General features: G+C 40.0%; 7 protein-coding genes across 22 annotated transcripts; 4 read left to right on the top strand and 3 right to left on the bottom strand.

Moving 5' to 3' along the window:
- Window positions 1-23,792: 23,792 nt before the first annotated feature.
- On the bottom strand, window positions 23,793-117,273 carry sez6a (seizure related 6 homolog a). Of its 3 annotated transcripts, none has more exons than XM_039777431.1 (17): window positions 116,920-117,273; window positions 67,324-68,037; window positions 66,738-66,859; window positions 55,439-55,631; window positions 45,523-45,708; window positions 44,429-44,597; window positions 43,736-43,902; window positions 43,458-43,652; window positions 41,989-42,127; window positions 32,310-32,506; window positions 31,378-31,572; window positions 28,017-28,208; window positions 27,473-27,667; window positions 27,224-27,262; window positions 27,022-27,130; window positions 26,837-26,933; window positions 23,793-24,925 (listed from the first exon to the last, which is right to left on the bottom strand). In XM_039777431.1, the coding sequence occupies exons 1-17, from the start codon at window positions 117,002-117,004 to the stop codon at window positions 24,917-24,919; spliced, it is 3,003 nt and encodes a 1,000-aa protein (XP_039633365.1). In that variant the 5' UTR covers window positions 117,005-117,273; the 3' UTR covers window positions 23,793-24,916. The 3 variants fall into 3 exon arrangements, with proteins under 3 accessions (XP_039633365.1, XP_039633364.1, XP_039633363.1); XM_039777430.1 differs by lacking the exon at window positions 23,793-24,925 and adding an exon at window positions 25,267-26,200; XM_039777429.1 differs by lacking the exon at window positions 23,793-24,925 and having other exon boundaries at window positions 25,267-26,933.
- Window positions 117,274-147,647: 30,374 nt separating this feature from the next.
- On the bottom strand, window positions 147,648-210,577 carry LOC120544010 (unconventional myosin-XVIIIa-like). 10 transcript variants are annotated; one of them, XM_039777491.1, is made up of 48 exons: window positions 201,142-201,364; window positions 200,177-200,411; window positions 200,010-200,033; window positions 198,860-199,669; window positions 196,567-196,656; window positions 196,286-196,357; window positions 195,455-195,481; window positions 194,375-194,434; window positions 193,387-193,474; window positions 192,426-192,532; window positions 192,157-192,333; window positions 191,807-192,017; window positions 191,553-191,695; window positions 191,279-191,379; window positions 191,045-191,108; window positions 190,270-190,414; window positions 187,555-187,725; window positions 186,466-186,559; window positions 185,856-186,048; window positions 183,441-183,527; window positions 181,493-181,631; window positions 180,030-180,189; window positions 179,744-179,930; window positions 179,400-179,625; window positions 179,149-179,258; window positions 177,939-178,004; window positions 176,341-176,469; window positions 170,705-170,848; window positions 170,430-170,519; window positions 170,126-170,245; window positions 169,907-170,024; window positions 168,523-168,650; window positions 168,211-168,365; window positions 167,200-167,323; window positions 166,855-167,055; window positions 166,369-166,479; window positions 165,837-165,941; window positions 165,500-165,646; window positions 165,168-165,281; window positions 164,035-164,151; window positions 163,412-163,495; window positions 160,152-160,289; window positions 159,659-159,844; window positions 159,422-159,561; window positions 158,703-158,747; window positions 154,404-154,526; window positions 152,452-153,865; window positions 150,399-150,535 (listed from the first exon to the last, which is right to left on the bottom strand). In XM_039777491.1, the coding sequence occupies exons 2-47, from the start codon at window positions 200,213-200,215 to the stop codon at window positions 152,467-152,469; spliced, it is 7,509 nt and encodes a 2,502-aa protein (XP_039633425.1). In that variant the 5' UTR covers window positions 200,216-200,411; window positions 201,142-201,364; the 3' UTR covers window positions 150,399-150,535; window positions 152,452-152,466. The 10 variants fall into 10 exon arrangements, with proteins under 10 accessions (XP_039633433.1, XP_039633425.1, XP_039633426.1 ...); XM_039777492.1 differs by having other exon boundaries at window positions 186,466-186,556; XM_039777499.1 differs by lacking the exon at window positions 152,452-153,865 and having other exon boundaries at window positions 147,648-150,535; window positions 201,142-201,358.
- Window positions 210,578-210,807: 230 nt separating this feature from the next.
- LOC120544202 (gap junction delta-2 protein-like) lies at window positions 210,808-213,732 on the bottom strand. Its single transcript, XM_039777817.1, has 2 exons — window positions 213,577-213,732; window positions 210,808-213,058 (listed from the first exon to the last, which is right to left on the bottom strand). The coding sequence occupies exon 2, from the start codon at window positions 213,054-213,056 to the stop codon at window positions 211,938-211,940; it is 1,119 nt and encodes a 372-aa protein (XP_039633751.1). The 5' UTR covers window positions 213,057-213,058; window positions 213,577-213,732; the 3' UTR covers window positions 210,808-211,937.
- Window positions 213,733-216,065: 2,333 nt separating this feature from the next.
- Window positions 216,066-232,372, top strand: vezf1a (vascular endothelial zinc finger 1a). Of its 2 annotated transcripts, none has more exons than XM_039778189.1 (5): window positions 216,066-216,151; window positions 224,013-224,764; window positions 229,276-229,345; window positions 229,448-229,610; window positions 229,847-232,372. In XM_039778189.1, the coding sequence occupies exons 1-5, from the start codon at window positions 216,119-216,121 to the stop codon at window positions 230,176-230,178; spliced, it is 1,350 nt and encodes a 449-aa protein (XP_039634123.1). In that variant the 5' UTR covers window positions 216,066-216,118; the 3' UTR covers window positions 230,179-232,372. The 2 variants fall into 2 exon arrangements, with proteins under 2 accessions (XP_039634123.1, XP_039634122.1); XM_039778188.1 differs by having other exon boundaries at window positions 229,817-232,372.
- An 8,123-nt stretch (window positions 232,373-240,495) lies between these two features.
- ksr1a (kinase suppressor of ras 1a) lies at window positions 240,496-269,906 on the top strand. 4 transcript variants are annotated; one of them, XM_039777534.1, is made up of 21 exons: window positions 240,496-241,043; window positions 250,913-251,053; window positions 255,616-255,763; window positions 255,855-256,344; window positions 258,185-258,366; window positions 259,648-259,717; window positions 259,850-259,933; window positions 260,151-260,212; window positions 260,299-260,408; window positions 260,919-261,087; window positions 261,549-261,590; window positions 261,939-261,987; window positions 262,094-262,157; window positions 262,836-263,111; window positions 263,909-264,105; window positions 264,541-264,637; window positions 264,935-265,068; window positions 265,498-265,629; window positions 265,786-265,921; window positions 266,661-266,794; window positions 269,282-269,906. In XM_039777534.1, the coding sequence occupies exons 1-21, from the start codon at window positions 240,834-240,836 to the stop codon at window positions 269,307-269,309; spliced, it is 2,955 nt and encodes a 984-aa protein (XP_039633468.1). In that variant the 5' UTR covers window positions 240,496-240,833; the 3' UTR covers window positions 269,310-269,906. The 4 variants fall into 4 exon arrangements, with proteins under 4 accessions (XP_039633468.1, XP_039633469.1, XP_039633470.1 ...); XM_039777535.1 differs by lacking the exon at window positions 269,282-269,906 and adding an exon at window positions 268,236-268,462; XM_039777537.1 differs by lacking the exon at window positions 240,496-241,043 and adding an exon at window positions 243,169-243,410.
- A 5,989-nt stretch (window positions 269,907-275,895) lies between these two features.
- LOC120575606 lies at window positions 275,896-279,922 on the top strand. The gene is made up of 2 exons (XM_039826407.1): window positions 275,896-276,047; window positions 278,742-279,922. The coding sequence occupies exon 2, from the start codon at window positions 278,790-278,792 to the stop codon at window positions 279,564-279,566; it is 777 nt and encodes a 258-aa protein (XP_039682341.1). The 5' UTR covers window positions 275,896-276,047; window positions 278,742-278,789; the 3' UTR covers window positions 279,567-279,922.
- Window positions 279,923-281,081: 1,159 nt separating this feature from the next.
- Window positions 281,082-284,984, top strand: LOC120575671 (oligodendrocyte-myelin glycoprotein-like). The gene is made up of 2 exons (XM_039826489.1): window positions 281,082-281,379; window positions 282,297-284,984. Exons 1-2 carry the CDS (start codon window positions 281,372-281,374, stop codon window positions 283,705-283,707), a joined length of 1,419 nt encoding a protein of 472 aa, XP_039682423.1. The 5' UTR covers window positions 281,082-281,371; the 3' UTR covers window positions 283,708-284,984.
- Window positions 284,985-288,358: the final 3,374 nt, after the last annotated feature.

Here is a 288,358-nt window from a genome sequence, read left to right as displayed (position 1 = left end):
ATTGTATATATAATATCAATACAATATCACAATATCACACAACAATGTCAGTGCACAGTATGAAAAAGCATGCTAAAGATCCAGAAAATTAATAATAATAATAAAGGACAAGACCAGTCAGTATACAGTTTGAGATTACATGAAGAAAACACACAATGAGGTGTGGTAAAAGATTATTTTTAAAATAAACAATGCATGACATAAACCTCTCCTCGCCAACTCAGAAACAAACATATTCACCTGGATGGAGTTTGTTTGATATAAGATTATCATTTTGTTTTCTATTAATCCCCTAAAATAATTTTTAAATCTATTGCCACCCAGGGGATTAGGGTGCTTTATTCCACTGCATCTGTTGTGTACCTCCTGTGATTTGATACACCTCTGCTTGCCTGCAACCAAAAGTCTTACGCATCTTTCAATCTCTTTCTTTTTTGAACCCCAGATAATCCATGATTGGCATGGTATGATCCTCTGATGTGTTGCATCATGTGAGCAAAGCCTCAAAATTATTGTCTTTGTATAGATTAGTCTCATTCTTAATGTAAATTGCATCTTTGTTGCAGTGCATTCACTAATACAATTGGTGGGATTCTATTGATGTCGGCAATGGTCCCATTTCCCTGGGTGATTGTATCATATCACACGGGGCTCTGCATCAGACAAGTTGCTGTCTCGTGACCTTTGCCTCCACAGCAGAGACCGTTGGCCACTCTGAGACACGTGACTACTACTCCTCCAGAATGTGTGCACCACAGTTGAAAAGTCATTTGAAGAGAAAATCTATTTTCTATCTGTGGCAGACACATTACCTCTTCATTAATGGACAAGGCAGGTGCTGACAGATCTTTACAATACTTTAATTTTTATTGTTTTATTTTTTTCATGAGGATGACAATGCACAACACTTACTGTGCATTTTATTTTGTCATTAAAACCAGCTACCAACTGAGAGACAGAATACCCACTCTCTGTCATAATGATTCTCAGCACTTACATGTTTATTTTATATGTAAGTTAAGAAGCAGTCTCAATGTAAAGTGCAGTGAAAAATGGGCTTTTGCACTTTCTACACACATTTATTGTTTACATATAGGGCTGCTCTAATTTCTTATTTTATGATTGGGCCAACACTTGTTTTCTCAAGTGGTGGTAAGCACCAACTTCAAGTGGAGAATAAATCAACCTGTAAAGGACGTAGTGCATTAATGAGCTAAGGGACGTAGTATAGAAGGATGGAAAATGAGAACTGGGACCATCTGTCAGTACTTCTGATAAATGGAAATGGACCTCTCTTCTCTGTCGTCAGCGCTCTCGCTTTCTCCACCCAAGGTGGCTGACATTTCTCTGATCAGTCATGTTTTGCACATTTGTGGCAAATTACTCCATCAGACATTGCTAGCACTTGTCTGTCAGACAAAAGGGAAAGCCTGATGTCTCATAGACAGGTGAGTGACAAGGACGAGCTCAGGGAGAAAACTAACCAGAAGCAGTGGTGCGAAAGAAAAGAGGAGAGAAGGAAAAGAGTAAAGGATGAGAAAAGCCAGGGACTTGTGAATTCCCCGGGGTGAATCAGTATCAGTCAATCTGGGGCTAATTCATGTCAGTGTGGATGCTATCTCCTTGAGAGGCCAGCAGAAGGTTGGTAAAATTCAACTGGAAACGATGTTGGCTACACAAGTGGACATATATAACACCACCAAAGTCTTGCCTCAAGTGACATCGCTTGAGTCAGCATCATTGAAGTTTGAAAATGAAAAAAATTGTTGTTAGAGTGTTAGAAAGAGTTAGAACGAAGAGAGCACACCAGACCTCTGTAGCCCGCTCCTCATATCTGCTCAAAGCTAGCGGCTGCATTAGCCAATACTGGTATTACACATCTGAATCTCTGACTAAACTGTTGGCAGCTTTGTTGCATTGTGGGTATATGCCAGGTTTTTACAAGGAAGAAGAATGTGTGGAATAAAGACAGTGGAGTACTCTTTTACTAATGAATGTATTTATGATGGTAGAGAAGGTATTATAGTTACAGTAATTTCCAGTTATATAGACCATTTTCATAGTGAAGGTAGAAAACATGGATTTGTTGTGTTTTTTTTAAATTTACTCAGCTAATTCAACTGAAGTTTAATAGCGATGTGTGCTTTCAAAATGACATTAGAAATAAGCATGTCTGCAGCATTCTAGGAGGCTCTAAAACAAAGATAGGCCTGAGGTCAGAAGACTGTGTGCTTATGACTAGGGTTGGGTACCGAAACCGGTTCCACTATGGTACCGGTTCCTACGCAAACGGTAGCATTCGGACCGGATTAGAACGCGAATTTCGGTTCCTTATTTCGTTTCCGACTGAAATATTTTCCCTCTGTCGCTCCGGACAGCGGCAGACTCTTTTTTTCTTTCTCCCTTTTCTGCCGAGTGGCGCACGTGCCCGCTCGCGGTGTGAAGCGCGTGTCTGCGCTATTCCCCCGACATGCACTCTACTATCACAGCTGATAGACGGCTTTTTGTACACGCTCTGAAACGGACGTAAAAATATCACACTTTCTCTGTAGTCTACCGTTAGCTAGCTACCGTATATGTAGGCTACTTTTAAAATGGCATATTTTCCCTCTGGGCTCACCAAAACGGACGTAAAAGCATATTAACAATTCACTGACTGCACGTGATCGCTAGTAAACATTACACTTACTTTGCTAGTCTATCGTTCAAGACAAGACCCTGTAGCCTGGTGGTGGGGGAGGCGAGACAGCCTCCCCAAATTGTCTGCCCTTTCAAACTCATACCTGGGTGTGTACAGACCTCTTGGACACCGTCTGAGAGAGTTTTCTCCTATGCAGTAGGCCTACATGCCATAAGTCAGGAGAGGTGTAGTATCTTGCCAGAGATGAAATAGGCAAATATGGTCATTTTTCTGCAAAAGACCTGCTAAAGTTTGAAGCTGGTTGGCATACCAACTCAACAACATTTATTTTGTTGTTACTTGTTAATAGTGTAACTGTTATTTGTTAAATTATTGTAGTTGTGTGTTAGGTGACTTAGGTTTACTTATTATATATTTAAGTACTTTAAAACGTTAATATATTGTTAAATTTAAATAATTTTCAATAAAAAAAAAACCTCCATAAAAAGCCTTTCTTTTATGTCATTTTTCAGTTTTTCAAGAATCGGTTTAGGAATCGTTTAGGAATCGTTTAGGAATCGTTTAGGAATCGGAATCGTTTTAAAAGTACCGGTTCGGCATCGGAATCGTAAAAATCCAAACGGTACCCAACCCTACTTATGACTAGTATATCAACCCTGAGTTGCCTCCTTTCTGAAAATGTTTTTTGTTTTCTTTAAATTTCTACTCAACCACAATCAAACAGCAACAACTGAGATATCCTAAGATTTACAACTGCCTCTGACAAAGTCGTCCAAAACCTCGGGGGGAGGGAGGATTTAGTGGTCCTGTTGTTGTCTGTTGTCTATGGTCTGTTGTCTGTCTGTCTGTCTATCAGCTATATGGTGCAAGATTAATTTCCGAAAGAATCAATAAATGTCCATCTATCTAATATAACCAAAAAAGAGAACTAAACAGTTCGCTAACTTGTCAAATTAATTGATTGTAGCATGTAGCAAAATGAAGACATATTCATGTCAAGTGTCAGTGATCAATATATGGTTTGCTAAGAACATGTCCTTTGAAATGTCTTTCTACATTTTCCATTTTTTTTCTGTGAGAAATACTAAAAACATCAAATATAGATGGAGAAAATCAGATAGGGGCAGTGAGAATAAAGAGTAAAGGGCATTAGGGTGTCAGTCAGAGGCAGGTGAGAGAGTGGAGCAGATGGTGAGGTTGGGGCTCTGTGTCGAGTGCATAATGTGCCCTTGGGCCAGGGGAAGCAATGTCTAAATTAATATGATTTGTCCACCTTTGATATTTAAGAGGATTATACCTTATGTTCAAACACAGGGTTGTGAATAGCCTAGGATGAAAAGTGACACAGAGCAGAATAGAATTAGCGGCTCCTGGAGGAGTTCTTCATTCATTGTTAACTTCTTGCCTAATCCTTATTAGGATGTACAGGTCTAAGGGAGCTGGTCGTGGCTATGGGGACATGTGCCCCTATTGTGTGTCTGATGGTTAATCATGCTGTCATGGCAGGGGGAGGGGAAGGCAAATGGAAAAAGAGTGAGGGATCAAGAAAGTGCATAAAGGCCCCCTGCTTTTTTATGGGTGTTACCCAGTCTGGCTGAGCAGCTCTGATCCTCCTCTATGGCGTTAAGTATGAAGTGCAGAGCACAGGCATCAGCTCCCAGCATGTGCACATGAGGTATATCACAATTGTGTTCGCACATACAAAACCTGCAAATTGCATGCAGGTTTATGAAGGAAAAACAGCAAGTGCTATTGGGACATTAGCAAAATAGGCGTCTTGCTGTATAACACTGTCTTCATTCATCAGAACCATTAAACCTTTGATTTCAGGCAACAGATCAGGCTGCTCCCATTGGTTCAAGTAGTGAATGAACATTACTTTTTTATGTTCATTTTCTTTATCAGTATAGATTTTCCCCAGTCCAAAGTGTTTTACAATTGTGTTTGTTTGTTGGTGTGTGTGTGTGTGTGTGTATGTGTATGTGTGTGCGTGTTTGCCGACAGTCTCAATAAAAGCCTCCCGCCTCCCTGCTAATTTTTCTGACCTGTTTCTCTGGCCTCTGAGCAGGGATCACTACCATAGAAAAACAGTGCGGCGGTCCACTTCATTATGTCCAGACTACAAGTGACTTATATCATTTCTTATATTGTAGTGTTTCTTTGCTGTACACAGAAGAATAGTTCCACGCCAAACCATTAGCTCAGCTCATATGAATCAGTGTGTTTTGTGGATGCTTGGAGTGTTTTGACAGAATTACTGAATGCTTTTGTGCCCTCTCCGCCCAGCCCGGAGCCTCTGTCGGTCCATCAGCATCTCTGATGAAAGTAAGCTTTACTTCACTTACACAGCCCATTGATTTTGGAGCAAAACATAGATGAAAGAGATGATTCTTTTCAGATTTTCCTGTTCCAGTCAATTAACTCTGAGTGAGAAGTCGGAAAGAACTGCTTGATGACACTGTTGGCTTTTGTAATAATTTATATTAGTCCGTGAAAGAGGGAAGAAATATTCCACCAAGAATGCCAACTGTCCTCACAATTACCCAATGCATGCATTTTAAAGAATGGAATATATTTTGCATGTGTCAGTGGAGCACATCTACACAATGTATCTATTTTTGCAATAATAGTGTTGGAGCCATTGGAAGTTTATGCTACCTCATCTGCGACTGTGTGTGCGATTTGAATTGATTTAACACAAGGCTCGAAATAATGCATTGATTACCTTCCCAAGATCCAGTGACACTGATCCACTTGCTATTTTCATTCATGCAATGTATTCCAAAAAATAGTTATGGTAAAATGTAGCAGGATTGCATTTAAAAAAAAAGATTTACAGTGAGACCCCTAAAGATTGTTTTAAATCTTCTCTCAGAGAACTATTTACCTATTTTTATGGTATAGCAAGAAGCTATATGGACTATATTCCTCCGTCCATGGTGCTGAAATCTCATCATTGAATAGGTAATTCCATGGACATGATATTTGGTCATACTTTTAGGTAAATGACAGGTGTGTACACTGGTATCAACATTATCCATGCAAACGTTCTGTGAATATCTTGGTGTTAGAGTGTCATGCACGAAGAGTTTGTGAAACAGCATAATGTGCAGGTACATCTACAGAAATATGTCAGGACATTTTCACAACAGAAAATAATCGAATAGGCCTACTCCTATGTGCACACGAAATAGCAAGAATATACATTCACAGCTGTGCATCAGAAATTAAACATATTTATGTAGCTTTCTGCCCCATGTATGTCAGATCTGATACAGCATTGTCCAAAGACGAGATCCCTGTCTTTGTACAGCCCTGTGCACCATGTGTTCTCTTCTCAGATAAGGACGCCGGGTAACAGGAACGTTATATGCTATTTGTATTCCTCAGGGTGTGCACCTTCCCCTCATACCCTCACCCCCACTCTCCCAAACACCAACGTGCTTCCAACTAATGCCACAGTGCACTGGTCTGACCCTAGCATGCTCACCTAGACACTGTGGCAAAACTATCATGTAAATTAAGTCAGACTCATTTTTAAGTGCCTTTGGGAGATCACTGGTTTATCAGAAACACGCCTGCCAGAGCAGGTCAGTATTGTCCATTCACACAAGTGCAGAGAGCGTGTAGGAGTCATAGTCACAGCCCAAAGGTCAACATCAATGCAAACAGAGCTTCATACATGAAAGCAATTCAAGCTGTTGCTTTCTATAGTTGTTGTCATGCTTAAAAGGTCTATTTTCTATATTCTTAAATAACAAGAGGACATAATTTGCATATCGCCAAATCCTGCATATGTTTACCCTGTTTTAAAGGACAATTTAGGAACACCCTTCTCATATCTTTGTGTTCACATATCCCATTTTTGAACTGCAAAACTAAAAATGACGCTAGTGTTGGAAGATCATATACAGTTCATATTACAATGGAAACCAAATCAATTTGGAAAAACCAATCAACATTAGATTATTTATGAAATCGAATCCAGTTCAAAATCTGCACGATCCCGATATGCCAAACAGTGCATGACATTGACAGCAACGCACCCTCTCGGTTATTCTTACGCCTGCAGAGCTCACCATCAAAATGTAATTAAATTATGAAGTGATACACATTGGGCTCGTCACGCTTGTTTGTTTATCCATTATTAGAGGCAGAGAGCCTCAGTCCTGTGAATTAGAAACAGGGTTGACTCGAGTGCTATGTGAGCCACACAAGGGCAGACAAATTAATTTAAACCATTGTTTATAAACTGTTGTGGATGGGAATGCCCGAATAAGAAGGAGTAACGTGTGTTGTTTGCACAGAGCAGGTTGTGTATCAGTGTACCTTCAGCCAGCCAGTAGTGACAAATTGTTAACATAGACAGAATTAAAGTGATTTGTAAAGGAATTTTACAAAAAAATATGAATCCACAGTCATTTACGTGAAACAGCAGCTGATTTGCTTAACTTCATTTCATGATGAATGAAGTGCTTAAAAACCTTCCCTCACGTTAAAAATACAAGAAAATAACCAACTGACTCATTCCAAACAAGCGAACGAGAGTTTAACCCTGAAGTTGCTTTAAAAATTACCTTTTTTTTGCGACTGTTGACATTACTTTATAGCAACAATCCATTTCCCTCTGTCTGGTTTTTGTTCACCTGCTTGACTACTGCATTTGTCAGGAGGAAAACACTCACCCCACTTTCGGTTTACACTCACAACAATGGAGACACGTTATGCTTTAAAGGTGAAATTTTGTGCTCGTCGAGCGACAATTCAGCAACATCCTTTCTCCAATAAAACAAGTTATAATGAGAGATTTAGTTGTTCCCATTTGCTATACTGTATGTCTAAAAAAAAAAATGGCATAATTGTAGTTGTTAGAGAAAATTATGACACTTGTGGGTAAACGTTCTGCAAACTGCTATTAGAGGTTATAGGAGGCTTTCTGTGCACTGTAAAACAGCACAGGGAGCAGGTGGAGAGGCAACAGACTTTAGCCAACACAATCTGCCATAATAACCCCCTCATTTACTAACACCTCCCATCTCCCATTCTCCTCTGTGATTGAAGCACTTTGACAGTTTCAGCACTTAGATGGTCCACTTAATTTTAATCACTTGTATATTTATATTCTGAAATAACCAAAAGTCACATTTTGCTGTTATATTGTTGTAGCCTAAGAGTTGTGGGTACCATTTGCCAAGCTGTTTAAAAGTACTTTGCACTTTTGTTAGTAAGGCACACACTATTATTTCTTAAATAAGAAGGATTAAACTAGTTTTATAATTTTAACAGCAATTAAAGAAAAAAAGTCAGACAGTTTGGATTATGTGGGTGTTCGTTTTTTTCTGAGAGCAGATCAGAGGGTACTGTACATCTCTGAAGTCTGTAATATCATGTTAAATATGAATCTACAGCCAGCAGCCGGCAAACTTAGCTTAGCACTGACTGGAAACAGGGGGAAACAACCTGTCTCTTTTTTTAAGGGAAAATTCCCCTACTAGTACCTGTAAAGCTCACTAATCAACATGTTGTATGTTGTTAATTCAAACACAATCTAAAGTGTGGGGGTTATGTGCTAAGCTAAATTAGCTGGTTGCTAGCTTTATATTTAATATATTGACACGAGAGTGTGTTAATCTTCTCATCTAACTCTAGGCAAGAAAGTGAATAGGCACACTTTCCAAAATTAAACAACCCACTAAGTGGACATGTTCTGGGTGGATCGCTTGCTGTTGAATTTCTCCTTAATTAACAGTAAGAGCTCTTCATTTAAAGAGTCTTCCATTTCCGTGGTCACTCCTCTCAGATATGGTACACTTAGGACAATTACACGAGTAAAGTGGCACTCTGTCCTAAGTAAGAAAAAATGTGTCATGTGGCTGATGGTCTCCACTTCACACTATAGCCATCATGAGAGTGGAGTGCATGGCTTCGCTCAGGTTATGAACTCTAGCCGGACTTCAGATGCACTGCTATTCATTATTCTGTTGATGTTCTCTGATTTGATAATGATCCACTTACACAGAAACCCTCATCTTAACTGTAACACAAAATGAGTGTACATGTAAATATTGAAGAATATTTTCAAAGCTCCTTCTGCTTTCACTGGCATCATTTTAATGATGACACTATAAGGATAATGAATCTTATGCCACAAAATATCAATATTTCTAATATTGCAGGCTGATGAGAAAATGATACTGTATGATATGCTTGTTTGTGTTGATAAGCTTGACATACGCAGTGTGTAGTTTGTGCAAGGTAGCATTAAATGCATGTAATCATTCTGCAGAAGAAGTTTCAGCTTGCCAGTTTTAGTATCGCAACATCATTAATCTTCAACGTTGACCTCAAATCTGCTTCCAGTGTCTCTGAAACAGACTTGATGATTCACAAGCAGTATGCGCCTGGTTTGTAACTCTGTATCTCTTTACCCAGTATTTTATGACATCGACAGTGTGTGTGTATATTTGCGTGTGTGTTTACCCCACACAAAACCTTGCTCAAAAACAATGGCAATTAAATTAGTTGTTATGAGAGAAAAAAAAAAGATCACTTTTTATCCTTATGCTGGAGACACCTAATTCCATAATACAGTCTTTCTATTTTTCTTTATTACACGTCTTGCAAGACCTCCATTAATGGTAATCAGAGTATATAACCTCATATTTAACTACTCAGTAAATATGTTACACTATCTGTCACCCTCATACATAGAAAATATCAGTCAGTGAGATGAAAGCACTGATTTAATTTCTCTTTGACCCTTCCCACTACTTCACTCAGTGACTTCCATTCATTATCATTTAAAAATGAGACAAAAGGCACCTGACGAAATTCCGTGCTCTTGCACTTAAGCAGCATGCTTCTGAGCAGTTTAGCAGCTTAGTGAGCGGGGGTCACAGCTGGCATGGAAACATGGGTTTAAAGGACAAATGTTTAATATTAACTCAGTCTGGTTGTAACAGAGCTATGGTTACACCTTCAGTCATGCACTAGACAGTACCTCACACATTATATCAAATGCATCATTAAAAGGTTGCTGCAAGAGTTTCTATAAGCTTACCTAATAACCTTCACAGGGTGGTTTTAGTTAAAGAAGACATTTCAGCTTGTTATCATTATGCACAATTTCAGTAATGTTAAACAATTAAGTAATGTTAAACAAGATATAAGATATGTTTTTTTATTTTTGTCCCTATTGTTGTGTCTCGATTCGGATACTTCTGGAAGTACACCTACATGTAGTACACTGGGTACACAATGTAGTCACTTGTGTGGTGCGTACATTTCAACAGGGTAGTGTTGTCTTAAATCGCGCACCGCCGTTATGCAATGACTCTTCTTCTTCTATTTAATGGTAAATTGCAACTGGGCGCCCGATAAAATACAAAATATTTATATCTGACTACAGTAAAGTGGTACTTCTAAAAAAAAAATACAAATGTACTAATTACAATTGTATAGTTCGGTTTTTTCGCTGTTTCAATCGCAACAACTGCAGCTTTCTCACCCGCCATTTTCACCAGTTCGGTGGTGCTATAGCTTCCGCTCAGTAGCAGGAATGATGACCGTGATGACCTTTACTCGTAGTGCACTGCATTTGGCCATACTTCATCAGTGTGTGTACTATTTACTCAAAATAGCAAGTGTATGGACAGAAGTGCGTGATGTGAGACCCAGCACTTCATTGATTGATTAACAACAAGTTCATAATGTGCTACTGTGCTCTGTCTGATGGCTGGTCATTAGAGGATGAGCTGCCATTACTGGAGAAGCAAATATCCCCAGGCATCAGAAATAGGACTGTGTGTTTGTTAATGAAAAAATATCATGCTGGTGTCCTAGTACTGTCATGTTCCTGCCATAGCAGTGACACTGCAGTCATCATGATCAACTCTCTGCAACACTGGTATACAGTAGTCCCACAACAGGCATCTGGTTGCCCAAATAATCCACTCTTTCCCATATGACAATATTTATAGCAAGATGTCTAATAACTCTGCTAATTATCAAGCAAAATAAAGCTTAATTAGGTTATCTTGGAAAGAGCTGTGGTAGCTAGAGGAGTGTAGAGATCCTGGCTGTGAAACCAAAGGCCAAAAAGGCACTTTGAGTGAAGGATCTTTGGAGATGCTCATGTTTTATCATTAGGGAAATACAGTCTATTATCAAAAGCCTAGAACACTGCAATTAACCCTCCAATCATTTATTTAGGCTCTGTGCCTCATACAGTACTTAACCCCATATATGTAGTTAAGCCTGGGCATCATTTACTAGGCTTGTCAGGAATCTAATCTGGCTCATCTTCTAGGCCTTCACTTCTTTACAGTCCTTTGTCCTCTTCAGCCATGGTTTATCGCCACAAGTGAAATTAGTAATCTTTGATCAAATAGTCATACCAGCATGATCATGGACCAACAATATATCCAAGTCTCCATGAAACCATCCATCCGTTGTCTATAGCAGCTTATCCAGTGCAGTGTTGTAGGGGGCTGGAGCTTAGCCCAGCTCATTAGGCAGTGTACGTTCACCCCTGAATTGTAGAAATAGAAGATTAAGTTAAAAAGAAGGTTTTATATAGAAAAAATACTTAAGTGCTATTAGTGCGTCTGTACTGCCCTTAAGTGAGATGTCACAACAGATTCTTCCTTTTCATGAGCTTACTTCACTCCCTTGTTCCAATAGAATTATTTGGTCATTATTTGGTTATATCTACATATAAAAAGTAATACTTTTTGTTTTAAAAATAATACAATGTGTGTGAAAAGGTTAATGTAAGAAAACAAATTACCATAGAAAGGAAAAAGGTTTACCAGCTAAGAATAACACAGTCATTAAGGAAGTAAAGGAGAATCAATAACCAGAGTTAAGTATTTAGACATTGCTTTCTAAATGGACTTTGCTTGACTTTTTGTCTCAGGCGGACAGTCTTACATTGCATTGCTGTTAATACATTACTTTGGAATTGCAAGTGCACAGTGTGAAAGCTGGTAAAAAGGAAGAATGAGCATTCACTAATCAGGCCATCGTTAGGCCTGTCTTCGGGCATGATGAATGTTTAATTAACATGATGTTAAGTAAAACACTTTGAAGCATGAATTGTCTAGCAGTGGGCACATGACAGAGTACTGTTTCTCCAAAATAGAGTCCAAAGAGTTTAGACATCCCTATTTATAAAAAAAAACACTAAAGGAAATATCAACACTTTGTTGACAGTACACCACAGATTTGTAAGATATTAATGTATTGCTAATGAAACATTTTTGTTGCATAAAGAATCAAATTTTTTAAATTGAAAAAAAAAATCGTCATATATCTTCAGCCACAATTGAAACATAAAATGACTAATTATAGTATAATTTGAAAATACATTGTGATTAATCAAGACACTTGTAAAATATAGTCCCCTAGTGCCTCCTGGTTAACATATTAAAGAACACATTAAAGTTTAATGTTTAATTATAAAAAGATCTCAAATTAAATATGTATGACTTTTAATGATCCAGGTAATGATTTTGGTTCTTATTTATGTTCACTGCTTCCACAGCTGCCTCTGAAAAACAAATATTTTAGTTGACATATACAGCTTTTTATTATTTGTGAAACTATAATTCTTTTTTTAGGTAATTAGAAGGCCCTTCAATAATAATTTGACTATTTTACAAATGTACAGTACATTTTTTCTTTGTTACTATTAGATGAGCCTTGCCTCAGTCACAGCACAACAGTGTATGCTAATGGTTTAAATATATAGGGCACTTGACAAATGAACTCGAACTTCAAACCAACAATGGTGTTATTAATGTTTAAATACCTGCTCAGCTCAGTGAGAGTTAAAGTGATCTGTCCTCTTTGTTCATTGTGTTCCTCATCACCTGCTATAAGACATCTCCTCTCCGCAGGGCTGCATATCAACTTTTAGGTTTATAAGGCGGTTTTGTTTGTGTTATTGGATGAGAAAACATACATTTCCTATTTTATTTTTTAATATATAGCTACTTAATTCTGGTGCTGGATTGCACCTTACGCATTGGGTTAAGCACACACATTTTGTTGTTTTTGAAAGCTGAAGAAAGACCTTGCTCAAGATAATTGCTTTTTATTTATCTTTTCTGATGGTTATGAATCTCTCAGTGGCTTCGACAGAAATCCAAAGGAAAAATAGCAGTGCACGAGCTCGGCAAACTCAATATTTTTTTTACCCCTCTTTGTATCTCATGCATCTAAATAAAGCTGTGTAAAAACAAACTTTCAATGGCATCCCTCAAATTCCACATCAGTAATGTTTGATAATCATTATGCATCACTGTGCTGAGCCGAAATGTGGGAAGAAGGAGCGAGGAGAGACTGAAATCGATATGAACACCACAATGTTCCCTTCCATGGTGGAAAGGGGGATCTATTATGGAGAAATCATGATTTATGTCAATGGTCAGAGGGATGTCAGATTGAGCATGGGATGGAGGTTCGAGCCAATAATGATAAATGCCCCCCATTCACGTGCCCACCCAGCCCCCCAGTACTCTCCTCTGTGACCAGAGGTGAAGCTCTTCAGCAATCTGCCTCTCTCCATCCCTCCACTGTGTTGGTTCTCTTCAGCATTTTCATCACCTAAACCCTCTTCCAGTCTTGTGTTTCCATGCTCTCTTGTTAGTCACATCTATTTTTCTCTCTTTTAGATATAGTCCCCTCTTCTTCTCTGTTGTGATGCCCATCTGTTGTTGTCTATTCCATGTGATCTGTCTATATGGAGACCAGCGCTACTGCTCATGATGGATTCCAATGATCCTGCGCTTTAGGGAACAAGGAGCGAGGCAGTCACCTTTAAGCTGCGGCTGAGCAATCTGTCTCTGTCAGACATCCCCCGTACATGCAACATAGGCCAGACAGTGAACAAGAGGAAGAGGAGGGGATGAAGAAGAGAAATGTCCAAGATAGTGTACAGGAGAAGATCAAATATACTAGATGGAGATGAAAAAACCCACAGTCTGTTCATCTGGTTCCACCTCGTTCAAACAACATCATCTTTTGATTTATTCACACAATACTAACTATGCACTGCTTTGATTGAAAATGTATTTGTATTTGTATTACTACAACACACTACAATGCATCCATTTGAGTATAATTACTGTGTTGATTATGAGTCTGCAATCTAAATAGTTTGTGCTGCGGCAATTCAAAAAACATGACAGTGAGTGCATCGCAACATTTTGGATTGCAAAAATCAGTGGGCTTGACATTTCTGGAGCTGGTAATGATTTGATTTTAGTTTGTATTGAGTTCTGCATCAATACAATCTGATGCAAATGACAGCTTCATTCATGACAGAAGTACACTGAACTGGTCATCAATGAGAATTAGCATTAAACTAAACACAATGTTATCATGTATTAACACATATCAATATCTGTGTTACACTGCAATGATTTTGTTTTATGAGAGCTATTTAATATGTATTGAAAATAATGCTCAGTGATCACCATGGTCAACCTGAGTTGTGTTTGCATGTTTTTTCAGGTTGTGTTTCCTCCTAAAGTCTAAAGCAGGACAGGTAAGCCGATAACTGCAGGACTGACTTTAAGTGTGATAGAGTGATTGTCTATCTGTGTTAGCCCTGTGATCGACCAGCCAGTGAGATAGACCAACCTCCCCACCCCTCCACTCCCAGCTCCTACTTACCATTGGCACTCAATAGGAAAAAGCAGGTAAAGTCAATGAATGAATGAAAGCATTGTTGTATCTTAAAGCCAACACTTCGCGGGTTTCACCAAAACAACTGCTCTGCACACATTCAGCAGGTGTCTGCTGCGGACGTGTGATAGGATCTTTTCCACTGCGTGGTAACAGGAGGGCACGAGAAACCTAGTGTGTAATTGACGGAGACAGATAGCAGTCAGATGTGATTAGTTCCGGCTAGGCAAGCAGTCCATCGTTGGCCTGGCTGACAGAAGAAAACAGACAAGTGCAAAGGCAGCAGTGGAAAGAACTTGGCTGTTTGGACACAGACCAAACAGTCCAGATATCACATTAAGCATAGTCTATCTATCAATCTATCCCCCAAGATGAATGAGATGTGATTAAAGATCTTAATTTCTAATGCATTAATACATTTCTCCTATGGATCACATTAAAGGCACACAAAGGTTTTAATCTGCACCCAGTAAGACTACCCGTTGAGCAGTAGCAGCTCATTTTGAACCAATATCAACTGTGCTTTACTTTGCATTAGTTTGAACCTGTATGTCAAGTATAAGTAAATTCTAGCTATATGCTTAATATTGAGTTTGTTATTTTTACCTCCTATAACACCCTCTTGAATATACAAATAGTTTAATTTTCTATATTTAGATAAACATATTTTAGTTTTCCCAACTACGAATTTACATATAGAAATGTCCCAGTTGATTGGCAAATAATGGAAATCAAATCTACTTAACATGCTGAGGTGCATGAGTAAATAATACAGCCCCGGCCACCCTTTCCATATTTGCTATGTGGTACACAGACACCTCCCTGCGCTTAAGCTTCTAGCAAACAGGATTGTCTGCTGCAAATTTACATATAGGATGGATATGCTGCGACATCCAAATGCACCTGTGTTGAGAACGTAAGTCCATGGTCCAGGTGAATTGGCTATTAACTTTCAAACTAGAAAAAATAATAAAAGAAATAAATACTTTTCTTATCATCTGGAAAAAAAAAGGTATGAAATATTTTTAACTCATATTTTACTGTGTTTGTATCATCCTATGAAGGGCTAATTGCATGAGTGGAAACTGATCTAAATTCCAAAATTTGTAAAGATGCATGTCTCCTTTGAAAATAATCCAAGGCACTCCGTAGGTCCTGTGAAAAAATTAAAATGCCTTTATTTTACATTTTACTGTTGTATGTTTTCAAAAACAGCAACGTTCAAGCTGCAAACATTCAAGTTGAAAGACCTCAAGTAATTGCTACCCCCTTTAATCAGTGCTTAACAACATTTCGTACAGTATCAAACTATCTAAAAGGTATTAGGGATGCAAGTTGCATGCTTTTTTATTAATGAAGGCACAATATATTTACCTACAGCTTTAGGATAAAGCTAAACAATGAATCTTATTAGATTACCCTTAGTCATTAGAATAAATCTACTGTAAAGAGAGTTGTAACTTTCATGTAGGCTGGTGAAGACTGAACAATAGCAGAGGTACTGGTGCACAAACAGCTGACAAAATGTCTCTGCTGAGCAGGAACATGATCTAAATACTAATCAAACATCATTTACAGCTGGCTTTATTTGAGGCTCCTGAGAGACTGTCCCATTCTGCTTCTTCGCCATGGTAACCAGGGATTCATTTCAGAGGTGTCATGCTGCATTATCATCTCACCAGCTCATCCACTCCCCTCCGCCCTCTGGCTCGCTCTCTTTTGTCCCCCCTCTGTTCAGACCCTTCAATCTCAAACCTGCCCAGCATCCTGGAAGGAAAACATCTCCTATCTTGCTCTAGCTCAGATAATACACCAGTGTGATCTCTATGCCTCACACACACACACACACACACACACACACACACACACACACACACACACACACACACACACACACACACACACACACACACACACACACACACACTTGCAGTCACACATGCATACAGAGTAGACAGTAGACACACCTTGATTTTTACATACAAAAACACACTTGCCTGAGCAGCTACACATATCCAACCTAATCAAACATACCAACATATTAATTAGTTATTCTTTTTCTAACAACTTTGAGTTTTTTGATTCAATAAAATATGGAGCATTTGTACTTCTGAAGGTTGCTAAGCATAGTTACTTTAATCACCCTTATCTTGTAGAACTATCTCCAAAACATTTGTATTGCTCTATAAACCAGGTTGGCTTGATATATGAAGTTAACATGGGTTCAGGAGCAAATGTCATACCTCAGCTACAAAGGTAAATATTTGCCACATGGACTGCATTTATATAGCAACTTTTTCCAAAGCACTCAACAATTTGCCTCTCATTCACCTATCCATGAGCACACACACCAGTGGCAGAACACTGCAATACAAGGTGGAAGCCTAACAGTTGGCTTGGTGTCCTGCCAAAAGACTCCTCGACATGCGTACAGGAGGAGCCGGGGATCGAAGTCAGTGAGATAGACCACCTGCAATTAGAGGACAACCTGCTCTACCTGCTGAGCCACTGTCAAGAACTCTAATACCTGGTTTACCCATGCTATGATGTTTGTCACAGCTTCTCAACCCACCTCCCAGCCTTCTACGCATCTAACTCAATTCCGTGCATACCTCTCCCATCTCTCCTTCATGCTTCTGGGGCTATGCCTGAGAGACAGATTTCCCACTGTTGAGTCATTTTCTTTCTGAGGTTCCACACAGCCAGCCCAGTCCAACCACTTCCTGCTTTATATCATCCTCACAATCATTCATCCTCCCTCTACATTCATTCATCTTTACCACCTTAATGCCACCTTTACACCATTTAACCTTAAATCATCAAGTAGTGGCCAACATATGCCTTTGCCAGTAAACATATCACTTTACATGTCGTCACCTTCTTAAAATAATTGCCTAAGTCATTTTTTCAGGTTTTTCAGAAAACACAAAAAATAAAACTGCATAAGTCACATGCTTGACATAGGCAATTATACTAAAGGTGTAGAATCACATGACCTGTTCAACTGAGGATTAAGGCAATTTTACCAGAGATGGCCAGCACCATGAGGAGATGATTAGGGCAACAAAATCATTTTTGTTAAAAGTCATTTTTTCAGGTTTTTCAGAAAACACAAAAAATAAAACTGCCTAAGTCACATGCTTGACATCGGCAATTATACTAAAGGTGTAGAATCACATGACCTGTTCAACTGAGGATTTAGGAAATTTTACCAGAGGTGGCCAGCACCATGAGGAGATGATTTAGGCAACAAAATCATTTTTGTTAAAAAATGACTTAGGCAATTATTTTAGGAAGGTGACGATGTGGAAGTGCAAGCCGTGTATTTTCATTGCTGCGTCCCACTGGTCAACATATCTCCGGCTGGATGTGTTGGGCAGGAAGAAGTTAAGATGAACCATTATAGGAGCCAAGTAAAGCCAAATCTACTCTGAAATGGAAGAGATTTGATATCAGTGCAAATGTAGAGGATGTGCGCAAATGTTTCACATGCTCCATAACCTGTGCAGAAACAGTCAAACCTCATCAACGTCCTTTACTTATGAGTTTCCAGTGAATGTCATTATGTAAGAAAGGCTGAAATTCACACAACACAATATGCACACAGTGATAATCTTCTTGCCCTGTATAAATATACACTACATACAATTTCATTCTTCCATTTAGACAAATCATGTGAATCAAGATATCCTCCGAAACGGTGTTCTTTCAGGCACATTTTCACTTTCTTTAGTTTAGAATGTAGTGGGTCTTTCCCATATAAGAGACATGTTTTAAACAAGATAAAAAAAAGTAATTTGATGTGTAAATAAAGTCTGTACAAGAGATAAAAAAAAATGTCTCTCTCTGTCTGAGATCAGCTATACCTGTCATGGGTCCAGAGGTTGGGGATGGAGATAATTCAAGCACTTCTTTGTTTACATGAGTCTTAGTGATCTGAGGGCATTAGGGAAGCCCTGACCCCCTACATATAATGGAGAGTGAGATTTGGCAACTTGCCACATTGAGCTACACCAGAGGCGTGCAGAGGGTTTACCCTTTGTTTTGTGCAAAATGGCTTCCTGAGGCTGCAGTTTGTAATAACAAAGACACTGTCTGTGCGATATGACATGGCTGCCTGCCTCATCAGCCATCGCTCCCCGGGGACTGTAACAAATACAGTGAAGTAGCATACTGGAGAATTTCCTTACATGAACAATGAAGAGATAAAGAAGAACTAGAAGAAATACTTTCATACTGAAGAGAAAAATATCCTTCAGTCTTGTCTTTCATCCTTGGATGAAACATGATGTTACACTTCATTTCAATGTTGAAACATTGAAATGACACACTGAGTTCCAGCAAACTGAGCAACCCTAACCCTAACACTTAAAATATCATTCAAATTATGATGTCATGTTGTATTTTTATACCTCCACATAATCCCTCAGTCATTATGCAACACTAAGACATTGGCGATTATATAGTATGTCTTTAATGAAATTGCAAATGTCCGCGATGCCTAAATCCATCTATATATCACTATAGTCATTACAAATATGCAGTCAGTATAAGATAATTGCATGAAAATTGTTCCAATTGTCATGAAAAAGCCACTCAAGCCGTGGAGGTGTAATAACAACACAAGAGCAGTGTAAAATATAAAGCTCAAGTTCCTTTATTTCTTCTAATGGTGATGGTGCACAGACAAGCCTGCAATAAAAAGGCAGCATGTTGGCCCATATACTGTAGGTCTATGTGAACAAAGTTCAAGATTTTGAGGGTCACAACCTCAATAGAGCAACCAACCCCGACACCAACCTTCGTTTCTCCTGCACCTGGTGCTGAGTTACTGCTGCTATACTGTTTTAATAGCACATTAATAAGATTCATAGAATCATGCTTTAGGGAGGGAGAGCTTCCTGTCAATCTTGACTAAAAACACAGATGTAAAAAATAAAAGAAGTCCCATTGTGAACCATCAAAGCACTAATACATCTGATTAAACATCAAATGTGAGACCTAAACAGACAGAAAGGAAATATTTACTTTTCTTAAAACCTGAAAAGGGATAACAGAATGCCATTATGACTAATCTGTTATATGGTTATACTGGTGGAATAGAAAGGAATCGCTAGTAAAATAATCATTTGAGAACTTATTGCTAATATTCAATTACAAACCACTGTAACCTCTTTCTTTAAATATGTTCACCCACGTGTTTTACTGGGCATACAATGCTGCTGATTTTCCCAAATAACTTCCCAAATAACGTACAGCATACTGTACACTAGAGCTCTTTGAATGGGTCATTACATTAAACTATGTCTCATAATATGCATCCCACAGCTCCATGGTAAGCGTACTGTACGCCCTGGGGCTGCCGACACAGAGAGGGAGGTCTAATGGTCTGCAGTATTAGTGGGTTAATTGCCATGTCCTGGTCTCCATTGGATTGTGAGTAGGGTGATTTAGTTTAATTGTGAACTATCGTGTCCTGTAACCCCCCACACCATGCATGGTGGGAGAATTAAGTGTTGGAGATGGTCTTCACTTCTCGCTCCCCTTAGACAACAATGTTGGTAGTAGACTGCCACCTACTGGCACCATGATGAAACAAACCCCTCTATGATAACAATGAAGCAATGGATTTTAGGCAAAATACAGGCTATATAACAACAATATGTCAGTTGTTTATATTTGCAAACAGACATTTTACTTTCCACTATGGTTCCTGACCCCACTATATATGCATATTAATCCTGCTGCATAAAGAAATTTAATTTCTTCTTAGGTCTACATCTGAAGCTGTTTGTTGTTCACTCTAGTTATTCATGCTATATTATAGCAGATTTTCAGAATTATCAGCTGGTCTTAGTCCCAGTTTTGATTGGCATAAATTTAAAGTAAAAAAATGTTTTTACTTAATGGAATTGAATCACATGCAGCCTTAGAGTTCATTAATAAATCTCAAATTAGTTTGAATCTCAAACAAATATGGTCTAAATACAATAATAAAAAGAAGCCAACCTTGAAGCAATCAATGGTTTATTTTTTTGCATTTGTTTTTTTAATTCAATTCAATTCACTTGTATTCATAGTGTCAAATCATAACAAGAGTTATCTCAAGACACTTTACAGATAGAGTAGGTCCAGACCACACTCTATAATTTACAAAGACCCAACACTTCCAGTAATTCCCCAAAGAGAAAGCATTTAGTGCGACAGTGGCGAGGAAAAACTCCCTTTTAGGCAGCAACCTCTGGTGGTGAGGAAAACGTCCTTATAGGAAGAAACCTTGGACAGACCCAGGCTCTTGGTAGGCGGTGTCTGACGGTGCCGGTATGGGGTGTGATGAACAGTGGAAATAATAGTCACAATAAAGATAATGGAACTATGACTAGAAATAGTAGTTGTAGTAGTTCATGGCGTAGCAGGGCACTGCAGGGCGTAGCAGGACGTAAGAGGGCACTGGAATAGCTAAACATTTGACACACCGAGCAAGGGAGAGCAAGAAAGGGAGAGGAATTAGCCACTGCTAATGGCTAAGCAATAGTAGCTAACAGCGTTTTAAAGTGCTCATATTATGCTTATTTTCAGGTACAAAATTGTATTTAGTGGTTGTACCAGAATAGGTTTATGTGGTTTAATTTTCAGAAAACACCATATATTTGTTGCACTGCACATTGCTGCAGCTCCTCTTTTCACCCTGTGTGTTGAGCTCTCTGTTTTAGCTACAGAGTGAGACATCTCACTTCTGTACCATCTTTGTTGGGAGTTGCACATGTGCAGTAAGTACTGCTAGCTTGTCAGTTGCAGAGTATGAGGGAATGCCATGCCAGCAACAAGGCGAGCATTATAACTTGTGTTACAAAGTGACGCACATTTGTCACGGAAGTAAAGGCTGGACTACAATAGAGCTGTTTGGAGCAGTTTGTGAACATTGTTTTCTGTTGGAGATGGTAAGTCCCTTTGGGGTGGACTTTGGGCTATTTCACTTTGTAAACCTATAACGTGCACAAAAAGATATATAACACAATAAAGGAAAGAGTAAAAGCCAAAAAGCATAATATGAGCACTTTAACAATTGTGAGATCAGCGAGGCAGTCGCTGTAAGAGAAGATAACTATAAGTGCTTGAGTATAACTAGTGTAGTTGAAATGCAATCCAGGCAATTAGCCGCTAAATTAAATTATAAAGCAGAGTTGAGTACGTTTTTGCTGGAGCAGAAAACTAGCATCTGTGACACGGGAGCACCCTTCTCAGAGGCATTCTGTAATTCTGTGACAGACATTGAGTCAGTCTGTCGGTGATGAACATGTGAACAAAGAGAACAAGCTGACACATAAGCAGATCCTCAGTTGTGGTCTTTTTCCTCAACCTTGACTGTACAGGAAATTTACATTTTAATGGCTCAAACTGTTCGGTGCCCTCTGCATCAGAGTGAAAGCTCAGCTGAAATCGCGGGTGACTGCCCCCTAACGACTCACTGAAACAAATCAGCTCCCACATAAACACATGCACAAAACAAAAACCTTGACATGGTCATAAAACCTTTTGGCTACACTGCATTTAATCGATCATTTTATCAGATTTAAACTACCATAATGCAAATTTACTCAGAGAGCCAGAATCTCTGGTAAGGAATAATCTGGCAGGACACGATAACATATAGTCATTGTGACCTGTACCTATACTGCCAGAAATAGAATCTGGATTATAACTAGTATATCTGTATCTGCTGTCAAGACAGTGTAAAGAAGTCTTTGTGAAATGTGTAGAAAAGCCATTCTCAGAGATTTGAACTTGAAGATTGTTTTTCTTTGCGGGCCAAGGCAGCTTCTTGTTGCCTTCTAATGTGGCTCCAAGTAAACTATGAGCTCTGACAACTTGGTGTACTGTACATTCAATAAACCTTCTTAAATTATATCCCATATACAAAAAAATGTTTGAAGCTGACAGTTCTCCTACGGTACCCTGTTCATTTGCCAGTGTCTGGTACTCTGAACTGTCTAATACGTTCTAAGATACCTTCTGTACAGTCTAAACGTAGTCCCAACATACCAGACATATATGTACCTTCATCTTTTCTCCATGTCTAATTTAACTTTGAATGTATTATTTTTGTGTCATGGAATGGCATTAAACAAAATTGGGCAGAGAGCATAGTCTAGACTCTAGAGCAGGGGTCTTCAACATTTTTTTAAGCCAAGGACCCCTTAACTGAAAGAGAGATGGATCAGGGACCCCCACTACACATATTGTATAAAATGAAGTTGTACATTAAACTGGGCCTATAATAATGTAGGGCGGCCTAAAGCCTTTATATATACCTTTTTTTTGCATAGAAAACTAAGCTATTAAAATAATAATAGTTGGCAGGATTTTAATGTTACACATACATCTTTACGATTAACTCTATATGTGGGTGGCTATCTTAGAGACTACCTTACCTATTAGACCAGTAAGCCTATCATAAGGATTTATATTTGCCAATAATATGTTAGAATTAATTTATAAAAAAACTTTTAAAATTTGACAATAAAGGGCACCCGGAAAGCTCAGCTGGTAGAGCAGGCACCCATATATAGAATTTTATATCGACTCCGACCTGTGGCCCTTTGCTGCATGTCATTCCCCCCTCTCTCTCCCCTTTCATTTCTTCAGCTGTCCTGAAGGCCTAAAAATGGCCGAAAAATAAATAAAAATTGACAATAATTTGGAGGCCCCCATGCAGTGACTTTGAGGACCCCCTAGGGGTCCTGGACCCCCTGTTGGAGATCTCTGCTCTAGAGAATAGGAACTTTACCTCATGTCCTATTTGCGATCATGCTGCCATCTAGAGGTAAAGGACTTTATGACATTTTTAATATGGTGCCCCCTCCTTTTAACAAGCATGCTTCAATGACAAAGAGGTAACTAGTTCAAATTAAGCATACAATCATAATAATGCTGGCGTCAATCCTGCTGCTTCTAGTGCTTGACGAATTCAAAGTGATTTTAAAGTGAGTATTTAAGGTGTATAGATAATATAGGTTTTCAGGCCCTTAACACAGCAGACACTTTGTAACCTTAACAATGATTCTGTTGAATTCAGGTTTTGCAGTAAGCCATGAGCGTGTGACAGTGAGCCAGCATGCACAACAGGACCCTGATACCATCAAATGGAATTTGGTCATCATTCATTTTATTATTTAAACATGTGGTTTCCCTACTGTGGCATGTCAAAATGCCTTTCTTGAAAATGGGTTATTTAAAGCACCAGACACTTAAAAGAAATTAAGTGAATGTGAATATTTGGCTTGTTATTAAGCATTACCTATGAAGGTAATTCAAGAAATATGAACCACTATTTACATTTGGATATATCTAATTGTCTGAGGTAAAGCTTGCTTTAATTTGTTGTTTAAACCACTCACTCAACCACTCATTATGAATACAAAATATGACAATTTACTCATTAATGAGTCAATGACAATACTTTAAACAACAATTTATTTTATTATTAATCAGAGGATTATAGATAAATGAAGGTGATTTGAATTCCTGTATGTGGTTGCACCAACTGAAAGAAAGAAGTGTTAGAGTATAAAGGATACACACAAAGAACGTGAGGTCTATCTACAAATGTAACACATGTAGATACACCAGGACAATGTGGCCCAAAGTGAAAAAACCCATGAGGATCTCTTTTGCACACTGTAAAATTTCAATTTCAAATGTTTGACTCAACAGCCTGCATGCAGCATGTAAGTTAGCTAAATCATGTGGTTACTTTATATGTTATCACTGGGTTTTATCTTGGGGTCCGATAATGCTGAGGTGCAACCACATTTTGGAACATACACAAATTAACAAAGTGCTACTGATCCTTTGAGGCATACTTTACAGTGTGACATAAGTTATGCACAGCTGATGGATCCCATATGAAAAAAAACACATTAGAGTATGTGAGAAATCCTCTGAGGCTGTATGCAGTTGGAACCACACATCAGCTCGTAGGAGAATATCTGAAACACTTTTGTTTTTGTTTCTTGAAGAAAAAACTGTATGATAACAAAAAGACTGAACACAATGTGGAGTGCTAAGAATGTCAGGCCTACAAAAATTTTCGAACATGTTCACGTGTGATTTATCAGGTTATAGTCAGTAGTGAGGCACTCGTATTGGACAGGCAGTTTATTTACAAAGAGCAGACCCATACACACAAAGAAAATAAAGTCCATTAATGGTGGCAAATTTCCAAAGAACGTTGGGTGATGGGGAGTTTGTATCCAACAGATTTCAACAATGAAAAACCATATCCCTCAGTCTTTAATTGCTACTGGATTAGGGCATCAAAAAGTACTTAAAAACATACAATCGCCAACGGTCATCACCATTTTACTTTATAAAAATATCACCATGGTGATCCACAGCTTCACAGATTTGACCGTGGACAGAAAGACATATTTACAGTATTTCACACAAAGGGAAAATGAAAATAAATCATTTGGGAACAAAAAGGTTGGAGGAAAATGATGAGCAGTGCAGAGAGGGTCCCAAAAGGCAAAGCTTGAGCAATTCTTGCTTTAAGGTCTCTAAATGGACACCTCTTAATCTTTTTCATTTGTCCTGTAAAGACCAGACAAATACATCAGTTAACAAGGAATCATAATGATAGAGGATAGTACAATTTGTGATGCATAGAACATGTTTTTAAATAGAGCAAAATTAACTTTGCAATATTAAAACAAATATATATATATATATATATATATATATATATATACACACACATATATATATATATATATATATATATATATATATATATATATATATATATATATATATATATATGGTCTTTGATTTGACATACATGTATGCAAAGTGTCCTGTGTTAGTTTAGATGGGAAAATGTCTCTACTTTATAGTAGAGGATTTACTATAAAATTAATACAGTTTTATCAGTATTGTTTTGTACAATTTAATGAACCTAAACTGAGAAAAACATACACAAACCATTTGGTATGACTAAAACAGCAATAATAACATCATGAGAATAGATATTATTGGATATGTTACTTTACGGCGGACAACTTTTACCCTTATTGCCATTATCATTTACTATCAATAGATACAAATTGAAAGACTAAAAATATGCACATCCTGACAATTCTTTTTTCAATTAATTCTTATTTCTCTATGTTCTACATGTATTTATCTGTTGGCAACTTCAGTTATTTCATCAATCTTCTCTTAAGAAACAAGCAAATTACAAAATAATGACTTATACACCCTAAAGTAAAGTGCTGATAATATATACTTTAAAGACACTAATAAAAAACTATAACCAGTATGCATGTGATGTAGATTTCACAATCACACATAACATTTTTATTGTACAATGACTGCACATAATCAACTTTAATGAAATGTAAGAATGTCATGAGATGAAAGGGGAAGAGGCTGGATTCAAGTGAACAAAAACAATAATGAAGAAGGAACTCTAAACTTTGAACTCTTTCAAATCTGTTATCCATCATTTTAGGTGTAAACAAACATGATTTGTATTTCACAAGAGGCCACGTGTCTCATGACTGCACCAGTATTGTGTTTACATGTCCCACCAGCCAGTGGTTCTGTATACTGTACCTACATTAGCGTGGTCTGAAAATACAGAAGTGAGGTTTCGACATCCAGTGTAAAAGAAGAAGAAATAGCCTAACGATCAACCAGATCAGAATGTGTCGCAGGTTGGCAGAGGTAGTCGAAACAAAGGGTCAGGTGACAGTGACTGAGATGTGCTCTCAGCATCAGAAGGAGATCTCACCTCATAGCTCTTCAGCAGTACAGCCAAAGTGGACAGACTGACAGGGTTTAGTATCTAGAATGAGACTGCCAGTGCTGAAGGAGCAGGGGGGAAAGACGAGAGGATGCAATTGAGACGAGTACATGAAAAGAAGAATAACGAAAAAGAGATAACTTACATCCATATATTCACTTTTCAAAGCCATTGTAACCCTAACCCTAATCACACATGTTCTAGATGCGTGAAATACTTTATATGAATAACATCTATGAATTAATAATACTGTCGTTTAAAAAAAGAAGTCAGAAAAACTGCTTTATTTGTGCACACTAGCTAATTTGCATTCACACAGCTGGTGTCATTGCAGCATACAACTTGATACATTTATATAACGGAATGAGATGACATACCACAATGTGAATGATGCAAGACTAAAACATTACTCTCACTCCTTCAAGTAGATGAAGTATGGAAATCCAAGATGCAAAATAATCACAGAGTGAGGTGAGGAAAAGTGTCCTTTCTTTCTTATTTTAGGAGCAACATCATCAGCAAAGATCACACTAGCTCTTCCTGATGATTGACATGGTGATGAAAGATGAGGTGGAGGGTGCCCTCTGCTGGTGAACCATGAGATGACGACAGGATGACAGCCAGATGGGAAAGGATCAGGACAGCACACTGGTGTTCTGTGAATCCACGTCTTGCATGCTCATGACATCTGTACTTACTCCGCTCTCATATATAGGGTTGTCAAAAGCTGACTCTTCTGTCATGTTGTCATACGGTGGCGAGGATGTCGGCATTCTAATAGTCTTTCCTTGGAGTCTGAGTAAAGAGTAGAGAAGCAGGGAACATCCTGTAAAGGCTCATTTGATTGCAAATGCAATAAATACAGTTTTAAGGTACTACTTACTTTGCAAAGTAGACATACATCCCAAGGACAACCACCAAGATGATTGCAGTTGGAATCAAAATTGCAAGGGCAATATTGGTTCCCTCCATGCTATAATCCATATTAACAACTAAAAAGTGAAAATAACTGGTGTTATTTCTGTGAAATATGCACAACAAAGAAATATAATAATGATTCTGCGATGTTTCAAAACATGACTCACCATCTAGCCTGCGTTCGTTCACATATTGGGTTGAGGATACTACAAGGAAACAATTAGAGTTTGTATTTGTGCAACACAAAGCACAGTGCATACTGTATATTACACTTACATACAAAACAAGTCCCTGCATTCACAAACAGCAACACAATCAATAGCACGTAATATGTTCTAGGTCGCACTGTATTTCGAAAAGTGACAATTTTACTGTGAAAACCAAAAAGTTTGCTATAGTGTGAGGGTATGGTTTACCTCTGCAGGCAGGGGGAGTGCTATTCCACTGTGACGGGTGTCCAGGGATACAGTAAATGGTGGCACCACCCTGCAGCTCGTAGCCTGAGTGGCAGGAGAAGGTCAGCATCTCTCCTGCTTGGTAAAAGGCCTTTTCAGAGCTCTGCACACTGGTGGAGGCAGCGCCGGGGTTCCTGCATGGCTCGTACCTTTCAGCTGAGAGGCAGGACAATATTTTACGGTACAAAAATATTGTTGTGCATCATTTTTAAACAGTTGACACACTGACATATGAACACATACTGTATAAAAGCAACAGGCACATTAACAGAAATGAAAGGCAAGATCGACATTTTATTTTGTTGAACTTTTGAAGGCCATAGACGAAGAATACATAATTCAGTATACGTGGATTAGTTGTGGTAACTAAAGAAACAAAAGGAGCACACAATCAGCACATCAGTAAACTGTTTACATCATATATTGAAAGCACTCAAACAGTGTGGGTGAGTGTTAAGTACGTTTGAATGCATGCATATGTGTGTTTCTGACTGATGCGACTTACGGGCACACTTGGGCAGCCTCTCGTTCCACTTGGGTGTGGCTGAATCTCGGTTGTAGCAGGTGAGAAGGCTGCTGCCAGACAGGATGTAGCCTTTATTACAGATAAACTGCACTGTCGATCCAACGGTGAAACGGTTGCCTGTGATCACCTTATGACTGTGCTCCACATTTCCAGGGTCCTGACATGTCATAACTGGTGCATCACAGAAACAAATGATAATGAATATTTGTGATCATTGGCGATAGTAGTAAAGTAATAAAACATTTTAACAAAGCAAAATAATGAATAGCTTTTTCTAGGATAAAGGACAAATGAACAGGTAAATTTATATAACAGGTACTTCAAGGACCTGTCTTAATGCCACAAAAGGATCAAAATTTAAGCAGAATGCCAGAGATACCGCCTTGTTCTTTGTTGTCAAAACCTAGCGCCTACATTACCCACAATGCAACGCAAACAGTTCGGTCAGAGATTCAGTTGTCTAATGCTAGTAGCGGCTAATGAAGCTGCTAGCCTCAAGCAAAGATGAGAAGTAGAAGAAGAAAGGCTACAGAGCTCGACACACAGATTTCTTTTTGATTTTCAAACTTGTAGTCTCTTTGGACTCATGTAATGCTGACTCAACTCATCACTTGAGGCGAATGATCAGATGTCGCCCATGTCCTTCTGAAGCCACAAAAGGCTTTTTTAAATCTTTTCACATATGCAGTAGTTCTCCACAAGACCTGTTAATGACACTGATGTGTAAAATCTGTGGAGTTCCCTTTTAAGTTCACAAATCACAGTTGCAACCACTGCTAATATGGAGGATCAAAGGAATTCTCCTCCTGTTCCGCTATCTGTGTGTTACTGTTTTCAAAATCCCCTTCGCTACTTGAAACAACAACAACAACCTCCGAGCTAGCAACCTACACCAGAGGCCTGTACTATGAATCAAGATCAACATGCCCTGGATTTATTTCAGTTCCTCGGCTTCACCTAACCTAACAACCAGTGTTGGGAGTAACGGCGTTTAAGTATAACAGCGTTACTAACAGCGTTATTTTTTCAGTAACGGAGTAATCTAATTAATTACTTTTCCCATCGTTGCAACGCCGTTATCGCTACTGAGAATGTAAAGTGTAAAGTTACTTGGTTGAATGAAGCGTGAGGTGTCAGGCTTTGGCTACACACCAGCTGCCGGGACAGAGCAGGGGTCGGGATGATGACACCGTTGGTGGGCGGATGCCCTGCTCACGCTGTCTCACTGCACGCTCTGACTACCACTAAACACAAGAGAGCGACAATAGCGACGATCCAATGAAATTTAAAGGTAGCGTTCTTGAACTGGAAGTAACAGCACTACTTCTCCCTCATTGAAATTAAAGGCAAGAATGTTTATGTAACATGCACGCTATGCCCAGGAAAAAAGACTTTATCCACGTCTGCCTCAAGCAACTCAAATCTTATGAAGCACCTCACATCAACACGTGCTAACACGACACTTGTAGCTGCTGCTAACCAAACCCCGAGCCCAAATGCAGCTATGGTGAGCTCCAGCGAAGGAGACGGAGCCACTCTGTTAAAACAAGCAACGCTTCATTTTTCGGGTCAGCAACAGGTGATACTGTATATAGTGTTTTTATTCTTCAATCAGTAATAATAATATAAACATCTTTGACGTTAAAGATGTTATAGAACGTAATAGCGTTATAGAACATAAAAAATAACGTCACAGTTACTTTGCTGAGTAACTAATTACTTTTACAATGTGGTAACTGAGTTACTAACTCAATAACTTTTTGGGAGAAGTAATTTGTAACTGTAATTAATTACTGTTTTAAAGTAAGATGACCAACACTGCTAACAACCGCAGTCCCGCATAAACTGTGTCACAACGGTGGTTAACAACTAGTTCAATCAACCCAGGGTTTCCCAATCCAGCGAGGTGCACGTTCACATAAAAGAGGCGGTGTTTGCGCAGCACGACCAATCCCAAACATCTACCAGAGCCGCTTATTTTACATAAGAAGAGCAAACTATAATTCTACATAAATATGAAGAACACAGACCCTAAGCTGGCAAAAAAAAGCCGAGGCACAAGATCTGACCATAATTACACTTGTCCTTTGCATAAACTGTCGTTGCTTTAGCCTATTATTTCAGTTGCAACCCTGGCAGTGGTAAGCAATCGTGAGAGCAAATGAAAAATATAAAAACATAATTGAAACCAATGAATGCATTGGCAACACAAGGCTCAAGAAGCAGACAAATAGCCTATACGTAATTCCCTCCGCTGAAAATCTATATCTTTCATAAAAATACCCATCAGGGAATGTTAACAGGGTTGTCGTCTCTAAATGTTTTAAAGGTCCTATGACATGCTGCTTTTTGGATGCTTTTATATAGGCCTTAGTAGTCCCCTAATACTGTATCTGAAGTATATTTCCCGAAATTCAGCCTTGGTGCAGAATTACTGCCACTAGAGCCAGTCCCAAAATGAGCTTTCCTTAGTATGTGCCATTTCTGTGTCTGTAGCTTTAAATGCTATTGAAGAGGAGAGAGGGGGGGCAAGGTGGAGGGTGGAGGTGTGGCCTTGACCAACTGCCATGCTTCACTTGTTTTCAAACCATGATGTTTCTTTCTCATGGGCGGGCCAAATTCTCTGGGCGGGCAAAGCAGAGAAAGGGGAGGTAACCTTGCTCCTTATGACCTCATAAGGAGCAAGATTCCAGATCGCACCTCTCTCTCTCTCTCTCTCTCTCTGCCCACCGAGCTCCACCGGATCTTCTAAGAACGGTGACGCCGTTATCAATCGAGTATTGATTGGTCAGTAGGCAGTGCTTTAACACCAGTTGATCTCTAATCTCCATCATAACCTGCTCCCGAGCAGCAAAAATTACCACGGCGATTTAACCCGGTAACAAGTGATCCACCGTTGTGATACACAAAACCCTGGGTTGAACCTTAAGTTACCTCGTTAATGCCAAATCTTGCTTCGTACTACAGGCCTCCGGCTAGGTTATTTCGGCGAATGGTTGTAAAGATAAACAAAGAACATGTTTACAACATTTTCTGTCTAAAAGGCATGGTTACCCACCGGTTATGGAAACTTTTTCATATTCCAAGCATTGGCCTATCGTCTGCAGTGAGCTAGCGAAGGTAAACACAGAGACAAGGCGTGGAGAAATGCCATGGTGTTGGTATGTCCCCCTTGTTTTTTTTCATGTTTTATGTGGCATTTTCTTTTATTATGTAATTTAGTCTGCTCACTATGATACCTAAGCCAAATGATTGGTATGACTGGTGAGGTCTTACTCCCACTCACTTTCACAGTGTGAACAAATGGAGAAAGCACTAGGTTTTTTGTACTTCATCTCACCTTCCTGACATCTCGGCACATCACCGCTCCAAGTGAGATCCCACTGGCACATGAGGATCTCCGAGCCCACCAGCTCATACCCAGGGTAGCACTGGTAGGTAATGACGGTGCCGTGGATGAGGTCAGGGTGGGAGGTGCTCTTCCAGCCGTTGGTGATCTCCGGTAGCTCAGAGCAGGTGTCGTTCCTCGGCACCTCTGTCGGCGATGGAGCAGTTATGTTGGAGAGAGGAGAGACAGAATGGGGAATGGAAAATTATTCTACCCATTTATGTTGACACAATGAGGAAAGGCATTGTTCCATTTCCTTGTGTAATGTTCATTCTTTATATGGGATTGTAAAGAGACACATGGTGAGGTTCTTCAAGGAAATCTAGCATTGATATATAACAACTTCCTCTGCCGGGAATGAATACAACTGCAAATTGTCAGTTGTATGTGCACTAAACAGCAGCAGTTTGGGAGGACAATGTAAATTCAGGCTTGTGATGTTTGCTGGGGGAAACACAGCATGTGGTTTGGCAGCAGTCAATCTGTGCCTCCCAAACTGCAGCATACAGGGCCAAGAACACAAAGCATTGGGCAAAACCAGCTGATGTCGAAGTGTACCCTATTATTTTGTTTCTGTTTGTTGTTATCTCATCCTGTGCACCTGGGATAAGCCAGAAGACAGACAGAGGCAAATCAAGAGAAAGAGGAACAAATTGACTTTTTTTGTAATTGGAAACCTGCTGGGTTATAGGTATGTTCAACATTTTACACTCCACGCTTGGTACCATTTTTTGGTTTCTTGTCTGTCTTGCAATTGAGATTTCACACTAAAAGTGTATCATACATTTTATTCTAAGAGAAAGCTATGGACTGCAGCTAACCAAAGAAAGAAATTAAGTTATTTGATAAAAAAACAATTAATAAAAACACAACCACAGTCTTACCAAAGAAGTGGACCACAAAGCCATTGTTGTAGCCATAGATGTTAGTTGCAGGATCGGACTGAAATTGAATAGTGACATCAGCCATGGAGGTATAGAGCTTGAAGTGTGGCCGTGTGCTGCTGTACTGGCCCAGGATGTTTGCCGTCAGGTCATCTCCATCATAAAAGGTCAGCAGGTCATTTTTACCAACATTGAGACTAGAACAGACAAACAAGTTGTTAAATGTCTTCTGAATGATATTAATTAACATGTTCATTTATAGATATTAGGGATCAACCGATATGGACTTTTTAGTGCTGATGCTGATACTGATTTATTTTTCATTGGCCTTAGCTGATGACCGATACAGGCTGCTGATTTTCTTGAGCCGATATTTGGAGCCGATACTGCTTTTTCTCCCTCAATTTACATCATAAAAATGTAAACCCTGCCATTTCTTTAAAAATAATAAACAAAAACACAGATCAGTGTCACTTCTGCAATCATCTTACATTCATATCACCCAAATTATGTGTGCAATGTGCATCATATGGATGGGTGCACTGCATATGGTTAACTGTGCAAGGGTAAAAGGCTTTCATCAACATCTATAACACAGCCTTGATGATGCGTTGCTTGCTGACATATTATAAGACAGATATAATCAGGTCATCACAAAATGTCCATTGTCAACACCTTTAAGTAATTTAAGAAAACAATAAACCTGAAAAGTAGCCATTGAAATAAAGTGCTTGATTTGTAATTTAAGACTGCCATGCTGCTGGAAGCCTGGCAGGCTTCCAGCACTCTGTTAGTGGGGGAGGGGCAGTGCATGATGTGGGTCTGCACGTGAACTGCAGCGTCTTCAGAAACACAGAGCTGCCTGTGGACGCCTGTCTGTAAATAATGCCAGGAAAAATGCTGATACACATAAAAACGCAAATATCAGCCCGATATATCGGCCGGTCGATAAAATCAGTCTATCACTAATAGATATACAGAATGTCCCATGTCTGTGGTTATGTGGTATGTTTGCTGTGTATTTTGCTCGGAGCTTGAACAGTTAAGTGACTGTTATCTTCCTCGGCTGATGAAAGCAAAAGCTGATGGCATAAGGCAATATCAGCAGTACTTCAAAAATATTAATTCTGTTTATATTGGATGGATCTGATGTGAAGTAAACACTAAATAATTCATGATGTATGTCTCTTCGCTCCCGACATTGGTCTCATGAATATGTACTAAAGTGTATATCTGCAAATATATGAGCATAATATAATATTATCCTTGAGGTCACTAGACCTATACAAAAAAAACTGCAATGCATGAACAGTAGGATTATAGAACAGTAATGGAAGACTAAAGGCCTTGGATGTGTACATAAAATCTAATCAAAAAATGTAATATCTAAATGTTAGCTATAATGCTCATATAAAATCGAATATGAGGCAGCCAAGCTTCAGTTAGACAGAATATCTGCTGTCATTGAATAACTTGAGAATGCATTAACCTTTTCCATTTGTAGATTCATAAGTCCTTTAGAGAACATCAGTAAGGCCTGACATTTATTCACACACAGGGGATGGAGAATGGTAAAAAACATAAGCCACAGAAGTTGTAGTTCCCCACTGATATAATAAGCAGGCGAAAGTAGTTGCTATTTATGTGCCTTAAGGCAGGTGTCCAACTAGCAGTGCAAATTGGTTGCATGAATGTTTTGTGTTATATTCACAAGCTGTGTTGAACAGAACTTAATAGCAATAATGGCACAATGCCATTATTTATGCACGTCATAGGAGCACTGCATTTGTAGCTATTTAATCAGCTGCCCCCCGCATGAGCTCACCACCTCCATTTTCTGTGCCTGACAAAGAAAACAAAACGATTTTCCCATCATGGTAACAAACCCTCAGTAGTTCTCTATTCATTTGCACTGTTGATTAAAAGAAATAATCACACAGCACCTGAGAGACATACAAAGAGTGGCAGAAAGACAGGTGATTCAAATCAGTGTGTCACAGGGCAATCAACAGGAACATAGAAATAGAGTTAATACAGAGGTCAAACTTTGTCAAGACACACAGTAAAAATCAGTAATAAAAAGAAAGAAAGTAGAAAAACATGCCTGAGATGCATACATTTACATTTAAGCAATATGTTAGCAGGAGAACACATGAAGTAACACATATGGTGCAATATTTAAGGTTAAATAAACAAAGAGCAAGTTGTTTTGAATATCCTTTCAGTGGATGTGAAAATATGAATTTAAATGTACAATTCACAGAAATCATACAAACATTTGGGTGCAAAATACAATGACGTATCTCTATCAAAGACATGCAAAAGAGACACATGCTTGGTACTATTGTCCTCTAAGGTAATGCGTGCAAAATGTATCACTGTACCACTTGGGTGTGAACCGACATAGATACAAGATACAAGAACACACTATTTTGATGTAAAATACTATTACTTTCTATTAATTTGTTCTTTGTGATGTTACTCTTTTAAAATATGTACATGTGGGCTTTCTCTCCTAATGAATGACCCCTCTAAGAACTCTATGTCTATGTTCATTTTGATTGCCCTGTGAGCTCACTGATTTGAATCACCTATCTGACACACTATATATATCATTGAGATGGCCTGGCTTCTTCTTTTTCATTTCAAGAAGGGAGCTTGTGCAGACACATTAATGCACAGACTCAACATGCAAAGCTTGTAATTAGAGTTGAGTTAAAGGTGCACGTCTCCTTTTTCTGGCAATGTCAGATTGATCAACCAAGCCAATGAGACTAGACGACTGAACATGATGTTTTAATATGCACTTAATATATGTGACTTAATTTTTGTAGCCTTGTTGGAACAAACACAGTAGTACGAGCCTTCCTCTGTGATTGACCGTTTTATTCACAACCTCCCCCATAGAAAAGTAGAAACAAACAAAATGCACCCACCTACGCTTTATTCACCCATACTAGGAATTAAAGAACAATGTATATATTTAGACCCACAATCTCATTCACAAGTTGAGGCTAGCAAGTCCCTGCAGGCAAATATTTAAAACAGAAACATAACCGCAATGACTGGATTTCACTGCCTGCTTGTGCAATGTGCTGGTGCTAAAATAAAAAGTCAAAGCCAAAACTGATAAAAATAGATGCCAACTGTGTGAATGGGAGTGAAATTAGGTGCTGAGTGACAATGTAGTCCCTCTGGTTAGTTGGACAGCTATAGAGACAATTTATACCTCCATGTTCTCCAACAATCAGTGGCTGGGGTAAAAGTGACAGGAATGGTAATGCCAGTTTCCATTTCCAAACTGCCATGGGAACACTTAATGCATACATGGAAATGGTGCAACTTAAAATGACATTTGTTTAAGTGTGAAAAAAGAGAAGGAGATCAACGGAATTAACTAATTATTTCACACTCTGGGCACCTACATTCTTTGAGGCATACTCCATGAATAAGATGCCCCCTTCACACACACTGAGGGTCATGGAATGACAATGGGGATGGATTTTTATTAGCAGTAGGAGTAGTGCTGTCACAGTAAAGTCAACAGAGGAACACCACAGCCAAATTGTTTGCATCTTTTTTTTTATCTCCACATCTCACACTTAAATTCTATTCAGGTTCTATCCTCCACCTGCTGCTCTTGTCAACAAGGGTATCCACCTTATCATTGCACTGTATTTCACCGTATCTCCTCCAAAAGGTCTCCCTGCATTAAGACTACCGGAGAAGGACAGATGTGGTACTGTCAGTTGGCAATCTTGTAACGTGTGATTACCTCTAGTCTCTGAATTTCATCAAACTCGACACAAATATAGCAATTGCTGCTACATACAGTACACATTTAGCCATTCTCCAGAGGGTTTTCACATGGATCAATTTTTTTCTACTGTAATGCATTCTACTCTCCTTCACATTAGTACATCTTATTTACGCCGCAACGCCATATTCTTTAGCTTGTTTCCCTCATCTGGTATGGTGATAGAACTCAATAACATTGCTGCTGATCTTCCTCCTTTCCTTACAACTGTAAACCACAAAAATGCACTCGATGAAATCTGCTTTCAGTTCATCATTATCTTTCAGAAGTCAAAGCAGCTCACGATTGAGTCTGTGCTTCTGTGTCTCATCTTCATCATGGAGAGATCAAAGTCTAGAGTTTGTCTTCGCATTTTCAGCTGAGGATTTGGTCTTGGACCTCTTTGTCTTTGATTCAAATTATTTTGCCTGTGCCATCCCAGAAATCTCTGTGACATCAGCACTAAATTCAGCTTTTTCTTTCGGATTACTGATAGGCAAAAACATGCATCTGCAGTAGTTGTTTCACAACTGACAACAACAACTTTGATCTGATGTCAGAAAGATACAAGGCCAACACTGCAGCCATATCCAAAAAACATCAGATTTATAGTCTACTGTCTGGGTTCCTAAAGTCGCTCTAACTCAACAATGCTGAAGTCAACCTTGGTGCCTTTAAAGTCCCCCTGCACTCAAAAATGTGTTTTTGTTATGTTTAGTTCTCCTAAAATTTCTGACCTTGACTATACTGTATCTGTGCAAAGTTTGTCACTAGAAACATGTTGTCACATTCCTCTCCTGGAGGGGAGCTAGCTGCGCACATCCCTGAAACCTGAGATTCAAATGTTTCCCGGGAAACTTGATTAGTTATGTCACTAATCTGTAAACCAATCGCTGTCGAGCCAGCAAAGAAACCCGAAACCTCCAGCGTAGAGTGGATTCTCAGTACAGAGAGCGAAAACACACAGTCTCTATTAATAATAGATGCTAACTACACTAACCATTCTGATACGTCTGCTAGTCGGTGATTTCCGTGCATAACAGAATCCTCATCTGATTCTGACTTACTGTTCAGACAGGATGCCGAAACTATCACTGCAGATTGCGAGCACGCTCGCGGGGCTGTGTGACGGCCGCTCACAGGGCTGCATGAAACAGCTGCACGGGCTCGATGGCTTGTGCGCTGTCCTCCTTTCTGAACCCGACGTGAGGCTCAAACAAGTAGGCCTATGACTGACTCTCCCAACTGTTTCTAGCCATCTTGGTTTGCGCTGCTTTAACCTGTCAACCTATGCTAGAATGTAGTCCCCAAATGAGTGTTAACCTAGCGCGAGCAGTAGTGGTGGATGGGGCGAGTCCAGATCCAGAATCTATCAATGAGGGAGAAGGAGTATATGTGCATCCAGCCCCTTTTCAGGCTTTTTCTTTGTGTTACCATGTTAAACAAAACTATTAATCACAACAGCATTCTAACATACTTTACAACCAAGGGGGTAAGCCAACTTCCACACAGCGTACCTCCTATGGCGCCATTTTGATGCTAACAAGCACTCACCCGCTATTAGCATTCCATTGACTGCCATTCATTTTGATGTCACTTCGACAGCGAATAACTTTACATCTGAAGTGTTTTAAAGACTCTTTGTCCATTGTTGTGTTTCTTTAGAAATAAACAATGTATAAAAGGCTCCATTACCTTGTACCTCACGTTATGGCTCCGTAGCAGGCATTTTTGTAAAAACAGGCTAACGATTGTGTCATAACCACGCAACTTGCTGTCGCATAGTAGAGGAATTACCGTATAGTACAGGATAAGCTCGTAGGCAGTTTCGACTTACATTAGCTGTTTAAGTTGAATTACTAATGTTAACTAGCATTTTAGTGATCAATAATTCACCTGTGCCTATGTTATCTCCTTACATATACCTACGCTCTCTGTCTCTGCAAGATTGGAAATGATTGATATTTCTCTTGGCACAGCAACCAGAAGACTTACAACTTTCAGACAGGTTGCTCACGTCACATTTACGTCTTCAAGCTCAGTTGGAGGCTGCGCAGTAACGCTCAGCGCTCACCAGAAAAGTGCTTTGAATATCCTTCACTGATCTCCGTCCAGAGCAACGGGATCTGTTGGTCCATTTCTTTTACCGTCTGTTTACAAAATGTCTGCAGGGGGACTTTAAATGTTCCCACTGACCCCATTCATTTGCTCCACTGCCCGATTGAAGTGCTTTTGAAATCCTGGTATCACAGAAACACAGTTTCTGCAGTCCAGACTTACACAGTACTCTATGGTGAGTTGCTGCAGGTCACTCAGCTGCCTTCTGGCAATCACTCGAGAAAGAAAAGCAGTTACTCCTTGTCCTGTGTTCCATTTTAATGTGACATTATTATTTATCAGACTACCGTGAGGTACTACAATTTTGACCCATGTAATAATTGTTTTTGTTTACTGTATTATTTCATTCTTGAAGACAAAGAAATTCAAATTCAGCTTTGGTGACAGCTACTCTACTGGTAGATGTTACTATAAATAAGAGCATAAAATAGGCAACCAGTGTCAGGTGATTAAAATACATACTGGCACAACTCAGCAATCAACTTAAACAAATCACCAATCAACAGCCTCAAACTACTTCTAGCCAAAGTGATGGCAAAATAGTGATGTGTGAGAGTGTAAAACTGGCTTTTAAAGCTCACAGGAAAGGATGCACAAAGCCTATTTCAAAAACAATTTAAAAGCAATACTTTAGAGTTGTCCTATTTGATTAAATGTCTCCTTGAAAAAGGACTTTCTGAAAACTCCTCTGCAAACCAATGGCACCAGCTCAATTCTGCCGATGAAGGGATGACAGCTGTGTTTTGTAGAGACCTCTAGGCATTTTGTCACCTTCACTGACCTGTCAAGTCAAGTCTAAAGAACCTGAAAAATATCCAGTAACTCTAACAGAATGAAAATTGCTTTCAATGTCAAGATTTCAAAAGTCATCCTCCTACATCTTTTCCTACACATATTTGACATTTGAATTGTTCTGCTCAGCCAAAACATTTTCTCTTTTTAAATTAAAACACCTATTTATTTCCCGGGCACCTATCCAGCACAAGTACACTTGCAAATGGCATGTAATGCTCTGAGTCTCCACAAGAGGACTCTATAAACCCAGAATGTTCGATCTAAAACATCCCTGATCCTTCTCAGTAAAGTGACAAAAACATTGTAAAACAGACTTTCCTCTCTGTGTTGAAATGTGTAACACATTTCTACTATACAATATACTCTGAATGCTAAAATCATTTTTAGCATCATTTTACCTTGTTGTGTTCCACAGGTGGGGATATCAGCTGTAACCTCTTGTCTCCTGCTCTTGCTCGAGCCATGCTCCATGCTAATTAGCAAAGAGCCAGCCCTCCTGTTTGGCCTAAATTAATTAATCAGTCCTCATTATGCACACTGCTCCACTGTAATTGCCAGCACAGGCACAGTGATGAATGATAATACAGAAAACATTCTCATTAATGTGGAAAAGTGTGTGCCCACCCTTATAATGAGACAGCTCTAATCCACAAGATCCTTTTGTCACTTCAACACGCATAACGCGTGTACACAAACACACAAATTCAATGTTGACCTATCTTTAGGAATGCTATTCTCAAGATGAGCGGACCAGACATAAGGGTAATGGGAGGGTCTGCAGGGATCAGACAAGCTGTGGGTTTCTACTGCAGTGATCATCCATGCATGACCAACCTTGAGATAAACTAGAGCTGGCCACAGCACCATTAATTTGCAGCGAGCGGCCTCATGTGGCTCGGATTAAAACAAATATAAGGCTGGTGCAATTTAAAAAAAAAAGGGGATCTCTGAATGAAAATCAGTTTACCTCAAATCCAACTTGTTTACTCCTGTATGGGAAAATCCTCTCTGATCTCTTTTACACAAGTTGCTCTGGTTGACTTTTAACATCAGTCAATAATCACTTGTCTTAATCTCCAACTAAAGAACAGAGAGGCAACTGGGGGTCACACAAAAACCCTTCACCTCTGATGCCATTATTCCCTTTGATCTGTGGATCATATTTGAGTGATGGCTCATATATTAGTCACTGTAAGCCTGAGAGATAATGTATTGTGACCATGCAGCAGAATACAACCTGAGCCTGTACCAACCCACCAAACCCTCTGTTGACTATATGCTACCACTTTGAGGGAATCCCTGGAGCTTTTCTAATAAGTAGATTTTAGATTTACTGGTAATTAAAATGTGTAGTAAAATGACAGAATATTGCCATGCAATACAACATTTTAATCTGTAGTCAATATGAGAAATCTAATGTTATTCCAAAGTATATTGGGATCAGTATGACTTCTTATGTTTTCAGTGAAAGTACAGTCACTATAGGTACACACAGGCTGATTCTGGTAATGAGTCAAAGCCAAATAATAATGTTTGTGGACTGTGACCACTTCACTCTGATCTCTGGGGTGTAGTGCAGCTTCTGCCCAAATTGTGTCCCAATTGAAGTGAACAGTAAACACTCTTTCTTTTCTTGTGCTTCAGCAGTGGTTTGTAGAATACCACAAAAAGATTATCCGTTGCCCCAAAAAAACACCACCACCCAAATGAGAATGTCTATCTGATCTAGTTCTATAGAGATTGCACAGCATATGACTGTTACATATCCATTATCTAATTAGTTGTATTTATTAATTAAGAAAAAAACAGTGTTTTATGCATTGCTCTTGACCACAAACACAAAAAAGTTTATTTCTCTTTAATGGGAAAAAACGGTATGTTTTCTTTTTACTGCCCTAGTAACTAAAAAATGCAAACAAATATTATAATAATAATAATAATAATAATTGATTTTTGTAGGCGGTCTACCACTGTGGATTTCAATCTATCTGCACAGCGTCCAGACCCCATGTCATAATCAAGCTTGCAATTTCATCAAGCCATCAGAAATATGCAGAAGAATGAATGAATTATAAATATGGAAAACCCAACATAACAATTGAAGGGTGGAAATGCCTGCATGCATAGATGACCACCATTACCAATAGCCATAGCCTCTTTTTGAAATTTGAGTGACTTTATTTTTCTCCAACCTCAGGCAGTATTCCCACTGGTTTAATTTTAGGCACTAACACAAATTACTTATGTTATCGTGTTTGTCCTTTCTACAGGATGCACTTTCATGGAAATATTGTGGGAATCACTCAAAAAAGGCAAACAGATGAATCAATATAAGATAAGCAGCCAAAGATGCATATCCTCATGCACACACTTTAACGTATAGTTTTGTTTTTAAAGAAACATTTAGTGTAACATTAAGAAAAAAGAAATGTGATAATTTACACTCCTTTTAAGAGAATTACATTGGAAGAGAAAGTAGGGGTGTTTGTGGTGGAAGGGACATTTATCCTCAGTAAGAGTGATAAGTGAAGGAGAAACGAGTGTGCCTATGTCTACTGTGACATCTTTGTGCATGTGTGTAAATGTGCGTTGAATTACAGTTGGGAAAGCTGGATAAGTGGCTCAGAGTAGTTCACTGCCAGAGCATATTCATTTCAAAGCCAACTCTGAGACACACACCAGGGAAGTGGGACCAGGGAGGCTTACTGGCTAATCTGGTCAGAGAGCGAGCTGGAAGCTACACAGAATTCTTAATGCAGCGGATGAAAAAAAAAAAAAATCTAATTAGTGACTGCAACCACAGAAACACTCCCTCATGTGCGTGTCGTAGTATGTGAGTGAGAGAATGGATGTGAAAGAAACTTAGCGTGTGTGTGTTTGTGTCCGGAGATGGAGTGTTTAACATCTCTGGGTCAATCTGAGCTCCTCTCCTTGTGATTTCTAGTCTTATACCTGAGTGCAGTCTCTTACACTTGGATGTCAAGCATGATCCTCTTGTCCTCTTCCACATGGATACCCCAGATGCAGTCCTGCCCCTTGTCATAAGCCTCAGGCCAATTAGGAGACAGCACCACACCGGCGGAGTCTGTGATCTCTCCGCTGCAAACAGCTGCAACGCAAAAACACCTCAGGGTGACACTGAGAAACAAATATATGCATTGTAACATATTTCAGTACAATCAATATAACATGTAAATTGGAAAGCAAAGTATATGGAGCTCAGCGTAAATTCTTTTAGGAAGACTTCTAAACTTAATCACTTTTCTCTCTCTTCTAAACTGAACAGTTGGTAGATGCGTTCACTTTTATGGATTTCATGAGCCAATCACAGCATGACATCCCTGTTTTTAAAACCGTCTCTCTCTGCTACTCGGTTGTCATTTCAGGCTAAGAGCACAACCCCCCTCATCCCCTTGCTCCTCCGGTCTTCATCATGCACGGCTCCTGGTCCCTCCTCCGGCAGACCACTGCCGTTGGCTCCCCAGTTTGGTCTACGGGTTCCTCGCACCACCATCAGTGTCTAGACTCCATGGGGGGATTATCTTTTGGCTTTCTACCCCTTTAAAAAATATCATTTCATAACGATGGAGTCTAATCTCCAAAGACTGTACATTTCATATCATGCATACGTACAATAAATCTTTGCATATCTGCAACAAAGTCTCTCCTCATTGAAATATCAAATCAAGCCATTTGTGACGTGCAAGTAAAACGGTGAAAGAAATTATAAATACATTGATACATGAACTGCCTGTGAATTCATAGGATTGAACAATGCCTCACAATGCAGCCAAAATTGAGTGTGCAGGTTCCTTGACGTGAACCTTGTAAAACTGCATACTACCACTGAACCGCTTGATGACCATGACCCATAGTAGATGAAATTAAATTTTCCCATATCTAGCTTTACAGAAGAGCTTTTCAATTTCCCTGTGTGGCAGAATGACCATGCAGGCAACAAAGACCGAGAGTAAGGTCAGCGTGTAGTGTGTAGGAAGAGTGAGTGTGTGTTTGTGTGTGTAAGAGAGGGAGAGGAGAAATGAAGGGGTAGTTATTTTGTATGGTGTGTAGTCTGTGCAGCGTGGTGGTGTTCATCTTAGGCCAACTATTGTATGCCTTTTTTTTTTTTAGCTTAAGCACTTCTAATGCCTGCCCTGCAAGCACACATATCAAAGTAAATCATTGTTACAATTTTAAGAGGAAATGTATCATGGATCAGAGGAAAGCAGCTTAGGAAGATATAGTTAACTGCCAGTGGTCTTTAATATTTGAATCAAAAAGACTTCAACAACTCCTGCAATGATCAAGCAGACAATGAAAGCCTTGGGTACTTAGGTCAGTCATATATGCCTCTAAGTTCTGCTTCAGTGGAAGCACATTTAAAAAAAAATGATTTCATATCTCACAATTACTCGAGCAAATTAAATCTGTTGACTCACCCCTGCAAGCCGGCTCGGTCTCATTCCACTGTGGGTTTTGTGCGTCCACGCACTCAATCACTACGGAGCCTTGCTCCAGTGTGTAGCCAGGGTCACATGAGAATTCAACCACTGCACCCACACTGTAGGTGGAGTCGCTGCTGCTGAAGTTGCCGTACTTCACAAAAGGCTCATAACACATGCCTTTCGCAAAAGCTGTGGACACAAAAAAATACATGGCATCAAACATAGGTGACAAGGCACCAATTATCTATAAGCAAACTGCATGATCAACCTGCCTTCGTATCTGACGGCTGCACCAGTGGAGGTCATTGTCCCGTCTGTGGTGAACTCTATAAACAAGTAACGTCCAGTACTGAGCACACCCTCATTGGGCAAATACTCAACCTCATAGGAGTCGTACAAAGGGGGAGAGTCTATGTTGTTGCCATTCTTAATCAGCAGCCTAAAAAACGCAGAGAGAGAGAGAAGGAAGATAGTTTAAAATAGATGTAAGTGAGCCTTGAAAGGTAAGAGAAGCATAAAAAAAGAAGTTACAAGCTATCAGAGTGCTGCTCACTGTTCCAGTTGTGGCCGTAATAACTTTGCGATAACATTCTCCACCACTCGGTAATGAGGCGAATGGCCATGTGTGACGATAGCCATGTGGATCAGCAGTTACTGAAGAAAAAATGTAATGCAATTGCTGTTTCCTACCTCTCACTACCCTGTGTAGTCCCTTCAATTCATTCGCTTGATAGAACACTGTTAAAGGATTATAATGATAAAGGTCCTTTCAAATCTGTCGTTCCCTAAAGATTTTGGTTATTTATAGCCTTTGAGGGTTTTAATGGTCTATCCACAGGCATAATGTTAAGAAAATGAGTTTAAAGCTCTGTGCCATCTATTAGCTGAGGACACGCACACACAAACATTCACACTGTACATGCTCACTCTCAACGTGTGATTGATTTTAGCCGTGTGTACACTACCTGTCATCATCCTCTGCCAGAGCCACCTTCTCAAAGTGAATGTGAAGCCGGTGGTCTTCAGGGGCCTCCAGGACCCAGTGGCACGTCAGATTGTTGCTGTAGTTGCCAGGGAAACCAGGAGAGACGATACGACCATAGGTGGCATTTTTCATCATTCCCCCACAGGATGCTATACAAGAAGGACCGCGAGAGAAAAGAAAAGAAGACAGAGTTGGCGGGACCAGATGAGAAAAGTAATGACATCAACTATGGTGGGGGGGCAGTCCCTGTCTGAGCATAGATTTCATCAATATCCAGTGGATTGTGGCTGGACTACACTAGGCGGCTCACCTGGTTCTAAGGGTGTGTGACTGTGTGTGTGATGGACTTGTAAAGAGAACAGCAAAACAGCAGCAGTAACACTATCAGTTCCGAGCAGCTGCAGGAAGGCACGGAGAAAGGCTGCAACTGGCAGATGAGCCTTTACCAGCAGGAGAAGGATAGACATGCAGCCCAGCTCTAATTAAGGCAGCCAGGTCCAATGGCCTTATTTTGCCCCGTCTCCAAAGAATAGCTCCCTGTGCTGCTAATCACATGCAAACACGCTCATTTGGCCTTGGAGTGTAACTAATCAACTTGGTAGAAGAGAACCACGTGAATGCTTTCGTTAATCAAAATCACCTGTATTCCAGAGGAAAGCTAAAGAGAAGAGGGCTTACAATATACCTAGCATTTTTAAGTTATTTTAATTTCCATATTTTACTTGTAAAATTACTTCTGCCAAACATTTTTCTGAATTTTGATTTAACAAATTTTCATAGAAAACATTTGTGGACACATTTAATTAAAGAGGCAAGTTTACTTTAGAAGTCTGCCCCTCAGTTAGTGTTAAATACTGGAAGGTAATTGAGTACATAAAAATAAATTTTATCTCAAACAAAAGGTTGGCAAGCATCTCAATTAACCTGAAGGAATAAGGATGTGCAGTTCTGGAGATTTAATTACATTTTGAGCTGTTTTGTTGTTTCAGTTCAGTAAGGTTGCTATACCTGACTGCCCTGAACTGCTCCTAATGTTAATGAGCTAACATGACATGTAGCAAAGGTTTGTCTTACCCACACATCGGGGCTCCTTTCCACTCCAGTATGGTGTGGTTGCATTACGACAGGTGAGCATTTTGGGACCTTGCAACTTATAGCCTGTGAAACAGCGAAAGTAGGCTTCTCCGCCAGCATGGAGGTGCGTCACAGTAACTTCTCCACCGGCAGGCTCTTTGGGAAATGCACAGCTCAGCACAAAGGCTGGAGAGGAAAGAGTCAGAAATAGAGAGAACGGGCAAAGGAGACCGTTTAAATTAAATGCCGTATGTGTAAAACACATTGAATATTTTTGGCATCTCTGTGGCATGTAACAGGCCTATAATGCATTATTTGATAAGCAGCACTATATGAATGATATTGTGATATATGACTTACTTTGGAGGAGTGTTGTGCTAATTTTGTTCTGCCAATGTCATGTCAGTAAAATCTATTAAATGTGATTGTCACTGTGGTATGCCCAAGATGTCACAGAGTAGCAACCATTTCAATTATATCACAACTTAATTCATTTTCTAATTTTCAGCTCTGTAATCACTACAAATAACTACTTGTATGTCCTGATTAAACACTTCCTACAGAGACCCACTTGGTCTGCCTTTTATCACAATTTTGAACATTCTGCCAGCGTCTTGAGGCCTGAGAGTTTTTTTTTAAATGTAAAAATAACAAACTATGTTTTAAGATGTATAATTTCCCAGGATTCGATGTTTCATTCGGAACAAAAGTCCAATTCTGGCCAAAACAAACAGCCAACAATGTTAACTGGCTCCACAACATAATCCTCTGTGTCCTGCATTGTGTATAACCCCCACTGTTGTGTTGCATTGTTGACCATGTTGTCTCTGCTCCAAAACACCACTGAGCAACCATACATATTTAGATATAAATGGGGGAAAACAAATTGTTTTTCCATTTATGGCTTCCTGTTTTTTTTCTCTCTCTCTCACACACACACACACACACACACACACACACACACACACACACACACACACACACACACACACACACACACACACACACACACACACACACACACACACACACACACACACACACTTTATAACCAACCTTCAACTTTGTTTATTAACACCCCCAGCTCCTACTTAATTGCAGTTTACCAGTTCATGCGGGATGCAAATGTACAGATATGTTTGCAGCACTACAGTAATTAACATCACTGTATGGTGCGGTGTAGAGCCACTGCAAATACTTTGACAAATGGAAACGTTACTGATCAGTTAAACATCACAGGCCTGTAATGTAATAGCTGGAAGAGGAATTGCCTCTGTTGTGGTTGTCAAAGAGTCGTGATTCCAGCAGGGAAAGATCAATGTTCCTGGACTAGCTTTGCATTGTTGTCCTGTCCCTGTTTTTGAATAAATGGTGTAGGATGGGATGGAGTTCGCGTGGATAATGGAGTGAGCTAACCAAGTCTGTAATGGAAGCTATTAAACAGCCTTCTCTTCCTGTCTAACAGCCGCACTGTTCTACCTCATTAGTGTAGGCACATTAATGACCAGACTAAAACTTTTAAACTTCTGTAAAATGCATGAACAACAAAACAGGCAACATAATTGGACCCACTATGGCTTGCGTTACAATCAGTGTGATTGTGCACCGGAAAAATTACAGAAACCTTTTTAAAAGCTGCAATTTTACTCAAACTTAGCAAGTTGCACATTGTGTTTCAGCTTAATGGGGTATGCAAAGCCTAAATAAGAGCTAATAGAAGGAGAAAACAACGAGGGGCATACTGAAAAGACCTGTCTGCGCTGAAATTGTACTTGCTTGATGATAATCAGGCATGGGACTATGTAGTGTAAACACCTTAATCTACTTATGTTAATATGATTAAAGTTATTTGGTGTTTACAGAATTAAGAGGTGGACCAAAGCTATTTCCAGCTGCATAATTGATGGGTTGTTTGGTGGGAGCCTGTCTGTAGAAATGTGCTTAAGTGTTACCTGTTTCTACTTGTTCTTACATATAGCTTCTTTGCTTGATTTGTATTACATTGAACATCACAGAACTGTAATATGAACATCTTTTGGCATGAATCAAAGAGGCAACAATGGCAACATCCTATAACTGTATTATTGAAATTTAATGTTTACTAAGTCACAACAGACATGGTTTGGTTTGGTGGCTTAAAACATACCTGACCCAATCTAAATTGTCCTGATGAAGTAAACACCAACGGTTGAAAGATTTTGACACAGGTTCCATGATAAAATGGCTACACAACATCATACATTCAGAGCTTGAGTAGAGGCCACATTGATAGAAATGCACATGAATACTTTAATATTTGTGTTTGGTTCTGAGGTCTTTGCGTGCACAGATGCAGAGCAAGTGAAGGTTAAACAGCACAGACAGATTATATACTCTACAGCAGGTTGGATTTGAAGTGCTTTCATTCAAGCCAATCATTTCTAGATGAAAAACAACACTTTAGTACTATTTCTAGCATTACCTTGAAGCTCAATTGGATATTCAAAGTTTTTATTCTATCAATCCTGAACTTGGACTCTAGGGAAAACAGCTCTAAATGCATAATGGCCATAAAGGCTTGCAAAACTGCCCCCATCTACTGTGTTTTACTACTCTGAGCCACAAGGACGAGGTACACTGCCCCTGGGTCATCCATTCAATTCATAGTTTATCACTAGCTCCAATGAACCTAGTTATTGCTATTATCATAGCAGCATTTACATCCCTATTGAGCATGCAGCGGGAGAGCCGGAGGCACAAATTGTGGAGCCAATTCCTGAAGTATTAAATTACGTGCGGTCTCCATTCCAGTAGATGTGGTGCTTGGCTATAAAGTCTGATTGTTTTGCCATTAGAAATAATAGCTCCACGCCACGGTGCAGACAGCCAGGAAGATTAGCTGATGCTACTGTAGGACCACAGGAAACAGACGTGTCTTTAGTGGTTTCCTTGTATAGGAAAGGAAATAGTCACATTGGTAACACTCATACCTGACTAGTATGGACTTGCATCCATCACCCTACTGCGTTCCCACGTTCTGTTTCAAAATTACGCAGTTTAGACAAAGGAGGGCATCTCAGGTCAAAATAAGGAGACATTACTGACATAAATGCTATGTCTCACAAACATCTATTATAGCTGACTTATATTGGTACTTTGTTTAATACTGTTCTAAAATAGGCTTCCATAAAATAATAAGAATGAGGGGGAAAAAAATGGATAAAAGCTTTTGGGATTCAAATTGCACAGCTTGAAGTTAGAACATTGCTTTTTATGTGTAGCTTGTCATAACCAATACATAATCATCAGGCATCTGAACATGGGCTAAATGCTTTTTTCCCTTTTTTTTATTTTTGTCAAATGTTCAAGAGAAACACATTCCGCAGTGCTTTCTTTCTTTTTCTCTCACTTATCTGTGCAGCAGCAATGAATACCTGTGTTGTTGTTTTTTTTTTAAGTATTTTTGTTTCTATGGTTTCCTGCCCTTTCTCATCTATCTGAAATTCAAATATTTTGTCATCAAATATGTAACTATAAACTGTATTTTGGATCCAATAATTAGTTACGGATTATTTAGCCCCAAGTGAAAAGCTCAACTTTCGGAAATCATTTAAAAAAAAAAAAAAGTAAACACTTGGTGCATTCACTAACACACTCCTCCCTTTAATGGGCCTTATCCTGCTGTATGCACATTTTCATTTGCCAAATGGAGAATGCTGCTCTTCAACCAAAAAGGGACAATAGAATATTGTTGACCAAGGCACAATAGATGAGGTGAGGAAGCCAGTAAACCTAAGGTATCCGCCGTATTTCGACAAACCAATAAAATGCATTTCAATTTAGGCCTAATAAACTGCTGCACTGTTATATTTCACGTGTTGCCTGAATCCCTTCAGGTAGAGAGCTGGAATGAGATCAAACTTGGCAAGGTGAGGGCAGAAGATAATGAAAGTGGGTGACAGAAAACAGAACACAAATAATGAATGTAGTGTTGATTGTTATTAGTATATTTAATGACAGGGCATTTGGAGAATATTATCTGCAATGTGTTACATCAACATTTCGAGAGTAAAATGTGTTTCCGTGGAGAGAAAATCCTGTGCTGATAAGTCATCTCTAGTCAGTTGTGGTTTTGTTGGTGTGATAGCTCTGCAGTTATCAGGTGACTTGTGGGAGAGTGTGATTCTCACTGTATCCACGCTTCATGTCCTGGCTGTGCACCAAAGCATTACCTTTTTACAGAAAGATCAATATTGTTGTCTCTGGGAAAGTGATTCAGTTGTAGAAAGCCAGAGCATAGTTCTGCCATGATATGCCCCATTGATATTTATGTGGTTGGGTTAAAAACTCGATTTTAATGGTCATTTACTCAATAAAGGCTATTAAAGAGAAATAACTTTGTACTAGAGGCAGCATCTCATCAATGCTACTGAGAAGTTGTGGCAAATTGGTGGATCATTGCCAGTGGCCATTGCCACCTTACTTGTCAACCCAGCACATTAGTCACAGCCAATCAATATTTCCTGTAAAGCATCAACGCCATTGGCAATGCCATTGATTGTGATTTTCTTTCAAATGATTACTACTTCACAATATCCTGAAATGACAATTCAAGCTCACTTATTATGTTAATAGGTTACATATGATGGCAATCATTTTAAAAACTAAATAACAGAAGTTGTGGTTAAATTCCATCATAAATTTAATTAAATTTATAAAGAAGTAACTTGCTAATCGGCAGTAAAATTGGCCTATGGTCATCCACATTTGCATGTGCAGTGTAACATTTAATTATACCCACAATGCTCATGCATATAAATGATTTTCATTTTTTAAATAAATAACAGCATTCCATGACCCATCTGGTAAGAAGTCTGAATATATTTTACTAGTTGAAGTCTACATTTTGGCAAATAACTTAGCATGCCAGCACTGTAATTACCCCATCGTTATGCTTTTGGAAGAATTTAATTTCCCTGTCCTGTATTTAGTTTGCTCATCTGGGTGCTAACACTTTAGGTTAAAGTATCCTCTCAACATGCATGCATGCACTGCATGATCCTGAAGTTTTAGTGGTTAAAATTGCTGCCTATTCTTATTACAAAAGTAGTAAGTGCGTACAATACATGTTATATGCATAATACCAAGGATATTTGTGTCAGTACTGATAATGTTGTTATTATAGAAAATATGAGTATAAATAGCCTAAAATGTTCATATTGATAGGCTCTTATTCATACTCAGAACAACACTATGGATTCAACTATTGCAATAACAAAAAAGATGGTGAATAAATACAACTTGTATTAGGGTTTCAGATTCATGGAGCCAAATAACTTGCAAATTGGAATTCTGCAGCAATAATTTAAAGAAACCCTATATCCTAAACAGATAAATGTGTTATTTCACATTTAATGTGTTGCTGACACTCAGGATGCATTCCATGTAATTTGTGTTTTATGTATGGTTCTTTGTTAGTTGCATGCATTACATTTTTTCATTTATTGGAGCTGCAGTAGCTGTCTCTGGATATTGTTGTTGAATAGTGTGTGTGTGTGTGTGTGTGTGTGTGTGTGTGTGTGTGTGTGTGTGTGTGTGTGTGTGTGTGTGTGTGTGTGTGTGTGTGTGTGTGTGTGTGTGTGTATTGTGGAAAAGAAAAGGATAATGATTTACATGGAAAGTGGTTATCTCCTCTCCTGCCCCACACTTCTACTTCTATACATATAAACAGTAAAACACAGCTATAATCATGTTCCAAGCGTCAGGCTCACTGCTGATCTTATGGAGGCATCCATCAGTCTGCCATTGCAGGCAGAGCCAACGTTGTAGCAAATATTAATTACCCTGAGCCGAGATCCATCTCTCCACAGCTCTGTCTCCTTCTCCACGCTTGTCCAATCAAATTTCTCACAGCCTATTATAAAGGACAAGGTGATACTCTGCTTACCAAGGAGAGGAACACAAATTGAAATATCTTCTGTGTCTCCAATATGTTTAGTCTTAGTCTCGAGAAATCTGCTCGTGGCATTTTTGTTTCTCATTAATGTAACTTTGGTCCAAAACTCAGCTGCCCGTATTATCACCAGAACCCCAACAACTGAACACGTTACTCCACTCCTTAAACAACTGCACAGGCTCCCTGTCCAATACCGTACTGACTATAAGATTCTTCTTCTCGCCTTCAAAGCCCTCCATAATCTCGCTCCTCCATACATCTCTGAACTCCTTCAGCCCTACACTCCATCCCGAACACTCCGATCCTCCTCTTCCTCACTGCTTTTCACTCCTTCTGCCTGCCTGTCCACAATGGGGTTTAGAGCTTTCAGCCATTCTGCTCCTCGCCTTTGGAACTCCCTCCCGCTATCCATCCATATTGTTATACCATAGAGTCTCTACCCACCTTTAAAACCTCCCTCAAAACCCACCATTAATATTATTATTATTGTTGTTGATATTATTATTATTATTATTATTATTATTATTAACTAAATTTGTCCCATCAACTTCCAAAGCAAATATGTTGATTGATGGACAACTAACGCCACACATCTGTGTTATATAAAGGCTTTATAGCGTGATAAAAATGTATATCAATTGCTGAGGAATATCTACAGTACAGTACATCAGACACAACAGGATCTATCTATAAAATGATTTAGAGGTGCAGTGTTAAGTTGTGTTAATGTTGGAGATGAAGCCCTCTTTGTATCAAATACATTTTTAAACAAAGTAATGAAATGAGGTTAGACACTGAGTAGTCAATATCCTTGACGTTCCACTTCCGGGATTGCTCCGGTGCTGCAGGAAATTCCACCGGTTTCTTTCCGCTTTCTTTGTGTTGGAATTTTAAATTCGGTGGATTTATGAGGACTATTGTTTATTGGGTAAATCGAGACAGCTAGCTACAGTAGACTGTCCAATCGGAGTTTTCTCGCGCACAACTATTTTGCAACTCTGTGCGGAGTTTAGTGCCACCCATGACGATTCTGATTGGTTTAAAGAAATGCCATTAAACCAGAGCATGTTTTCCTCCTATCCCCGAATGTGGAGTAGCCAGACCCTCCTTCAGCGCGCTTTGGAGGATTGTCTGGCAAAGCGAGACTAGACACTGAGCAACCCAGTGCCATGTCCGGCCATTTTGGTGCCCTAGGCCAGACACCCACTGAGAAGATTGATTCTTTCATAGCCAAATCATTTAATGATGATATTCAAGTTTGATTTCTCTTTTTTCTGCTTCGCTCGTCTGATCTGTGCTGTCACCAACACATTGTCAATTGTAAATGGGTAGGTTTATATGCACACTACTGTCCATGCTACAAGTCTTATCCTGGTTCTAATCACATTCGGGATATGATATGCTATACGTAGAACATAAGAAAGCTGGTTATGGGTGACTCCATCATCATCCTGGTTTCTGATTGTCTGTAAAGAAGTGTCTTAAACTCCATAACAACAACAAATGACAGTCTCTGTCCTTTCAGTACCGAGGTGCAGACATTAGCAGTGTCTGATTTTCACTTGTGGATATGCTGGCCACATTTTATCATCCAAGATGTATTTAAATGCTTAAACAATAGACTGGCATTAAATTCAGTGCAGCAATTTAGTTATGTTTGACGTGCATTTTTTTTCCCTTGTGGCTCTGTGTTTCACCTGTTAGGAAAGCTCCTTTTTTAATGGAGTGGTTTTTTTGACAGCTTACATTCAAGGAGCAAACATCTGGCATTATCTCCAAAACTTTGGATATATTCATCATCCATGTCAATTATTCTTAGCTCAAGAAATCCTTAGTTTCACTTTAATTTCAGGGTATAAATCATTACAGCTTTTATCATTATATATTTTCTTTAACTGATAAGTACTGATATCTGCCCACATACATGTGCAATATCCTGATTATGAGTCTCATCTGGTTTGGATCCTATTTAGGATAGGAGGTTTGCATGGAACATAAGAAACCACTTGATTATTCATATGTCTTATGAAGCAGTGTGAGCAAATGCAGCACGGCTCACAAAATAAGCAGCAGCAAGCAGTTTCAATAATACGACTCACATCAGCAACCAGTATAGTGCCACAGAGTCCTCCTGCAGACCCCTCTCAGCATCAGGTGCATAGTACAGTTTGATCGTTGGATTTATTTAACAGTGAATGTAGAATGTATGGATAGATAAAGTGTGGGTATATATATATATATATATATATATATATATATATATATATATATATATATACACACACACACACACACACACACACACACACACACACACACACACACACACAGGGTGTCTATATATTTTTACAACAAACCTGGAAAATATTGAACACAAAATAATGCTGAATAAGCTCTTCTGAAATGCAAAAAGGAGAAGTGAAGGAGGAAAGTGCACCTACTAACAGTGTAATATATTTCAACTATTTGTCACCATCTGTCCCCATCTACTGTATGCATCACCCTGTGTGATCTGCACTGACCCCTCGCAGTCATCATTCAGCCTGACCACACAGAAATATTCACACATCCAACAGCGACGGGCTGATTTATCTCATGTCACTGTTTTGATGGTCGCTTTCATTTTCGATCTGGTGAAAGTGCCACAGTAATGTGGTGGGATGAATGTTTTGGTCACTGGCTTCCGCCATCAACTCAAATCGATGGGGCATGTAATTGCTGGCCACTTTGTGTGATTGCTAAGATAAACAGACATTGTTGCAGACATGGAAGATATATGTCACACGCAAAACAAGCACGAGAGCAAGAGGGAGGAATTTATGGGCCATCTTGTTCACCGAAGACATACCGTAACACTGCTGACAGATTTTGCTGATGAAACACACTCTTCTCTTGTAGTTATTTGATCACATTTAATAATTCATTCTGTATAGTTTAATCTCTGCAGAGGCCAAAGGAATTCAGCATTCACAAAACTATGTTAATTCCAATTGCAAGCTATCTTCCCTCCTAGCACTTACTTCTGACTGATAAGCATGGAAGGTTGCCTGTACACATTGTGGGTCATATGTCATGTAACAGAGCATTTTATATGAACATAGACAATGTTACTGTCACAAAGTGTAGCCAGAAAGCTAGTGTTTTGCATGTTTTCACTGTAAATATTCTTTAGAGTGTGGTGTTTCCTTTGGGTTGTTTTTTTTCTGCTTGCCTTGCACAGGCAATAAAGACACTATTCGGACACACCTGATCTCACCTAATCAAGGGAGATACTGTACGTGTGATTGGACAGGACTGATAAGCGCTCTGCTGGGGTGAGAACAGGGGATTGGATATTGGGGCATTCAGACGCACTGAGATGTGGGACGGGGTAGACGGCTGTGGAGGACAGCGGAGAGACGCGCTTTTAACGTGTAGGATGACACACAGGAAGGCTGCGTGGACGCAGCCTGACTCCTCAGGAAAGGCAGGCTGTCGGACAATGAAGAGCGCTCTCTCCCCCTACCGAGTAAAGACTGAGTCTGGCCAGTCTTTTTGTTTCTTCACCTTTTTATCCCACCTTTTTAAAGCTTACCGTCCTTTTCATTTTTTTACTAAAAGAAAATGTGTATATTTGCTGCTGCCTATTTAAAAAACAAACAAAAAAACATAGAGATAATTTAAAAAACAAAAAACTAAACTTGGCTTAGTATGTATCAAAACTGGGCATGTAAAGGACCTGAAGTGTCTACTTTGTGACAATACTACTTTTTTATGTAAATTGAGCATACGGATACATTCCTGCAATTACAATTGGGTGATAACTTCAACACAAGGATGTAACCCAGAAGTCTCATAAAAACACATATAGATAGATAGATAGAGAGATAGGTAGAGAGATAGGTAGAGAGATAGATAGATGGATAGATAGATGCTGAGCGATGTTGGACTGATGCACAGTTTGAATGACATTGCAAGATATCTAACATGGTACTGGCTCACCTTGGTAATGCAGCAGGAGGAATCCGGAGTTGTGCTGTTGGTCACTGCGAAATCGGATGGAGATTTGGTTGCTCCAGCTGCGTAGTACGAGGCCCCTCATCAAGACTGACTCATTGGCAAGGATGAAGGGCTCGCGGCCACCTGTGTCCTCCACTGTCACCTGCTCTCCTTCCAACACACTCACATTTAACACCTACAAAAAGAGATTGCACATTTTATTGCTGCGCATTCTGTGCATCCCATACCGTATGATGTCATGCAAGCAAACCGTTCACTGACTGGCATAACCTTTGCAAAGAGTCTTTGGAGTAACACATTGCACAAAGGTAACAGTGTGTTGTATTTTTGGCACTGTTAAAAGCACATTTCCATCCACTTTTTTGAAGACCAATAGACAAAATGTGTAGACTTTTAAATGAACATAAACAAAATCACATTACACACAAACATGGTGACTAAATGTTGACTTATGAGGTCTGAATTCACACCATATGGGATATTAATTCAGCACCCCCCCACTGTTGTGTTTCCATTTTAAGCCTAGTTTGGTCTAATGATGTTGCTCTGAAAAATGGGTCACCTGCTGTGTTACTTTGCTCAGTTGTCTACCAACAGTTGCACAGGGATATGTTTGGTTAAATAATTTCTTTGTTAACCTGCTCCCAGATTGTAGACATGTTCTTGAGTAATTGTAGAATGTGTCTGGGTCATTCCACTTATGGTTCGTTGCATGATTGACTCATCTTCTTTCTGTGTTTGCCTTGTGCCTTGAAGCCACTCTGACAGCAGTGCTTTATGTCTTCAACATGTTTGAACAGCATCTGCAGCTAAATCTGGTGAAGGAACCTCGAGAGGATTGCATATAGTTAAACTGTCTGAATAATGGAGCACTGACACATTTTGGAGCAACATCTGATTCATTCCCCATAGAACTAATAAAAGAGGAATGTGGCCTTCAATAATCAAGAGTAGCATGCTAATGATAACTAAACCTTAAAAAAAGGCAATCAAATAACTAAAATTCAAGATTAGCCAGATAGATTAAATATTTGCTAAGTAAATAGCTAAATGTTTTGTGCATTGGCATGTGCTAATAAAAAGGAGGAGATACAAATATATACAAAATATCACTGCTTAGAGCTCAATGACTGATTATTTTAAACCATCTTGCAACCAGATCGAAATGGACCCAGCTCATGTCTTGAATGCAACTAGTATAGGTATAGGCTATATAGGTTGTTTATCGCTACCCTCTAATGCGACCCACAGGAGCATTCCATAAATTAGCGCACCTAGGTGCAGGAAACATGACCCACAGGAGCGTTTTTCTTCCTCATATCTAAACCAGAAAACGTAACAGTCACAGTTTTACACAATAGCATTGAGAAACTGTCACAGTTTGGTTAGGCTTAGGCACAAAAAAAACTTGGTTATTTTTCCGCACCAAACCTACTTAGTTAAGTTTGGAAAAAATATCGTGGTTTGGGTTAAAAACTTAACTTCTGGTTTTGCACGTGACGCAGAATGTCACGTAGTTCCGTTTGTTTGGGTAAGTTTAATAAAAGGTCGCTGTTTACTTTTACTTTCAAACATGAGAAACTCCAGCGCCTAGGTGAAAGTCCTGCATTTGTTTGAAAGTCCTGTAATAGTTTGGGCCATTAGAGGGCACCGCCACTATAAACGTAAAAATGAGTCATAATTGCTGCTTGAACAAACGACTTGGGAGCGTTTTTTCGGGGGAGAACCGTCTCTTTGAACGACAAGTGCAACTTCAAAGCCTATTCAACCACATCTATTTCAAGCTCTTAGTGAGATTCATAACATGTTCTGAAAACTAATGCTGTCATAGGTAATGGGCTCAGGTCTCAGGTATGCCATGAGGCAGAAAAAGGCCAATGTCCCTGAGGTTATATATGTGCAGGAGTGTTAGTGCAGCAGCCTGGAAAAGCTGAGACAGTGGGCAGGATGAAAACATTGCACAATGGCGGCAGCAACATGAATTTGGCCAGGTTGACTAACTGTCACTCAGTCAAAGGAGAGCTGACAACGAGTGCAGAGAATGTAATGGACACTCTGAGACTGAGCTTAGAGGTGTCTTCTTCCTGAATGATCCATGAGGTCAGCCACTCTGATTGATTTGGTTTTTTATCACAACCAGAATTAAACCCAAGATAACTCTGGAGGTTTTCAGACTAACTGAAAACACAGAGAGCAAACAGATCAAAATAACAATTGTGTGTATGTTACAAAATCACCCTTGTATGTTTTAATACAAAAACCGTGCATCTTGACATTGTGGCTTAGTTTAGTTGTTTCATGAGCTTTAAACTGCAGTGTCACAGTGAGTAATAAAGGAATTCCATGTGATTTTAGAATCCCTGTTTCTCAAGGGCAATGGCAATGACAAAGCCTTAGGCACCGTTCTATTTTTCCCCACTTCTTCCTTTTTGTCTCTGAGTTAATATAGAGGGCTTGGATGTTTTGCAAATCAGGTTACTTTAGCTACTTGCTCATGTTATAACTCCATAATTCACCCTACAGTACACTCTTTATCAATTTAACATCCATACTCATATTTTTGAGCAATGAGTTGATAGTGTAGACAATGTGGATTGCAATTGTACTAACAATGTTAACAAATTTTAAAAACCATGGAGACTCAGCTCTAACATTATATCAATTGATTGTTTTTGTTGCAGTTTTGTATAATGTAGCTTAGGCTTTAGACATTGTCATGGAACTTCAATGAAAAGTGCGTGCTTTGTTATTGTACTCACATTTGTAAGCCTACATTGAAGCAAGGTTGAATTTATTGGAGATTCAGATAAGAAAAGACCAGAGGGTGTAATTTCTTTGTTCTCGGAATTTCACCATTATGTAAAGCTGCATGGTGAGTCAATGAAAGATGGCTGATATTCCTCCACCAGGGTTCATAAATATTTCAGTCAAGCATCTCTCCAAAAAAATCAGGCTAGGAATCAAATGTCCTTCTTGCTAAAGACCTCCATGGAACTGGTGGAGAGCCTCTTTTCCTTGTTCAATTCACCATCCCCTATCCCCAATCCAAGTCTAGTATCAATCTTTTTGCCCCCCTTAATGATATCAGATGCTGGACCTACAAACATTTAATACAATTGAATTGGGATAAAATGTCATTTCCTGGGCCAATACTTATTTGAATTGCAGTTTCTACAAGCCATTTTGTGCAATTATGTTTTTTCTTTTGTTTTTTTTCAACAAAAACAAATCCTTGTCTCCTGCTCACATACAGTTGCCTGGACTGCTGTGATGCACTTAATACTGGTATCTGTTAAAGCTTCATCCCTTAAATTGGTGCAGAACATTGCTGCTCGAATTACTGGCACCAAAATATATGAACATATTACCCCTGTACTAGCCAACTTATTTTGGTTCGGAATTGCTAATAAAATGTACTGCTTATTTTCAAAGTAATAAATAGCTTTTCTCCACATATATGTACTGTATGTCGCTGACTCCTTATGCTTTGGTGTCACCTTAGATCGATGGATGGGGCTCTACTTATAATCTTATTATGTTATCTTCTTCTTATCCTATAGGTGTCAGCTAGTAACCAAGGATGACCCTTGCAGATAAAGTCCCTGGACATTGGAACACCCATCAGACAGGCTATATCTTTACTTTGATATATCTTAAGAAAGACAGTAAATATTTAATATTTCAATGTTTGAGTGCCAAGCGTTAAGTTTCACTATGTACTAAGTTTTTTATTTTGTCTGTACCTATTTATTTTTATTTGAATAATTAAATTTTATTTAAATAAAATTAACACTTTGGTCCTTTCTTTATTCTTTTTTCATCAAGAGCACGTTGTAACTGTATTAAGAAAAGTGCTATACAAATGATTTATGATTTATCACATTTTATTGATCAAGATCAGACAGTTTTCCTAACTTAAAAAAAAGGTGCACTATTTCTGTCAGTAGTGGAACTGAAAATGTCTTGGCTTTGATTATTATTATCATATATTCATACTGATATTTATCTGAATGCAAATAGCAGAACAAAAAACATCAGTGTTATTTGTTATTTATTAAGTTAACATTAAAACACAACATTACATTGTGAAGGTGTTTATTGTGTGTTCATCTAATATTTAGTAGGCACTCTGATATTGCAACAACTTATAATATCTTATCCAGTGAGGAACAGATTGTGGGTCTGTGACCACTTGGTTTACATATACCAGGGAGGCTCACAAAGGACAGGTGAGCAGATAGTGGACAGTGAGTAGTTGGACTGATAGAAAGCTTGGTCCCAGAGGGTCCTATCATCTGTCATCCACCCTGGGACCTGTCAGAGCAGCCAGCAACAGCTGTCCTGCCTCAATTATGAATCATTGGCCATGTCAGGAGACATCCCACTACCTTATCTTTACCAGTGCTGGAGCCAGATGCCCAGAGGGAATTCTTTCTCTTACTGTCTATCTACACACGCATACATGTAGGCTACTGTACATGTGTTTATGTGTGGGTGCACGTATGTGTGTGTACACACACACACACACACACACACACACACACACACACACACACACACACACACACACACACACACACACGTTTCTCGGATGGTAATGAGAGCAGGCTTATATTGTGACTCGTAGCTGGAATCTCTGCCTCAGCAGACACATTTGTGGTACCGGGGATTTGGCTGACCAAGCACACTTCTGCACCAACCACAACATTATCTGAGGATGCCATCTAAGCATTGTGCTGTTCCATTTTGAGAATTGTGTTGAGATAAGAAAGAATGTCTGTTTAGTGTTTTTACCCAGGTTAATAAAAGAAAAGCTCTAAACAATGCAAGAAATGTAAGACTGTCCTCTATGTGTTCTTTCAAATACCAATCATTAACCCTCAAGTGTTTATTTTCTCCCTCCCAAGTGTTCCAGTAAAGTATTTCCTGAGCCCAATCAAAATAAGAGGACAAGAGCAGAGAGGGTCACTCGTTCTCCTGAACACTGTCCTTTCAATCAAACCACTATAATGAACAAACCAACCTGCAAGGCCACATTACAGCGGGGGGGGGGGGGGATGTCTCCAAAATAAAGGTTTCAAAGGAAAACGATGTTTGCAGGAGTAAATACCTTGATTTTAGTGTGTTTACTATGATCTTAGAACAGCTTCCAGGGTGCTGCAGTGAGGTGAAGATTCAACTTATCGCCTCCAAACAGAAAGAGGGCTGCCATGGGTTTTAATCTCTTACTATGGAGTCACCACTGGCATCTGACAGTCCACACAAAAGCTAAACTAAAATTAATCTGTATCATGCAATTAGGCAGTGACTGTCTAAAATAAGGGCAAAAAACATATTTCTCCTGGTGCTTTGAAAGAAACAATCTGTCAAACAAATTAGCCTTTTTACACATTGGATTAAGAAATGAGTGAATAAAGATTATATCTTTATTCACTCATTTCTTAATTCATCTGTAAGCACACAGTACGTATTAACTGTCCGCAGAGGCTGGCTCTCACTGATAATTTACTGTTGAAAACATCTGGCGGTGCTCTGCAATGAACATTTACACTGGCTCACAGGAGCCATTGCTGATGGAGAAATGAGCAGTATGTAATCAAAATGATCCCACTATACATGGAAATTAAATGACCCTGCTGCTGGGGGCAATAAATCAACAGCCATTGGACTCACCAGCTGCAGTGTCATTACTATGGCTGATGCAGTGGAGCACACTGGTAGCGTACCTGCCTCATCACCCCATATCTCAGGCTCACATTTGAATCATCTTGGTACACCACATCCAGTTTTTGTTTGTCTCCTGATGAATTCTTATATTTAAAAAAAGAAACCTTCCAGTGCTCATTATATGGAAAACGTTATCGTAATTGAACATTCATCTCTGTATGAAACAGCCAAGGCCATTTCCTGTTTGCCCTGCGGTCTAAAACAATGGTTCCTTACTGTACCAATCAGCGAAAGCTGAATGTTAATGAGAATGTGCCAGTGGCTGACTACAATACTAACTTGCTCATTGTCACTTATGTCACATTGTGATGTAACATTTATGCTCCTGAGATCACCAATTGCCTCCACCACATAGCCTAGTTGTGACCATCCTCTCAAATATGATCTTGTTTTCCCTCCAGAACATTACAGTAAAGCAAGCACTAAGGCCCTCAGCATTTGGAACACATTCATGAGATGAGGCTCTCGCTCTATGATAAATCAGCCTCACTCTCTGTGGTGCCTCTTGGGCCTCGACATCTCTGTTTATTTGCTGCAGTGTGCATTTTTGCATAGATTTAAATTCCTGCATTGCTAATTACTCTTCATATTGTTTGGCATTTAATTTCCCAGCCTCATCGTGACACTGAGAGAGTTGGAGAGAACATAGTTGTCTGGCAGACAGTTTTTCTCTCTTTATGACAGCTAGCTGGGTGGAGGAGCAATTAGTGTCACCTGAAGTCATTCCTCTCGGGATGACTAGGCCCCATGAAAACTCATCTCAGAAAAGTCCTGGCACCTTTTTAAAAAGCTCATCAAGATCAAACTGGCCTTCTTTATGTCCTGCCTACTCCCCCAAGGCACAACATGATGAAGGCTTCCCTCTGCCTCATCTCAAGTTGATTAAAGGTAGCAAGCCTGTCTTGGCCTCCATTACTCAGTCAGGCTCAGTTTCTCTGCGACATATCTGCTACGTGATGCGTTCTTTGTGATTCTGGTGAGTCACAGAATGACCTAAGCATGTGCATAACCTTGTTAAAATGTCACGTTTAGTATGTCAGTGGCGAGGACTACAGGCATCATTGCATTTTAAAGAGGAAATGTGTCGAGACTTTCGGTGGAAATTTCACAACACTTTCTTGTGGCCCTTCCATTTGATAAAAGCACTAGCTGTCACTGAACACCAACAAAACAAATGTAATTCCCTCCCTCATCAGCCACACTCCACCAGGTTCAATGCCATGTGCATTTTTGCTTCTTTTGTAAGAAATACTGGAATTAAAATGAGACTGCAAGGATCAATACAGCAATTCACCTAGCACAGGGAGGAGGCTGTGTGTCAAGTATTGCTTCTGCTTATTAACATGACTATTGATTGGAGTCAGAGGAGCGTGGTCGCAGAGGCAGCATCAAATACCAATCGTTAACCCTTGAGTCAGGGTTAGCTATAAACACTTGGCATGTTCTCTAACATCTCAATCAGGTTCATTTCACTGACAATGCACCTCAACAATATTTTATCCCTACCGTAGATGTAACTCACTAGTACATGTAGCCTTGAGCTCATTAGATGTTTGGAGTTTGAAGTTGTATTTCATTTTTTCTGGAAACGTTTGAAACAATATTCATTCATTTGTGGATGAAAAACTTGGAAGCTATAATTTGAGACTGAAGGCATTTGTTTGATATTTATAAAATATAATTAAAGAAAAGTACCAAAAAAAGGTTTTGTGTTCTCTTTCACTTGATGGTCACTTCCTATTTTAACCAACATAATCAAGAGAATAAAATAAAAAGTATTAATGAGAATCAATTAGATGCAGGTGAAGCTAGAGTGGTGTAAATTCATTCATATATCGCCAGGTTCACCACAATAACTGGCACTGCTTAAGACAGGGTAGAGGATAGACAAATAGAAAAACTTATAAATGAGAGCAGGATGAAAATAGTAAAAAAAAAAAAAAACGGTGCAAGAGTTGGGAGAGGGATGGAGAAGAGCAAAAAAAATTAGATATACAGTATTGCCCTCAAAATCCTCTCTCACCATCCTTTTAAATGATGCTGCTTCAACCTGTCAGAAAATGGAAACACTCCCCCAATCTGCCTTTGTGGCAGTGGGAGAAATTGGCCATGTCTGGGCTCATAACCCCTGAAATGTATCAACCTCTCTCAGTCCCTCCCACACAATACATTCATTTTTTAGCAAGAGTGCAGGGATGTGGCCACCATGAAACAGAGCTGGAACAACCTGTGCAGAGCCTCACATGGTAGCTCCTTTAGACCCAAGCAGGTAGATCAGTGAGCAGAGAAGAAGGAGAAATCAGAGTGGGACAGATGGCCTGGAAAGAGCTGATAGCTAGCTAACCCACTGGATTTATTTGATCAAATAAAAAAAAGCTCCAACACAGATTTTAAGCACTTTAATGCCACAGCCCAGTTCTGGAAAACCTCCATCTGTCCTCTAAAACCTTATTGCAAAAGTGACTGCAGTGAAGAGGAGGAGACAGATAGAGGACAGAAATAAGATGTGCTTAAGATATGGCCAATTCATTGGTAAAAATTACAGTAACCCTCTGTGGCTTAAGAGTTATTCATAATTGCTAAACTTAATATAATAGCTAAGAATGTCAGACAAAAATCTATATTTTACATCATCATCATACATTAACTTATAAGATAATATAGTTTGCACTACCTGTTCAAATGTCCTGCACATATGGTTTTTAAGCTATTTAACTAGGCTAGTGCAGTGTACACTAAAGTGCAAGACCTTTTTAAAAATACATATTTTAAGTGTTTATTACACTATTGGTTTATCTCTGTGCTGAAAGTTGGTGTTACATCAGCCTCCTAATATTTGTGCAATTATTCTGCAAATAAATTGTAATGCGGCCAGAATCACCAGATGGGGCAATGCATTATATGCTATTAGCTGTGGCAGAGGTGTTGAACAGTCAGGCTGAGGGCAGTAAATTCTCCTGATACATTTTTCATCCTCCCTCTCCTTGAAGCTGCCAGAATGCTGAAAGGAGTATTGACTAAGCACAGAAAAGGTCTGATCTTTCTTATTTATTCCCCACCAATCTCTGTGATGTTTTTGAATGCTGGTGAAAATCAGAGGGGTCTCTGAGTGTTGTGTGTGTGTGTGTGTGTGTGTGTGTGTGTGTGTGTGTGTGTGTGTGTGTGTGTGTGTGTGTGTGTGTGTGTGTGTATATATATATATATATATATACTGAAACATAGGTACACTACATCAACATAAATATTTAAATACAGTGTATATATTATACAGTCACCTCATCTGTCCTTCTGAGTTTTTCTTCCACCTAATTCCCTTCCTTTGCCCTTGCAAACTGCTGGTCTGTCTGTGCTATAATGATGACTCCCTTCCATAACGGAGGCCGGTTGCCAAAATAAGAACATGCACTTCAACCATAATGTCCCTCCTATGGCTGCTCTGCTCTAAAGTGTGGAGCAAAAGCTTTTCCCCTGTGTTAATGCTCGGCACTGTAAAGGGTATCAAAACCCAGCTGATCAAAGTAAATACTAAGACATGTATTTCTGTGATTAACAAATACCAGAAAAGAAATATCTGGCTACAAACCAACAAACTGTTTAAGATCCAACCAGAGATATGGCAGAAATCACTGTGTGATGATGACAAATAAGCTCATCAGAGCAATGAAGCAATGAATTTAGTCGCTACAACAATAGTTTGTTTCATTTCTCTTTTCTTATTGGATACTATAATATAAAGGATTAGTATCTTTAAAATGACATAAAACATGATGAAAAGTAGGACTCTCACAATAAAATCCTTTCACTGTTTAATTGAACTATATAAAAACCATCACTGTGGAAAAAACATTAAATATGAAAGGTAAAAATTGTCCTGCTTGCATAACATTTTCTCTGCACACTTCTCCTTCTCAGTCTGTTTTCTCATCTCCTTCATTCCTTTAAAACCCTGGGACCTGGATAGCCTCCAGGCAGAGGAGCTTCACACATTGCTGATGAGAAGGTATGACACATACTTGACTTTAATTTCTGTCTTTCTATCTTCCGTCGCCAGAAACAGAGACCAGGGCTCATCATTCTCTTCAGTTGTGCCAGCAGTTGTCTGTATAGTGTGCCATCAGATCACTATCAGTTTAGCTGTAGGAGGGAGGGAGACTGTGGCCCCATCTGTTCACACGGTGGTGCTGAAACACATGACTTCCCCCTGTTTCTTTATAAGAACTGGTAGATGAGTCGAGGATAAAATATCTATAAGGTCCTTTCCTAGCCTTGCTGTTTTGAGAATGTTCTGGAGAAGCAATGGAAGTTGAGATCTGATATTTCAAATGTGGTGAAATGCATATGAGTGCCTGTGCTTACTGTATGTGGTTCAAAATGTACTTGTATTACCCAGAGGAAGCTATCAGAGAAAAACACACTCAAACATATACTCTGTCAATACTTATCTTAGCCCTCCAGAGGCAGAAAGACAAAGCTCACACATTTTAAAGTCTCCTGTGGTAAATGAGGCGTTTGAGAAATTGCAAATGCCAGGGAACACACACACACACTGTCAGTTAAATTTTTTATAACCTTTTGTGAAAAGACTTACCAAGCAAACATTTCAACCTCGTGCAGACCCCATCACTTGTGCACCCATCTACCCACTCAACCCAACAATTTGTCGCCTGTCTATCTCTGTCAACCCACACAAGACCAGAAAATACTGTTACAGCTAAGACTAAACCAAAATATGTCCATGCTCTTCACTGGTTAAATGGAACCCATTTTTGCAGCATTATTTTACTTTTAGACAATTGTCACCTGATACGGCAGTTCCTCTCAGGTCTACTGAGCTTTATAACGTCTTTGAGCTCATTGTTTTCATCATATGCAGACGCAGGCAGCTGTTTTCAGTTAAAACACTGCCTAGCATTAAACGGCAAACAAAATTAACAAGAAGCTAGTGAACCTATTGGAGCAAGTGCCAGATTATTCCTTATGAGTTGATGGGAGGTAAAAGGAGTGTAACTATTGGACTTACACATTGCAAATGTTACTTTGTGGATGTGTAAATAGGAACTAAAAATGTCAATGTTGTGTATATAGTGCCCAAAAGAATCTATTAATTTTGGTTTAAAGATGCAATTTCAAATTTACCAGTTTATCAGAAGTTGCATATATAGTTTAAAAATTGCTAATAAGGGATAACATTAGGAGGACTGGCGAACCGCCACATGAACGACTCCTTTGGTTCTGTATTTTTTACAAACCAGTCTGCTACTTCAGCACCATGGACAGTGCTATGGGTTATCAATACACAGTTGGGTTACTGATATTTCAGAGCCATGGTCAGGCGATAGATTGTAACTTGCACAAATCTCAATCAGAAAGGATCATTGAGTCAGACAGACTAGACTAAACAATCCCTCTGTCCCTGCATTCTCTCTGCTGCTGGTGGATGGAGAGGGAGGATTGCAGGTTTACAAGTGGCATGCATTTTGATAATTTTGCTAACAAGGGAATCTCATCCCCCCTCAAATTGCCTACTGGATCACATAATAGAGCCAGTACTGACCTGAACCTCAATGCCATATCCCAGGTAGACCGTAACCAGATAGTTACACTCCACTCCAGAGTCAAGTTGCTGCAGGATTTCGATGTTACCCTCAGGGTCAGTGAAATTCAGGCCGCATGGCTCTGTGGGAGACAGTGAAAAGACAAGTTATTCCCTTTTTCCCAGACCACTGATCTTTCTGACAGCCCACCTGTGTCACCATGGCCCCGTAACCCTCTAACTATCTCTGCAGATCTCCTCTCCGACACTGCTCATCTGGGCCGTCAGCCCTCTGTGGCCAGTGGAAAGGACAGTCAGGACACATCAGGAAAAATCTGATTGTTTCTGACACATGAGCGGCTCTGTTATCCCTGGTGGAGAGATGAATGGTGTGCAGCATGCGAAATGAACAGCAGTGATGTTGATGACCTGATGCTTTATTCTCTTCTCCTCTGGGATAAATGTGTTTAATCTTAGGGGGAAGGTTCTCTCAATTTTTTATTTCCATCGGGGCAAAAGTTATTTGGATGCTGATGCTATTTATTTCACAAAGTTGCTTGAATGTTCTGCTCAGTACATCTTTGAAAGTCAGAGAAAACATGCCTACCTGCTGTTTGCATGGTGGTGATGGTGGTGATAATGGTTGTGGACGCTGTGTTGGGGAGTGGATAACCAGGGCTGGTTTTGTTTTTCAGTGCAGTCTCCCTTGCCTCCCCTTTCTCCATCTTCATTGAGGAGGGTGCAAGTGTAGCCTCTACAGGAGAAGGACTCCAACTTTGAGGTTGACTTCTCTGCAATGTTAAGGAAGCCACTGGGTTTTCACTGATTGAACCTATATTATTTGGTGTCACTTGAGTGGTGAGGGAGTCTGTTGTTGGCTCTACCTTGTCAACCCCCATGGTCTTAGAGGACTTCTTTTGAGGGAGAGACATGGGCGGCCTTGGTGTTGTGGGAGTAAATGTGGTCAGTGGGGAGGTGGCAGCCTCAGTGGCAGTAGTGGCAATGTCTGAGAAAGGTGGGGCATCTTCATGGGGCACCAGCTGAGTGACAGGGTCTCCTGCATCTGAGGCAGACACGGAGCCTGGCATGGTGGAATATGCAGCCACAGAGCCATCGCTCCTAAAAAAGTGTTGGTCCCCCTGGAAATCCCTTGTAAGTAGGTGTTCATGAAGCCGCAGGCCCTCGAGGACAGGCCGGTGGTTGGGGATGTTCATTGGTGAGACAGTGGTGACAGAGTGCACTTCGCTCTCTGTGTCCTGTGTTGAGGAGTCCCTGGCAGGGTCTGGTGTTCTCCTACTGATGCCATTGTTTTCCTTTGGAGCTAAGAGTAAAAAGAAAAAGAAAAATGTCCCAGGCCAGTAAGTTACAAAAGTTACATACAGTACACAAGAGCGGTACATCTTTTTCATTATAAAATCATCAAGACTGTGTCAGCCTATAATCTACCAAGATTATGCCTAGATGAGAGGCTGTCCTATTGTATAATTCTTCCACATATTTTGTTGCTATTTAAATCAGTTCTGTGTGTGTGTGTGTGTGTGTGTGTGTGTGTGTGTGGGTGGGGCAAAGTAAGTATAATCCCTTATACCATCCATTATAGAAGCTTCAAAAAAAAAAGTTTAATGGGTCGGCATTTGTAGGTCACTACAAGTAATGTACAGTATGCATGGTATAATAGTATAGTGTGTTGTGTAAGAAAACTGTTTGTTTTCAGATGTATCTTCAGTGTTAAAATCTGATACTTTCTTTCAATTAATTTACATGCCATACTATACATTTCATTAAACTAACATGAATAATATTTTAAGATGCGGCTGATTTATACTGACAGTGTTGAGTAGCACCTTGCAGAAAGCCAATTTATTATCAAAGACAAATTCCACAATCACACTCCGCAGGCAGTAAAATTTCAGAGCGGAAAAACACTAGGCAGAAAAAATATAGCTACTTGTCAGATAAAAAGGTTTAAAAGCACATATTTTTCTGAGGCTAGTATTTTATTTGCTCTTTTTTTCTCCCTATGAAGAGTGACCAACCAAATAATTTAAAGGAACAGTACAGCCCAATATAAAACTCATCTACTTCCCTCTATGCCAGTTTCAACATCAATATATCTTTTACTGTAACAGCTCAAGAAGAAAGACAGGCCAATCAGTTCATGCAGTGTACGCTTTTACTTTTTTGTAGCCAAAATGATTTCCACAGTGAGTCCAAAAGTGCCATATTTACCCCATTAACTGCTACATTTTCCTCACATCAGTTGTTTGGGCAAAATCTAATGAAAGGATGCTTCCTAACACTGCAAATCCTCCAGACAGTGTAAACATTAGCAAAGACAAAGTCTTCGTATGTCATTAGGGGCTTTGACAGGACAGCTATCCTGAAATGATCAACTGTTCTCCAGGCCGGCTGCTAGTTATACTTAGTCAAATAACAACACAGACTGTTTTCCCTCATTTACAAACCTTCATGTGGAAAGAGTTCAGGTTTTAAAATTCTAGTGCTGACTGGCTGTTTTAAACTGTGTGTTGGCAGAATTTGTTTCTATCTTGTTGAGATAGAGGTATGAATACAGGCCTGGACATAAACAGAAAACATCTATGGCAATCACCATCTTTTTAGCATAGTGAGATGAGCTGACTAAAAACACTACAACTGATTTTGAATTCTTGCTTTTATTTTGGCATCAATGTAATCTCCATCTTTTTTTCTTTCCATCTAATTTCATCTAAACATCAAACAATTGTATGTGTTTTTTGTATTGTGTAAATAAGTAAGATAAATATCAAAAACACTGAGGGAGTTCATATAATCCTCTTATGTGTGCATGAAACAATGCCATCAGCTTTGACACTTTAATTAGCTTGCATTCGTTTGTCTTAATGAGGCAGAAAAGCTGCCAGCACACTTTTCATGCTTGGAGATGAAAGGATGTTGTTGACACAGGCAACAAAAGAGTGAGATGTCGTCATGGTGAATCTATTAACTACAGCCCTCCAAGAGGCTAAAGGCTGGAAGTCAAAACAGATGTAAGATTTATTTTAAAATGGTCTTTAGAGGTCAGGTGAATGGTGATACAATGTTTGTGTAGACGATAAATTTCAAGTAAAATACAGTAGCATGTCATGGTTGAAACAATATTCTCAAATGCTTTTCAAGGCAAATTTGTTTGACATTATAAATTGTTGTGCCTTGAAATTCAATTCAATTGTGGTGAGTTTCACAGTCAGTGTATACTTGATCAATTCCCATGTGATCAGTTCTTAACATCTAATTAAAATTGCTTGCATATTCTACAACTGACTGGCTCATTTTGTGTTTATTGATTACAAGCAGGTTACAAGGTACAAGTAGTTGCTTTTCCTGCATATGAAACAGCTGAAATCTGCTTGCCAGGAGGAAAACATTCACCCTGGAAAATTGACTTTGTCTTTATTGATTAAATAAGGATTCCCATAACAGGAAACATGCATTTAGGTTTTAAATGAGAATTGGTGACTGAATTAATGTGAAAATGAACTGTGCCACAGGAGAAGCTCTGCTTTGCTCGTAAAACATCAATAGTAGATGTAAGCCCTCCCCCATGCTATTTGCAATTTCTCTTGAATCGTTAGCCCAAGCCATAAGGCAAAATAAAATCTGTAATATTCAGATTATATCCAGTAGCAGCTCAATATCACTATTTGCAGATGATATTTTGTTGTACATTGCTGATCTTGAGGACTCTTTCTTTTAAGATCTTAAGCGAATTTGGCTCAATCTTTGGCTATAAAATTCACTGGAATAAATCTAATCTTCTTGTACTGAACAACAGACATTAACCATTAGTGCCACAATACCAATCCAAAGCAAAATTACATATTTGGGCATCACCATACACGCATCCTTACAGCAAATTGTCCAGGACAACTATGAAACTATATTAAGTAGTGTTCAAAGGGATCTGGCCAATTGGTCTGCGCTGCCGGCATCACTATGCTCCAGGATTACTGTTGTTAAAATGAACATAGTTCCTCGTGTGAATTTCTTAAGTACAATAATCCCCTTACCCCCACCGATAAATTTCTGAAAGAAACTTGATACCTTAATTCGGCAATATATTTGGAATAATAAACAACCTAGGCTAAAATACTCTACTCTGCAACGTACCTCAAACACAGGAGGCTTGGCCCTCCCCAACCTTAAAAGGTATATCACAGAGCCTTTCAGCTACGGGCCCTCAGAGTGTGGATGAACCCCTCATCTACAGTCCCATGGAGAGAAATAGAGCAAAACCTCACTGAAAATCTAAGACTGCAAGACCTTGCCTTTGCAGGTGTGTGCCCAAAACAGTGTATGCTAGCCTATGGCCCTATTTTCACCAACACATTGACCAACTTTAAACAGGTCGAGGAGCAACTAGGCTACACCAACGAGACGGCATTTAAATTTGGCATAATACACACTTAATGTCTGGCAACAAACCCTTTGTTTGTAAGCAGTGGAGTGACAGAGGCATTTATACTGTTAACCAGCTATTCAATGAGAAAGGTATGTTGAGTTTTGTAGATCTAAGAGCTAGTTTTGAGGTCCCTCAGACATCCTTTTTCTTTTATCTCTGCTTAAGATCGGCCCTAAAATGTTATGGAGTGCCATGGGGGAACAGTCCTGAGCCACACCCAGTCACTAAATGGCTTGTTGATTTTCCTGTGAGAGGATTGGTGTCCAGGATCTACGCTAAACTGATGCAAGTCTCCATGGGAGAACTCCCCATAACCAAGAAAATGATAGCTCAGCGCTGGCTTCCCCCCACTCGCTTTGTATAAAACAGTGGTTGGCATATTTTCTAGGCATAGTTATGCTTGAGCTCTCTACATCAATGATTAACAAAGCCAAATTATCGGCTACAGACCTATGCAAAACGCAGCAGCACAAGTATCAGTCCTAATGACCTAAGCATCACAAGAATTAGAGGAGAGTGACTAGGCAAAGTGTGATTTCTGATTTTGTTTATTTGTTTGTTTTTATTTTCCTTGAGACCGCAGAGGGTGGGGGATGGGAGAGGGTTTTTGTTCTTGATCAATTGTGTTTGTCCGTTCTGTATGTTTAAAAATATAAAAATAATTTTAAAAAAAGTAGATGTAAGCCACTGTAACATTTTGCTGATGCAGAGTTGTTTTACCACCATCTAGCACGCTAATAAAAGTTTGATCGGGCTATTAAAAGGAAGAGTAAACAATTTTGTTACAAAGCCTCTCCTAGGCTGACAAAATTGACACATGGTTTTACATTATACTGGCAGATGCGACAACACCACATTATCTTTCTTGGGTACAGAAGCAATTCAAAGATCTTTTGATGTTCTAAGATGGAGGAAAAACATTTCCTTGTAGCCTTATTCTGTCACAACAAGAGCAGCGAAAGCTGCACTATAAAGACAAACTAAGCATATTTGACATGTCTCACAACCAGCGAGAATAAAGAGTGTAAGGGGAGGTCTTCATGAATGATTGAAGTTTATAAGGCTGTCCCCCCTCCTCCTCATAATTGCAAAGTGTAGAGGAATCTCTAACATAGTTTATTGTAAAGCTGGGGAATAATGCTTTTGACATTATTGTTATTGCTGCACCGAACTGCAACTGAGGCATGCCTTTTTATTTCTTATATTTGTCTCTCTCTCTCTTTTTTTTTTTTTTTTTTTTTTTTTCTCTCTCTCTGTTCTCTCTCTCTCTCTCTTCTTCTTTTTTTTTTTTTTCTCTCTCTCTCTCTCTCTCTCTCTCTCTCTCTCTCTCTCTCTCTCTCTATGTCTCTATCTATGTTGGTCAGCTATTGACCAACGAGTTGCTGCCCTTCAGTCAGAATATCGAGTGAAAGTGGAGAGTGAGAATGAAGAACTGGATTTAACCAGAGTTTCTCATACACAGATCAATACAGGATCAATGTGTACAGGTTGGAGACCTCACCCTGGTGATTAGAGGAGTGCGTACTGCTACCAAACTTGTCTAATTTCTCAACCTTAATTGGATGTTTACAGTTGAGGTTTCACCGAAGAGAGCTTAAAAACTGAATTTTAAATGCAAATTTCTGAGTATTAATGTAATGTAAATCAATAAATGCCAAATAGGAAACTAGTTTTATTTACACATGTATGGCAGTCAGTGATTGCTAATCTTTTCTGTAAATTATGTGACATACCTTACATCTGAGCTGCTGAAAATCCAGACAGATGAAAGATGAAATGAAGACTATATTGTGAAATTTAATATTTACACAAACATAAGTACAATGACATCGTAACAATTAAGACCACAAGCCTACATACAGTAGCAAGAGAAAATAGGCTTTTGTAGAACAGCTATTTTCATGTCGTCAACAAACATTTTGTTTAACAAGCTAAACAAATTATGTTCATTTGACATGTAATAAAATTACAACCTTTGCCAGACCCTGTTTCTTTCTATAGAAACCTGGGCAGTTCCTGTTCTCATGTGATTCCATCCACAGTTAGAAATCACACCCTCCTGCCAGACAATTTATTGTGCTTGAAGGACTCCAATCAGATATAGATGTAATATGCTGGCATAACCAGGCTACTGTCAGAACAAAGTGATCTTGATGTGCACTGTCAGGTCCAAAGAATGTGTGTCATGCTATCATATTTAACCATTCAAACAGCAGCAAGTTGCATCGTCACAGGCACTGAATACAATCACAAAGAGATGATAGATGCTAACATGTGTGACAGTTGTGTTGTGTATTGTACAGTACCACAAGTTGTCAAAATGTTTTGCTATAGGGTATAGTGTGCAAGTGACAGCAGCCGCAGCAGCAGCCATACGTAGGTGCTGATGTGAAATTTAATATATCTCAGTTAAACTTGATTTACTGCAGTAGATCCAACAGCTAAAAGTAGATGCCATGCTGCACACTTGAGAGGTTATGCGTGTAACTGCATTACACCACACCACACCACACCACACTGAAGCTGGTTAATTACTGTTGAGCTAATTCATAAATTAAAGGTGGTAATTACCGTGACAGAATGAGATTAGTTATTTTATTCAGAGCAGTGTCACAAATACATTAAAATACCATTTATTGTCTTTGGGGAAATTTACTTAGTGAAATGTTTCTCTGTATGCATATTTAGTAAAGCCCATGTAGGACATGTGAGGGTCTCAGAGGAAGCTGGGGGTCCTAAGAGTGTGGGAAACTTCCTGAGGTCAAGTGAATTGAGTTGTTGTGTAAATGAATACACAGTTCTTACTTTGTTTGGCATATTCTAATCCTTTGCTGGGTTAAATTAATGTTTTATATGTGTGTGTGTGTGAGTGTGTGTGTGTGTGTGAAGTCCTACTCTAAATCTTTAAAGGTTGTCTTGCTGGATAAAGTATGAAAATGAAGAGGATGTTATGTCACTAATACATTGCCCACACAGTTTACCATTTTGTTTTTCAAACCTTTTCTTGCTTTTAATATCTTGTCAAGTTCTTGTGTTTTCATGCTGTCTTGCAGCAAAAAGAATGTCCTTCGTGGGACATTATCTGGACTTAACTGAACGTGGCTGTTCATTTGTTTAGAAGGCAAATGTGGTTTGCAGAAGATTTATACAATGATAAAGCAGGTTTGCAGTTCTTTGTCTCATCTCTACTAACTAGATTATAATAAAGAGTGTCCGGGCCATCCTGATTATGTGTGAGTGGAGATACAAGCTCATGCTTTGCCCTGATATCCCATGGATCCATGGCAACCTCTCCGTCGACACTGACTTAGATGACAGAGTGAGCAATCATATGGTAATCCTCCTCAAGATGGCAACACATAGCCTCCTCTCTTCAGTTGCATATCAATGGAGTCATCAGTGAACACTCCAGTGCATGGAGAGAGCACTAATAAGATGGGACAAGCCACACTTGAGACAGGCTGCTGATCAACATCAATCTTCTTATATCCAGGGGCTTTATTTCCTTATTATTACAGAGAGCCACTAGACAAGCAAATCAATAAGCAGCTTCCGCTGGGCTCAGATACGAGGCCTTCATATTACTCTACATGACTCCTTTTAGGGTCCTCAGTGGAGCTTAGAGCTCATGAATTTATTCTAACATAAGGTGAACATTTCCTCGTAGTGGCATTTGGTTGCAGCATGTGCAGATTCTATACTTGTTTGCATGCAGCCATAAGGAAAGACTATAGGAAATAATGGGGTGAAACTGATGAATGATTCCATTAGTTAAGTTTAGGAAATGATAATTTTATTTGGTTTGTGGGTGTGACAAGTGCATGGGGCTGGAAATACATCATAAAAAAAAAAAAATGTAGCAGGAAGAAAATGAAATTAAGTGAGCTCTGGCTGAAAGAATAAGCCTTTAAAAAAAAAAGGTCACAAATCCGACGGTGATTTCCAGTCTAAAATCAGAATAGTGCATCCATGACTGTGCAGAGATTCCAATTTCTGAGCCTCACATATTTCTTTTACTGTCTGATTTTTGAGTCGTGACGATAACAGCATATTGAAATGAGACACACTCTTATCCTCCATCTGCCCTTTGACTTCATTGAGCGGAACCATAACTTTTCCCTTTCATTTATCACAGCCTGTCTGTGTTCCGGTTCATTGAGCATTGTCCTTCAGACAGGCTTTAAACAAACTGTGTCTTAATGGTGCTAGGAAGCTCGTAAGACCTGACCTTTAAGCTGGAGCAGAACAAAAACAAAGCTACCCAGCCCCGCTATTTGCATGAAATCTACTGTAAAGGACTAAAGCTGCAGGGGCTAAATGGGCCAACCTTAAACAAATCTGAACTCTATGATTAAGGGTTGAATGTGGTGTAATTGGCAATTATTTATTTTATAATCTATAATTTTGCTAGCTAAATCAATTTTCATTTCTCATGCCACAGTTCTCCCCATTTTGTCTTCATGTGTGCATTCTTTGCTGTTCACGTTTTTTACGTTGTTTCTACCAACTAAGGAATGAATGAGTGCATGTCTTGTACAAATGCCTGGTATTAAAATCACATAATTTTCTGTAATCATGGCAGAATCTTTCTTATATAGAAGCTGGATCCTTGTTGTGTTTCAATTTACCAATGTACTGCATCCTAGAAAAAAACTGGGAAGAATATCTCTTTTCACACTTCATTTCCTCCCATTAGAGTAATTTATCTTTTCATTTTCTCCTCATTTACTCCATGGTGGTGTCAATTAAGAATAGAGCTGTGTGTGAAAGAAGACATACAACTTTCAAATATGTAGTGGATTCCTTCAGTGTAATGAGAGAAAGTTCTGGATTAACAGAAGATGCATTGTATAACTACAACTTGGCTCCCTACTTAGTATTATTAGATCCCAGGTGAATACTTTGACATTGAAATTATATAACACCAATATTTAGAGGACACAATATGCAATGTACACATAAGTACAGTAATGGATTATTCTCTGAGGGTGCAGGTTGTACATCTGGCTCTCCTCCTCACAACACAGACATTAGTGGTGAATGTAAAAGCTGCTCAATTGATGTCACCCATCTCCCATTCATCCCTCTTCAAAACAATCTCCAGCTCCAAAAAACTCCCATCAACCCCAAAGGGGTTTAGTATTATTTTATTATTACTCAATGTACTGTACAAAAAAGCCTCTTGGACCATAGACGTCCGCAATGATGGAATTTTTGGCTAATCTGCATAATGTGAAAAACGTCAAATGAATAGAACTTTCTAAATTTTGATCCTATCAACAATAAATAAATGAGCAAGATTGGTGAACAAACATGGCCGCCATCATTTAAAGAATTACGCCAAGGGTCAGGCTTAGCAGTAAATTGGTCTATGTACCGTTTCGTTAAGGTGTGTGTGGTTGGTTTCACCACTTTTTCAATAAAGCATTAAACCATCTGAAGTGGTTTTGCTCAGCTTTGTGAAGCTACAAACCCGCTCAACTCTGCTTGCTGCTTTGAATTTTGGCAACTGGACTGATTCCCAAGCCTCCAATATCAGGTGGTAGAGTATTTGCCTGACACTCAGAAGGTTGGCGGTTCAACCCCAGGACCTGCAAGTTGATATCAAGTGAATGAATCTGATTGAAAGGTACCTGTAACAAGTGAAAGGGCTTTAAGAAGCCGAAAAAAGGGTTTGAACCTGCAAATTGCTGCTTCTGGTTGTATTGGTTTTTATTTTTTATATAAAAATAAACTGAACTAAACTGAGTAACTGTCAATGGTCTGTGCAAGCATGGCAGTATTTGGCCATAGAGACATAAAGGTACCATAGAGGTAAAAAGTAAGTTAGCTGAGCTTACTTGGCACCCTGCTATGTTCACTGCTGTTTTAGTCAGCTTTTATTGCAACAGAAAGGAAGAAAAGGAGTAAACCCAGATTTAGTTGTAATTACATTTTGTAGTGGTCACTACTTATTGTTAAATTTTTTGTTAAAAACCATATTCATTACTAAATCACAGTAGTTGTTTGTAATAATCAGCTTAAGTATGCAGTGCACAGATCATATTACTGTAAGCAGGGATAACTAAGGATGTTAAGTTTCTGTATGGGAGGGGCGGGGTCATTTGAACTGTTCTGTGATGCAAAGGCTCATGGGAAACAAAATATATGTTCTGAACGGTTTCTGTCCTAGTTAAAGTGTGTTTTATTATTGTTTTGTTAATGTTGGGTGCGCATTTATTTTCTTCTGCATTTATTGTTGCGCCATGACCGAGACCCGGGTGGGGACTGATGGCTTCTGGGCAGTGAGGAAGCATAATACACAGAGTGGAAATCAGTAACTCTGTCTTCTGAGGGAAACACTCTTTGCAGCACCCCATATTGGTGAATGCCTGTGTTAGAAGTTGCTTGTTTTCCCAACTAATTATCTCAGAACAAATGTGTTCAATACCTTGTTCTTGAAATTAGATTGTCATAAAGAAAAACACATTTATGTTAGCAAATTACTTACTTAGTAGTGAGAAGTAGCCTAATGTGTTTACTTAATATGCTTATTTCAGACAACGTGACTCCAGAAAAAATCATTTATGTCTGCTAACGATTTTTAGTACTGACTACTAATGTAGACTTGCTTTGTCTACTGCACCAACTTAACGCTCTGTGTTAATACAACTTCACTTATTAAGTTTCCCCTTGTGTAAAAAACCATAGACTGGTTCCACATTCCAAATTTAAAGTCAACTTATTCGGGATAACAGGGACCATTCTTTTTTTAATAGTTTTAAAAGAAATACTTCAAGGTAAGTATCCATAATATTTTTTGGTAAAATGAATCCAGCATCAGGCCTGCAGCTCACTTCACTCTGGCACAATTATCCAAACAGTTTCCCTCATCCGAACACTCATGCAAATAAGAAATCTGTTGCCTCAGTCTTACACTCTGTGGGAGTCTTCTCCTGCAGACTCACCTTCCTTTGAAACAGGCCTCCTGGCATTCGCAGTGAAACAGTCTCTGTGTCTATTTAAGTACATACTTAAGATTCAGTAGAGTTTACCTTGTGCCTTATTTCTCACCTGACCAGCTGTTCAATTTGTCTCCCCCCTTTCATGGTGTGACATACAGTACACTACCACTTCTGTGATTTGTGGTGCCTGGTGCACTCACTCGCATACAGTACACAAACTTCTGGGTAACCCTGTTTCAACACAACTCTGTAGTTCCCTTCAAACCCACTGTCACACTCACGTTATTCTTTTGTCAGTGACAACCCAAAAGTGGACAAAGGCCATTAAAATGGTTATGCTGTGTCATTTTTCAGGATGATATTAGAGGCGATGATTAATGCTATTTTTTTCAAAAAATCAGGCTGAACATTTGCGCTGTGATATCTCAAATTGTGGTTTTAGTTTCCTGATCTCTTGCTTCGGGCCAGTGCTGATGATTTCCACATGCTGCCATGAAGAGCTTGTATTTCATCAACGATTTCTGATATGGCTAATAACACAGGGGAAATCTATGGTTCTTAGGGAATTGTCTATGAATTTCATCTGCAAACAGTTTCCCTCCCTTCACTAGTTCATGTTTTAAAGCGTTGATGTGACTGTCCATGGATGGAAGGGAAAGGGTGATTACTGTAATACATCTGGAAAGCAGAGCAGAAGCGATCGTATTCGTAGTGTGAGCCTTGACCTTTATGAATTTACAGGATTGGTTCGAAGGAGGTGGACGAGCAGACACTTTGGTGCTTACATCTCCTAGAATCTGTCCACAAGTATTTTCTGTGCTTTCTGTTCGAGAATGCAAGCATAATAAAGTGGTCAAAGCGACTAGAAAGGAAGAGAAACGTCAGGAGGAGCAGAGATGCACTGTGTTTGAACAACCCAGTCTCACGGCACTTCGAAAAGAAATCTATTAGATAGTGATACCATCACGATATTTTGAAGATTTTCGTGATGGGGTTACTTTTTTCACAACAGCAGGCCTACAAGTCAAAACAAATGCACAGTCAAACAAGCCATTAGGCTGTATTTCTAAAGACTGAACTGTAGGGTTTTTATATAGGCCTAGTATTTTTCTGCAACAAGGCAAATCAAAGTGCATAGCATAAAACATTATTTTTCATTATTGGTATTTTTATAAATTCTCACGTACAACGTTCAGCAATCTTTCACAAACGCTGAGCGGTAATTACTACGTCACTTCCGGAGTCTTCAGCTGATTTTTTTTAAATGTTATTACGTTGCATAACTTACTGGAACAAAACTGAATAACGTGTTGTTGCTGGTGACAAAACCCCTGATTAAATATGTACATTGAAGCGATACTGGCGTTAAAAACCCGCTGATCACTGTCCGATTCTCTGATATGAATGCCCACATTGCACTGTGGGATATCGGCTTTGAATGCACCCAGCTCGGCTTATATCGTAGCCTACTGTTCTGTCTTATTTACTGTAATATTTCACCGGTAATAAAACCGAAATGCATACCATGTAACATCTAAATAAATGTTGATAGATGTAGTGTTATAGTTTTCAAAATATCAATAAACAACAAAGCAATCCAGCTTCCGAAATGTTGGTTTGAAATAGTTGTAGGTTTATTACACATGATAGTTGAATCTCTTGAAAGGAAAGACACAGAGAGATAGAAAGACCAACCATTAGGTTATCATTCTTCGAGGGAGATGTCATTTTCTTCCCTCTAAACATGACAGATACATCTGCTGGAACAGCAGCTGGAGCTGTAAAATTGCATCTACTGTAAGTGGAGTGACGACATTCACCTAAGCAAAGAAAAGAGGCTAGAGTCTATTGTTCTTGCTTTGATCAGAACCACTGGCTTATTTCTTACAATAGAGCTTTCTATTCTATATTGTTCCATTAACAGTTAAGTTATTGGCATCTGATTCATACAGAGTATCATGCAGTGTTAAAAGAGAACAGTGCAGCAGCTGTCATGAACTTTTTCCATTTCTCTACTAACCAATGTATTTTATTCACACAGTGGTATTGTATTAGTTGTGGTAGTATTGCACTCGTCAGTCCTTTTTTTAACAATGAAAAACCATTTCAAGCATTTGAAAATGTAATCAAATCTTGTCATCTTCTAACTGCATCAAATCAACAATTTCACAAAGACATTTTTCAAAGCAATCTTGAACCAAATATAAAACACAAACAATAATAAGCTAAATCCTGGAGGGACTGACGAGAGTTAGCGAGAAGTGGAGAGAGAGATGTCTTCGAGCAGAGGAATTTTAATATGCTGGCTGCATGTAATGTTGGAATTAGTTGTATGCGTTTTGGCAGGGGGATGCCAGAGAGCAAAGCCAGGTGAGGGTCTGTGAGTACACAAGTCTGAAAACATAAATGCTGTAAACCAAAACACAAGCTGCCTATTGGGAGGTGAGGGGAAACAATATTAACACTGACAGTGATGGATGATGCTGCTTCTTGTAGAGGTCTGATAGATACAGCTGAAAAAGCACCATGTTCTACTAAAAGGTGCATTCCATGTGTGTTTCACACACACACAGGTAAAACCTGCATTTGTAAGGGAAAATTGAACAATACCAATTTGCATGAAGATAGATGGGCCTTTTTCATCTATATTTGACTAATATAGTTTATTTAGACTGTTGAAGTAAATGTTACATATACCTGAAAACATGTTCATTCTGCACAGCACCACCTGCATTCCCTCTGAGCAGTTGTGTTTGTTGATGTCCAATCTTAGAGGTATGAAGCACCACTGTTTAATTTGCTAAACTGCTAGATTGCTAATAAGCAATCAGCTTGCACATCTGGTATATATTAGCTGTTGATTTCCCACACCTCTACCTCCTCCTGATGATTCAATTTCAATTAAAACTAATAGCTTGAAACAGCAAACATATCATTTGTTTTGTTATATCAGTGGAACCCGTAGTCAAAATAACAAATTTCAGCTAAAATTGTTATATATACAGCATATGATTTATAATCTATTTTGCTAGAAAAAGCGATACTTTACTTACAGCCAGAAAACATATTGTGAATGGTACCATAGTTTTGTTCCCAAATTTACCAAATGTTTACAGTATCAAATGGCACGTTGATGATTTGTCATGGGGTGTTTATACGTGCGTCTGAATGTTAATCACTAGTATTATGGTTTTTGGATATCAGTGAGGTGACATCGAGTATTTTGTGTTCAAACAATATTTTACTGGCAGATCAACAGCCCTCTACTCTAAAAACAATAAATTATACAGTATAGTCTTCAGTTGCTACACTCTGGAGCTCAAATTGATGTTGCTCTTCAACACAACAGTTCTATTCAACATATCAGCCAGCCGCATTTTAGTTTTAGAGCGATTGCCTTCATATTTTCCCAACAAACAGCTTAACTGTGTGTTTACAGCCTGGGAAAATGTTAAAGGGAGATAAGGCCTTGGAGGATAAAATGACACATGTTGATAATAAGAACAGATATGATGACTCTGCTAAGCTGTGATGCAGATTAAAAAAAGACACAGAAACAGAGGTCGTACTGTAATACTTTTACATTTTAACTTTGGAATTTTTGTCATGTCTTTGTTGCTGAATGGATTATGTAGTTTTATACACATTTCTGAAGTAATTGTAGTATTCTTTACATTACTTGTAAGTTTTTAAGGCCATATTCCCATGCTAAGCTGCTGCCCCATCTCCTAAAAATTATGTTCCCATACAACTAAACTGCATTTTCCTATGTTTCGAAGGAAACCTATTTTCTCCCGCATTACTTTTTTTTTTTACGTATCACAAATACGTTTCTAAACAAAGTCTGCGTAGGGAAGAGGAGGTTGGGTGGATGGATTGCTAAAAAAAACATGAGACTTTCACCCAGGAGACCCCTGTTTGTGTCCCATGTGAAACCAAAAGTCAATTTTGACTTATTTTAACTTACATCGTAAGTTAATGATCATAACGTACTTAACTTACGTAGCGCACTGTAAGTTACAAACTTACTAATTTTAACTCATTTTCCCTCAAAATGTACTTGAGAATGCAGTTTAATTTTGGTGGAGACAGGGTTGCAAGATCACTCAATGGAGTCTACTTTCACTGTATACTGTAGCTTAGTCATTTTGTATCATATGCGGTCATATTGACTACTTATTAAATTGGTTATTTCTATTTTATTAAAGCAATCATCCGCTTTACAGTAGGAGTTTTTTTTTATCTCAGAATAGTTCTTCCAATAGTTTCTTTACATAACTGCAAATCATAGCCTCTTGTAGCTTATTGCTTTAATAAACTGTGACGGAGAGCAATGTACTCAAGCATGATTGAGAGACTGCAAATATTCTGCTCTGATCTTATTTAAACTTCTCAGAGAAAAGGAGGGCCCTTCCTCATAGTGCAGGAGCAGGTTATTATGAGGTGCTGTGAATTACCATACCAGGTAATTGGAGAACATCAGTAGAACCAATAAAGTCAAAGCACTGGCAGATGGTAAAAACAAAACCCAGATGATGAACAAGTCTCTTGGTAAGCAGCTGTTATTCTTTGGAAAGACATTTTACACTGCTGAGTCCATGTGAAAAATCCCAAAACATATCTTTGCACTAAAGTTGCAAAGTTGATTTTTCATTGGTTCCTGTGTAATGAAAAGAATCATTACAGGTTATAAACTTTTTCATTTTATTTCTTTATTTCTGCGTTTTATAGCTTCACCAAAATTGGATTTCAAGCCTGGCTACCCTAAGAGGATCTACAAACACATGTGGCGCAAGAGCAAATCTGTGTGGAAGAGCACCGAGTGAACAAATAAAAGGGTGAAAATTAAAGTGGTTTAGCCTGAATGGATTTAAGGAGCTGGAAAGGAAATTTTAGTGCCCAGTCATTCATCCTTCTAACATCACTGTTAATAAACATTTGTAATGGTTTGTCTGTTCCAGCTCAGCAGAAATCTTGAGGCATTCATCGGTAGGTGTTTCACTCTCCGCCTGTTCCTTGCAGCTAAATTGTTGTGTGGGTGGTATTCAATTGTTGCATCATTCATCCAGATCTATTAATTATAGATCGCTGCAAGGGATAATATGTAAGGGATAATGTAGAGTGAGAGGGTCATTATTGCAAATACTTTTTTGAACTTATTAATATATTACATTGATGACATAAATAAGCAACAACTGAGTTTGATTATTGTTAAATCCTGATGGGTGCAGAGAGGTACATGGCATCACCTTTTTTGCAAATGAGCCCTGCCCACTTTAAACCAGTGAGAAGCGCACTGGGTCAAAAAAAAAAAAAGAAATACAAAAATGTATGTGTGAAATCAAATTTCATGTGAAATCACCCAAACTTTTTTAACTTTTGCAGAAAACAAGTGTGTTTATATAAGAACACATCGCTCAAAGAAGCAAATTGAGAAAATATGTTTTCAGGGCCTTTACGATTTCAGCCCTGGTCTACTTAGAGATACCTGTGGTTACTGGTGGCAATGGCAGGTGTGTTTTAGTTCCGTTTGAAAAAACCTGAATTGACCACTGGGGGCAGCAATCAGATTTAGTGGTGCTACTTTGTCAGAAATGTCAGAAGAGCGACTTGTGTATCCATTTACAACACAAACAAATTTTAGGCCTATGTTGCATAACATTGTTTAAAAGAAGAACACTAAAGAAGCAGCATTTGTGGTCTGCATAATGTCCAGTACATGCATGAATCGTGAAAAGATGGATTTCATCAGAAACAGTGAAAACTACTATACAGAAATCAGTTACATAACTTACATTGAATGGCTATTACTGAAAAGTACCTGTGAGTCATGGGCAGCATAAATCACTGACATTATCTTCACTTCAGCAAGATCCACAGAAAATAAGTGCTATCCAAACCAAATAAAGCATTCTTTTCATATTTTTCACTTTATTATATTTGTCACACTGCTATCTCCTGAGTTTTTCTAACTGAAGCTTAAAACAGCAGCCCTGTAGGACTATATATTAGGTTATATCATCTTTAGCGATCTGTCTAAATTCCTCATGCAGTCTACAGGACTGCCTGCGGGTCCCAAACGGGTCATATAGAGTAATGCAGAATGTGCAAGTATCTCAGTCTCAGTGCTATGCCCACCTTGTTACAAAACAGGTACTGTAAATTATATCTTTTGACGTAAATCTACTCTTATTTCCATTTGAGCGACCATTGTAGATCAGATGCCATCTGATTCGAAAGAACGCTACGTAAACCCAGATTTAATTGTAATTAAACTTTTTAGTGGTCACTACTTATTGTTATATTGTATTATATGTACTTAACATGTTTTTGTTAAAAACATATTCATTACTATATCACAGTTTGTGATCAGCTCAAGTATGCAGTGCACAGATCATATTAAGCAGAAATAACTACAGAGGTTAAGTTTCTGTAGGGGAGGGGCGGGGTCATTTTGAACTGTTCTGCGCTGAAGCGGTGCAAAGGCTCATGGGAAACAAAATATATATTATATGTTCTTTGTAACACCGGAAAAGCCTGTGTTAGCATATCCAGGCAGGTAAAGGGTAAAAGGAGATTTCTTTATATAGGCTAGGCCTAATTATTTTCTAATTGTATTTTAGAAGTTATCTGTTGTTGTAGTTATGGCTGATACTGGGGCAGGGCCATCACAGAAAAGAAGGACATTAAACGAAGAACAACTAAAAGCTAAAAAGGAAAGTACAGACGATGGGCGAGTCAACTTCGGTCAGACTTTCATCAGATGGAGACAATTACGGGATTGTAAATGAATCAAAACCCACCACGATGCATACGTCAGGTATGTAATATGTCTATTTAATTCATAAAATAACTTTACAATGTGCGATGTGATTGTACGTCAGTGGCCTACATTAAATGACACCCCCTTCCATTTAGCACAGACGTTTTATTCCTTTTAGATTGTTTGGGTTGGTGTACTATATTTACTATATTTCTTTTCCCTTGTTCCCCTATACTTGTGTAAAGCATCATGCACTATATTTATCAAAGTTGTTATTACGTTGGTTGCTACAACAATCTCTTAATGCTATGGCTGGTGACACAATCAAAGTGTGCTTTGTGTGCAACTTTATCTTGCTTATTATAACATGACTCCAGAAAAAAATTATTTGTTTACTAATGATTTTTTAGTAATGACTACTAATTCATTTCAACTGCATCAACGTACCACTCTGTGTTGATACAACTTGAGCTGTTAAAGGTCCCATGGCATGAAAATTTCACTTTATGAGGTTTTTTTAACATTAATCATTAATTAAGTTCCCCCAGCCTGCCTATGGTCCCCCAGTGGCTAGAAATGGCGATAGGTATAAACCAAGCCCTGGGTATCCTGCTCTGCCTTTGAGAAAATGAAAGCTCAGATGGGCCGATCTGGAATCTCCTCCTTATGAGGTCATAAGGAGCAAGGTTACCTCCCCTTTCTCTGCTTTGCCCGCCCAGAGAATTTGGCCCACCCATGAGAGAGAGACATCATGGCTTTCAAACGAGCAAAGTGGCAGTTGGTCAAGGCTTCCACGCAATTTCTTTAGTAAAGTCAACTAATTCGGGATAGCAGTGATAGGAGCATTAATTGATAGGTGATTGTTGACACACACTTAGCTGAGCATAAGGGAATGCGTCTCTCATTTGCCTCTTTCATGTCTCTTTTATATGCTCTTCTTTCAACCCTTTTGAGAATCTAGCATGGATCCTCAAGGTCTTTAAAGACAGCAGGTGGTCACAACACCCACGCCAGCACTAACCCATGTGCCGTCGCACATGTAAGAGGCATACATCAAAGCTGATACTCACATCTGCAGGTGTTTGTTTATCCCATAGCTACGCAACAAGATAGGAGATGAACAGCCCTTGATTTTAGCATGCTGGAAACATTAGTTCTCTCCAGCTATAAACACACACACACGTCAAATACTCTCAACTCCTGCACCGTGATCATCCGTGTTGTGTTATTATTATGCTGCAAAATCAAAGTTATCATCTTCAAAACCGCACTGTAGTGCGTAACAAGAGGGTCTGATTTGCCACAAAAAAAACACTGATCGTTGCCATGTAATCTCGTCAGCTTGGTAGCCTTTTTATGGATTTCATACGCTCCAGCATACAAAAGTTCAGGCTTGTTGTGGTTCCTTTCGAGATGGTGAATGTGTCCATGAGGAGCAGTAAGTCAGACTGATAACATCTTTCTGTGACGACCTTTCTGTTTGTGAAAGTAGCTGCTCAATAGATTTTTTGCTATTTTTTGCTTGCTTCTGCTTTTTAACTCTACGCCACAGTGTCACCATGGTGAATTGTACTCAGGGTTCATCAACAGTAATTCATTGAAACTCCACCCAGTTTAAGCTCTAACAGATTTGACTCAGCAACCCCTGGAAGTTCATGGCCATATGACAACAATATGGAATGCATCTCAAGCCTTTTTGTTCAAATTTTGAAGTTTAACAGAAAAGTTCACACCGTAGCAAGAAAAAAAAAAAACTTCATATGACTTCATGTCCATAAATAACAATGAAAAATCCTTATCCGCGCTGATCAGTATCCTCTGGCAGGTTTCACAAACATGACCCAAAAACTTTTCTCTTATCTTTTTTCAAAGTGATGTGGACTGACAGCAGCAGTATCATGCATGAAGCTGGGTGAATAATTCAATGTATTTTTTAAAAGGACAAAAGACTTGGGGAGAGTGACAACTTGTCAGCGGGAGATAAACTGGGCGAATGAATAACAGATGAAGAAAATAAAAGCGTGCCAGCAGACATGGGTAACCCAGTGCCATATACTTTTTCTGCAGCGTCCTTTCATATGTGTTTATACCTTTTACCTTTCCTCTTTTTATCGTTGTGTTTCTAAAAAAGGAGCATAAAGATTTCTTTCTGTACCTTTTTTCAGTCGCTATATGTCAGAGCACATAGAGGATGAACCCAAGGCAGGGATTTCTAGTTCAAAAAGAGTCGTGGGGAGAGAGGTGAAGAGTTGTTTAATGGTGACTAACGTTGGCTGCTAATGCCTTTGGCCACAATGTGACTCACTTTAGCGCCCGTCAAAGTGAACTCTGACCAAGTGTGTCCAACACGGCAGCCATGCGCAGGGCTGAAGGGGAGTTACACGGACAAGACAGGAGGGAAAGGGGGCAGAGCGTAACTAAGGGAGCGGCCAGGAGGCAGGTTCTGCTCTGATTTGACAGTTTATGGTCAGTGCATTTATCACAAATGTCATCCTTCATCACTGCTGAGTTGTAGACCTAACACATACCCCGCATTACGAAATATATAGGAAAGGTCTGGATAAAGATATCAGTGAAATGGAAAGTGCTGGAGATTAAGTTAGTATGTCATCAGATGTTGTTGTAAACAAAGTAACAAAGTGCAGTCCAAAAGCAATATACCATCTACCATCTACTGCTAGAGAGATATGATAGAAGATATGAGCTGTTTTTCTTCATGAAGCAGGGATATGTCTGTGCAATCCATGTAGTACAAAACTGTATATTCCAAACCCAATTATACAAGTCTTGTTCAAGTGTTCTGTGGTGATTTGTTTGGGATTACCGCATGGTGTAAAAAGAGTGAAGGACAGTCAGTGTGTGTGTGTGTGTGTGTGTGTGTGAGAGTGACCTTGATAAAGAGTAAGAGAAAGAATATTTAACACAAAATAAAAAAAATTTAATTTATAGACCTACCATCACAGGTTTAGCTCTTCCATCAAAACCGTAACACAATTTCAACCTTCTTTCTTTGAACAATGTGAATCTGTGCGGCTCTGTTAACGGCTCAGAAAAAGTACAAATGCCTGACACACAGAGTGTTTTCACTTGTCACTACACTGATTTTCTTCCAGTCATTTTAACTTAAAGCATTACCGTTGCTGTTGCCCAGTGGGCAGTGCAATCTATTAAGTAAAATCAAAATGATCTCTGGTACGATGTAACACAGAGTACATAAGGTTCTAATTAAGTGTGAGGAGTCATCTCATGAGCCTGGATTATGAAAGAGCCATTATCTTGTGGCTCAAATTATTTGTCTTGAGTCCCTGATTGAATTCCATGGAGGCGAATCTTTTCATAATGAATACATAACATTCTGGAACAAACCCTTTCAATTAGCAGCGATGCTACTTAGTGCTTTGTTTCATCATTTTTGAAGTGTGAGACTTTCAGTCTGAAATTTGAAATTTGAATTTTTCATGCTGCTTTTAACTCAATCACATGTATTTAAGGTATCTCCTGCACTCCAAGCTTTTTTCTACCACAATCTATTTTTTGTTATTATTTTGTTTATTAATTTGCTCCTGCACTGAATTTTTCATGCTGCTTTTAACTCAATCCCATGTATTTAAAAAAATAAATTGTGGAATATAATGAATGTTAAATTAAGGAACTGTATCACTGAGTGTATGTTTGTGATATAGTCATGTATGGGCCTTGAAATTCATGATATCAAAATCTGGCACCAAATATGTTTGTTGTACAGCATGTACATTTACCAAGGAGTAGGGCAGTAAATGCTACTTGTCCCAAAGTATTTCTGGTGAATGTGTACATGTGCTGCTTAATCTGAGTGGGAAACGGTTGTCACAGTGGAGCAAGGTTAAGCGGCCTGTAGCACCATGGAAAATACAACCCTGGTCTAATCCCTTAAATCTTGGCAGGTCTAGCAGCACAGGGGGAAAAACATTTCAGCCAGCATTACTGGAAACCGATACTATGTGATACACATTGTCCCACTGTTAAATGTTTGATTAGCTCAGTGAAAAGCTTTTCCATTTGTTCACCTGATATTTGTCACATCTCTGGTAGGGATACATTAAATGAAGTACCCAAATAATTGCAACCACCATTTAAAGGGGCAATAGGATGCTATTGCCCCTATATTTAACTGTTCTGGAGATAACATTTGAATGTGTATGTTATTGAATGTTTCAATTAATTGTGTGTGATTGCAAAATTGAGTGCTCAGTGTTTAATATTTTTTTGACCAGTGACTTTGCAGCCAGTCTTCAGAACAGCCTGAGGTCTTAGTGGCGCCGGCAGTCTGTGACTTAAATACTTAAATTAGAGAGAGTCACCGTTTAGAGCTTGTTACAGAATCCCTTGTCGTCACTGCAAAGTCAGCCAGCATCCGCACACAGCTCCAGCTACCTGTCTGCTCTGTCCCGGAGGGAAGTGAATAAGCAAGCGGTCCGACACTTCAGTGTCAGTGCTGCGAGCGGTGCGAACCACGAGGTTAAAAAGATGGCAAACTTGATGTATGTCTTTATGTTTACAGAGAAGGTTATGCTAATTTTGATCTTAACTGAGTCTGAAAGAATTTTATTTTTATTTTTATTTTGTAGCAACATATCATCATGGTTTCTCCTGGGGGAAAAAAAACAACTAAAAACTAAATCAGAGATCTGACTTAGTGCCTGACACTTTGTCACCTTATTTTCAGTATTCTGGACCCAAAACACAAACACACATCCCTCTGCCCCTAAGGCAATGTTTTGAGGTAGATGTTTTCGAGAAAAAGAAAATTAAAAATCAGCATGCAAATGTGGCACTTTGGCAGGAAGGATGATGAATCTAAATGAAATATGAATAAGCAATAGTCTGTACATGTTTAAAAAAAAAAAAGTTAAATATTCCTACTGGGTTCCCATATATATTAATCGATAGTCTTGAATCTTTAGGTGTCAACATAAGTAATGAAATAACGATTGATGCACCTAGAAATCTGAGATATTTTTCTCTCTCGTTCTCATTAAAAGTTGTTTTTTTTCCCAATTGTGATTAATCAAATCTCCTGTGGAGCTGGTCTTGGAGTATTTGCTTGAGGATTTTAAGATTTTCTGTGGCATTTTTTTTAAGCCACACAACCACTCCCTGCACTACACTGCACATTCTTTAGTCGATGATCTCTAGCATGCTGTATCCATCAAGTTTAGCGTCAATAGTGCTGATGGCTGACTCCCTGGATCAAGGTCTTTGAATGAGGGACGTGTTGCAAAGTGCTAGACTGGCAATCAACTACTCATGAGAAGGTTCACCCATGTAACAGATTGGGATATTAAACATAAATACTACAAATGCTTTCTGTTGCTTAACATTATTTAAAACTTCAGATTGGCATTTTTGTGTATTTTTCTCTGCACCATGAACAAATATGTAACTCACACACACATATATATATATATATATATATATATATATATATATATATATATATATATATATATAAAACATGATTTTAAATAAATGACTTATTCAGTGGCTTGGCTCCCAGAAAATCATTTACTACCAAATACTACATGAAATGAAACTGCCAGGCAGTTTCATTTCTGCTCTATTACATGCTGTATAACAACAGCAGCCATGACCTGCCAACTGGAATGTAACATGCTCCTCTTATCAGCTGGGAATTTATGTCAGCATGTGTAGTGCAATAGCTACATTTACAGATAAAACCATCTATCTCTCTCTGCCTGATGGCTGAGGACAGAGAGTTTAGGTCATGTAGCTGTTATAGTATAGACATAACTGATGAAGCGATGACCCTATAACGTCACACAGATTGGCACAGGCAGAGTTTTATGGCCCAGAAAAGGTCACTGAAGCCATTAACAAAATCAGGTGTCGACTGAGCAAGGCAAGGTTGTTGATTAAAACTCCGGAATTTTGCTCATAACTCTGTAGAGAACTTATAAATGAGACATGGTCTTATCGACCAATCGCACCATCAGTATAACTCAGACACAAAGGGTAGTTCAATAAGGTGATAAAGCAGATAAACAGCTGACATTTGAGGCAACAAGTAGCAAAAAGAGAGCAAGAAAAAATAAAACCGACAGCATTCTGAAATGCGTTCGGTTGCACAGCATGCGAAACAGCGTAGATTACCGTCATCAAAGCTCTTTGAGTGCAAGTGCAGACTGCTGAGCTTGACTGAGTTGGCAGCATTGCCTTCTGACAGATTTAGATAAGAAATTGATTGCTTTACAATATTTTTATGTATGTTATTTATTTGAATGTTGTCATTCTGAAGACATGATGAAAATCAGTCAGGGTCACATCTATCTGTCAACAAGCATCTATGATTTAGTTATGAATATGTAACTAATGGCAATGAATCAAAAATGCTTGTTCCCCATTCAGAGGTGTAGGGCATCAGATGGATTTATTTTAGCAAACTGAGAGTTTGGAAGTAACAGGAGATACTTTTATCTGAAAAATATATATATAATTTTATCTATAATGCAACAGTGTACTGTAATGTTTGTAAAAATGGTGACAATAAAAGTAGCAATAAAAGTCACGGTCCCACTACAATTCTGTTACAAGTCCAGTATGAGTGTTTGACGTCTAAGTGTCTTTATCACATGAAGACACACTTTTCCCTGAGATAACCATAATGATGATAGATTGATAAAGACTATCCATAGATTATGCAAGTCTCTGTATTACTCCAGTGCAGTGAGGTCCAAATTGAAGGAGTCACAAGTTTGGTTGTGAAAATGAGAAATTATAAAGCTGTTTGTCAGGCATTGAGAACAGAAATTTGCATTGGCTTTGCATACTGCTGATGCTGCAAAGAGATGCACAATGGCGTTTCATTCCATTTGTGATTGAGTGCAATTGTCAGGCTACGAGCAGGAGTGTCATAAAATTCAGGTTTATTGAGCAAGACAGCTAGTCTCAGACAGGTGTAGTTTGTAGGATCAATTCTAGACAGCCACAGCAGAAGGCCACATGACTCAATCAAAAGAGAGCAATTTTATTAAGAAATGATCGACTAAATGGACAGATGAACCCACATCTCGCAACAATCAGTCTGCCACAGCAGATTTGGCTTGTTGTGGTAGAATTGGTATTAAAACTGTTATTATAATGGCAAATCAGTCAGTGGACTTTTTGTGACTGAACTGTTGAGAATTTAAATATATCTTACACTTTAAATCTTTATCTCACATCAGTTAGTTTCTGTCACATGTTTTGTTTTGAATAGCCACAAAAAATAATACGTCTGATATTGTTTTCATTTTCAGATAAAACCGTATACTGATACTGCCACAGAAGCAGATGGCTGTCATTGGCAAGTTGTAGTTTTATTTTCTCAAAAAGGCCCTTTGTTCCTCCCGCTTATCATCCACTTAAGCGTGAAGCAATACTGTTATCAGGCCTGAAATGTATTGTAGTTGATTAAAAGTATTGAGAGGGACAAGAGGACAAAGAGCGTCAGTAAGACAGACAGCGAGCGATGTTTTGGAGGAGATGATGGCAGGAGAAACCCTGGCCATCCAGCAGAATTTTAATTACTGCAGGCAGCAGCACTTCTCGCAGACTAATCTCCTCCACAGTAGGATTTATAGGCATTACTGATGCTGACAGTGATCGCTCAGGGAGAGATAAAACATTTCAAAATAAAGCATGAAAATGGATACGAATAACACTTCCTCCTCAAGGCAAGGTTGTTTCACTATACTCAATTGCTTATTAACAGATCGCTATGGATTATTAAATTTGGTGAGAATAAGTGTGTTTGTGCATAAAGGCTTACTGAGACATTTGATTTAATTTGGAAAAAATGTATTACACTGACCTATCGAGCACGTTTGTTCTAATCAAACTTGAATAAAAGTCTTTCAGTGTAATTTAAGCATTACTAGTGTGACTTTCCTCAGCAGCAAAGGTTAATGCCATTTTAAATCTGACGTGAGCGGGAAGCAGTAATGATGAATTCTACACTAGCTGTGCTTTCAAATGCTTGCGGTTAGTACACCCCCCTCACCCCTCCTTTTCATTCCTCTTCGCCCCTTCTGACATTTCTATTATTGAGAAACAACAACTCTAGGATAGCATGCTACTACTGCCACACTATATCCGCTCCAATGTAATCCTCCTGACATTTCACTAGCCTGCTCTCCTTCCTCACACACGCCAAACTATTTAATATTTAATCCACTTTAGATGGGATTACCAAGCTACGCGTTGGTTGAAAATTTTGGCAGAGGGACAGTCTTATCAATGGTTATGATGCATGGCAATTTTTCTCTTATTTCCCTTTGGCTATGAAATGGAACGTCAGTTGATTGTGCTTGTTGAGGGTGAACAGGGATTGATGAGAGGTCTGAGTCTGCAGAGAGAGTTCCTAATGAACAAATAAATCAAACTTCTCTCTGAGATTGAGCCGGTGTCTCACCGCCTGGATCGCAAAGTCACACCACATCAGACTTGCTAAAGAAGATGATCAAGGGCACTAATTGAATTGCAGTATACACACGTACAGTGCAGAATGCCCCACCCCCGAACAACCGGAGCTATCACCTCAGTGGGTATTGCCTGTAATTTCACAGACTCAAGTCAATTTCACAGCCTGCAATCTCCATATGTTAATCTACAGAAATGTAATTTCTGGTATTAGTGATAGTCCTTTAGCCACATGCTCACACAGACACACACACACACACACACACACACACACACACACACACACACACACACACACACACACACACACACGCATGCCATGAACAAGACACACATTCCCACACAGACTCAGACATACATGGAATGAACGCACATACACCCACAAGGTTTAAGTGTGAGAGCAGACATCTTGCATGAATTCAGAATGCATTCATTCGCCATGCATAGGAAATTGCTGGCTGATTAAAAAGAGCAGGCTTTATTTCAAAAAGAGGGTGCTGATGACTTTGTATCGACATTCACTTTTAAGACGGTTCTATGAGCAGCAAAAGGATATTGTGACTTTGTGTTGAGCAATAAGGTGGGATGGTACTTTGTATAACATACTGCATAATTGACAGAGCTGAGCACATAACATTTTCCTTTAAAAGAGAGCTGATGGGTTTAAACAGAACACTTAAATTAAAGTATGATTAATGCCCAAAGCGTTCCACATATTGTTGAGATGTTCCCTTTAATTTCTGACACTTCAACTACGTATCAGTTTGTCTATAGGGAGTCTTTCTGCCAATCTCGCAGATGGGGAGGATGGGGATCATTACTGGTGAAATACAGGATACATTTTTGTGTGATCAAAATAAAAGCAAGGGCCCCTCTGGAGGTTTGTCTGTCTAAGAATAGAAACAAAAGCATCAACACACAAATCTTGAGAACTAAATGCAGTGAACAAAATCCAACAGAACTGATTCCACATATAAACATCCTACTGTATCTACCAATGTGGTACCTGATGGTATATGTAGTCCAATTATGAAATACTGTAAATTCCCCAGTGTGTGCTATATTGACTGAAAAAAGCGAGTTATCCTGTTTGCTGAGCCGTGGCAGCTGTGCCTACGTGCGATGCACTACGAGTGGCGACTGGGCTTAGCTGTCTTAACTTTTTAGCTAACAAAATAATGTCGCAAAATGTCAAGAAAGGAAATGCTCATAAACCTAAACAGAGAAATATGACCGCAGACCTTCTGATTTCAAGTTTGTCTCTTTCACCAAACCAAGATGAGATGTTTAACTTTGTTAGCTTGTTGGTGGCTCTCACTCCTTCTTCGGAGGCAGACCAATAAATTAGCTAATGACTATAACTGCCCAAAAATTGCCCTGGTCTTGGATGTCTCTTCCAGTTGACCTTTGGGATTCTGGAGAAGGTCTCCGGCACACCTCTGTCTGAGTGAGGAGTAAAACAATAAAAACATAAACATACTGTACAGCCCTTTGAGAGCTGTCATCGGTGACAGTATCCAACGAATAATGCCCACGCTGAAATGAATTGCAGTGACGTCACTGGTGTATGGAAGTAGAGCAGATTTTGCAGCTGTGCACGGCATGCCCCCAAAGACACAGAAAACATGGGAAAGAACTGCTGACTTTTTTCGCATCATATCCCAAACCCAGATAGATAGAGATAAGGTTGGAAATCGCTGAATTGTCCCTTTTTAGGGCAGTAAAACACACTGATAAACTGTGTGTTACAGCATTAGTGACTAGATATGGAATTAATCCTGACTTTATATGATTTATTCTCACACTCAAAATCCAGATTACTCTTCCAATTCCCCAAAGTGATACAAGTATGTTCATGTTTATGCAATGACTGCAGGCACAAGAGGTTTATGTTTACTTCGCCTCACACTCTCCCACAATCCCAAAGTTTTCAAGTAGGATGCAAGCAATTCACCTTTGTGCTTTAAGGTTTCAATTACCAGGTTAGACTCATTCCCCCAATCTTGCATCTTACAATTTAAGTTTTCTTGGTGGAAGTGCACCGGCTGAGTTTGGGCATGGAAAGATGATTAGGTATTATGCCTGTCTGGCCAGTGGCGCTGGCAGTCGTAATCCTGTGCACACCGTGCATACATTTTTTTCAAATTGATTTTGTACAGTTGGGAGTTCTGGATGGAGTCTTTCATCTACTATCTCTCTACCAGTCACGTACGGTACATGCATGGTCACTGTGTGTGCTGGTGGTTGGCGGGGCAGGTCTGGCCCGCTGGTGATGTAATCTCTGCTGTCGTTATCAAGACTGTTGAATGAGAATGCTGTTTTATGCGAGACTTGCCACACATCTGTGTCAAGTTTTCTCTGCACTGTTTTAGACCGGTTAATGCAATAACTTAACTCTTGTCTCTGACTCGTAGTAGAATATTACAGTTAGCATTTCTATACAGAACTGTGAATAAATGGATCTCTGAAGAGTCAAAAGTGCAGCGACCGAAACAAGATCACCCTTTTGCCCCTCAGTGGCTTATTTAGATATATTAGTTTTGTTGAAAGTCACTATAGATATGACTACATTAGTTTTTGACCATGTGTAAAGTATATATTTTGTGTGAGAATGTGTGTGTGTGTAGGCGTTTTTGTGTTTATAACTGGCTGTGTGTGGTTTGGCCTTCTGCATGACTCTTCTGCAAATATGAGCTACTGTGTGAGAGCTGCAATTGGGATTGTGTACACCCAGCCTATTGGCTGGTAGTAGACTGAGTATGTGTGCATGTGAGAACCTACCTACTAGTGGGTGGGTGGTCTTGTGCGTAATATGAAATAGAATCCTGCCGGAGCCACTGTCTGGCTATCCCTTTAGCATACAGTACTTCTGAGGTTGTTTACTGCTTACATTTTCCATATGTGGTTCAGAAAACGTCACAAAAAGTCTCATGTGGAATTGGGAACTTGTAGGAGAGGGATTTAGATGTGTCGCCAACCAGCCTATGCCATTATTGAGAAACTGCGTGAGAGCTCAGCACACCAGCATGAAGAATGAGATTTGTAAAGTAGAGATGTGGGCTCAATACGACAACACAAAATGTGGGAATGCCCACTGGCCTCCTTCCCCGAGCTTACATATGATAAGCTGCAACAATCATATCTTGAGCCGCCAAGTTGGTGTGTAACACAGCCTCATCTGGCCAGGGCAGTGGGGATGACATTTCACCCCCCTGCCAAGAGGATCCTTCTTCTATCTTCTCTCTACAAAGCCCCTGTGGCCTCTGAGAGCACCGTCAGCATGCTGCAGTCAGCTGAGGCTGATTGAATTAACTGACACAAAATGAATTCTACTTACTCAACCTGCTGTATAGATGAACACATCACTAACAGACTTTAGATCCAGGCAATGCAAGAGTGTGTCTGATACAAGCTTCCACTAGGACATAGGGATGCAGTGACCCAGCAAGCCATTAGGATAAATACATTCTCAGTGCGACATTAAATAGAACTGGACCGACTGTAAAAGATAACAACCATCAACCCTGGCATAAGTTCTCCGAGGCTTCCAAGATTTCTTGTTTCTGCACTGCATTAAAGGCAGGGTTGGATGTTTGACGTGTTTCCTAGCAGTGGGGCAGTGGTAGCCTAGGGTTAAAAAAACAGGCTTGTTGCTTGGAAAGTCTGAGCTGTAGAAATTAATTAAAAGCACTTTCCTGTGGTTACAGCAGGCATGCCCTCAAGCCTGAGTGAACGCAATTTCATGAATCACATATAATCCTCCTTTCCCTACAACCTTTGCCCCAAGGATGTAAATGAATGTGAGCTTTAAGTCAACACACATAGGTAAAAATAAAATGTAAACTTCACAAAACAATCCACAACATCAACCATTAGTGCCATGAATATGATGCTGGGGTGCCTTGAGGAGAGGTACACTATGATCAAAATACTCAAGAGCGCTAATGGATGTATAAACCAGTGTTGTTGTTCCATTTGTTTCACTCAAGGCCACAGGATGACCACATACAGTTTCAGCGATGTTTATAGCCGTAATTTACAGTTGTTTTCATTTTTCCACTTTCATGGGCTGTGTCGAAAATGACTCACTAGTTCACCATTTTGTAGTGCTATCCGAATTTATGGTGAGAATTATGATACCCTATGTAGTGGACTCAAAATATTCCACAATGCATTATGAAAAGTAGTAGACAACCAAGCAATATATACTATAATGTGCATGTGCTAAAGGAAAAGTACAGACAAGAGGTGAGAGAGCAGTTTAATTTTCGATATGTTGAAGTTTGTTTTAACCATTTATTAGCCATGTAATAAATTGTGAATTTAATGTGTATGTGTCATGCCATTATGGCACAAATCAGGGCTATAGCAACCCATTTTGCTAACATTAGCTAGCCCGCTTCTGTATAGCAACTGCCATTGGCAGCGCCGATAAGATAAAACTAGTTGGGCTACGATTATTTTAAATTCGTAAGTAGCAAGATTATATTGGAGTGTCAAGTACTAGAGAAATATTGATTGTTAATTTATTTTAATCTCTTCAGGGACCGACAATGGGTAATGTGGAGGATGTGAACTAGGTGGGCTAATGCTACCTTTTGTAAATACAAATGTAAAGTTAACGACATCTTGCAAGTGTAGCAAGTTTCTTCTCCAGTTAAAAATTTGAATTATTGTAAAAACAGATTGATATTGTGTGGCATTTCCATGGAGCTCTTAAAGCTGTTTAATAAAGATTAAGAAGTATTTTCGATGGAAGTATAGTTTTTCCTGAAAATGTGTTTAATGTGAGCAGAGCAGCGCATGTATTTATTAACTTGGGAAAATACGATCAGTATAATATGTATTTGTCACAAAAATGAATGTTGGGATTTATTATGGATGATCCACCATGTTCTGACATTATACAACTTAATTATGCGTCTACAATGCCGTAACTAACGACGCAGAGAAAATGAACCAAGTAGTGTCCAAAAGTGTTTTTCATTTTGCCGATCACTATGCTCACTATATAGTCCTCTAAATGAAACTCTCTATAAAGTGAGTAGGTGTAGTAGTGAATTATTGAATCATTCCAGACACATTGCTGCTGCATATGTCCATGCAGATACAGGTAAAATTATGAAATTGATTGATAAAAGTAAAACAAATTGTGGGATCTCTGCACTAGAGGTTTCTTTTGTTAGATTATGTGTGTGAAAATAAACAAATAAAGAAATCTACTGAATGGAGAAACAGTGGATTTAATGATCCTTTGAACGGTTTAAAGGATCCTATCGCACTCCTTGTTTGAGAATCTCTGAGTTGGAAGTCACAGCTATGTGTTGTTGGACACACCAATCACGTTTTCTTCACTTAATTTAGTGTTGCTGTCTCAACAATGAGACATTTCGAGAATAAACCAACATTTGGAACAACCCGGGAACATGGGCGTGGGTTTAGCCTCAGGGATTGACTCATTGATTCTCTTCAGCCCTTGAGGCTGGCTTTGAGAGCAACTAGCCAGGTTTCAAGGGCTCTCATTACCGAAATGTACATGTAAAGCTGTTCACTGCTGCCTGAAGCTGTCTGCAAAAGAACCCTAAATTGAGCGCTGCAGTGAGGATGATGGATAGCCTTGTCGGGGATACAGATGGCTCCTGCAGGGGGTCCGGCTTCCCTTTGGGACGAATCAGCTGGGCTGAGGACCACATGTTGACAGCCAGAACCTCTTTGCAGGGTAACATAAGGCACCACAGAGCCATATATAACTGCTTGGAGACCATGTACATCTCTGAGATGCTGCACTAGTAGGATCAATAAAGCAGCAGAGTACAACACTAACAGCTCCAGCATATGTGTTAGCCATTCTTGACTGTGCATAGTCAAGTGCAATGTGAGACTCCCCTCTGGAAACTATTTTCCATAATTATACTATTGTTGCATAATTATGAAATAGGGTTTATTAAAAATCTTTTTTATGTGTGTGTGTGTGTGTGTGTGTGTGTGTGTGTGTGTGTGTGTGTGTGTGTGTGTGTGTGTGGTTTTAATGTCCCATTGCTAAAATGCTAAATATAATTTCACTTTCAAAAATGAATAACAGATGATTTAAACACCACTGGCAATTGGGTTATGTTATGTACAACTAATTATTAACAAATCATTTATATGCATTTGTAAATTATTGATAACTAATTTACAAATAATTTGATATAACAGTCAATGGTAAGCCATGAATGTGGTAATAATGAACACATCATGAACATACCATTTTTGTTATATGTATTTTTAGATTATTATAACTTGCTGGTCTATTACCACATGCATAATTTATAAACCATTGCAAGTAATAGTTTATAAGCATAACTCTGTGCTAACAAAGAATTTCAAAGGCTTATTCTAAACAGAACTATACATTTCGAGGATTATTACTGGATCAGGTTTAGCTATTGCCACAGCACAGGAAGAAAAAGTTGTTAGTGTGAAAGCAAATAATATAAACAAAAGCAAAATATAATAATAAAGAATGAATAATTTAGTCATGATAGACACACTACTTATTCCTGCTTCCTCAGAAGAATTGATGTACTATATCCAACCCTAGGAGAATTGTGCTGCCACATGCACATGCAGGTTATAGTGGTCCTATAGAATAGGAAGATCTGTGCTTTATGTCACTTGTGACAAAGAGAGCAGGAGGGTAGTGTGTGATGGAGTGCACTTGTGTGAGTGAGGGTTCCAGGGTCACATGTCTTTGTGTCCTGGCCTTTGAATAGGCCTTGCCCTCCTGGTCCTGCTGGTCCTGGCTCTCCTGTCGGCACAGGTATAGCTAATCAGAGACTGTGGCATTGGCTCCATGCAGCCGGCCCTGAATAAAACATGGAGCGAAAAATTTAATCAAGAGGGGGCATCTGCGCCTGTCTAGGGCTGCTGGTACCAACACTCCAGCAATTCACCACATGTGTCCTCATACTAATGACAAGCCTAAAAGGAGGCATAGGGCAACCTCTTTTCATAATCAAAGTGTTTTTATTCATGACATGTCTATTAATTAGTTTGGAATAGTCGGCACCATGTGCTCAGGAGAATTTAAATTGGCTGAAGACGATTTGCCCTTTCCCTGTTGAGCCAATGATTTCTTGGCAAGTCTTTATAACCAGGGAGGGACAAAGAGGGGGAGAGGAAGATAGAAAGGAGATAGAAAGGGGGGTTGTGTGTGTCTGCGTGCGTGCGTGCGTGCGTGCATGCGTCTCTCTCTCTCTCTCTCTCTCTCTCTCTCTCTCTCTCTCTCTCTCTCTGTGAGTGACTCATAGAGCCTATAAATCACTGGAGGTAACATAACTGAAACTGTCAGTGGTGTTTGTCCTGTTGCAATGTATCTAAGCAAGGTGTGTATATTAGTGAGAAGACACACAAACACAGTTGAATTCAATAAAACAGACTGTCCTGAAAAATGCCCACGTCAGCCCTTTGTTCAAGGAGCAATTACGACTCATATTTACGTTTATAGTGGCAGTGCCGTCTAGCGGCCATAGTAATAATGTTGGGAGCAAAGCAGAAAGTAATTTGAGAAAGTATAAGAGAGCCAAGTTCCATGTAAGGGATGGGTCAAATGTTTTTTTTTTTACTTTACGAAACAAACGGAACAAACACTACATGATGTCTGCCTCACATGCGTAACCGGAAGTGAAGTAATGTCTGATTTTAACCCGGTGCCTAAACCTCACCAAAATGCAACTGCACAAAACTTTGACAACGTGTTTAAAACGAAGATATGAGGACGGAAACACTCCTTTGGGTTGTATTTCCTGCCACATATAGTGGCGCTAATTTATGAAACGCTTCCCCTGGTCGTATTAAATGGTAGGGATAAATGGCCTATATCATTGTATGGTTTGGAGGACTTGCAAAAAAAGGAATAATTATCCCCAAGTGATACATGTTTTGTGATGGATTTGCCACATAATCTTAAAAAACTGCAATGTAACTTCAAATGCAGAAATCAAATGCATTAACAAAGCAAATATACCCTTTAGAAAATAAAATCTGTCAATTCTGGTAACATTTTGCCAATGATTGAGAGTGAAGGCAACTCATTGGCTATTAAAGATTGTGAAGGAATATGCTTAAATGGATTAAGGGGGAAAATATATTGTTATTTTCTCCAATGAATGTATTGTATATTAATATACATAAATATAATAGATGGTTAACAACGCCTTAGTCTTGAGAGAAAACTACTAGCATGACTCAGATAATTAAATGTCTTCTCTCTTGGCTTCATCTCTATCCTCTGTGTCTCACCGCCACAGGAAAAAAAAGTTATTAACGTCTGTTTATGTTTCTTGTTAGTAGGGCTGTACTTCACCTTCTTTTTAACTTCTGTGACAATACACCCCGACACAATAACATTTATTATCTGCTTTCATTCAAAATGTGAATCAATAACACTCAATAACACAATTTAAAACCACAACAATGGAACCTCAGAAGCAACCTGTCTCTGGTACAGTTAACAAACAGGCGTGCAGTATTGACACTTGTCAAGACATAATCAGCATTGATGTTTTAGTCATGGTGAAGGATGGAACAGGAGGCAAATTGTTTGCTAATTCTCATTTCACACTCCCAATGTGAAATCAGCCAGGCACACAGAGCACGGGTTCCTCTACATGCACAATGGTCTGGCTCGCTGCGTAACACCAAATTATCTTTCCCTGACTTTATTATTCATTAGGCAAACATAATTAATTTAAGAAGCTTCTCTCACAGGAAGTGTTTCAAATAAAGGCCAGAAGGACAGCGTTTTGCTTAATCATTAACTGAACACAGAACACAGCCAAGAAACCTGTAAATGTCTGAATGCTTTATTGAATAGAAGTCTCAATCTGTGCCAACTGTTTTTTACAGCTGCTGAAAAGTTGAGGCCTTATGCAAAAATGCACTGCAGCGTTTTTATTGGTTCAGCTGATACAGCTAGAAATCCCTTCAAATTTAAGCTCTTAAACTCTATTTTAATATCTGCATTTCCACATAATCCACAATAACATGAGCAAGGAACGAAACTGCCTACTTCACGATCACACTACAATTTGTCATTGCTTCTACATTTCGTCTCACGGCATCTGACGGGGCCATGATGCTTGGGTGTCCGAGGCTGATGTGAGACCCAGACAAAAGGATTTTCTTCTGCGGCTCTTCCCAGCCAAATCCATTCCCCATCCTATACATTTACCAGAAAACTATCCTAATTACACCCACTGAGTACACAGGCACACACGCACAAACTTTGCCCTTTCTTTGCCTCCTTTATCTTTCCTTCCTTCGCTCAATCTTCCACAGACTCTAACAGAAGCATCTCGGGAGAAGGCACAAGCTTTGATCTGTTTTCTATGTGATTCTGGGCTTTCAGATCAAGGGGCGGTTTGTCTTCAAGCTAACCAAATCCTCAGACGGCCAGAGACAAAGAGCAAACATACTGAAGTGCCTTTCCAGATCCATTTGCTTAATGGCAGAGCTGTCCCTTAGTGTGTGCATGTTCGTGCATTGACCCCTTTCTGTTGTACCCCCTTGTGCCACTTCATTCCACAATCATTACACACTTCTTTTTGTGGTAGATTATTATTGTTATTATTCCACTCTGTTTTTCAGCCTTGATGAGACGTCTAAATTGAAGGACTGAGGCTTCCCTATCGCTATTGCGAGTGTCCTTATTCACCTTATTTCAAGTAAAGTTTCTTCGTGAAATTACTCCCTGCAAGTGAACAATCCTCACCCATTACCATGGAAACAACAAGATTTTTCTTCCCAGAGGATCTATTAAAACAGTTCTATTCTGAGGATCCATTCATGAGTCAATGAAAAGGGTGAATATGACACATCTATGCTTTTTCTGTCAGTGTGTGTCTTGGTCAATACCTTTTGTTTCAAGCAAGCAGTAACGTAAGGAGAGATGGACTGTTTTGGTCACAGTATGTTTTTAAAATTAAAAAAGGGGTTAGGGTTAGAGGGAGGAGAAAAAGCAGAGGGAGAAAAAAAGAATAATGTAGATTATTCTGCATGTTTAGCTTCTTAAGAAAGCTACAATTGTCTCTATGTCCCCAATGAAATAAAGAAAGGACTATAGGAAAAAAAAATAAAGAAAGCACAGTTTTTCCAGTATGTTATAGTAAATATGGGAAATATATGTATTTATGTTTACTGAGTTACTATGAGGATAAAATACCAAACGTCAACTCAACATTAAAGACGCTCTGGCAAATCAGTTTGTAGTACAGCTCTTTTAGATATTGGATCAGCATTCAATTTAATAATTTTTTTATTTTTTTAAATAAGACTAAAGTAGCAACAAGATATGTTTATATCTTTCACCATGCAAGAAAAAACAATAAAGGGGCATATTTCTCTGAGATAGAATCAATGAAAATGAATTTGAACAAATCTGTAGCTATTGTTTTTCTTGCAATAAGATCATAAAAAAGGTTATTGATACTTCATAAAAGTACAACACTAATAAAACAATGTTTATTACCCAGATGATACAGCATATTACATTTTATTAGTTGCCATAGTTATTTTTTTTTCTTCTAGCTACAAATACATTAAAACAATCATTTTGAGTTGTTTCAAAAACTGTGACCATCTCATCCCTGTAGATTCCCCCCCCCCCCTTTTGCAAGCGGTGGCATGTAGAGGCAAATGAGTGTGGAAAAAAAACTTTAGAATTTGTTTGATCTTGGGCCTTTAAATATCCTCATATTTGCTATCATAATCATTTTGGACAGACTGGATTGTGCTGCGCAATGAAATGTGAGCTCGGAAATCCCATTGGATTATAGGGTGACAAATCCAGTTGGCTTGAAACCTTTCTCTTATCTCTACTTTCATTTACAGTCGAGTGCAGTAAATATTAAAAAAGTTAAGTTGGTCAGAGTTAAATATGGGGAGAGAGCACAGAGCACCCTCACTCATGGAAAGGGGATGGCGAGATAGAGAGTGCACATACAGACAATGAAACGAAAAGGCTTCAGAATAAAATTACTCCAAAATCACTGCATACGTTTAATCCAATTTGCTTGGCAGTTGGAGCTGTGTAAAACTCACATAGTGGTGTGTCCCCTATAAGAGCCATAGAGATGGGAATATATGCCATTCAAATGGGCAATCCCAAAACACCAAAAGCAGAATTGATCAACAATCTAACAAGAGAAAGATAGATTCCAAGATAATCTTTTACAGCCAAAGGACAGAAGTAGAAATCAACATGCCAGAGTGAAAACAGGGTTGAATGTGAGCTAGGACCTGACGTTTGTTTTTTATCATATTTGTGAAGTATTTTGAAATAAAATCAATACCAATATTTTGTCTAAAATTATGATTCTGGCTGAGACAAAAAGATATAGAAAATATCACAGACACAGACCTTGAAATCTCCATGGAAGTCGTGCCATGCTTTATCTCATTTTTGTATTCTCCCCATGCTACTGAAACATTAAACACACTATAGCCTGACTTACACTACTTAAACTGTTACTGGGAGCTGCCTCCTCCCTCCTGTCTCTGCATTAACTTTCATCACTACCTCAAATGTGCATCCACAGGCGGAGCTCTCTGGAGCGGGGCCAAGGAGCGTCCCTACAGCCTCTCAGCAGAAACAGCTTTGTCAAACTCAGTTAGCCGCCTCCAAGGGGGAAACACCTCTTTCCAAAGTAATACTCCAACTATTCACATCATGCCCCTGCCTCTGCCTGAGCCACCTCATCAATCCACACAGGAGCAACGGTAAACAGCCTCGCACCTTCCAAACAGAGGCCCGTGCTGCTTTGTTGACACAGTGTATGTGCAAAGCGCCTGCACAATGTGAGCGACTCACAGGACAGACTGAGCTTCATTTACAGAAGGTAATTGCACTGGAGCCAAGTGGTGCACTTTTGTGATGGGATTTTTTTTCTCCAGTTTTGCTAGACCCTTGTCTAGATTTGTTTACTAGCTGGATGAAATTACTTTGACAGGGGCATTCCGTTCAGTTCAGCTAAACACAAACATAGCTCCTTAAAGCAGGGACAGTCACTGACATTGACAGGCCGACAGTCCTTATTGTGTACACCTACATGTAGTCATGAAATAACATAAAACTTGTCTGCTCAGAATTGCTTAAGATGCTCCGTGAGAAAACACTGATGAATATTAACTTTTTCAGGGGAAGGGTTTTTGGCCCTGTTTTGATCCCGACTAATATGCTCTCATGGTTTTGTTAAAGCACTCTAGATAAAAGCATCTGTCCAAATGGTGTGTCTAATGTTTTCCCTAATATAAACAGAAGGGGAGAAGATTCCCCACTACTTTGCTTTCATTTCTCTCCCATGTCTCTGTAACTCTACTCTCACTTTCGCACCCTCCCTGTCAAATTGTTTATAACCTGCTACCTTAGTGGAGCCGAGGCAAAATTCATGCCATGAAAACAAAGGATATACCCTCACAGCTGTGATCTCATCGAATATGTTCTACTCCTCTCAATGTCAAATCTAATGCTATACCATATGAACATGTTCCTCAGTCTTACTCTGAATTCAGTGTGGAAAAATGGAAAAACAATTTTTTTCAAAACCACCAATGCCAAGAAAATCAGCGTCGCGGAGATAATAAGAGACAAACACTGTGTACTGGAGAGTCTAACCCACTCACTCTTTTCAACAGCTGCCCTCACAGTTTTACAAAAAAAAATTCTTGTAAAAAGCACAGGATGTAGAAGAACATTTCATTCACAAAACAGTAATAGAAATCCTGAGAAAGTGTGAGAGTGGTTTGTAGAAGCATGGACACTTGCTCAAAAAATTCCCCCAGATGATACTTACACATAATATTTTTCTCATTTTTCCAAGGTTGCTTGCTGATAAACATCTGTTTTTTTCTGCTGCTGCAGAAGAGGCTGCACTAAAAGAAACCAGAGATGTGTTTATGTTGCTACGCATGTTGTAGTGGACAGGCCTGCTTAGAGCTCATCTGTTAAAATGATAAATGGATCAATTTATTTGGTTTTATTCAGACTGCCTCTTAAAACCACTAATTGATACAATTTACAATTCCCCATTAAGGATGGATGCATGGTGTTTCCATGTTTCCATGGTGCCATTTAAGTGTTCTCTTATTCAAAAAAAAGGATGGAGAGAAAATCATCAGTTCTTTGAAACATTGTGCATTTCCTGTTGATCTGAGTTTGTTTTCCTTTGTAGATTCTGCCAAGTACATATGCTGCCCATACAGCCCATTATGTGCTTGCCTTATTGTAGTAAAGAAACTAACCCATAATTGACCCAAAAATTTAAGTGTGTCCACTCTAGCTGAACCAAAGGTCAGTTTATTGTTGTCTTAAGAGAAACGAATGAATACCGAATTGGGTTACATGATTAAAGATGGTTCCAGTTGAAGCATCCGTTTATGTCACTTATATAAATCAGTGATGTGATTAGCCATTATCCAATAAATGTGACACAAATATCACCATTAAGTTCGCTGATGCACGTTTAAATTTATTAGCGGCAAATAGAATAATTGACGGTTCAGTTAGCAGACATTTTCACCAGAGGTTAAACTGATGTCATGGTGACGTCAATCCCTATATTCCCTCTCTTTCTGCATCTGCTTCTGTCTCTTTCTGTGTATGTATAGCCTTCTTTTATTAATCCCATTATTGGGACAATTCAGTTCACAAAGTTACATTATGGAGACTCATCTCCCATTCGGAAGGAAAAGCCAGTCACTAGCAAACCATTCTATTTTAGGGTTGGGGTAAAACATTATTTAGCTTTCCTGCATGTAAGGCATTTTTACATTTCTGCTTGTGTACAGATTGAACAAAGGAGATATAGCATGTCAATCAGAAAGCTTTAATTAAATTCAATTTCAATTACATTTTATTTACAGTGTCAAATTTAGAGGTGACTTTTGACAGAGCCAGGCTAGCTGTCAACCCTAGTCTATATGCTAATGTAAGCTAACTTTCTCCAAGCTGTAGCTTCATATTTAGCATTACATGTACAGGCATGAGAGTGTTATAAATCTTGCCATTTATCTCCCCCCTACTTTCTTCAGCAACCCGTCCGCCCCCTGGTCTCCAAACTATGTTTGTTTCCATAACACAGGTGAGAAGTGATAAAGGAAAATGCACAAGGCCGCACAAGATATGAGTTCTTTCCTCCAAAACTGGATGTCTGCAAGACGCTAGCGATCCACTGATTTTCAGCGAAAAACCAAGGTAGAAAAAGAAAAGAATACAGAGGACATAATGTTTGGGGTGACAAGAGCACCAAGGATTGTCTTTTCTGCAGAGAGAGTTGGAGGTAAATAAATAATTTTGCACTGAACGCAGGTGATGTTCTTTTGCAAGTGTTACAACACTTTCTTTGTCCGTCTCTCATTGGCTTTATGTGTTTGCCGCTGTCATTGACGGTCTAAACAATTTTCACACTCCAGGATTTGGACTTGCAGTAAGGTCCACAAATTTAACCTGCTGGATATCTCTTGGCGCCTCTCAGATTGCGTTATTGAAAATTCACACATATTCAGACGTAGCAAGCAATGATTTGCCTCTGATCTGGGGCTTTTGGCTGTGATCTCCACAAACTGATGGCGAGTGAAAAATCAGGGCTAAAATGTGTGACAGTGGGCCAGAATGCACAATACCAAGACCCTGACACTGAAGCAGGTAAAATGTCACCATTCATTTTATTATTTACACCTGTGCTTTTCATACTGTGACAGGTGAAAATGTCTCCTGTGAAAAAAACGCCTATAGCCTCACCTGTCCTTATGAGTATGGAGTTTATATAGGCTTGATGTTATTTGGATTACAGTAAATATACCCTAAATATACCATTGATGGCTGACTGTTCTCATATTTCCATCAAAGGAATGATTAACATTGTTATAGGAATATTACAAATCATTAGGCCTATTCCCACCCATTCTTTTCCTGAACACTTCAGTTTACTTTGCACATACTGTGTAAAAGGCTGTATAAGGTCCGGTCTCTTGCAATGATCATCCCCTACTGTTGGATTTCCTTTTTCTCTGTTTGCCTTCGTAATTCAGACTTAATCCTTCGAAGCACACCCAGCCAGGTCTAAATACATGCTCCTTCCCCAAGCGTCTGAATTGCCTTTTCATTTAACCCTCGAATCATCGCAATCAAAGGGATTTCTTTTCCAATTTTTTTTGATTCAGAGGTTTGAGTAATAATCTATTTAGATAATTTAAGTATGTATTATTCCCTATGGATGTGTGGTCCGATGGGATTCAGCAAATCAGCCAAAAACAACCAAAAGGCAACCAGGAGGTGCTTAACAACAAACAATATATGCACACACAGACACGCCTCTAAACACACACAAACATCTATTGTATTTCCATGCAAGCATATTGGCCCCGCATTTCATCCAAAATGACAAATATAAACCACAACATGCAATTTAATTAATTATTAAATATAAGAGTTTGACAGCATAATGTCTGCCAGACCTTTTCATTAAAGTGATTCTCCCATAATACAAAGCTGTAAAGATAGTAACTAGACAAATTCTGTTGTTTTTTTTCACACTGACCATGCTAACATGCAGATTTTTAGCGGGTATAATGTTTACCTTGTTCAATATCTTAGTTTAGCATGTTAGCATACTAACATTGGCTAATTAGTTCAAACACAACGTTTTGTTGAGGTTAACAGGAATGTCCACTTTGCAGGTATTGGAGAAATTTAAATTATGACCTGATGATGGCGCTTGAGGAGAAGTCAGGGGATCACCAAAGTTATGATGGTTTATTCTCTGGTGACCGTAGATATCTGTACTAAAATGAATAGTTATCTATCTGATAGTTTTCAAGACATTTCACACAAAAAAAAGTCAACCTCATGGTGGCACTAGAAAAAAAATCTACCATTATTACAAAAGTCAGCAGGTTTTATCCTCTAGGGATCATGAATGTCTGAACTAAATGCCACAGCAATCTATCTAATAGCTGTTAAAATATTTTAGATGTCATCCTGTCTTCATTACACAAGCTGGAATGTTAAAAGAGAAGGAACACAGAAATCCCGACTAATATGAATTAGTCACATTATGTCCCTGCCAAAGGTATTGCTTGGCTTTCAAAGCTTTTCCTCCATCAATAGGAAGCTGGTAAACATCACGCTTCCATCTATAAGCCATCATCTTAAAGAAATGTCAGAAATGGAGGAATGGAGAATGGAGCAGCTTTTATCACTAAAAGCTATAGTCCAGCAATCAAGCAATCAATGACGTGGTCTAACAGAGATCCAGCTGTTCCCTGCTAAGTAATCCATTCTTAAGGACGGGTATTCTTTTATGCTCGCTGCTTTGACAGATGAGAATGGCCACAATGAGCTGGCTCTCCATCACCAGGAGAGAAGCGGAGGCAGAGGACTGCCTTATAACTGACAGACAATTGCCCGACCACCCAGCAGTTGCTTGGACTCACAATGTTCGATATGTTGAAGATGGCGGTCGATGTTAGAACCTCTAAATGATACACAACGTCCTCTGGGGCATCACTTCAATACATCTCACTACAGAGCACGAGGCTCAGGGTTACATCGCATCCCTCTGCTCTATGTCTGTATTGTCTGGACTGAAGACGTCAGCTGTACAAAATGCTTGGTAATGGATGAATACCTGTAAGACTTTGTTTCATTTAGGCCCAGTGTTTCAAACTCGGTTCAGTAGGATTTTACGTCCACTGCAAGGATTCAATGTTTTTATTGATCTTATGATCAGCTTGTCATAGGTTAGCACTTGTACTGAAAATCTAAAATCTCTGGAAATAAAATTAAATAAGTAAATAATAATTATTATTATTATTATTAAGTAAATAAAGACAGATGTGAAGTGAAAAGCATCAGCTTCAACAATAAATGCAATGGCTTACTGGCAGCGTAACTTCTTCACTTATGTTTGTCTTTGACTATTTCCAATTACTCATGGAGCTACTATCCCCTTCCTTGATCTATCCACAACACTGTTATCTTTCGCTGCTACTTTTAATATGTTTACTCATCCTGATGAATTCAATTACATCTTTTCAGAGGAAATTACTGCGGGGTTGGCTCAGCCTGCCAGAGGTCAGCACTAACTGTGAATACTAAAACTACTCCCCCAAACACATTACACAGCCTATTACCTGCTGCTTTTCACCCAGCACTCTCCGACCCTACATAAGCCTTCCCACGGCCACAGATGAAATGCTTTCTAGATGGGATGTGGCGTAGAGAAGAGGGGAAGAGAGCTGGAGCTGTCCCTAGCCCTAATCGTTTCAGAGAGCCATCCCCACTGCAGCCGCAAAACACGCCAGTCCTGATTAGAGAGGTGTGTACATGGCCAGGCAGAGCGTGAAAGGTGTGGAAAGGAGGCTTGGCCTAAGGGAGGCAAACCACACCGACTCTTTTTTCAGCGGACGACTGGTGGGATCGATAAGGCGCAAGGCCAAAGGCAAAGCAGGTAGATGTAAGCCAGCGACGTACTGCCTTGACAAGGTGGTAGACATTGTTACATTTAGGGTTTTGCTAGAGGGGTACTTTTCACTTGGAATAAATTAAATGTGTATGCCCTCACCCAGTTTCCCAGAGTCCATTGCCCTCTCTGCTGGAAGTCCTGCCCCAGTCCTCTGTTCTGGGAGGGAGATTTCTTAAATGGAGGGGCTCTGGGTTCCTGCCTCTGATCCAGAGGAAATTTCTCTCCTTTGTCGAGGATACATGTTGACAATTTCATTGTAAATGTGTTACTTTAAGTCTCTGAAGAGATGATTGCATGGAGACAGAACACAGGATGTTGGAGAAACCTCTCACATTATTATCTAAACACAATAACCCATTTCAAGTCTATCCAATCTGTCAAAACAAATAAATATTCAGGTTGGAAAATGCTTTCAGGATATAAAACAAGTTGTTTGCATTGTTGTATTTTTGCAAATGCTTTGCTTTACTACGTATTTGTGGTAACACAAAACAGTGAGTATGGCTGTTAAGGACTGGGTCTCTGAACTCTGAGAATCCTACTCTCAGGCCATTCCTGATCATTGCTCATTTGTTTTTTACTAACTACTCATACTTTTATTTACTGTATTATACTTGTTGTAACTATTACTCTATTTTATTTTTTATTTTATATATCACCTGCATGAATAGGCTCAAATTTACCCGGGATAAGAGCTTGGGCAAAATGTTCCATAGGTAAACAAAATGCAAAAAAACTGTTGCTTAAGACTCTCTACAATCATTAAATATTGTATGTCAGTGTGTAAACTAATTTCCTTGTATAGAAATTAGAAAGTGACACTTTATTGATTAAAGGTCATGTAATATTGCATCATTGATTAGTGGTCAAGCAGCCAATCCTGTCACTGACTTCTGAGTACATATTTTAACAGTGAGTATGATGTCGGTGTTGATGGTTTTTCATTCAGAGATTTTTAAAAATATAATGTATGTTGAAATGAATAATAGATATTACAGTATGCTAACACGGCATTCTATTAGAAAAAAAATGAAAAAGCCTATTTACATGTTCTCTATGCTGGAGAACAGAATAAGCTTAGCTAATTAGTTTACCCCAAAACAAGGACACTAAAATGTTCAATTACGCTGGGGCAAACAAATGCCAACCACACGCATCTCGGATTCTCCCCGAAGATATAATAAAATGCAAAATGTTAAATAAAACAGGAAGGAGGAAAGAGAACCTGACAAAGAAATTGGTTATAAAAATACTTATTTTACTATTCATACAACATAGCTGGCTGCCCTCATTTTTTAAAGCTGATGCTGCATTTTGACCACACAGTAAGAAACCATGTGTCTGACACTTTATGTTCTCCACATCTGAATTTTAATACTGAACTGCAGATTTAGCTGAAGTACAGCCTGATTTAGTGAGAGACCCAGACATCATTTTCTATAGGGTAAAAACCAGCTGTTGGAGAATCGTTCCAAGAAAAACAGTGACGAAATCCAAAAATACTCCTTTCATTTGACAAATAAAGCTCCACACTTTTGAGGAGGAAAATATACGAGGCAATGACTCAAATTAGGATGCATAGAACATTCTCACGGAGCGAGAGAGGCATTTGCACATGAAGAGTTGGAAATGAGTCGCATTCAGCCAAGCTGTGAGCTCCACCTAGGAGGCAGTGAAAGAGACTGAGACAGGCACAGAGAGGGGCTAAGGCAGGCAGGCGCCAAGCCTTGAAGAGGGGCATTCTGGCATAATGACTCTCATTTACCATTGACAGGCCTTGGGAAAGTTAAACTAATTATGACAGCACACAGATGCTGAATAGCCCTTGATGAAGTTAATCACTGGCAATCCAACAAACAGGTGTTGAATGATTTCTGTTACCACCCCTGGAATTATGGGATGTTCCAATTTTTCAAGCGCATCGCTCAAAGCAACAATCTACCCTAAAGTCTGCTGTCTTATTCCTATGATCCTGGCACATTTCATGACCATTTGGGAATATGAACAACACCTCCTAATGCTGGAAAAACAGAAAACTAGTGTTGTAACCTGTAACGTTAGCGAGACAAACGGGGACATTCAGTATTGAGTTGAATGAGTACACACAAAATGTTTTTTTGAAACATAAAATTAACATTCCACTGTAGTAGCAGGTGTCAATATAAAAGCAGGCCCGCAGAAATGTTCACGCGCAGTGTTCAGTATCTCAATTAATATTAGTGGTGCAGATTTAATATGCACCTCTCCAATAATAACCTAAAGTCAAGACTAATACAGCATGATATTAGAGTTTGTTTAGTCCTGTTCATGTTTGGGTCATAGACTTACAGATGTGAAATGGTTGTTTTATACAATCCAAATTGCAATATGCCATAATAATAAATAACGTGTCAGATATTGTCAATCTACTCATGTGTAATCCAATATGAGCAAAGACAAATGATTTTGTGTTCTGAAACAACAAAGACTGACAAAATTCACAATACGCATTGTTGAAACCAATAGTGGCATGTCAAGGACAGCTCTGTCAACCAGGCAGAGATCATAACTCATTTTAATGAGCATTAGAAAACATAAAACATTTCTTTCTCCGACTCCCAGATAGCTGCAGATCATTGTTAACAGGCAGAGATAATGTGTAAGCATAAAGATAATAGGCTCAGCTGAATGACATTAAATTGTGTAAAACTTCAATTTCCGCACCAAGGCCAACAAAAACTCTCCACACTGAATGGATGCGTGATTAGCTATTAATTATCTGTCAGGATTTTATCAGACGTACTCATTTAAATACCAAAATTGAATTATTATTTAGTTGCTTTGTAAAGAATGAATTGGAAACGAGTGTAAAAACCACGGGAAGATAGATCAATGCATACGGTGTATGTTCCTTTAACATTTTAGATATCATTTCTGACTCGACCCAGGGCTGTAAAACTAATAGCAGTTACATTATTTCAACATGCTTTATATTAGCAATAGAGATGTATTATATTATAAGATTTGATTGATACATTTTCTGACAAGTTCAAGCTGTTGCCTTCAGGTTGTCTATCCAAGTAAATGTTGATGACAAGTTGTGTCACTTTGTTGCTCGGAGATTCGCAATGAGATAATTGAAGGCCTGTAGCGTTCTTATGTTAAGCACTTGTTGCAATTTGGTAATCATATCCTCAAAACACTTGCTGGTTGCTTTGCATGGACAGCTCCATTTATCACACTGCACATTGAGTGAGCTCCGTTTTCATTTTAATTAGATTTAATATTAATGAATGCATAGATTTTTATATATATATATAAATCAAATGTATATAAGGAATTAATTCTACAAAAGAAGAAAGGAAATTAAGCAGAGTGATGTTTTTCGCTCTGGATTTCAACATTCATGGAGATATCCATGAATGTAGATATACTGTGGCAACCCCACACATGTGATCTGCACAGTACAGGGTAGAGTTTAAAAAAAATCTTCACAATGCCTGAATACTTCATGACAATTACATTGCCCATACTGTAAAAAAAATACATCAGAAATTCGTGCTAGTCACTATTTATGTACTGAATTTGCACAGCAAATAGAAAGTGTAAGGATCACTTGGATGTAAAAGAAAAATACCCCATCAGTTGCATATTATTTTTATTTTTTAACTTTTTATTTAAACATTTTAATCATTTTACATAACATTTCCTGACAGAAATATAAATGTAATAAACAAGTTGCATATTATGTTGATGACCCTACAACGATAATTAAGCTACATTTATTACTGAAAATTGCATTTTATTACACAATAATGTGAATGTGCACACCGCAGATGGAAAATTATTTCCCAGTTCTGTAAAATGTCTAGTTCCTGTGGTTATGACAGTGAAATGGATGGGTGTATTCCCTGGTAATAGACTGAAACAAGTTCACAACAACAGGCTGTGCCACAAATGAGGGATTAAGACCTCTCCTAAATAAAACCTCACCCGTTCCGTACATGTGTGCACATTCAAAACTTCCAACAATGGCAAAACATCACCAGCACGAGAATTAAAAATTGAAATAGCCAGCCTTGGAGAATTTACTACGACGTTAACATTTGCTGGCGAAGCGATGGCAGAGAATTGACTAATGGAAGCTGTTAAATTTTATTTTGCTCTAAAAATAGCGCATTGTGCATTTTTCCTCTCCCTAGAGTTTTCAGCAGTGAGCGAGCAGTGCAGGTGTGTTCTTGGGATATGTGCAATTGTGACTCTGAAAACCCATTTAAAAATGCATACATCTCTCCACTTATAAGCACTACTGTACAGTGTTTGTTTACTCAAGTAAATCAAAAATTGTTTTCAGAGGGTGCTGGCCTGTACCACAAATAACTAGATTCACAATCTGCTTATAAGGTTGTGAAATTATGTATTGAAGCCATGCAGCACCTCTCCTCCACCAGATATCCATCAGCAGATGTTTTGTTGATAGTGTAAAATATTGTTTCAGGCACTGGTCCAGAATTGGTTTTGGATGGGCTGAGATGTAATTACTGAAACAGCCCAGGCAATGTGAATTCATTTTCACAATTATTGCATTGTTTAGTAATCACTTGTCCCTCATAAATGTGTTCATTTTCAGTGTAAAACAGACAGCTTTCATAAAACGCTTCATCAAAAGAGGATGTAGAAAAGAATTCAATTTACTGTCATTTATTCTACATAATGCTGAATGACTTTCACAATAGTATGTGATACTTGTATTAACTGTGTGTGTGTGTGTGTGTGTGTGTGTGTGTGTGTGTGTGTGTGTGTGTTCTCTGTCCTGTTCATAGAAAAACTGCAAATTCTTACTTTACTTTTACTATATAATCAACATGTAATCCTGCTCAGATAAATAAGTACAGATGTAAATATGTATGTATTTCTCAATGCTGAGAATCTGCAGTGGCTGCTTATTTTATTTGCCTTATTTACAATTCATTACTGGTATCCTGCATAATGAACAAACTGTATATGCATGCAATTCTGGGCTAATGTCTATGTCCAACTGGTTGACAAAGAAGAGATATAGATCACACACCACAGAAGGAGGAGGGTGAAAGTAACTGTGCAGACACGCTGAAACACAGGTAGACCAACAGCATGCATATTTAAAATGATAAAGAGGGCAGACGCACAATAGAGAAATAATTAGGACAAGGCCACTGTGCATGAATCTGTTGCAGCTTCCCACAAGCACTCAACTGTGTCAAACAGCTTGGTCAATAATCTTCAGCAATTCCTGCGGATTAGAGTCTTATTACCGAGCACCGTCTGTCACACAGACCTCTGTGCCCACAACAAATCACTTCCTGACTGTTTACTCTGGATTTCAACAAATAAATAAACATCTCACTGTAAAATATATGACATTAGGTTGAATATGATTCAGAATAGTGTTAATTAGTTAATGTCTTATGAAGTTTAATTTCCCCTTGGGTTGTTTCAATGCTATATTTGTGTGTGTGTGTGTGTGTGTGTGTGTGTGTGTGTGTGTGTGTGTGTGTGTGTGTGTGTGTGTGTGTGTGTGTGTGTGTGTGTGCGCGCGCGCGTGCGTGTGTGTTCTTGTAGTTAGAGCAATCTAAAGAGGTTCTGTAAGTTGTGATTGACAGTAAAGCCCTACGTAACTGTTAAACATATTTTACCCAGAGGCTAAATGTGAGGATCTATAACTTCTAATTAGCTATACTCTGTGTACAGTATGGAGCCGCTTGGAAGATCATTTTATTTTAATATTTAAGTTCTTTCTGTAGTTTAAGAAAAAGGTAGCAGTTTATAATGTGTGCAGATAATTAATGGGGGATATCTTTATAGTCTGCAACTTTTAAACCAGCAATAATGTGGCTTCTTTAGCTTGATTGTGAATATTTTTCACAACAAATTGTAAACTTAACATGAAATACAGTATATCGTTCTGCAAGCACTCCACTGTGCTCACACCGCTGCATACACACTTGTAGATTTGACAGAGGTGAACCTGGTGTCATTGCCCAGCACTCAGCTCTACCCTCGCCTCGTATAGTTTGACAGCAGGAAGTACAACGGAACAATCCCCACAAAGTGCGTGCGAGACCCAAGTTCTTACCTTCTCCATGTATTTTCACCACGGCAGCAGCAAGAACCAAAACGGCGAAGAGGGTCTTCCATTGACAGTCTTGTCTCATACACATGTCTACTAAAGTCGAGGTCGCTCTTCGCGTAGCTACAGAACACGTCCTTGTGTTGAAAAGAATACTTCCAGGGCTTTAAACAAAAGAAACAAGCAAAGCGAGAATTCAAACGTCTGCGAAACACAAACAGAGCCGTGCGGTTTGCTGTTGCACTTCCTCTGTAATTCGCGGAGTGAAGACAGTCGAGAATGATCAAGTGAAATGCGAAGGTCCCTTTTTAATTTGGACGCTCTGTAAGCGGATTCCTGTCTGTGTGAGCAGTCGGCAGCCGAGGCTTCAGCACCGCGGAGAGCTCCTAGCGTCAGCTGCTGGAACAGCCTCCTCGAAGTAAATTGGGGGGAGTTCAAACACTGTGCTCTCTGCATTTCCTTTGAATTTGAATCCTTTCCATTGTTTGAGTTATTTTTAAGAGCACGGTCATCTTTTAAATATACATTTTCTTATTAAGCATTTTTGATCAACATTTCATTTCGTCATAATCAGGTTTAAATAGGTAATACATTTTGTTTTAGGTTTACCAATCCAGTGCTGCTGTAGTGGCTCACTTATGATAAGCACCAACAAACAGTGCGTTTTTAATTTGTAGTCTCATTGAGATCAGAATCTCTTTTTCAAGATATACCTGTGCAGAATAGAACATAAAATGGACAAGAACAGACATTCACAGCGAACACACAGTTTATACACACACACACACACACACACACACACACACACACACACACACACACACACACACACACACAGCTGTGGTTACACATTAAGGAAAGCTTAAGCTCAAATTGCTTGAGAATAATATTTTAAAATGCTCAAAAGGAATTAGAGATTTTCATTTCAAAACTTGTACTGGCTCATTCAATTCATGAGGAATATAGGCTAGTATTCAATGCCAGTTTTTCCAAGCTCTGTTTGAACATGCAGTATGCATAGCATTTAAAATATCCTGTGACCTAACATTGTGATAAATGTGTTTACAGTAGATGTGATCAGAGAGCAGAGATTATTTGCCAGTTTTTGATGTAGAGCTTTGAAGATAAATAATATACAAGGCAACTCCCTTCTGTCAAGAAGACCAGCCCATCTTTTCATGCTGCAAGACGAATTTATCATTTGTGATAAAGAGCAGTGCACTGTGATACAATAGGCTTTAAGGTAGAAGTAGAGCCATGTATGTGGACAATATCACCATAACAATATTCCTCTGACTAGCAGGAGAAAACATGCTTTGTTTGTACAAACAAATTCCATTTTGCCAATCAGTGTGAGTGTGCTATCTAGCCAGATACCTAAATATTTGTAATATTTGTATGTCATTGTCCATAGCAGCATTAGATTGCATTGCCTTTCATTTCTGAAACTAAATTTAGCATACACCAATCTGACTATTTTTCAGCCCACATGAGTCAGGGCAGAAGCTTAGTGTTTTTTTTTTTAGTCCCATCCCCGGTAAAGCTCAGACCCCGCTGTGCATGACGAACCCTGAGGTGAGACGGTCCTCAGGTGCTGGAAATAATCATGGCATGCTCTGGGTCTCTGAGGTCACCTTTTTGGTCACTTTTTTAGGTTTAGTTCGTGTCTGAGGGCTGTATCTATTTGCCAGTGATGTCTGTCCAGTGCTTGCAGGAGAACTCTACTTTAATAAATAAAATGAGGTACCTGAATTGGTTACTGTGGATAAAGCACAACTAGTAAATACAGTATTTGTCCAGTGTAGCAGCTAGAGCCATATCGGTGACAAAGATGTAACATGCAATGAAAAAAATCATTCAGGAAGACCTATGTAGGCAGAGAGTTACCAAACTGGAGCATGAGCAAGACATCGAACTCCTACAAGCTCTAAAGGGTTGCTGTTGTGTGGTTGACCTCTGACCTCCCTGTGGAGTCAGAGCAAGCGAAAAGATCAATACAGTATTGCATCATTGTTCTTGTAACAGCAATTAATCCGAGTAAGGTAAGCCACCATGGATTGTCTTTGCCAGCAAAGTAGTCCCTACAAACTATCATTCATTAATAATCTCATTATCCAGTCTGAGTATGATGAAGTAATTATTCAAAAATAATAGTCTGTAAGTTTGTTGAAATATGCTTTCCCCTTATGACATCAAAACAATCACAAAGCATTCGTGGATAATATCTACTATGCTTATCATTACACCCCCTTTAGTTATCTAGGTCATATTAGCCTGTTTTATTAAAAGAGGCTTAATTTAGCCAGTTAAAATAATTGTTACGTGCCGGCATTCTGTCATCCAGTCACTGACTTCTACATAAGTGATGCATGAACAATAATGGGGAAAATTCAGAAATGGTTCACAACAAGCAACAAAAACATTTGACTTTTCAGGATGGTTTTCTGTGCTGTTGCATTGCACCCTGTCACTTGAACAGAGGAAGATACAGCAGGTTGACGTGCAGTCACAGGCAGTCTATCGTGCGAGACAAGAGCAAAACAATATCAAAATGAAAGCAATTAGAAGGCAAGGATAGAGATGGGGGATGGAAGTGGGAAATAAAAGCACTGAAAGAGAACCAGAGTCAGACAACATTGAAGGCATTAAGGTAAGCATATGCTATTTCAAAACAAGACCACTCATTCTAAAAATAAAAGGTGGAGCAGTGTATGTACTGTATGTAGGCCTACATCTGTTCTCTGAGGTCTACATGTGCAGCATCCCACCATAAGCCATACGTGTGAAGTGTTATCATCAGGCGCTGGATGAATCTCCCTCCTTTCTGTCACATCTCTGGCACTTAAGAACTGCCTTTTAGACATTTTCATTTCAGGAATATCGTGTCATTGCACATAAGCTCATTTTGTACTCTCCTTTATTCTCACTGTATCCTATTTTTGTGAGTTTCATGTTGACTTTTCTTTCAGGTTCTATTTGACTTTGTCTCACTTTGCCTCCCTCTGTCTGCTCTATCACTGTGCCAACCTCTCTCTTTTCCTTCTAAATTTATCTCTCTGTTTCCCCCACATCCCCAAGCATGGGACGCTCCTTGCATCACTCCCGTAGTCCCTCTGGCCTGACTCAGAAAAGGCTCTAATAGTGCAACTTTCCCTTTAGTGAAGCTCGGTGGAGCCATAAAGCAGCCCTGAGGTCTAGTTGGCTGCCAGATGGTTTCAGCCGAGCTTTCATTCTGCTAATGGGTAAGGGGGGCAGAGCAGTTAATGAAAATCAGACCCTTGAAATGAAATGACCAATGTACCAAGGTAATGAAGCACACATCGGCAGCATGCCTTTACATGCATTAAGGTAATCTTAGATGGCAGGATTATGTAAAAAAACATCTTATGATGACTGCTCATCAGATGGCAAAGGACTTTATTACACAGCGTGTTCAGCTAACAAACACTCCTGGTGACTCAGAGCACTGTCTGTGATATTCAGATTGACTAGCTTGGCTAAGTGCTTCGTCAAAGCAAGGCTGTGTGCCAAATGCTATCAATGAGTCTTTGCCCACATATCATTACAACCTACAAATTACAGCCCATATTACAGTCAGTAGCAGCAACAATATCACAGTCACAGGACTCAGAAATGCATGCAGGGCTAATCATCGTGCATTACATTTATAGTGCAGAACCGTGACCCCTTTCAGCCAACAATTGCAATTAGAGTACTCGCACAAAAATCTGTTCACTGTTATTTACTGCTATTTGTCTTGCATTAGGTTATGCCAATCAGACTTCAGCTGTGATAGGGCAGCAAAATGTGAGCGATTTCGGGTTTGGAAGAGGGATAATAATCAGTTTGTTGTAGTAAAGACTGTGTACCTGCATCAGTACAGTTAGTAATAGCTTATTTCATCAAATGATGCAACTCAATACAGCCTTAGCCTAGCCCTTGACTTGTTTTTCTAAAATTGTATTGTGTTTTTAATTGTTTTCATTTTTAGGAGTTTTAGAAAAAGATGTATAATTGCAGTGCTACCATCAGTGTAAATTATTTACCAATAGTAAACAGTTAGAGAAGTCTGGTCCTAGAAAACAGAACATCTAGTGTGTGCATTTCATCTGCACAAGACTGTCAGGGATGGGAATCTCTAACAGTATTGATTTCCTCCAAGAGTTTCTTTTTAGGATTGCTGGAACATGTTTTTTTTTGTTTTGTTTTTTCACCAAAACACCACTTAAAGGAACAGATTACACCTTTTTCACAATAGTAAAATGATTGTTTTCATATATTTTCACATGCATACAAGCTGACAATGGATTTCTTTCTTTTTAAATGTTGTCGCAACAGCAAATGTTTGGAGTTTATGTCAGTGTTGTTACTAGATTTGTGTCTTTTCATTTAACCACAAGCACAAGGCTTCATCCACAGAATAATGCAGGGAAACCTGTCAAAGCATGTTATCCATGGAATAGTAAGAGAAAACAGAAAACCTCTCTTTCTTTCTCTATATTTGTTTCATTTATTGCACAAACGTAATATGTAATTTCTAACAAATGTGCATGTTCTGTATATAATGTAAACATTTCATGTTACTGATTTTAGTGGTTCGACTGAATTTGTTTTTGACAGGACTTAAATATTTGATTTTTTGATTTCAATCTGTAAAACTTCACCTCAGAATGTCTAAACAGACAGAACGGGATAAACAGGCTGGAGTGTATAATCTATATCCCTGATGAGGAGAGGCAGGCTAATACAAAACAGGGTTGTCTAATTCTGTTCACTCTGATGCTCCTCACCTCCACTGGAACTGACAATTCAAGGTTAAAACATTTTTTCTTCACAGCTTTGACATACTTAATAGGCAGCATTGGCAAAATGATGATGATGCTCAATGAGGAAAGCAACCAAAATTTTTTACATATCAGAGTATTGCTGGTAATTACACCTGTGTCCAGTTTTGGCACGTAGCCATCAGGGCTGAGAGAATCGAACTAACTGCTAAACAAAATGCATTCTTAAATATGTAAAGATTGAAAAACAAATAAATAAACAGAATCACAGAAATAAAGTATTAATTAGAGAGATCCATGATCAGTTTTATTTCTGTGATCAGCGTATGCCCTTGCATAACTGATACACAGTAGCTTCATACACACATACTATATGTGTTACTTGCACCAATATACTGCTTCCCCTGTTGTCTGCAATACTGTTAGTGCTCCTCAATGAAAAAAAAATCTATTACAGGAGAACATATCTGTAATAGATCTGTTACAGTAAATAATAGACAATTTCATGTTTACTTATGTGAATCTAACAGCCACTGCAAGGAGCCATGGATATATTGTATTTGTGTTATCTTTAATGTATTGTTTTTCTTGCTGTCTTAGCCACTCTTAATCCTGGTTCTTGCTACAACAATGACCCAATTTACCTAAAAATATCTATATATATAAAATGTTCTAAACTTGCCCGTGTCTGTGTTGCATAAATAGTTCTGTGTAGTTTGTAGCATCTTCTTTCTTCTTTCCTCTTCCCCTTTGTTGTGCACTTCCTCCTGGTAGAGCCCAGTTAATTGCACACTCCTCATTACCATGTATCGGAAAGGATCACCCTCTGAGCAAGTCAACTGGCGGGGAGACAGTTTTTCAAAGCGTTCTGTAAACATCCATTGTTTGCAGGACAGTACGGAACAGGACAGGTGGTGGGGGGGATTACAAGCTCCACCTGACCTTTGATCTCATATTATGAATTTCACCAACTGCTTCGTGGATTTGTAACTGTTGGGTAAATGAGCGTTTGGAGAGTCTGTATTCAATTCAATTCAGTTTTATTTATAGTATCAAATCATAACAGAGTTATCTCAAGACACTTTACAGATAGAGTAGGTCTAGACCACACTCTATAAATTCCAAAACCCCAACAATTACAGTAATTCCCTCAAGAGCAAGCATTAGCAGTGGCTATTGCGACAGTGGCAAGGAAAAACTCCCTTTTAGGAAGAAACCTCGGCAGACCCAGACTCTTGGTAGGCGGTGTCTGACGGGGCTGGTTGGGGGTGTGATGCCATCCATCCATCTTCGTCCACTTATCCGGTATCGGGTCGCGGGGGTAGCAGCTCCAGCAGGGGACCCCAAACTTCCCTTTCCCGAGCCACATTAACCAGCTCCGACTGGGGGATCCCGAGGCGTTCCCAGGCCAGGCCATATAATCCCTCCACCTAGTCCTGGGTCTTCCCCGAGGCCTCCTCCCAGCTGGACGTGCCTGAAACACCTCCCTAGGGAGGCGCCCAGGGGGCATCCTTACCAGATGCCCAAACCACCTCAACTGGCTCCTTTCGACGCGAAGGAGCAGCGGCTCTACTCCGAGCTCCTCACGGATGATTTTGGCCGCTTGTACCCTGGATCTTGTTCTTTTGGTCATGACCCAGCCTTCATGACCATAGGTGAGGGTAGGAACGAAAACTGACCGGTAGATTGAGAGCTTTGCCTTCTGGCTCAGCTGATCCTCATCCCAACCGCTTCACACTCGGCTGCGAACCGATCCAGTGAGTGCTGAAGGTCGCAGGCCGATGATGCCATCAGGACCACATCATCTGCAAAAAGCAGCGATGAGATCCCCAGCCCACTGAACTGCAACCCCTCTCCACCCCGACTACGCCTCGATATCCTGTCCATAAATACTACAAACAGGATTGGTGACAAAGCGCAGCCCTGGCGGAGGCCAACCGTCACCTGAAACGAGTCCGACTTACTGCCGAGAACCCGGACACAGCTCTCACTTTGGTCGTACAGAGATTGGATGGCCCTGAGAAGGGACCCCTCATCCCATACTCCCGCAGCACCTCCCACAGTATCTCCAGGGGAACCCGGTCATACGCCTTCTCCAGATCCACAAAACACATGTAGACTGGTTGGGCATACTCCCAGGCTCCCTCCAGGATCCTTGCGAGAGTAAAGATCTGGTCCGTTGTTCCACGACCAGGACGGAATCCGCATTGTTCCTCCTCAACCTGAGGTTCGACTATCGACCGAACCCTCCTTTCCAGCACCTTGGAGTAGACTTTACCGGGGAGGCTGAGAAGTGTGATACCCCTGTAATTGGCACACACCCTCTGGTCCCCTTTTTGAAAAGGGGAACCACCACCCCGGCTGCCACTCCTTAGGAGCACCGTCCCAGACTTCCACGCAATGTTGAAGAGGCGTGTCAACCAAGACAACCCCTCCACACCCAGAGCCTTAAGCATTTCTGGACGGATCTCATCAATCCCTGGGGCTTTGCCACTGTGGAGTTGTTTAACTACCTCAGCAACTTCCACCAGGGAAATTGACGACAATCCCCCATCATCCTCCAGCTCTGCCTCTACCATAGAGGGCGTATTAGTCGGATTTAGGAGTTCCTCAAAGTGCTCCTTCCACCACCCTATTACCTCCTCAGTTGAGGTCAACAGTGTCCCCTCCTTACTGTACACAGCTTGGATGGTTCCCCTTCCCTGCTGGGTGGCGACGTTTTCCAGAAGCACCTTGGTGCTGACCGAAAAATCCTTCGCCATGTCTTCTCTCGAACTTCTCCCACACCCGCTGCTTTGCCTCTTTCACGGCAGAGGCTGCAGCCCTTCGGACCCTCGGTACCTTGCAACTGCCTCCGGAGTCCTCTGGGATAACATATCCCGAAAAGACTCCTTCTTCAGTCGGACAGCTTCCCTGACCACCGGTGTCCACCACGGTGTTCGTGGGTTACCGCCCCTTGAGGCACCTAAGACCCTAAGACCACAGCTCCTAGCCGCGGCTTCAGCAATGGAAACTTTGAACATTGTCCACTCGGGTTCAATGCCCCCAGCTTCCACAGGGATGCACGAAAAGCTCCGCCGGAGGTGTGAGTTGAAAGTCTGTCGGACAGGGGCCTCCTCCAGACGTTCCCAATTTACCCGCACTACCCGTTTGGGCTTACCAGGTCTGTCCAGAGTCTCCCCCCACCCCCTGACCCAACTCACCATCAGATGGTGATCAGTTGACAGCTCCAAAACACACGGCCTCAGATCAGATGAAACGATTATAAAATCGATCATTGATCTTTGGCCTAGGGTGCTCTGGTACCAAGTACACTTATGAGCATCCCTATGTTCGAACATGGTGTTCGTTATAGACAATCCATGACTAGCACAGAAGTCCAACAACAAACAACCACTCTGGTTTAGATCAGGGAGGCCGTTCCTCCCAATCACGCCTCTCCATGTGTCTCCATCATTGCCCACGTGTGCGTTGAAGTCACCCAGCAGAACTATGGAGTCCCCCACTGGAGCCCCATACAGGACTCCACTCAAGGTCTCCAAGAAGGCCGAATACTCCGAACTCTTGTTTGGTGCATATGCACAAACAACAGTCAGAGTTTTCCCCCCCACAACCCGCAGGCGTAGGGAGGCGACCCTCTCGTCCACCGGGGTAAACTCCAACATAGCGGCGCTCAGCCGGAGGCTTGTGAGTATCCCCACACCCGCCCGGTGCCTCACACCCTGGGCAGCTCCGGAGAAGAAAAGAGTCCAACCCCTATCCAGGAGTATGGTTCCAGAACCGAGACTGTGCGTAGAGGTTTTCCCCACCAGATCTAACAGGTAGCGCTCCACCTCCCGCACAAGCTCCGGCTCCTTCCCCCACAGAGAGGTGACATTCCACGTCCCCAGAGCCAGCGTCTGCTGCCCGGGTCTGGTCCGTCGAGGCCCGTGACCTTCACTGCCACCCGTGTGGCAGCGCACCCGACCCCAGCGGTTCCTCCCACAGGTGGTGGGCCCATGGGATGGAGAGGGAGTTGCCACGTTGCTTCTTCGGGCTGTGCCCGACCGGGCTCTGTGGCAAACCCGGCCACCAGGCGCTCGCTGACGAGCCCGCCATCTGGGCCTGGCTCCAGACGGGGGCCCCGGGCTTCCTCCGGGCAGGGTAACTTCACCTCTTCCTCGTTGGCTCATAGGGTTTTTGAACCATTCTCCGGGGAGTGAACTCCCCAGAGCTAGGTTAGTAACAAGCATTTCTGGGACAGGATGCATACAAAAGGAAACAAGTGGAAACAGAGATGAGAGAGCAGCTCAGTGTGTCATAGGAAGGAAGGAACTTCCCCGGCAGTCTAGAATTATAATAGCATAACTAAGAGAGGCAGGTTAAAGAGAGGTGCCTGGTCGGGCTAGAACTCTCCCCAACCGGATCGGGCTGTACTGGCCTGCCTCCCTCTACTGTTGCTATATTATTGATTGATTGATTGTTGACTACGAAGAGGAGCAGATGGGCCAGGTTAGGCGGACGCTGCAACTCCTCACTCCCTAACTATAAGCTTTATCAAAGAGGAGGGTTTTCAGTTTACTCTTAAATGTGGTGACAGTGTCTGCCCCTCGAACCCAAATTGGGAGCTGGTTCCACAGGAGCGGAGCCTGATAGCTGAAGGCTCTGGCCCCCAGTCTACTTTTAGAGACTCTAGGAACCACAAGTAGCTCTGCATTCTGGGAGCGTAGTGCTCTACTAGGACAATAAGGTACTAAGAGCTCTTCTAGGTATAATGGTGCTTGACCATTTAGAGCTTTGTAGGTCAGGAGGAGGATTTTAAATTCGATCCTAGATTTCATAGGAAGCCAGTGCAGAGAAGTCAATACAGGAGAAATATGATCTCTTCTCTTAGTTCTCGTCAGAACACGTGCTGCAGCATTCTGGATCAGCTGGAGAGTCTTAAGGGACTTATTTGAGCAACCTGATAGTAAGGAATTACAGTAGTCTAACCTGGAAGTAACGAATGCATGACTAGTTTTTCAGCATCGTTTTGAGACAGGATATTCCTAATTTTGGCAATGTTACGAAGATGGAAAAAGGCTGTGCTTGAGGTTTGTTTTAAGTGGGCATTGAAGGATATATCCTGATCATAGTGGGAAACAATTCTCTTAGCTGGCCATTTTCTTGTTTCCAATGTGTGTGAGCAGTGTGGATGGTTGTTGTCCTCACTCCACTCAGTCCCAACAGTGAGAATAGAGTGGATGTGACCCCAAAGACTAAGCAGCATCTGTTAACCCCCTGATCATTGCTTCTATCTGATGGCTAGGCTGGAGCAGCGTCTGCCCAGTCATGCGGGGCCCTGCCAATAGATTCAGCAGACTATGGTAATGAGCCCGAAAGGATTCCCAAGCTCAGTGCTGTCACTTTGACGACTCCAAAATTAACACTGCGCTAGAAATTCTCAACACCTGCTGTAATAACATTCAAGATAGAAGGAATATGTCTTCTGTAAAACAGGTACAAGAAAATGAATGTAGCCCCTCTTGTCAAATGTAATTAGAACCATAGTGGCACAGATGTGGCACAATGAATGTTTTTGAAAGAATGGAATAATTGCTGCAGTAAGAAACTCTATTTTGCCCAGATAACAGTACTCCGTGTGCCTTTGCAGAGGCGTTTGTTAAAATGGAGTTTTCTGTCCATAACGTATAATAGAGTGCTCGGCTAGAAGGGTTTGTGTACTACCAAACACTCATTCATTTACGTGGCAACAAAGGCAAAACAAACACTACACGCACACACTGCCACCATGCATGATGTTATCGCAGGAACACACAAGAAATTAACATTTTCTCCCACACAAACCTTTCATGGAGTGTCTGACATGTTGTCCCATACTTTTCCACATCTCTGTTCACGATTTCTTCTTTTCTGCACGCCGTGTACCCCTCCCTCTCCTTGACCTTCTCTTTTCATTAGTCAGAGTGTGTCTCATGCCCCTGAGCATGCTGATAGTGCACTGCTCCAAGGCTGCATTTATCAAGATGATGAAGCACTCTGAGACAACAGCCAAGTATCTCAAGGCTAGTGGCTGCGGTACCTGACAAGTGACAACAAGTCACACAAACAGCTCCACCTCCATCCTCCCGATCTCCCCCTCCCGCTCTCCTTGGCCATATACCACGCTTAGTTGGTCACAGGTTGTTGCTTTATGTCACACGAGCCCCTAATGAGAAGTTAAGTGCAGATGAAGGCGGGTGACTGCACAAGACAACGGTTCTGCCGCCGCCTCCGCATGCACACACACTTTCCCTCCACACACAAACAGCTCACAGCACTCACACGTCTGTTGTGCTGTGTATCTGGAGTTCAGTGACATCGTGTTAAAGTATCCATATTATGAAAACAATGTTAATTTGTGTCTCTGGTGCTTCCACACGCATACAAACTTGGAAAAAAAAACATCCATGCTGTTTTGAGTGAGATACAGGTTTCTGAATGTCTTCTGCCTTCAGTCTCCGGGTGAGCTGGTCAAAATCTGCACGGCTTTCTACGTCACTAGCCGAAACGAGGTGGCTAACCGTAGCATGCTACCTCATTCTGAATGGCAAAACACTGCTACAACACACACTAGTTCACCATAATCTACAGAAGAACTACTTACTACTGTTCTGCAGGTATTCCACGCAAAGTTGGAAGTGCGCCCTCATTTAGAAGTCTCCTGCCTTGTACTAACTGAATTTGTAGAAACAAACAGCTATCTGATGTGATCCTTATCTAGCTACTGCACATGTGCGCCTCCCAACAAAGATGGGATAGAAGTGTGATGCCTCACTCTGTAGCTAAAACAGAGACCTGAACACACAGGGTGAAAAGAGGATCTGCAGCAATGTACAGTACACCAAAAATATGGTTGTTATTTTTTTAATGAAACCATGTAAACCTATTCTGGTAAAACCTCAAAATACAATTATGAACCTGAAATGAGCATAATATGACCACTTTAAACCATGCAGGCCCTGAGTCACAGAAATGCGAGTCTTGCCACGTTTAACTTCAGCTTTCATCTTTGCCCGCCTCTCAGCTCACTTTCCTCAATTCAATGGCTCTTTCCACTCTCAGCCATAAAGGTGCTGTCTGCCTTGGGAGAGCAGGGGCTCCAGTCGGCAATCACTGTTCAGCTCTCAGACTTAAACGGACAACTGAGAAAACTGTAAGTCATGTTATTCTCTTCAAAAGGTATTAGCAATTGCTCTAATGGGAGGCAGTGGGCGAATTTGACAATGTTTTTTCTTCTCCTTGCTACTCTATTCTAGTCACCTTTTAATTACATTTGGACGTCATTGTTCTATTAAAACGCATGTTCAATTAGCATCAAAAAGTATATTGTTCATAGAGAGTCATTTTTTTATGAAAAGGCTCAAAAGGCAATTTTACTTTATTGCCACAGAGTTTGATTTCTTTTGTTCCTTCCAGCTAAAATGTGCTTGTTCTTTGTCTTGGGCTCTCTCTCTCTCTCCCTCTCTCACACTCACACACACACACACACACACACACACACACAAATATTTAGTTTTAGGGAGAAAGTCATAGACTGAAATACAATTTAAGATTCAGCAGAGCATTTTTCTTTTGTATGTACATGTGCAAAGAAAATCAGTTGTAAGTACAGGAAATCCTTCTCTTGTACAATAAAAATAAACAAAGCATAGTTTCCATTTTTTAAATCAATATCAAGTATAATTAATTAATTTCTGGCAAGAAAGAGCACACATTTTGCTTCGACGAACCATCCTGAAATGCTATAATTAGGGCTATCTACAGTGCAGGGAAAGGGAATTGCTTGAGCTTCAAGGAGTTTTGAGACGGCTGAGTCTTCCACATGTCTTGTTGTATAGAATCACAGTAGTGCACGCTGTTGAAGGGTGTGATGATGGCTACACAGAGGTAATAGAGGACCTCTTTGAAGTGTTCCTGAAATACCAAATGTCAAGAAGGAGGATGGCTGGTCATTCTATTACATTTTTCATCTGCTCTTGGAGCTGCCGGTTTAACAAACAATTGTGTGCTGCGGTTCAAATGACAGCTGTGATTTATACATTATTTACAGTAATTGTTTTAAAGCATGACTGTAGACTTTAAAACAGAGAACCTAACTGTAAGGTCGATTAGCACCTTTTTTGTCTTGATGACTTCAGTTCATTAAAGGACTTTTCAGGTTATCAAAGATAATTGTGGAGATTGTCCCCTGTAGTCTTTTATGTGATAGTTGCACTCCTACATTGAATTGATTTTCAAACTCTTGGATCTCTTCACCCTAGCCATGAAAAAAGGCTTTTTTTCTGTAGCAATGTTTCTAATTCTATGACATCTACTGGATCAGTCCAATTAAAGGATACCAGAGCTCTATGGTCACTTTAAACAAGAAACAATAATAATAATAAATGCCCTCTTGAAGCCAAATATTAAATAACCAGAAATCCTCAATACTACAAATTGTTATTTTGCTTTCCACAAACACTAAGCTGAAATTTTAGTATGTTGAGTTCATGTGTGCCACGTTGCACCTCCTTATACACACAGACTCACAGATGCTTTCCAGTCCTGCTCTGTCACAGCATTTTCTCTTCTCGCAAGGTTGTTCAGTATTCCAGATCATATCTCTCTGTAGATGCTTAACTCTCACCTTTGTCAGTCCTGCTGCATGTGAACTGTCTGCTGAATCAAAGGCTACAAAACCTCTCAAGAGCTCGACACAGCAATATCTCAACGCTGGTGACCAATGCAGTGCTTTCTTTATAGTTTCAGCTTTAACATCAGTATATATTTTCAGTTTTATCACTTACACAGTTCGCTCCCTGACATCTCGGCAGAAAATGTTGTGCACTTGGCATTGCCAGCTGCATTTATTTGTTTCATGCTTTACTATTTCCTTTCCTGTTCCTTCACTGTGTGAGGACTTGGATTCTTAATGGCCTCCTTATGTTAGGCTATATGTAACAGTCAACAGCAGCACGATCTGGACCCATTTTTCTGTTTTGTTTTTGTTTGTTTTTTACTGAAACAAACTGCCACTGAGTTGGCTTCCATGACGCTGTTGGGCTCCATCATTGTACTGTATTCATTAAGGTGACAGGATGGTAAGATTCACAACATCATGAAAGAAAGCCGTTCTTCCAATTGCAGCAACCAGATTTAAAAGCTGAGACAAAAAAAAGAAGCCCAACTTTTGGCCGATGAAATATCGCGAGTTTTCTCTAACTGGTATAAAGCCTGTGTTTCACAGTATAAGTGATCATATTGCCTTGAAGGTAATTTACATTAACCAGGTAAAATCAAGTGTGACATGACAACACAGGAGATTCGATTTCATATGCACTATACAAAGATGAAAATATCACATTTTATTTAATGTATTTCATCCACGTTTTTCGTTGTCCCTGCACCCTAAAAGACAGAAAATAAACACGACTTTGCTGTTTTTGTGTATTCTATCATCCTGAATAAACCGCTGGCTGTATAAACAATATCAACACTAACCTTGACGATAAAAACAGTACATGAGCCCACCATTGTGACCTGGAGACGTTACATTTCCACTGATTGATTTATTTTTAGTTCTGCCTTGTTGATTTCCTCAAAGGTCTGTGTCTCACTGCTGAATACATGACATTACACAGATCACTTGTAAGTGATTGTTTTCTATATTGATAGGAGGCACATTGGTCTAGGTTTGAACCCACACTCCTCCCTCAACAGCCAATATCTATGTGCCCTTGAGCAAACCCCTTCACACCAATCCCCTCCAGCAAAGCAGTGGAAAGCGTGATTGCTGATGTAAGAGGCTCCCAGGTCTGACTGTTTATGAATCTTGGTGTTGTTAAAAAAAAAAAAAAAACAGCAGGGCTCTGTAAGTCTTCCCTGGAAAAAGAACACTTGTAAACATACACTATCGAAGGCTAAAAGTATGCTATTCTATTCTAAGTTGTAAATGGTAATTAGACTGCATTTATATAGCGCCTTTCTAACTTACTGGTCAAAGCGCTTTACAATTTGCCTCTCATTCACCCTTTCACAAATTCATACACCAATGATGGCGGAGCCGCCATGCAAGTGGGGAGCAATTTAGGATTGGTGTCAAGGACACTTTGACATGCGGGCAGGAGGAGCCGGTGGTCGAACCGCCAACCTTGTGATTAAAGGACGCCCTACCTCCTGAGCTACAGCTGCCCCTGTGCCTGTGTCTAACTGATGGTGCCTGGCTGAGGCCATGACCTGGTGCAGGTTGACTTTGACCTCGCTGAATCGCCTCAGCTGTGGAGCGGTGATCAGCGCAGTTTGGACAGGAAAAGCTGCTTACGAGCAACTGCACTGCTCCTGTCTGGCCTCATGTGTGCTGGAAGGGTTGGAGCTTATGGAGCCTTGACCTTACTGGACTTTGGCAAGATTTGTTCTTTAAGAATTTATGAATATTTGCCTTTATCTGCTCTCAAACAAGGAATCAAATAAGTTTTTTTTATGGCATTGTTTAAGCCATCTGAAAGAATTCAATCAAACAGTAGGCTATTAATGTATCACAACTCTATTAAGTGCAGCATGGGGAATGCTAACTGTTATATTATTCAACATGTAACATACTGTATTACAGCTACCTTGTCAGAAATACAACATTGGAGAGCGACTGGTTTATCAGTTTACTATGTTTACAGTGCAACTAAACAAACTAGATATGTGTAGGTAGGCAATTTGCATCCAGGGCGAGAACTAATGATAAAAATAAAAACGATTATATATGGTATATGGTGGGTTTGATTTCCACAGTAGTCATTAACTTCTTGTATCTCCAATATATAATATTTTCAGAAACTGAGAGTGTGCAGCAACAAAGGCTTTAAATCTAATTAGGTTTTCACAGATTTCCACTTAAAGTTGAAATATGATAATAAATAAAATACTGATTAAATACTATTCTGAATCCTGCTAATCCTACTGTATATGAAAACCAAAACAAAGACATCAATGAGGAGCGGGACAGTGGCATTTTGAGCTCAATGCTCAACACTGGGTAAAGCTGCGAGGTGAGTGGGATGCAGCAAAAGCCAGGTGGAATAAAGTGACCTGGGAGCTGGGTAGAGGAGAGGGGGGTGATAATAAGGAATCCATGTGACTGACTCAGAGTGATGGGCTTACCTGGCCATGAATATTTCAGACAGCAGTGAGGTGTGTTATTACAGCTCAGTGGGAGCACTCACAACATGGGGCAAGACATGTGCCATCACAAGATAGGACTGAACAAAAACATACACACGCGTGCGTGCGCACGCGCACACACACAACAAAGCACTTTTCCCCAGCATTTCGAAAAAACACATTTCAAATTGCTCATTTATGTTGAATACCTGAATAGCAAAATATTTTCATCAACAAACTAACAACAGCATCTTCCACTGACATGCTCCCTTGAATCGATGTACCAACTAATCAATAAGCAGAGAAAGGTTTACACGCTATCGGAAGACTAGCTCAGCGAGTGGAGAGAGTAAAATAAATCCATGTGCAGCATTTTACTTGAGTTGAAACAGTCCCACACGCCAAGAAGACGATTAAATAAATATTCTGTTTACATGGACCAGGTGCCCAGGGGTCTGCAAACAAGTACAGCAAAGCAGCTTCACTCAGCCAGCTAACAAGCCAGTGCCTCTGGCCATTCTCATATATTCCCTCTATTATTTCACCAGCGTCTGTCTCTTAACCCACCATCTCTTTTACAAAACAGTGTCTTGTGATGAGACTGTCATAAAACACTATGATGAGGAGGCATGTGCTGGTTTAGAGTCCCCTAAAAAACGTTGAGAAATACTTATATATCCATGAATATATCCATGGCAGTGGGAGTACTATGTAGGCTTGACATCAAATGCCTTCAGCATAACTACTATACAGCATATGGATGGAGTTTATGGGATTGCCAGTAACAGCTATACACAATTTATAGCACTGGTGTTCTTGGCTGAAATCTGTATCACAACGAAAACCTCAGGAGCAGTTGCTTTTCTTTAATTCAAAGCAGAAAAATGCTATAGAATTACTGTGAAAACATGATGATTATGAATTATTCAACACAATTATAACCAATGTAAACTGAGTATTTCCTTATTCTAGTTACAGTGTAGTTGACATTCAGAAACGATTCCCCCTGATGGTGACTTCCAACACCTTCCAACATAGAAACACCTGAGACAACGGCAAAGCCCCGAGCAGGGAACAGTCAGTCTTATGCATTATACATTATCCCTTAGTTATTCATCAGAAAGGACGCGCATTAACCTGTGCACAACCCAGAGAGCACCATTAATATTCAGCAGATAGTCGTTTGAACAGGTCCAAAAATAAACGGTGTGACTTCTACATGCGTGTGACTGGTAATTAAGATGGGTGGTCCTGCAGCCACACATACTGTATGATCACCAAAGTAAGCCATTCAGCATATTATATTCTTGCACTGAATTTGCATCCATCACTTTCAATTGTAATCAGTTTTAGAGTTTAGATATAGCAACAGTGACATCACCCATTGGTTTGTGGACTGCCATTTTGAAGCCAGGAGTTTGCATCCACGACACTGGTGGACTCAAATTATCGGGCTCAAAAATCAAGCCGCACCCTTGTAGCCTAAACTGCGCTGTTTGTTTATTCAGAATGGAATGGATTGTAAATGGATCCGAATGAAGAAACGTAAAAAAAACTTGCTTTCAGTCTAGTCACCAGTGATTACACTGAGCATATAAGCATAATATTTTAAGTGATTAACACCCACGAGTACACACAAGAGTTGTACATTTTTACAGGCACCTCTGTAATTTTCACGTATTTTGGGTTCCTGGCAGCTTTATAGTTTCTTTAATTATCAAAATGATAAGTTAGACTTAAAAAGGATATCATGGATGTGAGGTAAAGTACAGTTTAAAAGGTGACAAACAAAGACAAAAATGAATGCATAGAAGTTTGGCAAAAGAAATTACCCAAAAAAGCAAGGAGTAAGTAAGTAAATATGTTTTATAATAAATTAAAGCTTATTGCATTTAAAAAACAAATCCATGCTTTGTAGCCTAAATTGGATAACCACCCTGGTGGTTGGTGTTGATGCAGATAACAGTGTTTGATGGCACCTGAATTCTATTTGAGGAATGAAAGATGGGTAGAGTGTTCTCAGTCAGTTCAGGGATTCTTATTAATTATCTTCCATCTAAAACATCTGGGCCAATCTCCCCTTTTAGCTTGTAATACATTTCTGTGGTCAGCTCTGTCACACATGCACATGAAGTGATACTACTGAGATGATAAATCAGCAGATTAGTTCGAGCTGATATTGCTGCAGCAGCTATGTGTTCTTATAGATGTTACAGAAATATTTATGGCTCTGGAAAGTCCAAACTCAATATTATAACCGGCCAGTTTAATTATTCATTGTATTTCAGGGAGAGCAAAATGATAGTATAGCGCAACAGAACTGGAAATAAAAGTTAATGAAGCTCACCTTTCTGGTAGAAATACAATTCTAAGGCTGATTCAGTGAGCTGTTGAATCATGCTGGCAAGCACAGAACTCGTCGGTTTGAGACAGGGGAGAAATCCTCAGAGGAAGCTGCCGTCTTTGCTAGCATCAATAGGACCTGTAAACTAGCCAAGCAGGTGTACAATCAACCTCGGAGAGCAAATTTTTACACATGCCAGAATGTAATTTTAAAGGAGCAGCAGGATGCCTTCCACCTTATACACAAATCACACTGGCTTTGTGTGTGTGTGTGTGTGTGTGTGTGTGTGTGTGTGTGTGTGTGTGTGTGTGTGTGTGTGTGTGTGTGTGTGTGTGCGTGCGTGTGCGTGCGTGCGTGCGTGCGTGCGTGCGAGATCTTTCATTCCCTTTTCTCCCCTGGACAAAACAAACATCCTACTTATGCCAGTTTAGTTTGAAACTGAGCAGTTTTTACATATAAGAGAATAATGTATCATGCAATAAAAGTTGAAATAGCATATTAGTTTGACCTAGATGATGCCATTCTTTTTATTTAAGTTTGGGTTAACACTTCAGAGATCAAATGAGCAAGAAATGGCTCCAGAGCCTAGTCACTATTTTGGAGATTAGATGACAGGGTTACAAGCTCAAAAGCTCCATCTATTTTCAACTTCTTATCCTTGACTGTTCTCATGTGCATAATGCTGACACTGAACTTACACTAAGGATTTCAGTTGGCGGAGTTACAACAAAATGATTACCAACTAGTTCATGTAATTTACATCTGCCTTTTCTTATTACCCAGAAAAGAAGTAGGAGGTCGTCACTCAGTCAGGTTCATTTCTATAAATGAAGACCTTTGGAGACTGAAAGAGTGTGGAGAAAAACATAATCACCACAGATAAAATAGGATTGAAAAAATTTAACATCGTATTTAGTGCCGGCAGACTTTTACAGCAATTGAGAGTACATGCACTGTTTTCATTCACATCTGCAGGATGCATCTTCCGGGAAACATGAATGTCTGTACACAATTATGTGGCAGTACATCTAATGAGATTGAGTTATTATTATTATTATTATTATTATTAGAGTTGAGATATTTCACGGGATAAGTGAAATCTTTGACCTGCTTTGACCTGCATCAGGGTCTATGGGGTTCATCCTCTGTGCACCATGAATGTCTGTAAAAAGTTCCATGGCAATCCACACAATAGTTTTTGAAATGTTTCAATAATGGAGGAAAAGGCTTATGATCGCCATAGTCTGAAAGATTCATCCTCTCTGGACCATGAATCTCTGTATAACAGTTCATCTCTGTCTGTCCAGTAGTTAGAGAACCAAAGTGGTTGACCTTAATGTGTAAAATTGGAAGAGGGCCACTCAGCAGTGACAGTGGGGTTGATGAAGATGATTATCATCCATCCATCGATCCATCTTCGTCTGCTTATCAGGGGTCGGGTCGCGGGGGCAACAGCTCCAGCAGGGGACCCCAAGCTTCCCTTTCCCGAGCCACATTAACCAGCTCCGACTGGCGGATCCCGAGGCGTTCCCAGGCCAGGTTGGAGATATAATCCCTCCACCTAGTCCTGGGTCTTCCCCGAGGCCTCCTCCCAGCTGGACGTGCCTGGAACACCTCCCTAGGGAGGCGCACAGGGGGCATCCTTACAAGATGCCCGAACCACCTCAACTGGCTCCTTTTGACGTAAAGGAGTAGCGGCTCTACTCCAAGCTCCTCACGGATGAGCCAGCCACCCTCATGAAGAAACCCATTTCGGCCGTTTGTACCCTGGATCTCGTTCTTTCGGTCATGACCCAGCCTCCATAAGTGATTATGATCAGAGGTGTCAAGTAACGAAGTACAAATACTTCGTTACCTTACTTAAGTAGAAATTTTGGGTCTCTATACTTTACTGGAGTAATTATTTTACAGCAGACTTTTTACTTCTACTCGTTACATTGTCACGCAATTATCTGTACTTTCTACATAAAATAGCCTCGTTACTCCTATTTCAGTTTGGCTTGTTTTCATTCCGGATCGTCATCGTATAAAAAGAAACACACACACACAAAAAAAAACCTATCCAGATGAATCGTGCCACCCAGATAGAGTGATTTTGATTGTGATTGGATGAGAAGTATAAACGTATACCATTCCGACACCCTATTGGTTTGTACGTGATCCATCGCACGTGCACATAACACAAATCATGTCAGACGTTTGTAGCCTAGTACGAAGATGTCCGTGGCAAAGACTCAAGACGATTCGAGCGAAATGTCCCAACCAAGCACCAGCGAGGAGGTTGGTAGCCAGGAAGACCAGCCTGTGGAGGTGGGGTATAGTGCACTATAGGCCTTTTTTTCCCCCTTACATTACTTTTATACTTTAAGTAGTTTTGAAACCAGTACTTTTACACTTTTACTTGAGTAAAAAGTTTGAGTTGATACTTCAGCTTCTACAGAAGTCTTTTCAAACCCTAGTATCCTAGTATACTTTTACCTGAGTAATGAATGTGAATACTTTTGACACCTCTGATTATGATTATGACATTATTAATCATGACAACTGTGGAAGTGATTTGCAGGTAATTATGTCAATGTGTATATCCAGAGTGGATTTTCAGGTGTTAGTTGCCCTAGGTTTAAAAAGGGTGACGGAAATGTCAACCCTGCAACTACAAATAGGAAAAGTATGAGGAAATTGTAATCTATTAAAAAACAGAGAAAGTAACTTTAAATGAAAACAGCGTATTTAATCAGGCAGACAACCCAATTGCTCCTGTCATGTCAGCAGTGTTAAAGCCTTTTGCTACACAGGATAAACAAACCAGGGAGGTGGAATTGTGGAAACAGCAAATGTCAGATGGCAACGCTTCTCTTTGTCCTTTGTCTTGACAACGGTAGTCTATTGCTCACAGTAGAAGCATTAATGAATCTGAAGTATTTATAAATGATGGATGGACCAACAGTTACAGCTTTAGATTTTTTAAATGTCTCACCCTCTCATTATGGAGTTATTTGAACTGAGGTTCAGTATCAAGCGTTGCCTCTTCTTTACTCTCCCAGTAATTCAAATCACCTGCTTCTCACTAATTGACACACTTGTCCAGACTAGAGATGGTCCGATACCGATACCAGTATCGATACATCTCTGATACTGCCTAAAACACTGGTATCGGTATCGGGAAGTACTGGAGTTTATGCACCGATCCGATACCACGTAATAAAGCCCTAAAGAAAATCTACATTAAAGTAGTTTATTTATGTTCTTTTTCTGTTATAACTGACTGTCAAACTGGATAATAAAAGAAAGTTCTGTGGCATTCATTGTTTGTGTTTGTTCATGTTTCTCAAATATTTTAACCTGAGCCAGACCGACAACAAAGATAGAAATGATATCACATCCATACAGGGATAGTAGTATACAATTGTTAAAATATAATAAAAGATATGACACACTGGTATCGGATCGGTACTCGGTATCGGGCGATACGCAAGTTCAGGTATCTGAATCGGTATCGGGAAGCAAAAAATGGTATCGGGCCATCTCTAGTCCAGACCTATATGTGTGTCTAACCCTCTCTCTCCCATTCGTCTCAGTTCTCACAACCCTCCCCCACAAACCCTTTTTCACTCCTCTCTCTGTAGGGCACCATGGCAGCTCGGCGGCTAACACCATCGCCTTACAACAAGAAGATCCTGGACTTAAACCAGGGGTTATGATGAAGCTCATCGAGGTGTACCCAACACTGTGTCTTCATAGACGTCCCGGCGTTGTTCGACCCCATTCATCCTCTCACCCCCTTTTTTACGCCTTTCCTAGTCTCGCATTGCCAGACCTTCCTCCACAGCGTTGCAGAGATCTGAGGAGCAGTTAACCATAGTCCTCCAGAATCAGTAACACAAAAAAAGTGGAAGGTAACGGACATCCGGCCGAAAAGATTGACATTTGGTGAAATTTCTGGCAGAATAAGAGCAATCCCAGAAGTGGAACGTCATGGATATAGACTACGCCTTTCCTAATCATCCCGCCAAACACGACCCTTCCAAATTAAACTACTTTTATTCTGAACAATTGTGTGGTTTTGTTAGAGAAGTGCATGTTTCTAGAGACATCAGCATTAAGAGCAGCATGTGTTGAATGACGCAGTCCTTTCCTTCACTGTTGCCAAGGGAGCTGCAGTGGACATACATGAATACTCCGGAAGATCTGTGAGCAGGACTTTATCCCCCAGCAGTGCCACCAGCTCTGGGCAAAGTTAGAGGTGAGGCTAATGCCGCTGAAATGTACTTGAGCAGTGGAGCAAAAGAAGCGGCAGCTTTTCCATCATTAAATTAGACGGAGCAAACTTCAGCTTTGAAACCTTCACTTTTCGTGTTTCTCTCTTTATTTCTGTTTCTCAGCCAAAGTGATGTGATAAAAATCTGATAGAAATGATCATCATGAATCAAAAGTCATCCTTCAGGAGTTTTTTGCCTCTGGCAAGCCAATTCATTCGCTCTGTTTTCTCGCATTAAAAGTGTAGAGTTCCAAAATGGTTAAAGGTCAAGGATGAAATTGTAATTCCACCGTTACATTGCTCTTTGATTAGTGGGTGAGATATTTTTTGTCAGTTCTTGTCACTGCCTTGAAAGATTTCGAGAGGTTAAAGGAAATGGTCAAATCTGCAAAACACTTGGAGCATTTGAGGTGAACTGTTTATTTTGAGCTGCAAAAAAACCCCATTGCAATCGCAAAGTTGCAGATCCCCAGGGGGAGAGTTGAATGACCTGCCAAATCTAATTTCTCAGTGTGTGTATTTACCAGAGTAGCTATTGCAGGGGAAAATGTATTGTGTCAGCGCCTGGCACTTCTCTCTGTTATTGAAGTTCAGTGACCCATTATTTAGTGGTGTGGTGTGCACTGCAGTGCATGGCAACAAAAGTAAGAATCGTAAAATGACTTGATAGTATACTGAGAAATAATGAATTACACACATTTGACTCCAGTATTTCACAGGCTGGCTGATTAAAGGTTTGGACACAATAAAAGGTCATGCTGTGCTATAGGAATTCCAGCTGGACCGTATAGGCATATGTTTTGTTTTCTAACAGACCTGGACATTCTTATGCTCTACAGCTAGAAATATTAAACCAAGACTTGAATTCATAGTCCCAAATAGAGTTGCATGTTATCTTTTCACTTTTTAATGACTGATTAGTAATGCTTAAATGCAGTCGCATTGCCCTTTAAATTAGTATAATTATCTCTTTCTTCTCTTTAGCCTGTAAAGACTAGAGTGCATGAAATCTACACAACACTAGTTCTGCATTACCTGAAAGTGAGTCCAAACTCTGCCGAGGAGTGTGCCTCAGTGCAAATGCTGCTGGAACAAACCTAGGAGAATCTGATTTCCGTCGCACAGACAATGAGGCCCATCACTCAGCGCCTGCCATGTAGTACCATGGATCATATTTACACCCACAAAGCAGATCGGGGCTGCAGGGACTTGATGGGATGCCCTGGATGCGGAGGTCACTTGACCAAACACAACCCATGCAGGCCTGTGGGAAGAAAGCAGCAGCCATACATCATGCTGGAGGCAATCCGTCACCCAGACCGCTCGATTTGAGGCAGGCACTTTGAGAATTGCCGCAGCCACTGGCCCTTTAGGGATGAGCTGATGACAGAGCCTGCTACATATACACTATATACCTCTCAATACCTCTCATAAGCTCAGCACTATATACGCAGGTCAGAAGTGTCCGGAGGTAAACTGTCCTCGCACACATTCAATTGAGATGATTTTGGTTGTCATTGTTGTTTTTTTTGGTTGTTGAAACTTTTCCATTAAACTTTTAATTTACACTCAGAAAGGTGTTATTTATTGTCTTCTAGCAGATGAAAAGATCTTGGTGTTTTGTGGTTGAGAGAAACCCATGCCTAAATAGAGTCTGATCCACTGCAGACTGAGTGCAGCATAGCAAATCATCTTTTAATGGTGCAATCAGAAGGGATCTCGCAGCGGTTACAGATATGTGGTCTAGTTCTACAACAACTGGGGTATTTTTGGATGAATGAAAACGAATCCATGATTAAAGCGGTTTCTGAGTTTCCCGAAAAGCATTATCCTGAAAACGAGAAGAAATTCTTCCACATGCCAATATTCAAGGTGCTTGTGTATTTTAAACATCAGTAAATCGTTGTTTAATCTATAATGATACTTTAGAAGTGATTTTTAGCTTCTATTATGTTGCAATCATATTGTCAGTGCTACTGTTTCTTTTTCTGCCACAAAGAGGATTTTGCCAAAGCCAGACACTGTGAATGCTTCACGTTTGTGCTTGTTCAACAGCAGCCATTTTTTCTGTTGTGTGTTGTAAAACAAGGCTACAGATTTCCTGCAAAATCCAAGCCAATAGATGCCACACAATGTAAAATTCTGCCAACTATCTCAGCGATGCTGTCATTTCTTTAGTATAATTTTGTCTCAAAATGTTTCTGGTAATGATTTATTTAACATGCAGCCTACTGCAAGAAGCCATTTTGAACAGCACAATGTGATATTCAATTCACTCAGCACAATCTTTTCACCACCTTTCCTAGGAAAGGGTCTAATATTGGCTACAATGCGCCATCAAGCACAGAACTAAATCAGTTTCATGAGTTAGCTGACATTGCTATGACTTGCAAACTCTTTCAAATCAGTTGATAAAATCAGCCTTATGGTTAACCAATGCTGATGTTAATCCCTTAATATTGGAAACAGGGGACATACTATCCAGGGCCCCCTGCTGAGTGATGGCCCCTGATGTTAAATAAAAGAAATTAAAGGCCTATTGTGGTCCCCCAGTATCTGGTATATACAATAGTATATACATATTCTATATATATACTTATTATATTTGAATTTGAATTCTAATATACTGTGTGTGTATATATATATATATACAGTATATATATTGGATTTTTGGGGGGTGGTTTTCTAAGTCATTTTTAAACTGGGTTTGGATGACATAAAACAAATTATTCTAATTTATCTTTTTTCAAGATGGAGTAAATAAGTGGTGCTGTTGTGTCAAATGCATCTTTGTCACAGATGTAATGATATCATATGGCTCAACCTCTCTATATACACTGTAGTTTCACTTTCACCACTTCTTTTTATGTGCACTGCATACTGTAGCTGACTAAACATAATGACTTAGACTGAGCCTCAAAGAAGTCCTAGCACTGTATTTTTCAACATGTCTGCAATCTGTTATTATCCTGAAAAAATGTTACACGCAATTTCCTTTTAGTTCCTAGTTATAGAAACAGCAGTTTGTAAGTGCTGCATCACAACTAATACTGTACAACAGTTATTTCTAAGAATTACAGACTACGGCACCATATATACAGTACCTGCCGCAGATTCCAATAGGAGGTTTGCAATTAATTATATCTAACGCTAGAGATTTATAGTCACATTTCTCATGTCTTTGGGAAACCAGCCTTTAAGGCATAAATAGTACAGAGAGCTTACCTCTCATTGAAATTCTGTATTGTTTAGACAGAGAAACAGCAGATAGCAAAAGACAGCTCTAAATTATATGTCTCTGTGTATTTGGCCCGTAGGAAGAAGTGAAATAAATGCCTATGCCCTTGTACTGTATGAGGTCTGTTGCAGGTGGACAGGCAGTGTAGATTAATTTGTGCCACTGGCATGGCAAATGCTCCATGCACATACAGTACTGTACTGTATGAAGCTTGAGCAGCGGTTTGGAAAAGAGAAAGAGAGCAGAGAGAACACAGAAGCCCTTCTGACTGCATGCCCTTCAATAAGCGAAGCAAAGGATTATTTTGAGGAAATATTATACATAGATGGATCCACCTGAACTTCCAGTCATGCAGCCCATTTTTACGCTGATATAACCTTCCTTAACAGCATCACCTCAAGTAGTGATGCTGAATAATTCAGTGCCTATTAGTCTAGCATTTGCCTGGACATAAAGTATCCTAGCAACATTGCTAGACTTCAGGTGTTTTGTCACAAAAGCACTTCTGACTGCAGGTAGCGCCGCACACTAAACATATCCATGCAGTATATAGTCCCAGACTGAAGTCTGTAATTTAAGCACATTGTGTATGTCTGTCATCAGGGTAACAATGGAGAGATATTCTAAGAATAACTTGGATGACGTGGATTTTATATTTCCGCCATTAGAACATTATTTTTTCCCAGTCTGTACTTTACCATTGGCGTGTATATCTATATATATACACGCCATATATATATATATATATATATATATATATCTTCTGAAAGCAGATGGGACAAAACGAGTGCACACATTATCAACAGAGAATAATGAAGAAGCAGTAATATAAGGATGTATGTCCACACTATATAAAATTCACTAATGATGACTCAGACAATCCACTGCCATCACATTTTCATATAGGCATGCTTGCCCACACTTTGAGACTAAGGGATTGTAAATGTCAGTGGCTTGTCACGCAGACTCAGTCCCACATGGACAGTGAGCTGGAGCCTGCTAAAAGGGAAGACCGAATGACAGGACAGACATTAGTATCCTGTCTGACACACTCAGTGGCTGACTGTCAATCTCCAGCTATGTTTGAGGCGCTACTTTAGCATTTTATGCATTTCCGAATTTCTATTCAGTGCTTGATTATCACCATTCAATATCTCACTGCTGGATGTTGATTGGTTCTCCTCTTTGAATGGCTGCTTAAGGTCTTCCAATTGGCTGTAGGTTCACATTGCTTTTCCCAATTTCAGTGGGGATTTGACTTGAAATGGAAAAGAAAGGATGTCTTAGATTCAGGAATACAATCTTTCTTCCAATCACTACAGAAATGAAAAGTTAGACCTTTGAAAGACATCATTACTGTACAAATATCAGACATCTTGAGATATAGAAGCTGTATTTGAAAAAACCACAATACATATGACTGATTTGGATACGGATCTAGTGTTTTACTCTTTTACACTATAATTTCCGTGAATATCAGAATTGATCATTTCATTGATATTAGCATCTAATTTAATGATCCAGTGAAGCCACTTTTCATTAAAATAAAAATATCTGAAACATTTAATTTTGTTAAATTGTGTACTGTGATGCAGTAATTATCCGTAACATTTGAGGTGATGCCTTCTGCTGAATCGAAACATTTCAACCACTAAAGGTTGTTTACATTTTAGATTTCAATTATACAGGATTATACAGTACAGTCCACTGAGTCCACCCCCTGACAACACTGATATGCATATTGTCTATCACAGCCATCCAGATCTGGTATAGATTCCAGCAGAGCTGTGTCATTTTCACTCTGCACATGCCAAGACTCAATGACACAAAACCAGGCAAGAGCCAAATGGCCACTAGGCTTTTGTGTTAGTTTAAATAAATCCCACTTTGGATAGGAATATGTTCCTCTGGACTGTGATGCAGTGCAATATCCTGGGGTTTGAATAAAGGGACTCCAAACACACCAATGACTTCCATCTGCTCAGTGAGTTATGCTTGTGAATTCTGCAATTAGATGCATAGTTAATTCCTGCTATCTATCCATTTATAGCTCGTGAGTTTGGTGGCAAAGACCACCAGGCTGTCAAGTGCTGGCACCCAGTCGAGAACATTTTATCTCTCAGCGCAATGACTTGTGCAGTGACAGAGCTGAAGAATTTATTAAGTGTCTTGTAAAGTCACCATGCTGAATGTTTCCACACTTACTTTCAAACTTCACTCGTTTTATTTGTGATCAATAAAAAACCTCCGCATTCTTAGGAATTAGTTAGTTTCAAGTTTCATCAAGAAAAACATTCTTGCACTGCATGGGATTGCCAAGAAAATGTCTAAGGGACAAGCTCCTCTGCAGAATGTGATGACCATGAAGTGGAACTGGACAGCTTGGCAGCAGCTCTCAGGAAGCAGCAGGGCCTCCTGTTTGGATGTGGGATCATGAGATTCAAGGATCATTAGAAATAGACCTTAATACATGAATGTAGCTGCAGAGAAAATATGTAACTGTACAATACCTTAGCACCTCAGTCGATTCAAAAAAATCTGCTGCAAATAGGAATTTGGCATAATACTTACTCGCTGCATCTTCTAGTTAAAGAGATATTCAACCGCTATCACTCCATTGATCAGCACAAGAGGGTAGACCAACAGCAGCAGCCTCCTACAAAAGTATGTCACCACCCCCACCCATGTCAATCCTCCCATCTATTTGGCCACAAATAAAAAATGGACAATAGAGTTGCATTTTAATGAGCTAATGAGAAAAGAGAACCAAGAGATTCAAAAAACTGATGCAATAAAAGTGCTTTGTCATGGGCCATTTGGGCTTGACAATAAAGCTTTTTAGGTTTTGCAGCAGAAATGACACTCTCTCTCTCTCTCTCTCTCTCTCTCTCTCTCTCTCTCTCTCTCTCTCAGCACTGTTCTCCATAACTCAGCAGCTGAAAACAAAAGTAGGCCAAACAGTAGGTTTATATTTTGAAATAATAACAGGTGGGTAGGTGTCGTTCCAAATCTGAAAGTAATCAGATTTGATTACAAGTCATAAATCTCAGCACATTGTGAAGCAATTAATCACCAATCATATGCACAAAGCAGGTATATTTTGCCTCTTTAAATGTTGAGTGTTATGCTGAAGAGTGTGTAGGATACAGCACACCCTAGGTCCCCTCTGTATATAAGGAATTAATGTTTGTTTGTCACCACTAGACCTCTTTTGCCATTAAATCTCAGTTTTTGAGGTCAGACCTTGAACTATATATATCTGGAAATGTTTGTGATTTACCGATTCCCATTTATTGTATAGTGAACAGTAGACTGCTAGGATAGAGAGAAAGGGAAACTACATGCAAAAGAGGTCCCTGGCCAGATAGGACATTGTGGTTCTATGGTACGGCCTTAATAACACACTGGACTTCCAGGATGCCCCTGTATCTTGTGTCTACATTTGAACATGTTTCTGCGTTTGCAGGGCTAAAAACATAACAAAAGCAATGTAAGGAGACAGACGGCAGAAATTAAATCACACCACAGTGCGGAAGCAAGAGCTCAAGGCATTTGGGAAACAGGTAAATTATCTTTTCAACACTTTCCCACTGAGAGGCTGGGTGGAAGGACCATTTGCACCCCTTTTAAATCCCTCAAATGTAGTGGACTGCTGTAGAGTACATCACACACACACACACACACACACACACACACACACACACACACACACACACACACACACACACACACACACACACACACACACACACACACACACACACACACACACTCACACACCAACGACAGGGGCAGCAACTCTCCTTTGGCAGGAACACTAAGAACTGAACAGCTCTGAGCACAGCAGGAGACTTTGGCCACCTGCATACTGTGGAGTGGAGATAGAGAGACATCCAAAACTGAAATTGGTGATAGACATTACAACACTTCCTTTTTCCACTCCAAAGATGTCAGCAAATTTGTTTTCAAGGTTTAAACTGTCCTTAGGTATGAGGAGTCGCATTAAACAAAATAAATCAAAGATTTCCCATTGCTGTGGGTGCTAAAACGGATTCACTTTATGGTACAGGAAGAGAAAAAAAAAGTGCTTTTATTGTTCCCCAGTTCCTGGCAAAGACCTGTGCAAAATGTAAACAATGTTTGAGCCTACCTCTGAGCCTTGTTACAAGGGCCAACTACTGTGCAGTGTTCATTAGAGTGGAAATGATATGTGCAAACAAAGAGAGGCTCCCAAGCAGCACGCTGCTGCGTCTTTTCATCTCAGAATTGCAAATGAATGCAGCCTCACCTGGTCCCTGCAGGCAGTGTCCCAGTGCCTCCAATCAGGGCTTTATTGACAGCAGGCATCCAGCAGAAAACTGGGAGCGCTAATAGTAGAAGATGATGCCTGATAAACACATTTTCCCCTCTAACTGCTCCCCCCACATATTTTACTGCCTGGCAGGGTGGCCTCTAACCAAGGTCAAAATGTGGAGCTGCTTGGCAAACAGAGCAGCTTATGTAAAAAATAACTAAAATGGCAGACGGTTTGATTTAAGAGAAACTTAGTTTGGCTGTCCTCCATCTGCTTTGTACTTTTAAAAGGTGCATATTTGTCCATACTGACCTAGAATTTAGTTTGAAGAGGCAAGTAGTTTCCATGATATATCAAGAAAAGTACACAATTCCAGACATATTATAGATGAAATGTAAAAGAAATGAGGAAACAACATATGCTGATGCTCAACTCAATAAGCAAAAAAGAACATATGTGCAGTAATGTTAAGACTAGTGGCATTCTACATATGGTAGGCCTGTCTATGGATAGACTTCCAGTGCAGCAAATGTCGGTGGCCAAACAATTCTGTCTAAATAACAAGGAGGGTGGCACGGTAAACACAGGCTTGCTTGGCTTTGTCGAGCTAATGACTTGCTGCTCCAGTGGCTTGTGAAACAGTGTTAGAGCCAAAACAACTAAAATCAGGAGCAGAATTTAATCTGTCACTCAATGGAAAGCCTTTAAGCAGAAACATGCAGCCACCCAGAGGGTGCACGCAAGTCAAGTGAAATTACAGCAAAAGCTCCCTGGCACATAGTGAAGCGCCAGAACAGGTTGTGTATAGGAATGACTGAGGACTACAGATTGGTTGGATAAATAGGGGATTCTTTAAAGCAAAACACACAGTGTGTGAATGCCAGCCAAGGTGGTAATCTAAAACCATCAATCCTTTTAAATCTATCTAAGCTTCACCTATGTAAAAATAAAGATTGATGCGGGGAGGAAGACTGTGCTTGCTCTCGGTTTTTGATCTTCCTGAATTCGCCCCGAGCGCGGTTTTGAACTGTGTAGCTGTGCATTTTAACAACCCATGTGTTGCAAGGTAGTGTGAGCAATTCAGTATTCCAGCGGCTCAGAATTAATCATTTCAATGAATTGTTTGTTTCCTCTGTACTCTCGTGGGAAAAGTGGATGGGTATGATGAGAAGTTACTCTGAGGCGGATGAGCTAAAATTAATCAAACACACCAATGGCTTGTTTTTTTGGGGGAAAAAAACGTCCTGCCTCCTTTTCTCCAACTGTCTGACAGTGGTGAATGTGAAACAAATATGCATCCAAATTATACCTCTTTGCAATTACAGCAAGCGAACACTGATTCTGTAAACAGAATATATTTACAAAAAAAAATCTCCAGAAAAAAAAAAAAAATCCCAAAATCACTCATATCACAAATGATCTGTTCAATAATGAAAATAGACAAGCCTTTTCAAAAGATGACAAAATGAAACGTATGAACAAACATTTGAAAAATGTTGTGTAATGCCAAGCAACTCCAACTTAGAGGCAATGACACTTAAAATATATTTTTTCGTTTAACAAGTCTATTCTGAATCACTGACATCAAAGTTTCCTGTGTTCCACATTAATATTCATGTGCGAAGCAAAGAAAATAAGACAGGAAATGCAGATTAGCCTCTTCTGAGAAGATATGCAAATAACAATCCAGACACTTGAATCTTTTCTTTGCACACGTGCAGACAGTCCACATGCACATATGCTGTATATGCTTTTATATTCAAATCTACCTACATGCATTTTAAATAGTTAAAAATGCATAAGGTCTTAGGAAATTGTTATAGTTCTGTAAGAAAAAATATAGAAAGAACTAGCAAGATTCATGTGTGTCTGGACAGCAACAAATCAAATAAAGGTATTGACATATAAGAGCAGACTCGCTTTAATTCAAGGGTATTTGGGCAGTATTTTAGCTGTCTAATACAGAGTACACAGGCATCATTGCTGTCCAGACACATGTCAGATGGAGTACAAATAAACAAGAATCTGACATGGAAAACCCTTCGAAAACACAGCCTGGGAATAACTCAATATCATAATATGAGTGCTGCTCATTGGCAGTCACAAATAACCTCTAAAAGTCCCAATCCCAAATTTTATAATTTGCAAAATATCACCAGTTTATTGAACACAAGTCTTTGGCACCTTAAAATGGGAGGACCATGTGGTGATGAAAATTATGCAATTATTTTTCTGCTTACCAATATGGCCGAAAAAAATCCCTCAATTCAAGACAATCTGCACTGTACACATTTAACAAGTAACTTCAAAATGCAATTGAAACATTAAAATGGAGTTCATTATACTGGAATATTATTGTGCAGGATTCAACATGAGAAGGAGCTTTAATTCATGATATACAGCAGAAATCCAGTGTTTGTGCATCCTAAAAAACACCACACATCTCTGCATTTCTGCATCTGCAAGGTCTCAAAGGCTCTACAGAAAGCTCCTGTATAAAAGCAAAGAAATGCGTCCGTTTGATCCTTAATACATATGACACAAGTGGACAAAAGCATGAGTGAGCCTCAAGAGAGCCAAACCAAAAGTATTACGTCATGAACTCCACCAAAAGATAAGAATAAATCAGCGAAACAACATTAACCTTATCTTAATAAAAGACTTAATGTAAAGGCTTTGATTCCACATATATTATATATCTATGTAGCCTATGTATACACATGTAGATCAGATGTTGCTTTAAATCCATATGCAAACATATGCATCATATCTAACAGCTTAGTTCAAATAGAAATGTATTTTCCGAAATTATTTTTAATTTGATGTCAGCAATCATAGCCTAGCATCACTTTGTTCAAATGATGGATATCTCAAACTTGGAACAAGAGCCACATGTAAACGTACAGCAAGATAATTAATTAAAAATGGGTTAATTCCTCCCAACGCGCTAGTCCACATTAATGGGGAAGAGATAAGAGCGGTCTTAATGGCTGGTCAGAACTTCTTGGAGAAATGTAGCCAGAGCGGGCTTATCTAAATCCTCCTGGCAAAGCTATCTGAATAGTCAGAGGAGAGTGCAGAGGAGAGCTTAAATTTGCCTGAAAAGCAGCTCTTATAAATAAAGCAGAAGTTCTTTTGATAGTGCTTTACTTCCCTGTTCTGTAGTGCCTAACTTATTCAATACGTTGTGTTAAATAAAACAGAAAAAGCACATATTTACCATAGAAGCAACATCAATTTATGATGTGAATTAGTGTTCAATAATAAGTGAAATACGATAAAAAGCCCCAGTTAAACTATCTGAAAACAGTGTTCTTTCTCTGTCCATGCAGCTCTCCTGCTGGCTGAGAAGTTGTGGGGAAAGAATTGTGTCCCTCCTGTGTGTTGGATGTCACTGAAAAGACGAGGTGACCTGAGTTTGGGTTACGATGCGCTCTCTGCCAATGTGCCTTCGCTGTCGCTCTGTCTCAGAGACTGCCTGCTGGAGTCTCTGTCCACTTCATCCTCTTCATCAGACCTGCCAAGACTCAGGTGTCTGCGGCACACAGAAGGGCTATAGGGGTCAACACACACACACAGACACACCATTATATCATTACTTGGCTACTTACAGTAGAAACAAAACTGAAAGGTGTAGAGAAGGGGAGCTGTTATAAAAATATGGCATGGGAAACCACAAGCAATTTAGGCTGTGAGATTACACTCTTCCCCAGGCAGTAAACAACACATCCCCTGAGGTGTGCATAGCATATGTGCACATTGTTACCATGGTTGTTTTTTTTTGTATTTTTAATTAGCATATAGTAAAAATGCATCACAGAGATTATATACGGTCTTAGATGAAACAGTGTTACTGGGAGTAACCCACAGAAATCATCACAAGAAAATCTTATCTTTTAACAAAATAAGGAAAGCCATGCATGTGGCTCACATGTTAGTAAATAGTTTGTGCAGTTACAGTAATAAGGTAAATGTCCGGTGTCATCGTCGACCACAATTATTAAAGGTCATTTAAAACCGGGGCTTTACATCCTTTGATTATGTTGTCATGACAACATACGGCATGACAAGCACTCTTGAATACCAACCGTAGAGCTTTTATACATCCATGCTGCCATGACCACTGCCCTATAATACATACACAAAAAACTGAAACATGTCCTTTCAGCACAATAACACCCACACTGAGCAAGCTGAACTGTATTCACTCTATTTGCAATTATCCACAACCTAATACCTATGTATTTTGAAGTATTAGATATTTGAAAAGGGCTTAATTACTCAGTGTTCCAGTCTTGTCATAGAAACTGCTGCATGTCGGTGTTTCAAGATGTTTAATTAGTCAAAACAAGCATGACGTTCCCATATTACCATATTGAAAACGAGTGCTATGAATGAGAACTGAAATTACTTACAGGTGTGTTTGTCTATAGTGAAAGTAACACTTTGTTTAAAGGAGGCGTTTTAATCATTTCTTTGGGTTTAGCTGTTGTTGATGCACAGTGATCTTGGCAAACTGGTAGTGTGGGAGCTCTCTAGTGGTGTTACAGATTACATTTTGAACACACTCAGAGTGCTCAAAAGATCATATTATATCATGTTCATATATTTTTGACATGGCCACATATGTGCCAGCATGATATTTAGTCCACTTAAACAAACAGTCTTAATTCACCCTACAGTGATTCAATCTATAGAAAGAACCAGTGTTAACTAACTAGAGAGGCAAACATGTTCAAGGACAAAGGAAAAAAAATGAAAAATGAAAAGCCCGCTGACATGCATTTTTGAAATTCACACAGGAGGCAGAGATGCTCAAACTGTCAGTAAAATGACTCTCAAAATAGATAGGCTTTTGAAGCACAGAGCTAAACGTAGCGTTTTAATTATAATGCAAAGTATTCACATCAAGTAATACCAACAGTCATATCACACATCTTTGAACTCTTGTCAGTTAACATGTTAGAGGAAAAAAAATTGTAATTTAGTTTTTGCCTAATTGCCAACATCTGTTTGTGCTTGAAGAACAGCCACAGCCATCTACCCTCTCTCAACACTATGTCATTATAAAAGCATCAAACACAACATCAAGAGAAACACTGCAATCCTCAATTAAATGTATCTGCAGCTGTTTATAATGACATATAAATATAAAACTGAAGTGACTGTCAGTGAGGCAAACTAGAGGAATAACTTCAGTGTGCTGCAGTAAATTCTTCTTCTTAAAAGAGGACAAATGTTGGCAGGAGCAGAGAGAAACAAACAGTGGCATGCACTAATTGGCCAATGTGACCTTCGAAACACGTAGCTAGGGTTTATCTAGCAGACTACAAATCAGCATTAACGTATCAGAGTCAAAAGAATTACAAACATTCACACACGGCAAACTAAGTTAGTACATTCAGTGAAAGATCCCAAATCAGTTTTGGTTATGCCAGGCTCCTGGGTTATTATCACACCAAGCATCACCTTCCACTGTCGGCATCAGTCACTGTCAGGCTTGTAGCGGTACTTCATCACCAAGCTATCGATCTTCTTCTGCTTCTTCTTGGTTTCCATCTTGCTAGATGGCCTACGCCCTGCAGGCTCCTCGTCATCATCAGATGGTTGTTTCGGGGCCCTTTTAACACTGCTGGAGCTGCGGTAGGAGATGGTCGAGTCGGAGGAAGAGGAAGAGGACGAGGACGACTTTGAGGAAGAAGAGGAATCCTCAGACTCACTTTGCTTCTTCTTAGATCTCTTCTTGGACTTCTTGCCCTTCTTCCCCCATGAGCTCTTCCTGCTGTGACGATCGTCTGAGGAGGAGTCGTCGGAAAGAGAGACTTTGCTCTTTTTATCTTTCCGACTGCGGGAGCTGCTGGTGCTTAGGGTGCTGGATGGCCGATGGCTGCAGTCCAGAGCAGAGCCGGACGCAGAGCGACGCAGGCTGGATGTGCTGCAGCCGAGCCCCTCGTCTTCTCCTCTCTTCCTACTGTCCTCGCTTCCTGGCCCCTTCTTCTCATCCTCTTCCTCACCACTAGACTCATCAAGTTTACTGCGCTTGAACTTAATGGGTTTGAAGCTCAGCACCTCATTGATGGCAGCCTCCAAGTCAGGGTCCAAGTAGTTGCGGTGGGTGACTGTTTTGACGTCAGATGAGTCTGGCAGAGTGCCATCTGACGAGCGTGGCTGGGCTGGGGTAGAAAAGCTCCGGGAGAGGGGACTGAAAGATGAAGTCCCCCCCTCAGTAAAAGCCACACTACGATCATCATCGTCGTCATCATCTACATGCAGGCCGAATTCACTAAGGCCACAGCTGCGGGCAAGGGACAGGCGTGAGCCACTGCGTCTGTCCTCTTTCCAAGAGCTGCTGCGATGCAGTGAGCGGGGGCTGGAGCGGCTCACGCTGCTGATGGTCGACTTATTGTCATCATCCATGTCCAACATGCCCCTCCTGGTGGACATCCTGCTGGGAGCCACAGAGGACACCATGGATTCCTTATCAAACTCAGGGCTGCTGCGGGAGGTCCAGCGGGACTCCAGGCCCTTCTTGGCTCTGCTGGTAGCTTCAGAATAGGCCAAGGAGATGACTGAGCCTTTGTCGTCTAAGTCGTCCTGTGACTGGCTCCTCTTCCAATCCTCCTGAAGCCCTCCAGACTTCGACTTGGCTTTGCGAATAGAGGCCTGGTCTGGTGCGTCAGGCTGTTCTTTGAGAGTGCTGAACAAGGAGCTCTCATCGCCTGTCCCCCCTATGGAGTCTTTCAGGTTGGATCGCTTTCTGTAGCTTAAGGAACTCATGACAGACACCGATCTGTTCTGCTCTACCTCTTTTACGTCTTTGCTGCCGTCATTCATCTTCTCCTTACTTTCTTTTACCTCCTTGCTATCTGCATTTGCAGAATATCTAAAGGGTAACATTGCAATGGACACCAGAGACAACCAACAGAAGACAAAAACAAAAGAAATCAGATCTCCACATACTTAAAGAAATTTGTAATGCCATCTTTGCAACATGCTTTATGTGGTAACTGAGACTTTTGGAACCTTGGCAGAATATTATATTTGTCTATTTCATTATGTCCTTGGGACCAGTCAAAAGTGTATTGCGGTTATGTACAGTATACACTGTAGAAAGTGAGGCTGTCAACCATTGAGGAGATCTATCTAACTCTGCGTCATTAAGCAGGCGTGCCAACTGGCCACGGGCCACTTCAATAAATATGACAGCAGCCTCTTCCCTGTTCCGCCTCCTGTCATTAGACAGATTACTGGGAGAGAGAGATGACACCTTTAATCACATGAAATACCCGTCCTTCTGTTGCAAACTGCCCCAGGTAATCCTGGGCCTTTTTACGGATGGGAATGTGGGAACTTTTATCACTGCGATACCACAGGGATGTACATGGTTACCTTTCATGATGCACAAGGATGTGGGCACTAACCTGGTGCTCTTCAGACTTCCCTCATCTGACAGGGTCTTGGTGGAGCCTTTGTTCTTCGAGAGCCAAGACTTAACTCCATCCACCCGGTCCTCCACCTCGGAATCTGTTTCCGTCTCATCCCCACTGCGAAGAAAAAGAATCAGCTAGACTTTGACTCCAACACAAGACAGCAAAGATATTCATCTTAACAAGTCCTTTTTACATCTTCGAGTGCAACAATCTTGCAATCAAGTGAGGTAATTCCACTTGTTTTTAACTCAAATCATCCTCCTTTAACAATTTTCTTAAATCCCCTCTGAGCTTCTTGATACTATTAAAATAATCTGCCTTAATCTGCTTTGTGCAACAGTTCAGAATCAATTTAAGTAGATTTACTGACAAGAAATGAGACTAAATGACTTGTTGTGTGAATACTCTATGCAGTGTACCCTCGCAGGAATTACACAGGCAAAAATAATGGTTAGTTTTCACATATCACAGCCTCTTGTTAGTCATGTCACAATTGTATTCCTTCTCTTATTATATTTAAAGACAGGCCACGGTTAAGCATGATTATGTGATACAATAATAACATAATCATAATAATGTTTTTTTACCAAATGTTCAGCTGTTGTGGATGAGTGATCTAGGCAGAATATAGATCAAGCTATTGGAGGCATAATTAGCAGGTTCTGTGATGCTAGCATATGTGTGGCATGTCACCTGCTCCTGGTGATTGTTATTGGAGTGGAGCCAGAAGACAGCCCTGTGGCCCTATGCTTGACATAACAATCAATATACAGAGACCTGTGGATCCCAATGAAAAAGCTCTGCAGATCCCACCTGGATAAGGTCAATCCTCATTCATTCCAAATACACGGTACATTTTCTGAATTATGTATCCTGTTGTCCTAGAAGGTTAATGTGACGAGAAATGGTGAGGAAGAGGAAGGTAGAGTGGCATAGCATCTAAGTCAAAACAAAATGTATTGGGGAGCTGAATTTAATGAAGAATCCTCCATTTATTTGAGCACACACTGCTTCCAACTACAGTGCTAGATACACTGTCTTCCTTGCCTACACGGTGTGTGAAAATTAATTTTCACATTCACAGAGATGCATATGTTCACACGGGCCTAAACTACAATTGACTTGTGTTGCTCGGGTAAGCTCTGTCAGAGAAAATTACATTTACATCCATTATATACTTTTTGGTTTCAGAGCAGGACAACAATTTTCAATTCCAGATTTTTATTCTCGGACTACCTTATCCATCTGAGCCTTGAAACATGTTGCAAAATCTTGGAAAAATGTTTATAAGGAGCAAACACAATATTCACAGAGGTGTGAGATGACAGCCAGACTGCCGAGCTCTATCATTTGTCCACATACCACATATCCATCTATGTAGGTCTCCCAGTGAACAGCGTACCATTTCCTTTGTCACCAAGCTTTGTGTCACAGATTCAGTCACGTTTCCTCAGAGAACAAAGTGTCCCTTCAGCTCCCTTCAATTTTTTTGGTGGTCTGCCTAAAAGCTAGGTTGTTGGGTTTTTTTACACCAGAGAGGTGGTGTCGACGCCGGTGGTGTGTGAGTATTGTGAGGGAGTGAGCACAGAGCTCGGATTCTTGGACTGAATGGTATTCAGGCTTTCAAGATTTCTAAGAGAATTAACACATTTAACTTTCTCATCATCCACCTTACGGAGCCAGGCTTTCTGGGTGGAAGGTAATGATGATCCCAGAGAGACTAAACGGCCTGATTATGTTATTTTCTACAGGAAAACCTTTTAATTTCAGAGTTTGAGAGGTGCTTCAAGAGGCAGCGAGCTAAAATTGTGAGTCCAAGTTCAGCTGTTATATCATCCCTTTATTTTCCACTGCCTCTCTTCTCTACTGCATGCTAAATACAAGTGATAAACACCCACCGAAACAAGATAATAGGTTCATTAATACTAAAAGTTGATTACACATGCTGCCCATTTGTCATCTCTGTGATACTGTGACTTTTTCAACATGATATATCACACAACAAAATACTAAAACCAGCCCACAACAAAATTATCTCCCTCTTTCCCCCTCTCTTGAACATGCACACACACGCCGACACACACAAAATAAAAGGTGGCTTGCAATTGAGTGTTGTGCAAATGGTGTCACAAACAATTTGTCCTTGGCCCCACACTACTAGCTAACCAGTCCTGAGGCTCGTAGATACAAACAAGCCCCAAGAATTTAGAAGTGAACATTAATAGCTTCTGACAATTGGCCTGCACTGGTTGTAAATCTTTGTCACAAATACTAAGACTCAGCATCAAATCTCGTATGGCTTGGTTCTATCAGTTTAGCACTCGTGGTACCAACACCATGTTTAAAAGGTAACTGTTCAACATAAGCTAATTATATATTGATGAAAAAAAACAACATTGGGCTTCAATTTATGTTAAAAAGTCGTACAAAAGTAGAAACAAATGCAACAATTCCAGTCAATCCACATTGATGGAAGCCCTTACATCGTTTGCACTCCTACATTATATGCAACCCCCGTACTTGAATTATAGCCTGCTGCAGACTGTAATGGAAGTCCATCTTGAAAAACACTAATTCAACTTCTGTTATCTCCCCCTATAATAATAATAATAATAATAATAATAATAATCCAGCTATTGTCACCTCTGTTTTGAAGCACTGACTACAAAATTACTGAATAGTAATGTAAATCATCTGGAAAATCCACTTCATAATTATAAGAAAAATCACCTCCTCCGTTATTGTTCATCCATGCTGTTAATGCAATGATGTCGAAGGAGGGAAAAATGCAATTAAGTAAACACGGAAAAAAATCATTGCTCTTTTCCTTGAGTTGCACAAAAAGAAAAGCGCTGATACACACGGGTTGTCTGATGAAAAATGGATAACAAAAAAAAGCATATAAAGAGTGTGACGCCATGTCTCTCTGAAGAAGCAATCAGAGGATAAAGCGGGAAATTATGGATGGGTATATCCGCTACAAACTGAAGACTACATTTATTTACTACGCTCTGATGAAGGTTTAAATTATTTAACATGCCACAGGGATTTCTTTCACTATATAAAAACTGAAAGAAAAAGGGATTCAGTCAGTCAAAAGAATATCATTAACATTCGCAATCAATGATTACACATATTACAAGCAAGCAAGGTGAAAATTTGTATTTAAAGTTAAATGTTTCACAACACAATGCAATGAAATTGAATTAGTGGAGTACCTGCATGCATGGAAATCAACAGCTTTTGGGTGAAAACATTTCAGTAGCGCACATTGCCATCACTGTCATGCACCACTTGCTGACTGTGCAGCCGTGGACAGACAATGTGCTGCAATCATTTCACAGTCACAAGCATCACAGTTACGCGAAAATGCATAGCATTTTTAGTCCTATTCTTTGTAAGAGCATACAGTATGCCCAAAATTTGTCCAAATGCATATTTGTTTCATTTTTAGTTTGTTTTCAACCGGTACTGTAATGATTTCTCCTCGCTTCATATCATACGTAAATCAAAAGGAAAAACAAGACTTTTTTTTTGTGTGTTAAACAACTAATATTGTAAATTTGCTTACCATGTTATATTTTTGATTTTAAATGGACATATAAAGTGAAAATAATGCACAGTGTATTCCCCGTACAAACTCAGTGAGATGTGGCCTGTGGTTGCAGGTGCTTTGAAAAACCATCAGAGGAGTAGAAGACGGGTAAGAATCAGTGGAGTTTAGTGCAAAATGATGAAGGTGTATGATGAGGCAAATGTCTGACGAAAAAAAGATTCATGGAAAAAATGATGCAGTATTACCGCAGGTCTGTAACACTGTTACTGTTTTTTTATTCATATTTTCTATAGCAGTGAGACTGGCTTAAAGGAGAATGCCGTTGTCATTTTGAGTCTATTTGCCATTCTAGTTTACATTCTGCAAAGTATTCTGTGTGCCATCAGATTTTTCAAATAACTTCTTGATGTTTGAAGGTAGAAAAACAAGCCCTGGAATCTCCAACGAGGCCGACTGTGTACAGACACCTCCGGACACTTGGCACAAAATAAAACTAAACTAAAAGAAACACCGGGGCCATCCCTGAAGCTGAGCTTTTATCAGAGATGTAAACCACAGACACAGCTTTCCATTCTTTTTAAAATGACTTCTCCTCACAGTGTTATTGTGAACAACACAAACAGAGATGATAAGGAATACTGCATTATTCTCTCTTGTGGTTGAAATGTGTGAGAAAGAAAAACGTGCAAAAAAACCATAATGACAGAAACAAAGGATGCATTTTCCATCCTCACGTTTTGTTCTTTCTTTTCTGATATTTTGTCACCGTGTCTTGCAAGCTGCCAGAAGTGTGGAAAACACCAAAAAGGGGAACAAGGAAAAAAGAGAAGGTGAGACACAAACAGTGCAAAAAGAGGACATACTAAGATAACAGCAAATAAATAGCTTTACACTTACACAGGCACATAAAATCACTATTGTAAAGCACTGACTCGGTAAATCAACTCATGCTGTAGCCGGCCTCATCTCGAACAAAGGTGTTGTGTGTAATGTCTTCCTTTTTAAAGGTCTGTATTACTGCAGTCAGTGTTTACCACAGTGCGCTCAGAGCTAGCATAACCTCAACCCCTCTGCAAAGATGGAATAAGTTACCAAACAGGGGAAAGCAGCGCAAAAGAGAAAAGGTTAGAAGCAGGGAGCCGAATGAACCATGTGTATTTGGATAACAGACAAAGTATAATATGACTCACAGAGTACTGAGGAGGTTAGGGAGAAATTGATGTCGGAAGATGTGGGAAATAGAGAATGAAAAGACGCAAGTTGAGATTGACAGGCTACTTAAAAGAACTAGCAGCTCTCATTTTCTAAGTTCCGTGCAGCAAGATAACTTGCGCTGGTACTCAGGCCTCTAGCTACAGCACAGTTTCCCCTGATGTACCAAGCACACATTACAGATCTATTGAAGCAAAGGCAATTGCATCTTTCTTTTGTGAAGGTTAAAGCTGCGCTGTACCTGTTGATTAAATCATCATTGTCATCACTCTCCATCTCGTCCTCTATGGCAGCCTGCAGGTCACCTATCCTCTTGAAGGCCAGCTTGATGTCAACTTGTAAACTCTGATTTGCCGCCTCTAAGCTTGCGATGTCCATTTCCTGGTGAAAGGATCACAGCATAGACGAAGCATGTGTTACCTCCTCTAGTGTGAACTCCAGTGAATCGTATCAAGTCTCCCAGCACTCAAAGCCTTACCAATTCATGCTTCTTCCGGCTGGCCTCGGCCTCCTTCTTGGACAGCTCTCCCATTTCTTCTTTCATGTCTCTTATCTGCCTCTGCATTCGCTTATTCTGGTCCTTCTCCCTGTTTTCTGCAGCAATGCGTTGGTTTCTCTCCTCTGTCAACTTTTCGAGGTTCTCCTTCAGACGACCCACCAGGCTCTGGAGAGGATTTGAGGTGAAGCGAGAGAACTTGTACTTACAAAAGTGAACAACTCTTGTGATGCAATGATATCCTTTGTTCTGTATTTACTCTTAAATGTTTGTCCCTTAAAGCATGTCAAAACTTCCCATGGTGGATGCTTTTCTTAACCAGCAACTCAAAGATATGGAGCTATGCAAGGGGCTTCATACCCTCATTTTATATAATTTCTACATCTTGATATATAGAAAATGTAATGTCAAATTTGCATTCATATGTTTACTAAGCATGTCTTTTACACTTACAAGACAAAGAGGATTATCTCACCTCCAAGCGTTTGATCTGTGTCCTCTCATACTCCAGCTTGGTCTCCAGCTCACGGATCTTGGCCTCCTGACGGCACACAAGAGACTTTTCCACCATGGACTGTTCTTGAAACTCTAGCTGGCTCTGCAGTGAATGAAGCTGGAGGAGGGACACAAACACATACTGTACATACATACATACATGTAAACACACACAACTCTCTGAGGAGCAAGCGCTGACTTCACACCTCCTTCTTGACCTCTGCTTTTCCACTTCCTCTTAAGTAGAAAGAACTAGGAAATACTTTGTGCTGATGTGTATGTGTATGTATTAAAAGTAAATTAATGTTCACTTTTTCACCCTTTTTTGTGTAAACTTAATCCATCTTGGTACGTGTAAATATTGTGCATCCAGCCTGAATAATCTAGATCTCTAGATAAGCCCCCATTCTACCACAAATGGTCAAAAGAAGAGCTTGTGGTTCAGGCTGAGTAACACCGACTCACAGTAATTTCACAGGCTTTGGGAAAGGGCACAGCTTCATGCAAAGCACGTTCTATCTGAATCATTTTCTCATGACTGATAAAAGAAGAAAGATACGTCACAACAAAACCAGCCCGAAAGGCTGTATGGAACCTAATGGGGGACTGAGACAAGGAGGATTTGGAGCTCTCCTTTGATATTACTAAGGAAGCTAGATTTCCCTCCTACTGGGAATGAGATAACAACTTCAAGGTCAGATGCTTTTAGATGGCTATCTCTGCCTTTTCTGGCAGGTTTTAACAATGTCTTACAGCCTGCTATGTGTCTCTAGTGTAGCCAAAACATTTCTGATGGGTGCATATAACTGAGTGGACCAAAGCTTTGGCACACGTACAGCTTAATCTAATAGAAACAGGGTCTGCTGTTAGGAGGTGGCAAGAGCTCAATTCTGTCCTTTAGTGAAATTATATTTGAAACATACTGTTCAAGGCAGATGGATTTAATTTGTTTAGTCTACTATATATCAACACTTAAAAGAAGACACCCTCCGAAAGTCCAGAGTGTGTAAACTGTAAATTCAGTTTTAAGAGCCCAGAGGAAATTCATTGTGCAAACAAATGCATCAACAAAGAAAACAGGCATGCATTAATACATGACACGCATGACATGTTAGAGGTTATCCTCTGAACAAATAGTGCTCCGTCAGAAACGCTATTATTACAAAAGCACTATTATTATAAAAGTGCTATCATCAACATAGGCCTGAATCAGGTGCATTAACCTTTTTACCACATAATCATCATTGATGCCGAGGCTCAATCATTTAGCTGATGACTCAAGCACAGCAGATACAGAAACTAAACAAATAGTCTGATGGGGATGCTGTACAGTAGCTCCAGGTTTATGATTCATATAATTCACATACAAAGCTGTTAGTGAGTGAGCTGTAAGTACAATATGCTAACATGCTTACAATTAAATTGCTGATGTTTAGAAGTTTTAATGTACTTCAAGTTAGCCATCTTAGTTTAGTGTGTTAGCATGTTAACATTTGGAAATTAGAACTTAATATAAAGTACAGCTGAGGTAGAAGGGATTATTATACGTACACTATTTGTGTGCTGGAATACGAATTAAAGTCCCATATTATAAAAAGTCAGATTTCCATGTCTTTTTTATTATAAAGCAGGTCTAGATGTAGTATTAAAACCCTCAATCCACAGTGAAATGCAGACAGCCCATATTTAGAAACTGAACCTTTAAACGAGCCGTCAGGACTTCCATACGGTTGTGATGTTACAACTATACTATATATAGTAGAAAGTGCTGCTACAGTGCCATTACAGTCATTTCCTGGCTGCGATGGCGGTGCGGAAACTACGAGAGTGTAGATGCGGAGGAACCGAAAATGCTGACCAATCAGAGCAGGCTGGGCTTTTTTGGGAGGGGGCCTTAAAAAGACAGGCACTAAAACGGAGCGTTTTAAGACAGAGGGGGGATTCAGGTATATTTAGAAATACAGTACAAAAAAAAAATAGTTTTTTAACATTAAAGCATGTAAATCTGTTCTAGTAGAAACCCAAAATACAAGTATGAACCTGAAAATGAGCATTATATGTGACATTTAAAGGATATATTGTTACAGTTACATGAATGTACATGTCATTGCAATCCAACCATTAGTTGTTGGAGATATTTCACTCTGAACCACTACTGTCAACCTCAATTTAGGGGCCATGTATGGTATGGTAAGCCTGCAAAACAGTGTCTAACATTGCTAATCGAAGTTCGAAGCAATTTCGTTGAAAAACACATAGCTTTAACTATTACTCATGCCAGAGCTAAATTGCCTTAGAGCACAATGCAGAAAGTTTTGTTTTGAAAACGAAATGGAAGAAAAATAAGAGATGGGCATTAACATAGCACAGTACAGTACATGTGTTCTTGTCCATATGGAGATATGGACAAAGGGCACATGTACAGTACTTGGAATAACACACAAAAGGCGAATGAATGTCTCAGGGCGTCTTGTCTCTACATAGAAATGTAGTGGGTGAGCGTGAATGTGCAAGGCAACAGGCAAATACAAAAATCCCATAGAGCAGAGGTTTGACAATTCAATTATGACTCTGCTGTGGGCATCTGATGTGAGGGCTTTTTAGTTTGAAAGTAAATCGGCATCTTCAAATTTTTTTCTATTCTATCAGCGTTCAGTAACAAGATTTTGCTATCATGTCCAATTATCTCATTTTATCACATCGATAGTTAAGTCATCTGATGAACAAACAAAATGTATTATCTAACACTGTTTACATACTTGTTTCCCACTGCCAACGTTTCACTTTCCTGACAATTTTTTCAGATTTTTAAAAATAAAGGGATGCATTGGCTTTCGAATGACAAACAAGACCATAAATGAGATAAATCACTAAGACAGAAACTGCTGTACCAAGTTGAAGATAATCGTTGAAAAGGACTAGAATTAGTGCTTTCATTTGAACTAACTGGTTAAACCATAGGAAACAAGCTTCTGAGTACATGACCCTTCTTTTAAATATGAGTAATGAGAGGCAAAAGAACAATGTATGTCCTTACTCTAAATCCTCACTGATTCCTGCTATTTAAATGCAAATTGCATTTCAGTTTTTGAGAAGAAAGCTGCCACAGAAACTGAGCATTTTTGGTCACAATAATCAGAGAAACTCAGTGAAAAGCTGAGGTCTAATCAGAGAGAAGTGTTGAGGCAGCGGGAAGCTTCCTGGCAGGCAGCTATAGTGCTTCTGAATACTTCCTTGTACCTTTTCTTGGATCTCCTGCTTCTCCTTTGTGGCCTCTTCAAGCTGGGCCTGCAGGTCACTGATGTGGCTCAAGTCCCTGGCAGACTAGTGCGCGCGCACACACACACACACACACACACACACACACACACACACACACACACACACACACACACACACACACAGACAAAGTCCATAGTCAGAGAAATAGGGTTTGTTTATATGTGTGCGAAAGAGAGAAAGGGTGTGTCGGGGTATGCTTCAATTATCTGTCAAAAAGCATCCTTTTACAGTAATGCAAATGGTTAATGATCATAATATGTCTGTGCCAAATAATTTGTCATTTGATCTGCTGTAGCACAGATTGCATCTCCCTGATTGCAGAGCACACACTGTGTTTAGAGGAGAATATGTCCTCCAAACCTCAAAGCCACTCTGCTTTAACATGCAGAAAAGAACTGAATGTTAACGCCTGTGTTAAAGACAACTTCTCAAACTAAATACAATTAAACAAATACAAATAATGACAGGAATTCCACTATTTTTGTCTGATCTTGGTCTGAGCATTGATGCCAGAGGAATTCATACATCATATTTTCAAGGCTTCCAAACTGATCACCAAGGTGTTAGGCATCTTGGGTTACCTGGGCAACTGCAGCTTTGTGTTTCTTCATCAGCTCATTCATGTCCTCCTGATCCTCCTCCATACGAGACTGCAGGTCATTCTTCTCCCTCTGCAGACGGCTTACCTGCTCTTCCAACTGAACAAAATGAGGAGGAAACACACGCATTTTAGTATAGAAAGGATTTATTCATGAGCTATTGAATATGATAAACGGTCATTAGCTGGCCAGGCCGTCCTGGAATCTCATCTGATGGCAATGAAACACAATCTGGATGGGGGTTCTGGCTGGAGGATGAGACCAATTGGAGCTAATCAATTGGCTCATTTAGGCAGGGAAAAGTGCAGCATACTGGTGATGTCCTATTTAGAGTTCATCCTCAGTGTTCAGGGGGGAGACTCAGGCCCTTAATATGCATTCTATAATCTGACACATTTACAAGACCTTCCCTTGCCATAAATGCAGCAATTAACAAGCAAAGCGCAGGCACACAGCACTCTGTGCGTCATCCCCAGAGACACCAACATCCTCAGTCTACGATTCTGACATGCAGGCGGTACTCTCATGAGACAGCCATTAATGAGCAGATGGAGAGAAAAAAAAAAAAAAAAAACAGTCACAAAGCTTATTTATCCATTAGAGTAAAAAGTTGAAATCAGATAAATGCCAAAGGGCATATATTATTTTAATATCCCAATATGGCTTGATGATGCATGCATGTTAATGTAAGAGCCCTGCTGCATTGTTAAGAGTGAAAGTTTGATAGGCAAAGCCCTCCATTGATTAAACGTTGTTTGTTGTTTTGAGTTTCATTTGTTTCTCAAAAGAAGGGTATAGAAACATTTACATAAACTATTATTATTATCAAATATACTACTCTTATTCTATCAAAAAGTCTGTTTCTGCATTGCGAGATGAAAAAAGGGTAGGCATATTTCATTATTTCATAGATCATCATTATTATTATGTGTGATAATATACACACTATTGATTATGAACACACAAAAACATATTGTGTTCGAAACATATGCAGAACCGATTGGCATTCAAGCCTACTCAATTGATTGACTGGAACACAATTAGTGCAGTTCCACTCTACAACTCAATGTATGTGGCACCCTCGGGACGCATAGCGGACAGATGTCAAGACTCACCGACATCTTAGCTTTGACCACATCCTCCATTTGGATATGCAAGTCCTCTATTTCAATCTCCATGCCCTTTCGAGCCTTCACTGCTGTCGCAGAAGTGAACTCTGACTCCTCCAGCTATGAGAAACAGGAGGAAGGAAAAGGTAACGGGGAGGAAGTGAGAGACAAACATCTACCCTGGATATGATAGATAGGATCTATCCTGGATATGCAGAGGAATGAAGATTTATCAACCTGTACATAATTATACTCTGATAACAGACCAAAAGTTCATGTTGGGATCAGTATGTTGTATCAGTATGAGACACAGTAAAGGGTTTAATAGGGTGGAATACTTGATTTTTGAGCTGGGCGATCTCCCTCTTGCTGGGGGCGTTACTCTTCAGGTGGTCCAGCATAATCTGTGCATCAGCCAGAAGGACTTTGGTTCTCTTCAAGTCTTTCTTTAGCCTCTTTTCCGTCTCCACATCTCTCTGGCTCACCTGAAGGACAAAACACACCTTTCTAGCCGGTAAATGTTACACACACTCTATTTTTCTATCCTCCTTCAAAAAGCCACAGCACCTCTCCAGACTCAAAGGCAGTTTCTTCCCGATCAAAAGAAGTGGCGCACACTAAAGCGCACGCACTTAACTGCACTGACAGAGACCAGAGGCAGAGTGATGGAAGTACCTGATCTTGGGCAGTCAGCAGTTTGGATTCCAGCTCTCTTCTCTCACGCAACACTTTCTGCTTGTCTTCATACTCCTCCTCCAGCTGCACCTCCATCTGTTTCAGCTGCAGGACACATGAACAGGATGTCAGGATGCACAAACAGATGACAAACAAAGTCAGACATAACACGCCATCAACCATCCTGTTAGACATGGCTGGTCTCGCAATTCAAAGACAAATGGATCCCCCATGAGCAGATCTGCTAGCCTCCAGATCCGTCAACAAAGCTTTCAAAATAAAATATTTAATTTTTAATTTTTAATATAGATAGAAATGCCAACACAATTTGTATTCTAGGTTGTATTTACCTTGTTATTAATATGCATATACTGTGTTGGGTGGATGTTTGAGATTGTGAGTTGAGCTGTGCTTGTTGTTCCTAATACATGCTAATACCTGACCAGGCAAGATCAATTGTAATTTCAAGATAGAGAGGCTATGTATAGGGAAAATGTGCACAGATTGAAGAGTGAGAATGATCACGACCTACCTTCTTACTGCAAGAATGCCTGATCTCCTCTACCTCTTCATCCTTACTCTCAATATCTTTAGAGTGGGTCTGTCGCTGCCTCTCCATCTCCATCTCAAGCCGCAGCTTAGCCTGAGTACATGATGAGGACACACACACACACACACACACACACACACAGATACACATGTAACAGCTCATAAATTAAATGCACAAACACAGATTTAAAAAAACACAAAATGAAAAAGAACAATAATTATTGGTTTTCTTCCAAAATGAGAAATCCAAAATGACAGACAGACTCTAATAAAATGATTTCTTGAAATAAGTGTATACAACATGATGGTACATGAAGGATATTAGGGTAGGAGGCAGTTTTTTGTTGAGTTATTGCACTTAGAGAATTACAGTTTGAAATACTGAATAGCGTGATATAAGCAGCTTTTAGAAGTAAAAACTATATTGCTCCATACTGGTATGAAATACCGCATCTGCACCACCCTGTACCTGTTCCAGCATCTGGATGGTCCCAGCCTGTTCGTCTAGCTCCTCCTCCTGGTCTTTCACCTTGGCCTCGAGCTCGCGAAGCTGCTTCTTGACTTTGGCCAGCGAGGCTTCGTCCTTCGACTCCTGGGAAGACAGATCCTGTAGCTCGGCCTCCAGCTGCTGCACCTTCATATTTGCGGTGCACAATTCAACGTCCTTGTCCTGCAGGCGGAAGAGACAAAGTAAAGCGCACATCTGGACCAGCCCAGTTATGTCAAATAGAGAGCAGAGAGAGCAGACATGTAGTCCCTGAGAGAGGAAATCAGAGTACATTTGAAGTGTGTACTGTAGTGTAAAGTAGCTTACCTGCAGCTGCTGGCGGAGGTTAAACATCTCACCAGTCATTATGTCTTTCTCTCGAGCCAGCTTCTCCCTCTGGTTCCTTTCTCTTTGTACCTCGGCCTGAGTCTGGTTCTGCTCCAGGTCAAATCTGGAACACACACACACACACACACACACACAAACACACACAAATACACAGCTCAGCAAAATGTTGATTGTACATAGAGTAGGATTCCATCGGGCTGAACAGTTGAGCATCATAGTAAACTGTGTATCTGTAATTACACAAAGTGCCAATATGTGCCAATTTGCAGAAGGCTACATGAGATGTAGTAGATACAACTGGTACATCAAGTAATTTGTCATCATGAATTGTCATGTCTTTGTGAATTGATGTGTTTGAACATTTTAAAATATTGAGCCTGCTAACTTAATATCTAACCTTAACTGCTGTTACTAAGCAGACTTTGAGCCTGAGGCTATCCTGGACACAGAGCCCCAACTTCACGTCAGCGCTACCTCTATTTTAGCTTCAACTGTTATCCCCTTCCATTAACCAAACAATTTACAATTGGGTTGTAATAATGTGCAAAATGTTTTCTTCAATTGTCTGGGGCAGAACCACTTATGGTTAGTGAACTTAACAGCTAAGTGTTTCATGCTGTCAGCTTGTTGTAATTCCCTGTTTTTCTCTCTGAAGCGCAGCTGAAAATAATTTCACCCACAGAGCATCTTCAATTAGCCACAGGGGAGAGATCACATTCTGCCACAGCGATAGCTTCTCAAGTGCTTAAAGCCTGAGTCATTTTCTCAGCTAATGCAATTCCACAGATTACAGAACATCTCAGTCACTACTCAAATAAAAAAAAAAAAAAAAACGTTAGTGTTCTGCCGTGTGGGTCAGAATGCCTGTGCCAGGCCTTTCAAGGAGAAAAGAGCAAAATGTTCTCTGTAATTTGTGTTTATGAAAGTAAGAAAGAAGGACGGACAGATAGATAGATAAATAGATAGCCAGATGAAGACACTGCAACTGACTTCCTCTGTTTCTTCTCCAGATCATGGTTGCGGCTCTGCAGGCCCTCCAAGTGAAGCTTGGTGTCCTGCAGCTCTGCCGTCAGTTTCTGGCACTTCTTCTTCAGCTGCTGCACAGAGCGCAGCACATCCTCATTATCTGTCTGCAAATCAGCCAGCTACAGGGCACATTCACACACACACACACACACACATGCAAACAAACACAACATTTTTTATTATTCTTGTATGACAGTTCAATGCATACCATTATTATCACATTTATAGAAGTGTGTGGTAACCACACATTAAAATAAACTTGATTTAGTTTCTTGCCCTTCTCTCAAGATGTCTTTTGCTCTGCTGCTCTGTCTCCAGCTTTTCATCAAACTCCTGCTGGAGTTTCTTTTTGGTGAAGTCCATTTCACGAATGGCTCGGTTGTATTTTATCCGCCACTCGCCTCCTAAAGGAAAGACATACAATTTAGAAAATGTCTGTGTGACATTCTGGGTGTCTCCTGCCTACGTGGAAAGTATGTCCAAGCCTTTAATGCAGATCTAGCACGGTATACAGACGAAAAAGGCTCAAAAGCTCAGAAATGATGGATGCTGTGGATTATGGAGTTCACTGTGCTGGCTGTGATGGTTATCACATTCAAGGACTGAAATAATATAATCTTTAAGGCAATAAAATGTATTTCATCAAATCCTGACCTTATAAGTTAAAAAGAATTCAAGAGAAAACTACAAAGCAGCCTTTGCGTTGAAGCTCTAATCTAGGATAAACCTCAGGTAAGAATTCAGAGCACACACACAACAGTGGTTAGAGAAGGACATGTCTAAGTGGCACTTTCCACAGTTCTTAGCCGACCCTAATTCTGGAGCTGTCAGAGGCTATCAGAACTATAACAGCGGCCAGGCAGATATTCAGGTTCAGGTTCATTTCCAAGCCTTATCATTTTAGAGGCTGTCCATTTCTCCTTCACATACCAGCACCAGCTCCTCCATCAGTGCTGCTCATTAGCATATATATAGCATAATGACAACTTGCAGGGCCACCAGCTCTGATCCCAACGATTATTTTCTCATTCATCTAAGAATTCTGATATGCTCTGTAATGGCTTGTCTGCTGAGGTGGGTTGAAGGGGGGTGGGAACACAGGAAGAAAAAAAAAGTCCCGTGGGCAATATGCTCTCTCTCAGCGGGAGCTCTCTTTCCCAGCAGGTGGAGACCAATCGGCAACAGGCATTAGTTGTATGCCTGGGAGCGAACATCTTAATCCCCTAGCGGTAAATCCCAAACGTGGAAAATATACTTAAACGCATTATGCAAGATGTGACCAAGTGTCACTGCCATGTCTCCTGCTGGAACAGTGAAACAAAGCCGTTAATTCCCGCAGCTACAATTAGTATAAGGGAGATTTTTCAAACTGTGCACATAATGCTGGTATGAGCGGTTGAGTAAAATATGCTTCTGACCTGAGCTGACATGCCCATTAGGCAGGTCTTGGCAAGCTGCTGAAAATGTCAGAAGGACCAATTAATTAGGGAATTGAAAACAAATGTTTAAAAAAACTGATGACCAAGGATGTGATTCCAAAGAGAGAGAAATGTTTTTCTGCATCATAGAATGGGCAGAATGAAACATGGATGGATGACATGTCTCCGGTGTCTATGGTGTCACCTGCAAATGGCAACTAGCAGTTTCTAGCTCAACTAACCAGCATCGTCGTCGTCGTCATCCGTCTCCCCGTTGAGCTCTGATGTTTTCATGAGCCGAGCTTCCATCACCTCCATCTCTTGTGATTCTAACTGTTTCTTCATGGCGTCAAACTTAGCCTGGAATGGTTCACACAGCAATCAAAATAAGAGCTTGTCAGTCACATTTACGTTGGAATTTTTGAAATATTATGTGTGTTTATGTCAGTGTGTATATGTGCCTGTAGATCCTTCATGTCCTTCTCCATGCGGAGTCTCTCTGAAGTCTCAGTCTCCAGCAACTGGGATGCTGACTCACTAGTGCTTCTCTCATCAGCCAGTTCTGCCAACAAATCTGAGATCTGGACACACACACACACACACACACACACACACACACAGGGTGTAATACAAAACTACAAAATACTCGCCACCGTTCTTGTACAAGTAGGTGATCAAATCTTTAACAGAAATGAAAGTTTAACTCCGCCACCAATCTTAAACACCATCCTCCCAGCATGCATTGCCACAGGTGAAGGGACCCACCCTGCTCTCCAATCGATCCGTGTTCAGTCTCAGCTCATTCCGCTCTTTCTCCACCCTCTCCAGCTTCGATTTTTGCTGCTGTATCTCCTCCTGGAGCAAAGAATGTAGCTATATAGGTAATGTGTAATGTTCCAGGTAAAACTGTGAAATATTAAGAAACGCTTTAAAAATGAATAACAGGAAGTTCTACTCCGCAGTGGCAGAAGTGGATTAAAGGCTTTCTGACTGAAAGGAATCTGGTGGGGGGGGGGTATCACACAGGAAGGCCTCCTCACGTCTTTGCCTCGCATCTGCTCCTCAGTGAGCTGGACCTTAATGAGGGGCTGGACTGTGGTGAAGAGCTTCCACCATGGCCAGTCCTTCACACCACGGTTCTTCTTGATGTTTTTCTGGACGCAGCGGATTGCTAGATCCTGAATCTAAAACACACATACGGAGAAGAAGTCACCAAACAGGAGCACATTCGGGAATACGAGTGTTTGTTGTAGTGTGCACACACATAGATACACAGATTGAGTCAATGGTAGTGTAATAGGTAGTGTGAAATGAATTGTAAGGTATCTGTAAATTGATCTTCTACACAAATAATTGCTTCATAATCAAGACAACAGACATAACAATAGCTTGACTGCTGCAATTTGTCCATCACATGGTGTTAAATGTAGTAGGAAGAGATAATGTAATGCACAGATATCACAGGACAGCAGTGTCTAAAGGTCCATGACATGAGAACAATTATTTTCAACATTATTTTATTGAACAAATTGAACTGAACACAAAAGGCTTTAAAATTTAAAGTAGGGCTGCGCAACATAAGGAAAATATCTGATTATTTTGACTGATATTGTGTTTGCGATATGATTCAAGATATTGGAGGGAATGATCATTTTTGTATCATTATTCTCATTTTCATTGCAAAATATTAAAATGAAAATGATTATAGAGTGATTTTTCCGAGGAGCTGTACCAAACAAAGATTTAGTCTGATACGATTTGTAAGTTGAGACATGCAGCACCACAATACTTAATCCAAAATGGTTTGCATTTAACAAATATTGCGCTCGATAAAATTGTGATTATTGTGCAGCCCTATTTTAAAGTGCAGTTTGCTACTGATACTCTCTTTCAACTAAAAAAAATAATCCCTGAGTGTCTTTCACAATGTGTCGCAGTCTTTCGCAATGAGTTTATTGCGCAAGTTGACAATAAATAAATTATTTTTAGTGCACCCTTAGTCAATGAAACAATGCCCGAAAATAAGGAAATTCTTATTTACTCACTGGAATAAATGCTTTACTGAATAAATCTACTGTTGCCATATCATCCTCACCACCAATGAACAATGTTTGAAAAAACATCTCATTCCTCATTCTTGTGTTATATTGCCTGTGTATGGGCTAGCAGCTAGCCCAGGACTTGCCAGCTTCCTCTAGAGAATTTCTGCAGAGTGTGTTTTCCAAGACTGGAAGCTAATTTCTGATTAATTAAATCAAACATGTTGGCAGCTAATTCCAAGTATTACACAATTTCCATGCTGCTTATGCATGAGGCTCTCCAGCAACAGCAGCAGAAGCAGATTATGGGCAAACCCAATTAGACCGACGCGATTCTCAGCATCAGGTACATTTCGCCCTAAAGGCACTCTCTATGATCAATTAGGATTTGTCACACAGTAAAAGCCTTGACATGGAGCAAAATGCAGCAAATCTCTGACAGAAATTTTAAACAGGTCTCACTTGTCATATTTAGTCTAAAATGAATAGAAAACAAACAAAAGATTATACTGCATGAACACCGTGGATAAACATTTTGGTATTCATATCACATTACTGTAAGAGGTTGTGACAGCTGTAAAACAGGGTGATGCCAATTAGGTTTGTGAGCCAAGATTAAGACAAAAGTATGTTTCCATTCTCTTCCTCAATGTTCTACATTTCAATCAGAGTTAAAAATGTGTTTTAGTGTGTGGGCATGTGTATGTACAGTATGCAAGCATGTCTGTACACCTGTGAGACATCTGTGTGCTGTGATATATGACTGCAGCACTGCCTGATGTCACTTTGATCCCACTTCTGAAGCAAACTATTGTATGCTTAGTTTCTGAGGATTTCTTCAACATGAAATAATGCCTTGCTAAAGGACAGCATCTCTGATTACACGTACAGTATGGCCTAATCACGAACCTAGTGTTGCCTGTCCAACATCATTATCATGATACTATTAAATTACATTACAACCCTTAAATACAAATAAAGCGCAAAGATGTTTAATGCCAGCTGTTAATCGGTACACATTATACAAGAAATATACCTAATCTGTGACACAATGCAGAGCCTATCCACACTTTTACAGTGGGAGGTGTTTGTTTCTTCTATATTTTCTATTTTACAGGCTATCTCATTTATGCAAACCCATAGTTCCAGGTAAAAAAAAAGGTATATCTTAAAATTCAGTGAGCACTGTTGCAATGAAGGGGAAAATGAATAGGTGCTGTATAGTATCACTAGGCTAAAGCGAGCTAATGCTTGCTGCTTTACACTGATTTCAATGCATATAACTGAAGGGTACCTGAAGGACAAAACTCCCAATGCACTGAGTGAAAGCCTGCTGAGGCAAAATAACAGACTTTTAAAATGTCAGGTTGTCCCCTTGAGGAGACTGTTGAAAAATGAAAAAAAGAAAAAAAAAGGAAAATTATGGTTCTGTCATTTAATGTCATATGGACTTGGCACAGCTTCACAAGGTTAACATGCCAGGGAATATCAATCAAGGGAACTTGTGACTTTCTGTCACATCTATATACATCAACCAGCAAGGGTCTGAGAGGCTTCACCAGAACTCATCCGCACTGTTCCAGAGGCACAGTATTATCTACTGTACCTGTTACAGTAAGACTGGAAACTTCAAACAGTACAAGAGGCAATGGGGCAATAGCAATAGTCACAAAGAGATAACAGAGGAAGAGCAAAGGCGCAAGTGGGTGTTATTATGCGATGATTACTCTAAGAGAAACACACTCTGTAAATCATGGAGAGAAGGGGAGATGAAAATCATTCCACAGCCCTGCTTGTGTTCCATTACTCTGGTGGTGATTAATTAAATCAGGAATAATATCAACAGAATGAGATTCAGTGGGGAAAAATAGCCTTTCAGGTAATCATTGCAAGAAGAGATGGTATGCCACACATGTAACAACTGAAAAGTAATAACTCCAGCATATTCTGGTTGTTTGAGCAGTAGGTGAAAAACAAGGGGAAAGCAAAGGGAAGAAAACTTAACTTGGCACTGCTCCTCATTTTTGATTTCTCTACAGTGCACAATTAAATAATGTTAAAAGCTTAGATTTATATTTTTAGAGGGCTATGACTTGTCAAATCATTTAATTATTGGAAAGACTAGAGATTGATCATGCATGATTGGACTATTACAATGCAGTGAATACTTGCACCAAGCTGCTCCAGACACTAAATAAGAATGGGCCGTGCACTGTATATTCTGAAGCATAAGACATAGCTCAGCCTGAAAGGCTTTTCAAAAGTCTTATCAGTGATCTATCATCCTCTGATATTATCATAAATTATTTTAACTACACTGTGGGATTGTCTAAATGGCCTGATTTACAATGTCATAAGAATCAAGAAACAGTTTTTAGCAAATTTGTGTCACTGTAATTATAAGTGCTCACTAGTTAAAGCGTTATATGTTTAAGCCATACAAATCCAGTTTTACAAGGGGTTACGTGCCAGTCTGGCAGTCTGGCACGTAACTTGGCGGACTGTTACCTGTGGACAGAACCATGCTTCCCCTTGTTTCCAGTCTTTGTGCTACCCTAAGATAACTGGCTGCTGGAAGTAGCTTCATATTTACCATACAGACATGACAGTGGCATCAAGCTTCATCTGACTTGGGCAAAATATTATGTATATTTCCAGAAATCTTGAACTATTCCTTTAATGTATTACAACTGGTTGTTGGAATTTGAAATATATATATATATATATATATATATATATATATATGCGTGAGATATATGTGTGTGTGTGTGTGTGTGTGGGTGTGTGTGTGTGTGTGTGTGTGTGTGTGCGCGTCTGCCTTGTGTGTGTGTGTGTGTGTGTGTGTGTGTGTGTTCTGCTGATAAAGTTTTTTCTTTTCATTGTAGTGATTGAGAGAAGCTAGGTATGTCCATGACAATAATGTGCATATTCATCTGCACAGTTTAAATAAGCATCATCCTATAACCCTCACTTGATAGAATCTGCGGTCACATTCAATCACATTCATAATTGTATGTTACATCTTACCTTGCCAACCTCCATTGAGTTTAAGAGCAACGAAATTGCAAGATAAAATGAAAATAAAGTCTCTTCTTCTATTATAGTTGCATTTGCAGGACATAGGGGGCACATGGGGGCAGAGGGAAAACATTGCCTCTATGCTAATGACTTTTGTAATTGCACAGTTGCCTAGCATTTTTGAATAGTTTCATTGCTGTTAATTTACTTCAAGTTCTCACAGATTATGAAGCACTAGGCTCTTAGTCTGCTTCAATGTGTGAAGAATGACCTTTGGATTTAGTAAAGAAAATACATTGGCCTTGCTTGGTTCCCCCATTTTCAACCAACCTCCATTACTCAGACCCTTATGGTAAAAACACCAAACACAGAAGAAAGCTGGAAGTCCAGTAATATAAAAAGGTCATAGTAATTTACCTTATTGCAAAGATGACAATTTAATAGTTTTACTGACGTCATATATATGACATCTACTCAATAGCAGCATGTCATACTGGATGGAGAGCAGCAATGTTGATTCTGTTTCTGCTTGTTCATCACTAGCCAGCTGAAGCGGCACATTCACTTAAATAGTAATCACAAAGAGGGAGAAGGACTGCAGGGCCCTATACATCAAAAGAGGACATGTATGAGGTCCAGAGAGATGGACCCATCACATGCTGGAAGAAAAATGGAAGATGGGTGGAGCACATGGGTGTGTGAGTCAGCAGTATGTTTTATAAGGCTGCATTTAAGGGGAGCAGTTTGATCAAATGCAACAGAAGTGGATGTATCACTATCAAATATCCCCCTGGGAGAGCTGATTGGATGGATTACAGAACAGGAGGAAGGGGGTTAGGGCAATAGATTTAGAGAACACATTTATAATCAGTTGAAGATTTACAGCAGAGAGGGTTAGATTTACCCAAAAAGCTGAGCAAACAGGCGCTAAAATTAGCTCTGAACAAAGAACTCTTAACTCCTGGTGGACTGCTAGGCAACAAGGCTTCTGGGGCTCACATTCTTCAACTACTTTATAAAAATAAAAAATAAAAGAGCAACGCAGAAAAATGGACCTTGATACTTACTTTGTTTGCTTTTGCAAGTATCACATTTATTTTTGCACTTGTAACTCGTGTCTTGCCATATATTTTCTCTCATTCAGATAGAGCTGGGCAATATATCGATATGAGACTAGATATTGTCTTAGATTTTGGATATCGTAATATCGTGATATGGCATAAGTGTCTTTTCCTGGTTTTAAAGGCTGCATTACAGTAAAGTGATGTCATTTTCTGAACTTACCAGACTGTTGTAACTGTTCTATTATTTGCCTTTACCCACTTAGTCATTATATCCACATTATTGATGATTATTTATCAAAAATCTCATTGTGTAAATATTTTTGTTAAAGCACCAATAGTCAACACTACAATATCGTTGTGGTATCGATATCGAGGTATTTGGTCAAAAATATGTCCATATCGCCCAGCCCTACATTCAGATGATGATTTGGATGAAATACATGATCAATAAATACTATATATCATTATTCAATTTAGATGACTATATCCTTGGTGTTTTGGGCTTGGACTAACTTTAAGACCAAGCTGTTCTTCTCATGTCGACGTCTTGCCTACCTTCCTCTTCTTGAAGGCTTGCCGTGCCAGGTAGCCTCTGCAGGCAGCTTGGAACAGGGTGAGATTACGCTTGGTCTGCTCATCCCTCTGTTCCTCTAGCTTCGCCAAGGTGCCGGCTCTGAAGAACAACTAGAACAAAACACAAACACACACACATACAATCAAATTAATGTATTAGCAAAGGATGCTCTCATTATTGAGATATTATGTGATGCTTATTTTAGCCAGGAGGAAATTGGATTTAGAGGCCCTGCTTTAGAGCAAAATAGAAACAGAACTGAGTTAAAAAGTAAATAAGTGCACTGAAGCAGTAAATCAATAAGAGGCAGTGTAATCCCTGGACAAGTGAGTCTTATCTAAGTGAGAAAGCTGTGATGAAGTTATTATCTCGGACAATCAGCCTTGTCTGTTTCTAATCTAGGCTAAAGGTAAAACACAGGTAAACAGCCAATATAAAGCAGGTCACGTCACGGCCTGTCTAAACCTCAGAGGGATTAGGCAATGTGAATGCAATCCAGATATGATGGCAGCAAGCTATTAAAATGGATGGATGATGGACTGTCTCCACCCAAGGGCTCTCTATACAAGTCCCAATGCTTTATAAATGACCAAATCCATATGTGATTTGTTAACCAAGCAGAAGCTGGAAATGAACAAGCAGCTGCAGTAGGGGGGGAATCTGCAAACCAGCAGGTAGAACGAGTGAGGCATTCAATGACATCAGAAAATAATACTTTTCAAATTGCTGAGTGGTTTGAGAAGAAGCTATTTGTCATCATCAGATGCATGTACTGTAGTACTTTCTAAAATGTATACAGCTATGCTGTTTTTAGACACGTGGCTATCTCTAATGGCTCATTTTATCCTGTCAAGAGCCATAATTCCACTGCTGTAAGATAGTATGGGGCTGGTGTAATTGGCATGCAAGTGAGGCAGGTTACTAGGATGCCACTGGAATATGCTGTGTGAATGGCCAACTGTGCTTGTCTACTTCTCAGCCCATTTCACACTTCAAAGTGTTGCACCATGTGAAGCTGCCTCCAAACCATTCTTGTGTCGTGTGTTTTAAAACGGGGCCTGTACAGCGCACATATCTGGGAGCACAAGTTCCACAGTTTTCTACGTTATTGTTTCCTTTGATTTCCTTCTTGGCTGATGGCCACTTTCCAGCTGATAGGATTAGACCTCAGTGTGCCAGGCAGTGTTTACTGTGATTACTTTACAACGATGATGGGGAAAAACAAAGAGGGCTATCAGTTGCGAGAATTTGCTCTAATGACCTGAAAAGAAAGAAAGAATTGCGATCACACAGTCGGGCAGGGTAGATAAATGCCTCTCGGGTAGCCACTGGCTAAAGGGGCAAGGCTTGGCAACGCTCCAAAAAACAGGATGACAAACAAACCTCAAAGAGGGAACAGGTGTAATGAAAGACACACTCCCCCAGACAGCAAGTGTCTTTTTAAGTCAAAAATACAAGGATAAAAAGAGCTGTGCAGCTCTGTGCTTCGAGTTTTAAGAGTAAAACCTTGATTCACAGAAAAGGTATTTTCAATAATTTAAAAGTGTCCATTTGTTTGATATGTGGTGGCATTACTTACCCTACTGAGACCCATATGGAAGCTGCTCTTTTCCAAATCCAAGGACTCCAGTAGCTCCTCCACAGCCTGTGTAAAGGCACACATGTACACAAACATACACACACACTTAGTCTTTTGACTGCTGGATCCAGTGGGAACTTCTACTGACACCGCAACACTTCAGTGGTCCGCAGTTCCCCTAAGTTAACATGCTGAACTAATGGTACAGTGCAGTTTCCCCCCTCTTCTCTCACATCCATTTCCGGCTGGATTTCGTTTTGAAAGTAAGTCGGTAGGCTTGGGGAAATGTTGGCTCCTCAGACCCTCCCAACCACACACCAATTACAACTTTCCCCCCCTATAATCCACTTGCTCCTGGCATATTCCTCATGACCCCCTGGTAGTCTTTGAACACATAAAGCCGATGCAGAGGTACAATATCAGCCAGTCTGGAGCCTCTCCCTGTTGATCTACCAGCCTGTATACTGTAGGTGCATTGTTGTCTCAGTCTCCTCTTTCTTCTTGAGCCTCCAGCCTGAAAGACCACATCTAGATTACCCCAGGAGAGGTTTGCCACGAGCACTGAGGGGCTTTTGTTTGCCAGTGTTTCCACAGAAACTCAGCCACAAAACACAGACACAGGGGAAAAAGAGCTTTTCTCTCCCTTAACCCCATTATTTTACTCTCTCACCCTCATTTCTCTCTAGAAACAAACTTTTGTAATTCTTTTTCTCTCTGCTGTACTTCAATCTGGGCTTCTCTAGCAGAGGACCAATGCACAGCAAGACCTCATTGATAGTTAACTTCTACGATTAAAACTCGCACCAAGCATCTTCTAAAGTTTTTTTTTTTTACAATCATTATTCATACATTTAAAACAAAAGCACCAGTACTGTCAAAACAACTGGGGAAATCTTGGCAGCTAGTTCCCTATTGCTTACAGTAGATCACAAGTACATCTTCTTGAATGGTATTTTGTAGCGCTGAACGCAGTGAAGCACTTTCTAAGCCACATTACCGATCTCCCTCTTTAACAGGCATGATTCTGATAAGGTTAAGTTGATTATATCATTGCAATGGCTCTGATAAATGAGGGTTTATTTCTCTGTCAGTTGACTGCTGACAAATCAGGGGCAGATGTAATGAAGCTGCCTCTTCACAACATTAATCTTCACTGTGCTTGGCCACTGCCGGAGCTGTACATTTTCCTCTCTCTCGTTGATGGACTTACTCTCTTCTCGTCCTTCACAATGTAATTCCTCCCATGCTTTTTGGTGAGGTGCGGTGCCAGCACATCAAAGCGCCTTCGAAACTCAGAGAACACCATGTGATCGGGGTAACCTGTAAAGGTCAGAACCGAATAACAACATTAGGTTCTGGAAATGTTTGTAGAGTGATATTTTGGGAGGGACCCTATGAAAACAAGGAGTGGTTTGTATTTGTATGCCTGTCCTTAGTATGTGAGTTAGGCAGCTACCTCACCTTGCCTGTAGATCCGTAGAGCATCCAGCAGCTTGGAGCCGCGCAGCTGAGCACGGAGCAAGGCAACATCTAGCTGCATTAAGCCGGGATCTCCAGTCTCCCCTTGAGCCTCACATTCCCCTCCTTTGAACATGGATCCACTCAGAGCCTTGAGTGCATCTGCCTTGGGCAATAAGCAGTGAACAAAATGAATCCTGGACCTCCGCACCATGTCGAGGAGAGCATCCTGGAAAATATAGAGCAGGGTTAGGGACTCTGGTAGGCCAGAGCAATATTTTCCACAGACGTATCTAAAGACGTATCTAAAACAACCAAATGCTATTAGTTTCATCCTCTCCTCTCACCACTTGAAGCTTTATCTGGATACACAAAGACTTCTTCTTGACAGCAGCCACCCCTGTGGTGAAAGTCTTCCTCATGCTAGTGGCCCGTCGCAACGACAGCTGGGAAACACCTTCAAGGCCCGCAATGGAACCGGAGAGAACAGTGGCTCCAGCCGCTCGGCCCGTGAACAACGAGCTGATGATCTTCCTGCAAGAGTTACATTACTTCAGCCTAACGTTTTGTAAAGAATTCACTAAAGTAATACTTCATGTGAAAACCCTCTGCTCCTGCATGTGTGAAGCTTACTTCTGGGAGTCCTGCAGCAGGCTTGGAGCATTGGTAGATGCAGGATTGTGCTTGGCGTAGTTGAGCCACCCGCAGGCATCGTACTCCACCCAGTCAGTCCCGTGGCTGTGGCCCAGCAGGAAATGACGATCCTTTTCACTCTTCAGGAGGAAAGTGTGACCTGTTGTAAATGCAGGAGGTAGTGTGAGATTCCCTGGCTCACGCAGAGAGACAAATGACAAAAATGAGCAGTTTCCTTCAGAAGTTTAGGAAAATGGTTAGACAGTCTGCATGAAGGGTTTTTCAAAGATTCACCTTGTCTTCGTTACTCTGGTATGCACAGGCTGTCACAAACCTACATAAACTTTACTGATACAGTAATAATAAAAGTCAATCTGTTCCCAACCTAGTTGTTCATTCGGCAGACTATCAAAGAGATACGGATAAAAAGAGAAAAGCTTAAATCTGGCCTATATAAAGAGTATGAATATGAAGCTTTCAGCTGTTATTTTTGAAGGCTGAAACAACACTTTCACAGAGGAGTATTCACTGACTATAGTCTCAAAAATTGTTAAACGGGGAAATTCCTTTATCTAAAATTAAACCTGTAGTAAGGAGGTGGCAAATATTGTCAAAGAGAGTAAATAATTATTCTACTCTCACAAATGATCATAAATTACACATAATGTTTCATGTCACAAAGATGAAAGCTCACACCTCACACCAGCATTTTTGTTTTAAATATAAAGTACAGTTATTTAGTTAGTTAGTTATGTTTTATTTCTGTCATGCCAAACATTTTGGCCCATCCCACATGGGATTACAAGACACCACAAATTTACTTATTTAACAAACATCTTCCTGATGCATGTACAAATCATTCGGAGAAATACATGAATACAAATATATACATATACACACATATACACATACACATATGTATATACACGTACACACATACCACACACAAACAACAAATTCTCATCTACACTTCATCTCGATAAAGAGCTTTTTTCCTCTTCTCCCAAGCTTTATCTAGATAATTGGCTAATTTATATGTTTCATATATGAACAGCCATCTCAATCTTTGAGCATCATCCATATTTACCAAATCAATCTCTGCTTTTATCCTACAAAACAAAAAATCACGCTGTTCACAATAAAAAGGACAATAGAAAACAAAATGGAACTAATTTTCTATATCATTCAAACAACACATAGGACAGATCCGTTTTTCCTCTTTTACATTAACATATCGTCCTGTTTCAATAGTTAAAGGCAAAACACCAGATCTCACTTGAGCACATAAAGATCTTTGCACACATGAATCAGTACACATGAATTCTTCATATAAGAATTTTCAATCCAGTTCTTTAAAGGCCGTTAAGTAGAACGCTTGCCTTGCGTTGTATTAGCTTAAACTCTGAGTTTATGTGTGTGTGTGTGTGTGTGTGTGTGTGCGTGCGCGTTTGTCCTCTCCTTGCCTTTACTCTCGCCCTCAGCAGGTCCGTAGTAGCTAAAGAGACGTCCCAACAGGGTTTCCTCTGACCCCCCAGGCTGCAGCGCCTCCTCCTCCATCAGCCACAGCAGGCCCCGTGCCTCATCTGTTCGCACTGTCCGCACCTGTCAAATAAACACGTATATGTACACGCACATGCACACAGGTCATAGCTCCTTAGTGCAATCCTACTGTGGACACAAGATGTTATGTTTTACGTTTAATCCTTCAGGAACAATAGTACATGCGTAAAGAAGGCTGTCTCACCAAAATTTACCGAAGGCCACCACCATCGCTGTACCTTTACCTCACATTCCATTTCAACTATTTGACACAAAACATATTATGTTTTACCCACAGTCCCCCACACATGAGTAACAAACTACCTCAAGGACATTTAGCTTGGTTTAGCGTTTAATGGGAACACATTAATGAATCAGCAGATATTTCATCCTTTTTTTATCAACCTCCTGGGTATATAAAAACTACAAAATATTGCGACTTTTGAAAGATTCTGAAAATAAACTGTCCTTCAAATGCTGAGTGCTGGCCTCTATAGTCAGTGTTTCATAAAATAGTATGCTCTACTAAATGTCAGCAAAAGTAGTGTGCTGCACTGTATGTTTTCCCAGCATGAGCCGGTTGTGACAGGCCTCATGGTACTACTAGCATCAGAAATGAAAGTTTTCAAAAGCATTTGTGGTTTCTGCACCCTCCGGCAGTCGCTGTGATAATGGCATCATTAAATTAGCCTTTCCTTATAATCCAAATGGAAAGAAAAAAAAAGCTCATGAATACGGAGAGTGGTGGGGGAAAATGGATTAAAAAGTAAAACAATTAGTGTTACAATTATTGTGACACGGAGAAGAAAATGAAACTCACTCCAGCATTGATGATCATGGAATAAGTGCATGGGATGGGAAAGGTTTTGGATACTAAACAAGTAAATGTGACTTAGAACATTACAGCTTTACTTTCAAATACATAAAAAAATTTTTACTGGACAACTTAGTTTAAATGATGCACTTTTTGTGCAAAGACATTTAAAGACACTATTGTTTTGTCGATGCCACGGAGATAGCCAGCTTGGTTGGCATGGCTGAAGCCTGAATCCATCATGGGAGCTTGGGAACCAAACTCACGAAACCAAAAACAGTTTTTAGCAGCTATCGGGAAGCTGCACTGGAGACATCCTTATCAGCAGTGCACACAACGCTGACTTCAAATACAACACAGAGCATCAGTTTGGAGGAGACATATGACAACTATGAGGCTTGCAATGAATTGAGCATTAAGGCTGTTAACAGATAACAGACATCTGAGCTACAACAGGAGAAATAAACATGAGTGAAAAAAATCTAGGATCAACATGTCTTTTCATTCTAAGCAGCAGATCTTTAGTTGACTTTAGAAATGACTTTGAAGAATCTGTGTTTTTTTTCCTCCCTTTTGTTTTTAGTGTGATGTACTACAGTTCAATGCTTCTGATGACATTCCCATTAGAGTGTGCACCCTTTAAAAAGTAAAACACTCAAATCAAACACATTGGAAATACACCAAAGTGATCCATGATTCTCTAAACTCTGCCATTTCTGTTTCCATGGTGCAGATCACAGGCTGCAGAGGCCAAACATCGATTTTCTTTCTTGAAGTCAATTCTATAACCTTTCTTTTCCTGCTCCTGCCCTCTCTTTTGAGCCTCTGCCAAATACCTTTCAATATTTAAACACTCGCACAAAACTTCTGATGCTAAAAGATAATAGTTCTAGTTGAATAAAGAAAAGGGTGGTCAGAGATTACATGTGAAAATAGATCATGAAAGGGATGCAAGTCTTTTAGGTGTTCTGAGAAGCATTCTGAGGCAACGCCAGATTTACGCATTCAAATTTGAGCCAGAAATGAAGACAACAGACACATGAAAACATTGAACTTACCAGCGCTTGGCTTGAGGCTTGGTCTACCACTGCTACAGACAGAGACGTGCTGGGCTCTGTGTCATCGAAAGCAAGCTCTATGTTCTCCTGAAGGAAGACAGGCAGATTGACATGACTTGTCATAATACTAAATAAAAGAAACATGAGATATACATAGTTTTTTTTTTTTTGGAAAGTTAAAATAAAAGACAATGAAAAAATAAATTTGCTTAGTTAGTAGCCATGTTTTGGTCACTTTGGAGCCCTAGGTTAAGATCTTTTAAGGGACATAGACAAATATGTGTAATCAAGAGGGGCCTGATATTCATTAAGTGGTAATCAATTATTTTGATAATTGATTCTTGTTTCAGTAAATTTTCATTTGCTGTCATCTATACTATATGATAGTACACTTTACAATATTTGGGCTTTGGAGCATTGGTCTGACAAAAGACATTTGAACGCCTCACCTTGGACCTGGCCATTTTTCACTATTTTCTGACATTTTATAGACAAAACAATTAAATGAAAAAATAATGTCAGATTAATTGGTAATAAACTAGAATTACTGCCTTGCAGTTGTATGCCTCTGTCAACCAGTCAATTTGCAGTTTACATCCATGTCTGTCCAGACTCATATAATATAAGTAGTGAAGACTTTGAAAGGATTTAATGAACAATATAAAGCTTATTATTTGGCGAAACATGGATGCTTCACGCAAATCTTCAAACTGACAGCACAGAATATCTATACAATCACCACAGTTTCAAAATTAGAGTCATCCATTCAGTATTGGACCAAAAATCTCCCCTTCTGTTCCTGAGCTATGGCGTTGAATAATGGCTAAAAAAGCATTTTGTGATGTCACAGGGAAGTTGACCTTTGACCTTTTGGGTATAAAATGTCATCACTTCATACTTTTATCCTATTAGACATGTGTGTGTGTGTGACTGTCGCCCAAGGGGAGGAATAAGAATAATGGTTAGCCCCAGGTACTGGAAGTTCTCCAGATGAGACAATAGAGACCAGCACTGGTCCCACAACTACTGTATGTACACAGGTGCCAGTCATCCAAGTAATTTAAAATCCTGAGTCCCCTTCATCATGAATGGATGGCTGTGCCGCTGCACCGAGTGAAGGTGCAGGCAGCCAAAATAACCTTCAAGATTTTTATGGATATTGAAATGAAAAAAAACAATGGCATATTAGATGTAAGAAAAAACTAAAAGCCACAACAAATCTATTACCATAAAGAGAATGATTGACATTTACTTGTTGTTCTTATAGGTAAATGGAAACCCGAAAAGATTTCATTACTGTTGCAGATAATGACATTTCTGGGATAAAAGTGGAAATAAATACAGTAAATTACCTTCACCAGAGCAAAACAGGCATAATGCAGCTCACAGTGACAAAGGCTGGACTAGGAATGTGGGGAAATGTTGGCAGTGCTAAAAGTGTGGCCGTGACAGATGCCAGTGTTCCAGTTGACAGTGTATGTGAAGTAGCCTAAATAACTTTTTGTTCTCTGCTGTGGAGAGTCAATGTGCAGAGAATGTACAAAAACTATCCACATAGTTGCAGCGCTCAACTGCATTTAATTCGAAAATATAAAGCATGTGCCTGTTGTGGTTTTCGCAGTTTAACCTGCCTGTCAATGCCATTGTTGATACTGTGTGCTGTTTTAAATGAGTTTGACCCAGTTTTCAATGACAGTTTCACAGCTTTTTATATTTCCAAGATGAACTGACAAGAGAGAATTACACTACACAGATTTATGCAAATACTTCATTTCGCTCCAATTCCCTTTCTCCCAGGCAAAGGATATGTGTGGGAATGTGGGTGGGAAATCCCAGGATCCTTGTTCACAGTATTAAAAGTAATAATGATCAGGATTTCTGTTTTACTTTAGTGTGCTATCAGCCGAGTTTTGAATAAGAAGGATATTTCTGAGATTAGAGTTGGGACAGCAGTAATGGATAGATATATTTATGTTAGTGTAACTCTTATATATATCCTTAAATATCTTAATTTCTTAGGGATGACTGTACCCAGTTATCGTGGTCCAGCACTGCTAGACAGAACTCAGAGGAGGACAGGAAAAGAATAGTTTCTTCATCAGGGAGCAACACCACTGCTGTGCAGCTGGGCGTGTTTCCCGAAGGCAGTTGTGAGTGACTTTACTTTGATCTCGACAGAGGAGCTGAAGACTGGCATCGCTAATGAGAAGGTCTAACACATGAACTACTTTGGCTTGTCACAGCTTGTGACAGGTGGGAGGAATAGTGTATTGTGTGTGTACAGATACACTTTTGGAGTCGATATATCTGAGAGAAAGCAGCAGACAGGGAGAGAGAGAAAGATGTAGGAGGAAGAAAGAGACAATGAGAATGAGGCGTTGTGTACGCGCGGTGCATAATACTTCACGTCCTTACCTCTTTGTATCTCTCCAACTCCTGAACGAAGGTCCGCTGATAGAAGAGGGAATGCAAACGTTCTTGAGTGTAGTTGTGGCATAGGTCCTCAAAGGTTGCGCTGCACTCGCGCTTAGCCAGCCTGGGGTTTTGAAAGCCTGGTGTGTCCACAATGAGCAGAGAGCACAGGGAGTGCTGGCTGGATTTCAAGGCCCTGAAGCACACAGGGCAAACACACACACACACTGAGACCACGTTATTGATTGCATTCACTGCATATAACCCCTAGCTTTAACCTTAGCTCTCTCCAACACATCCCTAACGTTGACCCTCACTTAACATATTCCTAGTTCTATTCTAAAACCTTAACCCAAGCCCTAAAATAAAATATCATATTATACTCCTGAAATACCCTTTACGTAAAGCCATTAAAAACAACTACAGTAATGTAAAATTGTATTTAAAATGCCAAGATTTAGAAACGTATCAAATATGCCATACAGAATTAAAGGTATTTTTTCAAATGATGCACAAGGCATCTGCAAGTTTCCATTATATAGCGGTGCAGCCAAAAACATGCCATCTTCAATTTGATATAGCTTCAGAAAAGAAGTGGATAAAAAATACTAACCGGTTTATTAAAGAAATTAGGATAGTGAAGAGTTCTGAGTAAAGCCCAGATGCCATGGCCTCTAAACACTCCATGGCCGTAGCCTTGGATCCTGCTATGAGAGGCAGCCAGACACAAAACAAATCAGAAATAGCCAGTTCACAACAACATGCACAACAAAGAACATGAGAACCTATTGAATTAGAAGAAAGAACGTCTATGTTTTGAGCTGTAAAAGCTATGGTCACAACATTTGTTTCTAAAACGATGCACAATAGCATAATATTTGTGCATAGTATGCCCAATGGCAGGCATAAAGTATTCAAATTGGGTCTGAAATAGTCTCTGTAAAGTAGTGTCATTTAGGACTCAGGTGTTTCCGTCAGATCAAACAGTGCATACTCATGTCTGTGCCCAGCGGCAATGGCCACCTGTTAAACCTTACCAATTAATTACACTATCACACAAAATAGTGAGTTTATGGAGCCTGAGGGCAAAATTGTCATGTGTGCATACACATTAATGACTGTATGGGCATGTGTGAGGGGAGACACAGAAAAGGTGAAACAGAGGTAAATTCTGTCCATCCCTTCTGTGACAGACTTTTAACTGTACCCTCATGCCCTTCAAAGTGTTTTGCAGTCTTGATGGAAGTCAGAGGACCTACTGTACACATGTGAAAAATCAATGTGAGGCAATTATGATTTCAAGGACAATGAATGAAGAGCAAATCCAAAATTACTTGTCCTGACACTGTGTGTGTACTTATCTGTCAATAGCCATTGTAAAGCTGTGGTATTCATTACTAAGATAAGCTTTACTTTCTCCAGAGTATGCAATTTCCCTCCTGTGTGTGTGTGTGTGTGTGTGTGTGTGTGTGTGTGTTTTGTGTGTGTGTGTGTGTGTGTGTGTGTGTGTGTGTGTGTTTTTGTGTGTGTGTGTGTGTGTGTGTGTGTGTGTGTGTGTGTGTGTGTGTGTGTGTGTGTGTGTGTGTGTGTGTGTGTGTGTGTGTGGAAACAAAGTGAGAGTGACAAAGAAAAAAAGAGAGGAGGGAGGGCTGTGAGGAATGAAGAGCAACGAGTCTGTTGGTAAATGTGGTCGGTGGAGTACCTGCATCTGCTGTGCCATTTTCGTCCGAAGCCTGGCGAATGGAGCTGGCTCTGGGCAGAGTGCCCTTGGCCTGGTGCTTGAAGATGGAGGAGGAGAGCTCCTCCAGGGTGCAGCCCAGCAGGTAGGCTGCCTTCTGAGCCCACTCATGACGTGCAAATTGTTTCCTGCCAGCTGAGACACGTGCATGAAAACCTCCATTAGCCTTTTTGCCAACCACCCCAGGCACATGGCTAGCCTGGTATCTTTGTGACAAGCCTGCCAAGCTAGGATTATGTCTCTGGTCAAACTGGCACTGACACAGCTGGTGAGAACATGCACTAAAAGCATGCTCAAAATCTGAGTGACTTGAATACATTTAATTTAACTACAGTTGAAAAATCCACTTGCTTCAACAACTACTCTTTCATGTTTAAAAAAAAAAAAAGTCTTGCACTTTTTATTATCTTGAGAATGAGAGCAAACTTATCATTAGGGGACATAATTCATTTATTTACATAAAGATCTCTGTTGGGAAACACAAGTTTCTCTTTAATCTCGTGGCTGAGTGATGGAAACATGCAGATATGAGTGCAAACTTCAGTTTTAATCCACCATGAAGAGCTATCTTCTAAGACTTGAGCGAGAAACTGGGGGATTTCACACAGAGGGCAGTGGGCTCTATCTGTTTCATCAGCGCTGCAGAGGCCCTGCATACTTTTCATGATGATAAGCAGGATGGTTGTAAAGACAAGAAGAGACATTTAAATATTTGCTTTGATAGACATTCATCAAAAAGAGGAAATTGGGTTTGCCTACATATCTGGATCTTGCTCAATCAAACATTAAGGAGTGTATGTGTGTTTTTTACTCTAAAAGTTAAAAAAAACTACATATGTATAACATTTGCTTTTAAAAAGCACCCAGACTCACAGTGCGGTAATCCTACACTCTTAAATATAAGTGTTGACAGTACGGTATACAGAGAAAAGTTCATTTCAGGTGGTCCCTTTAATTAGTTTTGGTGGATTAGAGACCAGTGCTGCCCTCTAGTGTTACACAATAAAGCTGCAAAGCCAATGAACATTTTATATTGTGTGTGATAGTCAAACACAAACTAAGTCCTAGCAGTAAAAACCTTTTTTAATGGTCCAGAATATTTTTTATGAATAAAATAATTATTCTCTTAGACAGGGAATAGAAATCTAATTGATGCCAATGTGTCGAATCTTGGTCCTAACTTTTATCCCATCATGCATTGTTCCTTATGAGAACCACTGTGTGCTTAACAGGAAGACAGCACTCCTAAGTCCATAAATCACCCAGTAATTTGCCGATCAGAAGTTGTTAGGGTCTGTATTATGGGACGATAATAATTGCTGAACATTTGATAACTCTTCCTGGATGGTGTTATACTGCCATCAAAAAGATTGGCAGCAAGCTGGAGGGGATCACTAACAATCATTTGGTAAGCAATTCTACATAAGTGACTGGCAATTACAGTGCTGGCAGAGAGTGAAGAGTGAACAAACATGTCAAAAGTACAGAGTCACTGCTATTATACATTCCTTGTGATTTGTAAGTTATATATTATTCTGATATACTGTGTTTGTGAACTGCTTCCAAAACATAGAAAGTCATCAGGTTAATTGATTTGGATTGCAATTACATTTGCTTTGCAAAACACAGTATAATGTCATCCTTTCAAACGTCAACTGTAACTGTAACTGTACTTCAGAACAAAATATTCTAAGCTTACCAATGATAAAAATGTCTTTTCAAATGGCAGGTATCTCATTTTAAAATGAAAGTCAAAAGCTGTGGGAGGCAGGTCTATTACTTTAGAGAAACAATAAAAACGTTCTTACATTAGGTTTCATCATACAAATAGCTTGAGACAGGAACACATCCTCATGCTTAAGAGGACTGCTGTTCCCATTCGTCCTCCGATGCTTTCTCATGATAGGATTACATGTTTGTCAAGACTGAAGGCCAAAATCAGATTGATGTTTTTCTGTCCTTGAGTGTTTCAGTGATTCCTGACCACTGACTCTGCCAGTGGTTCCAGCTGCTGTAGCGCAAACAGCGCTTTGATTATTTAATATGATCATTCTGTAAGGATTAATTAAGGTCAACCTGACAGAGGTTAAAGAGGAAAAAGTACAATGCATCACTTCACCTGCTGTATTTGAGCATTATTAACATTATTAACAGCAGCCCAGACCGTAAAGGCCAGAGCAAGCAGGATCATTTTTAATAATAATTTCAGTGAGTTTTCATTTGGAAGTGCTATTAGTTTAAATAAGAATCTGTTCTGTATTGACCAGGAAAATATTATGAATACCTAAACAGTTCCCCAAAGTTTTCCTGCCTAACTTTTTATTATTGAGCTGTGGATCAGTGTAGTAGAGCAACAACACCTGTGCAATGTGAAACATCAGCAAATGCATAATTCAGTTATCTGGATTACAGCTGTCTTGCATCACACTGAAGCTGTTACCTAAAGTGAGATAATGCAGGCTTGACATGTTTTAGATTACATAAAGTGTTATTAAAAGGATGTTGGCTAAAAAGGGTCATTTTGGGCCATTTTAGCTTGTTCATTGTGTACTGTCATGTGAATAAATCAAGGATAATCCTTTGCATCTTCTGTTACTGGTATGTGTTATATTATGATTAACATTATCCATACGAATAAGTGATGCTTATCAAATGGAAAACCATTTGGTTCGATCTTACCCTTAGTAGCTCCTGCAGACCCAAGATGGTAGATGGCTGCGAGGACAAGCCAGAAGGCCCTCTGCTCATCACCACTGATCCCCAGAACCTTCATGGCTGCTTGCAGCTTGGAAAACTGCTGGGAGGCCCGCTGTTTATCCTCGGTCTGGCAGAGAGCACACATATTTAAATAATATTCCTTTTAGTACTATCAGCAATAAAAAAAAATCCTCAATAAAACGTCTTAAAGTAATACTAGGAGGTTGACCAACTTGTCAAATTATGTGTTAAAATAGGATTATCAAAACCGATTATATCTGCAAAGGTTCAGCATAGTTGTTGATACATATCAGTGATTAGTCCACCAGCTGTTGAGACCCATTCTCATTTATAATGTAAAAATGCAATTTGAGTATTATTTGTCATTTTATAGGCCACCTAATTACTATGCTAAGGACTGTGATGTAGCTTCAGTGTCATGGCCGCTGACAGATGTTGATAAAAGTCAAAGGTGACTTAATGCTCGTTTAAGTGATGATACTATAGACTCTGAAATAATCAGCAGATCTTGGTATTTTGTTCATTCCTGTAATCCATCATGACACTCTGCTGTATGACATTAGGTGAGTAGCATTATGTACATTAAGAGGACCGACCACTTAGTTATAAATTGTTCTCCCAGCCAGATATAGTTGCATTTACATAAAAGTACTTAAACATTCAGCTTAAAACTAGTAGAACCAATCATTTTCCTGGTTGTTCAAAAACAGGCAATACATTAACAGGTATTGCTTACCTTATTCTGAGGCATTATTCCAAATGCATTGTTTTCAGCAAAGTGGTTAAGGTGCAGCTCAGTTCTGATAACGAAATGAGAACAACACAGAAGTCATTAACATTTCTCATGTCTACTAATGCCTACATAATAAGTGTTAGGGAAGCAGTAAAATACCATATAAACATATTAATCCATTGCAGAACTTGAGTGGTGCATTGTGCATTAAATTGGCATAATAGTATTAATCCTGACCTCAGAGAGCTTTCTATTCCAGCCATCAGGTAGTAAAAGACATTAAAAGTGGACTCTCCCCCTGGTCTTCTTGTCACCCTCATCTTCTCCAGAAGCATGGTCTGCAGGGCCACAGCAGGACAGTGTATAAGCATGATAGAAAATACCATTTATTAAATCTAAAATAGTTTATGACATACAGTCTGAGATCATAGCAGATATGCATGCGTAGGAAATCCATAGGTTGAGCACCAGTTATTTAAATCAATTAATTTATAAATGTGTTTATTTGTACCTGGATAGAGGCTGAGGTCACCAGGCCTGCCTGGTCAAAGTCCAAGGAAACGATATGTGAGAAGCGACTAGCATTCCCATTCATACAAGTAGAAGCATTCCCAAAGGCCTCCAAAACTGTGTAGACAGCCTGCCATTTCTCTGCTACAAACAACAAACAACAATAATCTTTTTGGGGGGGGTCTTAATAATACATCCGCAACAACATGCACTAAATTCAAATTCTTTTTTATTTAGAGTTCCTTTCCAACGTACTGGAGAATGATTTGTTGGTGCTGCCAGCGATGGTGACCAGGTATTGGATGATGTGTTGACAGTTGGTGGTCTTGCCACTACCACTCTTGCCCAGCAAGACAATGGACTGATCCTGGCGAGTGGTCAGGAGGTTCCTATAGGCAGCCTGGGCCATGCTGTAAATGTGAGGGGCGGTGTCCTCCCTTCTGCAGCCCTTAAACATTTGCATCACCTTGAAAGAAGACAAAATCCCAGAAAAGAGCTTATACATATCAATTAATATCTTTGTACGTTTATTTCCTTCTGATGACACTCTTACATTCTGCTGCTCCATAAGAGCTGCGTCATTATATGCACAGGCTGCAGCCTACCTTCTCAGAGTACATCGATGGGGCACTAATGGGGTTAACGACCACCATGTTGGGCCCAGCATGAGTGTGCACCAGGTTACCGCCGTACCGCTGCCTCAGGGAGTGCATCACGCTCGACTCATTCAAATACTGCAGAGAGGCCAGGTCCTCCACTCGGTCAAACATCGGAGGGTTTGCCTGGAGTTCAAAGTCAAAGTCAAAGTGGACACGTACTCACACAATGTCATTCATAATTAATGTGGTCCAGAGTTGATTCGATGATTAAATACCTTCTCTACATCGTCTTCGTCCACATCCAATAAAGATCCATCACTCTCCAGGCGGATTTTTACCTTCCCCTCTGGCAGACTGCCTGCCTCCGTCTTCAGGAGAGTTGCTGCATCACCACAAAGCGTGGAGTTAATTTATCATGACATGTGATCTCAATCTGAGTGCAAAAGCTTCACCTTATCTTGCATGTCTGACAATGTAGCAGTTGTATCCCTTTTAATAATGTATAAGCTTCATTAAAACTGAACGAACAAACATAGTCTAATTACATACAGTCTGAGGTCTAGTCTAGTCTGTTGCCCTCTTTTAACATTAAAATATCAAAAGCAGTTTCTAAGCTTGAATAACCCGCCACAATAGTCCAACAATCAAATGTCACCCAGAAACAGACACACCAGCATTGACAGGAAAGTGAGTTGAGAATTTGCTTTAAACGTCCCATAGTATGCTCATGTTCAGGTTCATACTTGTATTTTGGGTTTCTACTAGAACATGTTTACAAGCTTTAATGTTCAAAAAACACTCATACTGTCTGTCTGAATATACCTATATTCACCCTCTGTTTGAAACGCTCTGTTTTAGCGCCTGTCTCTTTAAGCCCCCCTCCCAAAATAGCCCTGTCTGCTCTGATTGGTGAGCTGTTCCGGGTCTTCCACATCTGCACTCTGCACAGTCACTGCAGCCAGGGAATGACTGTAACAGCATCGTAGCGGCACTTTATACCTATTGGCCTATATATGACATCACAACCGTACATCTTGACGGCTCGTTTAAATGCACCGTTTCTAAATACGGGCTCTGTGCATTTCTTTGTGGATGGAACGTTTTGATACTCGCACCTCGACCTTCTTCATGATAAAAAAAGACATGGAAATCTTTTTACAATATGGGACATTTAAAATACTAATCTAAAGAAAGACACATGGATACAGATACTTAAATACCAACTTTTGTACTAACCCATGGAAAACCCATCCTTGTGGACAAGCCATACTGGTTCTGTGTTATACCAGGCTCTCTCTGCCGTTATCTGCTCCTCAGTCTTTCCCTGTGAGAAACAGGTTAACAATCAAAATGAGAAAGACTTGTATAATCAATAATTGAACATATCAAAATAAAGGAGTAAAATGAAAGATTAATGATTAAATCAGATAACTGCATAATGAACCTCCACAAGGATCCTACAAATGACACTGGACTAACATGCAGTTCACATTTACAGTACATGAGCCATATAAGGGGAACTGCATTCGTTAGGCAGAGGGCTTCTTTCAGTGTGAAAACCTGCCGGAATTGTTGTTAGTTGGTTTGTTTTCATATGTCACCTCAGGCATTTTTGACCATTACACATCAGCCCTCCATGGCAGAACTGCAGTTCCCATAATTCCCCCTTTAAAGCACCATTCAGAGCTCACAGAGTGTGCACTAAACTTGTGGAGAGTGCTACAAAAAAACATCACAGACAGAGTGTGAGGCAGGGGTGTTTTATCACAACAAAGTATGTCACTTCGACAAAATACATGAGTTATGGGGAATTGCGCAGAGAAAACACATAAATAATGTCAAACACAACAAACAAAAACAGCCAAATCAAGTCAAGTGTTTGGAGTGAGTCATGCTTCGGAACAGACATACTCAGACTTGCAATCAAGCTAACATAATAAACAGTGGATAGCTGCACCAAGAGTGCATAATCTTTTCTCTGTCTGGTTAAGATGTAAGAACAGCAGGTAGTGACTGCAGAGTGCTCCATGATATTTCAACAGCTAGGGCTATGGGGAAAATGAAAGCCGGGCTTTCCTGGTGGTGGGATTGCCTCACTAACTAATGAGCCATCATCCCACACACCTTTACTAGTTCATCACACACAAAAACCACAAAACACACATCACTCTAAAACACAGGGGGATGCAACCAGAACTACAATGAGTTGTAGCCATAATCAGACCTTAGCTGCAGCTGAGTGTGCTGCCTGAAGTATGGCCACAGGGTCCTCAACCAGCTTGGACTGGAGAAGGGAAGGAGAAGAAGTCAACTGAGTAGTCAGTGTTTTTAGTGATTGAATTCAACAGCTAAACATTACGTTCAATCGCAATTTCCAAATGCACGATTCAAACAATGCAAATTATGACATGGTGTAGAAAAAGAAGTATAGTAGGTCACACATTATTATGAGTAAAAAAACATAATACAAAACCCTGCAGCGAGACCAGCAGCAGTTCAGCAACGCACTATTAAGTCAAGCAACGCTAGCAGAATAAGTGAGTCATAAGTAATTCACCATGAAAATAATTACAATATCAATGCATTAATGAGCGGGGATTTCAAAGTGCATTGAAGTACAGTGTGTGGGTCTGTGGGGACTTGTGCACAAAATGAATGCTCTGTCATATTATCAGTCACAGTTGACAAGATTAGTTGTACACAGTCAGGTATAAATACAGGGCACTGTTCAGCCAGTTGTAAAAAAAAAAAATGTATAGTCAATGCTAATGAACTTAGCTATAGAGAAAGTATGGTCATGCATAATCACAAGGATATAATAATGCAATATGATATACAAATATGCTGTATTACTGCAAACTAATTTGATAAGAACTTTTTCAGTGCATGGTATTTGACAAACTGTTGCATATGACTACATATAGTATATATATATATATATATATATATATATATATATATGTATATATATATATATGTATAGTCTAACCTCTGTATCTATATGTGGGTGTAAAGAGCAATACACAGCAGCACGTTGTGTTCATTGTAACCTGAATGCAGCACTGGTTAAATAAGCTGTTGTTCATCTTGTTGATACCTCTAAAACCACTAGTTTGTGTCACATTACTACATTCCGGGCCCTCACATGAACCCTGAATGAACCAAAGAGAGCAGCGTGGGGACAAAGATGAGCGAGCAGGCACAGACAAAGTAGGGCGGAGAGGGGTCAGTAGAAGAACAGGCTTAAACTCCAGCACTCAACAGGCGAGGGAGTGCGGCGAGCCCACCGTCGAACAGGCAGTACCTGAGAGGGTTTGCGGCCTCCGGCACGCTAGCCATGCAAACAGCAAAGAGGATGGCGGCAAGTCAGGATCCGATGACCCACAGAGAAGCAAAAATAGAGCCATGATGAGACACAATAAGAGACAACAGGAGAAGGAATACAATTAAGTGCCTTTGCATAGCTCTAAACTTTCATAGAAGAAATAACCAGACACTGCCATATAATCAGGCACTACCAAAATAATCACAATGGGCAAACTACATCGTCATACAGTACGCAGGTGCTCCTCTGGACCTTATAACAAAGCAGTTCATTCTGCAGAATGAATGAGAGGAAGGCATTAGGCAAGATAATCACAGAGCACTCATACTGTTGTCTTTTCCGAAACAAAAGTGTGTTACAAACCAATCACACAGCATGTCATTTAAGAAAGCATTTATGGGATCCAAAAATGGAGATAATAATCCGTTTTATTAAAGTATCTACAGAATGTGATTCTCTCCAGAATATATCATAAACATTCAGGGAACACAGGTTGAGCTCATATTGCCCAGAAAGCCTTTATTTTCTCCTGAACTCATTTTGAAGTCATCTCCATAACTTGTGCGACAGAGAAAATATCTCTTTGGTCTCAAAGTTTCAGATTTCACACCAAGTAGCTAACAACGCAGGGGACCCCTGAAATTGGAACCCTATTGGCAGACAGCTTGGGACAGCCGTGGACCTGGGTAATTTTTGGACACATTTCAATCTATCTGGGGAAGCAAGCAGTTGACTCAGGCTGGTAACAGGGTAAGCTTTATTAAAGCATGGCAGGTGCAAACCAAACAAAGTTGCAAAGAGAGAAGTTACATCGTTGCCATCGACGGCGAAGATCCTCCTCACACGCTTGTAATCCTCCTCAGAGGGAATCAGCCCTGGGACCTACAGTTGGATAGCAGGGCCAGCAAATGCAATTTGGGAGCCAGAAAGAAAAAAATCAATGATGCAGAGAAAAATGCTATGATTGTCCACTTTAGAAAAACTGAGTGGCCATATAAAGGCATTCTATGTAAAAAAAAAAATGTCTAGTGGTTTTGAATGTCAGAAACACACGCTGTTAAGTGTAATTTTGCAGCAAGATGAGCACACACCTGTTCATGCGGCACAGACTGAGCCTGGGGCAGTGCAACAGATGACGGCTTACCATCGGGGGCCACAGGGGGACAAGATGTCTCCTTAACCTTTACACAATATATGCAAATATCCACAAACACAGAGTTCAACACAGACAAACGTGCACACACAGAGATGGAAATGACACGGGAAGATGACGATGAGAATGGCATTTATGTTTTACCTCAGAGTATTTTCTTTTAACTCTGTATTCAATTCAACACACCCAGAACTACTGCCAACTTCAAGGTATGTTTGCTCCTGCTAATTTATTTTTCCAGTTAATTCAATCAGGAAATGAGAATTAAAAAAGGATCATTAAGCGTTGCAGCAAAAGAATAATGGTTCAAGGCTTTTGTTTGTCAGTGGTTACTTAAGCAACAAGCTGTTGCAAATGACTTTAAAGTAATTAAAGGTCCCATGGCATGAAAATGTCCCTTTCTGAGGTTTTTTAACATTAATATGAGTTCCCCCAGCCTGCCTATGGTCCCCCAGTGGCTAGAAATGGTGATAGGTGTAAACCGAGCCCTGGGTATCCTGCTCTGCCTTTGAGAAAATGAAAGCTCAGATGGGCCGATCTGGAATCTCCTCCTTATGAGGTCATAAGGAGCAAGGTTATCTCCCCTTTCTCTGCTTTGCCCGCCCAGAGAATTTGGCCCACCCATGAGAGAGAGACATCATGGCTTTCAAACGAGCAAAGTGGCAGTTGGTCAAGGCCACACCCCCACCCTCCACCTTGCTCCCCCTTCTTTCCTCCTCAATAGCTACAGACACAGAAATGGCACATCCTAAGGAAAGCTCATTGTGGGACTGGCTCTAGTGGCTGTAATTCTGCACCAAGGCTGAATTTCAGGAAGGAGACTTCAGATACAGTATTAGGGGGCCACTAAGGTCTACATAAAAGCATCCAAAGAGCACAATGTCATGGAACCTTTAAATAATTGAGAATTGCCTCAGCTGAAATCTCATACAACTGCACCAACATCCAAGGAATCTGGGAGTAGCACCTGAAATTAAATCATCAACTTGTATGACTTTGCTATGTAATTGTGTGCATTTGTGGATGTATAAATCTAGTTTGATCCAATATCTTCTTCTGTTTGCATCTAAGTTCTTTTTTAAGTTGAGGTAGTGCTGCTAAAAACATTTTAATCATGATAAAAATCCTTACTTCTGATTAATTTTGATTTTATTTAAAGGGATTTTTCTTAAAGGGATAGTTTAGTTGTATATCATGGTAATGGCTGATGTCAACATGTCATGTTGATAATTGGCTCCAGTGAGAGCAGAACATTTTGAAGTTCGCATCTTCCTTTCCTAATATTAGAAACCTAAACCTCATCCCAAAGCTGTCAAAAACACAATATCTCTCAGCAAAAACACCAGGTGCATATCTCCAAAATCAAATCTCTCGCTCCAAGGCCAAATACCCAACTGTTCGCCAGATTTCATGGACATCTGTTGATCAAATTTTCAGATGGCCTGCTGGCAGACAAAATGCCAAAGACACTACATAACAGGACAAAAATATAACCTAGTCTGAGGTACAAATTGAAAGAGAGACTATGGACGTAAATACAAGTTTGAAACTGAAAGGACAGCTGCAATACATTACATAAATATTAAAGCCTTAGCTGAAGCTGGATTTAATAATCCAAGTACAGGTCCAAGCTGCACATGGTGATGCATGACCAACTGGGATCTTGGTTTTCTGGTCAACTCTTTTGGGTTGTTTAATTGGCAAGAACTACCAATTAGTTTACAAGAATATCATTTGAATTCTTATTGTGATTCCCGTTTTTTTAAAAAGCATTCCAAACTATCCTTAAAGCCCCTGCCTTAGTGGTCAGCACAACTTCAATGCTCTGCCTGCAGAAAGTGACAGTAATGAGTCACAGCTCAGTGCTCACAGACAACTCCAACTGACCAGACAACCAAGAGTGCAGACCCTAAGTACACCCTTATACCCACTGATGAAGCGTGATCATGAGCTGGTACATGCACCCTGCTTCCCCTTCACTTAGTCAGGGTGGCTTCATTATATCAAGGCTTGTTTTTATCAAGAATCAACTTTTGTTTTTGTAGAAAATGTAAAAAGAGCAATTTTGTTAATCACAAAGATGAGATGTAGTATTATAATGCTAGTTGTAAGAAATTAAGTAATGAACATTGTCAGGGGGTTGCACGTATATGAACAGTAATGTCTGTGTTGTTATCACACAGCATGCTCCGCCCTGAGGTTAAGCAACATGTACTTTTATCACTCCGTACCTCGGGTTTCTTTACAGCGACTGGTCGAGGCTTTGGGATGAACCCTGCAGGAGGAGCAAGGGGGTCTGTCTTTGGGACAGGGATGAATCCTGGCGGTCGTGCCAGGGGGTTCTGCTTTGGTGGCACCGGACTTGATTTTCTGGCAGGGATGAAACCAGGCGGAGGAGTCAACTGATTCTGTTTGGGTAGCGGGATGAAACCAGCAGGCGGGGCCAAAGGGTTGGGTTTGGGAGCAGGGATGAATCCAGCTGGAGGGGTGAGGGGGTTAAACTTTGGTGGTGCAGGGTTTGGTGCTGTAGTACTGGGCACAGATGTGGATGTGGCCTCCTCTGTTTTTTCCACAGTAGGTTTTTCCTCCTCTTCCTTCACCTCTCCTTTCTCCTCCTCCTGCTTCGCCTCTTCTTTCATGTCCTCTTTGCGGTCCTGGGTGCGGGTGCGAGGCCGGTGATCCTTGGTTCTGCCTCTGCCCATTAGGCTGGTGAGGCCCATGGAGATATCATCCTTGTCCTGCCCAGCAGCTCTGGTGGTTTTGAGCGCCGGGTCTGTAGCAGAGGCAGCCCTCGCAGACTCAGAAACAGCGGGCGGGTTCTGCTCTACCGTCCCAGCAGGAACCACGCGTCTAACAACTCTTCTCACAACCCTCACCACCTTCTTACCACTAGAGCTCTGCTCCTCCCCCGGCGTGTCTGAACCGCCCATAGCAACGTTACCATTTAACTCTTCAGCTGATGGTGCAGTTGACTGTGGACCACTTCCTGTGTCTAGCCCGGGTTTAGTGACTGCCTGAGGCTGACTACTATCTACATCAGACTGAAAACAAACAGAGCAAGGCAGACAATAGTGCAGATTATTCCCATGGCTGATGCAGATAAACTGCCAAACATTTCAACAGCAGGTTCTGGGATCAGAAACTGTGTATAAAGGATCATTCAAACTGTGTATCTCAAAATCCTCACTCAAACTCGTGTTTGCATATGATGCATTTAGGTGATACCTTTTGTGTTCCAGAGTCACCTGACTTTAGCTAGCAGAAGGTTGTGATCATGATTAGTGATCAACTATCTTTCTGTTATCTTGTACCACAGCACACAAAACTGGTGTCATCATGTGAAGTAGTGTGAAGTAGTGCATGCAGGTGAAAAACACTTACATCTGGCTTGTTCTCAACTTTAACCTACACAAGAAGAAGCAACACGAAAAAAGATCAAACCACGCATTCAGACCAAAGCGTTTCTTACTCAACAGTTCACAAATTCAACAAGCAACAGCATGCACATATGAACTGAAAAGCAAAAACAACAGAAAAGCGAGACTTCCCTTTTGCTCCCAGAATGAAAAGCGTGATTTGTACGCCATGGAGATAGGCCAGAAGTCATGGAAACAAGCAGGGTGACGTGGAGAATAAATATATGGAATGATGAGAGAAAAAAGAGACAGCAGAGGAGAGGAGGATGTACTGCACGTAGCGATGAAGAATGGAAATTTAGGTGTGAGCAGTGGGATACTGTAGACTTGCTTTCTGCACACAACAGGGCAGGGGGACCATGCAGCCCTGAGGACAGAACACATGAACAACATAATGAAATGGTTTGCTTTCATCACACTACAAGAGACTAGTGGGAGGCATGAACATGAAGATCTAACAAGACACTGCAAACAGGACTAAAAGTCTGTACTTAAGAATCATCTGCAGTAGTGGTATTTATAATATGTGGGCCTCACTCACAATCAATTACTATAACTATGTATGAAGAACTGCCCTTCACCTCTGCACACTAAAATGATTACATACTATGTTGGTAATTTGTCTCATTTGTAGTGATGACACAAAATCTATCAGAAAACATATGACTATTGCACACACCAGACACAAGTGTTGCCGATAGCAAAACCCATTAAAGCCAGCTATATTAGTGGCCAATTGACAAAGGATTCAAACAAACATGCTTGCGATTCTCACACTTGCACCCATACTTAATAACAAGGCAAACATGCAACATGCTGACATTTGTAGAATGCCTGCCCAAACTTTTCATTAACAGTTTCCTCATTGAGGAGACACAGCAAAAATGAGTTGGGCAGCAGCATGTTTCACCATCTCTGGCCGTGCTTTCATCAGAGTCCACTCCTATAAATAGTTTCAGCAGCAAAAGGAGGCCATTCTGAGACGCCATCAGAGCCCAAATGGAACTGCTAAGCAGAGCATGTACACCCCCGGACCAGAGCACACTGCTCACCACACACACACACACAGTCCACCAGAGGCCCGCCGCGCCCATTACCTTCTCTTTAGGCCTGGTTAACCTTCCAATCTTCGCTCTGTCACTGGAGCAGTGCAGTCTGGGCCAAGGCAGGGTATGACCTGGGTCTGCAAAGAGCTCACAATCACTAGTTCTGAGTGAGTGGGAGGGCAATGTCTAGGGCGGGGTCACAGTCAGCACAGTAAAGTAAAGCTGTGGTCTGAGGAGTGGAGGGGGGTAATGTGAGAGGCGCTGGGCAGAGAGAAGAGGGACAGCTGCTGAAATACAGAGGGGTTATAAATAGAATTTGCAGAAGCACATCGATTAACGCTGCCACTTTTCACTGCCACTCTCTTCTCCTGGCTACAGGGAATTAGTGAGGTGGTCTCCCTCATCAGGTGAAATACAAACTTGTATATGCCCTTTCCATTTGTGGAAAACACAAAAGCTACAACACAATTAAGCAATTGAGAGATGATGCAAATATCTATGGCTCAGTACTGAGTGCAACAATGTCCTTCTCCAAACAGACTCCAAATTGAATGAAAGCTTATTTAATCTTCCACCCCCCTCCACAATAAGATGTGTAGGCATTTGTCACAGTGTGAAGCATACACACTATTATCTGAACATCAAACAAGAATCATCTTTGTTCGCTGTAAGGTAAGAAACCTTTCTCTCTATGCAGCTACAGTGATGCACACATAAAGGACAGATAAACCAGATAAATCATCGAAGGCATCAACATGTCTATAATATCTGTAACGCATGTTCCTCACTATGCTTTTAATACCACAAGAGGGAGCTAGAAACTCATGTATTAACCTCTATTTCACAGAGGGTTCTGCTTATATACAGACCAGTCAGATAGTATTGGTGTCATGGAGTGAGGCCACACAAGGAATACATGGAAATGTAGCAAAAGGCTTGGCTGGGCAGTGATGAGCTAATCCAATCTTTGCATGCCCTTTACTTATTCATAAACTTATTAACAGTTTAATTTATCACATAACCAGTACTTGTGGGAGTTTGTTGAAGTAATTCATTCAGAATCATGAGAAGCAAAACTTTTTTATTTCGATTGTAATGTGCAAAAATGGAACTTTCCTGCAAAAATCCTATAATTCAGCTACAAGTCCTTTCTTTCTCGTGATAAAATCAGAAGCTCAAATATTAGCACTCATCAAGACCCAGGCAAACACACAGCCTGTCTAGCACAGTTTGCTAATCCCCAGAGTCAGTTACTGGGACACAGCATCATGTCGACTGTTTGTCTACATATGGTTAGTGCAGAGCAAGATTAAGGACTCTATACACCATAAACACTGCTGATTCTGACCCAGTTAAATCCTTCAATTTCATGAAATCTGTGTGAATCATATTGGAAACAAATACAACATAAACACTTGGTTTGTCCACAACCATATCTGCTATTTCTTGATCTACCAAAACCCTGTTAGAAAAGGCAGAGCCGACAAGGAGAAGAAACCAAATAAAGAAAAGCTGTGAAAATCTGAAGACAGAATGACACAATCCCTGAAATCAAAGTATTACAGTTATTGATGGAAGCTGATCATGTAGAGATTAATATCTCCATACAGTGTAATCCAAAAGCAGGCAGAAATCACATGCCATGACGTGTCCATGCTTTGGGAGCTAAGAGCAGAAATGAATCACTGGACATGGCAATCTGCAGTTCTCTGAAAAGTCCAGGATGTGACCCAGAATTTACTCAGTAATAGTAAATAGGCTTGAAAATCTGAATTTCTCTCTGAAAGTAGGCCACATAGGCATGATTTAAGGAGCAGCTTATTTTAACTCGGGTGTGATCTCACCTGTGCTTCCTGGGTTAAGCAGAAATAAAAAATGGTCTCATGTAACAGCAAAAGACAATTGTCATGGTGTTCACATACTGTAATAGCACACATTGATAATCTCAATAAAACAGGAATGCATAATAGTATGTATATACATTGTATCTGCTTGTAGTGACACAAATAATAGCATAATAAAACAAATAATGATGCTCAATCAAAAAAAGCTCTTGGCTGATACCTTTATTTTGGCTGACAAGATGAGGGTGTGTCTGACAAGTGTCTGTGTCCCATTGACTGACAGACATGGTTTCAGTCACACACCCAAGAATGTCAAGTATGTCTGTCTTAATATGTCAAACTGCAGTCAAAATAGTCACAGTGACTTTTTTTCAGCTGACAAAATTACATGAGAGGTCAACTTCTGAAACCAGGGCAAGAAAAGTATTACATTATGAAATATGAAATACATGTAAACTAAAGAATGTAGGGAATCTTAAGTATAACCTCTATCATTAAGCAAACAGCTTTATTCTTGGAAGCCCCACCTCTTTCTAATCCATGCCTGTACTAAATGCTCCCTGCTATGTAGCATCACCCCACTGGAAAGGGGGATGATGTGATTTAAATGGGCAGCTCGGGGAGGAGATTACGCCATTTGCTAATTTCCAAATGATAAAACTGTGTCTGGGCTGCAGAAAGACAGGGAATGGTACGGCATGAGAGAAAAGTGATGCAGGGATATTAGACGACCACATATGGACATCAGGTCAGCCATGGGCCACCCTGCGGCCAGATTTTGTCACTGCAGTGTCACAACCATACCATCACAACCAACCACCCATCATACCATATTTAAACTGTGTTTTGAAATTACAAGTGGTGCCGCCAGCTTCCAAACGAGGAGACCTAAAGTCAGTGTAGAAATAAGTATTAAATATGGTAATAAAACGTATCAAATAAATGTCAAGTTAGCTCTGCCAAATAAATTATAATAATAACTTAGTGGCATATGGTGTTCATGAAGACACTAACCAGGTCAAGGGACAGCCCTTTTTGGCACCACTGATTTGTTGAGAGCCCCCTGCAAAAACAGCATCTCAACTTGGTTTTATAATGCCTAGGACCAATTAATTTACCTGGAAAATTGTCTACCAGTGCCCCTCCCTTCAGAATGTCTGGATGACAACGAAAAGATACACAGGGTATCACAGTCCCACTCAGAGAGTCTGTTGCGCAACATGATCCCAAAAGTAGTTCCCATCCAGACTGGTTTTGGATATTTTAAGCATTTTTTTATTCTTCAAATCTTTCCCATGTTAAAACCGAGACAGAATTCCCAGTAAAAACTTTAAGAGAGCAGATATGAATCTGAGGTCAAATGTTTGTAACATTGCAGACCTTAAGCGTATGACCATTAAAGACATTCACATCTTTGTTTTAAAGGGTTCAAATCCTGTTCCAATAGTTTAAACGTATTCATTTCAGTTATATTAACTGTGAATGTGACGTTACATAACAGTGATCTGAGTCCAGTGGTGTCATCTCAGTCATTAGATGTGCACTGGCCTGAGTGGTCTAAATGCTCAGTGTCTGTGATGAAGAACTTACAGTGAATCAGGAAAGACACTAAAAGCTTTGGAAATAAGACAGAAGGGACAAAACAGAAAAAGAGTTGTTTTAGCCTGATGTGGTGTGGACAATGGCTGCCACCCAATGGACAAAGGGTTCATGTGCTCAGCTGCGCATACTTGGCCATGAAATCATTTAATTTAAGCCCAGTATAATTTCAAGTAGGGCTGGGCGATATGGACAAAATCAAATATATATATATTTTATTTATTATTTTATATTTTTGACCAAATACCTCGATATCGATACCGCAACGATATTGTAGTGTTGACTATTGGTGCTTTAACAAAAATATTTACACAATGAGATTTTTGATAAATAATCATCAGTAATGTGGATATAATGACTAAGTGGGTAAAGGCAAATAATAAAACAGTTACAACAGTCTGGTAAGTTCAGAAAATGACATCACTTTACTGTAATGCAGCCTTTAAAACCAGGAAAAGACAACACTTATGTCATATCACGATATCGTTATAATATCGATATATTGCCCAGCTCTAATGTCAAGGCACATTTAAAGTTTACTTCTCTTGAGAAGTGATCTACTACTGACCATTTGGATACCAAATAAGCAAATGTTGAGATTATATTACTCTAATCAGAAACCATATAATGATAAAACAGAAAGAGACAGACAGTTTGGTTACACTTTACTTGAAGGTATCCACATAAGAGTGACATGACACTTTGTGAACGCGTCATAAACATTATAAACAAGTCATAAACGTTTATGACATAACGCTTCTTTTAGGAAGTGTCATTCGGTTTTTGTCATGACAAGTTATGGTTAGAGTTAGGGTCAGGGTTAGGGTTCATGTGTCATGACTGTGTCACAACAGTGTCATGTGTTCATGACAGTGTCATGTCACGCTTATGTAGATACCTTCAAATAAAGTGTTACCGACAGTTTTTGTTCAATAACCAGCTTCTTATTATTGTACTCTAACTGCAGTCTTGCGCTTACACCATCACTGCTGGTTGCCTGGTAACCTCACAGTGATGACAAGACTCCGCAAAGTCAAGAAATAGTCACATAAACCCTGGTAAAACCACAACTAGATATAGATACCAAAACACAGAGATACATGTTAATTTGTGAATTTTAGATATGCTGGTAGACAGATGTTTTTACTTTTGGACTGAGCTAAGCTAGACGAACAGTCTCTGGCTGTAGCAACATTGTTAGCGGACAGATATGAGAGTGGTATTAAAGTTCTCCCCTTATATTTGGCAAGAAATAAGAATATTTCTGAAAATGTCACTATTTTTGTAACCTTTACATGTCCTCATGCATCACATATGGTTCTAACTGTGTTGCAGAGCTCTAGATCTGGAATCCAGATCTTATTATAACCACCTATAAATAGTGCTGTTGGTTCTAGGTCACGCTCACATGCACATTTTCTGCTTTTTAAATGGCCTGTCTTATGATGATCATCAAGACAAGTTGAATGTAGGACAAAGCAAAGTGTCTCTGGCTGTGTGCATATGCATTACCACAGAGGTACGGTCCCATAACTTAAAATTATGGTTACATGGGTAAAGTATTGGATAGATGGAGAGACAATGTGATACACACCAAAACGATCAGCACATATCAAGTTCACACCTGCGGTTTTACAGGGCACTTCACACCATTTCAGTTTAACTTAATATTTTATCACTAACGTCCCTTTCCCACACTTACAACATGGGACGATACGTTAAAAAAAACATGCCTCATAACTTGTCACTTTTGGGCACTATGATAGCCTACATAAGATGGACATGGTTCTTAAAACAAGTGAGCCTCACAAAATAACACTAGCACGTGTTACCAGTGTTATTTGTTGTCACTGTTGTAATGTCTCAAATTTCTAAACGCCAGCCGTGTGCTGCAATGCACCTTTTACATCGTACGTATGTGCCAGAACAAATAACCAAGTATAGCCCCACAATATGGGTTAAGCACTGAATTCCCACACAACTCTCAACTCTGATGTGCTCGGAAAGGAAGGAGACATCTCTACTTTATTGCACAAAAACTTTGTATATTAGTAAGTTAGTAAGTCAGTCAGTCTATTATCATTTCACCATCCTTGAAGTGTGATTCTGAATAAATCTAACAACTGACCCAATGTAGAGGTGTTAAAAGGAATTCATTCACTGATTGAAACATCTTTCTCAATAGTCTACATAGGGCCTATGTTCATATATCATGTATCATAATAAAGACATACAATAATTTACCTAAAATAGGGCTGTTCAATAGACAAAAATAATATATGATATTTTCTTAATTTCCAAGGTTCAATGATATCCAATAGTATTCCGCTTTTAAACTGAAATTATAGTAGTGTGACGTTCTAATTACATAGCCTAATTATTATGCTGGGGCTTATAATCAAAACTGTCTATTGTATTTTGTTCTAATTATATTACATAATATAACCTACCAATGTACACATTGAAGGTAGGGCTGCGCAATTAATCGCAATTGTATCGAAATCGCAATATGGACTAGTGCAATATACAAATCACAGGGGGGCGCAATATTTGTTGATAGCAACATATGTGTCAAACCATTCTGAATGAAGTCTTGTGGTGCTGCAGAGACGTCCCGGCCTACCAATCGTATCCTACAGACTAAACCACTTGTTTGGTACAGATCCTCGCAAAAATCACACTATAATCATTTTAATTTCTTTCAATGTTAATCATTTTCAATGAAAATGAGAATAATGACACAAAAACGATCATTCCCTCCAAAATCGTGAATCAAATCGCAATATCAGTCAAAATGATCGCAATTAAATATTTTCCTCATATCGTGCAGCCCTAATTGAAGGCATTTTTTCTATAAAACTCAAAAGCACTGTGGACACATTACTGCTATACCTCAAATAACAGTGTACTGTCCAGCCCTAACCTAAACCAAAGTTTATGTCAACCACTGTCTTAAGATACTTAAAAATGCATAAAGGTGTTTGTTGTGCCACTTAATAAAGAGTTTAACTTGATGCTCCTCTACATGTTGCACATGATTATCCGAGTGAAAAGAACTGAATGGGCTGCCAGCCACGTCTTACAAGACCATATGGCCATGGTCTGTGGTGGCGTTTGGGCCGTTGTTTCCTTCAGCGTCCTATTGTTTGGTGTCAAAAGACTGGGGAGGAGGGAGGGGGGATTATATATACGCAGAACACATTCTCTCTTTCAAAACACACACTCCCCCATACATACAAGCACAAAGGCTCATTACCAGTGTCATTACAGTTCCAGCCATGACCCAGGCTTCTTTAATCCACTACATGTGGGCGCAAAACCACATACTTAGAAGGAAATACCAAAATGAGAAAGAAAGGCTGGCATTTACAGTAATTTTAGGTGGTGATTTTAGTAACGTTTACGCAGGTATATATTTAAAAACCCAAATAACGCAGCTCAAGGAGCACCAGAACAACACAGTTGTTGCAATGCAAATATGGAGAAACATTTTCAAAAGTCGGAAATTGTCACAAGACCCAAAGTGAAATCCTCACCAACAGAAAAGCAGCTCTTACAGGTATAAAATTATCTGATGGCCTTGCGGAAAGAGAATCAGTAGCCTAAATGTGGAATTTGTGTTTGTGTTAAATGTGGAAGTTAGAATCTATTCAGTCGGTGGACTGAAAATGATTCAACAGTAGTACTTACATCAAAGATGTGTTTGTGCAGGCCTTCAGTGGTCCTCAGCCAGCTGCGGTTCAACTCACTCAGCTCCAGAATCGGCTGCACCTTTAGCCGGACTGTCTCTCCAGACTGACGGATCATCTCCACGATCTCATCTCTGCTCTTGTTCTCCACATTGATCCCATTGATTTCCACGAGCCTGTCTCCTGGCACCAGGCCCAGAGCCCGGTCCTTGGTCCCAGAACCTGGTTCGGCAAAGTGCACCACACGGCGACACACTCCTCCATCAGGCTGCCTTTCTAGCATGGTGGTCCTCCGCAAAGAGAAGCCAAAGTCCCCAGTGTTGCGCCGCTGTATCTCCAGCTCTCTTGGATCTGGTATTGGAGGAGCAGCAAGCATAGGCAACTGCAGTTCTGCACCAGGGAAAGTCTTCTCCACCATCTCAGGAATGTGAACCACGTTGGTGGATTTTGGGTTGGAGTGGGACTTCAAAGATGTAGTCCAGTTCTGCCCACAAAGATTTGACGCCTCCAAAGTATTGTCCTCTTTGCTCTTCCGGGAAAAAGACACGTGCCTCTGGCCTACCACAGAATTCAACCTGGCCAATTCCCCAAATTTAGCTGCTCTCTCTTTTACAGAGCTGCGACGGTGATCCAGTTCATTTCCCTTCACGTCTTCACCAGAGGTACTTGCACTTATTTGCCCCTTATCCTGCCCCAGGTTGGTGTGAAGCCGCTCAGCCTCCAGGTCTGTCAGGCTGAGCTCCATGCTGGTAGCTACCTTAATAGGGATAGGACTAGAGATCTCCAACTTACCCCGAGAGTCCCTCTTAGCGCTCCCTCGATTGAGGTGGAAGAAGCCTCTACGTATGCTCATCTCTTCCAGGCTCTTTAACTCTGCCTGGGACATACGCTCTTTCTTTTCTTTCTTCTCTTTCTTAACCACGTCTTTCTCCTTCTCCTTGTCTTTCTTAATTAGGTGAAACATGCTCAAACTGTTGCCAGTTTGAATTCTTTACAGCGACAAAAGGACAGTTTCATACAAACAATGAGAGAGAGAGCATCTACAGCAGCTATGGTCCTATAATGCCATCTGTAAGGAAGAGGAGAAAGTGGAGAAAATTAAGAAAATGTTTGCTGAGAGCTTCATAGAACCGTCTAATTTAGTTTCGCCTGACTAAGGTACTGGCATGCCGATTATTGGCCAATATTGTTTAGTCATGCACATCTGTAATGGCGCATACAGTATGATGACAGATGTGCAAAACAAAATTGCAGTACATACAGTAAATTCTTCATAGGATGCTTTTTTAAACCCTTTATTTACTTTGAGTTAAATATAGCCTGTTTGTTATATTTATGTTTCAATTTATAGAATATGACATCAGCCTTAAAAAGTACAGTATTTATTGTGTTCTTGTGACAATGTAATAAATCCAACCCCATAAAGTAAAGAAGGCATGTCAATTTTAACATTTTTCTTGTTGTTGTTGTTGTTGTTGTTGTTCTTATTGTTGCAACACATAAAACATTTGATAAAATAGGCCCACTTAATAAAGTCATAACTCTTTTTAACACATCCAAAGTATCATCGACATAACTTAAATCACAAGGAAAGTATACTGTGACATCACTCAGTGATGCATTACAGTCTCAACAAAGGAAATGACCTACAAATATGAATGTACTCTTTTGGAGTATAGATTTGAGATGTATTCTCTTAGTCCTATACACTGACACATGTCAAAGCCACGATGCATTTCAAGTTGCCCTACATACAGACACTGTTTGGAAGGGATCTGTCTTAATGTCAAATGTTCAGCATCGCAATTGAAGTGATGCAGAACATCTGAACATATGTGCACGAGGCTGTCAATCCAAAGCTGAATGCCTTGTGCACATACAATAGCTTGTGTGAACACATAAACAGTAAATTCGCACTTAATCCACACTTAATCACATCTCCTGAGGTCACAGAGGTTATGACATAGCAATAAAATCACGTTCAGCACTTCTATACAATATTTATAGATTGTAAATAATAAAACATTCTTGATTGTTACCTTTACTGAACTTACTGTACACATGCTATAGCTAGGTTGTGGTTGCGAATAGTCCAGGGCTTGGCCGTAATGCTCTCCCTTTAAGCTGCTTTGCCCTCATTTTTCTAGCACCGGTGTCCTTAGGGAACACTTTCAGTAGAGAGTGTAACAATGTCATTTATATAAAATAACACAGAGTAGGCCTACACGCTATTAGCAGACATGACAGTGACCTACCTGTAATTGCCTGCGTTGTTGTCTTGCTTGAAGTTTTCAGAATTTTCCTCCTTGGAATTGACAGTAGGTGCGAGACATGTACTTCTGATGCATTCAAATGCTAGCCGTAAACTCTGATTAAAAAAAAAAAAAAAAAAAAAAAAAAAAAGTGTGGTCGACTATAAACGACCTGGGGATACAACCAATCTCATGTTTGTATTTTAATTTTGTTTCAAAAAGGACAGTTAGTAGTCATGTATAATATATATATATTTACAGACGAAAAATGAAAATGGAACGTGAATATATGTGCATAGAAGAACACCAAATAAATGACTAAATCATTCAAGGAATGCTTTCACCACCTTTTACTTATACTGATTTCATGCAATCCATCTTTATTATATGTTACATGTGGACACATCGTGCCAAATCTAGCCTTCTACAATCGTATTTGGGTCGTAAATGTTTAAACTGCTCTAAAAGTGTAATAATTACAACAGTACTTGAAGGCAGCACTAGTGTAAATCGGACAGCAGTGACCCCTCCTGGTCTTTTTACTTATTGAAACAGTGAATGTGCAGGTACAGGCACAGGTAAATGCTCCCAGACTCCACGTCTTAATTTAGAGGTTTGACAGGATATTGTAAAGGATGCTGATTTTAAATTTGATAAAATATAAAATGTTCTTTTAAATCCCATGTTTATACATTTAAGACCTTTGCACATTTGATTACATTTCAGCCTAAGCTCTTGAAGACCTATACATTATGGGATATAATTGCCATGCAGGACAGCAAGAATAATGTCAGATGTATTTGGTCAAGTCAAAGAAAATCAAGCCTTTTGTCCCACTCTACGGTAGAGGTAACCTACAGTAAAATTAACTTGAAACGTGGCTTCTAGCAGAAGGACAAAACAATGAGAACCTGACCAACATATACATAAGACCAGATCGGAGCCTTGGGGCATTGCTGCTTAACAGGCCAACTAAGTATGAAGTTTCTGATGTTTAAACTCACCATCCGTCTATTTACAAAAGATCATTTGTGGCCCTTGCTTCTTTAACAAGGGTGGTGTAAGTGTATGAGTAAGTGGAGGTATGAATACATCACTGCAATACATTGAATATATATATATATACAGAAACATTGTCATAAAATGTTGCACTGCATTAATATCAGTGCTTCCCTCTACAGTAATAAACCTAGAATGGTAAACAATTTGCAACATCTCCAAATCATTCCACAATTCCAGATTATTAATGTTAAGATTTTCTGTGACTAGAAACAAATACACTGAATCTGTCACAGTTTCTCCCTCTAAACAATTTAATAATCAATAACTTTATAACTTTCTTAAACTAATCCATCCTGAAAAGATCAAGTTAAATCAGTTTAGAGATATAAAAGGCACTCAGATGAAGTAATATATATATATATATATACAAAACACAAAAGAAAAATATGGTTTGAAATAATTTACAGCCAAGACTTTTTCCCTCTTCCTATTTTGGCTATATTGAGCAGTCTATTCTTGCTGCGTTCCTTTTCATCTGGATTTCTCTTCGAAGTGCACTCCAGTGTGGAGTCTGTCTCAAAGGAGATGGCCGGGCCTTGGTTTGGGACACCACTGCTCTTGTCCCGGGAAACGGAAGAGGTGGTCTGCAAAACGACCCTGCCACGTAGAGAGTGTTTGAGCTCAAGCAAGAGCGGGTTGTTGTCGGAGTACAAATCCACCTGTTGCCCAGGTTTTCGATCTGACACACAGCATGTACAGCATGCGGAGAACAATACTCTGAAAATATAAATCCAGCCTAGATAATGCAGCTCCACAATGTTCAAGATGAAGCAACCTAGACTGACACTGAACATGAAGTTGAGGAAGATGGTCTTCTCTGTTGCTCGAGACACAAAGCAGTCCGTCCTGTTTGGACAGGGGTAGGTGTCACAGCGGAACAGGTGTGGAACTTCAAATCCAAATAGGTAATACTGTCCAATGAGGAAGATTATCTCCATGATGGAGCGCAGCAAAACATGTATGATGTAGATAAGTAGTACTTGGCTGGAGAGCTGGGTTGGGTCCTTTCCTACCTCCTTAATATCATCCTCCAGCTGGCTCTTCTCCTCACACTCACCTGCCTGTGAGCTCCACCCCTCATTGTCATAGGATGTGTTATAAGGACTGCCGGCTTCCAGTGTTGTCTCTTTATCTCCGCCTATGTGTTTGTCTCTTTCAAGTAAAGGAGAGGACCTGGGTACCACTTCAACCTTCTTATCCTCTACCTTTTCATTCTTGGTGATTTTTTGCAGGACGTACACAATGTAGAAGATAGAAGGTGTGGACACTAGAACAATCTGAAAGACCCAAAAGCGTAAGTGTGAGACGGGAGCAAAAGTGTCATAGCAGACATTATTGCATCCAGGCTGTAGAGTGTTGCAGGTAAACTTGGACTGCTCATCGCTGTAGACAGCATCCCCCACCAGGGCCACGAGCAAGATGCGGAAGATGAGCAGCATTGTCAGCCATATCTTGCCAATGACCGTGGAATGGTTTTGAACTTCCGTTAGGAAGCGGCCAAGAATGGACCAGTCTCCCATTTCTGTGGAATCACAATAGTTCAAATACTTTTTACAGCAGTCAGGCAGATTGTATCAATGACTGAATCATAATAAAATGGTAAAGTGGTTGTTCGTAAGGAGAAAAAAATGCCCTAAATACAATCTGACTCAATAGTTTTACTAAGGAAGCAGGGGCATGAAACCGGACACATTTGCATAGGCTTTCAAATATTATCTAGATTTCAATATTGACCTAGAAATCCACTAGAATCAAGAATAATGTTATCATGTGTATTTTATATGCTATTACGTAAGAGCAGAGATTGCATTAAGCTGTAAATTAACAGCAGTTTCTGATATTCACAAGAGTTTAGTTACATTCAATGAGACATCATTTCCTGTGACGGGAATGTGTGTTTCTACAAATCCCAGGTTTACAAATTAATTCTCAAACTAATTCATACAATCTCCTCCTAAAAAAGTTTTAAAAAACAAAACAAACAAGCTAAAACAAAATCAATTTATATGGATTATTCTCTCCTGTCCTGGGGGAGCTTACCTTTGGAGAATCTGAGTTTTCCTTATCCAAAGCTGGAAAAATATAAGAGGAAGCAATCTGCATAGCTGTATTTTCAAGTGGAGCCAGTTGCTGGACGTTATCGTGTCTTTTGAGCTGGATGAGGGGAGAATGGGCTGACCACACATATTCCCTAACTCTAACTGAAACATTTGTTGCACTGTATGTGAATAAAGGCTTTCAGTGTACAGTGGGACAAAGATTGAAATGTACAATGGGGGCACCTTTACTGAACAGCCATTCACGGACGAGCAGAGAGTTCAAAGAACGTACTGGAAAGAGTGTGCACAATACTGACACAAGCGGGGATCTGTGTCCACTTTCATTTTAGAGCTGAAGTACTAGTCTCGTTTCCCAGAAGATTCAACTTTGGTCTTGGTGCAAGTGTGAAGAATCACACTATATACATTTTCACGTCACTAATGATAAATGATGAAATATCAGAACTGTCCACTTTTTTTTTTTACTTTTGGTTGTTGTGGAGCAAATAATATAGGCCTATACCTCAAATCCCATTCATAAATATAGGCACTTAAACCATCCTTTTGTTCACATTCTCTTACATAAAAGAGTGTGAAATAATAAAGCAAAATAGCAGGTAATTCCTCTTTGAAAAAACTAATAAAGTTATTAATTAACAAGCGGTGGTTCTACACGTTAGGGCTTTGTTACACGTATGGGCTGGATGCAAATCTTAATCAGCTCAGTGCGTTATAAACTGCGGGTTGTGTTCAGATTTGATTTTCATTCATATTTAGTAGCTGCATTCAGTTTAGAAGAAGAATTGAACTCTTATTGAGTTAGTCCTTTTAGTACAGCTGAAATGATAAGATGATTATACATTTAGTTGATTGACAGAACTGTTTTGATCATTTTAAGTTTCTAAAATGATTTCTGATGATACTTACATACTTTTACTTAAGTTTTTTTTTTTTAATGCAGGAGTTTTACTTGTAACAGAGTATGTATACAGCTTGGTATTAGTACTTTTACTTAAGTAAAGGATCTGAATACTTCTTCCACCACTGCTGGTGCTGCCACGCAATCTGAGTCCTGGTGCTTTGGTAACACTCAAGTAATTCGCTATAAACAGCACTCTTTTCAGACACTATTGTTGTATCCACATATGCCAATTATTAGCTGAGTGGGAGGGTTCATTTTTTTGACATTTTTTTATGTATAAAGATATTTTACATCAAATTTGATCTTAGTTGTCTGAGGCTCTAGGACAGCCCTAGGTGCTTATGAAGGTCATCTAGCATTAGCTACTGTTCTTGTAATTTACACCCCAGATGCTCTGTCTATAAGAGTGAATGTGTCATTTGACCAGACAGACATCCTGTATTCCTAATATTGTCTGCCTGTATAGTAACTCCAGAGATATGTTATTTATTGTTATTGCACAGTAATATATCACATGTTCCCTTTCATACAAGGACTAAATTAAATTCTAATTTATAAAACACCTTTGATTTCAGAATGATACAATGCAGCTATGATTCATTTCCAGTGTGGTCATGTCAGTTTACACTCTTTCTGAGGGTTGAGTAATCATCAGTTTTACAGTTTGATTATAAAAGATGTAACACAGGGAAGGATAGTGAAGAATGCTTGTTGTAGGCTATATGGTTTGTATACACACAGAAAGCGTCAATTTGCATTTCAGCGCTTTGATTTTCTACACACTAAAATTTCACTTTTAACAAATCAGCAGCCTTAACAGGACCAATGTTAAAATAATCTTAAATCTAGAAACAATAATATTCATACATATGATGTATCACAATTTCCCAAATAGCTAGGCTATACAGAAAATAATCCTAGTAAACACGAGGAGCAAATATCTTTTATCGTTGTTTATTCAATATAAGTGGTGTATTTACAGCTAATGAGTAGACTGAACGTGATATTTTGGTCCACTGGAGGGAATTCGTTCATTTTATGAGTTCTGTCGTTTTCATTCATCCCTATACCATGAATGAAAATATACTGCAGCGCACGCGGATTATTTCCAGCTCCGTTTAAACGGAAACACTTCTCATTATGCAAAAGAAGTAGGGCTAAGTGTTTGTAATGCAGAACGAATCGCTTTCTAAATCATTTTCTTATAAAAACGAATTTAGCCTAGTGTTACTAAAACACATTCATATCCCAGCCACATGTGACAGACTAACAAATGCCCCTCGAAAAATCTTAGCGAAAAACCATCCAGAGGGGTGTTTAGAAATCCAACTACATCAAATTAGTTCTGTGATAGGATGAGCGATTCAGATAATGTCTTGCAATTATATTTCAGAATGCATTTTAAGTTGGCAGTATTTATGTATTCATCTCTGTTTAATGAGCTGCACAAACAGAGTACACGAATTATTTTTTAACAAACTAAATGCAATGTCCCCCCCCCCCTAAATCGTCAGTAAAGTGGTTCAACCCTCGAGGTTACCGGAAGTTGTTTCAGCTGCCATGTTTGGTTGCTTTGTTGTAGGCTTCTACAAGGTTTCCTACAGAATTAGTAAGTGTGGAAATGGAGCCGAGCTGGAGTACGTTTCTTTTTCAAGTAAGTTGATTCTTTGGGAGGGAAACTGGGATAGCTTGAAAAAACAACCTTAACAAGTGTAAGCACTGGATATCTTAGCGGTAATACCAGTTTTTAAACGAGTAATGCCAAGATCAAGTAACCAAGCAAAACAATGGTATATGAATCCAGGCGTCCAGCTGTGAGGTTTGGGAATGACGCTAGAACAAAAAATCAATTTTCCTCAACGTGTGTTTGAAAAATGTGGCTTGTGTTTTCTACTGTACGGATACTTAGATTATCTATGTTGAATAACTCGACAGCGCTTGATGTTTTTTAAGTTTGTTTGCCAAGTCGAAGCCAGCAAAACATGCGGGATAATTTGAAGTAGGCTGGAGACGCCACTGCACCGTTACAATCGAGACAGACCTGTTTTTTTCCGTGTGACTGAGGGCTTTGATCGGAAGCCGTAGGATAATGAGATGTAATGCCGGGCGAAGATTTTCTTATTGTAACGCGGTTAACGCCACAGATAATTTTGATCTGAAGTGGCGAATGTTAGTGAACGTTGAATAAGTGTTTACTTAGGTTATCGGCTGCTGAGATTTACCAACGACGATTCGCAAGTCCGCGGTGAACTTTCCGCTTGCCTCAGTCGGTTCGACAATAACTAGCCAAGTTAGCTAACGACGTTAAGGCTGCCTTAATCAAACAAGCTGGCTAATTCAGCTTAATTTGGGCGAGGCTGGCGTAACGAGCCCACAAAACTAATGTTACATTGCTTTGGTAAGCAACGCTGTGCCGCTCTCTGTTTATTAACTAGCTACTACTAGCTATTTATTCTGCAAGACCGTGGTGGAAAGGAATTCAAACTATGCACACAACATCAGCTAACACTAGCAACGAAGAAGCAGATTTGAAATTAGCAACATTACGCAATTTAAAAAATCCGTTTTAGCTAGAAAGTGAGTGATGCTGTTGAGTGAGACCTGCCACGGTTTAGTGGTTTTCCCTGTGTACTAAGATGGAAGGCTATTGTTCAAAAAATGAATGAAATGGTTTATTCCCATGGCCTTACTTAGCCTAAAAGAATTGAGCCTTGAGCTTGAAGGAAGCAAAATGATACAACCTTAGTTTAAGGGAGAGGATTTTTCAAATGATTAAATGTTTTGCCGCGTTTATTTGTATACTGTCATTTTGTTAACACATTTATAAACCCACATCCTAAGAATATCGCAATTCTGTCGTCTCATGTGTTTTTACAAGTCTTAAGAGGGATTAGTTGTTATGTTATATTTAAAGTTATGTTTTTAGTGGGTGTGACAAACTCCCTAATGGGAAGAACCTCCTCAATCAACCTTGCAGCAGTTCAGTATCATTCACAAACATAATTTAATCTCCTTTTCTTTTTTTGTATTTTAGAAAACTATTAAATCTACATCCTACAGTTGCTGACTGCTTAGTTTATTTTACTGCAGCTTGATGTGAGTGACTGTATATATACAATTGAGAGCAGGGTCAGGTATAGATCATGAGTTCTTGTTAGTAATGTTAGTAATGTTAGTACTGTTATGTTTAAGTCCCTTGCCAATGCCAGACAATACTATTTAGTTTATATTATGTGTTTGACCTTCAGATAAACATTTACTTTGTATCACTTGCCATCCATCTACTCTGGGACAATATTTTCATTCAGGACTAATACAGTTGTATCATATATACTGTACTATTAACTGATCAAGTAACTATGTTAATAGAAATGTGTCAAACTGCTCATGTAGTCACTGGAGAATCAGTCAAGGTGGTAGAAGTGCTACAGGGAAGCTTGAACTATCATAAATATGTTAGAGAACTTTTTTTCTCATTTAATGTGCTTCCAAAAGGTGTAGCAAAGTTAACATTACTTATCCAGTGTTAACACTCATCCTGCTTGGCATGTGGTATTAGTAACATTCTGCTCTACTGTGAGTGACTCGCATCTTTGAGCACTATTTCTTCCTGATGTAAAAGGCAGATGGACGGTGTGGCTTGTTGTGGAGTATCTGGCGTCTAGCCAGAAGCCCTGCATGTATTATGTACCGCACACTGTTACACTGTCAATCTCATGTAAATCTGTGTGCAGTTATCATTCTGGAGCCTGACCTAAGGATAGAAATAGTTAATTCAACTACCATCAATTGACACATGCTTTGCAGAATTTTTAGTTTTAAAGTTCTCCACTGTTACCTTTTTCATAGAAAAGTATTTTAGTAATGTGTAGAAAATGATTAGCATATTCCTGTTTAAATACTTTGTCAGACGTTTTAAATTATCCATATTGTTGTGTAAATGAGCAGCTTGACTACTACCATAAGTACAGCTGCCTCTCCTATATTCGCATTATGCACAATATATTGCCAGTTTTATGTCAGGCTACAGTTAAGTGAATCATGTTGTTCAGACCAGATTGGCTCTATCTGGATGCACATGGATACATCAGTAATGCTGCAAAGTAAATGGGTAAAAAGTGCCCAAAAGTGAGAAAGTCATAATGCAATCCTTCTGTCCATGGAACTCCATTCTGGCTTTCTCTGAAGAATGTGAGAGCCACTTAGAACAAGAAGAAAAGAAGACTAACTAACTATTATAATAACAGAAACAATTATTATAAAGTGCAATGCCTCCAATCCCTTCAAGATGCATTTGGCTGACAAATGTTTGAAATAAAATGACGTTTAACAGGTGAACCAACAATAGTGAAAATGATTGACTCCTCTTAAACTAGCCTAATAATATTGCCTTTACAGGCCGCTGCAACATGTATTAAATGGTTTCAAGAAAGCTGTTGGTGATGCACCTTGCATTTGGCAGCCATTTTGTCGATTTGTTGGTGTAGATCTGTTTATTAATACAGTAAACAACGGGCTAATGTATTTGTATGTAAAATTACATTTTAAATCATCTAATATTAGTGCAGAGACAGTTTTTGATATCAGAAAAGTGTTAGCAATTACATTTGCAATTGCATTAATCATTTTTCCATTAGAGGCAGAAAATGCATTAAGTTAAGCTAGGGCTGCAAGTAACGATTAATTGAATGAAAAATGTTGATCAGTGTTAGGGTTTGGCATCGTTTGGATATTAACGATTCTGATTCCAATTCCGATTCTTCCTTTCGATTACGGTTCTTAACGATTCTCGATTCCGATTCTTTGAATGGTGGAGTTGAAACGGGTCACATGCTTATTTCACAAATAAGAGGAAATTGTATTTTGATTCAAAGGTGGGTTGCAGTTTTACAGCTTTTTCCATGTAAAATAAAGCCACACTAGAGCACCGCTTACTGTGCTCCATGGCTGCAACACAACAAGTGCCTGGCCGTTACGGAAACCAAAACTTGCGCATGTTAAATTTGGAACCCATGATCAGATTTGAAACCAAATCCTCCAAACGATTCCAATAAAGAAACGATTCCGACGGAATCGTAATTTTTGAAACTATTCCAAGTAGGAATCGGTTCTCGATGCCCAACCCTAATCAGTGTTTGCCAAAACCCAAGACGACGACCTCAAATGTCTTGTTTTGTCCACAACTCAAAGGTATTCAGTTTACTGTCACAGAGGAGTAAAGAAACCAGAAAATATTCTCATTTAAGAACGTGTAATTACAGAATTTTGACTTTTTTCCAATTCATTGATTATCATCAGTAGTTTGCGATTTAATAGTTGACGACTAATGGATTCATCTTTGCCTTTCTAAGTCAAGCAGACAGACAGATCAACCAACACGTTTCTATGGCTAATGTGATGGCAAACAATTGCCTACTCAAAAATCTAGTGAACATGAAGCAACATTATCCGTCATTTTGTAGTCATGTCTGTGGCCACCTGACGAATGCAAGTCCAAATTTTTTTTTAGTTAAGGTTTGTTCTTAACTACAGTAACCCTTAAAAAATATCTGGGTCGTTATCTTTGTAGATGTTTAACTTTGTCCACCAACTAGCCTACTTACTAACTCTTTCTGTTTGCTATTTGGTGCTAAGTATGTAGCTTACAGTGTTTTGTTTTTATTAGAGCTTGTCCATTAAGACATAGTCACAAAAGTACCTGTATTTACTTTTTAAATAAAATATATGAATGAAGGGAGCTTTAGCTAGTCCTAGTGCCAGTGTAAAGGCTCTATGTAGCCTCAACATTTTGCTGGTCAGTAGTCCCCATCCCCCCATTTTGTAGAATTGATAACCATTAAATAAAAATGGACTCTGCAGCGTTTGAGGCTTAATAGTGCCATTGAGAAATATTTCATGAGTCTCATATATTGTACTGCTTATTTATGTTCTACTTGCATGTTTTTAACAATAGATATTTTTCAAGGCATTGTGGCTGTCCTTAATTAAAGACATTCTTAGTCAACTTAAACTCGTAGGATAAGTGATTAGTTGATTTAATCGACAGATCTGTAAAACTTGAGTTTCTCCACAAAGAATAATGCAAAAGCACCACTTTAAATCTAGTAGTAGCTCATAAGTTTATTGAAAATAAGTAATTTTCAGCATGAAAAAAAGAATAAACAATGACTAAATCTTAGTCTATTAAGACCAAAACGACCAATTAGTCTAGAGGGGGCAGCCCTACAAGGCATACATTTTGACATTGCTCAAAAAAGTATCTAACAATACCAGGGCCCTGGAACAAGCTCACCTAAATGGAATGCAGTTGTTTCTAATAAGTTATCAGTTACACCTTTTACTGATATGTTGAGCCAAAATTTCTGCTTTGAAAAATGTGTTCTGTTACCTTTCAGAATTGTAGTAATAATGCCTTTGGCCAAACAAAAGCTGATAACAATGGAATGTAGTGACTATTACGGCGTAGCACAGTCCGATTCCAATTATGAGTGACTTTAGAGTAGAGCTGGGCGATATGGAAAAAATCAAATATGATATTTTTGACCAAATGCATCAATGTCGATATTGCGGGGAAAAGACAACACTTGTGTCCTATCACGATATCCAAAATTTAAGACGATATCTGGCCTCATATATCAATATAATATCGATATATTGCCCAGCCCTACTTTTAAAGCAACACCAAAGATTCTTTTGTACCTTTTTTTAAAATAATGTTTCCAAAATCGTTTCAGTAGTTCATCAACTCGTAACAGGGTGAACGGCACCTCTTCATTCGCTTTGCGTCTCTCTATCGGCTATAACCGCACTATGCAAGTTTGCCAGATCGGGTAGCGGAGCTGTAGTTTGAATGACAGCAGTAAAGGACAATTCCGCTTCCAACCAAAACAGGGTTTTAAATCATTTGTTACAAAGAGCACTCACCAGATGTTAACACTGTTTTTGTAACTGCAGTGTTTGCAAAAGGTGAACTTTTTACGCCACGTAGCAATTTCATTATAGCTGTGATGCCAAAAAAAACAAAAACTGATCAGTCTGTGTGATCAGATGTGTACTGGATATCAGCAAGTGAGTTACTATCCTAAACGTTGGTTCGCTCTTTGTCATTTACCTTCCATCCGTGTATTTCGATACAGTACCTCTTTATAATGTCCCAGTTTAGGCCACATTTAAGAAATGTTTGCAATTTTCTTGAATCAAGAGAGCTCTTTGTGCTCCCAGGTAATGTGTTTCATATACACCACATAACGTCTCGCAGCTGTTTCCTTGTTGGTGAAGGGACTGTTTTCTATATCAGATGTTGTATTAACCACCTTTTGGAGGTTGTGGCTCATTGATTTCAGTGTTTTTTGGAGAAGGAAGGCTTGGTGAGTTGCTTAGAAATGGCCTATCGTCCTCTTACATGATGCAATCCAAGCCCAGGTTAGAATTAGCCTATTATGTAGAAACCACCTCGGAAATATGAACTGCCTAGCCTACCTCTACTTGCAACCTACATCAACAAGCAAGGCACTGAAACCCTGCAGTATTTATATAGCTTTAAAGGTTATGAAAAAACCAAGAAGGATTACAAACATTGCAAAAGTGATGTTTTGTAAGGACTTGTGTCAACTCAGCGAACTGGGTAGCAGCCAAAGATTTCAGAACTTGTAAACAAGTGAAGAACAACGTAGAACAAACTCATAAAGTTGAAGAGGAGGCTTTACATGTACCAGGGGGAAAAAACAAATATTTTTTTTTTATTTTGTTTCCTGCAATATGCACTCCCCTTCTTCCTTCCATTTTTATTTAATCAATTATACTTTTTGTATGTTTTGTGAAAAATGGGACTTCGGCAAGCAGCTGTAGAGTGTGACACAAAAGAGAGACATAATCTGACTCAGACCGTGAGCTCAATTCAAGTCTACAGTGGCCCGTGGAGCCATCAGGACACTCCCTCCATTTTGATGTTATTTATGAGGGAGCAGCCCCAGTTGTCAGAGCGCGTTTGTGTCAAAATGGTCAGAGCTGCATGAAGGCACAGCAGCTTACAGGCCCTGCACCTCTGTATAGAGGCAGGCTGTCTGCAGTGGCTATGTCTGCTGTTCACAAGCTTCACAAAGAGGGTTCCCGGCTGGTATCCCCCCTTTCCACCCAAACATAAAGCCCCCCCCCCCACCCCCAAACCCCACCCCTGGTGTGCCAGTGGACGGGTAAGCATTGGCATGATTATGACTAATCCTGGAAGGTGGCAAGTGTGAGCAGGTGCTTAGACAAATGGATGGGTGGGCTTGGTGGCATTCTCCACGAGTTCCCAGGTCCTATTGCGTATGAGGGAATGACGGAGAGTTTAGTTGAGTAGTGTGTGTGGATAAACAATGTCCCGGTCTCATGAATAGATGAGCCAAATCAATGAAGATGAGCATACAAAGATCCCCTGCTGAGGCATCACTGCTCAGATTTGTGTCTCTCACAATAGGCTGGATGACATAAGGAGGACACTGTGTGGTTCATTTTTCTTTTCTGTCCCCTGCCTCCTCTTTTGCAAGTCCTTTCTTGGCTGGCCTCTGCAATGGGTGATTGAACCTCAAAGGGAAAGGTCAAGCATTCCACCTTGTCCTTTCTTGCTGTTGTTCCAAAACACAGTTGTCTTGACTGTGTCCATCTAGCAAAACAACAGCGTTAACTGTGCTGTATTTGTTTTATATGGAAAAAAATATGTCGTTAAAAGTTTAGCAAGAGCCATATAGGCATATGCATTAACATCTGTCCCTGATGATGGTGTGTTTGCATCTCTGTGCCTGCTCTTTTAATTATGATTACTGTTGGTGGGACGGTCCCTAAGTCAACAGGAATCTCAGGCGTTTCTCACAGGGGGTATCTAACTCAATAACAACTGATCTGAGCAGTTCAGTTTCCAAAATGTAGATTTAGACTTGCTTCTAACCTTGTTTGGAGCGTAACTAACCCCAGCTGACAAACCCCCTAGAAAATCGTTATGCCACTGTGATCCGTGTTCTTTTGTCTAGTTTAGGGACCTGTCTTTTTGCGTAGTGTGTGCGTGGGTGCACTTCACTCCTTTACTTCACCTTGCCCTCTAACTGAGCTCCTTAGCTGAGCTAGTGCACTGGACTCTGCTTTGCCTCTAATTTGGTATGTCTGCTTTGCAGTCACATGGTGAATCAGCAGCACTGTCATGATGGGATCATTTTTCATCCAGTATATTTGGATTCTTTTGCACTAGTGGCGTGCTGCGTCAACCTCGTTAATGACCAATCCAGTGTCCATTTTGTGTTCTGTAACATCTTACTAAGCTTTTTTTTTTTTTTTGTCGAAGCTACAATCCCCAATATTGATGTGTATTTTATATTGAGTATATAATATCAATGTTATGTTACAATAAATGTTCACCCCTCAGTGTTATTAGCCTTAAAGCTGAATTACATTTTGCAAAAAAATTACTGGAATTCATTTAGGCTCAACCAAGTATTTATCCCTGTGTGTGTGTGTGTGTGTGTGTGTGTTTGTTTCATTAGCAGGCCAATGAAGCCCTCCACCACCAGCACCATGTGGCCCAGAACAGCCTGCTGCCACTTCTTAATGCAGGAGCTGAACAAATTGACCAGAAGCCTATCCTGCCCATCCACATAGACCAGAAGCCCCCTACCAGCGCTGCTGATCTCCTCAAAGACAATGTGGCCAGCGGAGGAGGTGCACGGCCACAAATGCCCGTGATAAAGAAGGAGCACAAAGGTAAAACGCCGTTTGTCTGCGGCTACTGCAACAAGGCCTTTCGTGACAGCTACCACCTGCGACGCCATGAGTCCAGCCACACCGGTATTAAGATGGTGTCACGGCCAAAGAAGGCTGCCCAGACAGCCCCCACCATGGTACCCATGATCTCCACCATGCAACGAGAGAACAACGGCAACCCTTCCTACATCTCCACGGTGGCAGGCATCCTCTCCACAGCAACCACCTCGGTTTCCTCAGGCGCGAGCATCATGACATCGTCTGCAATGGGAAATATGCCGCAGCAAAATGTCGCCAAGAAACCTGCCAAACCGGTCAAGAAAAACCATGGGTGTGAGATGTGTGGCAAGGCCTTTCGTGATGTCTACCACCTGAATCGCCACAAGCTGTCCCATTCAGATGAGAAGCCTTTTGAGTGCCCCATCTGCCAGCAACGCTTTAAAAGGAAGGACCGGATGACCTACCATGTTCGCTCTCATGACGGGGGAGTCCACAAGCCCTATGTATGTTCAGTGTGTGGGAAAGGCTTTTCCAGGTAAGGACCACATTTTTGGCCTTTTGATGTGTTTTTCAAAAATGTTGCCTTTTTTTGAGTTGATTGCTCTTGAGGTGGTGGAATAAGTTATGTTCCCTCGTTTGACCAGTAGCATAATAGTAAAAAAAACACATGACAGTGAGTTCAGAAACAGGCATTTGAAGTGGAATTTAAGTGTCCTAAACATCCACTGTTATGGCAGTGAATAGCTATTTTCTTTCACTGTTTTCGAGGCCTGTCTTGCAAAGCAGGATTAGTCAATTGATAGACAACTTTAGTGATTAAAATGCAGAGCACCCCTCAGATGTGGAGCGTGAACTGAAGCAACTGTTAAGTTAAGTAGCCAACTAATTCAGTAAACCTGCTTCTTGAGACAGGCCCAGTGCGTCCTGGGACTCCCATAAACATAACTGGAAGTGGTCTCCAGCGGGAGGCCAGCTGGGTATCACTGTTGCCGCATTAGCCACTGCTTTGTTTTGGATGTGTCCAAAGCGTGAGTGTCTAGGCCTGTGAATCTCTGCCTGTTCTACTCTGCCAGTGAAACTTTTCTGTCTATAGCCGTTTTTACATGTGAACTCTGGACTGTGTCTGAGAAATTAGGTCCCCGACATTGTCCGGAGCTCCCCTTTCACGCGTGTAGTACACAACAGGAGGTCGTCCGTGCCGGATGCGTTCTTACTTACTCTAAATACTTTAGACGAGGGGTGGCGCCGGGTGGCGCGTGCAGCAGACAGGACATGGCGCTGATTACGCTGCGTCACGGAGCCGTTCATAATTAGGTCATAAACAAACGAGCCTCTTAGAAGTTCCCAAATCTCCTCGTCTCTCCAGTTACACATTTCCGTCTAACGCCCTCCTCCTTCACCCTTGGATGTTTGATTTCGTGCGGTTTTGCGCGAGCGGCATGAAACGTCATCAACACGCCTACTCCCTTGCTGTGAATTTTTTTTTACACTTTTCAGCTCAGTCGGAGATTACACAGATTTGGTACCAGGGAGCTGTCAGAGTGAAGAGCGGCCCATGTTCGATCCAACTGATTTGGACATTTGCTCACATACACCTCCGCCGGGGGTAATGTCTAGATGATCATCATCAACCTTTATTTAGTTCTCAGGAGTACAATTGAGGGCACGCCCTCATTTTCAATGTAGGCGAGATAACACAAAACAAATACACAATATAATTTGGAACACAATTTACAAATGTTGGAATCCAGATAGAAATTAGCATTTAAATGACTAAAAGCAATTACATCCAAAATCATGCGTATTTAAAACCAGTGCTCTAAACTGCCCATATGTTGGAAGGTAACTTCAGTTAAATTATTGTTGTAGCGTGTTCCAGGTGGTTGGTGCATTATAGAAGAATGCCAATTTCCCAAGTTCTGATTGAACCCTCGGGACCTTATCTAAAAGCCGGTTGTTAGATCTTTTCAGGTTTGCAGTGCATGTGTGAAAGGGGCTTAAGTCTATGTGAGGATGTGTTTGGTAAGCAATGGGATCAGCAGCAACTGGGACAATGCACAGTGACAATAGCAAATTCTAAATTGGTGAGAAAATAGGGGCATATGCAAAATCTAATTGTTTTCACAACTGCTCTAGTTTATTCATGATTTCAATCAACAAGTAACACGGCTATTGTAAACATGAAGTATGCTTCTGAAATCTAATGTATTCTTATGCTATTGGAAACAGTCATTTCACCCTCTAATGGTTGCATTCCGGGGTCAAAGAGAAACGTCTTGACTTGTCTGCATGGAATAAAAAATAAAAAATAAAAAAAACATGATAAAGAAATTCTAACAAAAATACCTTTTTTGACTATTAACTTGTCAGTCCAAAAATTAGCAAAGTAAGCGAAGCATGCTTTCTAGACTGAAGTGTAACCTTATGCACTACGTCTTTCATGTTTGCAATTGTTCATTAGAATGGTGTTTGGCAGTGAATACAAAGAGAGGATTTGTTTTCACAAAGAATGAAATCGACAGGTGCTATATCTTTTTTTGTATTTATTTTTTTGCTTTATCAAAAGTTCACTAAATAGCAACCCTAATGCTTATAGCAACCCATGACATGTTTGGGAATGATTCAGCCAGTTCGGTTTGGATTATTCAAGTGCTGCATGATTTCGTATAGGGGGATAATTGTATGGCCATGTACTGTCCAGGTAGCTTCTCAGTAGCTGTGTTTTCATATTTATAAATGTGCTAAGCACACACACACACACAACGCCATTTCAACCACATGTTTAAACGAGTCGCACATGGGAGAGCACCAGTGGTAGAGTATCAAGGGAGGGGGAGGCGTCACTTGTCACTTTGCTGTTCCCGCCAGCATGTCACAGAGTCTCTTTCCCCTGGGAATTCAGTGAACCACGCGGTAATGTTCAGGTCAACACATTTACTATGTAGTGACCACACATTTTTAGTTTAAGAAGGTCTCATGGTGGCTACGTATTTAGATTTATCAACACACACCCACACACACACACACACACACACACACACACACACACACACACACACACACAAAGAACATTTCACTGTCTTTTTAAACGAGCCCAAAAGTCCGGTGGTGTATTTTTTTATCGGCATTGAGTGAGCGGAGAATATTGAAAACGTTAGAAGAGTTCTGTGCTGCAACACAACTTCAACAAAAACATCAGCGGTCGAGCTGTAACATTAGCGCTGTGCAGGGCAGTTTTGGGCATGCCTCCAACACAGTGACGTGGGGTAGGGATTCATCAGCATACTGGAAAGTGAGAATGGGGACTGAATAACAGGGCACTGAGTCACTGCCACTCAGCCAGATATGTAGGCAGGCACTGTCTGGAGTCTGCTGTCCCCGTCAGTGGGACAAAAAAAAAGAGGTGGGGGGGGGACGGGACCTGGTTCCAGTTCATTGCACCACTGAGAAGATTCCACTTAACTCCTCTAATTTGTATATTTAAAAAAAATAAATCCAGCAGCATGAAACATTCGGGTTTCGGAACAGTTTCCAATGCTGTAGCCCTTACTCGCTCCATTATGCCACTTCTAACATGATTCAGCTCACAGCTTCACTAGAACTAACAAGCTGACAGAGGAGGATCAGTGCCAAGAAGAATTTGTGAATGCTGGAGTTTCACTGTAAAGGTCAAGAGGCAAAGAGCTGTTTTCTTGCAACTGCCGATATGCAGTGAACAGTTAATTATACAGTGGAACACAGAGGAATGTGTTGTCATCAATGTTTGTTGTTGTTCTTTAACATTCAGTCTTATTACCATAAGTATTTTTTTTTCTCATATAAAAATATATCTTACTATCTCATATCACTTGTTATTGTCATTTTAATGTTTAAGTTACAGGTTTATCAAACTTGTTTCATAGTAAAAAGTTCAGTGTGAAAGCAAAATACCTCCTGATTTCTTTATATTGGCAGTTTAAAAAGTCGTTGTTCAGGCTGATTCCTCACTTCTTCTTTTTTTTTTTTAAACGTAGCTGTAAACATGCATTTAATACAGAAAATACAACCTAACCATCCCCCCCCACTCCCTCCACTGCATTAGTGAAGTTGAATTAACTTTGTGGCCTAGAAAGTGTCTTCTGAATCCTCAAAGAGATATTGTGCAATTCAGTATTGGATTTCAGGAAACTACCAACCAAATTCCTGGAGATTCTCAATAACATTGTCTTGAAATTTCTGTAAGTAATGCCAAGTCTGCAAAAAAATAAACCAAAGTAGTGTAATAAACTGTCAATTTATTCAGAAAACAAGTGGAAAGTGTACAAACTTACCATCTCTGTGTGGTGCGTTTTTGAAACTAGGTCAAACTAATTCACGCACGATTGATCATGGAGAGTTGACCACAATTGGCCGGAATTTTAAGGGATTTTATTTTTTTTTGCCCATCCCCTCATTATCAAAGCAAACGGAGCACGTCCATATGCTTCTGCACTTACGCTGTAAAGAAAAGTTGTACAATAGGCATTTCACTTTGTCCTTGTGCACTTGCATGTCAGTTAATGATGCATACTTGCATACGTTTTTGAACAGGTAATATTGTTCACAAGTAGGTTAGAGCTGCAAAGATTAATCGATTAGTTGTCGACTCTTAAATTATTCGCCAACTATTTTGATAATCGATTAGCCGGTTTGAGAAATTTTTCAAGACAAAAATAAAAATTCTTTGATTCCAGCTTCTTAAATGTGAATAATTTCTAGTTTCTTCACTCTTCTGTGACAGTAAACTAAATATATCTTTTGAGTCGTGGACAAAACAAGACATTTGAGGACGTCATCTTGGGCTTTTGGGAAACACTGATCCACTTTTTTCGCTATTTTCTGACATTTTATAGACCAAACAACTAATCGAATAATCGAGAAAATAATCAACAGATTAATCGCATATGAAAAGAATCGTTAGTTGCAGCCCTGGTATAGTTACTGTAATTGCCCCCAAAAATATAGTCCCTTAACTACTACTGCTACTACTGCTTACTACTACTGCTTGTTTTTTATTTTTAAATCTAGGCCAGACCACTTGAGCTGCCATGTGAAGCATGTGCATTCCTCGGAAAGACCGTTTAAATGTCAAGTAACGGTAAGAGTCATCCCCGTCAGCTTCCAGATTATCATTACTTATTATAATGTTGTTGTTGCTGTACTCCGCTGACCTTTGACCCCGTCTGCTTTGCGGCTGCAGGCCTGTACCTCTGCTTTCGCCACCAAAGACAGACTCCGTTCCCACATGATCAGGCACGAAGGCAAGGTCACCTGTAGCATCTGTGGGAAGATGCTCAGTGCAGCCTACATCACCAGCCATTTGAAGACTCACGGACAGACCAACTTCAACTCCTGTAACAAACGTAAGTCACACGTGTCACATACACATGCATTTTGTTTTAACATGTCTGCCTCATTTTTAGTGTCTCTTAACTTGGTAAGTAGGGGAGTGATGAAGGTGTAGCCCGTTTTAAAGCTTTTGCTTTTAGCTTTTGTATCCTACCAATGAGCAACTATTTTTGCGTAGCCGCAGAACAACGGTTGAATGCTCTTTCTCGTGTTTTCCCAGAGGGTAACGGGGTCTGCAATTCTTCCTCAGCTACACCTGTGACCATTTCTGCCCCCATCACCACGGCGATGAACCGGGGCCACTCCAACAACCCTGTCACCATAGCCGCACAAATGAACATTACCACCAACACGGTCAACATCACATCTCCAATCAGCCTCCAGCACCCAGTCACCATCACCGGGCCCGTCAACATCGCTTCTGTCAACATCCCTTCCTCGGTTCCCATGAATATTGCCCACCCGGTCGCTATAACGACCACCATGCCTATGAATATGGCGGGTCCGCTCAACATCGCCATGAGGTCAATGGATAGCATGCCTTTTCTGTCCCAAGTCTTGCCTTCTTCCCAACACTGGTAAAAAAAAAAAAAAAAGGCATTCAGCATTGGACTGGCCAGAAAGAAAGGGAAAAATGAAGTGAAACAAGAGACTCCTGTCATCATTTGCACCTCAAGCCCGGCTCTTTCTCCCCCCCCAAACCCCCCCGAACCATGTTTACTTACCCTGAAGTGAATATTTACATGAGCTGTTGGGGGTGCGGTAGGAGCTCCCCAAGTCACAGCTGCGTCCCAACTAACGTTAAGTGACTGACCTGAGATGCAGAACACTTAAGTAGAAATCGATTAGGATTTCTCTTGAAATCAGGACAACTGTAAGACTTAGTGTAGTCAGTTAGAGTGAAACTGTGATTTGTGTAATGACAAATGAGAGGAGTCCTCAAGCACCCTTGAGGACTCTGTAGGAAAACACACCTGTGCTTTTGTAAAAGGGAGTTGAGAAATGGACTGAAGCAATAACGATGAATTGCTGTTTTTGATGTTTTACAAGTTCTCTCCCGAAGCCTCTGGGTGTTACTTTGTATGTTTGTTTTTTTGTTTGTTTTTTTAATTATTATTATTATTATTATTATTATTATTATAATAGCCTGCTAATCACAATGTAATGTTATAGGAAATGAGTCTAGTAAAAGGGACAGTCGCTTCCATTTGCATGGAAGAATATTTTTTCACAGTGCTATAGCTTTTCTTTTTCTTCTCAGATAGTAGGTATGCTCTTGAGGTACAGTGACTAACTTGTACAGTTGACATAGTAATGTATTTTCATGTCAGCATTTAAATTTTTGCATTTGTCAAGTGGATATCTCAACGCTGTCCTCTTGACAATTAAATATGTGTACTTTGTTTTCTGTTGGTATGGAAGCGCAAAGGTTTTTTTATTTTTTTTATTTGCCTATTTGTAGTGTTCATTTTTCCATGAAGTCAGAATGGAATGAGTCTTGCACTGAAAGCATATCCTACACACAGGTGAGCAACAGTATTATCAAAGATCAAATTGGAGTCTTAAGTGTTTTGGTTAGCCTGCCTGCACTTGAGGGCCATCTAGTGGCTGAGCATGGAAGGGCTTGGCCTTGTAGTGAAGCTTTTTCAGGCAGTTACTGTCGTCATAATGGTGACTAATTAGTTTTGTCTGACTCTTCTGTACACTGTTTTTTTTTGGTTGTCGTTTTATTTTTTTTATTTTTATATTTATCTGTGATTTCCCCAAGATGATGCTAAGGACCCTGCACTCAGGAAACACCACATTGAAGCCCGTTACCTATGAATCTGGTTCCTTTTTTAAAATTGAATATATCTATACCATGTATCTTGATTCTTAATCTCTCCATGTTCCTTTTCTGATTTCCTATATCATTTGGCATTGTCACGTTCAAAGACTTGACTTCCATCAGGGACAAGAAGTCCAAGAAATTTAGATTTTAAACCTAGCCGTCCATTTAACTAATCATTTACTGTGCAATGGCATACTTTTCTTTTTTTTCTTTTTTTTTTTAACATTTCCTTTTAAAGTCAAGTTACGTTTCAGGCTACATAGTCATGTGGCTGAGATCTGAATGAGTTTGATAAAATACAAGTTTGTGTCCATACAAATAATCGGGACAAGATTTGATGTTGCATGAACCCGAATACTGTAGCTGTTGAACATATTTTTACTGAATGCCATGTTCTCTCGACAGTGTTGCAGCTCTGAGTTGATTCAGTTTATACTGAAAAATGCAATATGCATGTTTGTCATTTTTCCCAAGTTTTGTTTTAAACAAAATATTAGTGTAGCTTTTTCTTTGTTCTTATGCATTTACGTAGATACACTATGATAGCCTGTTTGCCAAATTTGATGATAATAATAATAATGTGATGAACTGAACATTTCTGGTGGAATTGAACATCTCTTTATTTTTTAGGAAAAGAAATAATTGGAAATTCCAGGACCCTTGTGAAAGCAGTTGAATGTATATCTTTGTACAAAACTATTTTAGTTCCAAGAATATGATAGTTAGAATAGATGTGAAAGATAAGATAACCTTTTTTATAAATCTTTTGTATTAGAACATTAACAATGGTAATTTTGTATATATGGCTAGCTTTCTGATTAGCAGAAAGGTCAAACATTCCTACATTTTTTTTAAATGTATGTTTGTCAAATTATTACATAAACATGCGCAATGTTATGTGCCTTTTATTTGGGTTGTCTAAATAAAAGAAAACTATCCAATGTGTTTATATGTATTAAGTAATGTTCGGTATCAAGAAAGCACCACAGTTTCAAATATGTAAAAGTTTATTACTAAGAGTAATTAATAGTGTATTACCATGTATTTCTTTAGCAAATCAATTCCAGTGTTTAAACTAGAAACGTTTTCTTATGTTTACAAGCACTTACCATTGAACACAACCCAGTTTTGCACACTCTCCCAAACAAACCCATAGCTGGGAACACACTAGACAATGTTTAATGCTCGAGTTTTATATTTTATAAAAGCCAACCAGAAAGCTGTACTAAGAGGAACACCCATTCGAGTCCTAGTGTTTTGTAGCCTACATATTTGTAGCCATTAAATAGTTGGTTTTGCCTGTTAACTTCACGTATTCCGAGCCATTATCCAAAACACATTGCTAGTTTTTAGTTTGAGTAACCTTCCACGCAACAACTGCTATTTATTTCACTGCCCTATGAAAATCAAACCTTGGCAAACTAGTTTTAAAATGATGTGGTCCATTCGGGACACCAACAACTGAGAATGTATTGTTTATTCTCAAAAGAACCATGTTGAACGGTCCTTGAGTTCACTAATCGTGTGTATTTAAATTGGCTCACGGTTACAAGTTTGCACCACCGACGTGACCTGGGCGTCCCATAGCTTGCACCGATTGAGACGTATAGACCCATACGTCACATCCCTAAATTATGACAGCACAGCGGTAGAGATGGGAAACCATAAAGCAGCCAGGCAATATCTTCCCATGACATGCCCTTGTAGATGTTGGTTGGCTGGGCAATGCTCCCGGTGTGACCTAGGGAACACAACCTATTGTGCAAAGATCACCACACAATCAAGCTAGCTGCTGAGTCATCAGAGAAGCACCCTCTGATGATTTCCCCCCAAAAAACGGTTCTGCGACTATCGTAGCAGCTAAAGCGCACACCCTGGATCTGGAGGCAAATGCGACGACATTGGGTTAAAAGTCCAGAATTTCCGTTGCACCCCTTGTCCCCATTGACATATAAGCAGTAGGGGTGGGGGAACATAATGCAGAGTTCCCCCGCCCTCTAGTTGTGGAAAGGAGCTAAGAGTGCTGTTTAGATGAAGAAACCGCCTAGGCTAGCCTGCTCCAAGAACTCAAGAGATGGGCCTGAGAAATGCTCAAAAAAACATCTGCAGATCCTGCTGAGGCAAGGGCATGGTTCAGTTACACTGTCCTTGCACCAGCTCATTAACACACACACACACACACAATTTGGCCCATATGCCCTGGAAGTGGAGGAGGTTAACTATTGCAGGTGGGAGCACCTTGGCTTCTCAGCCGCCAAAACCATGAGGTGGTGTTCCAGGACAAGAAGACAGAGAAACCACTGCTTAAATCAGCACCACGGGAAACCCTGGGTGACTGTTTTCTTTGCCGGCATTTGCATAGGTGATTGGCTTTCTAATCTGTGACATACCAAATCTTGCTTGCCCGGCATAGGTTTGAATCTCAGATTTAAGGGAAGTGCACAGACATTTCCACCTTTAGGAATGTAAAAAACACCTCTAGTGATAAACTTTGCACAGATGCAAGTCAGTATAGGCAAGGGCACACATTCTTTTAAATGGAAGGCATCTTTAAAGAGTAACCTGTGTCTAATTGTAATAATTTCATTTAAATTAGTTGTTAGCAGCTCAACCCAAGAGACATGTCACCTCTTAACTTCTCTTAACTGTTCGATTTAAATAATTGTTAAAAGCCGAAAGAGGTACTATTATCCAATATTACACACAAGAAAGACAGATCAGAGAATCCTTCACACCCTGAAAAAGGCCTTTTGTGCCATTGTGACATTACTGTACTGGTGCTTTTAACTTACGTGAGTGACCAATAGGACTGAAAGATAGGTAGATAGAAAGGCAAAGTCCAGTTCTTAATGAAACAGTATGGGATAATAATTCAGGCCACAAAACTAACTGCATCCCAGGCCAGTGCCACACTTTCAAACCAGACCAGCTGTTGCACTGTGCGCATGCTTGCTGTTAGCTCGGATAAGCCTGCTCATTCTTTGACACTCACTGACAACTTGTTTTCACCCACAGAACTGCTCCCATCAATTGTCAATTCTAAACTTCCGAGCGCATGACAATCCCTGGAGGGCAGCTGTTTCTGAGATGGTGGGGCCACCACATCTGACACAAACAATCATACCACATTCAGAGTCACTTAGGTCATGCAGCTTGTCTACTGTTCGGTCAAACCATTGAAGCTCTAGTCTTGAGCTGGCTGCATGTTCACTGAGTTGCAACCAAACAGTAACAATGATATGTAACTAACCATGAAAGCCATCAGCCCAACATGTGTTCTGTTTACGTTTTTAATGTCCACTGAAGGTCGACGTTACAAAGATTTTCAGTTTTATTGAATATGTTTTAATAATAGATAGCGTTCTCTGTTTTGAATTCAAATCAACTTGTTTAAAGTATTTAATCGAATCAAAAGTCATTTCCTTGATTCTCAATTCTAATCTGCCCTAATCTGTCTAGAATCTGCTGCGGTGGGAGGGAAATAGAGACATCTCGCTGCACTAAAGAAGGTCTTGGAAGCTGAACATTAAACTGAATGTATTTTTGCAGTACAGCGTTGTCCAGCAGATGGTGGTGTCTATGTATATTTCACTATTAGGTGCCATTTGAGTAGTTGTATCAGCCATGTGTTCCCCCCTAATCCAACTGGTCCCCAGTGCGGGCCAATTGATTTACATTATCCTGTGTGATAGCAGCCATATTGCGTTTTTAATAGCAAAGTTTGACTCGCCTACACAGGATATTCTCTTTCACAGGGAATGGTGGTGAAAGCAACCGACACATACAAAGACACTGTAGAGAACAGTATCTGGTATCATCTTTATGTCTGGGGTGAAACAATTTACTATTAAGTTAAATGTGCAAAGCCAATTGTGTCTCTTATTAGATATCAACACAAAGTGTGGCAATGTTACACCATACTATGTGTTATTTTCAGCAGAAGGTACTGCTATTCCTAAAGGACATTAAATATAGACAAGGGGATGAACAAGTATTCATTTGAAGATCTTCAGCAATGTCTACATTTGTTCAGCTGTATGTATGCAGTAAAAATAGTCAAGGTTAGAAAATTGCCCTGCCCCTTAATAAAAAAAGAAGAGAAAAACAAAACTCACTTGGCTACTCTGTAGGGTGGAGTGTTCAACTGAAGTTTACAGGAGGCCTGCTCTGTCTTACTTCCTGTTTTCAGATTAATGCAATAATATCAAAAAGGCAATGGATATACTTAGAGATTCTAGATTTGCAAAAGGGCTTAAAAATGGAATACAATGAAATAAAATACAGACACAGAGAGCTATATGGCATTTTGGATTTGAAAAACCTAGATGTAATGGGTTTCTGTATGCGTTCACACAGCACTAGGAAACCCAATAGGAAAGCAATTAATTTACTGAAAATATAAGATGAATAACGAATAGCGAAACTGTCTAATTAAAATAAACTCATATCGATCAAATGGACAAAGAGTTGCGTAGACAAGTATCACAAGAAATGAAAGTGATTATACTACGTGATGACACCAGTATGATGGTGTGCTCTTGAAAGCTATGATCAAATAACACACAATGATCTTAATAATGTTCCTAAACCTCCCTGTGGAGTCTCTGGGTACTATGTTAAGACTGACCATGATCCATAAAATATTGTTTGGTAGTGTCCCAATTTTTGTTGTCGTGTCTTATAACTAAGGTAAAGGACACACACAATATTTACACTCGTGGCAGCATATCTGACCTGTGTCCTTATACATTTAAGACAGTGTTAGGGAAAGGAACCTTGGCCTATATAGGGGCAGTTCAGTGGAACAAGTTAGATCGTCATATTAAAGTCCTTTCCAGCCTGAACTCTTTCAAAAAGAGCATCAAGGTCTGGTTACTAGAGAGGGTTGCGGAATAGATCAAAGGGCAAGTTACCATTTTTTATTTTTTATTTATTTAAGAAAAACGTTTTCATGTTATGTCAGTGATTATTATACACTCTGTGAATTACTTGTCTTGTCCTTATGTTATGTGTTGAGGACCACAATGAAATAAGTCCTGGACTTTATTGTGTTTTTATCCACGATTGTATTTGATGTCTTTTTGTTCATGTGTAAGGCATTTGTGACACAATTAAATAAATCAAATCAAATCAAAACGTTGACTTGTGAGTAAAAAATATTTAGTAAAAAGCACAGAGTTACTTTCAGCATTATCAAGCTAAAAATAAATAAATAAATGTTTTGCCAAAGTCTAAGTATGATTCTTAAGTACTGACTGCGGTGACGACTATAAGTGTTAAAATAAGGACTACAGGACTACAATCATGTCTAGCCATTATGCCCTCCCTCAAGCACTGAATGGGCCAATAGCTGACTCGGGGCTGATATGTCAGGGCTGCATCACAACTTCATGCACACCTTGTTATAGTAAAAAAAAAAAGACAAAGAAAAACACGTAGTAGTAAAGACTTCCCATCATTCATTGTATCCAACACTTGCATGTTTCAATATATTGAAAGGTTTAAGAGGAAAGCTTATAAAAAATATTGTCTTTACAGTTATGATAACAATATCAACATATGCTATTTAGAGCATCAATAATACAAATCTGAAAAGAATTAAAGAAGGATAACGTAACAAATTGAAGTGATACTCATCAGAGGAGGTGCTGTAAAATGTTTGTATATAATTCAAATGAATTTGTTTTAGTTTTTCCAAAAGTGAGAATGCAGGCCCAGAGATGGATCGTTTGTTAGCTGCTGCTGCTTCCTTCTCTATTAATCAAGACACACGCGTTAATCCAAGATACATGCGTTAATCAGGAAAATAATTAAACATTTCTTGAAAGAGTTGACATACTTAGAATCATTTTGATGCCGTATGTTTTGTAAACCTAATCCTTTCCCCATTTGTCTGAGTTAGCAATAGTTCGCTAATTCCGGAAAAGTAAGATGCATCTAAAAAAATATTTGTCTAAAGACACTTTCAATATTTGGCCCTGCTTTGTCTACACATATCCACAACACTGCAGTCAGCTGAGTGTTATGTTTTCATTATATTTGGAAATCAACATAAGTGTAGTCAATACTGATACATATATATAGATGTGCACTACACAATATTTAATAAATGTGTACCCTGGCAATGTCACATACAAACCAAGGTACACATTTCTAATTGTCATTTTTATTTGATTTATGCAATTACTTGAACAAAGTGATGTATCCAAATGGATCCAACTGTTTCTGCAGACTGTAGGGCAAAGGCTCCAGACCTGCAGGGTTGGCTTGTGGAAATCCTGGCCAGCAAAGAAGATGGAAGCAGACAGTCCACAATCTCATTTAATCTGAAGCTGTGAGCTCCATGCTACGTGTGGTGTCTTGGCTGTCCAATAGCATGGCAGTTTAAACGGCTTAAGGGACCGTCCGGCTGGGAAAGGATCATGTTATCCTCAGCTGAGTGAGTCGTGTCAGCAAGCTGTCAAGTGCCTATCTTCTTTAATATACTGCAGGTACTTTTGTGATTGCCTGCATGTTGCACATTATTTATTACGGAAAACAAAGGTAAGTAATCCTCAAGTATCATGTAAGAAGAAAATGAACTCTTGGAAACAACTGCAAAGAAAGCACACAGAGGGGAGGAGAAACAAATGGCGAGGCACTGACATGTTTTTAATCAGACATGTTGTGCTCACATTTCACCTTTTTGTGATCTGTCAACTGAATGGTTAGGTAGTCACAAAAACACTGCAAGAGTCCTCATGGTGCAGTTATGCAATAGACGATAAGTCAGACATATGGTATGAGAGAGGTTCAACTGAATATATCCCTTAAATTGCAAGGTTATAACAGACAGCTCTGTGCTTATAGGTATTTAGCAACATTCTGTTTCGAGCATTAGCTGCCATCATATTAAACTAAATGAGACAATACTGGTCCACAGCTTTTTTGGTGTTTGTACACTTATTAGTTTGACTGAGTATGCTCTCTAAAAGGTGACCATACACAGCCAATATTAAATATTAAAACCTGCCTTTATGCTGGTCCCACTTTTGCCGCTAAGTAACTTCATTTTGAAGGCAAAGAAGAGCTGTAATTAGCAGGGTGTTCTGCTAGCATGTCACCATCAAATCTGTGCTGTTAATACAGCAGGACTGAATGTACAATGTACTGAACAACAAATAGTTTAGGATTGAAACTTGGCTTTGTGTCTGTTTCATTCCATCGTTGCACTGGTGTCAGATGGATTTACAATTTCATCTTGAATCAGTGTCAGATTCCAATATTAATTCAGAGGAATTTACATTGCTACTTTCAGTTGATTTAGAGGTTGACTCACCTTGACTCAGTGGTATACCAAAACACCAAATACCAAAGGTTTCTACTTCCTTTGGTTGTTGGTTGATCTCTATATATTAGCTTGCAAGGCCGCTATATGGACTGGTGCATGTCTGGCCAGTGTAAGATACAGTACAATTTCCCCTGCAATCAGAAGACGAGAAGAGACAGATGGAGAGAAGAAAACACAGGGCTCCATTAGAAATGACTCATGTTCCTTTGTATAATCAGTGTATATTAAAGGAAGGAACATCACACCCTCTTTGCAGAAATGAGCCATGTATACTGTTGCTTCATGGCTGTGGAAACCTGCACACTCCTCCCACCCCCACATGATATGCACTGTCCTCATCTGAGGGCAAACAATGTACCTCGCTCTTGAAGTTGCAATAAGTTCCGTCACTTTTAAGATTTGTAACATATCTTTAAGTTCTTCATTTCTGGCTGCACACTCTTGCTCCGGCTGCATTGCTTTTGGTGTGGAAATAATAAAGGCCATGAGTAGGACTTTTAATTTGACCACCTCATTTGAAGTAACTCTTGAGACTTCTGAGGAGTGAGATTATAAGCACCAGACAACAAAATAAAAAATATGTACTAATAAAGGCCCAATAGGTGTACAGCACCCTTTTTACACCAAACATCACATCATTGTGGAAAGTGCACTGTCTGCATTTGAATGCAGACCATGTACACTCAACTACATGCAAGTGGAATGTCAACTATGTGGACTTGGATTGGCGGGATGGGAATGGGGCTGTACGCTGATCACAGATTGTACCTTGATAAACTACATAAAGAACATGTGGCCTATTACTCATATCATTTAAACCTCTATTGTATTCTTTTAGGCCTTATGGTGCATCTCTTTTGCTCAACACAGAGAATATAGTGTCAGTGCATGGCGTTGTGAGTGAGGTGAAAGGTGGTGATTATTCTTTGGGCCCAAAGCGTCTCTTGCATTGCCAGCTCTGCCTCTCCACACTGCTGTGCAATTGTGCTGTACCAGTGCAAAAAAAGAAGAGTATTCTGAATCCCAGAATTCCTCATAGCAACCCTATAATGCAGATCCTATCATATTACTTCATAATACTTTATTTTGCAATATGTTTTGTTGTCATGACATAGGTTTGTTTCCATGGCAGACAATTTGACGTGTTACAGCAGAAAAAGCACAGGTGAAACTAATGCATTTCATAACAGATATTATGACTTGTCATAGTAGGAAAACTAAAGGTGTCACTAATAACATTGACAATGGCTCCGTTCTACTCAAGTGTCCCAGTAAGCCATGATAATGGGACAGTGAGCCAGCATGCACAATACCAGGACCCTAAAACAGAAACAGCCAATTGTAATTCAGCCATCATTAATTCTATTATTTACACCTGTGCTTTTCTTAATGTCACATGACTAAATGTGTTGAGTGAAAAAGGAGCTAGGCTATATATCAGGGCCCTAACCAGGGCACCTAAATGGAATGCAGTCATTAATAATCTGATTACACCTATGATTTCTCTGTTATTGTTTTACATAGTACTGGTGTTATATAGCCTACTTTCCTGTACTAATATAAATTAATTTCCCTTTAACACGTAATCAAGTTATTGTGGTAATAATCGTACAAAACAATTGCTGTAATGTGTGAGCACGCGCACGAGAGGGTGGGGGGGGGGGGGCCGGGGGAGTTTGAGTGCCTGTGTGACTTCATTTCCCAGATTGCACCGCGGCCAATGATGTTCCCAACAGCTGACAGACGGTGAAAGCCTCTGCCAGAGCTCTCTCGGTGGAAGAGAGTAGCCTGTCGTCGGTAGCCTATACGGACCGAATATACAAGTCGAGCACTGCTGGACTTCGGACCGCTTCGCAGCCTGGGTTGCCGTCTAGCATCTTGTTTTGATAAAAAGAAAAAGAAAAGAAAAGAACAAAGATTTCGTTTTGCATCCTGACTTTTCCACATTGGGAGCTGGGGACATTTGCTGTCAGCTAACTTCCACAATAGGTCGCTGCGTCGCTGGACTGCTGCATGTGTTTCATTTTAGCTGAACAGTTTGACTCCAGCCCTTCCAGCCGTGCCCAATGCTGAGGAATGGATAGTGTGTCTGCTAAAGGTGGGAAGATGGTCGAGAGTGATGAGCAGCCGGAGAGGGATAGTAGCGGTGGCGCAGCGATGGCCGCACTACATCAATGCGAACTCATCCAGAATATGATTGAAATCTCCATCTCCAGTTTACAGGGGCTACGGACCAAATGCGCCGCGTCCAACGACCTCACACAGCAAGAAATACGCACTTTAGAGGTAATGAGCTTTTCGCATATGTCACAGCCCCGTCCTGCGATAGAGAGCAGCCTAGTCAAATTGCGGAGTCATGAAGCCCTAATACTATGTCCGCCTCATATAGGCTGAATATTGGCTCCAAGCGAGGCGCTCCACCACTGAGTGTCAGTGAGCTGAGCGCATTTTGTTGCTTGCAACATACTACTGGGTCGATGCATTGGGGCGCAAAGACTCAACAAATGATATTCAAGTGTTGCCTTCATTGTTGCCGTACAAGATTCCTAAGTGGTCGAGATGTGACTGATGTCTGCTCCAGTTATTTGTGCGTGACCTCTTTCTCTAGGTGGAAATATTTGTCAGGAGCCCCTCGGTTAGTTCACAGCACCGCGCCGTGCAGCTGAATTCAGCCTGGCCTAATGGCACACATTCAATAATCTGATACTGCTATAATTTATGTCACCGTGTGCTGTTCTCTGCACAGGATTTCGCGTGTGTGCACAATAGGCACGCTCGACAAATACAAAACGAATTGTACGACGTGTTCCATGTGTGTGTCTGTTTCCCAGGCGTAAGCAAGGCAGGGTCGGTGTACGCGCTGCGTTTCCTGCATCTGGATGCAGATTCAGTTCAGTCGTGTTGGGATGACTTGACATTGCTTTGCGCAAAAGCCGTGGCTTTTGTCGGGCCTTTGTATATTTTACTATAGTAGGCAGCAGTGTGATAGAGAAGTCATGCCTGGTCGCATGCACGCATCAGCAAAGGATGCACCCAGTATTTGCTATATCTAGCCTTTCAGCCATCACCTACCAAATACATTTTTTTCTTATAAAATTAAGATAGAGATTCGAAAATGCTTTTTTTTTTTTTTTAAGTAGGCAAACTACACCAGAATGACATGCCTTTTGGGGCCTTATTCATCTTTTTAAAAATGATAATTCCTATCTTTTCTACTGTGTGCATTTTGTTAGTGGTGTTGTTATATAGTCGTTTTCGTCCGTTTTTTTTTTTTTTTTCCTCAGGCCTGCATGTTTCCACCCATGGGATGTTTACAGTCACATTGTTTTTGTATTATTCTCAGCTGCCAGATGACTGAAGGAATCATGTCATGGATAGCCCAGCTTCATGTTGTTGTTTGTAACAATGCATGATGGGACAACAGGCCCTGCTTCTGCTGAGGAGGGTGATGAGAAGAGGGGGTTGGTGTGTGGGTTTAAAAGTTGCTACAGTACATTTGATGAGACATGGAGTTGTGAAAAACGTTGAGGAGTACACGGTTAATGCTTACAAATTTGAACTTTGTATGTATCTTTTGGTATTATGCTCCAGACATACTGACATTCTAGAGACATGGTAGATGGCAAATGGCTTTTCTGGCTCATGGTTTATTAAAGCGTTGGATAAAAGGAATATTCATTCCTGATTGGCTGGAGGCTATCAATTATCCATGTCTGTTTTATTTCTGTATAACTGAACACCCCCACGAACAATTGTGCTGTTGCCCCTAAAAACTAATGTTCCAGAAAGCTCCGAGCATTTAGTTTCAGCCACATAGAGACGCAACAGCCTGGCTGAACTGGTTTTCAAGTGACCTTCAGAATGGTCAAGATGCAACATTATTTAGTCGCAGAGTTACAGTGTATCCGCTGTTAGTTTCTCCTTGTTTGCCTCAGCAGGCCAGGTAGCAGCACAGAAGATCTATTTGTATTTGTGATGGTAGTAGCTCTATGTCTAAGCCTGCAGGATAAAGATACAGCTTAGAACAAGGGACAAGCAATCCTATGGTTTTAGGTGCATACTTTGTCTACAAAATAATTTGGTAGCTCCTTAGCTGGCTGGCAGGCATGAGGTGCAAGTTGGCAAGCCACTGTGTGGGAACACAGGCTCAAGTGAAGAAGCCCAGCATTAAAATGAAAAATTCAAAGTATTAACTGAAATAGAAACGAGACTAGATCAGTTTGCCAGTTTACATGTTGTCCATTGTAGCCCCAACTCTTCTTCGTCCGTTGTTATGAGTATCTTGTCACTGCGTGGAACAGGATGTGATCTGGCAGAGTACTTCCTGAGGTACGCTGTCTTTTTAGATGCATTTTGCACCGGCATTGTTTTACGTGACAATGGGCAGGCCATGCCGGCCTTGCATGTTTCTTGAAGGCTACTGCTCTGAGGTCTCTTTCCTGTAGTTAGAGGCCGTTGTGAGGGGGTATCTCTGTGGGTCTGGTTACTTCAAGATAGCTTTGTTGGTTTGTGGTTTTGCCAGGTTTAGGATCCTTCTCTGTTGCATTTTGAGGGTCAGAACAACTAGGAACCTTTGTGATTTGAAATCTACCACTTCCTGCAGTGGAGATGATGTGACTGGTCACTTGCTTTTAGCTGCTGCACTGGAAACAGGTATGGCAGATGCTTTCTTATTTACAGCACAGCTAAATGTTTAGCTTTAATCTTACTTTCACTAAATTATAACTGTACTTTTTTCTCAGTGGTCAAACTGTTTCTGCTATTTAGCCTTACCATATGTGACATATTTGTAACTTGCACTTAAAATAAAATTTGACTAAAAATGGGATCAACTTGTCTGAGAACATATGAGTGGCAATGTTTTAGATCAGATCATGTCAAAACTGTTGGTGAACTGATCATCATTTGGTGTTGGTCTCGTTATGCATCAGCAGAATTTCTGATTCATTTGAAGAAGTCTGACGTGCTTTATTAACTTTATCGGGCGGACCTTTATCAGTTCCAGTTGGATTGTTGTTGTGATTGGTATTCTTGTGGTAACTTCACTTGGTTGTGTGAACTTAAAATCTTCCCTTTGTTGTAGCTGCAGGTGTTTTGTAAAATCGCGTTCCATTTTTAGCTGTTTTAATTGATTTTGAATTCTACCACCTGTTTTACTGTTACTCACTGTTTGCCTGTCACACTCTTTCTTTCTTGTTTTCTTATGTTCTTCTTGTATGCAATTCTATTGTTTTATATTAGTACAAAGGAGTTTGTACTGACCAAAAAGCTGGTGATTGCTGATCTACTCTACATGACATTCAAATACAGAGTCGACATGTTCATCATCATTGCTAAGAAGCTCGGTCTTTCAACAAGCTTTTGAGTGGAGCTGGCAGGGCATGGGGCGCTGTCTTTATGAGCAGTCGTCTTACTTCCTATGTCGTTACTGGCACCCCATTTTGAAACCACATCTTGCCATAAGTGTGCACTTTCACTTCTTGCTTCAGCCCTCCTTGAGTTTTCGTTTGCTAAATACCTCAAACAGTCAGCAGATTGTGGAGTTAATGATAGATCTTGGCTGACTCCTGGTATATGATTCCAAATTTCAGCCGATATGTCAAGTGCTGTATTTCAGACATGCACAACACATCCCTAAAAACTCATCTCTGTTGTGTCTGAACCTTGACCCATTGATGTGAAAGGTTTTACAATAGCCCCTGCCATGATCTTTAAAAGATCTAGCAAGCACACTGTAATGCAACTCCCACATCAGTGTCCAGGTGATCACATGTCAACCATTCTTTAGCAGCTAGACATGATAGGTGTCATTACTACTAAAGCTTTAAGCACCGTGAGGTCAAAGTAGTTGTCACACTCGAGGTGCAAACGGCCATCGCTCCCATATTGCAGGAGGACTATCAAGAGATGCTTGAACTCACTTCATACTCTCATTGAGAGAGGTTTATTATTTCACTCGAACTGTGTGTGTGTTATTTTTTTTCCTGCCTTGCCAGTGAGAGGATAATGATACTGGCCTCTTAAATGGAGTGCTAACTAGTACTTCACTTTTCACATGTTAATCCCACTCATCCTGGTCTCTGCCTCTCATGCTGCCTCTGTGTTACTTTTACTGTTAGCTCTTTATGTATGCCAGACTTTTGCTTTATCGTACCCACTTGCACGGTCTTAGCAGCTTGTTTGTTTTTTAACCAGCGAAATCAGTCCACATGATCCAAACACTTAGAAACATGAACTCAAAACATCCTGTCAACAGTAGAACCCAAGTGCATTGCATATGTGCTGTGTTTTACATAACCTTAAACAAGTGTGCTAGATATTTATTTGTTGCAGTAAATCTTTACATAAGAGCAATTCACCGCCTTATCTTTTTTAATCACTGCTCTCAGTAATGATCAGCAAACAGCAAAGCGTCACTCTGTTTTGTCTCCTCATGGTGTTGGAGAGAGTTTGCTGTGCGCTCGTGGTGCGAGCTGTTGTGGCTGCATCTATATTTAGACATCTTTCTTCCTACGCATTTTCAGGGTTGGTTGTTAAATAAGAAAATCAAATGACGCGCAAAGAGCCTGTGCAAGAGGGGAGAGCAAGGAGGAAAGGGGAGGGGAGAATCAAAGCCAATCCGCTGGGCTGCTTCTTATGACATGACAACCACTGTGTGTGTCTGTCGGAGGCCTAGGAGAAGACAATGGAGAATGTCGCTCACATGAGGATATAGAGGAAACACAACTGTAGCGAACGGCGACCCCGTCTCTGTTTCCTTTTTTGTGGTGTAGTCAATAAGAATGGACTGCATGATGTGGAAATCAGGATGGTTGAACAGTGTAGGCAGGCCTTAATCTATTCTTAAACTGACTCAGGATGAGTTGCATTACATCCTGTAATTTTGAGGTCTGCTGTACTTCTTCTTTTGTGGAAAAGAAGGGATTTGCTTGTTCTAAATCATAAGGAAGTTAGCATGTTGTGTGTTGTACAGGTTAAAATAGCTATATATATATATATATACCAATTTGTAACGGAACTGCTGATAATAGTGTTTTTTATACATATACACACATAGTTGTATGTCATGTCAACTATTATCAGCAGTTCCGTTATAAATTGGTACTTTTTTATATGTTTTGAGATCTATAAAATGGCCCCACTGACCACATTCTGTCAGATACATCATAGTGTAAGTCTAAACAAGGCCAACAGTCTGTGTGTGTGTAGGTTGTAGGCAGGGACATAGACTAACCTTGCACAACCTTACCACAGAGAGTTGGAGGCCACTCTACCACCTCCTCACCCTGCCCCCATCCCCCCACCCAGCCCAGCATAGGGGTCAACTTGCAATTGGTGGTAACAGTGATGGAGGATGGGCAGCAGGCCATTGTCCCGGTCTGTCAACCATGTTAGTTCAATCCCCCCTCCACACTAGGTCTGCCTAAGTCCATTGTGTTTTTGTCTTTTGACATTTTCACCTTTTTTTTTCTTCTAAAATTATGCATGCATCAGTTTACTCACCCGAGTTTACTTGCATGATCCTATATGAAATGTTAAACCAATATTGAAATGACCCTTCAATTTGTATTATCTTTCAGCTCCAGTGCTACTGTTGCTACTGTTGTACATTCCGTGTTGACTGTGACACTGACTGGAGGAGCCTAAAAGCTACAACCAAAAAAAAAAAATAATAATGATAATATTATGTATTTATCCCCGATTGAGATGCGGTTATCCCCAATTGCATTTGACCCATAGATTATACTGTTAAGCAAATGTCTGCCAAAGACATCTAAGAACTTCTGGATTTTGCTTGGGCTTTTAATGACAGCTAATATGACACTGAGTAGAAATGCTTCACTAAGCCTGTCCTGACAACAAGAAACATGAGCATTTTCAGTCTGAGAGAAATGAACTGACCTTCCTGTGCAAATATCATTTTCTGGAATAGAGCTTTGTTGCTCAGTTCTCAGATAGGCCATGCTATCCTTGGCAGGTGCACCAAAAGTGACTGTGTCAGCAAGAGCCTTGAGAAAACAACTGGAGCAGTCGATCTGCTCCCCGAGTCTGCTGTGACTCGGGCAGGCCACTGCTAGGGCTCCTCTCTCTCCCCTCTCTGGCGGCAGACACACTGGTTGTCACTCATCTCCTCACAGCATTAGGCCGTTGCCATGGTGTTGTTTAGCACTGCTGACAGGTGGGCTCTGACGCCATTTCTCCTCCCCCTCCTCCCACCCCGAGGCCACACGTCAAACGCTGCTATCTCCACTCTGCACCAAAAATAATACAGAGAGCCTGTCATTATCTCTTGGTTTGTTGATGTGCCTGGCTGTGCTCTCAACACAAACACACACATCACTGATATCAATGATGGATTTGGGGACGTGTGTGCTTGTGTAACTCTATCCACCTTATTTATTTAGGATGTTAATGGGTAAAGTAAATGCTCTGCGTGTGACGGGAGATAAAGAAACGTTTTGTCGTGTTTTGTTGCTACTGCTGTTGTTGTCATGTGGAGACACATGGTGACGTTTGTATTTTGAGATGTATTATGTCTGAGCTCCATGTTTCACATGTATGGGAAAATCCCACTGAAATGTTGCTGACGACTAAGAGGGGTTGCTAGGTAACCTGACGTCACAGGACTGCACTAGTGTATAGGGGGGTAAAACAGGAGGCTAGCTCATTAGCCACGTCGAGTAAAGGCCTCTCACTGCTAGCCATGCTAGTACAGAGAAACCCTAAATTCAGACACTTAATGAGAGCTCTGAATTGTAATTCAGAATGTTGGTTTGTAACGGATTGGATGTGCCATTTATCACAGCATTACATTGTTCACCATCCCGTCTATATGCGTGTCTACCAGTATGTTCGCAAGTGTGCAGGATATATGTATTTCCAGTCCAAATGTGTATAGAAGAGAATATCAAAGGTAGCAAGCTGCCAGCTCTTACAGGCTCAACATTGCACATCCATACAGCCTCTTTTTCCTTAATGTTAAATGGTTATATGTATTAGGGCTGGGCGATATCACGATATTCTTGACCAAATACCTCGATAGCGATATTGCGGCGATATTCTAGTGTTGACAATTGGTGCTTTAACAAAATATCTCCACACTTAGATTTTAGATAAATAATCATCAGTAATGTGGACATAATGTCTAAGTGGGGAAAAGGCAAATAATAGAACAGTTAATAGAACAGTCTGGTAAGTTCAGAAAAGTCCATCACTTTACTGTAATGCAGCCTTTAAAACCAGTAAAAGACAACACTTATGTCATATCACGACATTACGATATCCAAAATCTAAGACAATATCTAGTCTCATATCACAATATCGATATACTATCGATATATCGCCCAGCCCTAATATGTATGTATTTCTTTCTGTATTTATTGTTCGTTTATTTCATATTAAAGCTTCAGTGCGTAACTTTTTGATATTAATGAACGTCCGTTGCCAAATGAGTTGCTACAAAGCTAATTAAGACTATTGGCTACAGACAACTCTCTCTGTATTTCTCAGTATGGCTATGTTCAGAAGATTGTGGCGTCCGGCGACTTTCCTGCGCAGAAACTCGAGTGAAGATAATGACCTCTTCTGAAGAGTCCATTATGTTTTTTTAATCTTCCGTGTCCTCTGTGGCTACTAGCAGCTGCATGGGGGAGGGGTGGGGGAGCGTGCACAATCACGTAAGGCTTGTATGTGGTCCCGCCGACAGTGTTGTTGTCATTACTTAGAATTCCTCATGGGGGAGACAGAAACTACGCACTATAGCTTTAATGTTTAATATGTTTATTAATGCACCAACAACCAAGGCAAATTCCACATAAGTGCTACTTACTTGGCAATAAATGCTTTTCTGATTCAGCTTCTGACTGGGCTCTAAGGTCAAATGCATCCAACAAAACCTCTACAGATATTTTGGAAACAGTAGGGCATTTATTTAGCCTGACAAGCCAGACCCACATCAAGATGTTGGGTCTGGGAACTCACCATTGACAGGGCTCAATCCGAGGGGCGGGATAAACGGTTGTCTTTCAAATTCCCTCTGCACGTAATAGGATAGTGCTACAACCAGGCAGAGCAACGAAGAAGGTAGCAGAGCTAGTTGATAGATTAAACTTTTGCCGTATCCGGTCAGCAAAACTCCAAACACATCTTCCTTTTTTAAGAATGACTTCAGTGCCGTTCTTTGTTCTTTTCTCAAAGAAAATCTTAACTCCAAGTCTTCCAGAAGTCCGCTGTTCCCAGCAACAGCAGCCATAAGCCCGCCCAATGACTCTATACACGATGTGATTGGCCTGACCAGAGTTTGGTTTTTCCAGCTCGCAAGTCAACGGAGAATGCCTAGACCCCCCTGGCTGCAAAATAATTTTGCTGCTGCTAGGGTGCGTCTAGATTTCTAGGCTATCATTTATTGTAATGCTTAAAAAAAGTGTGAGGTGAGCTTTGTTTTTGTTCAATTGCATTTATTTTCTTCTCAACCAATCAGCTTTTATGACATGGTCCTTGCTTGTAAGTTTTTAAAACATCACTTTTTATCAGTTTACATTCAATAATGCATGCTGTTTTTATTATTTGATTATGCTCTCTAAGTGCAATTGATAATGGCTGAGTATTTTTGCGAGCTGAAAAGCTGCAGTCAGAGTCGACACGGAGAGCATTTACTTCTTTTCCATCTTCTTTCATCCCTGTGGCCCTCGGTGGAGGAGCTTTTGTTAGCTGCCACGAAGCAGCCTTTTCACATCCCAAGGCTACACTTTTGGAGAGCAGCGTGGCTGTATGAGTTTCTGTCTGGTTGGCAGGTGGATGTGTCACGGAGTACGTCGAATGAGCGGAGAAAGACACCCGCTCCTCATTGTTGCTCAGGCACTCGAGAGTTGCGTGGTGGGTTGAAAGCTAACTGGTGTTGCACAGCTCAACTGAAGGTGCTGCCTGCTGTAATGGACTCTTACAGATAGACTGCGAGATAAGGAGACACACTATACGGCCGCGCTGAGCTGCACAACGCGGACCGCTGCAAGCCAATACCGCGGTGTTCATTGTGATACTTACTCACAGGACCACTGCACTTGACATTGGCTTTGAAAGCGCAGGGGTAAAGTCTTGCAGCTTTATATGTCGTTGAATATGAGCGTTTTGAGACGGTGACAGGTCTGTCTTTCAAGCATAGCTGGGTTTGGGATGTTCTGGTTAGGTGATGCGCCCCATGTCATGAGATACTACAAAGGTCTTCACCAGGGCTTTAGTCATTAATGTGCTGATTAGCAGATGCAAGGCTCAAGAGGAAGATCGTAGGGGGGAGTTACTGTGCATTCACTCGCCTGCTTCATCAGCAGCACCACCACCAGAAAGTGGAGACATTGGAGATGCTTTCTGTAGAGGATGAGGAGACGCAAGTTGAAGGAAGGCAATCATTCCTAGTAGCTTATCTATATCTATCTATCTCTATCATAGATACATATATGGTCGTTTATGACAAAAGATTCAATTCCAAACCCTGTTTTCTAAGAGCTGGTGATATAAACTGAGAGAGTACAGTACTTGTAACACTTATTGGAAAATTGACTGGCCATATGGAACTTTCTTTCGTCATTATGTCACTGAGCTGCTTCCTTTCTCCAAATACACTTGTTTGCTGTGCCAGCAGTGCAGATGCTCTCATTAGATGACCAGCTCATTGTTCCTCTGTATGATAATAGCTGTTTATATCTAATTAACTGTCTTGTGCATTGGGGGCACTGGGAAATTGGGTTACAAACAAACACTGGAATTGTTACTGCAGGTACATAGAGTTCAGAATGGAAAAAAACAAAAAAAGAAAAGAAAACGAGAATGGAGTAATTCATGAATCAGGTTAACCTTTATCATACCGAAGAGGCATCTGTTGATGGAACATCCAGTATATCAGCTGAGGTGATGAATGTAAGATGGATTTGGCAATGTAATGTCACTTTTGTAGAAGCAACAGTAGTCTGTAGTAATTGTATTATTTCTCCAAAGAATTACTTAATGTGTGGTATTGCAGTAACAATAGAACACACATACTGCATAATTTCTGTGTGACAGTGAAGCCCTGCTCCTTAGCTGGAGCGCCTAGCACGCTGTGAGTCTCCCCCCTAACCTGCCCCTCCCATCGGCGCTGTGTTCTCTATTGCTCCCTGCAGGTGAAGCTGATGAAATACATCTGTAAACAGCTGCAGTGCAAGCAGAAAGTGCCCGAGACGGAAAGGCCAGAGGCCCTGGACAGCTACCCGCACTTACGAGACTGGCTACGCACCATCAACCTGCGACCGGAGCTCATTGAGGTAGGTCACCTTGTTATGTTTGAATATCAGTATTGTGACGGGGCGCATGGCTGCCGTCACGGTAGCGATGCGCTACCCAGTTTAGCTCTCAAAGACTGAGTGTAAATGTTGCCAGTTTGTTTTGTTAGCGTGTCAATATGCTCTGTTTCAAATCATCAAGTATCTCTCTCTATCTCTCTCTTTCTCTCTGGCCATGGTGACTGTGTTCGTGTCACATTTATGTGGATTCAGAATGTGTACTCAGTACGCGCTCACATGTGCATGAGGAATACTTGACCAGTGACCATCAAAATGTCTTTCTAAAAGAGGAGCTCCGTCATTTTTTATGATCATCATAGTTGAGCAGCAAACAGTGGCAACAAATCTTAACTAACTAATTAAAAAAAGTATATTTTCCATATTTCTTTTAAGGCAATATATAAAGCATCTTTCATGAGACTAATATGGATAGGAAAGTGACTGCTCGCTACAATATTAACTTGTCCTCTTTTAGACAAACTCCTCTCGGTTGCCTTAAAATCTTGTTGTAAGCCTACAGCCATTTATATTTGTGGGCCATGCTAGTGAGACTGGAGAGAACTTTTTTTTCTTGATCCCTGAGCAAGACACAGACTCCCCACCAGTTAATCGGACCTCTGACCTCTTTGTTGAGGGTCCCTAACAGACATATTTACAACGAAAAAAAAACCTTCATCAATACATTTGTTAATTATAAACATACTTTAAATCAAACATTCACTCACTTTTTGCTGCGCCTGGGTAGCTCACCTGGTAGAGCAGGCACCCATGTATAGAGGTTTACTCCTCAACGCAGCGGCCGCAGGTTTGACTCCGCCCTGCGGCCCTTTGCTGCATGTATTTTCTCTCTTTTTTTTTTTTTTTTTTTTTTTTTTTTTTTTTTTTTTTTTCTCTCTCTCTCTCTCTCTCTCTCTCTCTCTCTCTCTCTCTCTCTCTCTCTCTCTCTCTCTCTCTCTCTTTTCTTTCATGTCTTCAGCTGTCCTATATAAATACAGGCCTAAAACTGTCAAAAAAATGATCTTGCAGTGTGCAGTTATCTTAATACTGTGTTGTTCTGACTAATGAGATAACCGCTGGTTTGAGATCCACTATTGAAGATATTATTGCATTGCACCAAATATGCTCATGCCTTTGCATAAGGGAGTTACAGTGTTAGCAGTTAAGGTGCTGTTTACTGTTTAGGGACTATGTCTTCTGGATCACCACTTCTCCTTACACCAGCACCCAACAGCTTATGCACACCTGGAAAAAAAAATGCATTAAATTCCTTATTTTGCAAGTTTAGTGCGATTCTCATTCCACCACGTGATTTGTTTAATGTAGTTGTAATTTCCTCTCCTTTCACCGGCTGCCCTTCCTGCGCTGCTGTGAACTCTTTAAATCCCTCTCATCTACTGTATGTTTGTATTGTTCTTGTCTGTTTGTCTCGACCTTACCGTAACCTGCTTATTTTAATTCTTTCTGCACTTGTTATTCTTTAATATGTCCCAAGCTTGAGCACACTTTTTGTTATGTTTTTACTGCCTTCTTTCCATATCTGATTGTCTTCTGTTTACGGCTTAGTCATATCAATCATGCTGAGTGCTCGGTTTGCTTTTCAGCTTAAAACTCTCCACCTTCCCTTTTAAAATATTTGAGTTTTTTTGAGTGTTGTATACCAACTGGGCTTTCCCCAAAAGATGTACATCTAAACCCGTCATGACTTGTTGAGGACCCATTTAGATCAAACATTATTAGATTGAGATTTCTACAGTGCATCTCCTTTATCATCACCAATATGGAATGGCTGGTCCAAAAACATTACATTGATTACGTTTAGTTTTTTTTATAACCTGGGATCCAGTGAGATATTGCATATTGTTAGTCAAGCATGTGGATGCCGTGTTGGCTTAAATGGTCATGTGTGTCTTTCTGTAAACTAAATAATGATGCCTGTGGCTTTGCTAAGCAGCCTCATTGTATATTTTATATGGCTTAAAGATAAAAGTTTGCCAAAGCATTTTAACCATTGCAAATATGAGAATAGAAATATCCCAAAAATTGTAAAATATGATCAAAAATAGAGTTTACATGTACATTTTGCCTGAGTGCATGTGTCGGTTTGTACGATAACCTTCAGAGGTGCATTTATTATCAGTTCCATGTCTATCTACAGTATGCAAATGTGAGTATTATATCCTGAAGACTTCTAAAATGGCAAACCATAAGGGGACCATATGAGCTAAAACCCACTTGGCTTAATATGTACTCAATAACCATGTAATGTTAATGGTTGTGCACACATACATAGCAATACTGACCAATAATACTGTATCAAGGAGGCCCGCAGTAGTGCAGCCATGTATGCAAGCTATGCTGTTCATGGTGCTTAAATTGTAATGTTATTATGAGTGAGTAGGTGGGAGGGGAGCGGAGGGCCCACAGCCACTTTTGAACATTACATCACACTTGTGTGTGTGTGTGTGTGTGTGTGTGTGTGTGTGTGTGTGTGTGTGTGTGTGTGTGTGTGTGTGTGTGTGTGTGTGTGTGTGTGTGTGTGTGTGTGTGTGTGTGTGTGTGTGTGTGTGTGTGTGTGTGTGTGTGTGTGTGTGTGTGTGTGTGTGTGTGTGTGTGTGTGTGTGTGTGTGTGTGTGTGTGCATGCATGTGTTTTCTTTTGCTTACAGTGTACACATGAGTGGGAGGTTGCCCTAGTTTGTGATCAGTGTTTGCCCTCTCAGAGCAAGAGTTTAACCTGACTGATAAGCAGTTGTGTACTTCCCATGTCAGAAAAACATTCTAAACTCACAAGACTATCTCCACTATTTCCTTCTGTGATCTACAATTTGTTTGTGCTGTCATTTTGCCTACTGCCTCAGTAACTAAACATTAAATAAACGGTAAATACCTCAGGCTTGTATCTCTGTATCCACACAGCTTCAGTTTCTGTCTTTAACCCCCTGATCCTCAGCTATTCTTTTCTATTCTATTCAAACTATTGTGATTGTGGTGTGCATACTGTATAACCAATGGAAATGAGAGGAAACTGATGTGGGAGTATGTGGAATTAGCTTAAGAATTGTTCTTGCATGTATGGCATACTAGCAAGGGATCTTCCTTTTTAATAAAGGTCCTTACTTGATGTTCAAACTACTATTTAACTAAATGGCTATCAAGCAATGTTAGATCAAAGGTACAATTATATTTCAATTCATTTTTGCTACAGAAAAGTTCCTTTATTTGTTAACTACAGAAACACAATCACACTGTTCAGTGTGGAAAAGGCGTGTTTTATTATTCTAATCTCATTGTTGATTTTGTGCACTGTTTACTGTCTACTAGTTAAAAAAGAACTCTTCCAGTACCCTCTTTTTCTCTCTCTCTCACTCTCTTCATTGTGCGATAAAAGAGTCGATTCACATTATAATGTCTAATTTGATAAGTTGTCAATTACTAGTTGTTTGCATGTTGTCACATAATGACCTGTATCTACTTGGGGGGGGGGGGATGTGATTACAAGTCAAACAAAGTTGCAGTGTATTCAGTCCCAGCAGCCATGTATCGGTGTCTTGTCTGAGTGTTATTTTCGTAATTTGTAGCCTGCCAGTGCTACTCAGACTGCCTCCCACTCTGATTTTGCCTTTCTAATGTACTCCTCTACTTGCACAATGTTGTTTTGTGTGATGTCTGTTGTCTTCCTGTTAGCTGCTGTCATTGTTTCCTTCACCCCTGTGCAGTGACCACTTTTTCGTAAAGACAGCGCTTTACTTCATCCATTCAAACATGTGTTAATTAGGAAATCCTGAGTGAATCTGAATGAACGCAACGGACTCTCAAACGGTAGAATAAAAATATTGGGTATACAACATTGCTCAGACTTGACTAACACTTGCCTGTGCTTGGTTTTGAACTTGGACTCAAACAAGGTGGTTTTGACCTCCTACAGATTTTGGGCCCAAGTCCTGTCTTTTGTGTTTACTACTACCTTCTAATACAGGCACATACCACATCTGTAGTACCGAATAATCTGCACAGCCATATAAGTGGAAGAAGCAGTATGATAAATGCCACAAACCCACAGGATTACCACCGATTTCCAGGAACAGAGCAAGTCAAAGGGTTGTGTGACCTATTTAATACTGTAACAAGCTGCCCTTTTAATGCTGACTTCCAGCCTCCTACCGGCCATGGTGTTAAGACCACTGCTGTGTTAGAAAACTTACAACACAAGTTTTTTTTATTGATGTTATTTAAACGACTTCAAGCAGAGTCTCTTTGCTTTCTCCTGTGGCACAAATGTCATCAGTTTTATTATGGTGTTACGTTTTAGATACAGGAGAAGGTTTATATAAATCTTGTTTCTGAACATTTAGCAAATAATCAGCAACAGCCTGAAGACTATTTGTACACTGTAACTGATTTCGCCTTAGTGGGATACTTGCTGATTGTATTTCCTGTTGCAGAGTTTCCCACTGATGCATCATGTATATTGCTTGTGTTTTCGCTCTTTATTTTATAGTTATTGAGCGCTCACCCTTTTCTTTTTCTTGGTATTGCTCCTCTGCAGGCGGTGGAAGCAAAGTTGTCTCTGGATGCCTTACTGCAGATGTCAGGTGTTCAGGTGAGGGATACGCTGCGAAGACTTGGGTCCAGTTCAGAAGAATGTGCCAGGCTCAGTGCTGCCCTCTCCTGTCTAAAGAGTGCCACTGAATCAGGTATGTGTTTACTCCGTGATCAGCATGCATCACGTTGTATTCTTCTCGTTCTTTCTGTTCATGGTGTTTTTCTGTGTTGTCTGCCGTCCAGGAGGAGAGCTGAGGGACGACGGCAGTCTCTGGCTGTCTGAGCCCTCAAGGAGGGACAGTGGCTCTCTACTGACTGCAGACCAGCTAACCAGCCTGGGAACTCCACTCCGCTCTCACAGTCCCTCACCTCTCGCCCGCCCATCCGCCATCCAGTCCACCCCATCCACCCCCTGCGCTACCTTCCCTCATCCACGCTCGGGTTCTGTGTCAGGGGTGCCCACGCCTGAGGCACTGGCCTCCTTCTCCTACAGCGAAAGCCCTCTTACAGATCCCTTCCCGATGTCCTTAGCTCGCACAGCTCGGCTCCACGGACACACTTCCACCCCACCCATAACTCCGCCGTCAAAGAGGCGTCACCGACTGAAGCCCCCCTGCACCCCTCCACCTCCGTCCCGCAAAGTGCTGCATCTACTTCCCAACATCACCCTGACGCGCAGCAAAAGCCACGAGTCCCAGCTGGGCAACCGCATCGAGGACCCACCCACCAACAAGTAGGTGCTCAGAAAGCTGTTCAGTCTAACGTACTCTTGCAGAATTCACCCCTGACGAGAGATTTTCATAAGTAGGTCAGAACAGAACTAGATGGAAATCCTCAGATCACATTGTAATTGTAACAGAGTTCCACTGTTGGCTTTGTTAGCACAGGGCATCGGGGAGTGTGGGAGGAAAGTGCTGTGAGAGGAGATCTACAGTATCTTTTAGTTAGCTCGCATTGTTTTTGCACTTCTTCGACTATATTATGCAGGCATTATCAAAGCCTGAGGTCTCATTTGCTGTTTACACCTTGTTTCCTTTGTTCTTTTACTTATGTGGGGTATGATGACTCCAATTTCTATATATTTCTAATTTAAGGATCCGTTGATGCTACTACAAATGTCCTGTTAAGATCTAAGCAATTTCAGAAGCTTGGTTAACTTTCTCAAATCTCAATTTATTTTAGCAGATTTTTCGTTTTAGAGTCTACTGCAAATTGTGCTTTTCCATTACTAATAGATGAGGCAATAATATTCATTCTCATTGACATACAGTAGTAGTATAGTAGTAGTTTGTTTAATTGTGGAAGTGATTAATTGATCCACACAAAATTAATTGGCGAAAATTTTATGGATAAATAGGGATTCATAATTGTATTTGATTTAACAACAAAACTGGCATCATTAGATTATTTATTTTTCTGTTTCATACCAATGTCAATTTATTAAAACGCTTTTGATTTTTCTTGACAGTTGGTAAGACGACTGTCAAGCACTATGTTAGCCATAATTGTATACAGGTGGATACGATGTGTATAAGGCCAAACTCTTGAGCTCTGTACAATTAGACAATTAACCTGTAATAATTCAACACCCAGTGGACAAATGATGGGAACAGATAGCAGCAGTGGGTGCTATAGCCTGCTTAAATAAGCACAATCATGGTGGTATTAAGGTAATTGGGTTACTTTTGCAGCCTCATGTTTCTTATTTCCTACTCATGAAAACAGTTGCCAGTGCAGTTTTCAGTGTCTCGTTCTCACCTCGGTCAGGACAGAAGCAGAGCTTTCCTCAGAAACACTCCCATTCCCTCTCTCTCTTTCTTCCTCTCTCACATCCTTTCACATCCTGCCTGTTGCTCCTTTGCTCCGGCTGTATGAGTAGAGCTAATCCCCACACAGATTCCCAGAGATTATGACTCATGTCAAAACAGGAAGTTTTTCCTAGGACTAATGCTCATAGGTGGTAAGACACACACAATATATCTCTCTCCCTCATTTTTTTTTCCCTCTATTGTGATTGGATGCACATACACAAACAAGCCATATGTTTATCCATAATATCCTGTATGTTTATGGAAGCTTTTGTGAAAGAGAAGAAAAAAAAACAACTGGCAAAGGCAGCAGAAGTAAATATAGCTGTCAGAGATCCAAAGCAACACACACACACAAATCCTGCTAATTTATCCTGTCATCGTACACTGTATGGTATATTACATTGGGAAAACAGTCAGAGGTCTGATAGCTGATTGACCAGAACAGATACAATTAGACAAATTGATTATTTTCCCAACTATGAATACTCACATGCGTTTGCATGCGTGTGTAAACCACAGAGCTGGCACTGCTTGCTGCTTCGGTCCTTGTGACTTCAGTTTGGGTGTTAAGGTTGTCATCCTTTCTATCCCGTGCCAATGCTATTTAGGTACTCTCTCTAGCACTTACATAACCTGCCCTATACAGTACAGTCTGGTGTTGAAGCGATGCTGCGGACCTGCTGTAGCACCCAGTCTAGTTTTTGCCAGTATACTGGTCCTACCGATGTTCCATTTTTTTTCTTTGGCTTTCCCTCTCTCCAGGTGTGTTAAAAAGAATAAGTTGTTACTGAATATGCAAGTTAACGGGAATGGATGTGAGGACTCGCCTTCTCGTTACCCCGTCATGTCAGCGCGCACCCCTGGAGTCACCCCAGCTACCACCACAGCTTCTTACACCCTGCCTGGCACGCCCACCCTCCTGGAGGAGCACAGCACCATTAAGAGTGAGTCATGCACCTGTGTAAATTATTTATTTTTTTATTCACTTATTATGCACATATGATGTGTCAAAAATAGTCTATGTTCATCAAATAAGAGCCGTGAAGAATAGATGGTTTGATTGGTTCTGAAAAGTTATAACTCCTCATCTTTATTTCATATGCATTTGTGTGCAAGCGTGTGTGCTTGTATTAGAGCTTGAATGTGACCGAGCATCTTAAAGGTCCTATGACATGGTGCTCTTTGGATGCTTTTATATAGGCCTTAGTGGTCCCCTAATACTGTATCCGAAGTCTCTTTTATATAGACCTTAGTGGTCCCCTAATACTGTATCTGAAGTCTCTTTTATATAGACCTTAGTGGTCCCCTAATACTGTATCTGAAGTCTCTTTTATATAGGCCTTAGTGGTCCCTTAATACTGTATCTGAAGTCTCTTTTATATAGACCTTAGTGGTCCCCTAATACTGTATCTGAAGTCTCTTTTATATAGACCTTAGTGGTCCCCTAATACTGTATCTGAAGTATCTTTTATATTGACCTTAGTGGTCCCTTAATACTGTATCTGAAGTCTCTTTTATATAGACCTTAGTGGTCCCCTAATACTGTATCTGAAGTATCTTTTATATAGACCTTAGTGGTCCCCTAATACTGTATCTGAAGTCTCTTTTATATAGACCTTAGTGGTCCCCTAATACTGTATCTGAAGCCTCTTCCCCGAAATTCAGCCTTGGTGCAGAATTACAGCCACTAGACCCAGTCCTACAATGAGCTTTACTTAGTATGTGCCATTTCTGTGTCTGTAGCTATTGAGGAGGAGAGAGAGGGGGGGGTTGAGGTGTAGCCTTGACCAACTGCCACTTTGCTCGTTTGAAAGCCATGATGTCTCTCTCTCATGGGTGGGCCAAATTCTCTGGGCGGGCAAAGCAGAGAAAGGGGAGGTAACCTTGCTCCTTATGACCTCATAAGGAGAAGATTCCAGACCGGCCCATCTGAGCTTTCATTTTCTCAAAGGCAGAGCAGGATACCCAGGGCTCGGTTTACACCTATCGCCATTTCTAGCCACTGGGGGACCATAGGCAGGCTGGGGGAACTCATATTAATGTTAAAAAACCCCAGCATTTCTTTGTGCGGGAATCACAACCCAAATGTGGGCTGACTCTGTTCTAATAACAAAATCTGAATTGTTAAATGCTCAGTTTTTTATGTGATTAACCACCCGGGTCATTAGATACCAAGTCTTTTTCGACATAACCTAATCCTTCCTCCGATCTCGCTCCCTGGCTAGATAACGTAGCAGGGCATCGCAGCTCCCCACAAGCAGTGAGGAGGGACATCGGCCTAGCAGTCACACACAGGTAGATCTTTTGCTCACATACACTGTGTTCTATCGTAAGCTTATGTCATAATAAAGCTAACACGCTAGATTTGTTATTAATGAAATAACAAAGAATATTGTAGGTTTGATAGCATTTCTTGTGTTTATGTAGGTTTTCAACCAAGTCCTGGCTGTCCCAGACGTGTCAGGTGTGCCAGAAGAACATGATGTTTGGGGTTAAGTGCAAACACTGTCGGTGAGTTAAGCGCTTTCTTTTTAAAGGGTACGTCAATCAACTTTTATGTGTTTTTATTATTGACTGAGACAGTAGAACAGTAGCGGGTTAGAAATGCAGATTAAAGAAACACAGGAGCTCTGACAGGATTCGGTCCTTGGCCATGAGAGTGCATGGAGCTGGACTAAAAGAGTGTTTTAGGCGCCATATACTGATACTCTGCCTACTATCTGTGCAGGTTAAAGTGCCACAACAAATGCACAAAGGAAGCCCCATCCTGCAGAATCTCCTTTCTACCAAGTAAGCTTTGTTCTATCCTCAAGCTGCAGTCGATGGACGCAATGTACTGTGCATAGACGTTGTGACATTTCCCATTTCTTTTCTAGTCGCCAAAATTCGGAGGACTGAGTCTGTTCCGTCTGATATAAACAACCCTGTGGACCGGCCGCCAGAAGCACCGCAGTTCGGAACACTACCAAAGGCCATTACAAAAAAGGTTAAAAACAATATAAAATCTAAATGGCTTAGGAGTTCTGCATTACAGCAAACAGTATTCCTTTGTGTAGACTTATAAAATATCACTGAATCATTGTGAAATTACAAACTATGATACCTTGAAATAAACTAGGTAAGCCATAATGTAGATTGCCACTAAAATACCAGACTAGAGTTTTATCTCCATGTTAAGCATTTGTATATATGAAAATTAAGGCCACATTCGCACAGAAAACCTCTCTCTGATCCAAGTCTACACGTGTTTGTTTAGGAGATAAAAGACAAATAGTTCTGCAAGTCATTTTGCCATCGACTTTTCAGTCTTTTTCAACATCTGCCCTTTCAAAACATTAGTGAAGCTCACTCCATGTTGTGCCATCAAGCAATCCAGCAGGTTTTCCTTGAAATCACATTGACTGCTACAATGTAAAAATGAAAGTAAAACAAAGTGCAAAAGTCATCTTAAATATCAACTCTTGATCCTTGTTTGTATCCATCTCTACCCCCCCAGGATCATCCTCCGGTGCTGAACCAGCTGGACTCCAGCAGCAATCCGTCCTCCACCACCTCGTCCACGCCATCTTCCCCAGCACCCTTCCAGCAGAGCAACCCTCCCAGCGCCACTCCACCCCCCAACCCCTCGCCCAAAGGCCATCGGGACAGCCGTTTCAACTTCCCAGGTAAGCCTCCCAGAATGCCTGGATACAGAAACACAGGTGGAAATCCACGAGTACAGATAGCCTGACAAACACAAACAAATCCAGAAAACACATACTGTACATGCTAAAATGTGCATGTTAACATTTGTGCATTTAATTTCTCCTAATTATATAGATTATCTGCCTGAAATCACTTTTCCAGTTTAACAGTATTTAATAGTATGAGCCACAAACAACCCTTCTCTCTCTCTCTCTCTCTCTCTCTCTCTCTCTCTCTCTCTCTCTCTCTCTCTCTCTCTCTCTCTCTCTCTCTCTCTCTCTCTCTCTCTCTCTCTCTCTCCATATATGACATTAACACTGAAGAACAACTGTGCTTTTTTTTTTTTATACAAGATCTGTTAATTTGAAGCTTCTCTAACCAAGAGTCTCTCTCCCTGTCATGCTTGTCGGTCTTTCCCTCTTCTTTTTTTTGTGTGCAAAAGCTGCCTGTTACTTTCAGCATAGACAGCAGTTTATCTTCCCCGGTGAGTTAACAGTCCCAAAGTGTCATGCTGCATTGTTATTCTCCCATCGTTCCACTCTTCAAACCTTGGATTCCCCGTACTGTAGCTCTCTCTGTCCTCTGCATGTTTGCTTTTAGGGTTGTAGCACTTAACTGTAGCTATCTTTCACTGTGTGCCAGCTCTAGGATTGCATGTCGACACCTTACAACCTTCTGACACCATCTGCTGGTGGTAGTGGGAAATTGCATGAGCAGTCATGTTCTGTATGTGGTGGGATGAGGCCTTCCTAATGGAAAATGTGGGGAAACATAATAGAGATAGTTTGTGCTCCTCTCATTCCTTCCTAAACCATTTTATTTTTCTCTACAGATGTCTCCAGTCATGCCCATTTGCACTCTGAAGTGCTTCAAGACACTGTGTAAGACATTTTATATATAATACTTAAAAAAAAAATCAAGTTCACTCCATAGTTTGTTTAATTTTTCTTGGTTTTACCCCTCTGATATCAATTTTCTGTATCACAGCAGTGAGATAGAGCAATCAGCGGATGACATACATGCTGATCTGGTAGAAGATGAGGACGAAGAGGTAAAGTTGCAACATGTTGCAGTCCAGAAGCTACAGGTTTTACCGTCAGTATAATGAGGTTGTTTAGAGTCATATTTCTTGCATCCCATTCTGTTCGATGTTTGGACACCAATATTGTCATCCATCATAGGTAGCAGATATAAATAAGATGAGTTGATAGACAGAAAGACTCAGTCTGTTAACCAGACAAAGCTAAAAGCTAAAAATGGTGATGTTGACCCAGATCATCATGACAGAGAAAGTGTCTCATTCTGAATGGATGTTTGTTATGGCACCAAGGTAAAAAAAAAAAAAAGAAAAGCTGTCGAACCAGAGAGTCATGTTTCTTGTAAAAACATTCTAACATGAATGGCCTGGTATTGACCAAAAACATAGCTCCACTGACATTTTGTTTATTGAAATCAGGTTTGACCTGTTTGGTTGGGATGATACTGTTGCTGTGTTGTCTTGCTGACATGTAAATATAACTGCAGAGCTGGAGACAAAAATATAAATGTATTGACTCATCCTCCATAATACCAAATATATAACCATCCAATAGGAAGATGCAGATGCTTTATATGTAATTTTTGCCATTTTCTCATATCGGTAGAAATGTAGTCTTAATTTTTAAGAATACAGAACGTTGACAGTAAGTAAGCACAATAGATAAACGAAGCCGTCGCCACACTCTTGCAGGAAGGGGAGGAGGTAATTGAGGTTGAAGATGAAGACCCCGACGCGGAGGACGATAATGAGGAAGAAGACGACGAGGACGAAGTGGAAGATGAGGAAGAGGACATGAGGATGAACGTGGGCTCAGACGGTGAGTGCGATGAGCTGGATGATCTGCCCAGCTCTCGGGGAAACCAGTGGAAGGGCCCCATCTCCCGCAAGGCCAGTCAGACCAGCGTCTACCTGCAGGAGTGGGACATCCCTTTTGAGCAGCTGGACCTCGGAGAACTCATAGGAAAGGTGAGAAATCTGACCTATGTTAAATAGTATATGTATCATGATAACCTATGGCGGATTGCAGGGACCCAGGTTCCATTCAGCTCAAGATTATTTGTTCTGGGAGATGGGTCAGTCCCAATCGGGATAGATAAGCAAATAAGAAGCTGGGTCCATTAGTGATAGCTAGGCAGATTATTTTAAGAGGATGGAAGAATGGAGGGGTGCCGTCAATCCAGGAGTGGGATGGCTAGGGTGGCAGCGTTTGAAAATATTGTCCTATAAACGGTTTGCCAGGTTGGATGTCTATACTAGAAAATGGGGAATGGACCTGAACTTTCTGGAGGGCTCCTAAGAAGCTTTGCGCTGGGGAGCTCGATTGGTGTTTTAAGCCCCCAACGTCTCCTTCCAGGCAGCGCTGCGACCGTCGACTTCAAGGCACCTAACCCTAATCTTAACCCTAACCATAACCATAACCATTGCCTGATTACTAGGAAGGCTTAAAACACAGATAAACCGCTGGGGAGAGACACCTATGATGGGCTTTTGGTGTTGTCATTTATACATATGTTTATGGTTTATTGTCTATTTTGTTGAATGGTCTGAAATATTGTAGTGCACACAGTCCTGTGTCATCTTTTTTTGATTTTTGTTTGGGTGGGTGCTGATGACGAAGGTGTGTGTGTGTGTGTGTGTGTGTGTGTGTGTGTGTGTGTGTGTGTTGTTGAAGAAAAAGAAATTAATCACCAAAAAAAAATGTAAATAGTATATGTATCATAGGCACTTCAAAAGGCACTTGTGCTTGTCGTCTGTTGATGCAGGGCCGCTGGGGCAAAGTGCATAAGGGTCGGTGGCACGGCGAGGTAGCTATCCGACTCCTTGAGATTGATGGGAACAATCAGGACCATCTGAAGCTCTTTAAGAAGGAGGTGATGAACTACAGACAGACCAGGCACGAGAATGTGGTCCTCTTCATGGGGGCCTGCATGGCTCCGCCCCACCTAGCCATCATCACCAGGTGAGAGCAGAAATATAAAACACACCTCTGAAATAGGGTGTGCAATTAATTGAATTCTTACGATTTTGGCTCCTAGTGATCACAAAACAACAGAGTAATCGAAAAAACGATTATTTTGCACATCACGTTTTGCAAATAAACTCTTATTTTGTCTAGTGTACTGAATGAAAAGAAGGGGGAAAGTATTAAGGGAAATTTCACAGTTTAAGGTGATTTCACTGTTGATTTTTGTAACTGTTTTACTGTTTTGTTTTTTTAATTGAATAATTGCTTCTTCTTTCCAAAAGTCAATGAGTGATTGTGTTAAATAATTGTGATTTCAATATGGACCAAAATAATTGTGATTATGATTTTTTTTCCATAATCGAGCAGCCCTACTCTGAAATAATTTTAATCTTAATCTTGAATTGATTCTTTTCTTCTCTCTCCCCACAGTTTCTGCAAAGGGAGGACACTATATTCAGTTGTTCGAGACACTAAGAACACTTTGGATATTAATAAGACAAGACAAATTGCTCAGGAGATTGTAAAGGTATTTTTTTTCTTCAATATGTATTCAAACCTCTCATTGATGAAGCCAAGTTTCATGTCCACGAACTGACTTTCATTATAAGAAACAGGAAATCTGTAATATAACAAAGCCAAATATATTGAAATGATATTGTTTATTAAATCATTTTCTATTTTTGAAATATATTTCCTTTTCGCTTTCTTTGTATATAATTAATTTCCCAAAAGTATGTTGTCAATTCAGACCAAATCTTTATGTGCATGAAAAACCAATGTCGCAGCAAAAAAGCTGAAACTGTCACTTTGTCTTCCGACACAGGGAATGGGCTATCTGCACGCTAAAGGCATTGTTCACAAAGACTTGAAGTCAAAGAACGTTTTTCACGATACCAATAAAGTCATAATCACAGATTTCGGGCTGTTTGGGATCTCTGGAGTTGTTCAGGAGGGGAGGTAAGAGACGCCACTCCAGAGGCCTTAAAAACATAACCTCAGCCAAAGTGCTCTTCACACCACACTGCTATTACCTGGGGAGTTCCAGTGATTTGTAATAATTGCTGCAGTCCACAGTGGCTCCAGTCCTGCAGGTATTTCCCTTTTGCAAAGGCTGAACTCTGCTGATTTTAAAATCGGAATACTTTCCAGCACACCCTTTTTTATTTTTATTTTTTTAAGTACATTTTGAACACACAGCTTGCTAATGTTATACTCCCTTTGTGTATGGCTTCATGAATAGCTTTTGTAGACAGAAGTTGGAGATAGACTGCATTTAGTTAATGCATTTTCCACTCCATTTAATGCATCTCTCCACTCAGATTTTCCACTCCATTGATTTGTTAATGACTAATGTGTACCCTCTTTTATTTAATTTTTTTTCTCCAGGCGTGAAAACAAACTCAAACTTCCACATGGCTGGATTTGTTATCTCGCACCAGAGATTGTGCGCAGGATGAGCCCAGGTAACAACGAGGACCGCCTTCCTTTTTCCACCGCAGCAGATGTGTACGCCTTTGGGTAAGTTCTGCACGCTCATCTTTGTTAACTTAGTTTAAGCTCTGGAGACCTACTGTTGTGTTACACCTGTTTGTGACTAAAACGAGCTTACTTTACTGAACGAGTTTAACATTTGACAGAATGATCATACTTATTCTTTTTTCCCTTTTTTTTAAGCACCATTTGGTATGAGCTTCAAGCTAGGGACTGGCCGATCACCAACCAGCATGTGGAAGCTACCATCTGGCAGGTGGGGAGCGGAGAGGGTATAAAGAAGGTCTTGGCGGAGATCAGCCTCGGCAAGGAGGTCACTGTGAGTTCAAACACGAGCACGAGTGTGTCAGTCTTTAAGAAAATGTTGTCTTGTTTGTCTTTTTTGTTCTGCTTGTATAATAGTGGCAAAACCTCAGCCGTGCTCTAGTGATGGAGAGATGTGAAGATGTTGCGAAACTTTTTATATCGATCATCATTCATAGTCCCCAGTCCAGCGAGTGTAGGAGTGGGGAAAAAAATCGAAAATCCAATGTATCCTGATTTGTTTGCAACGATTTTTAAAATCAATTCTTTTCCCTTGAATCAATATTTTTGATGTATTTTTTAACCAATGATTCACCTAAATATTTTTTTGTTTATATGGTAACGCCGACGGCGACTACATCATATCGGTTTCCAGCTAAACCGAACGAAAGCCGAAAATGCAGAATACCCATGTTCTGTACAAATCAAATAAATGTCAGACTGACATGTGATGTGCATTCTTCTTAGAAAACAATTAGTTTTTAGAAATGTCTCATGATATATTGTCTCTAGAAGTTGACTATTCAACTTTAGTTTTTTTGTAAAATTAGGAAAAGAAAATCACAATACTCAATACTATCGAATCGCGATACTTCTAGAATCGCAATAAATGAAAATCGCAATACAAATTCAATTGGCACCCATGTATGGTGAAATAATTGAATCAGGTCAAAAGCGTTTGGTCCCAGCCCTAAGTGAGTGCATGGCTCAGTGGGTTGCCAGGTGCGTTTACTCAGAGTGGTTTGTCATCTCAGGAGATCCTCTCTGCCTGCTGGGCGTACGACCTGAGAGACAGACCCACCTTCACCCAGCTGGCCGACATGCTTGAGAAGCTGCCCAAACTCAACCGCAGGCTCTCCCACCCTGGACACTTCTGGAAATCTGCAGAGTAGGTATCCAGAAATAATGGACGATGTGAAGACACTGGACGTGTTGGGGAAAAAAAATAAAAATATATATATATATATATATACATAAATATAAATATATATAATCTTAGTTGTTATTGTATATTTTCTGGTTCTTTGTGGTACAATGGCTTGTCAGTGAGGCTCCTATTAGTCTTTGACTCCAAACTCTACAAACGATATGGGACTGAAGCCTTCAGGGGTTAGAGTTACTGAGTCTTATTTATAAATGACATTCATGAATTGATATTTGTTTGATATATTTTGAAAATAACACAAGTGAAATAGGTTAAGTATTTCATTATTTCTGTTCACCATCGCACGTGACCTAAATACACTCTATCACTGCACCAAGGCATAGCTCTTCTCTGCTCTGCTGTTGCTTGCCCTCTAATGAAATGTGAACCGTGTGGTTTATATGTGTAAATGTGAATTGTAAAGTTTAATTTATTCATTGTCACCCAGCATACCTTGACAATTGTCTCACGACGGAAAAATGTATCACAGGAAATAACTGTAATCCTATGAGTGTAAGACTTATAAGAGCGATCCAAACTAATATAAAGTGATACATTGTATTTGTTTTAATTTTCTGTCCTCGTGCATGTGTTAAACAACCGTAATTTTGCGAGAAACATCACATGGAAGAGGTCAACTGTGTGATCCCTCAGTTAATTAATTTCTTTGTTCTCACTTTTCATCTAGCCCTAAATACAGGCCATTTTGTGTCATAGCATCTGAAGTTGAGCGTAGCTGTCCAAAGTGTGAAACAACCAAGTAAAAATGGGAGTTGAACGCCTACAAAAAACTAGATTTTGGAGAATTTTTGGACCTAAAAAGTCATGACCAGAAAATCTGAAAAAAAAAAAAAAAAAAACGTTTAGAACTTATTTCTCACATGTTGTCATCTCCATATGTATGTGGTAATACTGTACATTTCTACACCAGAATGGATTTCATCCTCTATTTAAGCAGACCAGCTTTTTCAGTTCCTGCTGCTACTCACTACACATTTGTTTACATAACTTCATTACAACTTTGCTTTCACATCGTCTTTCTCACTTTTTCCGCTTCTTATTTATGATTTCCTTCTTCTTCTTTTTTACGAACTTCCAACCCGTAGTAAACGGCTTCACTCTCAGTCCTATATAGTTCGATGCAAATACAAATGACTTAAATAGGTCCGCTTGGTCATAAAATAATGAAATGAATCTTAAAACAATTTGTTGATTGAACTCACACAGCCTGACCTGTTTTTATGTAGTGAATGTCCTTTTAACTAATATACGTGTGTGTAATGTCTTGCTGCTTTTCAAATGATGCTTTCTCCAGTGTAAAGCCGTTACACTTTCACTAACTGTCTAACGTTTGTGTTTTCCCTTTGCTCTTTTCCCTCTTTTCTTTTTCTCTTGTCTAATCTAGGTTGTAGCAGTCACTCTGAAACATAAGCAATGCAAAACAAAGCCTGGGTCTGCCTTGCATGCTCCTGTATCCTTAACTCTTGCAGGATTGATCAAAGCATTGCCTCTGCCTGAAACAGACACCGCTTCCACTAATCCGCAGTCTGATCTTCCATGTCTAACCGTTGCGTTTTCTTGTTGGGAAGAGAGGATCGGTGGAGCAAGGTGTGGCAATGGGGTGTGTGTGTGGGGGGGTTGGGGTTGGGACACAGCTGTCGTCCTTCACGCTTTCCCTCCTTTGGTCTAATATCTCTTTGCCTTCCTTTTGGTTTTGTTCTGTAATGTTGTTTGGGGACTCTGAGGCTTGTGAATAACTGACTTGTGGTGTCTGTGCTGAGACTGACTGGTGTGCTGTGGTCTGTGCCTGCGGATGGCTGCCATGTTCTCGGCCTGCTCACCTTCTCTGTGCTGCTGTGATGTGGTTGTTCTCGCCGGGGCCTTGACCACATGGCTCTTTCTCTCTCTGAAAAACACACACACACACACACACACACACACACACACACACACACACACACACACACACACACACACACACACACACACACACACACACACACACACACACACACACACACACACACACACACACACACCGACTCTGCTGGACATAAAATGGACCCTACCACCAAATGGACCAATTCATTTATTTGTGTTTTCCCTGAGAGGTTTACACACGTTTGGAGGCTGAGTGACGTGCTCGAACCAACTGCCTCTCTGCTCCTCTCTCTCAGCTTTTAATGGTTGCGTGATGGCATGTGCGGAGATGGTCACCAGCCCATGTCTAGACACAATATGCACTTTGTCAACAGGAGAAAAAAATAATCATGAACTCTTTTTGTTGTTGTTGTTGTTTAGTTTGGTTTTGAATAGTCATATTTGCAGTGGTTTTTTTTTTCCTTCAGGAGGGTCTCAAAGGGTTGGACAGTGTGATATGCTCACTTGTTTGTTGTCTTTTTGGAGTATAACCTAGTAAATTCACTGTTTATTGGATGCGTTTGAAAACAGGGCACTGATGAAGACCTCTGTAGGCTAAACAACAGCTGAAATGAAAAGACACAGGTGAAATATTCCCTTCATCATTCACAATCCACATGGGAATATAATAATGCTGGCTATTTCTAAGACTTTTTTTTTTAAATAATAATGTCCATCCATTGAAGTGTAAAGTGCACCTTATAAGAATATGAGTTATTTAGAAAGATCTGTCTTTCAAGAAGTTGAGTGATTTCATTATCTGCTCAAAAAAATATATAAATCAGGAACCTGGCGCAAGTGTCCTATATCTTCCTAAAACATTACCTCTTGTGCGCGCTTGTGTATACTGTTTGTGATTGCTGGCTTCAGTTGGAGTGCTTGTATTTATGTGTCGTGTGTGGGTGCACGTGTGACTGAGTGAGCGTACCGTGTTGGAATACGTAGGGTTGGTTTTTGTGAAAGACTGCAGTAAATGTTGTGTTGCAAATCCAATGGTATGTAATGTACATACATTATTTAATGTAAAGCAAATGAACATGATTCTTCTAATATTTGTATAAACATTTTATATGTAAAGTACATCACAGAATTTTTGAATAGGTACTGCTATGGCTATTACAGATGTGTGTGTGTGTATATATATATATATATATATATATTTATATTTTTTTCATGTATAAAATACTGTATAAAAGCTGTACAATTTTTTTTTTTTTTTTTTTTTTTTTTTTTTTAGAATGGGCCAATACATGTTTTTTTATGTTATTGTAAAAATTCATATTTTTGTATTGCATGTGACTACCATTCTGTACACGCAGTTTCTGTTTTCATCCATGAAAGACAATAAAATGAGGCTTGTCATGTAACAATAGAGTGGACACAGTTATTTTACTGTTGCAATGCAGTTATTGCATTCCTGGCAGTATGGGGCTACAGTATAACTGATGTATCCTGAGACTAATTTAGTTTCTCACTTCCAAACAAGAGATTTATAAATGCTCGATAGTACGTTCTAGTTCCAGTTGTTGGATTTCACTTACGTACACTGGGTGTGCACAGTGTAGAAAAACAAAAGAATCATGAGCTTTTACTGAGATTTCAGTTTTATAAAAAGCGAAAAAGTGCAGACTGTCATAAGAAATGCCATCAAAATATGCAACTTAAATCAATTTGTGATTGTGCTGAGTTGATTTGGCTTTATCCAAGGAAAAAAATAGAATACGGATTATAAATCAGAATTGTTAAGACTGGGTCAAAGATGGGCAGCACATGCATATGTGGATTCAAAGCATACGTTTATTTTCAGTACAACAATAATTCCAGATTTTACAAAACCAATCAATGGGGAAAGTTAGATAATTGTAGGAAGAAGAGTGAAAAGGCTGTATATTATGAAAATGAAAAGGCATCAGGCTTAGGTGTCATGTAGGGATGCACAGAATCCAGATTTTTGGGGGTTCGGCCGAATACCGAATCCTACTCCCATCCTCAGTCCATTAACACAGTAAAACACATTAATGAAGTAAACAACGTCCACTGCCTCTAAAATAGTTACATGTAACAACTTAATGTTGAATTCACCCTCTTTTCTTTTTTTTCTGTGACTGGCCTTCCTTTGGCGTACCTGGGGTTGCTGCGTTTTGGCTGCTTTCATGCGAGGCTCGTATTCTTTCGGATGTTTCATGCGCATGTTTCATGTTGTGTGTTGTTTGGGGTCCTTGCCGCCGCGGGACAGGTCGGCATTGCGAGTTGGGCGTGTGGCTCGGCTTGGGTCGCCTCGCCTTCTTTTGGCAGGGGGTGCTGCCGGGCGGCGCCTTTTCTGCTAGCGAGTTCCATTTTCACTTTCTCACAGCCTACTGCATTGAACGATCCACCTACGCAGTGCAAGCGTAGGGTTCGGTTCGGTGGAAAAAAATTATTTCGTCAAAAAGCCCAATATTCGGCCGAATCCTGGATTCGGTGCATCCCTAGTTTCATGTCCCTAAAAGGTCCTGCTTGAAAAGTTTATCCGCTGCAAACCGTAAAACTGAAAGAAAGTTTTGTCAAAGCTCATTTGAGTAGGTTACGAAGAAGCTTGTAGCAGCTGTGTAATGTTTAAAATCTCAGTTTGCCTCTAGGTGGCATAACAATCCAACAGAAAATAAGTCATCTTCAGTCTTTGTGTTCTGAACTGGGCTGTTTTTTTTTTGTTTTTTTTTATAATAAAAGCTGTGCATATTTTACATGAAGTTTGCTCATATCTTTTTGTGGCATGGTGTGCTTTTTTCATGTGTGTATTTATGCAATGTTCAGGTGTGAAAGAGTAATCATTCTTTAACCTAGAACAGCTGAATCAGCTAACAGGAAAATGAGCTACTATCTCCTAAATCTGGAAACCGCTTGAACTTGTGAGATTGTCAGCTAAAATGTCTGAAGCTGTTCCAGAAATAATGGGGGGGGGGGTGATTCAAAGTGCATTTAAGAAGATGTCTCTGCATAACAGCATATTATCTGGTTCGAAACAGATTCACTAGTACTCAGTTAAGTATGTAAGACTGCTTGCATCTGCATTGTCCAAATCTGGCTTGGATATTTTATTGATTTTTTCCATAGTTGTAGTCTATAGCAGAACAGTATGGACTGTTGGCATAGGCAATGCTTTATAAGCTTCATAAAAAAAAATCTGTCTGCCTTGTTTTTCTCACATTTGTGCTTATGCAGCTTTTAAGCCATGACTATCAAAAGTTTTTAATATGAAGCCTTGGGAGCTGTCAGTAAAATGATAAATGCTGCTTGCATCCAGTCCTTGAAACCTTTTATTGCAAAGGATGCATCCTAAGTGTTGCTATGACTAGGACAAATGATGGATTGATTTCTGCATACTGGTATCAATCCAGCAGAAAAGAAAGGACCTTATATCCTGGCTGCTGATGCACTGCAACCAAAAGCTCTTTGACTCCGACTGGTACTGGAGCTCATGACCAGCATTTGGTAGGAGGAAACTGTTTCCTTCACTGGGAGGCCAGACACAGAATGTCCTTTCTTCCCTGCATGGCAATCAAAGCAAATAACAATTAGTCATTTGTTTGTTTTTGTTATGTGCTGTTACTGAATTCTGGGCCTGAGGAACATTGATATGTGCAGAACCAATGCGTGTACTTTTCCTCTCCATCTACACTGTAACATTGGGAAGATAACTTATGACAACGTAACTAAGGACATTTGCTCAAGTACTGTACTTAAGTACAAATTGAGTTACTTGTACTTTACTTGAGTCTTGAGCCACTTTCTACTTCTACTCCAATACATTTCAGAGAGAAAAATCATACTTTTTACTCCACTACATTAATCTGACAGCTTTAGTTACAAATTAAGATTTTTGCACACAAAACAAATGTAGTTTATAAAATGTGATGTTTTATTACAAATTAAACTACCCAATAATCTACAGGCCTAGAAGTCCAGCTGAAATGATCAGACCCTTTAACACAGAACTGTTTGGATTGTTTCTAAAATGCGATGTTTTTTCTGCATTGAGTTCTTTTACTTTTAATACTTTTAAGTACATTTTCCTGATGATACTTACATACTTTTACGTAAGTAACATTTTCAACGCAGGATTTTTACTTGTAACAGAGTATTTTTACAGTGAGGTATTAGTAATTTTACTTAAGTAAAGGATCTGAATATGTCTTCCACCACTGAACCTAGTGTACTACTGGCAGCATTGTGCCCTGGACTGCTCTTAGCCTCTCTGCTCATCACAGTCGATAAAGGGCACAGACTGTCATAAATTGTTTCAGAAGATTGCTGTGCTCGAGACAAGGAAATTCGAGCTGGAAAAGTCTTCTGAACTCCACGACACCCTGCCAATGTCTTCTGCCGGCGAGCTAGTTAATCAGAATTCATCTCTAAGACTGGTCTCCCACACAGGGCAAGATTTATGGATTCAGTTCAGCCAACTTTAGAAAAAAAGAGAAAATTCAAGTGATGAGTAAGCACTTCAAAATGAATCCAATTATCCTACATGTGGGGGCCCGTGATCTGAAGATTTAGTTGAGCTGTTTAATTGTCTGGACAAACTGGGGGCCCAGATTTTTTATTAGTGGACCACCGCCAAAGGTCAACAGAGGGATCAACAAGTTAAGCAGACTCTTAGGATGCAACACATGGCTCAGCAAAACCTGCGGACTGATAAAAGGATCAATTCTATTGATAACTTCAATCTGTTCTGGGGATGCAGGCATCATTTCCAAGCAGATGGCCTCCACCCATCGGCCAGGCCTTAGACGATGCACTCTGACACACAGCAGCCTTGACGGGACAAAGACTAAACATCGCAGCGTCATCGTCAGCATGTTGATGGTCTGTATCCACGACGTTCCACTTCCGGGATTGTTCGGTGCCAACGGAAATTCAGCCGGATTTTGTGTTGGAATTTTAAACTGCGGTGGATTTTTGAGGACTATGGTTAACTGCTCCTCAGATCTCTGCAGGGTAAATCCAGACAGCTAGCTAGACTATCTGTCCAATCGGAGTTTTCTGTTGCACGACTAAAACAACTTTTGAACACACACGTTCCACCAAAACAAGTTCCTTTCCGAGGCTGTTTTGCAACGGCACCGTCGCTCTGCCCGGTGCTTATGACGATTGTGATTGGTTTAAAGAAATGCCAATAAACCAGAGCGCGTTTTTCTTCCATCCCGGAATGCTGTGTGGAACAGCCAGACCCTCCTCCGCAGCGCTGTGGAGGAAGGTCTAGCAAAGCGAGACTGATATGTTGACAACCAGCTCATTCTTCTAAGTCTTCCTCCCTTCACTCTCCCACTCTCTCCACTCTAACGCTAGCATTAAATTCACCCCTGAGTCACTGGCTTATTCTAATAATGTGCGTCTTATTTTATTGCCTTGTATTTCCTTTTATATCTTTTCTTAATGCCTTTCTGCCTTATGTAAACTGACACTTTGAATTGCCTTGTTGTTGAAAGGTGCTATACTAATAAAACCTATGCCTAAACTGTCAACGTTGTTAGTGACAAATGGGACTTTCCACCACTCAGGGGAAGATGTGTGGTGCTTTTGAGATTAAGTCATCCTTCTATTCTCAGTTCCTCTCAAACGTATTTAGCCTGATTTCTGCTTCATCAGATTTAATCAGCATCAAGGGCAGAGGCTGAATGAACACTCTGAGTTACCTTTTTGTAAGTAAGAATTTGTAAGTTCATTGGAAAATTATTGAAACGTTTTTCTCTTCAATTTGTATATAAAACACAGGCACTGAACTACTTATTTCTTCTTCAGACAAATCTAAAACAGTATGTTCAGTGCATTTATTCAACGTCTGTGGCCACTACCAATGTGATGAAAGATAACTGACTTTGAATGGCAGTGCCTTGCAAATAAAGTAACTTATGTGGTGTACTACAACAGCAAATCACATAGTTGAATTTTAGAAGTCAGCCACTGTAATTTATAACACCACTTATGATAGGCTTGTACACATTTAATCTCCACACTTCTGTCTGAATAACAAGATGCTGTCCAATATTATTATTTCATTATACATTTTTATTATCCGTTTTATTATAACAATGGTCATGTTGATGAGAACTGATATTTGGTGTCATTGCCTTGATGACAAAAGCACAGCAGATTGACCAGCAGTGTTATACACTCCAGGGTATTTAGCTCAATACCTGCAAAGCAGATGCTAATTGGAACATTGAGGGTGTTGATTGATGAAATGAGTTTGTTAGCTTCTGTCTTGCGTGTTCCTAGTGTCATATGCAGGGAGGGGGCAACTTGTCAAATCAAGCAAGTTACAAGTGCAGGTGCAGACACAGAGCAGAAATGACCATAAATCACACGGGAATCAAACTTACAGTTACAGAGGAAACAAGAAGGGGAACTTTATAAAATAAATACACTTGCAATCAATGCAAATCAACGATATTGTGTATTTTGCCCTGTGAACAGATGTTGAACAGGGCTTTTTTACATATTTGCTTAACACTTTTATGTGGATGAGTTGTGCTGCAAAACGCCACACGTGGTATTAAGTGACTAAAGTGTCAAAAGGCCTTGTCTGGTTGATACGTGACATTAAACATGGACTATAATTAAAGTAATCTGTGAGCAATTGTGGCTTGGACAGAAACAAGTTGATGAAGAAAACGGATGTATGCATGTTTAGTCCAACCATGTAACCTAACCCCACATCCGAGAAAAGAAAAAGTTATTATAAACTATGCAAGAGATGAAATAGCATGTTAGCATGTCCGTTTCCAGAAAAAGATACCTGTGACAGGTCTTAAAGGCTATACCATTTCAATAAATAAAGAATTGTGCAAATTGCAGCTTTACTGCTTGTATTAAAATCATGCAATTTCTAACTTTGGTGCAGATTGTGGGTTGTGTTGTTTATACATGTTATTTTTACTCACAGAACTAAAGCCAGAAATGGCTAATAACCTTAAATGAAATACTTCATGATCAGTGAGTTAGAACTATTTTATCGTAAGTAAGCTACTCAGTGAGTATTTAGGATGGCTGAAACTTTTTATAGCCTGCTGCACGACAGATGTCTGCGTGACCAGCTACAGCATCGAACAGAACACCAAAAACCACTTCCTTTTCTAATTATAATCCAAATAGAGAAGTAAGAACAAGACAGGCAGATGAGTGTCCCATTGATTTGGATTACTGGCATTTGACATTGTTCCTTCATACATCGCTCATCTCTTTTCACTTGCAGCACGTTAGGGACATATTTATTTATACAAAACCGTATTCTTCCTGGAACTACATCACCAACAATGTAAGTGACAGATTGTATTAACACATGCTTTTATTTTGAAACCTGTAAACCGTAACAAATGGACCAAGGAATAATTAGAAGGAATAAGAAGAACAAATATGTGCTGACATCTGTATTCAGTGTTGTTGTATGTTCTAAATGGTACAGATGATGATACAATTGTGATGTTTTTGCAATTTTAGACTACTTTAAAGATAGTCCTGTACATTATGAAATATACAGTAAACTGTTTTAGGGTTAAAATTACAATCATGTATTCACAAGTATGTCCTCAAAATGAAAGAAATGTGATAAGGGCTACTGAAAACTGAAATGCATAAGTAATAAATCTGAACTAATCACTTATTCTATGGGAAAACTATGGGGGGGGGATTGTAGAACAAACAATACAGGCACCTTAGCTCATAAATTCAAAGCTTATTCAATTAAAGGATTAAAGAATTATTAGGTTAAAGGATCATTCAAATTACACATAAATTACAGTACATTGCTACGGACCAATTTCTAACCGCGCTTTAGTTGTCTTTTTAAATATTTAAAGGGCAGCACCTGGTTCCCGTGTACAGAACTGAAATGAATTTGCTTGAGATCCGTGGAGATAATGCCTCACACTTGATTGGACATCATTTTCGGTGACTTAGGGTAGTTCAGTTGCAAGTCAGACCTTCAGCACGTAGGTCTTTCAGACCAACATACATTTTACACTAACAAGAAATTCAATGGCAACTAAACGCTCATTGTGATGGATTTACTTTTCAATCTTTGCCAGGTTCTTCTCATACTGTACATGTACTATGTAGAAGAAAATAATCCATTTAGAAATCTAAGAAATCCTTATATTGTTTTGGAAAATGGTTACAAGTAATCTAAAGTATAGGTATATAGTATGTGATTTTCAGTAGTAGGAGAAGGCAATAGCAGTATACAGTGTGGACTTACTCTGTTACAAGTAAAAGTCCTGTATTCAAAGTTTTACTTCAGTGAAAGTACATGGGTATTAGAATCAGAATATAGTCAAAGTACCGAAAGTAAAAGTACTCATTAGGCAAAATGGCCCGTTTCAGAATCATATACGTTATATTAATGAATTATAACTATGAATGCATTAATGGCTAAGCATTACTTAGTTGTTACCATTGGTGAAGGTGGGGCTAATGTAACCTGAACTCTGCTGGGTAGCTTAATCTACAATATTGTAGCATTATTTGGTAACACTTTATAATAACCTTTAGTAATAAATGGTAAATTGATAGGTTTTTTTTAAACATGTATTTATTGACATTTTTGTACATTTTACAGACAAAACAGTACAACAAGGCACATAACATAAAACAGAAAAGAGACCAAGGATCAAATGTAGTAGCTGTAGTACCCACAGCCATAAATCTGTACATCCATAGGTGTATGCTTACACGAAAAACATACCGCCGTTGTTTATCTCAACACCGTATAGTACAGATGGCACACTACAGGCATTAGGAGAATGTTATCTTATTTAGACAAAAAAAAAAACACCAGCTAGTTTTCACTCCAACCATCCACATCCATACTGTTATTCTCAAGAAAATTGAAGAAAACACTTTTTATTGTGTAACTTATCTTTTCTAGAGCTAAGTAAAAAGTCTTTCCCCTCAACCACTGCGATGTGCCACAAGCTGTGTCCGATTTCCATGAGCAAGCAATGCATCGTTTGGCTTCTAAAAAACCAATATTTCAGTAGAGACCTAACTTTGTTAGAAGTTATAAAGCTGTCTGGGTTGAGATTTAATAAGCATAATTTAGGGCTAAGGGTCACCTCCTCGCCAGTGATCTGGCTTGCCAGGTCCAACACCTTCCTCCAGAATGAGAGTATCTGTGGACTATTTATAATGTTTACTTATTATCAGTAATTCTTTATGTTTATTTTCTATAAACAGTTTATTGTTGCACAGGTCACAACTTTTACATATTACATTAAGTATTTGTTAATGATTACCAACTGATTTGTAAACCTTTAAGAAAGCATTTCTGCTCACCTGGTAGAGCATGTGCCTATATACAGAGGCTCAGTCCTCGACGCAGTGGCCGTGGGTTCGACTCCCACCTGTGGCCCTTTGATGCATGTCATTCCCCCTCTATCTCCCCTTTCATGTCTAAGCTGTCCTGTCCTAATAAAGCCCCTAAAATGCCCCAAAAAATATAGAAATATAATATTAATATGTAAAAAAAACAGAAAGCATTTGTAAGCCGTCAATAAACTTTATTTGGATGGCAAGTATAAAGTTACAAATGATGATAATAATTCCTTGTAAATGGTTAATAAATGCTTTGCAAAGCATGTGTTAGATACATATAAAATAACATAAATTATAAAATTACAAATAATCAGTAAACAAGATTGATCATCATTTCATTGTTTGTTCAAAGTAAAATAAGTATTAACTAAAGTTTACCGATACATGAATAGGAGTAAAAAGTACAATATTTGCATTCAAAATACAGTCGAGTAGAAATTAAATACATTAAATTGGAAAAAGTCTGTATTGTGCCTCAAAATTGTACATAAGTACAACTAGAGTAAATGACTAGGCTTAAACACAACAAAAACACAACAAAAACGTGATTTTGGTTTGATTATGGTTGCCCCATAGATTAAATTGTACTATGTCTGGGCTTCTATCTAATTCTCCTCAATGTATTAAATTTGTATTCCAGATCATATTTGAAACCAAACTGCTCTTCCATGTCTTCTCAGATATCGACATGAAGGGCCTCTTCTTCCTGTGTGCACTATTCTGTGGAGCTCAAACATTACAGCCTATTTCTGTTGATCATACAAATGAAACCACAAATGGTAACACTTTATCAGCTACAACAATGTACACAGATGTTGCCACCAGTGTTGCCAGCACCGCGCATGATGCCATCACACCGTCAACTAAAACAGCCTCCAAAGACTCCAAAAGGCAGAGCTCTTCACCTGACACAAAGCCAACCACCACAAAGCCAACCACCACCATACCTATCAATAGGTTTTACAAGGAATGGAAGAAATGTCCTCTTATGGTCATGGTGTCTGGCAGCCTGATCATAGCCTGTACCATTCTGCTGCTTTCTGTTGTGGTGTTGATATGGAAGGTGTGCCACTTGAGAAGGCGCGTCAAGATGCTGAGCAGCAACGCGGACCTGATCAGCACCAATGATTACTGGATGGGAACTGCCAAGAAGAACAAAGAGACAGAAGCCAAAGAGACCACCGTGTTAATGTCTGACATCAATCAAACACAGGAGGAGATGGGTAACAGTACCACCAAGGAAGAAGGAGAGAAGGTAAAGGAGGATGGACAAACAGGAGAGGAAGACAAGAAGGAGGTGGGAGACACAAGTGCCAAGAGTGAGGACGCTTCAGCTACACCTGTAACCGTTGATGAAAAGGCAGCCTCCTCAAAGCCACAAGAGGAGGCCATTGATGCCCAGTCCACCAACGCAGTAGCAGCTTCCTCCTCTGAGGGCACAGAGGAACCAAAGGATGGGGTGTAGAGTTGTGTGTGTATCCCAAAGAGTTTCCTGTTTCACTTCCCTATAGTTTTTTTTTTGTTGGTTTTTTTTACTAACCCTTTACATTAAATGAATGATACTTCTTTCAGCAGCTTTTGCTTTACAGTAAGTTGCAACAACTGCGTGTGCTGCCAAATCTGTCAAACTGGGCACTGAGCATTTCTGGCTGAAAACAGTTGGTTTATACTGTATTGTTATTTGTGTATATTGGAATATATTAATATTATCATACACTTTTGTGCATGAATATCTGTGTCTTAACACCTTACTCTTGTGATGTATATACATTTATGATGGATATGACAACAACCAGAGGAATAAAAGATAATGTGACCTCAGTCTTGTATTTATTACTATGCAGCCATTCCCATTTAGTGTGTGTGTGTGTGTGTGTGTATATGAGAGAGAGAGAGAGAGAGGTCTGCTTGATTAGCAAGCAGAGAATGTGCCTCCTCTAGGCAGTGCCACTCAACTCAGAAAGAACGCTCTCTTTCACCTCAGCCAGAGCTGACAAAGCCAAACAAAAAACCTTTTCAAAAACCCAATATGCGCTTGTTTCCGCCGTCTTTTGCAGATAATCGTTCATCTCCTTACTCGTGACGTCATGGTGGATGTGCACCCTTCATTAAAAGTCTGGATACTTTGTCCCTTTTCTTTGCAACCCTTGCTTCAAATCCTGCTCAACTCTAATAGCAAGGAGGTGGAAAACACTTTGCAGTAGCTCTGGCTGTTGTGCAAGTTTAAAGATGGGATGCAGTAATATCAAATCAAATATGTATAGCTATGTACTGGGGGTGTAGGCCGGCATGAGAGGAAAGTACAGGGAGAGTTGAGTGAGGAAGTAAGGAGCACGTTGCAAAAGAGGTACTTTGTTCCATTTACATGACAACTGAACAAAGAGAAGTGCAAAACGAATACAAGAGAACAATGATTCTCAACTGCTGTGGTTACATAAATCATAATGCTATTTATTATTAATTATTTTGATAAATTTGCCACATTTAACCCTGATCACCGTCTGTATCGCTGTCCCTTAGAACCCAAGGTAAATAATGTGTGGCACAAGTACAGCAATGCAGCTGCAGAATGGAGAGTTGCTAGTATTGCTGATGACAGGTAGGAAGCTGCAGTGGACTAGAGTCCTCTGCAATACATCTTGAATGCTTTTGTGGCAGTGTCTAAATTTACACAGGGAAAATAACACCCAATTACAGCACTGTGTTTCTTTGTAAGAGAATGCTTTAGAGAGGGATAATATTGATTTAGGTGATAACTGACGACAATCTAATTTGTTTTGAGTACAAACAGGACTGAAATCAGTCAATTAATCTAACCACAACAATAGTTGTCGCTTTTAATGCAGAAGTAAATCCTGAAAGCTGCCAGATAAGGGATCGAGGAGTTTTCTTTGCAGCAACCTTGTATGCAGGGACCCCTCCGTTATGCGCTCCACCCCCCCACCACCACCACCAACACCCCATCCCTCCCCGCTCACTTCCACAGCACAGAGTGAATCCAGAGCCGGCAGTGCCTGATTGCGCTAACCCAAAGATCCATACAGGCAACATCAAACGCTCGGCTCTCCAAAGAGGACAAAAGGACCAGGTCAACCTCAAAAAAGCCCGCACTGGACAAGTGAGCAAGGGTCAAATTCTATGAGTGGAATTCAGGCATAGAACAAATATTCACCTTCAGCAGAGCAGCAGCTGGTCCCGAACTTGAAAGCAGGAGAGGGAAGAGGGGCTGTACGGCAAAAAGGAGCAGAGAAAAGTGACTGGAATGATAAGATGAGAAGGTGAGTTATGGATACATTTATAGACTCTTTTTCTACACACACGTTCTGCCACACCCTGGCTGACATACTGCAGTTTCAGCAGTGTAGAGATCCTGACTGTGTCTTTGCCTGCCTTTGCACCAGCTGATGCATGAGTTCTCTGTGGAGTCGTTAATACAACCCATCTATTGAGCTAGTTCTCCTCCTCTGAGAGCATGGGACTGACTGCTCTGACAACCACTGATGACTGAACACGCAAACTGATGCCAGGGAGAATGACTACAGGGATTTCTCATCCTTTGTGATGAATGATATTCTTGAATAGACTCGAAATATCCCCTTGCAGATCAGGTCAATTTCAACCTGCTACTGATGATGCATATTTACAGTACAGTATGCACATTTCTCAAAAAGACACTGCTACAACATTCGTAAAAAAAAAAAACATTCCTGCTTGGTTAGGGGAGTCCGTTTGGCATGTGATGCGAATGTGAGTATCCACTAGCAGTGCAGTGATGTACAGCAGTCTGTTTGGGTATTTACAGTATGCATGTGCCTAAGATGTGTTTGTGTGTGTGTGTGTGTGTGTGTGTGTGTGTGTGTGTGTGTGTGTGTGTGTGTGTGTGTGTGTGTGTGTGTGTGTGTGTGCGTGCGTGCGTGCGTGCGCGCATGTGTGCGTGCGCGTGTTCTTGTGTGTGAGGGAGAGAGAAATTCCGACAGAGGGTGGAGCTTTATAGAAACGATGAAACAAGTTTTATTCAGCACAGCCCTCTGCAGTCACTGTGCTTCTCCTACAGATAGCAACATTCCCTGAATTAACTTTCCAAGCACACTGCAGGCAACATTTCACAGTATGCCTCAAGGAGTTCAAAGAGGATGCTGTGTAAGACAAACCCTAACACTCTCCTGTCCTGTCTCCCTATCTTTCTTTCAAACAGGCATGTTGTGCTGAAGCTCTCCCCTAATGAGGCCCTTCTGGAACTCCTGCTTGTGTTGTTGCTGGGGTTGCATGCCCTGGCCGTGTGCCCCTCCATGTGCTTGTGCGGCCGCAGCCACAGGGAGGTAGACTGCTCATGCAGGGGTCTGAGACAGTTGCCCGATGGTCTGCAGCACAACATGCGCTCCCTCAACTTGTCCCACAACCGATTCCACAACCTGGACGGCCAGCTCACTGCATACACCCATCTCCGCTTCCTCGATTTGTCTCATAACCGGCTGAGCCACCTGCCCGCCGGCTTGCCCCGTTCCCTCTGGCAGCTCTACGCCGCCTCCAACCGCCTCCAGTTGCTGGACAAGAACGACACGGTCAACCAGTGGAATCTGCGACTGCTTGACCTCTCCAACAACAAGCTGGAGCGTGCCATCTTCATCAACAACACACTGATCAATCTGTGCACTCTCAACCTAAGCCACAATCAATTCTGGACTTTGCCCACCAACATGCCAGTATACCTGGAGAATATTGACCTGTCCCACAACTTGCTTGTGAAGGTGCTGCCGGGCTCTCTGGACCGGCTCCTCAGAGTAACTCACTTCTATCTGCATGCTAACCGCTTTTCCACGCTGCCATTTGGAGTGTTGGACAAGATGACATCAATTAGAGTCATCACTCTGGGCGACAACCCTTGGGACTGTCACCTTTATGCCGACATCACCTACTTACTCTCCTGGACTCAGCACACCCCTGCCCGCGTCCTGGGCTGCCCCTGCCACACCCAGCCTGTCTGTGGAGGGGTGCACCCTGGCAAAGCTGGAGGTTGGCACTTTGCTTCCTACAACTTACCCCCCCTTGCAGCGAGTGGCCAGGACCTGAGCTCCATGCCCCCTGACACCAGTGTGACAGGGTGGTGGTACTCTGTTTCCGCTCTGCAAAGCACCCCACACACCCCCAAAGAGATCTTGAACACACAGCACGTCCCTTTCACAGCCACACCCGTGAGCATCTCCACCCTGCGACCCAGAAGCACAGGCACACACCTAACTATTAATCACCTCTCTGCATCTGCCACCACAGAGCACATGCTCCGCACTGATTCCCATCTCATCTCTGGCACAAAGGAAGGCTCATCCATTGGCACTGACACATCCTCTTTTTCTGACACGAGCTTCATTACTGAAACATCCATTACGGCTGACATGGCGGTGGCCTCAGACAGTTTCTTTACAACAGAGAGCCCCTCCATCCAAACAAAGAAGACAACCACTCTTCGCACCAGGAGTGTGAGGAGGAAGAACCAGTCCCATCCTAGCGGCATCAGCAACAGAAGCCCGACTCTTGCTATCTGCTCCTCGCTCCCTTTCCTACACAAGCTGGGCCTTCTTTCTATCATTCTGCAACAAGTCCTCTGAAAGACAAACACTATGAATTCACCGCACAAACAAATAGGGCACACACACAACTGTTGACACCTGTAGTACTGTCATGGATTGTATATTACCAGCTTTTTTTTAGCAAAAGGCCATTTACAATACAAATGCGTCATGACAAGTTTAACAATTCCTGCTATTCTGAATATGGTATCATCATCAACTTTTTATTCCAGACTCAATGTCCATTCAGAAGACACAGACATGACATACAACATACATTAAAAAGAAAAAGAAACATATAAAAAGAAATAAATGATCTATGATGTTACTTTTATAATAACTGGTTAAAAAGCAATGCATTATCTTTTCTAAAAACATTTTTTACAAGCCTCCACTTGAATAAAAAAACAAACATTGTAATGCGTATAGCTAAGCACATGATGGCACTATACATTCAGGGACTAGTTTATTATGAATGTAGCCTGGTGCTCATCTGCAACTAAAGTCTACCCATTTCAATGCAGTCCAGTACCCATTATGATCTAAAAATGATTCTGTATGTTTTATTTTCCCCATTTTTTTAATTTATACTATTGGCAGGATCTGTCTTATGTTGCTTTGGTCATATTGTGGCCATATGTTTTTTATTTTATTTTATTGCATTGGCATTCAAAAAAGGTATTATACTCTAATATCTAAATCTTGACTTATTTTGATTCTCTTGCCTTTTTGCATAGATGTCCTTGACGCCTGCCTGCTTGTTTCACGTAACAAACCATGTCACTTACCAGCTGAGGACAGGGTGTATGTTAGAAACTGGTCATGACAGGAAAAAACAGAGTTCTGTGGAGTGGAGGGGAAACAAATGGACAATGTTGCATCACTATCTTTAACAAAGTCTGAGTGCCAAGTACTGCTTCTGTATTTTGATCACATCTTAAACTTAAGTGTCCTTCATGATTCAGTGACGCTCGTGAAAATGATCTGCATGGTGATTGAACGTTCCAGGAATGCTAACCTACTGCTATATTGCCGCAGAGCATAAAAGCACAGACATTCTCATCTTATTTATATGAAATGTTAAGATATTCCAATCTCGATTGCATTAAGAGTAGATAACAGTGATGTGCCAGCCTATGGGTTTTTACATTTTAGATATACCTTCGAATATGGTACCAAAAGGTGCCAAAATGGTAGGAAAGGCAGCACAGCAAGAGGCATTTGATAGTTTTAGAAGAATACAGTGCCAGGGAATCACTTCTCCAAGGCCATTTCTGTATGGTACAAATAAAACTGATGAGATATTTACACCTTTTGATGATTGTTTGAATTTTTTTACCCTACATTTTTCTTTATCCTACACTGCAGGATTGATTTTTTTTTTTTTAACAGTGTTTTCACTAATAGCATCTCAGTGGAGAGTGGTCAACATCTACATATCCCATGCGTTTTTGACATAGGTGTCAGCCATAGACTGTATGGTGTCAGCCCTAAGGCTGAAGTTACAAGGAAAATATAAACAAGGTTATAGAAATCCAACTCATTAAACTAAGTGAGTTATTCAGCTATAACTGGCAGGCATAGATTTGTTTTCAAGTGTATTTGTTAAGGGAAGGATCAGCCATTTTCACTACTACGTTTTCATTATCAAGCAGCGTTTTGACACAAAAATGATCGAAGAATTTTAGCTCCAGTAGCAGAACTGATGCTGCTTTCATGTAGTGTCTGACACATCGTAAAAACGAGTTTCCGAGTTGGCAAGATGGCCGTGACCGCCTTGCTGAAGTCGGAACAACAACTCGGGAACTCAGGAAATATTTTGGTGCCCGACTTGACGTCATATGTGTCATTAACATGGCGGGCAAAACTAGATGTTTTATTAATGTAAGAAACTTTTTAAATAATTCACATATTTTATAGCAACTTTTTGCTCAAATATAATTTTTAATATGGTATCACTGTTAGCTGGTGTCCATTTAGAGTGACTTGTTAGAAAAGTTATTTAATAACGTTAGTACGGTGTTACCCTTAATAACAAGTCAGGTAGGCTAGCTGAAGATATATTTTAGTATTTATCGGCATTCAACTTTGATTAACAAGTCAGGTAACATTAAACTGACTTCATAGTGTTAAATGCTAATAAATAACTTAACTTACTGATCTAGGTCACTCTGTGAACAGCAACTGGTATTAACGGTAATAGCTGGTGTTGCACACCGTACCGCTACTATAAAGTTACCAAGATACTCCACCGTTAATTAACACTAGCCTACTTATTCAAGCTTTATTAGTAAGGATACTTTGAAGAAGACAGTGTTTTAATAAAAGCCATATTTATGAGTTACATCGATGTGCGACAGTGGGCAGCGTGTGTGCGCAGGGCAGGCTCTGTTTAGTTTTTTTGTTATGGTTGCAATCAACATTCCAACTTTCCGACTTGGGAGCACGTAAACACACCAAAGTCAGGAGAACAACGCATATCACATGACCTTTCGCATACATTGGGCATGTGTGTGCCGTTTGCGAAGCAAACTGTTTAATGTAACTCTGCAGTTGAAAATCAAGGAAGTATAAATTGAAAATACAGAAAATACTTTGGAGAAACAATGATAACAAATAAGACCAGGGATTTATTTGCTTGGACCAACAGGTGGAACTGTTACTGAAAGGTATGTAAGCCTGCCTAACGATAAGACTGATTGACCTGTAGCCTATCATCGTTTCCAAAGGTCTCCGTTTCTTGCCTTCTAGACTACAACACAACCCCGGAGTTTTCTAACCAAAACGGGGGCAGCAGGGTTTCCAGATGCCTCCGTTTTAGGGGCTCGAAAGCGGCGTAGTATTTTGGACGCAAGGCCTTATCTTAGCAAAATATATTTGTTTTTAAACCACAACGTAGTAGTGTAGATGTAGCCTAAGTAGGGTTGAGTACCGAAACCCGGTTCCACTTACGCAAATGGTAATATTCGGACCGGATTAGAACGAAAATTTCGGTTCCGATTGAAATATTTTCCCTCTGTCGCTCCGGACAGCGGCAGACTCTTTTTTTCTTTCTCCCTTTTCTGCCGAGTGGCGCACGTGCCCGCTCGCGGTGTGAAGCGCTTGTCCGCGCTATTCTCTGACATGCACTCTACAATCACTGCTGTTAGCTTTTTGTACACACTCCAAAACGGATGTAAAAATTTCACACTTTCTCTGTAGTCTACCGTTAGCTAGCTAGCGTAAATGTAGGCTACTTATAAAATGCTATATTTTCCCTCTGGGCTCACCAAAACGGACGTAAAAGCATATTAACCATTCACTGCACGGGATCGCTAGGAAACATGTTACACTTGCTCTGCCGACCCTGTAGCCTGGTGGTGGGGGAGGCGGGACAGCCTCCCCCATCACCAAATTGTCTGCCCTTACAAACTCCTACCTGTGTGTGTACAGGCCTCTTGGACACCATCTGAGAGTTTTCTCCTGTTCAGGACACGGCATAAGTCAGGAGAGGTGTAGTATATTGCCAGAGAAGGCAAATATGGTCATTTTTCTGCAAAAGGAATCTGAATCATTTTAAAAGTACCGGTTCGGCATCAGAATCGTAAAAATCCAAACAGTACCCAACCCTAAGCCTAAGCAACACTTATTCCAGATAGACCTTGCTTCACAGTTAATCACTGCTGGACATCACCTTGAACAAACACATTTTTATCTGTAGGTCATTGAGCAATAACTCTAAAAAGATTCTTACATAGGCCTACATTACATGCATTGTGGAACAGAGAATAGCCCAGAAGTGCATGCTCTTTAATAATATCCTGAAGAAATGAATGAAAATCTCATATACATCTGTAAAGGTGTAACTGATGGAATGCCAATCATAACTGAATAGCTAGCTGAATAAAGAAATACATTGAAATTGAAATGAAAAATATATTCCTTTCTATAAAAATTCTTACTGACACAGAAAAATACTACAACTGGATAAATAGATATAATTCTTAAGATTTACTGAATACACGCACTGTAATAGAAGTCACACAGAGTGAACAAAAATAACTGATCATTGAATCTGCGCACCAGCCTTCATTCTGAAAACTCGAACACCTGCTGAATAAATTCGGTGTATTTATAGCTTAGAAATAGAAGCCGAAACAGAAAGGAACTTGTGTTTGGTGCACTCTTTATTTATAAGCATGATTCAAGTCTCAAAAGAAAGTGAACTTTCATTTCTCCCCTCAAGTCTCAGTTTCTCCTTTAACTTGCATATTGATTTAATCACTTTTTTTCAGTTTATTCCAATCAATCCTCCAAATTATTACATTTCTGCCAGTAGAAAGCACTATTAACCAGCCAGCCACCTAGTTTCCACTGTGGACCTAGTTTATGGGACATGTGAAGTGATTTATTTTGCACCATTTGTGTTTTATTGATTTGTTGTTATGATTCATATTTGCCCACAAACAGATGTTTGCCGGGAAGAAATGTTAGAGGTACTAGAAAGCCATTTTGGTTTATATCGGTTTTAATTGTCAAGCTGAGGACAAACAACATAACCACTAAATCAAGTGTTCTTTTTAGTTTCCATAATTGCAGTTTTAATACTTTCTAATCCTTGACAAATACATCATATATTATATTTACTTTGTGGCTCCCTTCTTTAGCTGTAGAACTTTAAAACATCTCTTTAAAGTGCTATAGGTGCCAG

This window comes from Perca fluviatilis, chromosome 16 (genome assembly GCF_010015445.1).
Source record: "Perca fluviatilis chromosome 16, GENO_Pfluv_1.0, whole genome shotgun sequence".
Lineage (NCBI taxonomy): Eukaryota > Metazoa > Chordata > Actinopteri > Perciformes > Percidae > Perca > Perca fluviatilis.
The sequence above is the reverse complement of the archived record's forward strand: the minus strand, read 5'-3'. Positions and strand labels throughout refer to the sequence as shown.

What these genes read in the sequence shown, in the direction of transcription:
- vezf1a (XM_039778188.1), top strand. Translation starts at nt 216,119, where the DNA reads ATGGAGCCGAGCTGGAGTACGTTTCTTTTTCAA. An exon ending in TGTGGGAAAGGCTTTTCCAG is followed by an intron (nt 224,765 to 229,275) that starts GTAAGGACCACA and finishes TTTTAAATCTAG; the next exon opens with GCCAGACCACTTGAGCTGCC. An exon ending in CTTCAACTCCTGTAACAAAC is followed by an intron (nt 229,611 to 229,816) that starts GTAAGTCACACG and finishes GTGTTTTCCCAG; the next exon opens with AGGGTAACGGGGTCTGCAAT.
- LOC120544010 (XM_039777491.1), bottom strand. Translation starts at nt 200,215, where the DNA reads ATGGCGTACAAATCACGCTTTTCATTCTGGGAGCAAAAG. An exon ending in TTTCATTCTGGGAGCAAAAG is followed by an intron (nt 200,034 to 200,176) that starts GGAAGTCTCGCT and finishes CTTCTTGTGTAG; the next exon opens with GTTAAAGTTGAGAACAAGCC. An exon ending in CTGCTGCAGGACTCCCAGAA is followed by an intron (nt 179,931 to 180,029) that starts GTAAGCTTCACA and finishes TAACTCTTGCAG; the next exon opens with GAAGATCATCAGCTCGTTGT.
- LOC120575606 (XM_039826407.1), top strand. Translation starts at nt 278,790, where the DNA reads ATGAAGGGCCTCTTCTTCCTGTGTGCACTATTCTGTGGAGCTCAAACA.
- LOC120544202 (XM_039777817.1), bottom strand. Translation starts at nt 213,056, where the DNA reads ATGGGAGACTGGTCCATTCTTGGCCGCTTCCTAACGGAAGTTCAAAAC.
- sez6a (XM_039777429.1), bottom strand. Translation starts at nt 117,004, where the DNA reads ATGTGTATGAGACAAGACTGTCAATGGAAGACCCTCTTCGCCGTTTTG. An exon ending in GGTGAAAATACATGGAGAAG is followed by an intron (nt 68,038 to 116,919) that starts GTAAGAACTTGG and finishes TTTTACTCTTAG; the next exon opens with CTCCAAAGGAAAACAATGGC. An exon ending in ATCATGCTTGACATCCAAGT is followed by an intron (nt 32,507 to 41,988) that starts GTAAGAGACTGC and finishes TGTCTGTTCTAG; the next exon opens with TCTCAATGTTGGTAAAAATG.
- ksr1a (XM_039777534.1), top strand. Translation starts at nt 240,834, where the DNA reads ATGGATAGTGTGTCTGCTAAAGGTGGGAAGATGGTCGAGAGTGATGAG. An exon ending in CAGAATCTCCTTTCTACCAA is followed by an intron (nt 260,213 to 260,298) that starts GTAAGCTTTGTT and finishes TTTCTTTTCTAG; the next exon opens with TCGCCAAAATTCGGAGGACT. An exon ending in GGAGTTGTTCAGGAGGGGAG is followed by an intron (nt 265,069 to 265,497) that starts GTAAGAGACGCC and finishes TTTTTTCTCCAG; the next exon opens with GCGTGAAAACAAACTCAAAC.